The sequence below is a fragment of the Argopecten irradians genome, chromosome 1 (genome assembly GCF_041381155.1).
Source record: "Argopecten irradians isolate NY chromosome 1, Ai_NY, whole genome shotgun sequence".
Classification (NCBI taxonomy): domain Eukaryota; kingdom Metazoa; phylum Mollusca; class Bivalvia; order Pectinida; family Pectinidae; genus Argopecten; species Argopecten irradians.
In genome coordinates, this window is record NC_091134.1 from 15,740,153 (window position 1) to 16,022,189 (window position 282,037).

The window sequence follows — 282,037 nt, forward strand, 5'->3', positions numbered from 1 at the left end:
TGTACTTACAAAGTTCATTCTGTTCAGCCATCTTCTGTTAATAAGCTGTCAGTCCATTGTTTTCAACTCAATTTTCTTTGATTTTTTTTTTATTATTTTGAAGATGCGGTTGCCAAATTGGCAATGGACATGCGACAAATAATGATACCATAACTATTGGTACTCTTTGCTTGGACGTGGCATGTGTCAATGTATTCTACATGTATCTAAATTCCATTACAAATTATTATCAAATTGACGGAATTCCCTGTTAACTCTGTACCAGATGTTCTGATCCTTATAACTTGATTATGAAAATAAGTGGGTCCAGTGGTTATGAATGATTATTCTATTAGGAAATTATATTTGTATGTATATTGGCCAAGGTTAAGTGACTTACAATTTAATATACAAACAATCAATATTTGATCTCTAGTGATACAACCATTATATATACTTGTACGTGTTATGGCCACTGCATGAACTTTTAAATCAATAAACAAATAGTATTGGACTTCAACGCTGGAAGGCTCAACATGTGCCTCAGCCATCTTGTAAGACTTTTCCCAGACAATCCCTGTGCAGACATTATTGATGTCAAAACTGAGACCTTCTAAACTAAAGATGCTACATGATTAATTAATCTGTTTTGTAGCAACAGTTTCTTCGATCTTTGAACGGACCTTAATTGATCTTGATGTGCAGTAAGTGCCAGTTACAAAATTAGTGTCAGAGGAATTCATTATAACAAAAAATTGACACATGATTGGAAAAAAAGACAAATTATGGAACCACATTATATCACTGGAACCATCACAGAGATGTTTCTGTCCTCAGCTCTAACCTTTTGACAGAACACTTAATAGAAATAAGACACCTTATCTAAGCTTTGTTTGGTAGTTGATCGGCTTCAGGGATACCTGACTGTCTTGAAATTTAGAAGAGAGGAATGCGGTGTAAATTGATTGGGCAATAAAGGTTCTATTGGTTCTTTAGTCCTGTCCAGGGTGCTCCATTGTCTCCGGCTGTCTCCTCTCTGTTATACAATTTAATAGGCTCCACATGTACAGCTATAGTACCAGGTATTAAATAACTTTATCAATAGACGGCGCCTTAGAGGAATTTATTGGAAATATGTCTCCTCTCAGACGACTGTAATCTGGAAAATGTCCGATTACTCTATATCTAAGTTACATCAGCGAATCAGATGATCCGATAGGGAGTCCAAGGGGAGATTAAGAAGTACTCAGACATGCTATTATAGTTAATTTAGGCCGGATAACGGAAATGATACCCATATTAAGCGACCATATGGAACATGTATTAAAATCATAGAAAGTCCATGAACTAAATTGATCGGGGAAAACTTCAATGTTAATAACTTAATCCTATTTGTTCTCCTTTTCTATTTGTCGACAATGACATTAACGAGATTTGTATAACACAAAAAGAATTAAGTTATATAAAAAGATTTTAAGCACTACATGCCAATGATTAAAAGTTACAATAAGAAACCTCAATTGAATAAGCTTTTTATTTTTGATTATGACAAAATTATATTTCCAGAGTAATTTTACAATACTGTTTATTTTCTGACAGGTAAATAGTATGTGATGTGTTCTGATAGTCAAAGCCTAAGTGATGTGTTCTGACAAAGTATAAGTGATGTGTTCTGACAAAGTCTAAGTGAAGTGTTCTGACAAAGTCTATGTCAGATGTGGTTTGGCAGACAAAGTCAAAAATGTGTTCTAACAGACAAAGTTAAAGGGATGTTTTCTGACAGACAAAGTCAAAGTGATGTGTTCTGACAGACAAAGTCTAAGTGATGTATTGACAGACAAAGTTTAAGTGATGTGTTCTGACAGACAAAGTCTAAGTAATGTATAAACAAAGTTTAAGTGATGTGTTCTGCCAAAGCCTAAGTGATGTGTTCTGAGAGACTAAGTGTAAGTGATATGTCTTGACAGACAATGTCTAAGTGATGTGTTCTGACAGACAAGTTTAAGTGATGTGTTCTGACAGACAAAACCGAAGTGTTGTGTTCTGACGGACAAAGGTAAGTGATGTGTTCTGAAAGACAAAGTGTAAATGTATTGTGTTCAGATGAACAAAGTCTAAGTGTTGTGTTCTGACAGACAATGTTGTAGTGATGTGTTTTGTTTGTTTGATTCATTAACGTCCTATTAACAGCTATGGTCATGTAAGGACGGCCTCCCGTGTATGTGGTATGTTGTATGTATGTTGTGCAAAGTGTGTGTTTTGGGAGACTACGGTATATTCATGTTGTGTCTTCTTATATAGTGGAACTGTTGATCTTTTAAAGTGCAATATCACTGAAGCATGCCACCAAAGACACCAAGCAACACACCCCACCCGGTCACATTATACTGACAACGGGCGAACCAGTCGTCCCACCCCCTGTATGCTGAGCGCTTAAAGCAGGAGCAGAAACTACCACTTTTATAGACTTTGGTGTGTCTTTGGTAAGGGGACTGTGAGAACTCAGAGCCTTCCTCACAGGGGCGAACGCTCAACTCAAGGTCAAAAGTGAGCAGTGCTAAGGGAGGCATTAAGTCAGTTAGGAAGAAGAGAAAATATAAGATCCTAGATTTAGTCGCTTCTTATGATCATGCAATAGGGGAAGCAGGTACAATTCTAACGCCCTACCTGTAGTGATGTGTTCTGATAGACAAAGTCCAAATGATGTGTTCTGACAAACAAAGTCTTAGTGATGTGTTCTGACAAAGTCTAAGTGATGTGTTCTGACAAACAAAGTCTAAGTGATGTGTTCTGACAAACAAAGTCTAAGTGATGTGTTCTGACAAAGTCTAAGTGATGTGTTCTGACAAACAAAGTCTAATTGTATTATGTTCTGACATGTGTTCTGATAAACAAATCCTAAGTGATATGTTCTGATGGAGAAAAGTCTCGGTACATCATGCTCCCAAAGTAAAAATATATGTGAAATTGAAGAGTTCTGACTGAAGAGTAAAAATTTTTTATATATGAAACATAATTGTGTTTCATGAACCAAAAAAAATATGTAGAAGAAAAGATTTTTATTTATCTCATGAATAGTTCTGACAAAGTAATTTTGAAGTATTCTAAAAATATACTAGTCGCTGAAGTCCAAATGTCCTAGTGAGTTTTTCTAAAAGATGAGCTAGATTATTTCCAAATTCTGTTATACCGATGAGATTCTATCGAAGCAACTCAGGGACATCTGTGCTACTGTACCTTTATGAAGTTTCCCATTGAAAATTGAATGATTTCCAAGCTATACGGAGACCTATACATAATTACTTTGTCACCATTGTAATGTTCTTGGGTCAGCTGTGATTGTGAGACTACTACTGGAGCTAGGGGACCAACATATATACATATCTATAGTACCTTAGAAATTGTCCGAGGTATTGTTCTGAAGCTGGGGTCCCTGACACAGCGTGTCTGTGAGTGCTGCCGATAAAGCTACAGTTTATATCCTATAGGCTCAGAGTGGAACGGTACACAGCATGCTGATACACTCGATATACACTACACACTTCATGTATGACAGCCGCTGGACCATGACGGTAGTACCCAACACAACGATTGGTGAAGTGTGACAGAGCGTGCGTGGCTGATGAAGCTGTTTTTTTATCAGCGGGTGCTGACCAGGTGTTAATGGGATACATTACCTGTCAATCACAGTAGCTCACGTCATGCGATCCGCTCTGGGCCAACTGTTACGCCGGCTTAATTGATACGTTCTTCATAAAAAAGGATTTCTCCTGAGCAACGGTAATCTTTGGCAATCATTTCTTTATTACATAGATGAGTTCTGCTTGGCTGCCATTATAGTGTTTGTGCTAGCTATTTTTGAAGGCCCATTTTACATTCGTGTAAAGTTCTTTTGTGAAGAATTTTCTGAGATTAAAAGCAGTGTGTCATTAAGAAAATTACTAGTTACATTATAAAGAAATTGTTGGATAATACAATATAATTGTTGGTGTGCGGTTACCAATACAGCAGATACTAATCTATATTCTGTGATCAATGGGATGGTATTAATTGAAACATTGCCTGCAATTTTTATTTTATACTCTACTGGAATTTTTAATTGAACCACACACTGCTCTGGGTGGTTATCACTGTCAAGCTCTCATCAATGGAAAAATACAATATGTAATTTCATGTACTGAGACAACTCTGTTTCATGTAACACAGTTCCTCCGATCATTAAGAGTCATTTCCTTGTGCGAGAGAATTCAAAAATATGTGGAGCCTTGAAGGAAATGGAAGTGTTATAAAAGTGATAGAGACTTGTTGAATTATTCAAATGTTGATACTTTTAAATATACATCTCTATCCGGTACAAACGCTGAATTGACCCTGATGTGAATATCGTATCAGGAGTTCATCTTTGATGATTGAACAGACTATTGTGTTATGCATGCATAAGGAAGTGGAATAATTTCCCTTTGAATAAACGATTTTATATGCCAAGTTAATTTCACCAGTGAATATTTATCTTACATCTTAGTAAATGCTTCAAAAGCAATTTCGACACCTAGATATATTAGACATACAGTCGAACACAATTAAAACTGTCACCAGGCAGAGTAAAAACTCATATAGCAAATTGAATTTGTATAATTTTCGTATTTTACTGCAAGAAAAGCTGTACCTTTCGTTGACAGAGTAATTGGAAAATTTCGAATTTAATATTTGTGGTTTTTATTCTACAGAAATAAACTTAGATGCAGAGAGAAAATTTCAGCTCGAATTTAATGAAATACTCGGTGGAAGAGGATGAATATTCTACATGTGCGGAGAAGATGATGATAAGTCCAGCGGGATTATGTTGTCAACGATGTTGGCGAAAAAATCGCCTCGCCATTCTGTGTTCCCTTTTTGGATTATTTTGGTGTTGTTTGGCGGCGGTGATGATTTTACTGTATACAACATTAGCGGAAGACGCCGACAACATGTATCAACAACAGCAGCAGGACAAAAGTAAGTATAATTAATTAATTAATTAATATTCGGTAATTGATATATACTGTCAAAATGGAGTAAGTTGTGGTGTGGACATTTTCATTTGTATCACGTTCGTTTGTTACAAATATAATTCATCTGCAAACTTTAAAAATATCACCAAGTTCATATTTTGATATGAGTACCCATTATAATTAATAAAGATCTTGCACAAAAAATACTGTAATATTTCGCAAACAATTTGAAAGCTGACTTTGTGAAAATATCCACACGGGAAATTGCTGTCTAAAAACAAAAAAAAACAAAAAATGACTGTACAATAAATGAATGATTGACCACAATAATTGCCAGAGATTCTTACAATGGCTTTTTCCTAAAGCAGATAATGGACTCAATTCCCAATAGAAATCACCAAGAAGTTTAGCCAAATTAAGAAAATACAATCAACTCTGGGAAATTCCCTTCCCAATTTACTAGTTTTCATCCAAAAGCATGAGGTGAAAGGGTCACTTTCAAATAGAATGAGATAAAACCCTGATTGTCATTATGTGCATATACAGTCCTTTAGTGTCTTAATGTTTAAAATCTAAATTGTGTGCCTTTCAAGTCTTTTTGTATCTAAGAAACCCTGTGCGCAATATACATTTGCCTGCAGTGTTTTATTGCATCAACTACGGTATTGGAAAATGTTTTGCTTTAATCTCTTAAGGCTCATTAAACAAGTTTTGACTTATTTGAAACATAATAATTTTGTGACTTTTGAGTCTTTTAGAAGTACTTTGACAAAACAGCATCCACTATTTTGTCAGTCTATTTTTGCAACAACTTACGGTATCAAAAATTTATTGCAATTTTGTCATTTAGACATTACATTGCTATCTGAGACTCATTAAACAAGTATAACTTCCTTTAAACCATAATACCTTTGACTTTTGAGTCTTTTAGAAGCACTTGAACATAACAGTTTTCACCACATATTGCCTGGAGTCTAGCTGTTATTGCTACAAATACGGTATCGGGAATTTATTGCAATTTTGTCATTTAGACATTATGTTGCTATTTCCGAGGCTCATTAAACAAGTTTTGACTTTCGTCATTAAGTTAAGATTGTTGTCTGAGTAATGATGAAGAGAGTACATTGATTTGATTGTCACTAACTTAATGATGGCATTTCATGCTTGTGTCTAAATGATTAAGTTTTCAGATGTCGTTACATTTAAATCAAAAGTCAGATTACAACCAATTACCATTTGGATGTGTACAAGATTTCTAACTGAATTATATGCTTTCTCGCATTCACCAATGAGAGAACGAATGAATAATATTTGTTTTTATTAACTATGTATTTTGATAATCAATATTAATTATACAAATATTTTAATCTAATTGGAAAGTTCTAAAATTGTAAACGTAACTGAAAGTTTGACTGTTGATGTGGTAAAAGTACATGTAATTTGCCTAATACACATAATAGCCACTCATATCACAAAGTTATTGACTGGAAGATTTGCCATCAACTGACCACATTGATTTAAATAGTACTCCGGTTATGATAAAAATATAAATTGTCAATATGACTTAATTCAAAGGTAATATTACTTTTCATGCCTTAAAGGTTTGCCTTATGAATTAATAGACTTTTCAGGTTAAGTTTCAGATTTTTTGAAAAATTGTCACAGACCTTTACATAAAGTCTTTGAGATTTGTGCTGCCTGACAGTTGAGACAAGAAGATAATAAACTAACTAATGTTAAAGAAAGTTAAGATAATCAATTCCCTTGATTCTCCAATTTAAGGTTGAAGTACCTTTACTGCGGCATTATACACTGTATTGCTGGCTAAGAGGACACATCAGATACCTTAAATGTTGTGTTGGACGCCGGTCTGTTCACCGACTTTTTATTGTCCATTTTATTTGTGTGTTTATACAGCCACTGGAGCTGTCGAATCGAACTGTCTTGGCATCCATTGATGAAGTGCGACATTAAGTGGTATTTTGTGGGGATATTCTTTTCTTGATCAGGTCATGTACAGGGCTTAAGAACATTCCTTAGCAGAGAAATTAAGACGCTTTAAATAGACACAAGCCACAATCGTAGTAATGGCAAACGGTGTAACCCTGAGACACCCGTGTCCGAACAGCCATGGAAAACTTAAAGCTTAATGAGGTCAATTCATCAAAAATTTATAGTAGAGAAAATTAATAATTCATCACCAATAGGTCAGCTAGGGACATAGATTCTTTACATCTGCTAGGTTCTACCATGGTTCAAAATACACAATTGATTCGAGATACTGAAAATATTGATTCATATTCAAAGGCCAAATCAAATCGTACTTGAAATTCGCAATTTTGGACCATAGGAAAGCAATCCAATGGTGGTCTTCATACTAAGGTGGTCACAGCTTTCAACATAGGATTAATATCACTACAAATAATGTAAAGATACATTATACCTGCAGTAATATGTCTCAAGAAGTTGTAAACAAACGTTTTGAATAAATCTGCTGATGAAATTAAACAAAAATCTGCTGATGAAATTCAACAAAAGCAGCGAGAAGCATACGGAAGTAATGGAATTTTACATACATAAACTACATTTCTAATGACTCCCCATTATATTAATGGAAGCAGTTTGATTTTAATTTACACACTTGGATTTATCTGGTTAAAGGAGAGATCTAAATGGAGTCCAGTACTTCTATGTTCCAGTCTTTTCTTTCTGAGCTAACGTTGATTCATTTAATTAGGGCAACATCCTGAGGAACCTAAATTTTCTGTACATCTTCTATACAAGGTATTAGAGGTGCCACTTTATCATCCAAGCCTGATGCTAGTAAGATGCTTGTAAATAACATTTCTTAGCTTGAATGAATGCTTTGAATGTGCTTGGAGAATTGATATACCTTTGTACATTTAGCTAAAAAATGTTTGATGGTCATGCCAAACAACCAAAATATCTTCAATTGACCTCAAGCTAATAAATAGTGGTTTTGGCATTCATTTAAGTAAGATATGAAGGTGTAAAACATTATGAAAATAAAGACCCAATAGTCAGTTTACTTGAAAACTAATAAAATAAAATGAAAAGATAATGTTTCTTCAAGGGAATAGTTGTTCCATCTTTTTGATCATTAAAACAGATCAACGCATTTGACTGATTTTTCCGTTGACGGTGAATGAGTACAGATGGTGCTAAAACTTGTGGTATTTATAGAACCAGGCCAGACAGGTAAACAGTCGCCTATAGCAGTTGTCGTGGTTTGGTAAGACAACATGCCAGGACATTAAATGCTTGGCAACCTTCTGTCTAAAATCTGGCTATGTCATTATGACCCAATGCCATGATTGCTATACATACGGCTAGTGTCTATGTTCCAAGGTCATCTGCCTCCAAGGTCATCCACCTCCAAAGTCATCTGCCTCCAAGGTCATCCACCTCCAAAGTCATCTGCCTCCAAGGTCATCCACCTCCAAAGTCATCTGCCTCCATGGTCATCCACCTCCAAAGTCATCTGCCTCCAAGGTCATCCGCCCCATGTCTTATAAAGACGTCTAGCAGTCTAAGCAGTTGTCAAGACATGTACATTATACCTATTTTAAGACAATAGTGTATGTAAATGTATCAGGCTATTATCACAAATTGTACCAATCAAACTACTGAAAAAACTCAAGAAGTCTTGAGAAAGTCTTCGCCATTTAAGGATAAGCATTGGTTTATCTAGTGCTAGAAAGTCTCAGGGTTTTGCTTTGCAATTTAAAAGACCTGATGTTGCATCTGGTTTCAAGTTTGAGCATTTGTTTGGTTGAGTATAACAGATTTCCCCATTGCCAGTATATTAGATCAAATGTTATATATCTGCTTACCAAGTATGCTCCAGTAGGATTGCACTATAAAACATTTGGTGTTGTGTCTGCAGCTTTTAAGTTTGAACATGAATTATAATGGTGATGGTATGACAAGTCTGTCTATTGCGAGTATATTAGATATGCTATGACATAAATTCTGCTAACCAGAAGTACCATTCAGTATGATAGCACTATAAAATAAGAAAAGGTTTACACAGATATGCAGCACCAGTAAATAACAGTTCTAAAATGAATTGTATTTTGAAGTTATCCATGCATTATAAGATACTGTATTTGAGATCTGCTACTGTCTTCTGAAATATCATCATGACATACCTTAGTAAAAAATGAAAGGAATAACCTTGAATCAAAATTAAAGTAATTAATTTCTACTAATAAAAATCCCCTAATCTTCCTAGTGTCTTAACTACCATGGATGAGAAGGATTCTCTGAAATTTAAAAGCCTGAAGGTTGAAGGGTGACAAAGTGTAGTTGTTTATGACAGTAACAGTAAGCAGATCAAGGGCTATAATGGAAGAGAATCTGATGTGAATTAACGGATCTTATTGTTCTCTAAGCCTTCCGATTGTCCACTGTTTTATATCTCTTAACAAAACATTGGGGCAATATTGCTTTCTCAGAAGGCTCAGATAAACAGGCCTTGAGGTCACTTTAGACCCCAATAATAGTACAAGACATACTTCAGAAAGCCATTCAGCCTTACATTGTGGCTCTTAACTTAGAGAGCTAACATGGTTACGACCTGTACAGATCTTACCCACCATGAATACTATTAATACTGCAGCATCATGTCCCTTGTTTGTCTGACTCTATCACCTCTAAGTTCTGGTTGAGCAGAAAATGGGCACTTCCAGTCTTGAGCCAGTTTTTTCTGGAGTGAATGTTCTCTCTAGTGATCCCAACTTGTACCATCAGGTCACAAATCGCTATACCGCGTACGTCTGCTCAAGCATCGGCAGACATACGCCAACGATCTTTAGTTGTTAAATTCAAGGGAACACTTATATATCTTGGTATTAACTGAGATTTTATTGTATTAGAATACTGGAGAGCATGGGATGAGCTTGTCTGAATACTTCATTCTATGTGTTTTGTATCTATTCCAGTCAGAACCTGAAACATTATCAGACTAAATCAATTTTCTGTTGTTCATATTAATCAATACCAAAAAGCTGAAATTTATGGCACTGTTACATAGTGTATGATGCATTGCTACTTAATTTCCATCTGAGCGGCTGAATTGTTCACTTTCAATAAACAATTGCATGTTTCCTATAATTGTTTCTACAGCGTGAGTAATTTATGGAGGTATATATGTATACAGCATCGTGTATTAGCGTAACAGCACAAAGTAACGTTGTACATGGAATACAATACCGGGGGATCACTTTACAATTAAAAATTCAAAGTCTATGACTATTTTAAACAGCATCTAATATGTTTTAGGACTTGTATATTACAAATAGTTTATATTAATATATATAGCTACAAGAGCACGAGATATTTACTGTGAAAAATATCCAACATGAAAATGCATCATCATATGATAATCTAATTTCATTACAAGATAAGTATTATTAAATGTCTGAAAAAAGAATTGAATTCAATTAAATGTTACAATCAATACTTTTGTATAGGTGAAAGAAAGTAAAAGCTATTTCCAGATGACAATATTTATCTTATATCTCAATGAAGGTCACTGAAGGTCATTGAAGATATGAGACAAAAATTTGAAGGTCAAAGAAATTATGATACAAATAATGAAGGTCAAAATAGACACTATAGAGACAGTTATAGGCAGAAAATCGTTGTAAATGCAGGATTTTAATTTCTCCCATACTTCCCGCGGTTGCTAGGGAAATGATTACTCTATCTTACACAGGGGGATGTAAGACAACTCACACGCGCTAGACAATAATGTGATGTCATCAATACATGCGGCGTAGTTGCGCCGCGCATAGTAGATGACGTCATCAATTTTGATGCATAACGACGTTCCTGCAATAATGGCACGATGAAAAAGCTGGAAATGAAGTGAAATTTCATCATTTTTTGTACTAAGTATGGGAGAAAAAGAATCAAACAAGGGTCTGTGAAGTGGACAGGGATATCTCAACCCTCATGAAAGATTTTGGCCGTCAATCCTCGGCAAGCCTCGGGTTGACCGACCAAAATCTGTCACTCGGGTTGAGATATTCCTGTCCACTTCACAGATCCATGTAAGATTCTATTAGTCACAGTAAAAATATGCAGATAAAAGTAAAGTAAGAGGTCATCAGTGGACAAAGGCCAAAGGACGAAGGTCATGGTAGACAGTGGACAAAGGGTGAAGGTCACATTTAAGACCTGATATATAAGGTAGATATCACAGTTAGACAGAGGACGAAAGGTGAAGGTCACAATCAACACGGGACAAATATAGAGAAGATCACAGTAGATTGAGGTGGCAAAAGGTGAAGGTCACAGTAGGAATTATAAGGACAAAATGTTAAGGTCATAAGAAGGTAGAGGACAAATATTAATGGGTAAAAGATAACTGATCGAGACAAGTTGAAGGTCATAATAGACATGGAGGAAAAGATGACGTTCAATTGTACAGAAGACAGATTTTGAAGGTAACAGTATGTGAGACAAATCAAAGCTTAGATTAGATAGAGGACAAAAATATTAAAGGTTAAGATATAATGATGAAAAGGTAAAGTCGAGAGATATGAAGGTCAAGGTCAAATTAAATGCAAAAAGTGAGGGTCATTATATTAGATTATAACTAAATATGAAGGTCACATCTTCAACATAGGTCCGATTGTATAAAGGGACATAATATATTATTGTAAGTCAGAATTAATTTTAAAAATTGGACAAAATGATGTCTGAAGACCTAGTATTTGACAACAAAGTAAAGACACGTGGTATAAATTGTGACACATTTGAGTTAAGTGGTGATTGCTACATCAAACCTCCTTATTTCCGTGCTGAATCATCCAGATATGTTTAGATTGCAGGCTTTGGGTTTTGGGGATTTTTTTGTTTATACAATTCATGTAGAAGACTCAGTTCTATATGGTAATTACAGCGAAACCACTGCCAAGTCGCCGCTCAAATACAGGGTTCTACAGAAGTCGTCTGATGCTATATGCTATTTTTATATTTATTGTATATGCATATACATGATGTACATCTCGATTTGGTCCTCTGATAGGAGGAGTATGCCACTATATGAAGATTTTGAACCATCCAGTTAACAGGAATATTCCAAACTTGCATGATGAATGGTTTGGAGCTTCAAAGCATGCATGTAACAGTGTTGTTTTTATGCCTCTGCCAATGGAATCAATTTGGGATGCATTTTAGACAATTGCCTCGTGCTTGCACATGCACACCTGTCAGTATATATCGGCCCATTCGGAGCATATATACACGATGCAAAATACAAAGTCACATACACAGTTCTCAGACAGTTTCGTTGACAATCGTTGTCAATAGTTAATTTTAAAGATGCTGCACTGCCTACAAATGGAAAATTTTATCTAGTATTTTAAAAGCAGAATATGTGATGAATTATTATTTATTATTTTATTTATCTTTAATGTATTTTTGTGTTAATTAGAGACACATAGTTATAATAATACATATGATTAAACATCATTTATTTTCCATATCAATAAATATCATTTATGCTCTGTCGGGGTGGAGCATCTTTAATGTTACCTATGTCCATCTTATATCACTCTGCTGTGTCCAGTCCTTAATAGTCATATCATCCTATCCTCAGATTTCAGATGGACCTTTATCTTTGTCCTATACTGGCATTTCTAGTTTTATCATAAATTCTCTCCAGTTTTATAATTGGTTTGTTGGCACAGTGGCATGCGCTGTAACTTTTATAAGGAGGTCTTAGGGAATTAAAAATCCCTAATTGATGTCAATATGGATGGCGTTCATAGCCTGCTTGTCCTAATATGACTTCTTGCTGATGTAAGAGGACCAGACATAGCTATAAATATGATGTAATGTGACCAGGGGACATATATCATAGCTCAAAGTGAACCAGGAGACATATCCTAGGTATGAATAAAAGTCTGTAACATCACATATCCTGTCTTTCTTCAGCATACTGACTGTCTTTATAAAGGAGCATTATTAACACTTATCATAATGGGGGTTATAGGGATTCTAAATGTGATTCTGACCAAACTAATTTGGTTAGAATTCAGGCTTAATTTGTTCAACATATTGTTAATTAACATCTAAGGATATGGCTGGTTTAAAAAGTTGATGAAAGCCAGAGTATCCAGAGAAAAACCACCAAGCAGTGGTCAGAAAAGGTGCTTTAATTAATCAATTCCTTATCATTACTGGTAAACAACATTTCAAAATTTGTGAAAGAGGAAAAGTTTAATTTTCATGATTTTAACTTAAACCTTATAAATAATTAGAAGGTTTTTAAAACCTTATCTAAAAACTTGAACATCCTTTAATGATCCTGGCTGGTATTAAAGATGTATTATCAAAACAAATAAATAACTTGATGTAGATATCAATTGAAGCAAATTCACATCCAGTGGGATATCTAACAGAAAAAAATTTGCTGATCTAATTGACAAAAGAGTAATACAGTTAGCCAGACACAAATTGAGATGTATTGTCTATATCAACATCATTAGAGTGCTTTCCCTATTTTTCTACTTAATTACCATAGTCTGATAAAGAAGCTTGCATGTTTATTTGTCATATTGCATAGATCACTTCAAATCCAGTATTTGCTCCATTAATTCTCCATCAGATGATCCCAGGCCTTTAGCTATTGACAAATCATTCTTTATCTATCTGCACTTTAGGTCCACGTCAGAACTGGTGGCTGTTTTAGTGCAGAATTAGTTCTAATTACTATATAAAGTGCTAAATTTATAGAGATTTTGGTAATTATTTGTTTTCTTTATTGCCAAACATGCTCAGATACCTGGTTGGTTAATCAGTAATGTGTCAAGCCAATTACTGAGCCTTAAAGATGCTAGTTTAAAAAATGGATACAGCACTAAATTTTATAAAACAGCATTTTCAGTATTGAACCACTGATTTTTGCTGCTTCCACTTTAATAAGTCATTATAAAAATTTCCATTTTTAGGTCATCTGACCCGAAGGGTCAGGATGACCTATTGTCATCATGCACCGTCCGTCGGTGTGCGCCGTCCGCCATCCGCTGTGTGTAAACTATTTATTCAAACAACTTCTTCTCAATAACCAAAAGGCCCAGGGTACTGATATTTGGCATGTAGCATGCTGGGATGAAGGACTACCAAATTTGTTAAAATGAATGACCTTGACCTTCATTCAAGGTCACAGAGGTCAAAAAGCCTTAAATCTTTAAACGACTTCTTCTCAAGAGCCAGAAGGCCCAGAGCACTGATATTGGGCCAAAATGGCTAAAAACTTTAAATGATTATGTTGTATTGTGCCAATAGTCAGATGACCGTTAAAGCCATACTTTGTATGCGTGGTTTAAGCCTTAGTGATTACTTCAAGTAACCTTTCAACTAAATAAGTTTAATGTTGTTGACCTATGCCATGCTAATTTAAATGCTGTTGACCTATGACATTCTAATTTAAATGCTGTTGACCTGTATCCTACATCTCTCCCCTCATGTATGCATTGAAAGACATGTGCATATAATGGTACAGTGTATTCTTACACACCATGCATCTACACACACTGGTGACTCCCCCATCTAACTTGTTAATGACATAATAAATAGGACTTACTTTAATCTAAGTCTTATAGACCTAAAAGTTTTAAAGTAAAGTAATCTGAGTTTCTTTCCGTGTACATTAAATAATGTTTCTGAAAACAGATCTGAGGTAAAAGACAATATAAGGCTGCCCTCATGTGTGCATGCATGGTTTTACCTACATACATAAATGTGCAACACAAGAGTGTAGGGAAAAAACTTTGTTTTAATTAATGAATATAAGACTTTTGCTTCGTTAATTTTTATTTCTTTCCTTTTATTTATAGGAATTATAATTTAGAAGAATGTTAAACAAAAATATATGGTTTTTCTGTGATAAGTTGAATATTCTTGAAATAATTGTTATCAAATTCGGTCACAAGACATTTGACTGCTGATAGATACACAAAGCTTTAAATTAAGCTGAATTTTCTATGATACAGTATGTGTTTTCTGGGGATAGGGAATCTACCTAACAGCTTAATGTTTTTTTATAATTAATTGGTCATATATTTATCATTAGGAAATTATTATTTTTTTCACTATAACAATAATAATTGTAAAAACAAAATGGTGTATCATAATGTCATATAATCAACAATACTTGGAACTAAAAATCATTTTCACTTAAATGATTATTTGTGGAAGCAACTGCAAAAATATTACATCTTATAAAGTGAAGTGAAACAAATGCATACAGTCAGACCATGATGTCAAATTGTGGTCTACAATTTCATTTCTTATTCTAAATTTACTTTTAAAAAAGCTGTACTTTGTACGGTTTGAGTCTAAGGGATTGCATTCAGTAACCTTTAAACTTTGAAATTTAAATGCTGTTGACCTTTGACATACTAATTTAAATGGCCTTGACCTATACTGTATCTGAGCTATATGGATACACTAGTACTGTTCTTGCCGTTATAATACAACAAATCCTTTCCTATAAATTAACATGAATAAATGCTATATATTTTTTGGTATGATTTTTCATCTCTTGGTCCAATAAACATTCAAAACAAACACATTTATGTAATCTAATGTTCAAAGTGAAATATGTTGCTTGCATCTTGTTAGCCTAACAAAGACGTAACTTTGGGGGGTCTCACTAAAATCATGAATTCCATATATACGTGTGCTGCTTGATCATTTCTGATTAATGTAACGGCCTAGGAATCTTCTTTTTTGTCTTTTACTCAAATACATATGACATATCATATACAAATAAAACAACAGTAACATTTTTTTCAGCACATTAGAATGAAATCCCATTGAATACACTGAATGTAATGAGACAATGTTTCATGTTTGATTCCTTATTATTATTCATAAAATGATTTAAAAATTTACTCTTTGTGTTTATTACTGATAATGCATGCTAATCAATCAATTTCGATTAAATATGAAGAAATGAAAGAAACAATATGTATATGCGCAAAGAAGTTAGATAATTAGGATGCTATCTGATTGATATTGTCTGATTAAATTGAAGATTGCCATAAAGAAAATTGAAGGATATGCTAAATCATTTGTACAAATCTAGGTAATAACAAAATCTTAGAGCAACAAATTAAATGACATTTTGTTGCCGTTTTCTCAAAAAATGAGAGAATGGTATATTATATATCAATCATAGACTTACTGTAAGTCCTGGCCCTGATTTCTCGAAACAAACTTAAGTCCAAAACTGACTTAAGTCTTAAGTTTTCATATGAGTTACATAAGGAGAAAAACTTGAGTTTTGACTTAAGTCTGCACTTCTGTTTCGAGAAATCAGAGCCAGGTCTCCTGTAATGACCCTATTTTGTGATTTGCTACTAATATGTATTTGTCGTGTTTATGAATAATAAAATAAATTGTCATCTTATAATAGAGTGCTTGCATTTATAAAACACTTTTACTTTGAATTCATAATTTTCCAACTTGGAATTAACATGATATGTGTAGGATTTGTTGTTCACCAATATCAGGTTCATGCATTCATCTAAGGAATTTCAATGTCTTTCAAATACATTATTGTATTATAAAAAAGCATGTTCTTTTTTTGAGTAGAAGGAAATAGAAAATTAACTTAAAAAGATAAATAAACAATTTTATGCCATTGAAATTTAATTGATATTAATGACCATGCTATTGTTCATTTTATATTCATCATTTATGTAATCAATGCAAATCAGAATTCTTGATTTGTAATTTTTTTTAGGCTTAACAGGGCAAGAAACTTATTTTGAAAACCACTTGCCCCAATTTGAGATATTAGCCTAATTTTACCCAAAACAGGGTAATTAACATTAAAACCGGGCAAGTTTACACCAATTTTCATTTGCCGGGATCATATTTTACTGGTCTCAGGCCATCGGACCTGGGATATTTCTTGCCCTGCTTAAGTCTCAGTACTTTCAGTACTTTGATTTCATATTTGCGCTAAAATAGGTATGTATGTAAGGGACACTTTCATTTATTTTATGTTCGTATGCCCGGTATGATTGTCATTTGGTGTCCATTTTAACATTCATTTAGTATTAAAAAAAGTATGTTTATAGTATAAGTGGTATACCCAGTATAACAATTTGATTATACTTAAAATACAAACATTTTTATCTGGTATAGTTATGTATGCAATAAAAAAATTATTGATTCTGAATAATTTAACATAGGAAAATCATACATCACATTATGTAGTTCATCATAGTAAACAAATGATTGTAAACAAATTATTTCACAGCTATGATTCAATTCTAAGAAGACAAAGCGGGTCCATGGGGCCTTTAGCACTTACTATACACTTCCTGTACACTTGATAAGGTATTCATGTCCCTTTAATTATGTATTTTATCTCTCCCAGTAGACGTTACTGGGACACTGTGGTGGGTTGGACTGGCTGCTTGATGACCCAGTACAACTGGCAGACGACACACCTTGATTGTTTTTACCTGAGTAACTCATTATGATAGTAAATAGAAGTGACTAGTGGGATTGGGATGAGTTGATTATCGATGACAAGTACTTACACAATTAGTATTAGTCAGCATCCAGCTTTTTGGAAATGCGAGCCGAGCGATTGAACTTTCCTTGGATGCTGCTCTTGTTTCAAAATTGGTGCATGCCAACTAAATACCCAATTGTAGTTTAAGGTACGGCTTAATTATGTCACTGACGACAAAGAAAGAAGGAAGGATGAGTGTAGTGGGACTCAGGACTACAGACTAATCACCAGTGATCTGATCAGCATCAGGTAGCTCTGAATCAATAGAACATCTATCAAGGGTTTGTGGTCCTGGGTACAAACCCCTGTCAATCAGTAGTACATCCGTCTAATGTTTGGTAGTCCTGAGTACAAACCCAAGTCAAACTGTAGAGCATCCGTCTAGTGTTTGGTGGTCCTGGGTACAAACCCAAGTCAAACTTGTAGAGCATCCGTCTAGTGTTTGGTGGTCCTTGGTACAAACCCTAGTCAAACTGTAGAGCATCCGTCTAGTGTTTGGTGGTCCTGGGTACAAACCCAAGTCAAACTGTAGAGCATCCGTCTAGTGTTTGGTGGTCCTGGGTACAAACCCAAGTCAAACTGTAGAGCATCTGTCTAGTGTTTGGTGGTCCTGGGTACAAACCCCAGTCAATCTGTAGAGCATCCGTCTAGTATTTGGTGGTCCTGGGTACAAACCCCAGTCAAACAGTAGAGCATCTGTCTAGTGTTTGGTGGTCCTGGGTACAAACCCCAGTCAATCTGTAGAGCATCCGTCTAGTGTTTGGTGGTCCTGGGTACAAACCCCAGTCAATCTATAGAACATCCGTCTAGTGTTTGGTGGTCCTGGGTACAAACCCCCCAGTCAAACCAATCAATCTGTAGAACGTACATCCGTCTAGTGTTTGGTGGTCCTGGGTACAACCCCAGTCAATCAGTAGAGCATCTGTCTATATATATAGTGTTTGGTGGTCCTGGGTACAAACCACGGCCAATCAATAGAACATCTGTCTAGTGTTAGTTTTGTGGTCCTGGGTACAAACCCCAGTCAGTCAGTAGAACATCCATCAGATGATCTATTGTTTGGTGGTCCTGGGTACAAACCCCAGTCAATCTGTATCCGTCTAGTGTTTGGAGATCCCGAATCTCATGCTGCTGTCTCATTTAATTCCTCTCCTGTGTCAAAATTGGCCCCAATTTAGCTACATACACAGTGGTCTTCAGGTTCTCATATACTTAATTTGTATTTGAGAGAGTCATTATAACATTCCAGACTAATGTTACCAGTTAGATATGAAAATAGAATGCAATAAAAACCCATGAAATGACATTGTGCGAAAACTCTTAAAACACATTATATTTCAAAACAAGAAAAACTATTGCGTAATGGGGCTTTGTAGACAGAATATGTGACTAAAATCAATGGAAAATGTTGGAGAGCTTTAAAGCATTTGTTCATTTATGTACGCAAATCATATTTTGGAGGTGTTTCATTTTTTGTACTTGCATGCTTTGAAGATTACTATTATATAAGGTTCTAAATAAATGGACTGAGGACATGTAAACAAAACTGTAAACATGAAATGAGGAATGAAGGAATATTAGGAAACTTCAACACTATTTAGGCAATTTTATTTTTACAATTAATTTGAGAAAAATGTTCCAATTTGGGTAGCATCAGATATGGAAAATATACAGCCAGACCTGAAGCAACTTTGCTAGTTGGACGTTAAGGTGTACTTGTGAATCTCCGAACTTCATGCAGGATCAAAGCCAGATGTTTATCAACATCAGTAGGCTACAAGTGCATTTGCTGCTTGTAGGCCTCTTTAAGTTAAATGCTACATTATATAAACATTGCTCTAATACATACATATCTTTGTCTAGTTTGATAACAGCATGCTATGTTTAATAGATCATGAACTCCCTTTGATTAAATTCATAAAAAGAGCAGATATTGTCGGTTGATTGGATAAGGGTAAAAGATGCATTAGGTTGCTTTAATGATCGCAATAAAAGTAAAAGTATGTGTACACATTCAAGCATTAAACTGCTTTATGTATAAAGTTAGATAAGCTTAAAGAACAGACTGCATGCATTTTATGAAATCTAATTGGACTAAAGTATTTGATTAATAGACTAAAAAAATGTTTGTGAAAAGTTATTTTACTAATAGATGTTACAGTGGCCAAATGGTTAATATTATTTCTATCACTCACTCCATCTCCTTACAGGCTTCAATTTCTAATTCAAGACATGATATTTGCCTGTTGCTAATGTTCGATAGGCCTGTGGTTTTTCTCATAGTATTCTGGCTTTAATTTCTTCCATCAACAAAACTTTCTTTACCAGTTCTTGTTATAATCAATAATCCTATACTCAACCCAGAAATGGCATCAATGAATATCCCTTTTTTCTGGGTAATAAATATTTATATTTACCTTGTAAAAAGTCAATAATTGTATAGTATATGTGAAATTTTAATGACGGTTGAACTGGAAGTTAATATGTATAATATTGTATCATAGGTATATCCAAGAGAATTGTTGGCTTGGAGTTATGAGTACTATATATATGTTCATATCGGGGATAAATTATTAGGATGTACATTTTGTACCTCAGCTGTTATTAGACTTAATTGATAATGTAAAAAATCTATATAATGGCATATTACTTTATTGCCTGATATTATATCTTACACGTATCAACCCTGCTATAATGAGTGGATACCCCTGGTGTTGTTACCTGACAACTGATGGAGTAACCTTATTAAGGCTTCCTGCCCCGCTGTTTCGGCCCTACCTAACTATATCCTATTAAAGCTGCCTACTCCCACTGTTCTGTCCTTGGCTAACTTAGTCCGGCTGACGGGACACCTACCATGATGATGGATCGGATCATGGCCTGACGGAATCACTGTACACAAAGCATGTGGAATCCAAAGAAATGATTAGGTGTAATTGTCACAGCGACAAGTCTTATGATACCTCGATCACAATGCCACAGGGGGTCCGTGGATTTTCCCCCAATTAACTTATTTACTAATTGAATTATTTATTGATTTAGAAGTCAACATGCTTTCTAAGACCTGTAAACAGTGGTGAACACGTGATAATCAGATCGAGATGTACTTTGGTTGAATTGCTCGAAATTTACCATTTTTTATCTATGAAGAGCGCTGGGTATAGGTTTTAATGTAGTATTACCAAATACAGACTTTAATACATAAACCAATTTGATACAGTCTAAAAATAAGAATGAACTTATAAGATGTAATATACTTTTATAATGTATTAAGCTACTTTTCACATTATAATCTCAGCTCTAAGATTCTCTTATTTGTTTTTATTAATAACTTATCAACTTAAAAATTTTCTAAAAACAATTCAAACTTAAAATACATTAGTTACCAGATATATCTTTTTTCTAAAGATTATATTTATATATATAAAAACAGAAAAACAGTGGCACTTTATTCTTTTTATTTTAATAATTTTCATGAAAAACAGTAGAAAATTTTGAAAAATGCCCAAAGCAGGCAATTATACATGTATGATAAACATCACTGGAAGACCATAAAGGCCTAATTTTGACAGAAATTGCCCTAATTTTCAAAACAGGCCTAATATTGAGAGAAAATGACCTAATAATCAGAAAAAGTCTAATTCTGAGCAAACTGGTCTAAAAATAACCACCATGGTACTAATTTCCATGTCCCCGGGGCAATATTACTGCAGCGGTCTAATTTTCAGTGATGGGTCTAATTTTACATTTTGTACCTCAGCTGTTATTAGACTTAATTGATAATGTAAAAAATCTATATAATGGCAGATTACTTTATTGCCTGATATTATATCTTACACGTATCAGCCCTGCTATAATGAGTGGATACCCTTGGTGTTGTTACCTGACAACTGATGGAGTAACCTTATTAAGGCTTCCTGCCCCGCTGTTTCGGCCCTACCTAACTATATCCTATTAAAGCTGGCCACCCCCACTGTTCTGTCCTTGGCTAACTTAGTCCAGCTGACGGGACACCTACCATGATGATGGATCGGATCATGGCCTGACGGAATCACTGTACACATAGCATGTGGAATCCAAAGAAATGGTTAGGTGTAAATGTTACAGCGACAAGTCTTATGATACCTCGATCACAATGCCACAGGGAGTACGTGGATTTTCCCCCAATTAACTTATTTACTAATTGAATTATTTATTGATTTAGAAGTCAACATGCTTTCTAAGACCTGTAAACAGTTTGGTGAACACGTGATATTCAGATCGAGATGTACTTTGGTTGATTTGCTCGAAAGTTACCATTTTTGATCTATGAAGAGCGCTGGGTATAGGTTTTAATGTAGTATTACCAAACACAGACTTTACATAAACCAATTTGATACAGTCTAAAAATAAGAATGAACTTATAAGATGTAATATGAGACTTTAATATACTTTTATAATGTATTAAGCTACCTTTCACATTATAATCTAGCTCAGCTCTAAGATTTTCTTATTTGCTTTTATCAATAACTTATCAACTTAAAATTTTTCTAAAAACAATTCAAACTTAAAATACATTAGTTACCAGATATATCTTTTTTATAAAGATTATATTAAAACAAAAAAACAGCGGCACCTCATTCTTTTTATTTTAATAATTTTCATGAAAAACAGTAGAAAATTTAAAAAAATGCCCAAAGCAGGCAATTATACATGTATGATAAACATCAGGTTTCAGTATCTGTGATTCGATATTGCTCTACTTTCATTGTCCCGTATTACTGTTCGCATCATATTATGTAATCGTGGTCGTTTTTGTGTGTCTTGATAAAGGGGCATATTGCCTTGAAAATTTGACAATTTTTAGCTTGCCTATTCGAAGAGTAGGGGGAGCTAATGTTGTCACCCCGGCGTCGGCGTCAGCGTCAGCGTTGGCGTCCCATTTCACGTTAAAGTTTTTGAGCAAGTTTCTGTTTCGTCATTTGTTTAAGCTTAAGTCATCATAAATGTTATGATTTTATTTTCCTAATGTGTATGGATGCTGAACGTGATAATACAACCAATTTGGGGCCCTTTAGGGAGTTTTTGAGTCTGTTAATTTGTCATATTTCCATGTTAAAGTTTTTGAGCAAGTTTCTATTTTGTCAATTGTTTAAGCATAAGTCATCATAAATGTTTATGATTTTATTTTCCTAATGTGTATTGATGCTGAACGTGATAATACAACCAATTTGGGGCCCTTTAGGGCTTTTTTGAGTCTGTTAATTTGTCATATTTCCATGTTTAAATAGTAAATACTTGAACATCAACTTCTTCTGAATAGGCGAGCTTTGCTGTTCTCCAACAGCTCTTGGTTTTTTTCCCACACGGTTAGAATAACTTCTTTGGTCCCATATATACCATTTGAAGTAATTTGTATCCTACAGACTTACATTTGATGGGATCCCATGTCATCTGGAAAATCCTGTTGATATTACTTCTTTGACCTTGATTCAATATCATAAATATATCCGATTATACATTGAGAAAGGAACTTTGAGTGTATAAAGCTTATAACTATTCATAATTATACTGGGGAAAACACTTGCCTAATAATTAATTTAATCCACTCTAAAGTGTGGCCATCTTGAGAAAATTATATTTAGCAATTGGGCCACATTAGTGCCACCAACGATTGTGATTGGTCAGTGTGGTTGGCACTCATGGCTGGTTTTTCGCTGAAGTGTGTGCTCATTTGATAGCATTGAGTGTTTGGTTTAACCAAGATATGATATGAATATGTACATGCACATGTCGACTTTAGAAAGTCTCAAGAGACTGATAGAGGTTTAAAGTCAAAACGCAGCCAGTATTAATCTGGTATAATTTAGAATTCAGGGGACTCAAAAGGCACATCAAAACGGAAAAAAACCTAGTTCATAAGAAGAAGATATGGTGACACCATGACTTCAAGACATATTTTTTGTATCTGCTTGCAGCATGATCAGCATACGGTTTAAATGCTATCCTTACATAAGAAGAAACAATTGTTCCTTTGGGTCTATAGATTATATATATACATAAGAGTGCCAGACGAGAAAGTCAGTGCAAGGTTATTTCTTTGACCCTTACTTGGGAAGACATGACCGCTCTTAACATTGGCCCCTATCTATAGGGACCTTGGAACAATTAACTGTAGTAATTTAACTCTTGGTTTCACAGCAAATGCTGCAATAACCAGTACAAGAAAATGCCTTAGAGAGAAGGTGTGAAATTGTCTTTAGAGCATAGTACGTGTTCTTCAGGTAATTAGGTACATTGCTGTATTTGGCTGGCTGGCTCATTTGCACATACTTCATTCCAATTCTGGGAACGTTGTCTGATCTATATCAAATTTTCACAGGTAGTTGGTTAGCCTCCCTTGGAAGTCAAAATGACTTAAGGTGAGGTCTTCAAGAAGGCTCCTCAAAATTATAGGCATTCGTATGGAGATTTAAACTTAAGGTCTTGCGACTCTGAGCTTAAAGACATTTGGCCTAAGGTTTATACTGATGAGTCATCTACTATAGAGCATGCCAGATTCAATGAGCTCAATCTTTTGTCCAGCTGTTATCTGACCGCGTACCCAGGAGTCCATCATCAACTTGTCCCTTTTAACAACTGGACATGTTCTCATTATTTACCAATTAGGCATATGACATTTGGAAAGGAGCATTTCCAGGAATAAGGCACATCTTTAGATGGTACAAATGCGTTACCGTTACCTTCATCAAGGTCAATGAAATTGGTTAAATCAACCAACATCTTTAAAACTTCTTAATAAACAAGAGGCTGATAGATTTGGTATAATATTTATAATCTTAGGTTTTGAATTTGTTCAAATGGATCCTGACATTAGATTTTTGCTTAATGGTCACACAATTCAAAAAAGGCTGAAATCCTTATTTCATCCTTATCCTTAGCCTTAAGTTCTTTATTGCTTAGAAGTTTTTATGCTATTTTAGTTATGTGTATGATTATAAGCTACTGAATTTTTTAAATTCTGATGTCAAATTGAATAGTTGAAACATTGACTGCCCTCCAATAACTGTGGTTGAGGTCCAACCAGACCGGCCGGTAATGTTAAACCTTCAAGGGAGTAAACTGAATAGACTAAATCTTTAAAAAAAAAACTCTGATCAAGAACCAAGAGTCCAGTACACCTGATATTAAAATCCTATTATTTGCAGGATTGATAAAGGCAATCACTTTTATACAAATGAATGACATTTTGGTTTTCATTTTGGAAATGTCATAAAAATTGCTGATGGTCATTCATAAAGATTTGACCAATTTTTATCACAGCAATCGCAATTATCGACTTAACCCAATCAGCACATGCATTGTCTGTGTCATCAGTATATATATTTATAAGGCAGGGAATGATTTCCAGTTTGTCTGAGTACCACAGAGATTTCATATAGAAAAACTCATACAAAATGTATGGCACTAATTCATTGCGTAATTTGAAATTTGGTAAGGGGTGCAACTCTGTTTTACCCCTGGGATATCAACCAGTATAGACAAGTCATAAAATATGGAGACGCTGATGTGAGACCAACAAACGAACATATCATACCGACTCGTCCTTGATCTGTCGGGGAGGATTCGGAAATAATTTACTAATGGACAGTCTGTTGAATAAAACAGTATACCAAATGATGGACATTTGTACTATTTAGTTCGTCGACAAGCAATCCTCGAGACACCCCACTAACTCATAGGAAAATGACATAATATACATGTATACTACAATTAATGTCCATCAACATTTCTTGATTGCTTTGACATATACTTTTGATAGAATAAATGTTTATGTTTTTTGCAAAAGGTCAAGCTGATCATCTCAGGTCCTGCTGCATATCTATTAACTGCATGGTTCTGATACGTTACGTTTAAATAAAATAGCAGATTAACATTGCATGTTTTCAATGGCAACAAATAATTTCTTAATATATTCTGCTGCCTCCTTAAAAGCCTGCTCCATTTAAAGCTTAAGATTTCTGAACTTTTTGAACTCCCTTTATACAGATGGAACATTTCTGGTTCATGTTTATTGATAAGTTTGTTTAAAATTGAATGACCTTGACTTTTTTAAGTTCGAAGAAGCATGCCAATGATCTTTCCGAAAAACATTAAAAAAAGAGGATAAAACTGTCAGGGTTAGAGATGTGACAGTTCAAACCTTTTGTATACTGATGTATAAAATGCTGAATCGATGACTTTGATTTTCTCATGACACCACTATATATAGTAATGTTTCTAAATAAATTTTTGTAGCTATAATTGTCAGAAACCATATTGGTCTGTTATAATATGGACTGACAATCATCTTGTTCCGAAGAAGAAATTTTTTTTTTTTCAGTCAGGCTCATCGGAGTTCTGACATTACCCCATCTCAATAACATGCAAGCTAAAAACCCCATTGAATAAAAAACAAATCATACAGGCCACTTGAACCTTTTGAACAGCAATGTTATAGTAATTAGTGAAGTTCTTCAGAGATTATACATACTTGTTGATTACTGCCTTTAAACCTCTTGTGTAATGTAACAGTACTGGTTTATTTTGAGGTGTCCCTGAAGTGTCAGCGCTTCATTTTATGTGCTTCTTTTTAATTTCCATGTGACACTCAACTTATGTATAGAAGTGCTATGTGATATATAGGATCGCAGTGAATAAGTATCGTTACGACATTCCTATATACTGTATATATGATAGACTTAAATGATACTGTTCAAATCATTTTGAAGTTTTATAACTTGTATATTATGTGATTACGTTTTATCCAGCATTTGTTAAATTATGTATTTCCTCAAAAGTTCAAATTGGTGTTTAAGGGATAGGCCCATTTTTTCAAGAAAATCAATATTATATCTTAATATTTCTCTTCCAGAATTTTCAATACACTTTCATTTCTTTCAAATTTTGGACATGTAACTGTGTCTACATGGTGATGTAGATAATGATGGTTAAGGTGACAAAGAGTTTTGGTGGATTTGTTTTGTGAAGTAGAGCTGTTGCAATTGTGGATTAAAAAAAAGTACACTTAAACAAGTTAATAAACTTTTGTACTTTGTCATCAATTTGTCTTCATCTGACATATTCTCTATTTGCATATTACAGAGTTATCTGCTCTTGCTGGTATAGGTATCGATTATGATGTCATGTGTTTGCGAGCGTAACGTCATACTTTTCAGAGAAAGCGACGTGAATTGCGCTCACAAATTAATGACTAACAATCAATACCTACCCGCAAGGGAGCTAACTCTGTAATATGCATAGACGGAATAGAAATGCAAATGAATTTTCCTTGCTCCAGACAAAAAAGTATGTTTCTTTAAAAACATGCTAGGTTATTAAACTCTTAAAAAACAAGTAAATTAAACTCAAAATTCTAAATAATAACTTCTTGTTTTATATATAATTGATAACTGACTCTGAGTTAACCTTTAACCCTTGATTGTCTTAGAAAGCAGCTCAAGGTAAAGGTCAATTAAACTTTACTTTGTGTTGATATCAGTGGAAACATTTGATGCTGGAAACATGAAATGCTAATTCTCAGATCTCTGCAGGTAACATGAGAAATCTTACGTCATCCTTGATATTGTACACCGACTCAATCTGGTTAGCATTGATTATATATTACACCGTCAATCAATATCACCGCACAACACTGTATCTATTTATTTATTTATTCTGCAGCATCGGATCGCATTAGGCAAGAGACACATCCCTAATTGAAAAATGAAAAGAATAAATGACTGTTTTAAATCATCCTTATGTAAAAAGTTTTGGTTTGGAAAATTGGATAGGATAAAGATTACCATATCATATAGTATACACGAAGTGTAGGAACAGGAAAGTGGAAAATTGGATTTAAATATAATCATTTTATGAAGGAGCTTAAAAAGGTCACATCACAATTCAGACATCCAGGAATTACATATACCATGGATAGTGGTGAAATGGTGCTTCTGCTTTTTTCATTTTACATTTTGCAGCTTGTCTCAGCCCCACGGGCATTTTCAGTATCTGAGCTGGCCTCAGTTTCACCAACATTAACTTTAATGAATTTCTTAACTTAAATTTCTCCATAGGAACCAATTTTAAGGAGGGCACCTTAACTGTAAAGATTTTTCCTTGAAATTTTAATGCTTTTCTATGGGGAATTTTAAATTAAGGAATTCCTCAAGTTCAGGAATGTTCAAGAAACTGGGCTCTGGTAATGCTTTTCTGAAACTCATAGAACTGACCTAAGATATTCTGAGATACAACTTCTTTTAGGTGGTCCACATCATGTTGCAACAGAGATCTATCTGTTGCATGCTTGTTCAAATAAACAACATGAATTGTTTGAAGGCTTTTTTTCTAGTTCAAAGAAGTCTTATACATGTAAATGATCTAATCGACTTCTTGCTTTCTTTCAATCTGTAAATATTTCATCTGTAGCAATTTATACACAGATCATGATGTTTTTTTTTCTTTAAGTGAACAACAACATTAACCAAAGTCCATGATTTAATCTGAAGGTCAAAGGTTAAAATCTAATTAAAATCTAATGAATTAATGATAATGTGATCCTTTCTTTTATTGCTGCAGAACAGGGTGATCTGAAGTGCTTGGTTTTTGTGCTGATGTGAAAACATTCAGTCACCCCTGAAAATTCATTGTGAACTGTTCCATTCTTTGCAATGGAAGAGTTCAAATGTGTCTTTGGGGATAAACGGGTTAAAGATGCTCCACCGCCGACAGAGCATAAATGACATTCATCATTTGAACAATAATTGGTGTTTAATCGTGTAGATATATGCCTAATTAACATAAAAAGTAACATAAAATAATTTATTTCTCCTTTGGTGCATGCACAATCATTACTTCATTCCATATAAGATATAGTGCCACGGAATTTTTTCGGGATGCAATTAATTATTTTTCATTTTTTCAACTTTAAGTAAAATTAAAAGCTCAAACCTTTATGGTGGTAATGGTGTAAAGTAAGTAACTTTTGTAACTGAAGAAAAATACTAAATCATCTGCTCCTGTTTTTGATAGTGAAAAAATACCATTTGTCAGCGGTGGAGCATCTTTAATACAGTTCATTGTAACAAATGTAGGAGTGTGGACCTTCACAATGTAGGTCACCTAAATCGTTTTTTTTTACCGGTCGTATAATTACCGGTACATTATGTCACCATTCAGCAGGAGGTATATGATATCATGATTACATGTACCATACGAAAAAAAAAAATCCCAAAGATAGGATAAATTACTCAGTTTCATTTGTCAAATGTGTCAAGATATTTATAACCCCCGTTTTCTTTTAAAGAACTGACAGTCTATGTGTGAATTTCTGAAGTGTGGAGAATAAGGGCATGCTTTTACACTAATGTCCTTGGCCCATATTCAAAGACAAGAAATCAATCATGTCGTAATATTATTCATAGAAAAATTAAAGTTATTAAAAGCTTTATGTACAATTTTCCTCTGAACATCTAAAAATTACTATTGAATAATAAATATATATATTTATATTATTATTATTAAAATATATTTAATGTATTAATGAACCTTAACACAAGTCTTGAAGTTCATGTTTGTATGAAGAAATTCAAGATCCATGAATTGTTGTTTCCATATGTTCAAGAGTGTGTCTAAAGGTCTCAGAGCTGTTGTAATATTGCTTTAAAGTTTTTTTCTACAGTACAAGTCGTAAAATTGTCAACCCCCTAAACTTTAGCGCATCACATGTGGGTTATAAAAATGTCTAACCCAGAGACCTGCATCTCAAGTTAGACCAAAAATAGGATGTTTTTAAAAACACAGAAAATAACTTTGTCACTGTAAATTGAACAGATCTGGAGAGGTAAATGACTTTAGAAAGTCTTAAAACAAGACAACTTCGACAGGCTATAATTTTCAATACATGGAATATATAGTTTTGCACAAGTTTCTCATATACAGATCAAAAGTCAATATGAAAGTATTTACATCTATGATAATCTGGTTACTACCTTAGTAAAAAAAATTACAAAATTTTACTTTACACTCCTGCCTTTTAATGAGATAGCTTGTTATATCATGATTGCTGAAAATGCACTCCCCTGGCTAATTCAAGTATTCCATCCTCGTTTTTATTTTCCTGATTTTATATAATTTGATAATTTTAACCATTTACCAAATAAATCCAATCTTTGCCAAACTAATTGGTATCGGATTGGATTATGTAACCCAGATGGCTACTATAACTGTAGCTTTTGATTGATGCTTTAAGCTGGGGAGCTAATCCAGGAATCAAAAAGGTGGTGCAGTACGGAACAAAATCCAGTTTTACATGATGCAGTGAGCAATCACCAATTTAATTGGAACAAGAAGGGGGGAGGCCCGTGAGCCCTAAACAGTCATCTGACTATTGGCACAAAACAAAATAGTCACAGTATACAGTAGTGGCTAACAATTAAGGCAATAAGAATTACACAGGAACTCTTTAATTGAAGATGTAAGTTTCTGAAATATTGGATGATTTGACCTTTAAAATATAGGTAAAGCCTAAAGGTCATTTACTTGAACAAACTTGGTAGCCCAAATCATTCCAGTATATGCTATGATGCTCAATAACTGAGGTCTCTATAGACCTCTTAGTATTTCATAAGAAGTCATTCAATGATTTGGCCAATTAGACACTTGTGACTTTGAATGAAGGTCAATGTCATTCATTTGAACAAACTTGGTAGCCCTCATCCAAGCATGCTGCAGACCCAATTTTGGAGGTCATTAGACCTCTTTGTAATTATTCACAAGGAGTTGGTTAAAGATTTTAGTCTTTTTCGACCAATGTGACTTCGAATGAAGGTCAAGGTCATTCAGTTAAAGAAACTTGGTTGCCCTTGATCCCAGTACACTGCAAGTCTTTGGGCCTAGTTATTAACAAGAAGTCAATTCTGTTTGACCCTTGTGACGTTGAATGTGAACAAACTTGGTAACCCTTCATCCAAGCATGCTGCAGACCCAGTATCTGAGGTCTCTAAACTTCTTAGTTATTCACAAGAAATACATCATTTAATGATTTAGCCTATTTGACACTTGTGACCTTGAATGAAGGCTTAATGCAGTCATTCATTTGAACAAACATGATTTAACCTAGCATGCTACTGGCTCAATATCAGGCCCGAGGCCTCTTATAGTTATTCACAAGAAGTCATTTAATGATTTAGCCTATTTGACCCCTGTGACTAAAATTGAATGGCTAGCATGGTCATTCATTAGAACAATCTTGGTAGCCCTTCAAGCCAGCATGCTACAGTTAACCCTAAGCCTTTCAGTTATTGAGAAGAAGTTGCTTGAGTGAAAAGTTTACACACTGCAGATGACAATGGACGGAACATGGTGACTATAGGTCATCGTGACCTTCTGGTCAGATGACCTAACAAAATACCGGATCATATCCATATATACAGTGTAGTTAATCCTCCATACTGTAGAAGGACACTAACTAGTGAATCTAGGATCCTGGTGAGATTCCCAGTCATATCTTTCCCTTTTGCTTAACATTAAACTCACTCAGCCCCATTATAGACCTCAAACTCACAGCCAGAAATACACTAGGGTTAGAATCTCAGTCACATTTACCATTGTGCCACAAGGACCGAAATATATATACTAGTGGTCTGATAATAGCAGTACACGAAAGACATCCCACTCAAAAGACCTTTCAATGGTGTTGTGATGGTCACTGTGTTCAGAACATCCTGACATGATGCAGTATAACCAATTCATTGTAACTGCACTGTCAGACGTATCAAAACACTTTCTATACACTAATAGATATTCGTGTAAATCTTATTACACCGGTTCATTCCACAAATACACTTCTGTTAATGTAATTAGTTCTATCCTTTTTCAAATGATTTGATTATAGCTTGCTGTATGCTGTGTGAGAAGCTAAAGCACCCAATTCTATTTTATTTCGCAAGTTATATTTTTATTCGCTATGAAGCTGTTACACTTTCGCTTCTTGAAATGGCCAGCAGAATTTTCAATTCCAAGGTAACTGAGCTCGAATGTGTTAGCAATTACATTGATTAATTTGTTCGACAATTATCATGTTGCCATGGAGACCGATATTGTTACTGCGTTAAGAAGTGGGAAGAAAGAGTGATCCGATTCTGCTTAGCCAGAAAGTCTGGATTATGGGAGGTTTCAATGTGTTACTGTTGGTGTTTATAATCACCAATGGGATGTACTGTATCATAGTCTACTGTCATAATAAGAACGTTGACATGGCATGCTCAGGGACTAAAATTTAATTTTTTATATCATACCAATATATGCTTTAAGCGTGGATATATTCATGAAAGTTTAATTTCGTTTAATTATATGGTGTTCATTTCCATGATAAAATAATTACATCTATTAAAGATGCTCCATCGCTGACAAATGGTATTTTTTCTCTATCAAAATCAGGAGCAGACAAATTAGTATTTATATTTAGTTACTCTCATTTTACTTCAAGATAGAAATATTAAAAATAATGAATTGCGTCCTCAAAAAATTCTGTGGCACTATGTCATATATGGAATTAAGTACGGATTGCGCATGCATCAAAAGCAAAATTAATTATCTTTCATTACTTTTTGTGCTTTTTATAGACACATATATACATGAATAAACACAAATTACTGTTCAAATAATGGGTATCATTTAGGCTCTGTAGGCAGTGGAGCATCTTAAAATTTTTGCAACATAGTTTCATATATATACGAAATATGTTATGTATGGGTGAAATTTTCGTGCTAGCAAGTCCTTCGCATATTTTGCATAAATATCCATTTTCTCATACCTTAATTTCCATGTTTAAAGTATTAGGCCATGGGCTAGGAGGGGTCCCACATGCACCCCCCCCAAACCTTCCGAACCAATATTTTTTCTGAACCCTTATGACCCACTGATCACAAATCCAAATGTTAACATTGCATAAGTTGGGAATGAACTTCCCGGTTATGACGTCATCAAGATGGTCCGCCATCTCGAATTTCACTAAAAATTGAAAAATAGTCATAACATTAACATTTTTCAACCGAAGTAGACAAATGATGGTATCAAAATGACCACAAATAGAACAACCAATACATATCAGGACCAAAAAATCCAATATATGTAATGATTTCTACGCAGGAAATGAAAAATTTCGGATTGTAAAGAAGCTTTTCATCTCACAAATTTTTCATATTTTGTTTGACGCAGCAAAAATGTTTTCCCAACAGCAAATCTATTATTTCTTGTAAGTTTTTTGACCACTTGTCAATCAGTTTAAGCAACAAAAACAACCAAAACCAATGACGCAGCAAAAATTGTTTCCGTCCCAACAACAAATTAATTATTCACAATCAGTTTATTTGACCTCTTATCAATCTGTTTAAAACAACAACAACCAACAACCAAAAGAGAATTGTGTCATTTTGGTTTACAAAACCGCACCGGATGCGGGAAATTGCAAGCCACTACACATAAACTACAGTTAATTCCTGTGTCTTGGAATTTCCTGAATATAACAATTTGGGAGCTTGTTGTACTTTTCGAAACACTATTGTGCTATTGCATATTTCTTTCCAAACTAGTTCTTAATGCTAATTCATTTTCGTTGTGCGTGCTTCTCGCAGAGTGTCGTATCTTCGACCATAAAACTTGTCAACTGTCCATGGTCTCAGAGTGTAAGATTCAGAAACATCGGCTTCAGGTATGTGGGAGCTCTTCCCTAGTTTCCAACCTATTTCCACCTAATCTGAGACATGACCTTTTCTAATCGGCTTTTGTCCGTCATTGCCCATGGTCTGTTGTGTGTTCGTAAACAATTTGTATTTTCGACTAAATCTAAAGCTCAAATTCAATGAAATATTTTGCACAAACATTTTAAGATTCATCAAAATTGTAAATTATATGACTCTTCCTGTCAGAGTGGCCTTATAAGAGGCGGGGCCAAGGGGCAGGGCCAAAAGGGGTCAAAATTGCTAAAATTTCAAAACTCTTCTGAATTCACAGCTTTGATGGACCAAATACTCTTCATTGATTGAGAGGTGTTAAGTTAATGTAAGACCCAATGCAGATATAAAAATTGTGAATTTCAAGTCTGTGAGGTCACAGATTTTCCCATGGGGAGGGGATCAAATTTACTAAAGTTTATACAGGGAAAACAAATTTATATAAGCATTATTATTTGCTCAATTTTCATAGACATTAAGTCTAACTCAGAAGTCTGAGATAGCATCATATATTGATCCAGAGGCTGTCACCCCCAACAGCTATAGGGGCAGGGCAAAAAGGGGTTAACATTTTCAAAAACCTCTGAATTCACATATGTGATGGAATCAAATACTCTTCATAGATTTAAAGGTCAAATTGATAAAATAACTGACTGACTTCAACAGCCTGATTGGCCAATATATAGTGTTTATATGCAATGTCTATCTTTTACTTTTTTATCCGAACTCAGGTGACCGTTTTAAAGGCCCAATTGTTCTTTAGTACTCTTTTCAACTTCTTACTCTTTGCAAGTCCTTCATAAAGTAACATATATGTCAATTTTGAGATTAAAGAATGACTAAGGTAAAAAATAATTTACGTTCGATTATCTCTTCATTCAGGTGACATCATATTTGGGTGTGATTTTTTTTACGCCACAAGGTAGATGTAATCAACAGTACATATCATACGTCACCCACACAAAACCCTATTTTAACCATAATGTGCAATTATAATATCAACGATCATACAGAGAATTGAGAACACTTTAACTTCAAAAATAGCTCATGTCCGTAACATGAGCTAAAAGCCTCGGTGCATTATAATCGTATGAGAAATCCACTTAATGTTGGTTTCTCTAAACTAACCGAATTTGATGCCAGTAATAGTAAGCCACTCAACAAAATAATGGCCACAGGTCTAAAACACTTTGGGCTTTCAACCCCACATCTCCATCTAATAGTGCTCAATGTGACGTAAGTTACCCGCCATAGCTGTGGTTTAGGCTGTTCTCATTAATGTAATGGTGGTTTGATAGGGTTCGTTATTCTTTGGTAATTAAGGTACAATTAAATCACTTAGTTTACTTTGTCTTTCAGCCCACCTGCATCATCATCAAGAGGAAAACCTCAATGTGGTCTCCGTCATATCTTTTCTCTTTAATTTGTCCACAAAGAAGAACAATGCTTTAGTTCAGTTCAATAAGGTCATGATATTGGACAAAACTTGTACTCTCTTCAAAGATATTTACTGTATAATTAAACTCTTTTCTTTTAAAAGATATTTGATTAAAACCATTTGCCTGTGAAATAAGGTTTAGTTAATTATTCACAGAATTTGACCTTTGATGGGTTAAGTGCCGCAGTGGCTACCACAAGCCCTCCACCTCTTGGTCACAAGTTTGAGTTCCATGTATGACAGTTGCCAGGTACTGGCCGCTGGTCAGTGGTTTTTCTCTTGTTACTCCGGCTTTCCTCTACCAACAAATCTGGCATGTCCTTACATGACCCTGGATGTTAATAGGACGTTAGAATAATAAAACCAAACCAGTCCACAAAATACAGTGGTTAAATTAAAACAAATCAGTTAATAAATGTTTGATTCAATATATCTCTTGAGTTACTAAGTGATAAATAGAATAGTTGTATGTTTCTCAATTAATAAAACTTTTGCAAATTTCTGTGTTTTAAACTCTGAAGTTTCTAACCCATAAGATTATTTATCATAATAATTTAGTGAGATTCTTCCGCCAGTTTAGTCCTTTTTACAATGTATACAATCTGCATGGAATTTCTGCTGACTATATGCATCCTGGGATATGTCATCCTGGGATATTCTGTGTTTGATTTCTTATTTGACTACAAAAACACTAGATACTGGTGAATTTAGACATTCTTATCTATACTCACTTGGGTTTTCTGTAAGAATTTCTTCTAATAGAGAAATTGTTACAGGTAAAATACGTACACCAAATTATCTTTTTATTGAAAAATCGGAGGACGTGTATACAGTCTGGGGTGAAAACAAAATTTAGAACTCTTTATGGGGAGTTACCATTGCTAACTCTTATATATTTAAATTGCTGTTGAATGCATCTGTAATTTGAATGTATGTGATAAAGCGTTTGAATATTTGATACATTGCCAGATGGCAGGCAAGATTAGTAATTCTCAAATTATCAGCCACCCTTGCTTCTCACAATATTACTTAAAGCCACACTATACGTAACTATCAACAAAAAGTCAAGTTAGATTCGACCCAGATATTGTTAGTATTTGTAGATGTAGTTGAATTAAGTTATATCAAAGAATATCTATAATGATTTCTTAATAACTTTGGTACAGCATTTGTAGGAATTTGATACTTGTAACCATGCATTCATTTTAAACTGGTCGCCATATAACTTACGATTAATGCCAAACGGAAGTCGGAAAGTTCATGACCCGTTCTCGGAAGAGTTCGGACAGACGTTACGTAGTAAAGCTAGTCACATGACATTCTCGGCAACGACGTTACAATGTCAGCTACTTCGGCTTGTGTGACTAAATGGGACCCACCTAGCGATCTTCAATATTTATTTGATTTTTATCAAAAATTTCCAAATCATTACCGCTCATTTTGACTTTGATTTAGTACTATCTCTGCATTATTTTCAACAAGATCTTTTTTTCAACATTATTCTAAATCACGAAAAAACAAAGATAGACACGGATCTTGCGACTTTAACTTAAATGTTTAACAATGAGGTTTTTTTTTGTTTTTTTTGGGGGGGGGAGGGAGGAAGGAGGATAAGGAGTAAGGGAGGGGGGAATGTGCGTGCAGCAACTTCTCCACAAAGAATAATAATAGCTTTGATTTACTCAGAGCCTGATTTGGCTACACTCAAGTTTCAGTTAATAGTTACCCTGGGTATCATGAGAAACGACAATAAAAGGCAGCGATTCCAATTAGCCATGCTGGTGTGTTTAATAGTTACGAGGCCGCAGCGGTTCTGTAGTTACAGACGCATGTTTGTGTGATATTAGGGCTCATGTTTATAATAGTTACGAGACCGCAGCGGTTCCGTAGTTATAGGCACATGTTTGTGTGATATTAGGGCTCATGTTTATAGGGGAAGCCAGCTTACTACCGTTAACTCACTTCCTTACATCCAAAGTCTATAACGTGTCAATGGTCGTCACTTCAACTATGACACAATACTATAACTCCTTTAACATCCTCTGATCGTCATACTGTCGTTATAGCCTTGCAATAGTATATTAAAGATGCTCTATCGCTGACAGAGCTTAAACGATATCCATTATTTGTACAATTATTGATGTTTTCTGGTGTAAATGTATATCTCATTGACAAAAAATTAAAAAGAAAATAATTTTTTTTGCGTTTGGTGCATATGCAATCAGTACTTCATTCCATATAAGGCACAATGCATCATGGACTAGTTTATTTTAGGAGGCAATTGATTATTTTGTACTATTTCTATATAAAAATTAAAAGAAGTGCAAACTTTTCAATAGTGGTGACACAGCAAAGTATTTTCACTTTTGTTTATAAAGAGAATTATAAATTCATCTGCTTCTGTTTTAGATAGAGAAAAACTACCATTCATCAGCAGTGGAAAATGGCAAAAGACATTTTTGCTCTGATAAGTTGTGACTTGCTATCAGCGAGGAATTGTGTACCAAAACCTATGTCTTAAAGAGGAATATATATTATATATATATAAGCAAATGGCAAATAATGTAACCTCAAACATCAGGTTCTTTGTAACAATCACATGTCCTAACAAAGTGTTAGCTTAATGAATTAAGTTTTGATAACTGGTTTGAAGCAGGCCAGTGCTACTCGGTACACTTAACCTTATATGTACACATTTTACCTTTCAATGTTATTTTTACCATCTTTACTAGCTTACCACAATTTTCTGTATGTTCAAAATGTTAAAATTTGGCTATGTTGAATCATGGGTTAATTTATGAATAAAGGTACACTATGAATCAGACATATCTAGGTACCTTAAGATATATTATCATAAACAACAACACCAATTCAGCCTTAATTCAGTACTAATTAAAATTAAAGGTTTGCTCTCTTTGCTCTGTTACAACTAACCGTTATATACATAAACAAAAATACTAAAAAAACAAGTACACACTATAAAAATATGATGGGATGAACTTAGGCGCGATCCTAAGTTTAATTTTAAGTCTAGATGCTGGGGGCGATCCCCACGCCTTGGGCGGACCTACACTAGAGCTGGGGCTGATACCCAAAGCTTAAGGCGATCCCTAAGCTGTAGCTACACAGGAGAGATGGGGAGGTAAATCCTAGAGACTTAAGCGATCTTAAGTCGAGTCCAGTAGCTTAGTATCTGGGTAAGTACAATGATTTACAGATGACGGACCCTCTAACAGGCACTTACAAAGACAGATTTACAAGCTAGAACAACTCTACCAATTACAAACATAAAATTAAAAACATACTAAACTATGTACATGACTAGAGGGACGATTCCCATAGTTATCTCACTAAACTAAAGCTAACAAGGTAAGTAAAAATAAAACACAATTGAACACAAAGCATAAATGAATTGGGGGTAAAAAATTCCCGAATTAGGAGAGCCTACACTATCCAGAACAAACCCAAATACAGGGAAAATGAAAGCAGAGAGAGAAATTAATTAATTAATTAAGGTGAAAATGTACAAAGTTTGCTGCGAGCCGGCTGACCCCAACCTGAAACAGGGAGGGTAGGTTTATCCATTGCTCAGACAGTAGCCAAGTGTTGTCTCACTTTCAGGCTTTACTTAAAATAAGGCTGCCAGTGAACAAGTTAAACTTTGAGATCACTATCACATAATATATCAAGTAATATTAAAAAGAAACAATACAACAAATATGAGCAAAACAAAATAAAATGATAACTACAACAATAACAATTAAAGAATTTTAAGAAGCTAACTGGATGACATGAAATTTTTAAATTATCAAAAAATGGACTTTAAAAACAAATATACTCACATAAACACAATGAAAAGGAAAAAACAAAAATGGGAATACCTGAACAAGTTAAGTTGGGAGGGAAGGGGCGGATGGTGGGATGAACAAAATTTCAGCTGCTGTGAAGCTCCCTACCAAAACTGACTGATGACAGGCTAACCCTTTTCTCATACTCAATGACCATTGGTCAAGCTTGGTCACGTGACTAGGGTGCTAATTAATAAAACAGTCAGCAGCAGTGAAATTATTTAAAGAAATTTTAAACACAAACCACAACAAGAATAATTATTTATTAAACCCAGTAAAGTAACTTGTTCAGGCATAAGTACTAATTAAAATTAAAGGTTTGGCATTCTTGGGGTTGCTCTGTTACAACTAACCGTTATATACATAAACAAAAATACTAAAACAAGTACACATATAAAAATATGATGGATGAACTTAGGCGATCCTAAGTTAAGTCTAGAAGCTGGGGCGATCCCCACGCTTGGGCGGACCTACACTAAGAGCTGGGCGATCCCAAGCTTAGGCGATCCTAAGCTGTAGCTAAGGAGAGATGGGAGGTAATCCTCAGAGACTTAAGCGATCTTAAGTCGAGTCGTAGCTAGTATCTGGGTAAGTACAATGATTTACAGAGCGACCTCTAACAGGCACTTACAAAGACTAACAGACAACTCTCCAATTACAAACATAAAAATTCAGCCTTTGATGGTAATGATATTTGGGTACATTCTGCTATGCTAAATAAAGCACAAGTATGACCATGTAGACCTTTTATGCAATATCATGGGGACTGGGATGGCCGAGTGGTAATTAGGTTCAGCCTAAATTCAGCCTTTGATGGTAATGAAATATTTGGTACATTCTGCTATGCTAATTAAAGCACAAGTATGACCATGCAGACCTTTTATGCAATACTATGGGGGCTGGGATGGCCGAGTGGTATTTAGGTGTTTTGACATATAAAATGTATTAGCATAATTCTGAAATTGTCTACCATTGGGTCCCAAGTTTGAGACCTTGATGCAAATGGACAGTTGAAATGTCATGACTTTACTTATATGTAGATAGAGGTTTGTGTTTTTTCTACAGATGCTGCAGCTTTCCTTCTCTTTGCAGTTTCTAAATGACCCTGGCTGTGAAAATGTTTTACCTGTGGCCAACAATAAAAAAATCACCATTCTATATATATTTGTATAAGGTCAAAATATACCCCATTAGAAGTACATTGCATTTATATGTATATAAACCAAAATGAAGGATAATTGGAATCCATATTTGATTTATTTTATCCCCAAATGAGTTATTGTTTGTGATATTAAATCAAGTGCAAACAATTTTAACAGATAAGTGTGAGGTAATCAAAAGCACTTTAAAAGTGCATGTTTCAGCATCCATATATGGGCATTAGACCATTAATGATATTGTGCCTCAAATCAATTTATCATCAGTTTGTTTGTTAATAAAAAGGAAGAAAATTATTTTTGATTTGCATGTGCAATTTAATTCTAGCTTTTTATTGAACTAACTGTATATCATATGTAAACTCTGATGTTGTGAGAGTCTTGACGTTTCACCAAATATAGGACATACTTATGCTCCTGTGGCATGAACTTGGAGACTGATATTTCATCTACATGACATTTCTTCCTTGTCATATTGAAAGGTTTTGTCTGAGAGGTTGTTTATGGAATTGAAGTCACTCTCACTAGTCGCCAGTCAATTATCCCATTCCTGCTTTGTCTAATATGATAACATGCTTTAGCTGTCAAAAAGTAAATCATTTAATAATGTTTCGATCAAGCCAAAATGCGTTGGTTTGGCATTGTAGCTGAAAAACCTATTCCTAACTCGGAGCCATTGTCTTAAAAGCACATTGTCTAATGGATCAGTTCATTGCATGAACTAGCCCTCATTTTAAAAGATACTTGTGAAACATATCATTGATTTACACAACAATGACAACAAATGGCAGCCTAGTACTTAAACGCCAATCCAAAATTTGAACAATCAAATACAAAGAGGTTGCAACATATAATAAAGACTCAGATTTGTATGAAAACTGCTGAAGAAAATACAGCTAATGTGCATGGTTATTAAGTGTAATTAAGTGTTTTCAGAATTCAGTCAATGACAACTGGAATTATATGGTAATTTACAAAATCAATTAAAAATTTCAATAATTTCTGGTTAGAAAATAAAGATTTTTTTTTAATTTTTCATCTAAACAAATAATTTATTTTCTGTATGCAGACTCAGTGCAGCTTTCCAATTTGAGGTATGCTTTTTCATACCTTAAGGGAATGAAATGATTTGATCAATATGACACATAATTATATATATTCTCACCAATGTTCCAATATGCTTCAAACTTTTGAAACAACATGCTAGACTGATTCATAAAGCTAATAAGTTTTTTGTATAGGAGAAAAAAAGAAAAGAAAACAACATCTGATCGAAAATGCTTAAATGTGTGAATATTAGTTAATCACATCTCGTAATTAAAATGTCAACCATATGATACAACAGTTTGGTCTCTATCTTCTTGTTTCCTTTTGGTAGTATTTAATTTTCGATAACTTGATGACTTTATTATTTTGATCCATGTTTGTTAACTCCCACCCCTGAAGACACATTTAGACTCTTCTAAATCAAAGAGTAGACCAGTCCATTATGGAATTTCAGGGGTGAATGAGATAAATGACAAAAGTATAGTAAACAGATGCCTTAAAGAACTGGACATATAAATCATTATCAGACTAAACATGGAGACCCTGCTAATGTCCGTACATTCGCGGACACACCAGACGCTGTGGTAAAGTGCTTTTGGGCCACACCGAGCACCAGGCGACAGTTTAGAATTAAAATTTGTGTGTTGACATCAGTACACCGGTACTTTTGTTGACGAGGAAAAATTAGCCTGTCAGACTGATATATTTACTGCACAAGTAGATCTTCACCTAACTTAACCCGTTATTACATTCGGTTGACAGAAATAATCCCTCTGGTCATACGACTTGTGTTGTTGCGGCAGGAATCGCAGATATGACTTAACATTATTGATATCTATATAAGGTGGTGACCGCCTTATTGGTAGTGTGTCAGATAGGATGGGCCATAGAACCTCATCATTAACATGTGTCAACAATATTCGGTTGTTTAGCTAATAGAAGGTGCATGGTACATAAATACTGTCAACCTGATCACATTATCACTAGCGAGTGATGTCTCCGTCACCACATCTTGAGGCTGAACATGACTTTAATTGTTCTTCCAATTTCCCTGAAACGCCATGAAAGACTGTTTTTCTAATTGTCTTTTGTCCCTTGTTATTTTTCTGTGGTAATCTATGTATATTAACAATTAAAAAGAATACATATTTCACTTCTCTAAAGCAACTTGACAAAATTTCATGATTTTTTTTTCTTGAAAATTTCTATTGCCCAAGGCCAACCCAGATGGTCAGTTATTAAATTAGCGTGGCATGCAGGGTCAAAGATAATTTTTAGAATAAAAAAAAATGTATTTTTCCTCTTTTTAAGTAATGAATTTATGATTACAGTAGCATGAGCTGAAGTTATATATGTCTGTAGAGAGCGATAGTGAGCTCGGTATCATACATAGACTATATCAAATTGCGATACAGTTTCAGGTTAGTTTTCAGATCAAAGCTTATCGTACAATATCACCTGCTCTAGCACTGATTGAAGGCACCTATTGGACCCAGGCAGTTCAGCCTTGCTTTGATAACATGAAATATTGATGTGTTTTCATCAATCCAGGTACACTTGTTTATTGCCTATTAGTTACCATGGTTACTGATTATACAAGGTTATATGCTTACTAGATGACCTATAATTCATAAGGTCATGCATCATAAGCCGATTTTATAGCTTTAATTAAAATTTAAGTGTTAATTAACTTTATTCAATTTGTTACAATTTTTATAAACATGCATGAATAGCCGGATTTGTTTTTTGGAGTTTTTGATAGTTTCATGGTGCAATTAATTAGCACACCCTAAAAACTTTATAATTTTTTTAACTTTGAATTTTATGCTCACCCACCATCACATTTTTAGTGTCATACCCAGATTTCAGTTGAAGGCATATTAATTAATTAACTGATGTTTATGTCTTGGAAACATTTTTGTTTTAATGTCAAAATATTCTCAATTGACATTTTTTTTGTGAAGAAACAGCATAGCTCGCCTCCCCCCAGTCTCTATAGCTTAACTGTAAAACTCAAACTTGCAATATATGTATATATTCCTTCATATGAGACTCAAATGTCTATGATCTGGGATGAATCAACTAATATCCTAAAATCAAGTGTTTCCATGCCTACATTATCCTTGACTCTTTTTCTTTATAACCACTTTCTTGATAATCAATGTGTGTTTCCATAGCGATGGAAATCGTTTTCATGGAAAGATATTGCCATCTTCTTGCCTTTAAATAACCACTTCTGGCCTCTTCACAAAGTAATTATAGTTCTGTTAAGCTGACGATTCTATGCCAATTAAAAAAAGTATTGTTATTTTCACTTTGTGATATAATGTCTTTTACCTCCGATACGGAATGTTTGAAAATAAGTGTACCAAGTATTAGGAAAAAAGGAAAATTGTTTCCTCCTAGCTGGCATATTGAATGGAGCATTGAACCCTGCCTGACTCTCCGTAATATTTGATTCATGAGAGAGTTTTACTATAAAAGTTAATATACATTGTTCTATAAAAAAATCATTGCCATCAAGGAAATCACTCATTCATTTGAATATTTAATGTAAAAATACTATCCCCCATCAAGGTTGAATGGACACAACATTTTCAGGAGCAATACAATAACCAGAAGGGAGGCTGAACTGAGTCCATCATTCTATAACTACTATTGGTACTACAGTCTGTGACGGTTCCAGCATGTGTTTGGAGGGTCTTCGAGGTTGGAATCCTAGTCTAGCAAACTACATTTTTCTCTTCTCCAGCTAAAACATTCATGAGCTTGCCAATTTTGCCCCTATATTTCAAATATAAATGGGAGCAATGTATATAGCAGGGGGATAATCTGATCTTCGTTTATGAAGGGTTATGTGTCTTAGAGCAAGCGAAAGTAGAGAGGAGTGCATGTTTAAATGAGGACTGGATTAGGTTATATCTATATCAGTTGTTTGACATGTTTAACTGAGGACTGGATTAGGTTATATCTATATCAGTTGTTTGACATGTTTAACTGAGGACTGGATTAGGTTATATCTATATCAGTTGTTTGACATATGTTTAACTGAGGATTGGATTAGGTTATATCTATATCAGTTGTTTGACATATGTTTAACTGAGGACTGGATTAGGTTAATCTATATCTATATCAGTTGTTTGACATGTTTTAACTGAGGACTGGATTAGGTTATATCTATATCAGTTGTTTGACATATGTTTAACTGAGGACTGGATTAGGTTATATCTATATCAGTTGTTTGACATGTTTAACTGAGGACTGGATTAGGTTATATCTATATCAGTTGTTGTTTGACATGTTTAACTGAGGACTGGATTAGGTTATATCTATATCAGTTGTTTGACATGTTTAACTGGGACTGGATTAGGTTATATCTATATCAGTTGTTTGACATGTTTAAACTGAGGACTGGATTAGGTTATATCTATATCAGTTGTTTGACATGTTTAACTGAGGACTGGATTAGGTTATATCTATATCAGTTGTTTGACATGTTTAACTGAGGACTGGATTAGGTTATATCTATATCAGTTGTTTGACATGTTTAAACTGAGGACTGGATTAGGTTTATATCTATATCAGTTGTTTGACATGTTTAACTGAGGACTGGATTAGGTTATATCTATATCAGTTGTTTGACATGTTTAACTGAGGACTGGATTAGGTTATATCTATATCAGTTGTTTGACACATGTTTAACTGAGGACTGGATTAGGTTATATCTATATCAGTTGTTTGACATGTTTAACTGAGGACTGGATTAGGTTATATCTATATCAGTTGTTTGACATGTTTAACTGAGGACTGGATTAGGTTATATCTATATCAGTTGTTTGACATGTTTAACTGAGGACTGGATTAGGTTATATCTATATCAGTTGTTTGACATGTTTAACTGAGGACTGGATTAGGTTATATCTATATCAGTTGTTTGACATGTTTAACTGAGGACTGGATTAGGTTATATCTATATCAGTTGTTTGACATGTTTAACTGAGGACTGGATTAGGTTATATATATATCAGTTGTTTGACATGTTTAACTGAGGACTGGATTAGGTTATATCTATATCAGTTGTTTGACATGTTTAACTGAGGACTGGATTAGGTTATATCTATATCAGTTGTTTGACATGTTTAACTGAGGACTGGATTAGGTTATATCTATATCAGTTGTTTGACATGTTTAACTGAGGACTGGATTAGGTTATATCTATATCAGTTGTTTGACATGTTTAACTGAGGACTGGATTAGGTTATATCTATATCAGTTGTTTGACATGTTTAACTGAGGACTGGATTAGGTTATATCTATATCAGTTGTTTGACATGTTTAACTGAGGACTGGATTAGGTTATATCTATATCAGTTGTTTGACATGTTTAACTGAGGACTGGATTAGGTTATATCTATATCAGTTGTTTGACATGTTTAACTGAGGACTGGATTAGGTTATATCTATATCAGTTGTTTGACATGTTTAACTGAGGACTGGATTAGGTTATATCTATATCAGTTGTTTGACATGTTTAACTGAGGACTGGATTAGGTTATATATCTATATCAGTTGTTTGACATGTTTAACTGAGGACTGGATTAGGTTATATCTATATCAGTTGTTTGACATGTTTAACTGAGGACTGGATTAGGTTATATCTATATCAGTTGTTTGACATGTTTAACTGAGGACTGGATTAGGTTATATCTATATCAGTTGTTTGACATGTTTAACTGAGGACTGGATTAGGTTATATCTATATCAGTTGTTTGACATGTTTAACTGAGGACTGGATTAGGTTATATCTATATCAGTTGTTTGACATGTTTAACTGAGGACTGGATTAGGTTATATCATCTATATCAGTTGTTTGACATGTTTAACTGAGGACTGGATTAGGTTATATCTATATCAGTTGTTTGACATGTTTAACTGAGGACTGGATTAGGTTATATCTATATCAGTTGTTTGACATGTTTAACTGAGGACTGGATTAGGTTATATCTATATCAGTTGTTTGACATGTTTAACTGAGGACTGGATTAGGTTATATCTATATCAGTTGTTTGACATGTTTAACTGAGGACTGGATTAGGTTATATCTATATCAGTTGTTTGACATGTTTAACTGAGGACTGGATTAGGTTATATCTATATCAGTTGTTTGACATGTTTAACTGAGGACTGGATTAGGTTATATCTATATCAGTTGTTTGACATGTTTAACTGAGGACTGGATTAGGTTATATCTATATCAGTTGTTTGACATGTTTAACTGAGGACTGGATTAGGTTATATCTATATCAGTTGTTTGACATGTTTAACTGAGGACTGGATTAGGTTATATCTATATCAGTTGTTTGACATGTTTAACTGAGGACTGGATTAGGTTATTATCTATATCAGTTGTTTGACATGTTTTAACTGAGGACTGGATTAGGTTATATCTATATCAGTTGTTTGACATGTTTAACTGAGGACTGGATTAGGTTATATCTATATCAGTTGTTTGACATGTTTAACTGAGGACTGGATGAGGTTATATCAGTTGTTTGACATGTTTAGATGATGTTGTTTGACATGTTTTAACTGAGGACTGGATTAGGTTATATCTATATCAGTTGTTTGACATGTTTAACTGAGGACTGGATTAGGTTATATCTATATCAGTTGTTTGACATGTTTAACTGAGGACTGGATTAGGTTATATCTATATCAGTTGTTTGACATGTTTAACTGAGGACTGGATTAGGTTATAGTTGTTTCATGTTTAACTGAGGACTGGATTAGGTTATATCTATATCAGTTGTTTGACATGTTTAACTGAGGACTGGATTAGGTTATATCTATATCAGTTGTTTGACATGTTTAACTGAGGACTGGATTAGGTTATATCTATATCAGTTGTTTGACATGTTTAACTGAGGACTGGATTAGGTTATATTCTATATCAGTTGTTTGACATGTTTAACTGAGGACTGGATTAGGTTATATCTATATCAGTTGTTTGACATGTTTAACTGAGGACTGGATTAGGTATATATCAGTTGTTTGACATGTTTAAACTGAGGACTGGATTAGGTTATATCTATATCAGTTGTTTGACATGTTTAACTGAGGACTGGATTAGGTTATATCTATATCAGTTGTTTGACATGTTTAACTGAGGACTGGATTAGGTTATATCTATATCAGTTGTTTGACATGTTTAACTGAGGACTGGATTAGGTTATATCTATATCTATATCAGTTGTTTGACATGTTTAACTGAGGACTGGATTAGGTTATATCTATATCAGTTGTTTGACATGTTTAACTGGGATGGATTAGGTTATATCTATATCAGTTGTTTGACATGTTTAACTGAGGACTGGATTAGGTTATATCTATATCAGTTGTTTGACATGTTTAACTGAGGACTGGATTAGGTTATATCTATATCAGTTGTTTGACATGTTTAACTGAGGACTGGATTAGGTTATATCTATATCAGTTGTTTGACATGTTTAACTGAGGACTGGATTAGGTTATATCTATATCAGTTGTTTGACATGTTTAACTGAGGACTGGATTAGGTTATATCTATATCAGTTGTTTGACATGTTTAACTGAGGACTGGATTAGGTTATATCTATATCAGTTGTTTGACATGTTTAACTGAGGACTGGATTAGGTTATATCTATATCAGTTGTTTGACATGTTTAACTGAGGACTGGATTAGGTTATATCTATATCAGTTGTTTGACATGTTTAACTGAGGACTGGATTAGGTTATATCTATATCAGTTGTTTGACATGTTTAACTGAGGACTGGATTAGGTTATACATGTTTGACATGTATAACTGAGGACTGGATTAGGTTATATCTATATCAGTTGTTTGACATGTTTAACTGAGGACTGGATTAGGTTATATCTATATCAGTTGTTTGACATGTTTAACTGAGGACTGGATTAGGTTATATCTATATCAGTTGTTTGACATGTTTAACTGAGGACTGGATTAGGTTATATCTATATCAGTTGTTTGACATGTTTAACTGAGGACTGGATTAAGGTTATATCTATATCAGTATGTTTGGTAGGTTAACATGGTAAACATCCTAACAGGCTAACAGCCAGGGTCAATTAAGGGTATGCATGATTAGGTTTAGGAAGCTGGCCCGCCTGCGTTTTCAGAAGGTCCAGGGTTATAAATTGACTCCAGAAATCCGTATTGCCTGCCTGACTACTCCATTTTCTCCTTTCCTGTTTACTTATAATACTTTAATATGCACGTATATTTGTGTGTCTAATCGTAAGACCGTTGACTTAACTTCAATAAAAGAAAATATTTAAATTAGTCACACATTCTAGAAAACTGAACAAATTTTACTTCTGACACTTAGTGAGTCTAAGTTTCATTCTCAGACACATACCTACAATGTAGCTGTTTTATGTATCTCTCGGCTGGCTTTGAAATTTATCGACATGAATGACTGTATGTCAAAGTATGATGTCCGACACTGTATCTATCAGCTCATAGAACTTTGGTATATTTTCTGTACTTGTTTGATATTCAACTTAGATTTTATGTGGTCATAAATGTAAAGCAGTACATTCAATACGTCAACTGACAGTTATAATAGCGTAGTGTTTGCATGCCCTGGGAATATTAATAGTTTTTGCCATAATTTGTCAATAATATATGAGAAATTTCAGTTTTTGACATTTTATGAGCTTTAAAAGGACAAACAAGTTTAAGACCTGTGTAGGTATGAATGGGATTTGTCATATGATCTGGACATTAATAGTGTTGTATATCTGTCTTTGAGGAATCTGCAATTCTATCATTCCAGTGTCTACAAATGATTGTAAACACTAAATATCATCTTGTACTGTCTTTCAGTCAGGTACTATTACTTATCAGACAAATGCACATACTCCAATTGATGTAATTACCATATTCCCCTAGTTAGCGCCCCTCCCCCTACAAGCATGGCTCCCCTTTGCTGAAAACGAGTTAAAGATATATATGAAAGCCTTATCTCATGGATTTAAGAATGTTTTACAACATATGATGCCTCTAACATCAGCATTACATCCCATATTATATGAACTTGCGAGTCTTTTACATGTGAATCACGAAAAAAATAATGCATCTCATAGGATAAAAGGCATATGCATAATTACTATAAAAGATTTATGTTCCATGAGTGCAAAAAGATTTAAAATATGGCTGACTTTTTTTGCCCACAACTTACATTTTGATGCATTATTATAAGCGCCCCCCGCTTTGTTACATTTATGTATAAGCACCCTGGTCGCTAATTACAGTGAATGTGGTAAATACAAAATGGAAATACTATATAATATATATAGAAAATCTATTGAAAAAATCTTTATGCACATGGATTTTTGTGGAAACATCTGTTGGAATGATATGGAATAATATTACAGCTTTCCATTATTATAGATTTACATGGTATTCTGTGGAAAATGTGGATAATCTGTGTAAATTCAGATTCTAGCTGCTATCTTTAACAGCTCGACACTCTGCACATGTTGTACTGTATACTCAAACTTTCTCAAAAATCAAAACTAGAAGATTTTGTTTCGGTGTTTTTATTGTTTTATTTGTATTTACAGATCTACCTTATTTACCGTCCCCTGAATCACTAGAATGTGAGTACATTATCTTTCTTATATTCATTTTAACCTCCTTATATAGGAGTCTTATACAAAGGTCGTCTCGATTTAACTCAACACCAATTCGGGGGTTATGTCAAATTTGGTCAATGCATAAGAAACTGGAATATAACATAAAGCCCTATACATTGCACTTTCAAGTCTATTCAGATTAATTTATCTTAAGTTATTTTGACATCAAATGTTTTAAAGTTTTTCGATAAAATTTTGATACGCAAGCTTCACAGGTGAACTTGGAATAATATGATAACCGGAAAGCTGCATCCGAGGTTTAAATGTTCAATAAATCATTTTGTAGTAAAATAAATGTCCTTGACCTTCAGGACCGATTATTAAGATTTTCATTAACAATTCAATTATCATAATAGCTATGGGCAAATTGAGGTCTTTGAGAGTTTGATTGGCTCACTATTTCTTTATATTCACCAGTAGAGCGGTTTACCGTTTTTGTTAAAATGATCTTTCAAGGTCAAATAAATTTCATCAACAAGCTACATGTATCAATATAGATACATGTATATGTACCGCAGTACACTGTTATAGGTCCATCAGCCATTTTTTTTTGTAAATATTTAAAATAATTGCCATACATTAATGCTCTATTTGTATTATACTTCATGCTTGTATACATACAAAAATGTCATTGACTATCAGACTCACCATAGATGATGAATATTTCATTGGAAAACAAAATTCAAAAGAAAAATGATGCATGAATATATTGAAAGATGTAAACACATTTTTGTTTGGAACCAAAATAAAATTTTATACGTGTGATATGACTGTGATCATTGGCGTGTTTGTCCACTACTTCTATTGACATTTGATTTAACAGGAGCAGACAAGGCGTTATTTCACATAAATTTTAGAGTGAACGTCTTATGGCACTATGTCTACACTACAGAACCTGGCGGTGTTAAAATATCGGTTTTGTTCTGTTTCCATTTTTTTTACCTACAACGCTTACATGTCAGATTGACAGGAATTTGTATCATCTATTTTTTGTTTGAAGACAGAATATCAACTTGAATTTATAAGAATGAGCCGTTTCTGAGGCTAAATTGTTTATTAGACTTTTCTTGAATAAAGACAATGCATATATAGTCATGGTGAAATAGGGATTGATTATTTTGTCACTAGAAATGGGCTTGGCTTTAATTAATCTACACATAAATAAAAATATTGATGAAAGTCAAGTTTATCTGTGATGTACTTGGTTTATGAGGTAACTAAAGCACACTAAGGTTAATTAAGGTCTTAAGGACTGTCAAACAAGCCTTTATAAATTAACTGTGTTGCACAATTGCATGGAGAGTGTCGAGTAATTTAAGTTCTCTAAAACACAGCACAACCAAAATTTTATCCATGAATTTTGTTCATTACGTAATAACATTTCCAGCTAAGAGAATTCTAAGAGTGTCGTCAAAGATTATATCTATTAATTTGTTCCATGTGTAATTGTTGACATATATGACATGAGATTGGCATGAAGATTTTTATCTGTAGATTAAAGACCTACAGACAGAGTTTAATTACACTAACTATAATGGAACTATCTGACCACTGGCCTAGCTATTATGGAACTATCTGACCACTGGCCTAACTATTATGGAACTATCTGACCACTGGCCTAGCTATTATGGAACTATCTGACCACTGGCCTAACTATTATGGAACTATCTGACCACTGGCCTCACTATTATGGAACTATCTGACCACTGGCCTCACTATTATGGAACTATCTGACCACTGGCCTAACTATTATGGAACTATCTGACCACTGGCCTAACTATTATGGAACTATCTGACCACTGGCCTAACTATTATGGAACTATCTGACCACTGGCATAACTATTATGGAACTATCTGACCACTGGCCTAACTAATATGGAACTATCTGACCACTGGCCTAGCTATCATGGAACTATCTGACCACTGGCCTAACTATTATGGAACTATCTGACCACTGGCCTAGCTATCATGGAACTATCTGACCACTGACCTAACTATCATGGAACTATCTGACCACTGGCCTAACTCTTATGGAACTATCTGACCACTGGCCTAGCTATCATGGAACTATCTGACCACTGGCCTAACTATCATGGAACTATCTGACCACTGGCCTAACTATCATGGAACTATCTGACCACTGGCCTAACTATTATGGAACTATATTTGACCACTGGCTTGACTATCATGGAACTATATCTGACCACTGGCCTGACTATCATGGAACTATCTGACCACTGGCCTAACTATTATGGAACTATATTTGACCACTGGCTTGACTATCATGGAACTATATCTGACCACTGGCCTGACTATCATGGAACTATCTGACCACTGGCCTAACTATTATGGAACTATATTTGACCACTGGCTTGACTATCATGGAACTATATCTGACCACTGGCCTGACTATCATGGAACTATCTGACCACTGGCCTAACTATTATGGAACTATATTTGACCACTGGCTTGACTATCATGGAACTATATCTGACCACTGGCCTGACTATCATGGAACTATCTGACCACTGGCCTAACTATTATGGAACTATCTGACCACTGGTCTTACTAATACGGAACTATCTGACCACTGCCCTAACTATCAAGGAACTATCTGACCCCTGGCCTAACTATTATGGAACTTGGCCTAACTATTATTGAACTATCTGACCACTGGCCTTATCTTTCCATTCTGATTGCTACTGTTGTATGTAATATGGAGAAAGTATAGGAGGGGGAGGTTTGAGATAAATAGAGGGAGGGGAGGAGGGTAAAGTTTAAGTCTATACATTACCATATAAGGCTCTAAGTGTCTAGACCACAAATTATTGGGCCAGATAAGACGCACATGTCTCCCAATAAACATTTGCACGTCTGGCTTAGAGCCATCATCACAACATTAAAACATTGTTGTCAAAGCCGTTCACAAGATGACCACAATAACACTGATGACAGCCGAGAGAAATTGAGTTACGTCCGGATGTTATGTTATTTGATTGGAACTTGTCCTGGTCAGAAATGTGTTTAGGAAATCAACTTTTGACAACAATGCGTGAATTCTTTCACAGAAGAAATCGGCTGTGACCCAGTTACAGACTAGCTGCAGAATTCTTTTGATGTTCTGTATTGATGATATTATCATCGCTGTCTTTTGTTGGTCGTTAAGAACATATTCCCATTCTCATCATGAGGTCAAGACTAGTTATATGTTCTACAGATGGACTTACTGGTTTTTGTTTGCCAGGATCACATTTGAGTTATTATGGGGCCACGGTGGCCAAGTGGTTAAAGCTGACAATGCAAGTTAAAAACATGCAGTTGAAATTTAAAAAAAAATTTTAACGAAAATTGTTTCTGAGACATCCCCTAGTTATGACAGTGTGGTATCTAAGGAAGTGGCAGCCATTTTTCTTTTGCTCTGCTTAGTAATTACCTTCACTGGCCAACCCCTTATATAAAGCACGGGACACTTGACACACGTGTATCATTCTAAACATGTCTTGTCGCAGATACACATGCCCCGATATTGCAAATAACAATGTCAAATTGAAAAATAAACAGTGCACTCACCTAACAATAGTTCATTGAAGTAATAGATGAATGTGTTGTCAGCTAAATCCCAACACATGTCCAATACGAACTAATAAAACACTTCGATATACAGTAGGTTTTACACGTACATGTAGAACGACACGTGTGTGTTATTGATAGTTGTCGCTCGTTCGGGTCAGGTACGTAGTCACGTGTATATGGTCATGCAGTTGAGTGCATCGGGTACAATGATATACGTGGAGATATATGTGGACGTATTATTGTTTGGATTTCTATTCACTTGCGTTGGAATTTTATTTTGAGAAACATCTAAATGACAACTTAGAGGAGTTGACATGTTTTCTTGCTAAAAAAAAGTTCCATATAGTTTTACAGGTGAGGGTTTTGTTTACCTATTTGTAGGTGATATAACCTGCGGACTGCTGGGTGTATAGGTACATGAATAAGCGCACGTGTGTCGATTCACGCACTTTATATAGGGGTCGGTGAGTCGTCGGAATGTAAAACGAAAAAAAAAAGATGTCCAGACAATATCACCACATTAGCCCTCCACCTCTGGATGCGGGCTGGAATCCCATATGAGGCAGTTGTCGATGGTTTTTCTTCGGGTACTCCTGCTTTTTTTACTATTTAATGTGTGATCAAACTTAACTCACCTCTGAAGACATTTAGATTCTCCTAAATCAAGGACGGGAACACTTTATAATGAAATTTCAGGGACTGTTGACAGCTAAATTTCATTCATTGTTCATTATGCTGGGACAGTAAAGTGATGTAACAGAATTTCAAGTACACTTGAGATAGATCTCGATGCACAAAGTTTTGCTGTATGAAATGGGAAGGTTAGGGGTGACACACCTACAGCTATTACTGAGAAATTCTTGTTTTCGATAGCTATAGGACATCATTTAGACATTGGATTACTAAGGATAGTTCAGAGAAAAGGCATCAACTGTATACGTTGATGACAAATGACACTGACCCACCTTCCTATCCTGGATTACAGGACGAGGAAATGACAGTCTGGAGTTGGTGTAGTCGTGTGATCCCAATATTACAATATGGTCCGTTCATTTCCATATATATATATATATAATTAGTTCATGGGAGGCCTGTCACTTAGGTGTCGACCATAAGTTCCCTATGATCCATGGAAAATTCCATTAATATGGAAATGTATGATTTCAGGACTAGTTCAGTGGAGTACATAGCTTTAAAATGAATGATTCACACATATATAAATCTAGAGTCTTTTTGCCAATTAACGTTTTTATATCCCTTTCCTAGTTTTGCCGCTGTGGCCAAGTGGTTAAGATGTCCCAACAATTTACCACAAGCCCTCCACCTATGGGATGTGGGTTGGAATCCCATGTGGGGCAGTTGCCAGGTACTGATCACTGGTCGGTGGTATTTCTTCGGGTACTCCGGCTTTTCTCCACCAACTAATCTGACACCTTACATGACCCTGGCTGTATAATAGGACGTTAAAATAATAAAACCAGAAAAAAAAAAAAAAAAAAATCCTAACTTTGGCTACCATATGAAATAAGGGGAGGAGAAGGGATCAACTTTAACCAATGGTTACCCATGCCTAAACTTGTACTTATATGCCTTCAGAAGTCAAGAATTTTCAAGGTTCAGGTAAAAAAAATCCTGGTGCTACTGCAAACAGGTTCCTAATTAATTTAACCTCATTTTGGAGTTTTTGAGTTTGAAGATTCGAAGGATTAGTCATCTCCATATCATAGGCTTTAGCGTGATATATATATGTTGATTGATAATCCCAGTGATGAATTTTTAGACAAAAGGCGATTAGAATAGGTCACCTGAGACGAAGGTGACCTATTCTAATCGCCTTTTGTCTGTCGTCGTATGGCGATAAACAATTTACTTTTTCGACTTCTTCTCCAAAACTACTGCACCAAATTTGTTGAAATTTTGCAGAAACCTTCCATAGCCAAAGTTCAACCAAAATGTGAATTATATGGTCCCAGCCCCCCAGGGGCCTGAGGGGTGGGGCCAAAAGGGGTCAATCAGGCTAAAACTTCAAAAATCTTCTTCTGAAATTCCAGAAATGGCAGAATCAAATACTCTTCATAGATTGAAAGGTCTCAAGGCCCGATACAAAAATTGTGAATTATATGACCCTGGGGTCTCAGGTTTCCCCTGGGGAGGGGGTTAAATTAACTATAGTTTATATAGTGAAAACACGTTTTGGAGCATTATTTGGTCATTTATAATAGAAAATTAGTTTAATGTTCGTTGTCAGAATTATCCCTATGAAATGGCCATTGAATCCTATTAACAAATTTTCCATGACTGACTCCCTGGGGGGCCTTATATAGGGGCAGGGCCAAAAGGGGTCAAATAGACTAAAACTTCAAAAATCTTCTTCCGAAATTCTGGAACTGGTAGAATCAAATACTCTTCAGAGATGGAGAGGTCTTAAGGTCCTTTACAAAAATTGTGAATTATATGACCCTGGGGTTTCATGTTTCCTCGTGGGGAGGGGGTCAAGTTTACTATAGTTTATATAGTAAAAACATGTTTTGGAGCATTATTTGGTCATTTATAATAGAAAATTAGTCAAACTGGGTTAGAATTTTAGCCTGAGATAGCATTTTATCGTCATATCCATATTGGTCCTGGCTGACCCCCAGGGGCGTTAGGGGCGGGGCCAAAAGGGGTCAAATAGGCTAAAACTTCAAAAATCTTCTCCTGAATTCACAGATTTGATGGAACCAGATACTCTTCATAGATTGGAAGGTAATAAGGCCCTTTACAAAAATTGTGAATTTCATGGCCCTAGGATCTCATACTTTCCCCTGGGGAGGGGGTCAAATCTACTATAGTTTAAATAGGAAAAACACATTCATGAACATTATTTGCTTAGTTTTAATAGGAAATGAGTCAAACTGGGTTAGAATTATTAGCCTGAAATAGCATTTTAACACACAATATCCATATTGGTCCTGACTGACCTCCAGGGACCAGAGGGGCGGGGCCAAAAGGGCCCGGGTCAAAATGGCTAAAATTTCAAAAATCTGCTTCTGAATTCATAGGTTTGATAGAACCAAATAATCTTCATAGATTAAAAAATGAAATTTATAAAATCACTTACACTGACTTACTTTTAGCTTGGTTTTGTTGTTTAATGTTGGCAAAGCAAATTGGAATTTTAAGCATAAGGTTTGGTAGCATGATACACTAACTATCAAAATGAAAAGCAAAAAATAAAAATTCTAATACGAAGGTTCAACTTTAAAGTTTGATTCGTAAATACTTTTTACAGATTTGAACCAACTTTGCAATGCTCTTTCTGTAGCAGCACTCAGGTGACCGTCAAGGCCTCTTGGGCCTCTTGCAATACAAAATGGCATACATCAAACTTAGTTATGCTGCAATGTATTACCAAATATGGCTTAATTGGCTTTTAAATAATTATGGGGGTTGTTTTTCCAAAGTGTGGGACCCTTATATGGGACCGATGGACTGTTACATTTGTGTGGCACACATGGTACATTGAAGGCATTAACAGAATATTATCATGATCTGTATCGATTATCACGAGCACTCAACATAATCTTGAGCATTTTGCAAATTAATTGGTTTTTGCCAGTTTTGCATAGAATTTTGAGCGCTCAAAATCACTTCCAGTGCTCAACATGACTAATCTAGCTATATATAGATTGCTCATCAACAATGATATACAATGTACTTAAAAAACTTGATTGACAATCATCTATAATAATGACAAAAGGTTAAAATGTTTATGTCAATATTGAAAGCAAATGGTACCAGTTCATATATCTATCAATAAAAAAAAATTCTATTAAACTGCAAATTCTATCTATTTGAATGATATTATTCCTACTTAATTGAATTATTAAGAACTAATGGTCTCTCAATTAGTTCAGTTTATCAGATGAAGACAAAAGAGTTACGCCCCCTGTCCTTCTATAGCAGTGGAACTCTCCAGTTGGGAGGTGGATCATTCATATTAGGTTAAAAATATATTCAAATATAGTTTAATATTCCCATTGAAGGCTAAGTATTATAATGTAGGTTGTTATTGATTGAATATTGATTAGATATTTTCAATTAAAGTTAAGTCTTGGTAAATATCAATTTTGTGTTTGTCTTCTATTTGATAAATGGTTGACTTTAAAATCTGCCACTAGTGCCTATATGGTCAGGCCTATAATTGGCCAAATATGGTCAATTCTGTGAGATTTACCATATAGAAATGTTCTTTTGAAAGTTACTGTAATGGCTTCTTAATCTAAACTTGAGAAAGATTTGATATAATTTGTATTTTCAATACAAAGAATTTTGTCATGGTTACTTCTAATAGTTACCAAAATTAAGTGATACATTTTTAGCTCTCTGGGCCTCTTTTAAAGTTGCATCCTTAAAAGCAGCACATTCTGTATAAATGATAGACTCATATGTTCTATATGTCTGTTACATATTTTTTGCATATAAATCGTGTTCCTAAAATCACATTTTTTCATATAATCTGCATGCTGGTAGTCAGTTTTATCATTCCTATAAATGTTTGGTACGGAGCAGATTGAATAATGTCAGTCACGTCACATCAGAGTAGACGTCCTTATTTGGCATTACTCCCAGCATCCGTATCATTATAACTGCCGCAACACCAACTGAGGGAAAGACGATATTCCCAGAACATGCTTAAATGATACAGGAAACCTCCATTCTGTTCAACCATATCTATTTTCTAGAGTATCTCCATCTTTCTTCATACGATGTTGTTTAATCGAAAGCCATGAAAACCGCTGGTTCTGATCCGATCATTTATGTACAATATGTCCTGGAGGGGATTTTTTTCCCGAAATTGAATTTGTGACTTGATGGTATTTTTGGTATCTATGACCATGCCAGCATTTATCTGGCTCGGATTGTGTTTTATGGCCATCGAGTCCCAATGTGATTGATATGTAACATTACATGTCATTGGTTTATATTCGACTCTGATTTCGTATCATTGCTCCCGCATCTTTCCGTAACTGTTTTCAATATTACCCATATTGTAAAAACCAATGCCTTGATGTCATTAGGATGTAATTTAAACATCAATAATAATCATTTAGAATTTGATTTTGTAGCTGGAATGGGACAACCAAATGCTAAATCCATATTGTCTTAAAGAATTATATGCGTCCCAGAGTGGTAATTCTATGTTGTGTACTAAAATGTCCTGTATTTGACATGAGAACATTGCTATTATAGAACTCGGTGGAAAAAAAATATTGGGGCTGAAAAACATAACCTCATCATTCGGGAATCAACACATTATATTAGCACTAGAAGTTGTTGTTCAAAAACATGTTGTTTTGGGCCAAGCAGACTTTAATTAACCTGGATTCCATGTTTCTGCACTCTTCGAGACTTATCGTCTGGGTCACGTTAACAATCTTATCTGAGAATCCTGATGGCCAGTTTTTGTGTGATTATAAGCACAATTTGTCACAATATATTAACTTGAGTAATTACTCCTTGTCGCATTAAGACCGTGTCATTCTTCATTTCCATCCCCCCCCCCCCCAATCTTCTGAAATATCACAACAAAATATTTAAATAAATTTTTGTTTTCTGATATAATTAGGTTTGGAATTTCATTTTGGGGTGTTAGCACATGTCAATTATACTAGGGCTTTCTATGGACAACTACAAGGCTCCGAAATAATTGAGGTTTGTTTTTTATCCTGCTGTTTTGTTGAAGTTGATGGATGCAAATTATGAATCAGGAATCAAATCCACGACTTTATAATTATTGTTTGACAACTAAAAGATTGATTTTGTTTCCTGTTCAATCAAGTGCGTAGCATTATCATGTCACTCTAATTCAGCTAGTTTAACATTCATCCCTTCACTACAATGTTGTGTGAAATTATCTTTGGGGTTCCTGTACTTTTTACCATATTTAACACAAATAAGACTCCCTCCTCACATCCAGAAAGAAAAAAGGGTCAAAAGTGGTATCTTTGGGGTTCCTGTACTTTTTACCATATTTAACACAAATAAGACTCCCTCCTCACATCCAGAAAGAAAAAAGGGTCAAAAGTGGTGATGGTTAAAGGGTGGGGGGTCTTATTTGCAAACAACCCACCCAATTACATTGATATAATTAAAAAAAAAACTACCATCTTGCAGTTTTTTAATGTCTGACATTGTTGTAAGTTTTCAGTCAAACACTAGGTAAAATAAAGATGGTCTAGCTAATATTGATAATGATGATAAAGACGCAGGAATAAAATGTCATCATATATATATACAATATACTGGCAGTGGAATTATAACATATTCTAGCTGATCATGAAGGGGACTAATCTTTATTTCTACCACAATAGTCAGTGTTATTCAACTCTCAGGGTATCAAATAAATGATGCAGCTGTTGATTAACAATTTGTTTATACCACATGTGGTATATGATTAACAATTTGTTTATACCAACTGCTGTTGGATAGCGTACTTATCCTCGTTGTATTTCTATCGGCTAAAAGCGGATATAATTGTGGTAGAAACAGGTCACACGACTCTTGGTTGTTGGTTATGGAATTTATTCCACACTCGTAAGTTATTTTTTAAAAGTTACAAAAAATAACTCACTCTTGTGGAATAAATTACATATCCAACAGCCACTCGTTGTGTAACCTCTATATACATCACATTTTGCACAAAGTATACATCTCAAAAATATTTACCAAATTATTGAGGATCAAAATACAATACGAACTACTGCAAACAATGTTTTCTAATCTATTATTACAGATTATTTTGGCATAAGCTTGAATCAATGCTTTGATGGCTATATAGCCCACAGTGACATCCTACATCATTAGTTAACCTCTGTAATATTTTCTTCTTGAAATTTGAAAGTTACTTGAGGCAGATTTGGGGTCTGATACTGGAGTGTATTAAATATTTTATATGTGCATGTCCAAGTTTATGGTCTACTATTCCGTTTGCTCATGCAAATACCTGATTCTGACATTGATTTATGACCACAGGAGTCTGCTGTAAGACCAAAAGAGACCTTGAGTGTTTTCTGTCAAGTGACATTATCATGTTTATTGCTACACCTGCTGTGAATTCAGATAAAGGTCTTCCTTGAAGGTCAAGTATATGAAAGTTGTAACCATACCACATGTTTACTGGAATGTCACTTGTTAAAGCTGTCACAATCTCTTTTGGTTAGAAACAATCTACCTGGACACATTGGAACTTTTATCGCAGTGAATTAGCAATAAAACTTTTAAGCCCCTGATTGAGTTTTTTTCTTTATTACGAAGTATATCCGGCCTAAACCTCATCCATTTCATGGGATTTTGTCTACGTACTTCTGTATACCACAGTCTGCCAAAAATACTGTATGCTAATCACTAAATACTGATATTGTCACTTTAAGTATACAGCGAAACAAACTGTCTTAATAGTGATAAACAAAAGGCTCGTTCATATATCAGCCATTTTATGCCTTACCCCATTCCTACTGACCAGTGGTGCCTTAATGTTAGGTGGCGCGCGCTTTACATGTTGGCTGGTTGCGTCTGATAATTAGCTTAATGTCCTTAAAGTGAATAGTCGGGCAAAGAAAACCAGTCTAAATACGTTCATTGGCCTTCCAAAAGTTCTCACATATTAATACGACGGTCAAGTTCTGTTTAGTTTCCCAGTTCTGACCATTAAAGTAAAGAAAAGTTGAAAGCATTGAAAGCAAGGCTGCGTGGAAATGTAACCACGGTCATAGTGAGCCGGGAGGACGTTTTAGAATTTCCATACTTTAAATTAAATTCTTCGTACGCAGACAGATTTTGACGAGAGATTTTATTTTTCCATTTCATAAGAAGTTATACTGGATACATTCACACCATTTTTACCGACTTTAGCCATCCTTGCCCAACTGTTCACTTTAAATCAACATCCAGGTTCATTTAAGGATGATGGCTGCCTAGTATGTATATGTCACATGTGTCGTGTCAAATGTGTACATCTTTTGAGAGACTGCAATATATTTTTGTTCATCTTTGTGATACTTTGGAACTTTTGGTCTGTTTAGGTCATCAGGTCCAAAGAGTCAGGACTACCTATAGTCATGTTTCCTCTGCCGTCGTTCAGCTGGGCTGAAGCTTTTCACATTTTGAAATTTTGAACTTTTTCTCGAGATCTTTCAGTGCGATTTGGCTGAAACTTGCCTGAAATGATCCTGATATGGTCTTGACCAAGTGTTGATCCTGACCAAGTGTTGTTATTTTTTTGGTTGATCCAAAATCCAAGATGGCCACCAGGCACCATCTTGAAAATATAATTTTAAACTTCTTTAGTTCTACCTGTACAATTTGGATGAAATTTGCCTGAAATTATCCTGACATAATCCTGACCAAGTCGGGTTGATCCCAAATCAAAATTGGCTACCATGAGACCATATCTAATTAATTTCCTATACGACTGTTGCCAGTGTTGTCAGATGACCATTAAGGCCCTTAAGGCCTTTTACTACAGTGTTATCTCGCTGAAGTGGTCAATAGCAATCCTCTTCTGTGTTGTGAGTTTGAAGCTGACAATGGGGCCACTGTTTTCCTATGGGTATTCCACTTACACCTTCAAACCTGGCTATCATCCTTAAATGACATCATGGCTGTGAAAAGGGACATCAAACCAAATCCAGCTAAACATATTACCCACACACACACTTCTCTGATCAGACCAAGTGACAATATGATATATGGTATGACCATACAGAAATAAAGGATAAATGATTTTGTGATTGATGATAAATAATTCATTTATATTAACTCCAGCTTCATATCTGTCCCCGTATCTATCTTCTTTAATACATGCTGATGAAATATATATATCAGCAGTTCTGATCTATCCATTTATCGACATTGTTATTTGAATTAGGTTTATGTTTAAATGGCAACATATTCAATTGTTAAATGATCATGTATTGTTTTTCATTTTATAATGTCGGGTATTACTGAAAATTAATCAAATGTAAGTGATACAAAACAGAATATACATAAACAGCTGTGTTTAAATAAAACTCAATTTACCGGTATGTTGGTGGCATTTATTATGCATATCAAAAATGACATAACTCGCCTGATACCAATGATTTCAGGTAATGGTTTTGCATATATGTTGTATAATTATGCAAACTTATACTTTCCAAGGAATACAACAATTGATTGATAATTACAATAACACACGCTGTGTCTAAAATATTTTAAGCTGACGAAAAAATCACAATGTTTTACAGATACATATTGTCATGGAGTGACATACGTGTATTGTAGCTATGCTGCTTATACTTTTGCAATTGTGGTGAAATTCTACATGATGATATATGTTGGGTTAAATAATCTTATATAGGGATGAAATTACCACAGTTTTTTACTGATGAAAATAATAAGGTACAGTAGCTTGGAAAGCTATTTTGTTTTAATCTCATATGGAATATATAATACAAAATTAAGAAAAATTCACATGCATTTAAATACTGGTATTTGCAAATCTTGTATCAATATAAATATTCAAGACATTTCGTATTTACAATGGATTTTCTTCATTTCAAATTAAGTTTTATAAATCAAGTTTTGCTGATGTTTTTTTTTCCAATATGATATGCGGAATATGATATGAAATGACAACATTTCAAAATGATAAATTTTGTAAATATTTCCTATGGAAGTTTTTTCATATTAGGAATACCATCCAGCTTTGATAGAAACGGGTCTTGTTTATGTGTTCCTCCCTCCTTTGTAGAGTTCCGATCTTTTCTCCGGAGTTCCTCATCAATAGACGGTAGCTTAATCACTTTGTTTTGCTCCATTACATCTGCTTTGGTATCTTTTTCTGTACGACTAGCTAGTGGGCAGTGATTTCCTATAACCAGACTGTCATACCCTGTCACTCGGGCACTGGGAATGGTCTTAACTGCACTGTTACCTAACAGTGGATTACTGGTTAAACATTGGGGCCACATCCTTCGCTTTGTCGTTTTTTGCGAATCTTTACTGTCATAAACTTTTATAATTTCATATATTTTCCTTGGGGCATTTGGCACAACAGGGTATGTATTTTGTAACTCTTTAATCTTGCCTAGGCTACAAAAAGGATTTTTTACTGGTGGTAGTTTCTTGGGTTGTTTTAGTTTACTCAGATCAAGTCTCGGTACAACAGGTTTGACATTGCTTGGTTTTGGAGCTTCCAGTTTTGATACAACAAGAGAAAGCTCGGCTTCCATAAGGGAGATTTGCCTCCTCATCAAACGTTCTCTCTGGTCCAGTTTACCATAACACAAATTGAGCTGGTCAAACTCTCGTACTAGGCGTCGGTCCTTTATACGATAGTTATTGAGCTCCTTCTTGATAAAAGAAATCTGTTTATGACATATATTTTTTTCCTCCAGTAGATTACGATAACCTTCTTTGATGGAAACCAGGCATTGATGATCGACATCTTTTACATCCTTTAATGCATAAATATTTGTCTCAATGTCCTGAAGGATGTTGTTAGCCTCACGCAACTCATGGGTTAATTTTTCTATTTCTTTATCATGATCACTGCTATGTTGATCGAATTCTGACACAAATCTGGAAAAAAAAAACCCAGAAAATTAATAATGTTGAACTCTAAATATATATGTACCACAATTTTCATACTCACTTATCAAGAAGGAACAATTTTTAATGTTAATTTCCCACCAAAAGTTACCAACATTTTGATAATTATTATATATCATAAAGTGATTTATGCATGTATGTTTTCACCTAAACTTACATAAGACATAAAAGCAAGAGGCCTTAACGGTCATCTGATTCATGGCACAAAACAACAAAGTCACAGTATAAAGTAGTGGTTAACAATTAATATAAACAATACAAGGAACTCCTTAGTTGAATATGTAAGTTTCTAAAATAGGTAAATGTCATTTGTTGAACAAACATGGTAGCCCTTCATCCATATATGGTTGTAACCCATTCAAGAATTAAGGAGAAGTCAGATTTTAAAGCCAAATTTCAGCAAAGCTCCCATTTTGGACCTCGGTCATAATATCCCCATGGGTCTTACCTCGGTCCTTTATAAAATATGATTGTCTTCAACTAAATTTCCCCTTCTGAACCCCGCCCCTCTGTCCCCAAGGGTCAGACCAAACTCGTTTATATCAAATCTGATTGTCCTTCCCCAGTATGTCTTACACAAAATATGGATGCATTAATCCACTCAAGGGTTAAGGAGGAGTAGGCTTTTAAAGCCAATTTCATCAAAGTTGCCCCATTTGAGACCCGCTCCTCTGTCCCAAGGGGTCGGACCTAACTAGTTTGTATAATATATAATTTAATTCTTTATTTATTTAACGAGGATTACTAACAGCCCGAAGGCTACTAGATGCTCGATCTCCTCAACATATATCAAACAAAACAATATGTACAATTACACAAAAGACATACAAACGTCGCACACGCTCACACTCACACATACATACTTTAGAGAGAGAGATCTAGAGGCGGGGGAGACTGAGACAGAGAGAGAGAGGAAGGTGGGGGGGGGGGGTTGTTCAGAATATGTATAATATATGATAGTCCTTCCCTATGATGTTTTCACAAAATATGGATGAATCCACTCAAGGGTTAAGGAGGAGTAGGATTTTAAAGCTAAAACAAGTACTCATTGTAATGGACATCATTACATAATCCCCTAAACGACCTCCCCCTCCCCATCCCCACCTGCAACAAATCAAGAATGCAGTTGCACAGTGTATAAACATCTTGAAAGAAATTTTGAGGAACTTATATATTCAATGAATTGCATACGAAAATTTGAAAAACAGGAAGTTAGCCCACCGACATTCTTCCAAAATGTTTATCATGTTGATCAGCATCCCTTAATACCCCTATATACTAATTTACATTGAAATCAGATTCATAAATATCAAAAGAGGATGTTGGCCCAGGAGCCATCTTGGAATACCAAAATCTTTATGAAAATATTTGCATGTTGTTTGCCATCACTTAAAACCCATAAAACCAATTTTCATTAAGATCGGAGACCGAGACTTGAAAAACAGGAAATGGGCCAGTGGCCATCTTGGAATACCAAAATCTTTACGAAATTGTTTGCATGTTGTTCGGCATCAGTTAAAACCAGTATAGACCAATTTTCATTGAGATCGGAGACTGAAACTTGAAAACAGGAAGTGGGCCAGCGGCCATCTTGGAATACCAAAATCTTTACGAAAACGTTTGCATGTTGTTCACCATCTCTTAAAACCCTAATAGACCAAATTTCATTGAGATCGGAGACCGAAACCTGAATACAGAATTAAGAAAATTTGCCCTTTTGGGGCCCCACCCCTCAGCTCCTAGGGGTCAGACCAGGCTCATTTATATAAAATATGATTGTCCTTCCCCAATGATTGTTTCACACCAAATATGGATGAAATCCATCCAAGGATGAAGGAGGAGTAGGATTTTAAAGATAAAATTAAGAAAATTTGCCCTTTTGGGGTCCCACCCCTCAGCCCCTAGGGGTCGGACCAGGCTCATTTATATAAAATATGATTGTCCTTCCCCAATGATGTTTCATACCAAATATGGCAGTAATCCACACAAGGGTTAAGGAGGAGTAGCGTTTTAAATGTAAAAGTTTACAAACGACGCACGGCGCACAACGACGGACGAAGCATGATGACTATAGGTCATCCTGACCCTTCCAAGAACTTTCACACTACCTAATTTCTGTTTTGTTATCAAAGATGCTACGTACACCACTGACAAATGTTTTTCCAAAAATCAGATCAAATACAGATCGACTAGGTAAGTATTTTCATTCAGTTACAAAACTTACTTACATCATTACCACCCTTAAAGTTCCTCCCAAAACACTCTATGACCTACATGGAATGAAGTACTGATTGCGCATGCACCAAAAGCGATATATATTATTTTCAGTCTTAACTAGACATATATATATAGACACGATTAAACATCAGTTATTGTTCAAATAATGAGCATCATTTATGTTCAGTTGATGGTGGCGCATCTTTAATATTGAAGTCATCATACATGTTAGTCTGTCTATTTGAATAATCTTCAAAGCTTAATTCACCAAACCAAATGGTTTTCATTAAATTACCCATGGAAATATTTAAAATACCATGTCAAACTTTTAGCCCAGTTGTGTATAAAGTTAACATTAAATGGATTTTATATGTGTATTTCCATACTTTTTTTCTAATTTCTTGTCCCAGACATTTTGAATGTCCTGAAGAGGTTGGCGAATGGATTTGTCCGAAAGTTTATCTATTGTGATCTGAACGGGTAAGTCATTCCTCCCAATCTCTTCTTTACTCTGTTGTGTGTGGTCGGAAACCACTCTAGGGTCTTCTGTTGGGTCAATAATGAGAGTGGTCTTCCCGGTGCCATTGACAGGGGATCCTTGTTTTGTACTAATCATACTTGTTGAAAATCTGGTACCAGATACAACCATATCTGTAATGGAAACAAATTTATGTAAATTTCATATACAAGTCTGTGATGGAAACAAATTTATATAAAATTCATATACAAGTCTGTGATGGAAACAAATTTATATAAAATTCATATACAAGTCTGTGATGGAAACAAATTTATGTAAAATTCATATACAAGTCTGTGATGGAAACAAATTTATGTAAAATTCATATACAAGTCTGTGATGGAAACAAATTTATGTAAAATTCATATACAAGTCTAAAATGGAAACAAATTTATGTAAAATTCATATACAAGTCTAAAATGGAAACAAATTTATGTATAATTAATATACAAGTCTAAAATGGAAACAAATTTATGTAAAATTCATATACAAGTCTAAAATGGAAACAAATTTATATAAAATTCATATACAAGTCTGTGATGGAAACAAATTAGATCCAAAATCCCAGCAAATGATTTACCCATAGAAGGTCATGAATCAAATACTCTAAACATGAAGGAATGAGGGTTATTTAAAGTACCACATTTGTCAAAATGATTGACTGTGATCCCTATAGGCTATGATCTAGATGTACCTTTGTGGTCAAATATGCAGAACACTTTGCAATAAACAAAGGACCCAGAGACATGATTATAAGCTGTTATGATGAGGATGTTGGGCCTACAAGTTACTACCATTTTGACTGAGCTTCCTTTGAATGAACGCAGTGTTGGACTTTCTCTTTATGTTCTCTTGACTCTTTTGGTGTTGTAAGTAAGGTGTTGTTCTTCCTTTACACGGACTCTTCCTATCGTATTGTATTGGTAAACCATCAACTTTAAACACTGCAACAGAATAATTCTGTGAATAACAATAAAACACTAGCAGTAGTAGGTGTTTCTAGACCTTCCATTCATAAAAATAAAGAATTATTTCCCCTTAAGCCAAGTAAGCTTTAGACCAAATTACAACAAACTCCCTTCATTCCTACAAAAGAAGTAGGATTTTGAAGAATTTGCTATATTTCCCCTTATTGGGCCCCGCTCGTCTGAACCCTGAGAGAACAGGCCCACCGTTTACACAAAATTGGTTTCCCTGAAGCTTTAAACCATATTAGCACAAAATCCCTTCATTCCTACAAAATACAGAATTTAAAGAATTTGCTATATTTTCCCTATTAGGCCCCACCCTCAGGCCCACTGTTTATACAAAATTGGTTCCCTTCACCCAAGGAAGCTTCAAACCCAATTTGGTCAAAATCCATTAAGTGATTCATTAATAGTAGGGATTTTAATGAAAAGTTAATTGACGATGGATGGACGACGGACGCTGTGCCATGACATAAGCTCACCAGTCCTTTGGGCCAGGTAAGCTAAAAATATTATTCAGTTTCCAATCCATATTAAATATAATATATATAATTTTTGTAGAAGTTGTAAAATGTGTAAACACAAGAACTTGTTTGATTAATGGTGATGAGGACTTACTTTCAAAGTGAACTTACCAACATAGACGTCCTTCCCATTACAAAAAAAATCATCATTCTGAAAAGGGAAGACTTGAGGCGAGTTCCGGCATTTTATGTCATCGTATAATGATTTGTCTAAAATAAAAAAAAATAAAAACAACAATTAACGTCCTATTAACAGCTATGGTCATGAAAGGACGGTTGCTTAATCACACAAATAATAGTTCATTATACAGACATGACATAAGGAAGATGTAAAACTGAAAAGTATGAGAAGGATTAAAAATTTTCGGAAATAAATGGCGCCACCAAATAATTTTAATCTTAAAAGTCAGAGGATACTGGAACATTGAACCACTCAGACTTGTTTCCCCACTTGCCTTAGAATGAGGGGTGAACCAAAAGTCGTGTCATTTGGCCTTTATTTCGTGAAAATTGTGCCCTGTATTCTCAAAACCGCCTCTGGTTGATAGCAATTAATCATATGCACAACAATGATAAACATCTTGTTTAAACCTGACTGATCTTGCTTTATAGTCAATGCGACATCGTTTTTTGTAGGACTTACAGCTACCACTGTTGCAGATATGATCTGAGGGTTTAATCCCATTGGTGTCTTTTCGCGAGCATCGGTGATGTATATCAGTATAGTCACAGTGGCATGACTGTTAAGCATACAACAACATCTGATTAAAGTGCAATGCTAGCAACATTTGAAATAAGTTACCATATGTTGCTAAAAGATATATGTCTGTTAATAGTATATCTGACAATTGTTGTACTAGATATACTAGAACATTTCTAAAGAATATAGTAAGAGAAGCTTAAGCTCGTGTGTACATAGCTCCTGAAGGTCATAATTCTGAGATATCTATATATATTCATTAGATTGTCAGCACGGTAATTTTGAGTGTGAGAGGCTTCACTTATTTTCTCGCCATCACGAGATTCAGATATAGTGTATGTATATTCACAAAAAAACACCCTTTGATCATTAATTGTGAGGCCAGCCTGAGAAATGCAGGTCCTATGAGTTTATAGGCAAGCTCTGAAACGCGGAATCTGAGAAACAACATTAACATAAGTTCAGACCCAAACTGTGACCGCTATGACAAGACAACTATACTCTTTAACTGCATGCGGGCAATCAACTCAACCAAACACAAGTCACCTAATGTCCATGATATTAATATGAGTTACATAAGACACTCTGGGTGGATTTGTGCTGCAATCTGCGTGCAAATTAAGCTAGAAAGATTAATTTTCTCAAATACCGTGGTATACAAATGTCTCGCTGTTAAAAAATGTATATGATATAGAGAATAACTAAATCTAAAGGATGCCTAAAAAATGCCAAGGTCGCTGATGTAACGCAAGATATACTATATTATAAATCAGGGTTTTTATAGGGCATAGGCGCGACATACTGTACCGTAGATCAATCAAGTATAAAGAATGGACTGTTGTTTATCGTTTTCAGAGTGAGGTGAAATTCGGGTATAGAGAGACAGGACTGTCTTCATAAGGCGCGCCGCTAGCCGTCCAAGTCCCTCTAATAACTATTTCAATTCAAGATGCCCAATTGTGGTAAAACCTGGGCATATATACAGGACCATCTGCTTTAGATACACATAATAATTTTATTCTGTATTGAATGTAGGCCTTTGTAAACTTAAAAGATGCTTCCACCGAACGATCAGGGAGACGAAATATAGGCATTCATCATTATTAAGAGAACACAATGAATTGTGTTGCTTCGTAATTTTGATTTCCTGATGTCCTTATTACTAAATAATAATAACAAGAAAGTTAACACTTATTTTAGTACTCGTTGGTGCGATGCACTATCATGTTACTATCATTCCATGATTGGATTTAGTGCATACAGATTTTTTTCGCGGGGGGTTGCTGAGGGTTATTTATGTTTTGTATTTTCATACTTGTAAGAAAATTTAGATAGCTTCAACTTTTCAATGGTTGGGAATGGTTCTTGTTTTTTAAAGTAAGTAACATGTTTTGATAAGCTGAATGATAAAATAGTGAATTAGTGTTCATAGTGCTCACCTGTTATTTTGTAGTGAAATATATATCACACAACTTCGTTCATGCCCAATCTTGCGTGTTTTACGGGAAGCATCTGTTAAAGTATTATTACGAGGCATACCTGCTACAGTAACATTGAAAATTCTCAATATCCTATTCAAATAGAGGTGAGTTTTCAGACCCCAAAGATTTCAACCTCATCCCCCTCTTCCTTAGAGGAGAACTAAAGTTGTCATAAATACAGCTCAGACTCTACGTCTCTACGCTACACTGATAAAAGTTTGCGGGGACGGGGACATACTCTATGGTATGAATGGCGTTTTTGCTGAGTCTCTAGAAGTGGGTTTGACATAGAGACTCTGCGAGTGTACGTAAATGGACATTGAATGGTATTGTGCGGTGTGTTTCTTTCCCTGTCAATTCTGTTTAATTATATGGACAGACAAGGCTATCGACAATCAAGTTCGGATTGACAATCAATACCTACTAAATAACTGTATAATGCCACTCACAGCTTGGTGATACAACATGCACGGGTCACACCGTTTAATAAGTAAATCTTGTAGGCAGTCTCAGAAATGCAATGTGTATACTGTGGAGTGAAGACGGGTTACACACATGTATTTCACTATTTTAAATGTCACATTTCAGACGTAAAATTATTAATACTATAAGAATCACTAATTCAATATAGATAATATAGCACATATTTATCTGAAACTACGTGATGCTAATATAACAGCGATCCATTTAAGTTTTGTTCATTTAAATGGCAAAATTCTACTCTTACCATTTGCCTAAAGAAGAATTTATAGCAGTAAATCGTTACCCTTATTTCAAATTCACCTGATATTCCATGCCAGTTGGAACGAGGTACTTCCTACGTCTCTGTTTCGTAAAACACTACCGCAAAAAAATTACGAACACATTTTTGTGATAAAGCTGATTATCGTATTTCGTTAAGTTATTTGCGTATCGTGTGTGCGGTTAATAGTTAACGAACGTTCTTAGTATCAAGATTTTAGTTACGCTTTATTAACAGCTAGTGTGTGTAAACGATAACCCTCGCGCAAGAATGCTGTAGTATACATGGAACTGATACCACAGATAGGACCTGGCACGATTTTTTTTGAAACTAACTGCAGTATACATACTATAATATTATAGATCGCATTATATATATATGTATACTGACATGATGGTTAAAAAAATTTCCGTGCCAGGTCCCTGTGCCCTGTACTGGGAAAAAAATGTCCCCGGCTTTATTTAATTCTGTTCAACACCAACTTGTACAGGCGGTATGTCAGACCAGGACTGTCCCAGTCGAAATCTGAAAGCTCATCGTATCTATACGGGTAGTTGTACGCTCCTCCCTGTTGCTCTCCGTCTCTCGTTGCACACAGTTGATAATATAAACACACGGTGTTGGTATGTGGCACCGGTCCTACATTGAAAAAACAATGCGTGTGGATACATATAAACTGTACATTTGTCTTGAAGAATGCGATCGCGCGCTACCAAATTTTCTCCGGAAGTATCCTGTCATTTATGACGTCATAATATCTATGTTAGGGGGCGCCGATGGGGAATTTAACATACCCTCATGAGCATCAGAGAGAAACAGACTAGGAGACAAAGTTTTAACAGTTTTAAACAATGAAAATTAACAGCCCCCTGAAACAATTCAAAACATCAAAATTACTACTCAAATGTGGATACTCTAACCACTACCAAAAAACTTGAATTGGAAAACCTCATTTCTAGAGAAAAACCTGGAATCATATGCCTGACTGAAATCTTCCCAAAGTTTACAACGTTACCTATCGACACAGCTTTGTACAACATTTGACGGGTACACGTCATACCTCGGTAAGTAGTGAATCGCCAGGGGGGGGAAACCATTATTTATATTACCAATAATCTCGGGCGAATGCAGAACAAATTAAGGTAATACCATTGTCCTAGATTATGCTCAAATACGAGATCAAGCTACAAAACAGCAGAACATCCCCTTCATATATGTTGTATTTATAGGAGGCCCGAATAGCACTCTGTAGGGAATAACAACATGCTTCTGAACAGAATTATTGATGGGATAGACATAACAATCATATAAAACCAACCCATCATATATTGGCTGGTTAGGTGATTATTAATTATAAAGAATAAAATTAATTGGGAACTTTCAATATCAATGGCAGAGTCCGAACAACCCCGCAAGGGGGGTGGGAGAAAATTTCATTGAAACTATTAGGAACAAATTCCCTGCATCAACATTTAAGGACATACCAACATTAAAGACTTTCGGGAAAAAAAACCCAAATCCCATCTCTACTAGACTTGAAATATTTCACAAGAAATTTGAAGAGGAAATCAGGCGGCACCGTTGCCGTACGGTCCTGGGATATGGAACCATGCCATGCCTGTGGGTGTGCAGGGGTAGGCTGCAGGGTTTATGCAGGGGGCCGGAGGCGGACAGCACCTGCTCAGGGTCCAGGGGCGTAAGCCCCCTGGTAGGGGGTATGAGGGCGGCTGAATGCCCCGCGCCCCCCGCCCCCCAGAGAATAAAGCTCGACCGCAGAAGCTGACGGAATTTGTTACAAATGTAGTCCACTTAACCTTCCATTTAACTTCGTTCTTTGGGTGAGGTTTTTAACGTGATATACCACATATCGGCTTAAATCGAAGGTAACGCGATATTTAGGTGATATTAACCATGGCAAAACTATATACATAACATTTGGTATACAATACCTAGACTAACCTCGTGACAAAAGTGCTCGAACATAAAAAAGACACGGGATTTTTGGCCCCCCCGCCGTCGTTAAATATTAAATTAGTTCGTTTATAATTGGGAGAATTTTGTGTTAATTTTAAAACTGATGAAAAAAAACCTTATGGAAGAAATATTTCAAAAACAAAATTAAAATTAAGTTTACGTGTTGTGTTTGTTTATGACATGCGAAGTCAAAGACCACTTTCACAAAAGTTCAAAATGGTTGAAATTGCGTTCGGAAGAAGGGACCAAGTCCCTCGACCATCCTCAAGTAGATAAAATGTATATATAGAATTAGTGTAATGAATAGTACCTATTGGTTCACCTGTGATTCTGTTCTATTTCTAACAATTACAACAACAAATATTCTTTTCTAAATCATATTCGACAAAAAAAAAAGTCAACTAATTTCGTGACACCCGGAAATCACGGATTAACACGCGTTTTTTAACGGGGCGGAAAGTGAACCAAAATTGATCAATTCACTTTTTCGTTACTAAGGCCAAGAACATGTTGCAATTGCTTTAAGTTGTTTTTGCTATCATTTTTATAAGATAATTATATGTTTTTAGAATATTTCTAACTTTTTCATGCGATGTTGTTTATTTTGGTATTCGTAAAATGTTTCCCGATTCAAAATCCACAATTGCTTGAAGGATTTTGGTGAAGAAGTCTTCTTCTTTAGTTTAAGTCTAATATTGTCTTCGACAAAAATTCAAACATCATTTAAAACTTGCGTTAACAGGAATTAGGATAGCAACTATTCTAAGAAAATTCTCCCGCAATGGCCAATCATCTAAGTCTTTTCAAATGTAGCAACAAAGTATAATGTTTGGCATACAGTTTGGGGAATGATCCATATGTCTTCATTAAAGAAATTTTATTATTCGGCCAGCGTTACGCGTAGTTCAAATGTTGAGTTTTTTCTGGGGGGGGGGGGACTGTATTCAAAAAATGTAATCAGATTATTTTTGGCATTGCTTTGAGCAATGCCAAGGCATGCTCGGGCGCTACCGCCCACGGAGAAATGATAGAAGTACATCGGTACCTTGACTAGTATTGGCAAAAGTCGACCATGGAGGTATTATCTTATTTAATATGAGCTTTTGCTACAACAAAGTCCTGGTAAAGCAACAACAGGCAATCAACGTGGAGGAGACTAATGTTTTCCAGAGAGGTCGGATAATAAGATGCTATCTAGGCATGATTTGGTTCACCACTGGGACTGTGACTCATTCCCTAAACTATAGTGATGGGCATTGCGTAACACATGTTCCCCGTCCTGTGGTCTGTTTCATTCGTCCAAAACCGTAAGATCGAAAAACACATATACCAGTGGAGTAGGGTACCAAACACTCCAGACGACCACGCACTATCCATGTTAAAAGTGCCTAGGTAGCTTCGTTGCAGCAATAGACATGGTGAAAAGACGTAAATGGTACAACAAAACCGTGTTTGTGAATAGTAGGGCAAAGAAACACCAGTATACAATGCGTTCATCGATGTGTCCTCTCCGCGACACTCAAACGTTCGCGCATCTTAATAATAACGATACGGTCCAAGTTCTGCTATAGTATCCCAGTTTTGACCATTTACAAGAACATTGACAAAGTTGGCGGTTGATAATATAGCATTGAAAGCGGAGCCTTGCGTTTGGACTGTAAACCAACGTACATCAAGTTGTAGCAGCCGGTGACAAAAGGACACCTTAATAGAATATTCACTTAACGTTTTAACAGGTATTTCTTCTTCTTCGGTCGCATGACAGATTTTTGACGAGGAGATTATTATTTTGTGGGCCACTTATAAGATTGAAATTATACCTGGATTCAGTTCACCACATTTTTTACGCCGACTTGACGCCCCATCCCTTGCCCGGATTCGCCCCGAACTGATTCACTTTTATCTACCCAAGATCTACTGAGAACTTCCATAGCTTTCAAGCAGGCCCGTAATCAATATGCAACGAAAATCATCCATGTAGAAAATCAAAATATAAGTATGAAGAGGATTTATCTCTGAAAATCAAAACAATCCTAAAACTTTTTTGGTCCCGAGTCCGATCCAAAACCAAGACTAAATCAACGGCAGGGGGGTTTATCGAAGCCGGAAAACGGAACAATTACAACAAATAACGAAGAAACTGCGAATGTCCTAAACAACTTTCTTTGCCAGTGTCTTCGTTAATGACGAGGATCTCAACCATTGCCAGTGGTAATTCCAAGACAAGTCAACAGCTTATTGACGGATATCTACATAAGCGAAGAAACTGTCCTAAAAGCAATTTAAATTTTTGGTTTGGTTTGTTTATTTTTTACGTCCTATTAACAGCCAGGGTCATGTAAAAGGGATGGACGTGCACAGGTTTGTTGGTCTCAGAGGAGAAAGCCGGAAGTAACCCGGAGGAAAAAAAAACAACCGAACCAGCGCGATCAGTACCTGCAACAGCAACTGCCCCACATGGGATTTCGCAACCCCAGCTATAACGAGGGGGTGGTGGGCTTGTGGTAAATATGTCCGGCCGACTATCTTAACCATCCTACGGCCACCGCACTGGCCCAAGCAATTAAAGAAATTACACCAATTAACTCTCAGGTCCGGAACAGATAACATCTATACACCCATATAAATTCATTTGTGTGATAAAACCTGATGTTGTCATCACTCATAAAATACCTCTATCCTTAATTTACAGGAAAGCCACTCGATGTATAATCAATATTACCAAAAGATGGAAAGAGCACAATAGTAACACTCAATTTTTCCAAAAAGGAGACAAAAAAAGGTAGCCAATGATTACAGGCCCATCAGCCCCTAACCTCAGTACCATCAAAAATTATGCAACGAATAATCAGAGATATTCTTCTTGAGCATATGGACAACAATAATCTCTTTACTCCACACCAGCATGGGTTTAGGCCAGGAAGATCTTGCATTTCACAATTATTAGAAACACTTGAAGATTGGTATAGTGGACTAGACTCAGGAAGTAACATCGACGTGATATATTTAGACTTTAGTAAAGCGTTTGACAAGGTTTCACACAGATTTCTTATCCACAAATTGAGAAGCTACAGTATTGGAAGAAAAATTCTAAGTTGGATAACTGCATTCCTGGCCAACAACGTTCAAAGTGTCACAGTTAATGGTCAACTATCAACAGAACTACCCGTCACCAGTGGCGTACCACAAGGGAGTGTGCTGGGGCCAATCCTATTCCCAATTTACGTTAACGATATGCCAGATATGCTGGACTGTACAATAAAGCTATTTGCAGATGACACTAAACTATCAGCAAAAATCACATCAGATGATATGTTAATAACAACCCCCCCTCGCGCGCCCCGCACCCACAGGAGATAATTGATATACTTTTTTTTTTCATATATCATTACACATAATCCGTGTACGCATTTATAGACAGTAGCGTCTCTAACAGGAAATTAATGAATAAGACAATTAGCGTGCGAGTTGGGGGGTCCGGGGTATCCAATGGAAAAATATTGCGACTTAGAATGACTGAGATGAGTTTTACGATGTATTTTGATGATTTTGCGAGCGCCGAAGGCGGGATTTTTTTGTGTTTGGGGGGTGTCTTGGGTTTTCCCCCCGGGAAAAAAAATCATGATTTAGAATGGCTGAAATGAGTTCTACGATGTATTTTGATGATTTTGCGAGCGCCGAAGGCTTGAGATTTCGCTGTTTTTTTTATCTTTGGTTTTCCCCTCGGGGAAAAAATTCACGATTCAGAATAGCTGAGATGAGTTTTACGATGCGTTTTGTTGAAATTGCGAGCGCCAAAGGCGCGAGATTTTGAAGACTGGGGGGGTCCGGGGGTCTCCTTTGGAACAAAAAAATACGATTTAGAATGGCTGAAATGAGTTAATGTGAATAGTCGGGCAAAGAAAACCAGTCTAAATGCGTTCATTGGCCTTCCAAAAGTTCTCACATATTAATACGACGGTCAAGTTCTGCTTAGTTTCCCAGTTCTGACCATTAAAGTAAAGAAGAGTTGAAAGCATTGAAAGCGAGGCTGCGTGGAAATGTAACCACGGACATAGTGAGCCGGGAGGACGTTTTAGAATTTCCATACTTTAAATTAATTTCTTCGTACGCAGACAGATTTTGACGAGAGATTTTATTTTTCCATTTCATAAGAAATTATACTGGATACATTCACACCATTTTTACCGACTTTAGCCATCCTTGCCCGACTGTTCACTTTAAATTTACGATGTATTTTGTTGATTTTATAGGGTAATTTTTCGATGCAAAGTTAACTGCATTTACTTCACTCAGCAAAAAGACATATTTGCCCCCCCCCCCGGTCTTCGGGAATACGGGGAAAAGACATGTCCCTCCCCCCTCCCCCTCCGCGCTTCCTATGCCCCTGATTTTCACGGTGTTTGTCATTATGGGTCTCATATCGTCTTAATGACGGCACTTTGTATATATGTGTAGGATGATTTTGAAAGGAAAATTATCGCTCTTTTCAACGGTATTTACCGTTTTTATGAAGATGTGCAAGAAATGCGTTTTTATTGCCACTATTTAAAAAGGTAGGCAGGTTAGAAATTTGGAGTCTTTGAGTTTCCATCCTTCTCGTATATAGTACAATGTAGAGTATGATTTTATCGGTTTTTTATATCTAGAACTCTAAGACGTCTAAAAATGGTCTAAGGGTACTTTTGTGGGTCCATGATTATATAATCTGTAACTAATTCTCAGATCCCTGTGATAAAAGCAGCCGTTTGAAAAAGGGCAATCAAATAAATACACAGGGGCACGTACACATTTTGTTTTTATGAAACATGTAAGGACATATATATAGATCAATCCAGATGTTACAAACTATACGCGCTACTCACCCTACGTTTAACCTCAAAGTAATTTCAATAGAAACAATTTAAACTAAAAAGTATCAATTATGACACCATGAAGCACATATTCAAAATCGACAAAAATCATCATCGAGAAATATTGAACATTTTGATTTGAAATGTTGATTTAAGCATATACATTACATACAAAACAAAGAACGATAACTCTATATGTATAAGTAAAATACAGAGGATGATAATTAAACATAAATGTAGTGTTATAAACTACCGCTTTAACAGTAAAATGATCGAAAAGAAAGACTTTTGCTATATTAATTTATAAAATTTCAAATAAGACGTGAAATATTGTGTCTGTGTTTATCATGTTAAGCAACTTTACAACATTCTATCAATCACTTTCTGCGATATCTGTTTACCATAAATCAAAGCATAAACGAAGAATATACTCAAATGGAAACATCCATACAACATATTACATTAATTCACTTAATTCAAATTTCTACCCCACCTACATGTAGCACGTCTTGGAAAGAGTGATTATTTTCCTTTTAAAATCATCTCACACATCTATACAAAGTACCACAGTACCACAACTGTTCTTAAATAACTCGATATAATTATTATGACTCTATATATGCAGTTTGGTAACCAGTAGTAAATATTTAAACTGGACCCAGTTATGTATTCATATGACCTTTCAACCTCGTATGCTAATGACATTTTGGACTTGGGTAGCTACACATAATATATTGGCATAATTTGAAGATGTTTTCTCTGAATTCTCCAGTTGTATATAAGTGTTGGCAATGAGTGATACGTTTTAAAACGAAAGATAAACAGTCGTTATAGTTTGTAACATGTATTTTTTTAGGAATAAACGTGTTTTAATCGCTTAAAATGAAGTGGATGCCATAAGTCACGTGACCTAGTTGCCAACTGTAAATGCCCGATATCATTTGCCGTTTCGGCACACTAATTGTCAACTAACGCGTGGTAATTAGGACGACGAAGGGAAACATAATACAACCTGCATTATGGAAATTAAGTTAACGCTTTGTTTATTTTAATAAAGTTGTCCTGAAGATGATTACTTAATAACGTTCGCCACTCTACAAATTATAAATTTTTGTTAAAATATTTCCGTTTTAGCTAGCCTCTGGTTTTACAGCTACGGGTAGAAAATCCCTATCCTTCACATCCCAGTCATCATAATACCACACGTACCATCGGGCCATGAATACATAATACGGTGCAGTTATATGTAGCAATGGTTTTGATATTTCATCGGAGGGTAATCAGGTCAGCATACTAAGTAACAAAACAAGTTTTGGCCGACGAATTTTGATGCGGTTTTCTTGTTCTGACCTGAAACGGGACTGAACCATTAGCCGTGTACGGTAGTACCTAGTCCGCTAAACCTGTCTATATTTTTAGGCTTTTTTTATTTATTTTTTTGCCTAATATTACATACCAGTGTGATAGTTATCCAGGTGCGAATTCTGAGATATGGCAAAAATATTCTTCATTTTCATCCTGTACAAAGTACATGGACCTATCGGAATATTTTATCGAACCACAGGTTTACGACGCGCAAAAAAAATACTAATCGTACTGTATTTTTTTAATTTTTTTTTTTTTTTTTTTTTTTTTTTTTTTTGCGCGTCGTAATGTATGGTACCGGAATCGGCTGAGGTTTGCCGAATGGGAGTTAGCTCCCATAAGTTTAAATTTGCCACAAGGTGGAGCGCGCATGCGCCATAAGGTCATGACCCCGGACTTTGACAACAATCAGCATTCGCAGCAGGTACTTCGATGAAGTTTGTTTATTTTTTGTACAGGTAATGCACAATAAACGCATTTAGGTTATCAAACATATTTCCCAGATTAATATCGACCGATCGTTTGTTGATTCTCATCCCAACAGAAGGTCATTTTAACTATTATTTTAATCTAGGCTACTGTATGGCTTTTTCAGAGAAGATTCTGACATAGCCAGATAGCTGATCTTATGTAGTGGGGTTTGTTGCTTCCTTCTCACAATTTTACACGGGATAAGTCTGAAACATATTAAGAATGATGCACTCGGTTTAAGGTTAAAGATTGATCAATTCACCAGAACCATGGCATATTCAAATGATGGAACCTGCTCACAAAAATATATCTGAGAAGGTCTACTATTTATCAGCTGTCCATTGGAATATAAAGGGAGCGGCTAAATACCCAATACTACCCAATACTACCCAATACCACCCAATACTACACAATACTTACCTGTAAACAGCTAAATAAACTACTGTTTTGGGACTTCATATAATCAATACTATTCAATTAAACTATATTTTGCTTGTAAAAATGAATTTTGTGTAAAAATGTGTGTTTTAAAGCCAAATATCGCCCAATACTGGCCAACGAAACGACTAAATACCCAATACTACCCAATACTATATGTAAATCACTAATTAAACATCCTTTTATGACATAATCTATTTATTTATATTAAATCAAAATAAAATTTGTCTTATGAAATGAGTTTTTGTGTAAAAATGTGAGTTCTGAGGCCAAATATCGGCCGGAAATTACCCAATACTAGCTAACGAAACGACGAAATACCCAATACTACCCAATACTATATGTAAATAACTTACTAACCACTTTTTTATGACATTTTCTATTTGTCTATGTTAAATTAAAATAAAGTTTGTCTTATAAAATGAGTTTTGTGTAAAAATGTGTCTTTTAAAGCCAAATATCGCCTAATACTGGCCAACGAAACGACTAAATACCCAATACTACCCAAATACTACATGTAAATCACTAATTAAACATTCTTTTATGACATAATCTATTTAATTATGTTAAATTAAAATAGAATTTGTCTTATAAAATGAGTTTTGTGTAAAAATGTGAGTTTTAAGGCCTAATATCGGCCAGAAATTACCCAATACTAGCTAACGAAACGACGAAATACCCAATACTACCCAATACTATATGTAAATAAACTTACTAACCATTCTTTTATGACATATTTTGTTTATCTATGTTCAATTAATATAAAGTTTGTCTTTATAAAATCGTTTTGTGTAAAAATGTGTCTTTAAAGCCAAATATCGCTCAATACTGGCCAACGAAACGACTAAATACCCAATACTACATGTAAATCACTTATTTACCACGCTTTTGTGACATAATCTATTTATTTATGTTAAATTAAAATAGAGTTTGTCTTATATGACGAGTTTTGTGTAAAAATGTGGGTTTTGAGGCCAAATATCGCCTATAAACACCCATATACCGCCAAACACATCTAAATGCCCAATACTACACAATACTACATAAAAAAGCAACTAATTTAGCATTTTATGCAACATTTCTAATTAATTTTTGTTTTATGATAAATAAGTTTTACTTTATTACAAATAATGTATCATTAATCCAAATCTAGTTTACATTATTCAAGGATTTAGAAGTGAGAGTCTTACTTATAAATCCTTGACATTATTATTTGAGTTATATATGGCCTAAAAAAGTAATTTGTAAATGTAAAATAGATGATTTGCTTTGATATCCTTTACCCATAAATACCTGATATCACGCAACACAATGAGTCTAGATACTACACAATACTACTTACACATTGTTTTGTTAAACTCTCCTAAGTATAACGTACATTATGTAACGATGTTATTTGTCAATAAAATGCGCGTGCTTGTCATCTACTGGGCTAGATTTTGCTGTGGGAGTGGAAAAGGAATGACTTTCCTTGAGAGACAGCAGTCCACAATGTGACGGTTTATTACATTTTTGCTGTGAAATGCAAGGTTTTATTGTGAAAATATACGGTATTTTCCAGCCGGGTAAAATATCAAGTTTTTGCATTTATTTGCAATACTTTTTTCATCTTTTATATCTAATTTGGCACCAATAGGCTTCCGTATATTTATATCCTAAAAGTTATCAATTTATATTGTAAAAAAACGTCATTTTGTACGTTACAGGAATACACATGGTAAAAATATGCTTGGCTAGAAGTAGAAGATGGGATATGCATATCGCTCTATATACATTTTAATTCCCTGTCTTTAAGTCAACGTAAAACTATGAAAAATATTAATAACCACTTGCAATTTCCATTTGCCGTTCTATTATCTATTTTGAGCAATACGGCAAATATTCTATTGCGAAACACAGGGATCATAAAATTAGTTATAGTTTATATCAATATGGACCCGTTTTATTGGTATAGATCGAAAATCGGTAAAGTTTCTATTTTACATAGTATTGAGCACGTAAGAGGTCAGAGAAATCACTATATATTTGGAAATAAACACATAATCACGTGATCACTAGATACCCAAAGTACAATTCCATATTTCAGCCAATGACACAAATGAGGAAGTAAGCATGTTACTTGTTTAACTAGGTTTTTTACTGCAGAAAAATTCACGTGTTTTGCACTTTTTTAGTGAAATTCTCTCGCGGATCGTGGTTTCATTTCCAAAGTTGAGAAACAGATTGAATTTCACAAATATAAATTTGTATCTATCTTGTTACAAGCGTTTGTTATATAAAGGCATCACGAATTTTAATACGGTTTTAATGGCCATGTACAATATTGGTTCAACTTTGGGGGGGGGGGAATCCTCCCGGAATGAATTTGAATTTCATACATGTACAGTATAAATAAAGATTAAGATGAATTGATAGTATCATATCCTTATTTATTGAATACAAGGTCAGTATAGAGGCTAATTTAGCAAGTCTGACCATTATGTATGGATATACATGTTGCGATATATTCAGCTACATTTAGGAACCATTGGAGATATTTCATTAAGTTCTCAGTATGGGCTGTGCATCGAAATGAAGTTTTAAATGCTCATTGTATCCAATACTGTAAACAACTTGTTAACCACTCTTTTATGACATAATCTATCTAATTATGTTAAAATCAAGTATCTTTTACCTTCAATAATGAACTTGTTTTTACAAATGTGTGTTTTAAAGCCAAATTTCGCGCGGAAATAACCAATACACAATGAATTAATGCCCAATACTACATAAAAACAACTAACATGATTAACAATCCTTTTGCCGTTTTTTTTCTTTTGTGTTTTGAATGATGTTTTGGTGTAAATTTATTTCAAAATTTGTAAGTCCTATACTGACTGAGCCAACCCATAAATACCTAATAACTGTTTCAGTTTCATACTCGGAAACAGGCTTTGAAGACTTTCTGACAGACGCAAAATAAGAAAACTTGTTTAGTCTATAAATCGAGAGTAATTTAGCACCATACTACCTCCATGTCACTTCTTCCTCTAAAAGTTCTTTGATACATTCTTCTCTCCATGTGGGAAATGACTTGGATGAAGCGACTAGATCAACACCTTCATTAGCAACTTTTCAAATATGTACATCACGTAATTCTGATGAAAAATATCCAGCCAATTACGATTTTGGTGACAGATTCTTCAGATTTCTTTATTACTCTCTTACGTGTGTAACAAGAGGTCAAATCAGTGTAATACATTTTGACATGACGGAACACAGTCAACATAGCATTAGTATAATACAATCAACACAACATAAGTATAATACAGAATATAATGGAATTAATTGATCTAATTATTATAAATTAATTTCTCTAATTTCTCAATAAACCTGCTAAGTTGCGAAAGAATACGTACGTTACACAGTGAGATTAGACCTTTCATTTTTGTTAGATTAGGGTTCGTAATGGGTTGGTATTTCATTATAGTTACATGTTACATTTACTCCAGTGAGTGTAATAAAAGATTTCTTTTTCATATTAACGGCGGACAAAAGTAATTTGACTAAATATTAACTATCTAAATATCTGGTATAATGCGATTACTAGTCCGCTAAACCTGCCTATATTATTAGGCTTTTTTATTTATTTTTTTTGCCTAATATATAGTCTATATAAAAGTATAAAAGTATCATTTTACACATTTCAGATGCATTGTGCAATTTTAGAAATAGATTACACAGTGTATGAAGATATCTTATAAAGTATATAAAATATCTTATATATATGCAGTGAAATTAAGGATCGACATTGCTCTTTGAATAAATGTCATGTTGGCTTGCCATAAGATTGATTTGTTTAATTTCTTAGCTTCAGAGTCTTTTATCACTGAATATATTTCCTTTCTATAACAAGCGACTATACAGTGTCCTCGCAAGCAACTATACATCGCCAGTTTCAAAACAATGCAAGTGACTATACAATTTTAACTAATCATCCTACAACTTCAAAATTCGATTAAGTAAAAGATATGGTGTCCATTGATATATATTGATATGTGTTTTATATTGTTGGATTCATTTGTAAACCTTAGATGGTGCTTGAAAGAATGAAAGTCATACAGAATACCTTAAAATTGTGCAAAATATTAGGCGGGCGTCTCAATTCTTCGATGATGAACAGCAGATCAACTCTCGAAAAGTGTCTGAAACGTTAATACTGATTAACCCTCAACATTTCATTAGTCACTGGTAGTTCAAATTGCTATCCATGACGCCATTTATAACTGAAAATTACAAAAAAAAATGTATAGAATAAATGAAATTGGCAAAAATTATCCACTATCCATTGTTGCATTTGTCTTAGCAAGTGATCGAGTACCGCTATACAGACTCGCAACTACGAAATTTAAAAAATACTATATATACACTTCCGTTCATACACTGTGGATTCGTTCATGTCCAATGTTAGAGATCAAGTAACCAATGAGAATTCAGCCTTGTCAATCACTTGATGATTATAATGACTGACACCTGTAATTAGTGTCCGCTAGCCAATGATATGTTTGAAGAGGAGGGGCCTAGAGTCGTGCACCTGTCAATTATACCTGACTGATCAAAGGGGACGTCCACGGACAAATGCCGTAATTTCTCTATACCGTGTATTTTGTAAAAAGATTAATTATAAAGTTTGAATGGATTTCTACGAAATTTTTGTAGAAAAAATCGCGTTATTGCACAAAACTTTGGCGTTGTTACGCGAAACTTTGGCGTTATTACGCAAAACTATCGCGTTATTACGCAAAATGTACATTATACGTATGATCGTTAGCACACATTTTTGTAGCTATCAGAAAATAATCAACAACTTTCAAACCAAACGGTTATTACATGATCAATGGTGCAAAAACGTGTGCATTTGATGAGGCAAATATTTATTTTATGGTGTTGTACCACCATAATTAATTTACATTGTGTAAATTATGAATGAGGTCGTATACATAATCGGACATCATTTTTTTATATTCTACCTGGGCAATATAACACCATATGCATATTAAACGAATTCGAATCGGTCCCTAATTTTTACATTAGATGCGTAGTTTCTCTGAAAAAATATCAATTGGATTGTTTGAGGTGCTTGAAGGATGGCCATAGGACACTACCCTGGTGAACTCAACGTTTGGACATTGGAGTTAAAAATTACAATATCTATGCGAATATGACGGCACAACACTAATAATATTAAGATGATATTTTTGAAAAAGGTAAACAAAAACTTAAAAGTCATATTCCTAACAACGGCAACAACCATTTTTTCCAATGATTTTCAAATTTCTTTTGAAGAGTATCGCTTTTATTAAATAAAAACTATATATTTTTGGATACGGTAGTGATATTTTATAACATTTACATGTGCATTTACATTAAACGTTTTATGGAGACACTTTGTTTTATAAATATAGTGGTTAATAATGAGTAAGATTTCATTATTAGTATTAGTCACTAGAATATGTATAATTCTCACTTGCAACCACTGTAGTTTCGAACTTTTTGTCACGGTGAAGGGGAGTTTATAATTTTTTTTCCTATTTCTCTTTATCATAATCAAATTCAAGGTTCCACTTTCTTGTACCTGTTGGTGTATCAGCAGGAGAAATCAAACAGTAAAAAAAATCTTTAGACCCTTTTTGTTTCTTAAAGAAAATCTTAAATTCAAGTTGTATAGCGGGTAGGGAGAGTATCTCCAAATGCAATTGTACATACATTTTTCGAAGGAAATTCTTGACTGCAGACACAAGACCTTGAAACTGGAGAAAATTAGTATTAATTGTTGAGTCATTGAGGGTAACTACACCAGCATTGTATTTTAATGAAAAAAAAATCTTATACTGTATTTGTTATTTGGCATTACAGATGCTTCACCGCCGACAGAGCATAAATCATATTCATCATTTGAACAATAATTGGTGTTTAATCATGTATATATATGTCTAATTAACACAAAAAATAATACAAAATAATTTATTTTGCCTTTGGTGCATGGGCAATTAGTACTTCATTCCATATAGGACATAGTGCCACGGAATTTTTTTCGGGATGCAATTAATTATTTCTTATATTTTCAACTTGAAATAAAATTAGAAGCTCAAACTTTTCAATGGCGGTAATGGTGTAAATTAAGTAACTTTTGTAACCGAAGAAAAATACTAAATCGTCTGCTCCTTTTTTTAATAGTGAAAAAATACTATTTGTCAGCGGTGGAGCATCTTTAATAGTATTTCTTGCGAACTTATCAAAAGGGTACAATGATACATGTAAATATGGATTGAAAAGGATGAAATTGGATTCACGTCGTGGATATTGTAACGAAAACGCTTGGCTCAAATTTCTCTAAATCTAACATCCCGCAGAAGGAAAATACAGATTTCGTGGAATTGATAATGATCTACATGCATATTAATATGAAGAAAAAAAAGCTTTGGTATTTCTGATGAAATATTTTTTTTCATATCAATTTTTTCGATTTTATTAGAAAATCAAAGCGGGTTTCTTGAACACTATTACTGTAACAGTATTCTGTATTGCTATAAGACTTCTCCAGGGTGACATTCTTTGCCATCTTTCATTTCTTGTGACATGTATAGTTTATATTTTGTATTGCAAAGAAGTGTATCTCTAAAGTATTTATTAGAAAAAAAGCATCGTAACTGAAGTTATAATTTGTCAAATTTTGACATGTAGAGTTTTGTTCAGTAATCTATCAAAAGCTAAAAGATTTAGACAATTAACCTGTAAGACAAGCATATACCGGTATGAGGATTTTTAAAATGGTTAATAATACAGATTTAACATATTGAAAACAACTTCGGTTTCTAATATTTTATGTATATTCGATGCAAAACATATTTTGAAGTCCATAAATACTGTAAATATATGTACAAATAAATAAATGAGTACACATAGTTTGTTTAATTGTAGAAAAGCGAACATCATAAATTTTGACCCGACACTTCTTTCTCACATTCTACATTTACTATCATAAAGAGACATGTTTAATTAAATTGAAAAAAAATGAATACAATGCAGATCATGGCAGAATTACGAATAATCGATATTGTCCTGAAGAGTGTATGATGATACGTATATCTGGCAAGAGAATTGCTCCCCCCCCCACCCCCACCCCCCGCTTAGTTGCGACAGCTAGGTAACCTTTGAAACACCTGTCAAATCACCGAATGTGTCAGCTGAATTAACATCCGGAGAAATGTGTACACATCACCAGATACCAATTACGAGCACACTAATACCCGTTGACCCCAAACTTATATATGACCTTTTCCTATTTAAAGACTACTTTTACTTTTTTTGTTTTATATAAATTATATGGATACCTACTCATTGTAAATGAACCTTTTAAAGCTAAGAAGAGATATTGGTCTGTAATTAGACACAATGTTGGGGTCATTAGCTTTTTCCATGCGTCAGGATATACACCAGACGAAAGGGAATAATTAAATATAATAGACAGAGGCAATTTATTGATTGATTGTATATGTTGCGTACTTCCGTCGTTAAATAGGCTGTTGTCCACCTGAAATATTGTCATTTTTTATATAGGTTTTAGCATTAACTATATTGAACATTCCTTCCATTTCTTCTTGACTTGGGTAAGTATAGCAGTATTTTGGAATAAATCTATTTCTTAAAAACATCACTGATTCGTGTTTGCATTTAAAAAGATAATGAAATTCGTCGCCAATATCCGATTTACATAAATCACACTTTCTTTCATTACGCAGAATACCAAGTCATCTTCCTGATTTCTATCAGTAGGTTAATATTAGCGGTTCTAAATTTACACATAATTTTTCTATCATTTTCATTAAGTTCTAATAAACACTTTTCTATGCAAACTGAACCCAGCTCTGGATAAATTATCTTTAACATATGACAACCATTTAAAAGACATAGACCAGTTTCATGTAAAGTATACATTAATCTATAATGTTACTTGGTAATTTATTTGAAGTTATAAGGTTATGCCAAAAAGTAATCATTCTACATTTTTTTTCAATATCAATCGGGTATCTTCCCAGCTCGCCATATACCATAATTTTTTTTTCTACAACATTTGTATTTTCAAATCCCTATACTTCTGATGAGTATAATATATTTTAAGTTGAAGATCAACAGGCAGAGATATAGTCGAATTAGCAAACACTGATTTATTCAGCAGTCCTTTTTCCTTGCTTTAAAAAAGCTACCATTGAAATTTAAAAAAAAATATGCCTAGCCTAGATATGTATATCCTTCTAATAGATCTAATTCTGTATTGCATAACGTAAACTGGTGCTGATTTAGCTTTTGGAAATATTACAACTTTTGTTCTAATTTCGTTTTTTTCGTTTTATCAACCGCAGTCAGGTATGATTGACAGGTACACGACCCTAGGCCCCTCCCCTTCAAACCTATCATTGGCTAGCGGAGACTAATTACAGGTGTCAGTCATTGAAAATAAATCAAGTGATTGACAAGGCGGAGCTTCTCATTGGTTACTTGATCTTTGGCAAGGTTTCAAGTTTTTTATTTACCAATGCAATACAGCACATAGGTTTAACATATACATAAATACATAGTACAATGATCATTGTTATATTATCAAGATGGCGGAGGATAATTCCGGTATACTTATATGCAAAGTAAATTAAACAAATTGACAAATATATGGGTATGATATATACAACTGCAGATTAATGAGAATTTTCCTTTTTTCTTTTGCCCGGATCGAATATTTCCCCAGACATGAACTAACCTATTTCTAAAATAAATTGCACATGTATGTGAAATGTGTAAAATGAGGCTTTAATTCGAAAAGATATGACTTGAATATGTTCAATACTGAAGATAGAGACATTTTTATTTTCGCCTGTGGGATATTGAAGAAAAAAGGAGAACTGCAGAGCCTGGTAACATTCTTACTTAAAAGAAAGGCTAAAAGTTCTACATTAGTTTTGCAAATACGCCATTACCCTTACTGCAAACACAACGTTTCTTCAAAATTACTTCTACATGCTGGTTACATATAACTATCAGTTTTAAATAATGAACATTTCTAGCGATATTTTGGAACAAACGCGATTTTAGCATTTATTAAATATTATAATTAGAAAGTGGTGTTATAGAGTTATTTATTTTGATGTGTTTGGGGGATACAAAATTTGTTTTCTAGCTGGACTTTTACTTTCATCTAATAAAAATAAAATAATGAAGATTTGATCTCAGCATTTTGATCTAATTTCAGTAGTATTGATTTGTTAATTTGTTTCAGTATTGGGTATTTATAGATGCATTTGGCATAAAAAAAAAAACCTTAAAATTAGAAATAAGGCCAAATCTTCATTTGACAATATCAATTATCGAAACGTGTTAAATTAGTTGTATTTAAAAGTATTATTGGGTTTTTATATGTTGGTTCAGTCGGTATAGGGTGTTATTTGACATTTAAAAATTGCAATAAAATTACAACAATTAGGCAAAATATCATTCAAAATACGGGGAAGGGGGGGGGGGAAATAGACAAAAAGAGTGTTAATAACATTAGTTTATATGTAGTATTGGGCATTTAGTCGTTGTGTATTAGGTAATTTTCGGGCGAGATATTTGGCTTTAAAACTCACATTTTTACACAAAAATCATTTTATGGGACAGACTATATTTTAATTTAACATTCATAAATGGATTATGTCATAAAAGAATGTTTTATTAGTGATTTACATATAGTATTGGGTACAGTATTGGGTATTTAGTCGTTTTGTTAGCTAGTATTGGGTAATTTCCGGTCGATATTTTGCTTCAAAACTCACATTTTCTCACAAACTTCATTTTATAAGACAAATTTTATTTAAATTTAACATAAGTAAATAGATTATGTGTCATAAACGCGTGGTTAATAAGTTATTTACATGTAGTATGTATTGGGTAGTATTGGGTATTTCGTCGTTTCGTTAGCTAGTATTGGGTAATTTCTGGCCGATATTAGGCCTTAAACCTCACATTTTTACACAAAACTCATTTTATAAGACAAATTTTATTTCAATTTAACATAAATAAATAGATTATGTCATAAAAGAATGTTTAATTAGTGATTTACATGTAGTATTGGGTAGTATTGGGTAATTAGTCGTTTCGTTGGCCAGTATTAGGCGATATTTGGCTTTAAAACACACATTTTTACACAAAACTCATTTTATAAGACAAATTTTATTTTAATTTAACATAGACAAAAAGAAAATGTCATAAAAGAATGGTTAGTAAGTTATTTACACATAGTATTGGGTAGTATTGGGTATTTCGACGTTTCGTTAGCTGGTATTGGGTAATTTCCGGCCGATATGTGGCCTCAAAACTCACATTTTTACACAAAACTCATTTTATAAGACAAATTTTATTTAAATTTAATATAAATAAATAGATTATGTCATAAAAGGATGTTTAATTAGTGATTTACATATAGTATTGGGTAGTATTGGGTATTTAGTCGTTTCGTTGGCCAGTATTGGGCGATATTTGGCTTTAACACACTCATTTTTACACAAAACTCATTTTTAAATGCAAAATATAGTTTAATTGAATGGTATTGATTATATAAAGTCCCAAAACAATGGTTTATTAGCTATTTACAGGTAGTATTGGGTAGTATTGGGTAGTATTGGGTGGTATTGGGTTAGTATTGGGTAGTATTGGGTATTTAGCCGCGCGAAAAAATTTAATGGTAACAGGTGAGTCTTTAGTGTGTTACAAAAACCATGAAAAATTAAAATCGTGTAATATAAGCGCACTATAAATCACGACGGCGCATGTACAACAGCGTGCGCGGACTTATTGTCCGGGAAATTACATAGGTACTATGTTACCGGCAGTACACAACTGTGTTTATAGGTTCCTTCAGCCACTTTTTTTTGTTATATATTTAAAATATATTGTTCTATACATTATTGCTATATTTGTATTATACTTCATGACTGGTATTAAACTCAAAAATGATTCATTTGATCTTTCCAGACTCACAATAGTTGATGAATCATTCTTTGGGAATAACAAAAAATTAAAAAGAAAATATGATGCATGATATTATATTGAAAGGATGTAAACTACATTTTTCTGTTCTGGACAACCATAAATTACTAAATTCTGTATATCATGTGATATGACTGTGATCATTGGCGTGTTTGTCCACTACTTCTATTGACAGTTGATTTAACAGGAGCAGACAAGGCGTTATTTCACATAAATTTTAGAGTGAACGTCTTATGGCACCATGTCTACACTACAGAACCAGGCGGTGTTAAAATATCGGTTTTGTTCTGTTTCCATTTTTTTACCTACAACGCTTACATGTCAGATTGACGGGAGTTTGCAACATCTATTTTTTGTTTGAAGACAGAATATCAACTTGAATTTATAAGAATGAGCTGTTTCTGAGGCTAATGTTTATTAGACTTTTCTTGAATAAAGACAATGCATATATAGTCATGGTGAAATAGGGATTGATTATTGTGTCACTAAAAATGGGCTTGGCTTTAATTAATCTACACATAAATGAAAAATATTGATGAAAGTCAAGTTTATCTGTAATGTATTTGGTTTATGAGGTAACTAAAGCACACTAAGGTTAATTAAGGTCTTAAGGACTGTCAAACAAGCCTTTATAAATTAACTGTGTTGCACAATTGCATGGAGAGTGTCGAGTAATTTAAGTTCTCTAAAACACAGCACAACCAAAATTTTATCCGTGAATTTTGTTCATTACGTAATAACATTTCCAGCTAAGAGAATTCTAAGAGTGTCGTCAAAGATTATATCTATTAATTTGTTCCATGTGTAATTGTTGACATATATGACATGAGATTGGCATGAAGATTTTTATCTGTAGATTAAAGACCTACAGACAGAGTTTAATTACACTAACTATAATGGAACTATCTGACCACTGGCCTAGCTATTGTGGAACTATCTGACCACTGGCCTAACTATTATGGAACTATCTGACCACTGGCCTAGCTATTATGGAACTATCTGACCAGCTGGCCTAACTATTATGGAACTATCTGACCACTGGCCTAACTATTATGGAAACTATCTGACCACTGGCCTAACTATTATAGAACTATCTGACCACTGGCCTAACTAATATGGAACTATCTGACCACTGGCCTAACTATTATGGAAACTGTCTGACCACTGGCCTAACTATTATGGAACTATCTGACCACTAGCATATAACTATTATGGAACTATCTGACCACTGGCCTAACTAATATGGAACTATCTGACCACTGGCCTAGCTATCATGGAAACTATCTGACCACTAGCCTAACTATTATGGAACTCTCTGACCACTGGCCTAGCTATCATGGAACTATCTGACCACTGGCCTAACTATCATGGAACTATCTGACCACTGGCCTAACTCTTATGGAACTATCTGACCACTGGCCTAGCTATCATGGAACTATCTGACCACTGCCCTAACTATCATGGAACTATCTGACCACTGGCCTAACTATCATGGAACTATCTGACCACTGGCCTAACTATTATGGGAACTATATTTGACCATCTGGCTTGACTATCATGGAACTACTATATCTGACCACTGGCCTGACTATCATGGAAACTATCTGACCACTGGCCTAAACTATTATGGAACTATATTTGACCACTGGCTTGACTATCATGGAACTATATTCTGACCACTGGCCTAGCTATCATGGAACTATCTGACCACTGGCCTAACTATTATGGAACTATATTTGACCACTGGCTTGACTATCATGGAACTATATCTGACCACTGGCCTGACTATCATGGAAACTATCTGACCACTAGGCCTTAACTATTTATGGAACTATCTGACCACTGGTCACTTATACTATTATGGAAACTATCTGGACCACTGACCTAGCTATCATGGAACTAAGCTGAGCCAACTAGCCCTAACTATTATGGAACTCTCTGACCCCCCTCCCCCCACCATGGCCTAGCTATCAAATTGGACACTATCTGACCACTGGCCTAAACTATCATGGAAACTATCTGACCACTGGCCAAAACCTGGAACTCTTAAATAAAAAAAAAAACTAATCTGACCACTGGCCTAGCTATCATGGAACTATCTGACCACTGGCCTATACTATTCATGGAAACTATACTGGACCACTGGCCTAACTATCATCTGGAACTATCTGACCCACTGGCCTTAACTATTATGGAACTATATTTGACCACTGGCTTGACTATCATGGAACTATATCTGACCACTGGCCTGACTATCATGGAACTATCTGACCACTGGCCTAACTATTATGGAACTATATTTGACCACTGGCCTAACTATCATGGAACTATCTGACCACTGGCCTAACTCTTTATGGAACTATCTTGACCACTGGCCTAGCTATCATGGAACTATCTGACCACTGGCCTAACTATCATGGAACTATCTGACCACTGGCCTAACTATCATGGAACTATCTGACCACTGGCCTAACTATTATGGAACTATATTTGACCACTGGCTTGACTATCATGGAACTATATCTGACCACTGGCCTGACTATCATGGAACTATCTGACCACTGGCCTAACTATTATGGAACTATATTTGACCCAACCCAACACCCCACCAACAAATGGCCTTGAGTATCATGGCAACTATATCTTGATACAACTGGACTGTACTTTCATGGATACTATCTGAACCAACTGCCCTAACTATTATGGAAACTATCTGACACTGGTCTCTACTAATATGGGTAACTATACTGACCACTGCACACCTAACTATCAAGGAACTAATCTGAACCACCTGGCCTAAACTATTATGGAACTTGGCCTAACTAGTATATGCGAACTATCTGAACCACTGGCCTTATCTGTTCCCATTCTGATTGCCTACTGTTCGTATTGTAATATGGAGACAAGTATAGGATGCGGGGAGGTTTTGGGACTAAATAGAGCGGCAGGGGCCGACGAGGGTTCAAAAGTTTAACGTCTATACTTTACCATATAAGGCTCTAAGTGTCCTAGACCACAAATTTATAGGAGCCAAGATATAAGGACGCACAATGTCGCCCATATAAAACATCTTGATATGTTCTGGCTTAGAAGACAATCATCAGCACAACATTAAAACAATTGGTTGTCAAAAGCCGTTCCACATGTATGAATCACAAATAACAACTGTATGGACAGCCGAGAGGATAATTGAGTTACGTTCCGCGATGTTTATGTTATTTGATTGGAGCTATCGTCCCTGGTCAGAGAAATGTGATTTAGGATAATCAAACTTTTGACAACAATGCTTGTGAAATTCTTTCACAGAAGAAAATCGGCTGGTGACACAGTTACAGTGACTAGCTCACAGACTTCTTTGATTGTTCCTGTATTGGTGATATTATCATCGCTGTCTTTTGTTGGTCGTTATAGAACATATATTCCCATTCTCATCATGAGGTCAAGACTAGTTATATGTTCTACAGATGGAACTTACTGGTTTTTGTTTGCCAGGATCACATTTGAGTTATTATGGGGCCACGGTGGGCCAAGTGGTTAAAGCTGACAATGCAAGTTAAAAACATGCAGTTGAAATTAAAAAAAAAAAAATTTTAACGAAATATTTTTTTTTTTCAAAAATTGTTTCTGAGACATCCCTTAGTTATGACAGTGTGGTATCTAAGGAAGTGGCAGCCAATTTTCTTTTGCTCTGCTTAGTAACCTTCACTGGCCAACCCCTTATATAAAGCACGGGACACTTGACACACGTGTATCATTCTAAACATGTTCTCTGTCGCAGATACACATGCCCCGATATTGCAAAATAACAATGTCAAATTGAAAAATAAACAGTGCACACTCACCTGACAATAGTTCATTGAAGTAATAGATGAATGTGTTGTCAGCTAAATCCCAAACACATGTCCAATACGAACTAATTAAAACACTTCGATATACAGTAGGTTTTACACGTACATGTAGAACGACACGTGTGTGTTATTGATAGTTGTCGCTCGTTCGGGGTCAGGTACGTAGTCACGTGTATTATGGTCAGTTGAGTGCATCGGGTACGATGATATACGTGGAGATATGTGGACGTATTATTGTTTGGATTTCTATTCACTTGCATTGGAATTTTATTTTGAGAAACATCTAAATGACAACTTAGAGGAGTTTACATGTTTTCTTGCTAAAAAAAAGTTCCATATAGTATTTACAGGTGAGGGTTTTGTTTACCTATTTGTAGGTGATATAACCTGTGGACTGCTGGGTGTATAGGTACATGAATGAGCGCCAAGTCGTGTGTCGATTTCACGCACTTTATATAGGGGTCGGTGAGTCGTCGGAATGTAAAACGAAAAAAAAAAGATGTCCAGACAATATCCACCACATTAGCCCCTCCACCTCTGGATGCGGGCTGGAAATCTCCATATGAGGCAGTTGGTCGATGGTTTTTCTTCGGGTACTCCTGCTTTTTTTACTATTTAATGTGTGATCAAACTCTTAAACTCACCTCTGAAGACATTTAGTTTCTCCTAAATCAAGGACAGGAACAACTTTTATAATGAAATTTCAGGGACTGTTGACAGCTAAATTTCATTCATTGTTCATTATGCTGGGGACAGTAAAGTGATGTAACAGAATTTCAAGTACACTTGAGAATAGATCTCGATGCACAAAGTTTTGCTGTATGAAAATGGGAAGGTTGGGGGTGACTACACACCTATAGCTATTTACTGAGAAAAATTTCTTGTTTTTCAATAGCTATAGGGACTCTTTTAGACATTGGATTACTAAGGATAGTTCAGAGAGGGAAAGGCATCAAACTGTATACATTGATGACCATAATGACAATGAACCACTCCATCTATCCCTGGATTACAGGACGAGGCAAATGACCAGTCTGGAGTTTGTGTAGTCGTGTGATCCCAATATTACAATATGGGTCCGTTCATTTCCACTATTATATATATTATATTCATTAGTTCATGGGAGGCCTGTCACTTAGGTGTCGCCCATAAGTTCCCTATGATCCATGGAAAATTCCATTATTAATATGGAAATGTATGTGTTTCAGGACTAGTTCAGTGCAGTACATAGCTGGTTAAAATGAATGATTCACACAATATAATTAATCTAGAGAGGTCTTTTTGCACTTGTTAAACGTTTTTATATCCCTATCTTCCTAATTTTGCCCATGTGGCCGAGTGGTTAAGATTGTGTCCCGACATATATTTACCACAAGCCCTCCACCTCCTAGGAATCGCATCTTGGGGCAGTTGCCAGGTACTAACCGCTTCTTGGTGGTTTTTCTCTGGGTATTTCCGGCTTTCCTCACACCAACTACCTAATCTGGCACGTCTTTACATGACCCTGGCTGTATTTCAATAGGACGTTAAAAATAATAAAACCAGAAAAAAATTAAAATGCTAACTTTGAACTACATATGAAATAAGGGGAGGTGAGGGGATCAAATATAACCAATGGTTACCCATGCCTAAACTTGTACGAATATGCCTTCAGAAGTCAAGAATTTTTAAGGTTCAGGTAAAAATCAAAATCCTGGTGTTACTGCAAAAAAGGTTCTCAAAATGATCTTACCTCATTTTGGAGTTTCAGTGGTTGAAGATTCGAAGGATTAGTCATTGCCATATAATAGTCTTTAGCGTGATATATGTATGTTGATTGATAATCCAGTGATGAATTTTTAGACAAAAGGCGATTAGAATAGGTCACCTGAGACGAAGGTGACCTATTCTAATCGCCTTTTGTCTGTCGTCGTATGGCGATAAACAATTTACTTTTTGACTTCTTCTCCAAAACTACTGCACCAAATTTGTTGAAATTTTGCAGAAACCTTCCATAGCCAAAGGTCAACCAAAATGTGAATTATATGATCCCAGCCCCCCAGGGGCCTGAGGGGTGGGGCCAAAAGGGTCAATCAAGCTCAAACTTCAAAAATCTTCTTCTGAAATTCCAGAAATGGCAGAATCAAATACTCTTCATAGATTGAAAGGTCTCTCAGGCTCGATACAAAAAAATGTGAATTATATGACACTGGGGTCTCAGGTTTCCCCCTGGGGAGGGGGTTAAATTTACTATAGTTTATATAGTGAAAACACGTTTTGGAGCATTATTTGGTCATTTATAATAGAAAATTAGTTTAATGTTTGTTGTCAAAATTATCCCTATGAAATGGCCATTGAATCCTATTTACAAATTTTCCATGACTGACTCCAAGGGGCCTTATTATAGGGGCAGGGCCAAAAGGGGTCAAATAGACTAAAACTTCAAAAATCTTCTTCCGAAATTCTGGAACTGGTAGAATCAAATACTCTTCAGAGATGAAGAGGTCTTAAGGTCTTTTACAAAAATTGTGAATTATATGACCCTGGGGTTTCATGTTTCCCCGTGGGGAGGGGGTCAAGTTTACTATAGTTTATATAGTGAAAACATGTTTTGGAGCATTATTTGGTCATTTTATAATAGAAAATTAGTCAAACTGGGTTAGAATTTTAGCCTGAGATACCATTTTATCGTCATATCCATATTGGTCCTGGCCGACCCCCAGGGGCGTTTGGGGCGTGGCCAAAAGGGGGTCAAATAGGCTAAAACTTCAAAAATCTTCTCCTGAATTCACAGATTTGATGGAACCAGATACTCTTCATAAATTGGAAGGTAATAAGGCCCTTTACCAAAATTGTGAATTTCATGGCCCTAGGATCTCAGACTTTCCACTGGGGAGGGGGTCAAATTAATCTACTGTAGTTTTAATAGGAAAAACACATTTATGAAACATTATTTGCTTAGTTTTAATAGGAAATGAGTCAAACTGGGTTAGAATTATTAGCCTGAAATAGCAATTGGAATTTTAAGCATAAGGTTTGGTAGCATGATACACTACCTATCAAAATGAAAAGCAAAAAATAAAAATTCTAATACGAAGGTTCAACTTTAAAGTTTGATTCGTAAATACTTTTTACAGATTTGAACCAACTTTGCAATGCTCTTTCTGTATAAGCAGCACTCGGGTGACCGTCAAGGCCTCTTGGGCCTCTTGCAATACAAAATGGCATACATCAAACTTAGTTATGCTGCAATGTATTACCAAATATGGCTTAATTGGCTTTTAAATAATTATGGGGGTTGTTTTTCCAAAGTGTGGGCCCCTTATATGGGACCGATGGACTGTTACATTTGCGTGGCACACATGGTACATTGAAGGCATTAACAGAATATTATCATGATCTCACTCACGGTATTGATTATCACGAGCACTCAACATAATCTTGAGCATTTTGCAAATTAATTGGTTTTTGCCAGTTTTGCATAGAATTTTGAAGCGCTCAAAATGACTTCCAGACTGCTCAACATGACTAATCTAGCTATATAGATTGCTCATCAACAATGATATACAATGTACTTAAAAAACTTGATTGACAATCATCTATAATAATGACAAAAGGTTAAAATGTTTATGTTAATATTGAAAGTAAATGGTACCAGTTCATATATCTATCAATAAAAAAAAAAAATCTGTTAAACTGCAAATTCTATCTATTTGAATGATATTATTCCTACTTCATTGAATTATATGGTTGACTTTAAAATCTGCCATTATAGTGCCTATATGGTCAGGCCTAATTGGCCAAATATGGTCAATTCTGTGAGATTTAATTACCATATAGAAATGTTCTTTTGAAAGTTACTGTAATGGCTTCTTAATCTAAACTTGAGAAAGATTTGATATAATTTGTATTTTCAATACAAAGAATTTTGTCATGGTTACTTCTAATAGTTACCAAAATTAAGCGATACAATTTTAGCCCTCTGGGCCTCTTTTAAAGTTGCACCCTTAAAAGCAGCACATTCTGTATAAATGATAGACTCATGTTCTATTTGTCTGTTACATATTTTTTGCATATAAATCGTGTTCCTAAAATCACATTTTTTCATATAATGTGCATGCTGGTAGTTGGTTTTATCATTCCTATAAATGTTTGGTACGGAGCAGATTGAATAATGTCAGTCATGTCACATCAGAGTAGACGTCCTTATTTGGCATTACTCCCAGCATCCGTATCATTATAACTGCCGCAACACCCACTGAAGGAAAGACAATATTCCCAGAACATGCTTAAATGATACAGGAAACCTCCATTCTGTTAAACCATATCTATTTTCTGGAGTATCTCCATCTTTCTTCATACGATGTTGTTTTTAATCGAAAGCCATGAAAACCGCTGGTTCTGATCCGATCATTTATGTACAATATGTCCTGGAGGGGATTTTTTTCCCGAAATTGAATTTGTGACTTGATGGTATTTTTGGTATCTATGACCATGCCAGCATTTATCTGGCTCGGATTGTGTTTTATGGCCATCGAGTCCAATGTGATTGATATGTAACATTACATGTCATTGGTTTATATTCGACTCTGATTTCGTATCATTGCTCCCGCATCTTTTCCGTAACTGTTTTCATATATTACCCATATTATTGTAAATACCAATGGCTTGATGTCATGAGGATGTAAATTTAAAACATCAATAATAATCATTTAAAACTAGATTTTGTAGCATGAATGGAACAACCAAATGCTAAATCCATATTGTCTTAAAGAAATTATATGTGTCCCAGAGTGGTAATTCTACGTTGTGTAATAAAATGTCCTGTATTTGACATGAGAACATTGCTATTATAGAACTCAGTGGAAAAAAAATATTGGGGCTGAAAAACATGCCCTCATCATTCGGGAATCAACACATTATATTAGCACTAGAAGTTGTTGTTCAAAAACATGTTGTTTTGGGCCAAGCAGACTTTAATTAACCTGGATTCCATGTTTCTGCACTCTTCGAGACTTATCGTCTGGGTCACGTTAACAATCTTATCTGAGAATCCTGATGGCCAGTTTTTGTGTGATTAAGCACAATTTGTCACAATATATTAACTTGAGTAATTACTCCTTGTCGCATTAAGACCGTGTCATTCTTCATTTCCATCCCCCCCCCCCTATCTTCTGAAATATCACAACAAAATATTTAAATAAATTTTTGTTTTCTGATATAATTAGGTTTGGAATTTCATTTTGGGGTGTTAGCACATGTCAATTATACTAGGGCTTTCTATGGACAACTACAAGCCTCCGAAATAATTGAGGTTTGTTTTTTATCCTGCTGTTTTGTTGAAGTTGATCGATGCAAATTATGAATCAGGAATCAAATCCACGACTTTTTATAATTATTGTTTGACAACTAAAAGATTGATTTTGTTTCCTGTTCAATCAAGTGCGTAGCATTATCATGTCACTCTAATTCAGCTAGTTTAACATTCATCCCTTCACTACAATGTTGTGTGAAATTATCTTTGGGGTTCCTGTACTTTTTACCATATTTAACACAAATAAGACTCCCTCCTCACATCCAGAAATAAAAAAGGGTCAAAAGTGGTATCTTTGGGGTTCCTGTACTTTTTACCATATTTAACACAAATAAGACTCCCTCCTCACATCCAGAAAGAAAAAAGGGTCAAAAGTGGTGATGGTTAAAGGGGGGGGGGGGGGGGGGTCTTATTTGCAAACAACCCACCCAATTACATTGATATAATTAAAAAAAAAAAAACTACCATCTTGCAGTTTTTTAATGTCTGACATTGTTGTAAGTTTTCAGTCAAACACTAGGTAAAATAAAGATGGTCTAGCTAATATTGATAATGATGATAAAGATGCAGGAATAAAATTTCATCAAAAATATAAACAATATACTGGCAGTGGAATTATAACATATTCTAGCTGATCATGAAGGGGACTAACCTTTATTTCTACCACAATAGTCAGTGGTATTCAACTCTCAGGGTATCAAATAAACGATGCAGCTGTTGATTAACAATTTGTTTATACCACATGTGGTATATGATTAACAATTTGTTTATACCAACTGCTGTTGGATAGCGTACTTATCCTCGTTGTATTTCTATCGGCTAAAAGCGGATATAATTGTGGTAGAAACAGGTCACACGACTTGTGGTTGTTGGATATGGAATTTATTCCACACTCGTAAGTTATTTTTTAAAAGTTACAAAAAATAACTCACTCTTGTGGAAATAAATTACATATCCAACAGCCACTCGTTGTGTAACCTCTATATACATCACATTTTGCACAAAGTTTACATCTCAAAAATATTTACCAGATGATCTAGGATCAAAATACAATACGAACTACTGCAAACAATGTTTTCTAATCTATTATTACAGATTATTTTGGCATATTAGCTTGAATCAATGCTTTGATGGCTCATTAGTTAACCTCTGTAATATTTTTTCTTCTTGAAATTTTGAAAGTTACTTGAGGCAGATTTGGGGTCTGATACTGGAGTGTATTAAATATTATATATGCATGTCCAAGTTATGGATATGGTCTACTATTCCGTTTGCTCATGCAAATACCTGATTCTGACATTGATTCATGACCACAGGAGTCTGCTGTAAGACCAAAAGAGACCTTGAGTGTTTTCTGTCAAGTGGCATTATCATGTTTATTGCTACACCTGCTGTGAATTCAATGAAGGTCTTCTTTGAAGGTCAAGTATATGAAAGTTGTAACCATACCACATGTTAACTTGAATGTCACTTGTTAAAGCTGTCACAATCTCTTTCGGTTAGAAACAATCTATCTGGACACATTGGAATTTTTATTACAGTGGATTAGCAATAAAACTTTTAAGCCCCTGATTGAGTTTTTTTTCTTTATTACCAAGTATATCCGGCCTAAACCTCATCCATTTCATGGGATTTTGTCTACGTACTTCTGTATACCACAGTCTGCCAAAAATAATGTATGCTAATCACTAAATACTGATATTGTCACTTTAAGTATACAGCGAAACAAACTGTCTTAATAGTGATAAACAAATGGCTCGTTCATATATGGGCCATTTTATGCCTTACCCCACTCCTACTGACCAGTGGTGCCAGCTATGTTAGGTGGCGCTACATGTTGGTTGGTTGCGTCTGATTAGCTTAATGTCCCTAAATCAACATCCAGGTTCATTTAAGGATGATGGCTGCCTAGTATGTATATGTCACATGTGTCATGTCAAATGTGTACATCTTTTGAGAGACTGCAATATATTTTTGTTCATCTTTGTGACACTTTGGAACTTTTGGTCTGTTTAGGTTATCTGGTCCAAAGAGTCAGGACTACCTATTGTCATGTTTCCTCTGCCGTCGTTCAGCTGGGCTGAAGCTTTTCACATTTTGAAATTTTGAACTTTTTCTCAAGATCTTTCAGCGCGATTTGGCTTAAACTTGCCTGAAATGATCCTGATATGGTCCTGACATAGTGTTGTTATTGTTTTTGGTTGATCCAAAATCCAAGATGGCCACCAGGCACCATCTTGAAAATATAATCTTAAACTTCTTCTTTAGTTCTACCTGTACAATTTGGCTGAAACTTGCCTGAAATTATCCTGACATAATACTGACCAAGTCGGGTTGATCCCAAATCAAAATTGGCTACCATGAGACCATATCTAATTAATTTCCTATCACTGGTAGCCCTGTTCTGTTAATTTTCGTTCTTAAACTGTTATTTTAACCATATTCGTGATTTTTTAAATATTTATGTTGGTTATATCTGTTTTACTGTTATTATCAAAATTTTAGTTATCTTTAACTAAAAGCATGTTATTATTTTCTAGCACACGTTATATTTTTGTTGCTGTGTTATCTCTATCTTTGCATGCGTTTGTCTTTTTTAAATGATGTTAGATTTAGTGGCTGATGTTATTATTTATTTTGCATTGTTATTCATTTCATTTCACGTGTTAGTGTTAGCAATGATTGTTAATGATTTTGTTTCCCATGTTATTGCCAGAATGTTACGTGATTTTTATGTGAAACTTTGTTAGCATCAACAGAACATGTGATTATTTACGTGACCACGTTACAAGTATCGTTGGAAACGTTATTTTGTTTTGAAAGCGTTATTTTTTTTCGTGGAAATACCACTGCCTATTGTTCTCATTGACCCCCTACGGCGACAGCGCAGTGAGCCAGCGGGCAAGCTTCGCTAGTGTGTTGACCACTCACCCATAACGAGAGCACGGCTCCCAATATATAGTCGACTGGCGGTATCGCTGTCACTGTATCGCTACCGTATCGCATGTGCTGTGCAACTGAGCGTGGAATATATATAGTTTTCAGTTACTATATTTACAGTTCTAGCTAAGTCTCTGCGAAAAAATCCTGTATAAATAGATCCTTAGTACTAGTTACTATATATTACATCCGTATTCTTAGGTTAGTAAACGTCCAAATTTGTCAAGCTAACCAGTCACTTCTAGTTATGTTCAAGTACCTAACACAAATGCGGTCACTCCACGAGCTAGCTTTGGACCATATCAAATCGATATGTTGCATCATCAAGGTCACTATGTCATCGCGAAATATCAGCTCTAAAACAGTATGAGACAAATCTTCATGGTCGTGTTAGAAGTCCCCCTTCAAAATTATGAAGATAAACGACAAAGCCCACAGAAAAAAACAACCCCCAGGTCATTAAAGGGCCGCTTGTTACTGAAGTCGGGTCGGAATAAAATGAATTGAAAAAATTTTCAATTCAAGATTCATCGAGAGAAGTGATGACAAGGGGCGGAGTCAATTAATACCAATCAAGGTACGCTTGTTATGTGATTGGGTAATAGTATTCATGACATAGCTCATGAGGCACGGTGACATTTTTCATAAAGAATAATGTTCATTTTTCAGACAATTTTAAACATTATAGCCAGTCAGGTGATACGACTTCTTTAATTGACTATTTGTAGACTTCTTTCAATTAACTGTACGGATAAGCAAAAGATGTAATGTCGTCCAGCATGTCACCACTCAACTACTGTAAAAATCGATTTCTCACAAAAATGTTATTTAGCAAGAGGGATATTTAATCCAATCTATCACTAAAATTTCTCTTTTAACCTCATGTTTACGGACCATGGACAAAGGTTGGCGATTAACCGCCAGCGGCAACTCTCTAAATCACACGCGTGGCCATTCCAACGAACCCATAACGAAAATTGGCGAAGTCGTACCCAGAAAGTTACCTGAGAACTAATACGGTTGCGTGGCTTGGCATGTAAATCGCCGCGGGGTTCTAGCGTGACCAAGACAACGGGGCCATACCTCACGAAAACACGTGGAAAGCCCACCTGTCGTGCTTTTGATTCACAGACTTGCCTAACCAGTGTACGGGTACTCTAATATGTAATTAATCCATGTCACTGCAACTCAGAAGATAGTTTGAAAGATTTCATTATAGTCTCCCAGACACATTAAAATGTGTTACATGGATTATACAAGTTACATTTTTAACTGCACGTGGCAGGATGGACAATATATATCATTACCAATTACTTAAATATGGAAAATTAATTTGAAAATTAACAATACTATTCACATCTACAAAAATACCATAATTTTTCTAATGAATAGAGACACCTTCTTCAATAATTGGATATTACAAATACCTATAAAGCCACCCATCTTATGAAGACTGGGATTACTCTAATAATACTGTGGGATATATTTTAATACGTATTTTTTTTTTATTTCTTCGTGTTTACATACAAAAAGATAGTGAAATTCACCCCCGATATTTTCATTGCATAAATGGCATATTCTTTCACGTTTCTCAACATTACGCCATCTTCCAGTCTCAATTGGAATCTTTAAATTTGATGTACGGAATTTATTTATGTATACTCTATTCATTTCCGATAATTTTATAAGATAATTTTCAAATCCAAATTCATTTTTATATATTAGATAAGTCTGTCTCTTGAGGAGTTTTCCACACCTGAGAACCATTTTTGTATAAACTGATCTTGAAGGCGCTGTTTCATAAAACTTTAATTTATAAAAACTGTTAATCATTTGTATTTAATTGAGGAAGATATTTGACTTACCAGATTCGTCAAAAAAAATTTTAATGAAATATATCCATTAAAATGTGTATATTCCTTCGAAATGTAACTTCGAGATTAGTTTATAAAGTATTCTACTTAATTTATTTTCATTTTGTATAAGTCTATTCCAAAAACACAGCATTCTCAGTTTGATATTTACTTCGAGTGGGAATCTTCCCAGTTCCCCATACACCATAAAATAGTAGTCGAAGAACATGTACCAAAAGTACACATGTACCATAAGTACGACTACACAACTGTGTGCTAATATTATACAATACTATTTATTTTATCTAATTCTTATCGGAACACATCATCGTACCTAAATGAATATTCAAGGATTCCAAAACCAAAAACTGTAATTAGATAGAAAGTTTCCTTTTTAATCTGTTAAAATCGTGCATATATCTGGGTTTAGTGTAGTAGATAAACAAAGACGTGCGTGTCCTGAAAAGTCGTATATTAGAACGTGAAACTTTTTTTTTATTTTGAAATATTACCATTTAGTCTTTATATAAAATATCTTATAAAACGTTGACTTGTATTTTGAAATGAAAAGTTGTTAAATTCTGTTGGTAACTCGATTTGGTCCGCAGTCACTTAAATAAAACACACCATATTACAGTTTACGCGTGGCTGCACACGTGATGACCAGGTACTGATAAGTTTGACAGGAACAGAAAGGTCGTCATGGTTCACGCTGGGTGGATAGTTATTTCAATGACGGGGAGGGGTGTGCGGTCTGTATACATGGGGCGGTGGCGTTTGTGTGACACGAGTGAGTCGAGGATGCAGACATTTCTTCGATATTTTTAGAAATTGATACTGATTAATACGTTCATAAAAATCACCAGAACTCAACTGTATATAGTAAAAAAATCTTTGTATTATTACTCAATGATATGTCGAGCATTTAATTACGCCCCTAATTGTTTTCTAAAAGGTATTGTTCATAGACGGCACTGATTAAGATATACACTTAATTCATTAATATTAAAATATGATACTTATAGATAATACTTGTATATATGTTATCTGTAATTTGATGTATGGATAAGCAGTAATAAAATGCAAAGTTTGCAGAGGTATCACTATTTTAATTACTGATCAAATTAGGTACATTAGTTCTAAACCAGCTGACAGATGTTTTAATGGATTTGATGATCAGATTGATTTCTTTACGCAATGACGCGCAAGCGTGATATGGGTCTGATGAAATCCATTGTTATTCGTTGGAAGTTTCGAGTGGGATTGGCATTCGGGTGTCGACAGATCGGTGAGGGGTTGAAGGTTACCTGTGACCACATCAAAGGAACTCTGTGATTGGTGTTACAAAACGCCATTTATAGGGAAAATATATCAAAGTTTTTCAGGGATGTAAAAAAAAAATCAACACGATCAATTTCATTGTCCTCTTCAGCTTTTCAACAGTTAACACAAGTGATGACGTCAGTTTGGTATTTCCTTCGATCTTCTCTTGTCCTACACCAAGGACGTATATGACTCTCACTTATAAATCCTTGTCCTACACTATGATATCTGTAACGAGAACCTCAGGTACATTTGTATACTATATTAATTGAATATCAATGATCTAGAACTACAGAAACGTCTTCAATCGCAGCCATGTATATAAGGTGTGTAGACAAGCTTTACAAATTGGAAATTGGTAAAAATTAACACGTGAACTTATGTCGTATAATTTCATTTATTTCAAGATTAATCCTCTTCAGCTGATAAGTTTTGCATCATAACGTCAGCCTGGTATTTTCTTCGATCTTCTTCTCTGGTCTTACGATATCTGAAACGAGAACCTCGAACAGCACAAGGACGTATATGAGAAGGATAAGTCACAGTGGGTTTTGGGGGAGTACAACGTAGGAGCTTTTGTGTTTGTGCACTGACCGTGACGTTGGGCGACGACCGTTTTCCTTTGATATCTGCCGGCGCAGCCTTTGATGTAGCTTGCGGGTGCGAGGGTTACCGTCTTACTTTCTAAAGCGGGACCGTCATTTCATGAGCTGTCGTACTTTTTAACGAAAATTTAAGACATATCTTCTAAATCTTCCGTCCTCAAAGCAAGTGATAAACGTTGTAAAATTTAATAAACTTATAAATCCTTGAACAGCATTTAGTATCAACACAATTCACATCAGTACAAACAGTAATTCATATTTTACCGCTCGTATCGGTACTCTCCCGAAAAAAAAGGTTGAAAATGCATGTTTCGCCAGGTAGCAAGAATTAGAGAAAAATAAAGTAGTTTTAGTGCATGCATGACGTAAACATAAATATAGCTTGGCCCGTTCCACAAACCTAATGTTTACCTGTGCAAGCCGTGTGTACTCGGCCGTCACGGCTCGGCGCGTCCGCTCGATAATTACCAACGTCAGTCAGAAAATCTGTTAATCTTCGCGCAGAAAGTATTAATATAACCGACGAAATATTTAATTCTATCGCCGAATGTGTTAATTTCACTGTCGCATCGGAAAAGTTTGACCCCGACTTTGTAGCATTAGATAGCCGTGCATGTAAACAAAGGTGGGTACTTGTAACTGATAGCCTCTGATGGTTTGTTAGTCAGCCGTCACGGCGGCGACAGCGGACAGAAAAATACTTAATTTTACGGCAGAATACTTGATTTTTTCTGATCGAATTGGAATTCTAAGGAAAAGTCCTAATATTAAGGGTTAACACGGAATAAAAAGGCACATAAACTAATCCTGACGAAACTTGTTAAAAATTAAGTGTTTTGCCGTTATTTTAACAAATTCTGAATATTGGTGCTGGAAAACAAATCTTTCTTTGACACATAATCGGATAAAAATGTCAATTTATCATAAACCAATACATTTGTACATGTTTCTGTTGTCATACATACATAAATAAAGCATCGACTTGTTTTCATGTATATATGGTAATATCACAGGGATCCGAAAATTAGCTACATTTGATATATTTTATTTATGGACCCACCAGAGACCATTTATAGACGTTTAAGAGGTTTAGATCAAAATTCAGAAACCTCTAAAATTGGTCTTAGGGCCCTCTGTTGGTCCGTATAAAACTGTATTTATCAACAAAAGGAAGCGAATGTCTTACGTCCTACAAAGTATATACTTTATCTTCAATTCCGCCGTCAGCTGTCAACATAAAACTTGTTCGATGTCATACTTATAAATGATGGCAATTAGTACTTAAGGTTCCACTTGAAGTTTGGATCGATTCAAAGCTCACGAGGAAAGATCATCCCAATGTCTCCCGGGAAATATCGCGGCCTGTTTATTTATTAGTTTAAATAATACTTTTTACTCAAGTAAACTTCTTATAAGCATACACATACAAATGGATTCAACGATTACAGAAATTTCCCAAGATGTTCTCAATGGGATGCAGAACCTGGAATGGAAATATTAATATCTGATCAAAATCGTGATTTTTATTCATTCCTATAATTCATGTACATAGTTGTGTTTCTTAAACCGTTCTGGAATTCAAAATAAATAAAAAGAGTAATTATTGTGTTTGTAATGCACTAAAACAGATTGACAATTAAAATGTTTCTGAAAACATGAATTTTGACACGTGTAGTTCCACAAAATTTAAATGTTATAATTATCTGCAGTTTTTGCGTGATTTCAATGTAGATCTAATGTCGATACGTATAAACTCCCACCCCCATATACAATATATGAATCAAAATTTATGATAGAATATTACATGTCTACTAAATTACAGTAAAACTATTAAGTCTCTGGTTTAAATACCAGTAGATGACTTGTGTGCATATTCTGAAGATTACTATACTTAACGTAACCACCCGCCCAGCTAATCCCGTACTTCGCTAAGATTTCAACCAATTTGCAACTCATAAAGAGAAATTTTTACGTCTACTAGCAACTTTCAATGTTAACGTTCCCTTCCAATATCTTTGTCTATAAAGTGTATACAATTATTGTCGGCCATTTTCTCGCTTCGTGCTCCTACTAGTGCCGCCTTAATATAAGCGCCCCGTAAGTCGAGCCTCCTAAGTCAGGGCGCATCACGATTCCGTTAACCTTCTCCACCGTGTATAGGTCTAGTGTGAATTCCTGTCTAAACAGGATAATCACACTAGCAGACATGGCGAGAACCTATAAGTGCTGTCACTCAGAGAGGGAGGCAGAGAAAGAAAGAAAGTGAGAGGGAGAATTAAATATGTAGAAAAATGTTAATCGCTAAGATGAATACAAGTATGTGTTACATTTTACTACAGTCTCTAGAAAGAATGCATAAATCATTGAAAAAAAGTAAGAAATCTACACGAAAGTTTTTACCCTCATTAAATATACATAATTATCCACCAGCCTCCGCATCCAGGTGAAATTGTACAGGGTTACGTTGTTCATCGCGGTTCTCACAATTACGCTTTCGTCCCGCATTGCTTAACATTTTATAAGAAAACGAAAGTTCATGACAATGCTATTTAATAAAAAAAAAAATCAGAGAAACGTAGCAACTATCCCCAATCGCTGAAAAGACGTTTTTGAAAATCACAGGTAGGTGTGTCGAGCGCCGTATGCAAGCATTGATAGTGATGAGCTGCGCTGCCTCGCAAAGGGTCGATTACGTCACGCACCAAATAAGTCTCGTTACCACAATACATGTCCTGACACCAAAATGCGGATATCTAGGTGTCCGGCAACTAATGACTCCGAGTGTCTTGAATGGAGAACACACCTCATTTTATCATGACACAAATTCTTTGATAGTAGAGTATAGTTTTCCTTTAGCTAGATGACTCTGTCGCGGTACCATTTTTCAATAATCTTTGTTGAAGTTAAAAGTTAACGGCTTAAGTTAACAAGCCGATTCCAAACAGTACATAAAAAAATAATGGTAACGGCCTTCTAGCGCAGATAATAATACTTAAAAAAATTAATTAATTAAAAGATCCGCGACTGCTTGACCCGCGGGCGATTTTCACGGGTCGCTGCGCATGTTACATGTCCCCGCGCGGTAGCAAATTAAAGTCGGATACAATGGAGTTTGTTTTGACATTGATTTTAGCATGAACTTGAATATATATTTCACTTTTCATAACGTAGACAAAACGTACAATACAGTGTATTTAATTAAATAAATGCATGTCAGTTTGCATCATGCGTATTGTAACTGTATTCAAGATACGTGCATTTGATATTTATTTGTGTCTTCCCTGTATCATACGACATATCATATAGAATTATAGTAGATTTTGTAATGTTCATTTTGAATATATAGCACTTGTTCCAAAATATGTCTCAAATAATGTTGTGATATATATAAATTAGCCATTCAAGAAATGTACACAACTTCGTTAATCAAAACAGATTCCATAATATGCATAACTTCGACAAATAATTTTGTTAATCAGCCATACAAGAAATGTTCACAATTTCGTTAATCAAAACAGATTACGTACGTTATCAGAAACATATCTATATATATTATATTTATAACGTAATAATCAGTAAACTTGAAATACACAATATGTTAAAAAAAAAACATCAAATCTTTGTACAGTGTAGTTAAACTAAGACCGATTCCAAGGATTTAAACGTCCTTGCCGATTCCAACACAACCCTAATATGTCAGGAATTGTCAATAAGTTTATACAGTGAATGCAAACTTTGGAGAAAAAGAACTGTAAATATAGTAACTGAAAACTATATATATTCCATGCTCAGTTGCACAGCACATGCGATACGGTAGCGATACAGTGACAGCGATACCGCCAGTCGACTATATATTGGGAGCCGTGCTCTCGTTATGGGTGAGTGGTCAACACACTAGCGAAGCTTGCCCGCTGGCTCACTGCGCTGTCGCCGTAGGGGGTCAATGAGAACAATAGGCAGTGGTATTTCCACGAAAAAAAATAACGCTTTCAAAACAAAATAACGTTTCCAACGATACTTGTAACGTGGTCACGTAAATAATCACATGTTCTGTTGATGCTAACAAAGTTTCACATAAAAATCACGTAACATTCTGGCAATAACATGGGAAACAAAATCATTAACAATCATTGCTGACACTAACACGTGAAATGAAATGAATAACAATGCAAAATAAATAATAACATCAGCCACTAAATCTAACATCATTTAAAAAAGACAAACGCATGCAAAGATAGAGATAACACAGCAGCAAAAATATAACGTGTGCTAGAAAATAATAACATGCTTTTAGTTAAAGATAACTAAAATTTTGATGATAACAGTAAAACAGATATAACCAACATAAATATTTAAAAAATCACGAATATGGTTAAAATAACAGTTTAAGAACGAAAATTAACAGAACAGGGCTACCAGTGTAATTTCCTATACGACTGTTGCCAGTGTTGTCAGATGACAGTTAAGGCCCTTAGGCCTTTTACTACAGTGTTATCTCGCTGAAGTGGTCAATTTCTGTGTTGTGAGTTTGAAGCTGACAATGGGGCCACTGTTTTCCTATGGGTATTCCACTTACACTTCCAAACCTGGCTATCATCCTTAAATGACATCATGGCTGTGAAAAGGGACATCAAACCAAATCCAGCTAAACATATTACCCACACACACACTTCTCTGATCAGACCAAGTGACAATATGATATATGGTATGACCATACAGGAATAAAGGATAAATGATTTTGTGATTGATGATAAATAATTCATTTATATTAACTCCAGCTTCATATCTGTCCCCGTATCTATCTTCTTTAATACATGCTGATGAAATTTATATATCAGCAGTTCTGATCTATCCATTTATTTTATTTCAACATTTTGCATTAGAAGATTAAATATTAAGCCCAGGCATATCAGATATTTACTAATGACAGCGCCTGTTTTCATAGAACAATACACAGCGCTGAGGAAATTGATAGTACAACTTAATATCTGTCATGAATGGATGGATGAGACGGTCTCCTGCTAGGTTAAACAACAAAAGTATTATCAATATTTTATCACCTCCAGTCATTGTACTTTGTACTCTTCCTTCAGCCCATAAGCCTATGCCGTTCAGAGCTATAACTTACACATCAACAGCTAGAGATGTCCCTCTGTCCTATAGCCTAGACAAAAAGAATTTCAGGTCACAGGAGACACGGTGATCAACTTAATCTTTATAGTGACCACAAGTACAGAGAGGTACAGTGATTTCTATTAAATCTGTCTTTATAGACCAAACAATGGGGAAAATGAATAAATATGGTTTCTGTAAAAAGGAAAAAAAATCACCTAAGGGACAAGAGAAATATGGTCTCTTTAGCCAAGTGGTCTGAATAAACAGGTGGTTGCTATACAGAGGTGGCCCCTAACACAGGTTTTACTTTAGTACTTTGTGCTGCTAATATGTTGATGTCATTTTAGCATTGAACGTCTTTCAGTTGGCATTCATAGCCATCATGAATGCCAACTGGACAAATTCAATGAAGCGCGCCAGCGCTTCATATTGAATTTGTCTCTCAGCCTTTCAGTTGGCATTCATACTGGCTATGAATGCCAACTGAAAGATGTTCAATGCTTATATTTACATTTGGGTACAATTTTATGATGAAATCCCAAGGAATACAAAATATAAAAAAAATAATCATTCGTTATCGTCATGGTTGGAACAGCCATTTCAACAGCCGTCTTCCGTGATCAATGGCACGACAATTGTGACGTCACAATGATAATGACATCATAAAAAGCACTTGAAGTTCATTGTCTATATGACTGCCAACTGCGTTTGGTAAGGTAACATAGTGGGGCTGTAGTGAAAATGAAAATATAAGAAAATGAACTTTTTATTCTTTGTAATGAAAAAGATTGAAGTACCTTAGGGAATCCTAATACAGTTTTGTCTTCTTTGATGTTGTTTTTTTAAGTTCAATAGGTCAAAGTTCAAGGTCTCTGTTACTTCTTATAGATCTCGAAATTTTATTTCTGTGCTGTAATTACTAGTTACCCATCAGACGGACATTGCTCTAATTTTAGGTTTAAAATTCTTACAGAAATGTGTTTTCCTTGGGAATGCAATTAAGGTGTGTGGGTCAAAGTTGAAGGTTTCTTTTACTGAAAATGGATGTAACAATGTTTTTAATGCAATAAGGTAATGAAGATGCAAATTATACATCTCTAGACTTTGTCTTAACTAATTAATACATGTAAATGGTTTACTGTAACCCGGACTTACAATTTCACATCAACTTTTGGTATATATTGTATTATCTAGTAATTTTGCAGGTGGTTTTATTTTTGTTAAATTCGAGATTGTACCGAAATACTTACTACATTATTGCACCATTGACAGGGCTTTTTTTACTGAGCAGGACCCAGTGTCCCAAATGACAAAATATTAATAATATTATTGACACCATTAAAAACAATTACAAAAGAAAAGAAATTAGAATCCCTACAAATAAGCTCTGTCCATGAAACTATAAAATATGGACCCCACAAATTAAACGCGGAATACAGTATTAAAGAAGATTGGTTCCAAATCTATGGAAAAAATGTGACGAGATAATAATTAATCTAAATCTTCACTTTACAAAATGTCAAAATAATAAGGTGGTATTCAAAAATGCAATTTTAGTGAATTTTATGTCTGAATTTGTTTCATGCTATTGGACCTGTAAATATGTTGACCTGACTATTTATGTTTTCAAAATAGTATAACTTCATTGTATTTATATGTGTGTATAAGCACTGTTTTTCATCTGACCAAAGTTTTTGGAGAACATAATTGGTATTCAGCCATGCACTCGACCGTCCTGATTGGCCCATTCTCCCCTGGGAGGACGATAAATCTCCGTCAAATTATACAAATGAAGGACTGCTGATCATTTACACATCGTCATATAGGGCACAGGTTAAAATAACGGTAGCAGTAACCTTTTTACCAGATTTGTAGCGAGGAAATCTAATATTCAACAAATCTATTGGATTAGTTGGCAGCTAAAATGATAAGAGCGAGGATGAAAAATACCAAAAATTTTATATAAGGCGTCTTCGGAAGTTTTGGTAACTGGAATGGATTTCTAGATTTCTGGTTTCACCAATACATTATCAAACCTGTCTATAAATTTAGGGCATCGGAAACGGATAAAGCAAACTGTCCTTATAGACAGTATCATGTCCTTTATAGACAGGTGACTATTATATAGTAAATTGCACCAAATAAGGTTGATGTAGATTTGGCCCTTATGAAAATTGTCCTTCATATATAGTAGGTTTTACTGTACATGTACAATCATATATCACTGTACAAGATACAAGATTTTCCTCCCTTTGTAAACGGCCTTAAAGGTGACAATTGTAATCTATTTCTGGACATTTTAAGGTAAATTCTGTAAGTTGATGGCTTAATTAATTATCACCTGAAACTCTGGGTTTCAAATACACCTAAGTCTCAGCTGGTACATCCAAAATGATGTCACTGTTACCAATTTTGAAATAATGATAGAATACGTACGTACAGTTAAACTAGATCAATCCATACCCTATACTCAACAATTATTGATGTTGTTAAAATATTCCAATTTTATGAATCTCTCAATTTCATGGATATGTATACGTGGTATCTATTATTTAATTACATTGATGTGAAATTGCTATTTTGTTAATTAATTCTCAAAATTAACTGAATCGGTGTGAAGTCTAGGTCACCTGACATGATCCTTAAATGAAACAAAATATTGTTGATAGTATGTAAAACAATGAGATAGAATAAAAATCACAATTATCTAGGAGTAGTGAAGTCCTTGAACTACTGCATGTACTGAATATAGAAAAATGATTACCTAATATACTCCAGAAAATCCGTCGGTGTAATAGTGATTGCACGCTGAGAACTGTACCTCAGAGCAAGCACCCTTGCACATCTGGAATCCCCGTGATGACGTATTTGAGCAAAAGTCATTATTCTTTAACGATTATTTTTCCTAGAAAACCTTGAGAAGTACTGGCATTGTGTAACTGACGTCTTCCTAGTGTTCAAAAATAGCTTCATATAGACTATAAGGTAGGTTAGGGTGATCTATATTTTGTTTACGTGAACTCACATATTGATACCAGAGGGAGTACGGAAACTAAAACAATGGCTTTGTATTCAGCCAGTTCGGGGATTGGATACTTTTTATAGTCGACCTGGCCCTAAGTTAGCTCCTTATATGGCCGTGGACACCGTATTGGTAAGAAAGATTTTGGAGTTTCTAGACTAGAACTGACCTACATGCCATATTTAAGTACTGGGGTTATCCAATAAATTACGGCTTCTGTACAAAATCAGGTTGTAAAACATCCATTCCACAGGCCACAATTGTATCTAAGTAGTAATTGAGGTATGTTATCAACTTTCAGCAGCAACGTACGTATCTAGAAGGACGAAAATGGGTAATAGTTTAGATGATGTAATTAAAGGGCAGTGACATTATACTGTTTACTTATTCCTGGTGCGAGCAAATCTCAATGAAAATTTGCTCAATAGGATTAACAAAATCAAGTTTTTCATAAATAGAATAAGTAGCTAAGTAGGTCTGATGAGGGACCATCATGGATCATATACAGTAAGTATATCGTGATCAATGTATCCATCTATGTCTGCCGAGACTTGCATGGTTTCCAGAGATTTCCTGAAAACCTAATAAACCTTGTGTTTGATACATGATAACTGATCGATGTAGATCAACAATAGGTCTCTTATGTTTTTTCTTGAAACATCCAGGATGGCCATCAAAAGAGAGAATAAATGACTCCTAAAGTGATCAGAATTTTGAAATTCATTTAAAAAATTGGTTATGCAAAAGTTCTTAAAGGACTGAATATATTGGTCGATCATCACAGGAATTTTAATCATATGTGTCAATCTCCTCTAATTGATATAAGGTATGAAGGTAGTATATTTATAAAGAGATAATGCATGTTGTACATCAGTCTGACGTTCATTTTTCTATGCTATATATATATAGTCATTGGACTAGTAAACCCAAAAAAAATTCTATAGTCCAACAATTTAATCAATAGTCGAAATTAAATACACAGCTTCAGCACTTCAGTCAGGATCAGTTTATGAGTTTTGACTCAAATTTGTATGCAGTCTGATGTGTTTGTGTACACAAATTCTCACAAATTGATGCATCCGACTGAAATAATCGCATGCATAATGCACTCAAAATGTATTAAAAAATGCAATTGACCAATGCTCTTGTAAATATAGTATACCTGATTTTAATTGTGTAGGGAGCTACTAGTCCAATCGGACTGGTTCATTACAATTGGCACTAGCTTAGCCGTTGAATTACATTGCAAGGGTAGTTTTGGGCATCAGACTAGTGCTTAAAGTCGTAGACTGGTATGTATAAAATTCTGTTACTCTTTCAACACATTTCAATTCCACATCTGTACACAACTACAGATTGTTCACAAAGCTAAGGATGATCCCTTTATTAGTTATGTCAACCCGACCATTATGCAAAATTTTATAAGACAGTTTGCTGCCAGAAATAATTACATATTAAATTATGTGTTTTATTTAATCTTTATATTTGCTATTTATTGATTCACTAACAGGATACAGATACACCTTATAGAAATAGATATAGATCTGCATTAAAATGGAATTCCTTGACATTTCCCGTATGTGTACAGCGGTATAGGGGTATATTGAACATTGATGCTGAAGACATTTCACTGTCAAAAACAATTACATGAGATAATGTGTTTAAATCTGTAAAACCTTCTTAGAGAAACATATATTGATTTACATTCAAATGGAAATCCTTGTCATTTTCCATACTAATCTTATATAATACAGCTTGAAAGGACTTTAGAAAGAGCTAGATATGCAGGTTTGAAGGAGTATAATTGGCTTCTGTCCTGAATCTCCAATATCATTTTTAGATAAGGATATTAAGAGTGAAAAAATAATCTGATAAAATGCAAGATAGGTGTTCTGATCTATAATAAGGTTCTCTCTGTCATGAATATGAGCTGTTAAGTGGTTTTCATTTTAACAATCTAGAAGGACTGTCTTTTCTCTTACCCCAGACAGGGATATCCACTGTTTTACCAGTGTGAGATTTTTCTATCTCACCCTAGGGTAAAGACAAGCTACACGAGATCTTTGCACGTGCCCAACAATGGTATGACTTCACGACAACAGTATCATGACGTCGCGGTTATAGTATTATAACGTCATGACAACAATGAAATGACGTCACAAAGATAGCGAAGACGGCAACTTATTTAGGTCATGTCATCCTCGCTTGCATAAGTGACACGTTTATTAGAGACACAAAGTGATGCACATGGTAAGAGAAAAAGAATCATTCACCCTCTTTGGGGTGAGACAGGAGATCTCAACCCTCGGGATATGATTCTTAAGCTGTCAAACACTGGGCAAAGCCTTGTGTTTGACAACTTAAGAATCTTACCCCTCGGGTTGAGATTCTCCTGTCTCACCCCAAAGGGGGTGAAAGATTCTATTATTCCTAGCTTTTACCATGGATCCCAAGGTCTTATGAGCCTAATTTTGATTGAACCATGAAAATCCTTGGAAAATGTTCAAATGGATGCAAGATCATTACCTTATCATCCTGGGTATAGACTGGGTCTATTGATTCATCGTTCCATGTATGCATGATCACCTTACCACTTTTGGAACATGTGTTCTTGAAACACTCTCTTGTACATTATATGTTTTGGCTGAGATTTCGAAATCTCAATCAGCTAGCTCAATGATTGCGAAACACATTAAGTCAAAAACTCATTTCAGCAAAGAAACAAGTCCCAAATCAAATTTACTTTTCTTTGTTGAACTAAAGATTCTGTTACATCGATTGACATTACATTAAATGATGTTTAAGCTTTTCAGATGAAAATCAATATCGTTACGCTATTCGGTTTACTAAAAACTCAACCCCTATTTCGTAGTCGCTCCTAATGAGAAGATTATCAGGCATATCGAGTAGCAATGGTTCCAACAACTTTAGACCCAATCCAACTCCTTTCATTTTGAAGCAATTTAAACATACTATATTTCAACAAAATATTGAATTCAATTGAACAAATGCATGCAGTTCTATATTTAGGAACAAACGTGCTTTGAGTTCGGGCTAGAAGGGAGATGGGCCTTATTAATTTACTTGTGGAATGGGTTTAATCTAAAATTTTATAGCATAGGTGTTAAATTTTCACTGAAGTAGGCAATATGGGATTTAAAACGTGAGCAGAGTTTTGGCAGCCATGACAAATGATGACCAGCGCACAGACAGAATGCTGGCAGACTATTTAACTGTTTTAGTGTACTTGCCTGTGCACTATGGCTATTTTAACTTCTATTTAGACAGAAAGTAAGTGGGAGCAGAATATAATTAATTTGCCAAATTATGTTGGTTTTTCTTTCATTTGTTATATATATATATATATGGGACAAGGCAGTTAATTCAAACCATGTGGACAAAACAAAATTGTCAAATTTTCGAGGCGATCTGCCCCTTTATCAAGACATACAAAACGAACACGATTACATTAAAGGATATGAACAGTAATGCTGGACAAAATAGACAAATATTAAACTATGGAGCGCAATTTACCCTTTGGTAAATGGCAGCCGAAGGCCGAATCTACAAAAATGTATCCATGCTAATATAATATTATAAGGTCTTTTTTGTAATGCAATCAATATTATCAGACTATAGATTATTTTGAAAGCTATTTGGTTGGATAACGTTTAATAATTTTTTCACCTAATTTTCAATAATGAAGAGGCCCCAGTGACAGCTACATCAGATATTGGGCCTGGAGCATGCTCAGGACATTAAGGGCTACAAAGTTATTTTTAAATTATGACCTTGACCTTCATTCAAAGAAGGTGAAATATGATACAAGTCATATTTATTATGCCTATAATGCCCTACCTCAGATATTCGGCCTGTGGTAAACTTGGGTGGAGAATTCTTAAGTTTGTTTAAATGAATGACCTTGGCCTTCATTCAAATATAGGCTAAATTTTTAAACTTATACGTAAGAGTCATCAAGACCTAATATTTAGCCTAGTACATATATATTTGACATGCTTGGATTAAGGACTAAAACTGTTTTTGTTCAAATCAATGACCTTGACCTTTATTTAAGGTCAGTCATATCCTGATAATGTGTCTCTAGCATGTGGACAGCCAGCAAGTACATGCAAGGAGTTAAAGGTTGGGACAAAAAGGGGGCATATGTAATTCATCTATATGCAGATATTAAGGCCCATTGCAGTTGGCTATTTGATTTTCAAACTTTTCATTAATTATATTTTCGTCTCTACAGATGTGTGTCGTGGATTTTTGTGTCCCTGGGGCGGGGTATGTAAGGTGAATCGGACGACGTCCAAGCCCTACTGTGGGTGTATAGAGGAGTGCCTAACCCAGGGGAGGACGTCTGTGGTCTGTGGAACTAATGGTGTGACGTATGTCAGCAAATGTTGGCTACAGGTATCAGTGTTATTGTACATTACATTGTTAGTAAATTTGATAATAAGTTAATATAATTATCATTACTGTCAATATAGTCATCATTATTGTCAATTAAATCATTATTATTGTCAATGAAATCCTTATTATTGAAAATAAGAAATAGGTGTTTCATATATTATTACAATCAGATTTCTGTATTAAAATCATGAATCGTTTTAAAAGCTCTACATCTGCTGTATTCCAAACCCTTTTGTAATCTCTAATAATGTTTCCCTATCAAAAAATGGATTTTAGACTATAACTTCTATTAGTATTATATGTATCTGCTTGCATTGAGATTTATCAACATTGGCTGTTTTTTCTTATATCTACAGAAATCCAGTTGTGAGAGAAGAATCAGAGTGCGTGTCCGTCACAAAGACAAGTGCTATAATGTCCCAGGTTAGTCATCTTTCTGTTTCTTTAATTTGAATCACAATCACAAAATCCAATTGTATAATGACTGGGCTAAGTTGGAGTGATTTTATTTGATTAAATCTGATGTATATTATGCTCTATAAGATTGATAATGATATGAAAGACATTCTTTACCATTTTTACTCCATCACCTAGGGAAATTAAGAATAATACAATGTTTCTATATATACGCAGTCAAACCAGTCATCTATGTCAAGATCACATGCTTAAATAATAAGTCTAACTTTGTCAGGGTTCCAAATGGTCAATTTTAACACAATTTGGCCCATGTATTTAAGACCATGTTGCTGTAAAGACCATTTTTTTGTTACTTGGGTGGTCTTTATAGACATGTTTGACTGTAAATATTTTATTTAAAAATGTATTGCTGTGTAATTTTATGTACATTTTTCGTTTATACTTTTGAATTCGTGATCACCGAGTTTGTTCTGGCTATAGGCAGATATGCTCCATGGGAGGCAACCCTTGTAAAAAAACTCACACAAACTCTTTCTACATCACATCACTGCTAGATGGCATCTCACCCTGCTATAATGGGATTTTATTAACTTTAATTAAAAAAAACACTATAAGTGAAATGATTTTTTTTATACAGAGAACCTGTAAAATTTCTGTTTAATGTACTAGTATAATCTGTCTGAAATAACTTCATTATGATACCTCGGTAAAATTAAATTCTTATTACTGTTGATCACATTTCTCCTGTTTTAATGTAATCATTTTAACTATCTTACATTTATAAAATCCTTGTAATACATCATCTTGAATTAAGAATCATTTTTAATTTTCTTTGAAATTAATTGTCATGTGATAAATTAACTCATCTATCAGTGAAATTAGAATTTTTTAATTTCTTTTTTTTTTTTCAGTTTCAAAGTACGGGGAGATAATCTTGTATTAGAAATTGGATGAGAAAGTAAATTCTTATCAACATCTGTAGACTAGCTAGCAAAGTCTGTATATAAAGATTTTCTCTTAAAATATCGTCAGAATAGATTATGAAAGTAGAATTACAATATTTATACTTATTTTAATCTGGTTTTGGAAAAACAAATCCAGTTCCTGTAATTTCAAATTTGACCGCACTCGCTATAAATATTACCCCTATTTAATTCAGAACTTAATTAGTTCTGCCTTCAGTCATGTGGGTTCTGAATATTTGAAATAGAATCACAATTCACAGTTTCTTTCAAATGCACATTATGATTATTAAAACAGGCTTATGAGGATTCATGATAATGTTACATGCTAGCTACATAAATTGTTCCAGTAATCACTGTATGATTATTAGTGCATTTAGTAGTGAATAGATTTTTTTCTTCTATTAATAACTAAATCAGATACAGTATGCCTAAAACTGTAAATTGATCTTCTAGTGATTTTAAACATTTGGTTTTAGTATACATCTTGTTTTAAACGTAGTCAGGTCATGTACATTTTAAGAGTTTTTATGAGGTGGGGAAAACTAGGAGTACCTGTAGAAAAACAACCAACATACATAAATCATGCCTGACAACTGCCTCCCACATGGGTTTTGAACTCACAACCTAGAAATAGAGGGCTCAATATGTAGGACCACCTTTATCACGCACTTTGAGGATAATAGGGTACATTTGTTAATTTTAATAGCCCTGTTGGGCCTTTGTATACAAATAATTTAAACCCTAATAATTCGCAGTGAAACCTGTCTTAGCAACCACCTCTATATAAAGACCACCTGCTTATTAAGTAAGAACTAAAGGTTCCAAATGGTGATTGGTATATAATTTGAACTGCGTTACCACTTGGCTCTTAGAGACCACATTTTCCTTGTCCCTTGGGGGGTCTCTATAGGCAGGTTTGACTGTTCCTTTAGTGGTCTTTATAGACAGGTTTGACTGTCCCTGTGGTGGTCTTTATAGACAGGTTTGACTGTCCCTTTGGTGTTCTTTATAGACAGGTTTGACTGTCCCTTTGGTGGTCTTTATAGACAGGTTTGACTGTCCCTTTGGTGGTCTTTATAGACAGGTTTGACTGTCCCTTTGGTGGTCTTTATAGACAGGTTTGACTGTCTCTTTGGTGTTCTTTATAGACAGGTTTGACTGTCCCTGTGGTGGTCTTTATAGACAGGTTTGACTGTCGTTTTGGTGGTCTTTATAGACAGGTTTGATTGTCCCTTTGGTGGTCTTTATAGACAGGTTTGACTGTCCCTTTGGTGGTCTTTATAGACAGGTTTGGCTGTCCTGGAGGCTGTCTTTATAGACAGGTTTGACTGTCCCTTTGGTGGTCTTTATAGACAGGTTTGGCTGTCCTGGAGGCTGTCTTTATAGACAGGTTTGACTGTCATGGAGGTGGTCTTTATAGACAGTTTGACTGTCCTGGAGGTGGTGACGTTATAGACAGATTAATGACTGTTTTGGAGGTCAATGTGACTACTGATTAAACTTTGAAGTAATATGCCAATAATCAAAAAATATCTGTGAAAAGTTTATTGATGGATCATGCATGTATCATTTAAAGACTTTAAACTAAAAATTAGTCTTTGAACCACTGTATATATACAAGTTTAAATACACCATGTAGGCTCTATGCTGTATAGAGATACCTGCAGGATATTTTATTGCACTCATCCACCTTAGAATTGACAAGAAATATACCTGTTATTGTTTCTGATGGCAATCTCAGTCATGACTGTTTGTTTATCATAAGTGTATCTGATCAAAGACGGAAAAAAGATAGTCATGAATAACTTCCCTTTGTTGCGTTGAGTTTGACTATAATCCGTACGAATTAGGTACAGACGAGACACGTCAGAATATTTTAACAAGTGAAGTCACGAAACTATTGTATCTACAATTAATGTACTAGATAGAGCCAAGAAGAAAAAATCTACGGAGCTGGAATTTTTAACGAACAATCTCATAAATATTCATGGCTGTTTGAGTGGGGTTAAAAATGGCTACAACTCGGATGTTGATGAGTTCATCAATATTCATGATACCCTTGGGTAGAAACGGTATGAATGAAGAATATGCATGAAAAGTATTTTTTGCTTGTTTTGTCTGATTCCAGCAATAATATCCATAAAGTTAATGATGTTTTATCATCCTGTTGTCTCATGATGTTGATATCAATCAATGTAGATTATGATTCAGAAATTATTTTTATATATACAGATGCTATTAGTTGTAACAATTGCATGACTATTTGGGGCCTCATGAAGGGATGATTATTTTTTTATGACTCCCGACCAGCATGAATGGAGAGGGCATATTGTGTTGTCCATATCTGTCCTCTTCTAGCCTTTCACATAGTGCCGTTCAAATTTTACATGGGAGTAGAAGCTTTTTTTGTCCTACAGACATTTTTTTAAGTGTTTGAATGTGTGTGGAGCTGAATTTATTTTTCGCTGCGGAAATAAAAACAAAAATGTAAATATATATTGAGCTATCAATTACGGAGCTGTCAAGTAACCTGACGATGATGAAATTTTGATGAGGTTATCATGTTAATACATCTTCTATATGGCTAATGAAACAATTTAATTGTAGCTGAAACAGGAGGAATTAAGGTGACTTAAGGGGTCAGAGTTCAAGTCTCTGATGACAAACAATGGAATTAGTGATTGTTATGCATTTTCTTCCTTCTTTTTTTTTGTTTTTTGTTTTGTATGGTTTAGATTTTTAGTTGTTGCATTATTTGTCTTGTTATCAGGCAGGGTCATTAAAGGAATTACTCAAGGTCAAGTTAATTAAGAATGTGAAGGGAAAGCTGTGGCACAGAGGTTTCAAATTTGTAACTCAAAGATTGAAGTTGTCAGGCATGTTGTGACACCTTAACCACTATGCCAAGTGCAATCTACGTCAAATTGAGGAGTTTGGTACATTTTGGAATTTCATTCAAAGTACAAGTCATTTATACAATGTCATTTATTATGAAGCAACATATTTGAAAGAATTTGTTTCATATAGCGTGATAGCTTCGTGTCTTTTCAACATCCCAATCCAATTAAATTTTAACTTGCTGGATGAGGTAAACATGATGAGACGATAAAGAAAAAACTAGCGAAGTAATTTAGAAGGAGAAAATTACCAGTTTTCTTGGGAAATATTTAATAATTCAAACTGAGGAAGACAGATACAATTTCTTTCTTTAATTTAGTTCTATCCTGGGGCAGTTTGAAATTCATTACAAGATTTTAATGGGAAAAACATTTGATCACGATGATGCATTACCTGACGCAGAGGTAATACATTAGAAAGCTGCTGGGTCCTGGGAAAAAGAAAATTCTATACCTGCAGGCTGCATGGGTATTATTATAATGTTTTTAGCTAAATCTAGAAGGCCACACTGTTAAGATAAGAATCCTATAGCCTTTAGAATAGTTGTAGATTGGACTGTAAAAATGTTAAAAAGATACTGAGGACTCAAAGTCAGGTCTTCAACACAGTCCATATACAATGCATGCTGATTGCAACGCTAATGTTAAAATCATCAAATATTCAAGAAATAAGTAAATCAATATCACTAGAATAAAATAAGGAGGTATAAATAGAGGTACCATGTAGATAAAGTCCAGTTTTATTTTCATTTGGAGGTGGATATTACAAGTCTGAGAATACTACGACTCACGTTTAGATAGTTTTAATGGTTACGTTTAGCTTTTCATGAGTCTAGAATTCAGAAATGTATGGTTAGATTCCAGTTCGGGTCATATATTTTTCCATTCCTATATTACATACTCAATTTAATTATTCCCTAAGGCTCATTATGAGGCAGCATTAATTGTTTTTGCAGCATCTTTAGTAGACCTGTAATTTGTTCTATTTATAGATAGCCTCATTAGTGTACAGACCTTGTATTCCTCTGAAAACTACTTAAAAAGACATCTGCAATTTTACATTATGCATCGTTCCTGGCTGATCACAATAAAGCATATCTCACCAAAATGAGATACAACACCCATATATAGCTGGCATAGTGCTACTGAAGATACTTTATGTAGCTTGACAATAAGTTAAGGCTTATAAATAGAACCCATGATCTTTTTGCAGCTATATACATGAATCCCTTGACTTTCTTGTAGGTATAGGAAAACCTTTGAGATCTTGATGTATCTAATTAATATAAGAATATCCCAAGATCTTTACATACAATGTAAATGTATCTATAGTCATATATAGGCAAACTACCAAGATCTGTATGGGGTTTGTTTAGGTCAGACTCCCAAGATATAAAGGTTAATTAATCTAAAAGAATTATATATTGTAAGCAAAACCCCAGGATCTTCATGGTAGGATCTGGATAAGGCAAAACTTGACAAACTATAAGTAAATGTATCTGCTGGAGGCCAAGACTCCTTATAACCCTTATACCTAGACTGGCCACCAGACCCTGTTGTTGATAAGACTCTCTCAGCAGAGTTATTCACTAAATTATCTCCCCCTAGTTTGAGACATGTAGTAGAGAAAAAAATAATCAAGCCAAATTTTGCTGACGTGTTCAGTATTCTACAGACTCAGGTGGCTACCATAGGTGGCCAGTGTATCTTACACCCAACACCTCATCAGACCTCCAGCTTCGTGTGCCACCAGATCAGAGACTTGACATGACTTCTCATGATCCTAAATTAATCCACGGTTATTATTAAACTCCCTGGAACATAGAATTATGTCATGTCCCTATGCAGTTGAGTAAGTGTTAGCAATGTCAATACAGACATCTAGAGCAGTATTGTACATGTCATAGACGATTAACACTTGTTGTCAGATTGTCCTAGCGAGCCGCTTTATATGCCGTTATTTAATTATACCAGCGTACCAGAAATCAGAAAAGATTGCACCTCGCATGTGATCGACTATTATAACTACCCGACACCTTCGGTCCTATACACAGATGCTTGTAATTGAATTCCGTGTAAAACTTGTTCACACCATAGCAAATAAGATAAACGTTACAAACGTTTACCGTCAAATATCTGGCATCACGCTATCTATAGCGTTTGATGACTTCACACGAAATCATCGTTTCATTTGTAGCTCTATTGATATTTATGTTTCATGTATGAAACATAATATTTTCTTTACCAGAGGGATATGTCATGTTTTGATATATATACATGAACTACAGAGTTCAGAAGCAATTGTCTATAGGAAAGCAATCTATAAAAGTTTGGATTAATAAATCATATCGGAACCTTAAGTTTACATTGTGTAAACAATTTAGGAAAATTCAATTCTGTTCAGAAAGATAAGTAAACAGTATGAAATGCATGGACAAACAAACACAATGCATTCTCTTCAAATGCTGCTGAAAGGGGGTGTATGAAATGTGTTCGTTTTGAATAATCTTTTTTTTTTCTTTGTTTTTTTCTTTTTTTTTCAAATAATGTATTAACAAAACCTACATTTGCCACATATACATGTACATTTATCCAATTTCTTACCGTTCTGGCATTTTCCTCTCATATGCTAGAAATTTAATACAATTTTTTTTATTATCATTAATGAAAAGGGGATGGGAGGTTAGAAGAGGTAAAAAATGAAGAATGAGAAAGGGAAGGGGGGGAAGGAGGTAAAGTGGGATAAGTGTATGAAGAGGGATGGTAGCTTAAGAAAAATAAATTATATGCTGTCTAAAAATATTCAAGTGAATCCTATATGAACAAAATAAGTATATAAAATAATAAATAAACAATAAACATAAGGGGATAGAAAGAAAAGGAAAGAAAAAAAAGGACAGAAATACTGTTTTGAATAATCTGCAGTGATTGAGAGGTTGAGAGAAGCAGATGGGATAGGGGATGGCCAGGGTATAATCAATATGTAACCCATTTCTGTCCCATCCAGATCAGAGCTTTAAAACTGGTTTGGTGTTTTCAGAGCAGTATGGTGCAGACACAATGGAGGCAAACTCAGTATTTTTAGTTTCGTATTTGAAATGGTATCAATGGAAATGTCCAGAAAAGGGATTCAATTTTGAAAATACAGAAATAATGTGCGGAGTTTCCATGGATATACTTTAAGTTAATTCATTTATGGGTTTAATTAACAGATTCTTTATGGACTTAACGACTCAAATGATGCAAAGAAAAAACGAGTTGATATAGCATTAATAACCAAGAGATTTTGGTCATGGACCTTGCAGATCTATCTGATGAATGGATACTCCATTCTGTACAAACAGAATTATCTTGTGTATAATTGAGCCCATGTCAATAAATAAGTATTTGCTAGCTAGATAATATGTTTTCCTTCCCAGGTCGATCTTTTCTGAGCTGTGCTGTGAATTTCTGAGAAAGTGGGGATAGATTTTATTTCATTTTGACAGCAAACACTGTGAATTATAGCACCCCAAGTAATTACATTTATAGTTGTTTTTCACGTACACATCTGCCGTACAATAAATTTTTATTACATTGTTTATATGATGTATATTGCCGCTATGAATCACATTTATGGGATTGTTTAATGTCAGCATTTTCACAAACATACACATAGAAAAGTATTTTCTTCTACTTTTGTCAATAAAAATTATCTCTACAATTTGGAAAAAAAATGGAAAAGGGGGAAGGTTTTAGTAATTAAGAGATATGTTTGCTTTACATTCATATAAATTCTGCAGGATATTTATCAATTATTTATATTCTCACTGCATCCACACTACATTTATAGTTATGTAATGTAACTTTACAATGTTGGTGTTCATCAGTCCATGAACTGAGATCCGCTAATTTTGAAATTATTATCATTATGTTGTCACAATTGTTGTCATGCAAGTTATCACAGAAAATGGCTGATCTGTCTTTGATGAGAAAATTCTTTATTAATTATAGATGCAAAATCGAAGTATTTGATCATAAATTTTTTATTTAAATGTTAAAATCAAAGTATTGAACTGCATTTAGTTAGCAATTACGGGAGTATGAACGCTAACTGGAGGACAGATGTTTTAATATGATTTATAGCATGATGGTCATCTAAGGATGTACAGGCCATTGGTTTAGCCTAGGTTAGGAAAAGCTGGAGTACCAGGAGAAATAACATCAACTTTCACCATTCACTACCTAGCAATTGCTGACCCAACCCATTTTTCTCTCTGGTCATGTGCAGCCTCTGAAAATGACCTTATATAAACCAAGTATGGGAGAACTCCAAGATGGACATAACAACAGTATGTATGTCCAGGAGAAGTCCAAGATGGACATTACAACAGTATGGTATGTCCAGGAGAAGTCCAAGATGGACATTACAACAGTATGGTATGTCCAGGAGAAGTCCAAGATGGACATTACAACAGTATGGTATGTCCAGGAGAAGTCCAAGATGGACATTACAACAGTATGGTATGTCCAGGAGAAGTCCAAGATGGACATTACAGCAGTATGGTATGTCAAGGAAAAGCCCAAGATGGACATTACAACAGTATGGTTTGTCCAGGAAAAGTCCAAGATGGACATTACAACAGTATGGTATGTCCAGGAGAAGTCCAAGATGGACATTACAACAGTATGGTATGTCCAGGAGAAGTCCAAGATGGACATTACAACAGTATGGTATGTCCAGGAGAAGTCCAAGATGGACATTACAACAGTATGGTATGTCCAGGAGAAGTCCAAGATGGACATTACAACAGTATGGTATGTCAAGGAGATATCCAAGATGGACATTACAACAGTATGGTATGTCCAGGAGAAGTCCAAGATGGACATTACAACATTATGGTATGTCAAGGAAAAGCCCAAGATGGACATTACAACAGTATGGTATGTCCAGGAGAAGTCCAAGATGGACATTACAACAGTATGGTATGTCCAGGAGAAGTCCAAGATGGACATTACAACAGTATGGTATGTCCAGGAGAAGTCCAAGATGGACATTACAACAGTATATAATGTCAAGGAAAAGCCCAAGATGGACATTACAACAGTATGGTATGTCCAGGAGAAGTCCAAGATGGACATTACAACAGTATGGTATGTCCAGGAGAAGTCCAAGATGGACATTACAACATTATATAATGTCAAGGAAAAGTCCAAGATGGACATTACAACAGTATGGTATGTCCAGGAGAAGTCCAAGATGGACATTACAACAGTATGGTATGTCCAGGAGAAGTCCAAGATGGACATTACAACAGTATGGTATGTCCAGGAGAAGTCCAAGATGGACATTACAACAGTATAGTATGTCAAGGAAAAGTCCAAGATGGACATTACAACAGTATGGTATGTCCAGGAGAAGTCCAAGATGGACATTACAACAGTATGGTATGTCGAGGAGATATCCAAGATGGACATTTACAACAGTATGGTATGTCCAGGAGAAGTCCAAGATGGACATTACAACAGTATGGTATGTCCAGGAGATATCCAAGATGGACATTACAACAGTATGGTATGTCCAGGAGAAGTCCAAGATGGACATTACAACAGTATGGTTTGTCCAGGAAAAGTCCAAGATGGACATTACAACAGTATGGTATGTCAGAAGAAGTCCAAGATGGACATTACAACAGTATAGTATGTCAAGGAAAAGCCCAAGATAGACATTACAACAGTATGGTATGTCCAGAAGAAGTCCAAGATGGACATTACAACAGAATGGTATGTCCAGGAGAAGTCCAAGATGGACATTACAACAGTATGGTATGTCCAGGAGATATCCAAGATGGACATTACGACAGTATGGTATGTCCAGGAGATATCCAAGATGGACATTACAACAGAATGGTATGTCCAGGAGAAGTCCAAGATGGACATTACAGCAGTATGGTATGTCAAGGAGAAGCCCAAGATGGACATTACAACAGTATTATGTCCTGGAGAACTCCAAGATGGACATTACAACAGTATGGTATGTCCAGGAGAAGTCCAAGATGGACATTACAACAGTATGGTATGTCCAGGAGAAGTCCAAGATGGACATTACAACAGTATGGTATGTCCAGGAGAAGTCCAAAATGGACATTACAACAGAATGGTATGTCCAGGAGAAGTCCAAGATAGACATTACAACAGTATGGTATGTCCAGGAGATATCCAAGATGGACATTACGACAGTATGGTATGTCCAGGAGATATCCAAGATGGACATTACAACAGAATGGTATGTCCAGGAGAAGTCCAAGATGGACATTACAGCAGTATGGTATGTCCAGGAGAAGTCCAAGATGGACATTACAGCAGTATGGTATGTCAAGGAGAAGTCCAAGATTGACATTACAACAGTATGGTATGTCAAGGAGAAAGCCCAAGATGGACATTACAACAGTATGGGTATGTCCAGGAGAAGTCCAAGATGGACATTACAACAGTATGGTATGTCCAGGAGAAGTCCAAGATGGACATTACAACAGTATGGTATGTCCAGGAGAAGTCCAAGATGGACATTACAACAGTATGGTATGTCCAGGAGAAGTCCAAGATGGACATTACAACAGTATGGTATGTCCAGGAGAAGTCCAAGATGGACATTACAATAGTATGGTATGTCAAGGAGAAGTCCAAGATCGACATTACAATAATATGGTATGTCAAGGAGAAGTCCAAGATGGACATTACGACATTATGGTATGTCCAGGAGAAGTCCAAGATCGACATTACAATAATATGGTATGTCAAGGAGAAGTCCAAGATGGACATTACAACAGTATGGTATGTCCAGGAGAAGTCCAAGATGGACATTACAACAGTATGGTATGTCCAGGAGAAGTCCAAAATGGACATTACAACAGTATGGTATGTCCAGGAGATATTTAAGATGGACATTACAACAGTATGTATGTCCAGACCATCACACTGTATGTACATGAATTATTTATAGGTTCTTTATTATTAAAGATTTAGATTAATTTCAATATTTTCAAATTATTTTATTGATAGAAATATTTGTGGTTCGGATGGAACAACAATGATATTAATGATGTACTGAATATATTTCATTGTTTTTATATTTGAGGTTACATAGGAACCATGGAAAAAATAAAATATAATATTTCTACACCATGAACATTTTTTATGTTATGGTGTTTTCAGTGCCTTAGATGTGCTAATTCACTATCAGGTATACATCTTTTGTAGTCCTTTGATGACAGAAATCTACAATTGTCCCGCAAAAATCAAAATGATGATCAATGCCTTATTTCATTAATCTAATTTTGAGACACTGTTTCTTGTGGAAGCAATTTAGACTTAACAGAATTACTGAAAGCAATCATATATTAGAAGCTTGTGTCTGCCTGACTAATGTCCAGAAAAGTCAAGGCGTAAGTGACAGGCGCCATAAAAAACCCTGTATGGCTGTTGACACAAGCGGCTTTGGGAATGTAATACTATATCCTCCTGTTGTAATGTTGCTCTTGCTACATTACTGGGTGGTAATGGACGTCTGCTAACATGTTAACATAGGTTTTAATCTTCCTTATCCATATTATTAAGACAAAGATGTTTGGCACATGGTACACTAAGTCATGTGTATAAGGACATAGTGCAAGTGCAAAATTGCTGTTGCAGAAAATTTACCAGCACTTTCTCAAAAAGCATTAGAGACAACACAATGTCTTGTGCAGTTCTTTCAATGATTCTTTGAGGATTTCCGGGTGAACAACTCAAATTGGTCGTTGGTAATAACACAAAAAGAAAAATGATAGTACACATATATACTTGTATTGTTTAAGTGTGCTATTAGCTTTGAAAAGTACTGTTTTTAGCTGGTGACAGACTCATGAATATACATTGACACATGACACTGGACACATAACATGCTGAACTGCTGAAGTAACCAAATTGGTATTGTTGACAGAGTATATTGTATGCATGATAGTAAAAATACAATGTTAAAACACAATATAATGCAACTTGAATTTAACTCTATGAAAATTTTAGCAAATATTTGAACAGACATGTTTTAAAACACTACAATTAAATGTTTACAGAAACACATTTACACACATATTTTCATACAGACATTTGAGTTATACATATTTCATAAGCAGTTTATTTTAAGACTTTTGAGACTCTTCTTTAGAATTATTTTCAAATCTCTTGGATAGTCATAGGTTTTTATTGGAGCCTGATAGTTCATGTATATAAGGTCTCTTAGGAACAGAAAAAAAATCCATCAGAAATGATATCAAATAATGGCAGCACTACAGCAGGGTCCATTGTGGATTGGAACGGCAGTATATTAGACACATACGCGTGGATCAATATGAAACAGCTTACATCCAGACTCAGTTGACAGCATATCCTGTTTCATTTTTCCTATGGATTTTGTATTTCAGTCTTCCTACTAATCAATCAAACAGCAAGTTCAATGTGGTGGAATTCATGTACATACCAAAGTAACATACTACATTTTATTCTGAAATGAACATGCTTCAAGTGTTTCGGGTCTTCTGTACTTGTCCTAGCATCTATTAATCAGTTTGTCTATCCATCAATCTATGACTGTCTGTCCAGTTGTCCACACGAAATGTGTCTGAGTATCCTATGTTATGGGTCTATTTTTCATGGATTTTCACCAACTTCACATACTCATACCAAATGAAAATATTTTTGAGACACATTCAATTTTCAAGAGTGTCAGGTCATAAAATCGTTCTTATGTTAGAAAACTATTGTCAGCAGTCTAATTAAGCTTATTTATCAAATTGTACATACTGTATTCGACCCAATAAGCGCCCATGTCCCTATAAACGCCCCTCCCCATTTATGAGGCCTCAATTTCAATTGCCCAGGTATAAATAAGGACCAAAACTACATAAAACGGTATAAATTTGCAATAATTTTGACTTATTAGCACCTTTTCAGTTTTATCAATTTTTTAAGCGCCCTTGGCGCTTATTTGGTCGAATACGGTAATACATATATAGAGAATTGATGTTTCTTAGAATTAGGCTTCATTTCTTTATGGATTTTCAACAGATGGAACATACATATAGAGTCCAAATATCTTTGACAAGTTTGAGTTTTGGTCTGTTAACAGATCAATGTCACATGGTTGATAATTATAATAAAACCAAAAAACCAAGGGAAATCTAGTGACTTTTTTTTCTTTTTTTTCTTTTTTTTTTTTTTGTAACAAACTGATCACATATATTTAGAAAATCAAAACATCCCTTCAACAAATTTTAAGTCAAGGATTGTCAAGTATTGGTCAAGGTCGCTTGCAATTGCTTTTATGAATAGCTTAATTCTTAATTTACGTCATTGCATATGAATATATATATAAACCATTCAAAATCTTTTCGACAAATTTGAATTATAGAATCAGTTTAAGGTCAAGGTCAAAGTCACATTTAGTATTGCTAGAATTCTTTGTTAGCTTTTTTTGTGCTTTTTAACCCTTAAATAGGATTTTGAATTTTTAGATTTGGTAAATTCTTGAAGACTTAGATATCAGGGTCCCATTGTTGAAAGGATGAGGATGATAGTGAATGCTGCTTGGAATTACTATTCTGATATTACAGAGTTATCTGCCCTTGCAAGTAGGTATTGATTGTGACTTAATGTGTTTGCGAGCGTAACATCAAAATTTTTGGCAAAAACCGATCTGAATTGCGCTCACAAAATAACGACGTAATAATTGATACCTAACCGAAAGGGAGCTAACTCTGTAATATGCAAAGATGGAATAGTTTTGAGTGACTTCAGAGTGACTTTTTCATTTTTCATAAAAATTCCTGCCATATTTCACACACAAATCAAAAGAATAAAGATATATTTATAAGTTTGAGTTTCATCATTATTTGTTGTCTTCTTAGTTATATTAGTTACATACAGCGGGTATTGTTAAGCACCATGGAGTTTGCAAGCCTGCATGAGCATCAACAAAAGTATGTTCTTCTGAGTAGACAAGTCTGAAAGCATATGACACCGTTCATGAAAGTAAAATATTTACTAATAATAAAAAAAGAAAGAAAACTATGGTTTTGGTATGTATTTATGAACTTTATCAGGATATTGAGGAATATGTAATAGCAGTTTATTATAAAAATTGCAACCTCATGGAATTCTAATTTCGTCAAGTTCTCAGTACTTTCAGTACTTTGATTTGCCACCATTTCAACAATGAATTTGTCACATGACCGAAGGCAATGACACATCACACCAATTGACAGTACTGACTAACCTAAGTGATCAATACTTTATCAAATATTTATCCCAATCTATTCCCTGAAAATCATCTGTTTTTTGTGTATATATAGTTACATGTATATATATCTCAAATAGTTTTACAGACTCATCATGTTAGAATTTATAGTGTTCATTCAAGTATATCATCATCAAATGAATTATAGGGAGTGGCTGTGTGTACAATCCTTGTTGTTATGATTCTGTTTGCGTTTTAAATCCTCCTGGATCCATTATTTTATTACACACGGTTTCATCGGCGGTTATAAAATATGGCCGTCCTATGGATTTTGTTACAGTAATATTTCATGCGGGATGGTGTTGATATTGAATCTATCATCAGCCATTTTCCCCTGTGGTTTATTCCTGCTATAATATTTTCTGTTAATGTGATAACGATTAAACAGTATGGATGTGTGGAAACATGCAGGCTCGAAATGTTCATGCATAACATTTATATACTGAAACCTGTAGCTACTGGCCACCTCTATAAAATGAACACCTGCTTAATTTGACCACCGATCCTTAGAGCACCAAAAAGCTTCACTATATACACTTTTGTTAATGTTCTTTGTGTGATCTTTATAGACACATTTGACTTATAATATCCATCATGAAAATTCTCTGCATTAATAACCATGGAGCCATGTGGCTACCGGTATATTAGACAATTGCTACATAAATATCTGCTTTAAAGGTCAAAAGTCAAGATTAATCAAACGTCAAAGGCAGTCTGTGTGAAGTCATATTTTGCAGTTGTAATCACTATCGAAAATTTTACTTGTTATGGCAGAGCGAATGTGCCTAAATAAAACTACCGCTAAAATTAATACAGTTACAGCAAGTCCACAATTTACCGAAGATTGTTTCTAAAAATACTTAGGCTTGCAGCATTTGATGTTGATTTGATGTTTACTCACTGATATAAATGGCCTTGGTTAGTAATTTCTTTATATCACATGAATTAACTGATGTTTCGATGTCGATACCAATCCATAAATAGTGTGTGTACAGATTTGACCCTCACTTTGGTATTAAGACCGTTCATGAGCTGTATTAGATATAGTGGCAGTTTGATCAGTGGCCTCTATTAGATATTGATGAAATGTCTTATATGGATTGATCAGCTCATTAATACTGTACCTCCAGCAGGCTGGATGTGTGAGAATGGAGAAGATTAATTTAGGTATCGGTCACGACGATGATATAGGTACCAGCATCGTTACCGGACCCGAGATATTGAGAAGTCACATCAATTTTTAGGCTATTGATTTGTAAATGGCACCCCAGCTGTAGACAGTGATATAGGATTGGGATCCATTTACAGATTATAACAGGCCAGAGAGTGGTGTTTTACCAGGGGATTGTGTCAATGCCTTCATACCAAGATTTAACGTTCATTTTATTATGACCGCGATATGGCAGACTGAATTGTACTGTTATGCTGTGGTGTTCAGCAAGCTTAAACTTATTTTTCCTTGTTCATCTACTCTTGATGCCACGTACAATTTAATGTTTATTTTAGTGACTGAGATGGCAAACTGAATTGTAATTTTGTAATTGTGAGGTTTGTTGTGCCATATATGCATATTGCTTTGATGATTCAAAGAGCGAGACTTCATTTTAGTCAATGAGATAGCAAATAACTGAATTGATCAAATGCTTATATTTTCATTTTTTTATACTGACTCTTCAAAGAAGGCTAGTTTAAGCAGGATACTAAGTAATAGTTGAATCTGAATGTAGATGCCATCATTCATTGGCAATCAATTTTCAGTGATAAGATGGCAAAAAATTTGAACTGTTGACTATGATCAAATGCTTTTCAGGTTTTTTGCATGAATGTTTTGCTAGAACGACAGAGAAATCCTTAAGTATTTAACTCACTTAATTTTATTTACGCTGTAATGGCAAAAAACTTACTGGTAATTGTCAACTACCACACCTGAAGGTCAAGAGATAGCAATGCTTTGGTTGACCTGAATGTTACTGCCAACAGCTTCTGCTTCTATTGCAGAGGATTCTTAGCTATATAAGTGTTCCTGGAGCCAGAATGCTCTGATGTCTGGTTTTACAAACCCGTTACAATTACAGAAAATCAACCAGATATTTTTTCATGCCTGGGTGTCCAGTTTCTGCTGCCTCATAGGAATTAATGACAGAAAGAGGTGGCAGTGAGGTTCTATAAGCAACCTCAGGTGCCAATTCTCTGGTGTATATATTTCTTACTGAATCATTATATAGAATGACTCGGATGGACAATGAGCCGATATTGATACGTCTGAGCCTTGATAATTGCTGTCCAAATGTTGGTACTAATAGGCGATAGGCTTCTGGATTTAGTTATACTAATGTATATATTTCTGTAGTGTAGCCATTATGTTGTCCTCGTGTACCGTGGAGGTGGCAAAATGTTGTACGTTCGTCTCTCTCCCACTCTGCGTTCGATCTCAAATATTTTATGACAGTGATTATAATAGACTGTAAGTGGACTTGGGGATGCTTCCCTCCATCAACACAGAACACCATTACGGACCACCGTCAAATTACAGAGAGTATTAGATTAATGTGTTGTATAATGGCTGAACAGGATTAGCGGCGAGTGTTTTAGCTCGGGAATTACAGACAGGACAAGCTGGTGACGTGATCAGAGCTCCCGACGCTTTCCACGGAATAATTGGAAATCACAGTCGGTATCTGAAGTATTGGAATCTTTGGAAGGAGCATCTTATTGTAGCAGCTTGGAGCCTCCATGCCGGGTTTAGAGATTACACGAACATTGAAATTGGACCAGCAGTCTGTTTAAAGTATGAAAAAGAAGAAGTTGTTAGAGAAGATACAGATTGATAGTCTGAACTGTCAGAGTCGTGTTCCCGAAGGGTAATTTGACAAAGTAAGGAACTGGTTCCGACTCTGATGTTCTCATAAAAAATGAAGTTTAAAGGCAGTATAACTAACACTGCTACACCTTCTAATGAGATTTCCTGGAGGTTTGTGGAGCTGCTGTCTCCTACAATTCCAAATTTAAGGATAACTGAGAAAACAAATTAAATTTCAGGGTTTTTTTCTCTTCATTATTAATACTGAATGAAACCAAGTGACTTTTTTGGAGGGAAAACCTTATAAATGAGGATTTGATCAGAAATCGAGAAACACTGGAACTCATGCTGAAAATACATGCAGACAGTAAACGAAGATGTAATTATTCTAGCACCAGTTATTCCCCTTTTGAAGCCACCATGCATGTATACGTAGTTGCTGATGGCTACCTCAATGAAATGGGCATGCAAGATCCTACCATAATCATCCTACCACAAGTTACCGAAAAGACAAATGCAAAAGTCACAGACCAGTCCATTTCTTGTACTCCATCCTAAGGCATATATACTGAGAAAACAAAGATTTGTTTAAAGATGCTCCACCGCCGACAGAGCATAAATTATATTCATCACTTGAACAAAAATTGGTGTTTAATTGTGTATATATGTGTCTAATTAACACAAAAAAAATGATATAAAATAATTTATTTTGCCGTTTGTGCATGTGCAATCAGTACTTCATTCCATATACAATATAGTGCCACGGAATTTTTTCGGGATGCAATTAAATATTTTTTGTAATTTTAACTTGAAGTAAAATTAGAAGATCAAACTGTTCAATGGTGATAATGGTGTAAAGTCAGTAACTTTTGTAACTGAAGAAAAATACAAAATCGTCTGCTCTTGTTTATGTTAGTGAAAAAATATCATTTGTCAGCGGTGGTCAAAGCATCTTTAAAAAAAATATATATGTGGTAATGAAAATCAATCAGTTGCCTTCTTTAATTGAAGTTTGATTCCATTGTCTGTATCTAATTCCTAATTTCTGTTATTTATGAAGATCAAAAATTTTTAATGAGAAAATTATAATTTTGTTGTTTTAAAATTATATGATCTGGCTCTCAGAGAGTAAGTATTTATCATTCAATCATTCAACCATTTTTCAATAATTCATAGATCAAATGTTTGAGATCACCTCCATGTCCCGCAAAAACTCAAAAAATATCTGAGCTGATCAAGGTACCACTCTATTATAAATTGAAAACTAACCCACCTCATAAAAAGCTGGAATATTTTAAAGAACATTTTTGTGATGTTGGAAATTACATTTAAAATTCTAACATTAGAATATATCTTCGGATTACTAGCTTATCAATCTCAATATATTTGACATTAAAGTTGCATCTTACTGACAAGAACATGTTTCAACATATGCTAAGAAAGTCTAAAGCTAGAGATATACATAAAAATGTATTTATAGACATCCAAAAACATAAGTTACCATACACCTAGTATGTAATTTTGTATGCATGAGTTATTTTCCCTTTCAGTTCAAATTTCTTTTTTATTCAAAAAGACCGAATTTTCTTTCTAAACAAACAATTCAATCTGATTGGTTGGTGACTTAGGGAATGTACGCTGTCAGAAAAAGAATTGATTTTTTTTCAAAGGTCTACATGTGTGCTTTGTCGGTGTGCTATACTGCTCCTAGCTTCCTTGCAACCATTATTTGTGTATTCCAATATCTCTCTGATGTCTTTATAAAGGCAGCATGGGAGATGTGTTTACTTAAGAATTCCAGAAATAATCAGAGCCAATGTTTTGTTGTGCGAAGCCAAATGTTGGCCAGTGGTTTTTAGGCAGGACACTTATTGTTTCCACTGAAATCAATATCATCACAAGATAAGTCGCCGTTCATCGACGACCAGCTACCGTCTCGCCCATCACGTTTATAATTACTGTGTGGAAGGCAGTGACACATAGCGACATGAGAGAGTTCTGCATTCCTTCGTGGCCAAAAACATTAATGAAATACTCGGAAGGGTGCTGTGAAAATGATACGACAGTCTGTTCCGATCGAGATCTGGAATCTGTGCTGTAATGCTATCATGATCAGTAAGAATTAACAGCAGATCGCCGCGAGATAAAACTGTGATGATTCCGTGGAATAATTGACTAAGATTGCGACAGTTAGTGCAGTAGACGCCGTGCAATCTTCAACCTTTATTCTCAACCATTCATTGATATCAGCAGGAGTGTTGTGAAAAAAACATCAGATATTACTTTAGAATGAGTGAATAATTTCATCACGTGACACTTAAAGCGTGACTTCAATCCTGATATTTACCATTGAGATTTGCTTTCAGACAATCTCTGTATTGGAAATTTCTAGCCATTTGAACTCAAACTTTATATCTCGATCATCAGCATCTATCTGATATGGACAATTATAAAACCTGATTATAGAATTTGGAGATAAATAACTGACTGTATGCTTACCGTACTTGTTTGACATTTATTAGTTATAAAAAAAAATATATCTGATTGAGTGATGCAGTCACCAGTAGCCAATCAGATTACGATGGATCTCTGTTGATTGACACTGTCATTGTCTGGATGGACGAGTAAACAATTCATGCATTACAACACACAGACTCAGCTTCCATAGCAAAACAAAACATGTGCCATTTAATAATGAATTAATAATGTGAAAAATGACTGTGCCGTCAACTGGAACTCTGATACGTCAATATTCAGATGAAATGTTTTCAGTAAAGTGACTTTTTGAACTGTGTGTACACATGTATGTACTGGCTATATAGTGCCGATAAGAGCAATGGCCCAACAGACGGTTCAGTAATTTCATTTGAAATTCTTTAACGATATCAACAGATACTGTGTGGCAGTCAATAGCAATGATATTTCTGTTCCCAGAGCGCCGAGTCAGAACTGGGCTTATTAGATCAAGTCAGAACTAAATTGGGATCAATTTGAATTGTTCAGAGTGGTTTCACAGCCTTTTGTGTAAATTGACGAAAAAGGAAATTTTGGAAATTTCAAATGGTTTTTGATGTATTGCCTGTGGAATGTAGGAGAGATTCTCACAGACTCAAAAAGATGATATACAATTGCAAGACATGATGTGTATAATATTCAGCTTGCAGTGCTTAAAGCGATAGATTTGTCGCCCTGTAAATACTGCACGCATGCCGATCTATGTTTTGCGCAACACTGAATCTGGATCAGTGAAATGTTTGAAATTTTAAACTGGAACAAAAAGCAGATGGTCGCCTTTATGATATTTGACAAAATATCCATCAGGATCTTTATCTTATAATCATTCTCTCACACATATATATGTACCAGGAGAAACATATTGGTTTAGAATGTTGAAGAATTGTGTTTGATGGCTGTGTGCTCCTGGTTTATGGATGCAGCTAGAGTTATGGTGGTAGAGGAATATTGACATCGAGAAATGGCTGCCTCGTCTCTCAGAGCAGCATCATATTATTGATCCTAGGCCATGGGAATGGTTATGAAAATTAAACGCTCGCTTTCCACAAAATCAGTTTCATTGAAAAACTTGAAAAGCATGTGGATTATAATAGTAAGTGCAGGTATATTCCAAACGTTCTTTGGCCTTTGTCAAGCCTGCTATGTTTTCCCAGCTGGCAGCAAGAACCCCTGTGATGGAGTTACATGTAGATTAGGGGCCATTTGTGTGCCTTCTAAAAACGGTCTTTCCCACCGCTGCATGTGCCCGGAGCGATGTGATAATTATGGGGACAACTTGGGAGGTATGCCTGTTTGTGGTACCAATGGGAAGGATTACAACAGCTCCTGCGAACTACGACGAGCGTCTTGTCGTGATATGAAGGAAATAAAACTTAAATACTACGGAAAATGCAGTAAGTTTATATTTTTAATTGAATTATGATTATTAAAAAAAAATTACATGGTCTTAACTATGAAGCATGATATGAAAGAGCATATCAATACATCTATTTGATATTGTAACATGTAGCTTTACACAATGAAACCCTGCTGTAAGTAAGCGACCACCTTTATATAATGACCACCTGCTTAATAAGACCAGCTTTCTAAGGTCCCAAATGACAAATGTCAACTCAATTACTTATGTATAAGGACCACCTTTGTATAAAGACCATTTTCCCTCTGCCTTTAATGGTCGGCCTTTATAGACAGGTTTAACTATATATTCTTTACTATAAGCTATGAGATGAATATTCTTGATGGGTTAAAGGGTTAACAGTGAGGCCTTTTTTTGATGAACTCTGGCTCAGAACTTGAATTTGTGAAGGGTGATGCACGGTAACGTGCATGGTGGTACCCTTACAAGGAAATATATTTCTTCATGCAGGTCTGAGCACATACTGTGTGGGTATAGTTGCCACATATTTTATTGTGTTTGAATGTCCCGGTATATATTGGAATAGGGGGCAATGTAATCATACAAAGTGTCACCTGATGTCATCTTGTCCCATATCGTCATATCCAAACATCATTGCATTCTATAACATCCCATTCAGATGTATGTTAATAATCAATCATATCTAACAAATATCTCCAGTTTTCAAAAGAAGACCAACTGTTCTTTGCTATAAAATAGCTTCAAAATTAATCTTTCATGCAGTCATTGCAGGTACATGTTTCCAGCATTTTAAGTAATCTGAGGCAAAGTCTTGATTAAATATCCACTTACAATGTTCATCTTCAAATTGGTCTGTGTAGCTTGCAAGCAATTTTCTAAATTCATTGGTCATGATTATTGAGGTGGACAGGGAAGGGTAAAAACACTGCTAATAAGATCTTAAAACAAATGGCCTTCACTTTCATTCAAAATCCAATGGGTCAAAATATGGTAAACCGTTCCTAATCAATAACAAAAAGACTGCCGGCGATTGTGTCAAAGGGTTAATAATTAGATGGCCAAGAGTTATGATGAAAGCTAAAAGAGATTAGGGGCATCAGACTAAAAGGCTATATAAAGGAAGCAAGTGGTCAACCAAGGGATTATAACCAAGACAAGTGGCTATCATGATAGTCTATTACTATGGAAAGTGTCAAGATAAAAGTCTTTTAGAAATCCAAGGTTCTTGATGAAGGGTCAAAAGAAAATACAAAGTTATAGGGTTTAAATGATAGGCTTAAAGAAATTCCAGAGGCATGCTGAAGAAGTAATTAGGACTATAAGTCTAAGCACAATAAATTGCTGAAAAAAGCAAAAGGGCATGATATATTGGGCCAAAAGAAAATTAATAAATAAAGGGTCAAAACGAAGGGCTTAAATGAAGCCCAAGATTGTGATAAAGAGCTGCTTTAAGAGGCAAAAAGGTGATGAAATTCTGATAAAGGCGCATGTAAGGGTCAATGATTATGAATGCATAATAGCTCTAAGAAAAGGCAATTCAGGGACATGGTGAATTTGTAAAGAAGCCAAGAATCAGAATGAAAGTATATAATTTAAGATGAATAGAGTTTATAAAATTAAAGGCAAGATGGTTGGGCCAACAGAAGGTCACAGGTCATGATAAATAGTAATAAATCCAACATAATAGGACTGGTAATTTGTTTAAATTGCTAATATGGTCAATCAACTTCAAAATAAATATGCATTCAAGAGTCCTGAATGATATGATATTTGGCCTGTAGCAAATTAGTTAATATCTTCTACACTTTCAAAGTCACTTGTTTCAAAAGTTAATTAGTGTTATTCTATTGCTTAGCTTATTGTTGCAGGTAAAAAAAGGCTACCAAAGTTGTTCAAAGGATTCAATGACCTTGACAATTACATTCAAAGTCAAAGTGTCAGCTACATGTTAAATTCAAAACCAAGAGTATTGAGGTCATTTTGTACAATTAGTATGTAATAAAAAAGGAAAGCTATACCAATTTCTGGGGTTACTGACTCTTTTTAGGTAATTGTTAGAATCATTAAAGTCTTCTCCACATCTAAGTTACCACAGAAAATGATATTGCACAAGTAGTATTTTGGAATAAATTTTTTGTCCTTAGTTTCAAAAGTCTATTTCATTGAAAAAAAAAGTCTTCACATTGGCCATGAAAGCATGTCTGAATGAGAGTTAAATCACCAACATCTTTCATCATCTAATTGGATGATTGTCTGGTATGTTCAGTCTAAAAACAATACCTATGGTTACAATTTTAATGTAAAGCACAAATGATTTCCATACAATCTAATTTTACCATAGGGATAATGGATATCAGATCAGAATATATGTTTGCTTACATGAATGACCTTGACCTTCAATATCACAATGATACATTTAATTGAGCATGAAAAAGTCAGGCATAGCCATTAAACTGGCTAAGTCAATTGTATAATTGTTTGTCTGTTTTTGAGTTATCCAATATTTTTTTTAAAAATAGAGATATAGATTTTAATCCTATCTATAAATGTGATATCATAGATAACCCATACGAGCTTTGTCATCCCTCGAGATGTCTATTGGACATTGAATCAAAATCGTTAAAAGGCAAGTGCCATTAGCCATTATATTGTCTTTACCCCTTAGGGATGTCTGTGGCCTTTTATGCTCATTAAACATTCACAACTGATGATATTACTGAGATAGAATTAATACATTACTATGGTAACCTCTGCCAAATATGCTTCCACCACAAATCTACATTATATATCACACATTGCTTTATGGCTAATGCTGAATGCCTAAATTTAATGAACTGCCCTATCGTACAGTTATCTAAGATGAGGAGGCTAAGTGGTAAGGGTGTGTGGCATTTTGTTCAAATTGTGTTATTTCTCCACCTTGAGAGTTGCTTAGGTTAACAAATTCAAGAAATTTGCATTAAATTAGGTAATCGTAGGAATTGGGTGTCTCCTTAGGGAGCCAGGTTTAAATCCCCAACATATTTCATGACAAAGAATCAAACAATTTATATGTACTCTTATAAGCATTGCTGTAAGAAATGTTCATGAATTCACTATAATCATACATGTGCATTAACATATCGTTGTCATGTTAAAACTTTCATGTAGCATATCGGTATTCCATTGTAACTCCTATAGTATCTTATCTTCCAAGATGAATATTCATCTTTAACCATCTGTACATTGGGAGACTAGCTGTTTTTCTGTTTTACTTTGTTCTATGCAAGGCTATTGCTAATTTGATACTTGGACAACCTTGGGTGAGACACAATAGCATCTCTAGGGTGCAGTTAATATAATTCAAGTTTCCATGTTCTTCTGTCTGAGAGGAGAAAACCTTCATGTTTCGTATTAAATACAATCGGAAAAGGGCTCAGCCTTATACTCATCTGCACACGGAGCCGGAGGCAGTCTAGAAACGCTTTATTGATTTTGGTATAAATCTTATGTCGCTGTTTCTACGAACAGCTCATTAGAAACATTTTTCCCTTGTTGTCTGTTTGCCAGGTTAACGGTTAGATATATTGTACTGTAGGGTTTATCAGATAATAGTGATCCATTGTGTGGGTCCATACACGTCAGTTATTGTGTATTATAGGCAGGTGATGGGTAAGGAAAGGAGACAATATGGTACTGAATATATACAATATAGACTGCAGATTCAATACAATGAATATACAATATGGCATCGAAGGTACAATATGGTACTGAAAATATAATATGGTGAATATATAGAATATGATGAATATACATCATAATAATGTGGTACTGAATAAACAATATGGTATGGAATTACAGAATATATATATAATATGGTGAATATGCAATATGATATGTGAATATACAATATGATTCTTGAATATACAATATGGTATGTGAATATACAATATGGTATGTGAATATACAACATGGTACTGAATATGCAATATGGTACTGACTATTGAATTTGGTACTGAATATTCAATATGGTACTGAATATTCAAAACGATGACAATACAATATGGTGAATGTACAATATGGTAACTTAATATACAATATGTTAAATTTATACAACATATGGTACTGAATATACAATGTGGAACAGAATAATCAAAATAGTGTAGTAAATACAGTAACAGTAGCTTTATATCAGTGACTATATATGATTTGGTGATGAAAAACACCAGACGAAAGCCAATGGTCATGCCACATGAAGATATGGACCAGGTCAATGAAACAGAGCTTTGCGTCTACGGTTAGACAAGATTATAAGTCCTAAAAGTTCCAATCTTTGTGCGGTTCTATCGCTGTTTTCTTTATATCCATTTGCGCGATGACAATACAATTGGTGAATGTAAATACAATATGTTAAATTTATACAACCTTTTAGTATTAAAGTTAGGCCTTATACCACAAATTTGGTACTGAATATATGTGTAGTTAAATACAGTACAACAGTAGCTTATATATCAGCCAATGATACAAACCTCGTGGAACAAAGTGAAAATGGTGTAAGTCCGAAGTCCACTTGCGCATGCCACAACCAATGAAACAGAGCATAATAATTGTAGATTATTTGCGTTGTAGACAAGATTATAAGAAATGTTAAAAGTTTATCTTTGTGCATGGTCTGTTTTTTCTTTAGAAATTTTTAAAACACAAGCCTCGTAAATATCCAGATACAATGTGGAGAGATATTAAATCTTCTGAAAACACAATCAAACGAAAGCCAAGACAGTTATCTTGGGATGTTCGCTGTTTTTCAAAGCCTCAATGTGCCTCAATGTGCTTCTTCCTTATGATTTTCATCATAGAAGTGGTGACCATCCAACCCCATTTTCAAGCATTTAGAGAGGCACTATATACCCTAAAAGTACTTACTCTAAATGCTTAAAAAAGTAAGTTAGTATGCATGCAATTGATTTTCCATAAGGAAGGAGATATATATCATGCATGTCATGACTAAAAGTAAAATAGAAAGGGAAATATATATGACGAGAATGAATCAAATCGATGTCCAATATCTGTCCTGATGCATATTTTCTCATGTGTTGCTTAAAATTCAATGCTTATACCCTATTCACAAAATAATAAATTTAGCTGATGTTGTGGTTGTCTGTGTCTTTAATTGCATGGGCATTGCACCTGCAACAGGATCAAGTCCAAAACATAAGTTCAGTTAAGCAGTGTAATGGTTCTAAATCATTTTGATAATGCTGATAGCTCAATTGGTAACTTATCACCCCATCTGATGTTCCTCAGGTCTCCAGTTCAAATCTTCATCTTATAATATCTTTATATATTGTGAAGCCCCTAATAAAAAAAATTTGATCATGCAGTGACCAGGTAGCTGAATAGTTTCATCAGCTGAATATTATAGGACTATTAAAAAACGTGTTTTGAGGTGTACACTTTAAACCCCTGAGTCAGGCTGCTAAGTTTTCTCTTCATATATTGCTTACTTTTGTAACTGGAAAGAAGAAAAATAAAGCGGCCAGACTGGGGTTCCAACTCTGGACCTCCAAACATCAACCAAATGCTCTAATAGCTCTTTGGATGTTAAGTTCAACTTTGCTGCATATGAACAAGCTAGGTGTCAATTTAACTAAATCAAAATATCCACTGTGATGGTAAATATAGACTGTTTTTGAGAACAAGCTCTTTGAATGTTTTGAGAAAGGATCAGGGAATTCGAGTGTAGCAGTTCTGGACTTTGTCAATTGCTGGTGACCTGACAATAAAGCTCAACTTGTAAACTGTCCATTAGATCGAGATTGCAGATTCCAACCCAATGAGTCTGCAATGGAAGTTACATCTTTTTTATACTGTTACATTGCAATACTGTTTTCCCTATTACATCTTTTTTATACTGTTACATTGCAATACTGTTTTCCCTATTACATCTTTTTTATACTGTTACATTGCAATACTGTTTTCCCTATTACATCTTTTTTATACTGTTACATTGCAATACTGTTTTCCCTATTACATCTTTTTTATACTGTTACATTGCAATACTGTTTTCCCTATTACATCTTTTTTATACTGTTACATTGCAATACTGTTTTCCCTATTACATCTTTTTTATACTGTTACATTGCAATACTGTTTTCCCTATTACATCTTTTTTATACTTTTACTTTGCAATACTGTTTTCCCTATTACATCTTTTTTATACTTTTACTTTGCAATACTGTTTTCCCTATTCCAGAAGTGAACAACACAGTAGCTAAACATCAATAATACATTCCTGAAATTAAATAGTGACACTTGATTAGCATAGCAATACACCTGTGAGGCGGCCCTGCACACCTGAGGCGGGGATCAATTAAAACAGTTGTTACAAACTGGCTCAGGTTGCGTGCCGTTACATTATCAGTAGAGTTTATTGCTCCATGCATCGATAGTTTGTAAAATCTGTTAGATTGTGTAACAAGCATATTATAATGTAGTTGTGGTATTGATTTGTGCTGTCTGATTTCATATTAATACTGGTTACAAGCTACAGGTAAGGGCTGCCTTTGACAGTGTGCATTCAGGCTATGACAGAAATAGGAAGTTGTATTGAATTGGTTTCAGATTCTGTATTCATGAAGTGCATTACTGTGAGGGTCTCTGCCACACATAGTCATCCATATATTGTCAGTATAATGAAGCAATAATTATTGAAATACATGGTAATGATATGTAACCAATTAAATTTTGTTCCAGTCCATTTGTGCTTTCAAAAAAATTATCAGATCTATGCCATTTTTTTTTAGAAATTTTTCAAATGCAATTTCTTCCAATAATATACCCATATGTACTTTTTAGATAAGAATAAATCCTGAAATTTTCAACTCAACAAAGATTTTGTTATGATATATGTTTACGAGAAATTACCTACCTAGGTATTTCAAGGTGTCGTTTCTTCTATCAGTTTCCAACTGACACAATTTTTACTGATATAAAAGATGTAATAAATGTCAAAAGGATTGGACATCTAATTTGGCCTATCCTCATCTTTTGTTGGTTGTGTCTCAAAATAACTTAGACCTAGCTGCTTAGAAATGTCTTTGCTTACATTGCTTATAAAGGTGTGACTTTTTAGTTAGTTAGTAGTGTCTTAAAGGATTTGTATCTGCTTCATGGCATCTTTCCTTTGTCCATTGTTCCCTAAGGTATGGCTAATAAAAGGCATTTTTATGGTCAGAAATATGTATTACCATGATAAAAATGATAAAATATTATTTCCTAAATCTTGTTTAATTCAAGGTAAAATATTAAGCATGCAATCTGAGACAGAGCTATCCTTTCAAGCTATCTACATGTCTGAAATTACAAAAAAAAAAAAAAATGAATAAAATTATTGTGCGTAAATGTTACAGCTAAGCAACTTTGTTTAATCTATTAAATAGTTGTAAGGAGAGGTGCAGACAATCTCAAAAATAATCTGAAAGAAATGTTTCTTTACAAGTTTAGATAAAGAAATCAATATCCTTATCCTTAGCTACCTTTCCAGAAACAAGACATTTACTTGACGTATGCTAGTGGTGTTAATTTGTCTATGACTGGGAAAATCAATCTGGTCTTTTGATGGAATAGTCTGCTTTGATTGGCAGTGTGACTAAATGTGATTTTTTGGGAGTGATTTCCTAAGAGACAGAAACTCATCAAATCCTTCCAAGTCATTTTCAATACAACTGGAGAGTTCTCATCACAAAATGAACTGTCAGGCACATTCTAATGACATTTTTTTCACTATGGGGTTGAATTTATTTGATTTAAGGATTTTAGTAAAACTGATGTGATTTTATACTAAACAAGCTGTTGTTCCAGTCAGATGGATAACTTATTGATATTTTAAATATTAAAGTGACTGCAAGTTACAATATGTTCTTTTATCAGATGTGAGATTGCTAATGGTTCCATATATGTGATATGTAACATATTCAGGTTCCTTCAAGATGGCTGCAGCTATGTGAAATAAATGCTCTGAACACAAAAGCTAATTTTTTTTCCCTTTTGATTACGAACTAAGATTGCGATCAATAGCTTTGTGCCCGATTGCATGATAATGAAAAGTGACTTAATTTTGGACCAAATCCATTCTCTACAATGACTTTCTTCCTCCTAATGTCTCCCTTGAACTATTGTATTTAATATCTAATGAGTTGAATGAGTTCACTAAGGTCCTTGGGTTCTATCGTATGACTAACTGTATAGATATTATAATATGACATTGGATTCTGCCTTAAATCAGACACCTGACATTTCTGACCCCTGTAACATACAGACACAACAGATTCATACTTATTTTATATTGTCAAGTATAACAAGTGCAAATCTAATTAATGAATGCAGAATTTGTCGTTGTTTGGGATAATTAAGTTATTATTACCAATGATATAGGCAAGTAGTTAGGTAGACGATCTCCAATGTGCTTAAAGGTGATCATGGCTGAAATTGGGATAATTTTGATGAAACACTTCTATTGTTCCTTTAAGAAAAACCTTACTAAAAAGACCTAGCTATAAAACTGTGTGATTGTAAATTTGTAGAAATCAAGAATTATTTTTCCTTTAAGAAAAACCTTACTAAAAAAGACCTATAAAATTGTGTGATTGTAAATTTGTAGAAATCAAGAATAAATTTCTTAAAAATCATTGCCATTTTCACAGAACCATGTGCTGGATTCGTATGTGAACCACCTAAAGTGTGCCAGTTGGCGAGTCAGACTGATCGTCGGCCTGTGTGTCGTTGTGCTGAGACGTGCCCCGACACATTGAAATTTGTCTGCGGAACCGACGGGGCAACATACAGTAACTTGTGTCGGCTTGAAATGGAGGCTTGTCGCACGATGCGTGACATTCGTCTTCATCATTCCGGAAAATGTCAAGGTATGGGTTTCCTTCACTTCAAAATTATTTTCAATATTTGACGAAAACAATCTATAATATTGCATCTTTTATTACAACATTTTTGGATGACTAACTATCTTATTCTTAACCCTCAATTCTCCATAATGTGCTGTATATTTGCTTGTCAATTGTGGATTTTATGATATATATACCATATATGTATATATGTATATATTATTTTTTCTTCAATAAGATTTTACTAACACTGAATGAGAAAACTTTCCCCTAACAAAGTGTTTTAATTTTACTTATATATATATAAACTGCATCAGAGGCTACCGTCTTTTCACATTTTCACTAATTTGCCAATCATGGTTACACAGACTGCCCACTTGAACATCACAGCTTTCAGTAACCCCTGGTGTTGCTATTCAGAAAGGGCATCATGATATTTCCTTAACATTTAATGTTAAATCTTGGGTTACCTGCGGGCTGTGGTGTGTGTAATAAGTTATTAATCCGAGGGCTGCAGCCAAACACTGATCAAAATTTAAATCACATTAGAAAAAAAATTAATATTTACATGTACTTGATAATTGTGCTGGTGTTGTAATTTAAGTATAAAGTATGAGTTTAAATATGAGTTAACTGATGTAACCAACAGAATAATTATGGAATTTGACTACCTTGAATTATATTTACCAAGGTAATTACTAAATTGCTATTTTGGCATGCATGCAAATACATTTTTTGAAATTGCTAATTTTCTTTAGAATTGAAAAAAGGAGAAAAAAACCCAAACAAACAAAGCAAAAAACAAAACAAAAATCATCAAATTCAAATTAAAATATTGAAAATCATAAAGTCTACATATGAAGTTTGATTGACATTTTTAATGTAGAACAACACCAGCTATTAATTAGTGTATTTAATTATTCTCAATCTGTATTAGATCAGTATTATTTTGGTTGCAGTCCCCCTTACACTCATGTCCATGAATTATCTGTTTGATTCGGCTGTTTTAACTCCCCCATGTTCTCAGTGTGCCAGGGGCTGATCATGGGGCTTATGCTTATTACGTTTATAAACCATTTTTTATCAAAACAATTTTTAATATTCTAGAAAATTTTTTAATGATATGCTTTGCTTTAATTGCTTTGGTTAAAAAAAAGCAGATAATTCAATTACAAAATGTAAAACTTCCCACTAAATGTCACTGTAAATTCACAGCCTTGCTTATACCCTTCCAATAAATGCACGACAGGTTGTACTTAACTAGATCAAAAGATTCTCAATTTAAGTAATTCTTAAAGTTGTTAATAAGAACAATGGCCTATAATTTTGTTCCATCGACATTTGTAGGTGCACACATGAAGAATCCATTTGTTTATTCCTGTCACCTGTTAATAAATAAAGTTGAATATAAAAAATAGCACTGCATTAAATTGGCTCAGGTATATTTGACACTGTATTCCATAAATAAACAATACGATTATTTAAATTTAAGACAAGTATTCATTCCCTTGATTATGAAATAAAACACTTCTGCCATTTGTTGCTTTAAGATCAATTCCTTCTGAGGAAAAGTCACACAAATTATATATTTTTCCTGAGAATCAATTTTAGCAATAGCTTAAACAAAAAAAAACATATTGAAAACACTATTTGTTAATATGTAAGAACAACGTTACTTGTTTGAAATAGTAAGTTTCTAACTGTAACTTTAAAAAGGCACATGCATATTTAAAACTCTGTTTTCTAAACAAACAAAATTCATACAAATATATACATGTGTGTACTTGTCTTCTGAAATTGAAAATAAATGAATAGAATTAAATGAATATAATTAATAAATAGTTAGAAAATAAGAAAGATAATTATGATAGAATTACAAATTTACTATTAAAATCATTTTGCACTTTGGCGCAGTGATAAACTATTTATTAAAAAAAATATTGAAATATTTTGATGATTAACCACTTAATTAAAAATAAAATATGACTTTAAGAATTCTACAAAAGTTGGTGAATTTTGAAAGATATAGTATATATCAATTAACTTATAAAAATAAGAACTTTGAAAATTTCTTTGAGCCTAAATGATAATTCAATAAATATATAACAAACTTGATGGAAGTTTTTGGATATAATTATAAAAAAGTAATTTGAATTAAATTCAGATTCAAATGCTCGAAATTGATATTTGTAGCAAGTAAAATCATACATTAAATTAAAAAGACAACAATTAATTACTTTAGATTAATCAATTTATCAATAATAAATATGGATACATTTTAAACTTTTTTTAAAAAGGGGAATAAATATCATCCATACTTAACAACGATAAAAAATGTCCTATTGCAAAGGAAACTGCTTCAAAATGAAATTGAAAACATTACTTGAAAGCATGAACAGACTTATCAAAATACATGTTGTACGTGCCTCCTAGTTCAGCCACTGGAACTGTGAGCTATAGACTCCGAAGTCCGAAGTTTGACAAGAGTACAAATTAACCCAACTTACTAACCCTTCTCTAGCGAGCTACTAATCCTTGCATTTAGTGTCTAGATCAGTCTGGGGTCAAAGGTCAAATCTCCATCCACGTAATATAAAGTGTCTTATATGTGTCATGTCACATGATATCAATTTGTCTAATGAATTTGATATTGATGTGTGAATATTCCGTTTTGATAATTTTTTTTGCGTTTCAAGAATCTTATGTTCTATATTATTCTGTGACTCATTCCATCAAAAGAAGGCAAGTCAGCATTTTTTTCATTTGAGAATAACGTCGGAAAAGTACACAACGTGGCACATCTTGGTTTTATGAATAGAATTTCCATGTGAGATTTTCATCGTTGAGTTCCCAGACTCGGTCTGATCCTCTTGAGTATCGTTTGATCGGTTGTGTATGTGTATTTTCAGCAGTAACGGGGCCCAATGTAAACATTGTTGTTCAGGACGAAGTAGAAGCATATCAGGGTAAAACTGTTCAGTACAACCATGTCCAGTTTCCATGGAAACAGATAGGCATGACTGTTTTCAAAAAGAAAATCATGCATTCTCATTTTAGTCATTTTCTTTTATTAAGTCTAGATCATTATTTAAAGACTTGAATATAAATAGTCACAAATCATTTTAACCTTTGAAAACTTTGAAGTTAATTTTAAGGTTTTTTTTCGGAAGCAGCCATGTTGATCTGTGTTGCCGTGGAAATTCCTCGCTATTTTGTACATCTGTAGAAATGCCCTCTACCGCAGTAACTTATCATTTGTGGGTTTGAGTCTCCTGTTACTTGAACATCCTCTAGTTCTGTTCTGTAGTAATTCCTTCCTCAGTGTTCATTCGCCAATCTAGGCCAGAATTTTCCATAAAACTTGTGTAATATGCGCATCATTCTCATTTGTGATATATACTATTTAGGACTTGATATTTCAATGCTAAAACATCTGGTAAATTATTGCATCAAGGCATAGACAAATGCGGCTAAAAAGGACATTTTTATCATCAGGTTTAAAACATTTGAATAAGATATCAAGTACATATATCGGCTTCTTTTATACTCATTTTTTCATTGTTTTCCCTGTAGCACGTAATCTAGGACTACAATCTAATTTCATGCTATTGTTGTTAGAATGAATAGATCATTGATAATATATGTTTTCATACCTTAGCATTCAGCTATTTTTTGAATCTAAGATTTTCTGGCTTAGTGTACAATGGCTTAAACTGAATCCAACTTTCTTTCGTGTGAGATACATACTTTCGTAAATTTTGTAACAAAATCTTCCTGAAGTTTATCTCAGTCAATATCTACCTCACCAAAGATGAACAGTGATTCCATTCAATTATTGTTTTACTCATTTTATGAAAGTCAATTTGTGCAAATTTTTTTTTCAATTCAAAATTGCAACACTTAACAGTCGCAAAAGAAGGTTGGTTTATCGTGACAACCTGAATCTCTGAAAGCTTGAAATAAACACATTCTATTGTCATATTTTAACATCGTTTCTTATTCTCAAATATACTCTGGATTTGATTTGGTTTTGTTCAACTTCAACAGGACATAAACTAAAATATTTTAGCCGCCGATTTGTTGTTACAGATGTTCACCCTTCAGTGCACATTGTGATCGTTAAAATGTTACATTCTTTTTGCGATTACTACAGATGTACAAAAATTATCACTAATGAGGAGCAATTTTAATTGGGAATGAGACACACTGCACAGGTTCCCCATAAGGTTTCTGAGGGGAGATAACTCTTCTGATATAATCAGGGAAGATAACTCCCTCTCCTAAACACCAACTCGATCATATTTTAAATCATTTTCATCTGACATCTTCAGAAATTAAAAAATGCTACGCTCTCTATGATAAAATGACACATGGTTATGGAAAACCATCAGGGAGGGTCATTAATTCATTTAATTCCATTTGTTATATAAATCATGCAGCAATGTTTGTAATCAATATCTTTCCATTTTTTCTCAAATATTGGGTCTGGGGAACATGGGTATTAATTTTCAATAACTTCCTTCAGTATCAAACTTTCGATATGGAAAGCATGCCTTATTTCTGGGAATACTGAATACCTGTTAAAACAGTTTGGTGTTTAGTTGAGTTGCTGAGTAACCTTACCGGGAAAACAGTAGACAATATTACCTGCACAGTAGTAGATTTTGTGTTCGTCTAAAATATGTATATGCCAATGATTTCATTGCAGATTGACAAGTGAATAGTTGAATTTAATAACATCTTTCTCACATTATATGGTGCTACATTAAAATTTAATGGTACTTTAACAGTCCATTTCTTTGTCAGACTCTGTAATATAGCAGCACATATCTCATCATTACATCGAGAATGTACGTTCTCAGTTCTATGAAGGTACAAGTCCTCAGGGTATTAAAGTTTCAAAAATGGAAATAATTCTCTATGTATTTAATTTTGCTGCAGGACACTTGACAAATGTCTTTCCTTGGATAATCAATTTCGGAATCTCTTTTAAGAATAAATTTAATTTTTTATTTTTTTTTTAAATTGCAAATGTTCCCAGTGCGTTCACAGATACTGAATATGCTGGTATGAATGTGAATTTGGCTTCTTTATTGATCTAAACATCGTTAAATGGAATTTTAAGTATTTAAGCTGACCTAGTATGTGAAGCATTATGATGGCACCCTGAACCCGTACTTCTTCCATCTACTTGTTTTAAAATGTAAACAACAATACTTAACAATTTTTTTACAAAAATATCACTTTTAGTGGACTAACAGAGAAATGAGAAATGCAGGCCCATCAAGTCTCTTCTTTCATCATATTTGTAACAATGAAACATTTATGAGTCGGTTCAGAAAACAAAAATCACTTATCAAACAATTGGAAAATGATTTGTCAGCTTAAGGTGGAAAGGTTATAATTTGGTGATTTATCAATAATTCTCTAGTCTAGAAATGGATCTTCAAAATCATAGCTCCAACTGGTATGCCACTGGAGTCAGCTACTTAGTACTTTTTGATTTCGATTTATTCTTCCTAATATTCTTAGTATAATAAAGATGCATTCGATATACATGTTACTTTATGATCACATTCAGACAAATTCATTACAAGTTTTAAACATTATACCTCAAAAATTCATATACGCAATTAGAGAATTGATATGCAATTTACGTATCACATCATTGATTGTTTGTTTTCTGATAAGCTTTCCCGAATATATATTGTCTTCCCTTTACTGTAAAAACTCAATACAAAGGATACTTCTGATGTACATCAACCACAAAGTTGTTGCTAGACCGACCATATAGTTTTTACCACAGAGCACTAAGGTTGAGTAACAAATATCTACAAAACATGCTGGAATTCCTCTAAAACAAAACCACTCTGGTGCAAAATGCGTAGTAAAGATTGATAGCAGGCAAACTTGCTGAAGTGTTGACTTCCATGGCTTCTCCACACTATTTGTCGACCGTTTGCATGCTGCACGCTAGCGTAGATATATAGTCTCCACTAGTCTTGGCTGTTGTGTGAGAAACCTTTATCTCTTAGCATGCCACTCTACTTTAGTACTGGAGCTTTTAAACATGTCTTTTTGTGCTTGGCGTTGTGTACTCAATATCAATGCATGCCACTAACAAATCCAGTCAGCTTGCAATTGTGCGTGTTTTTTATTATTATTATTTTCTTTTTCTTTTTATCATAAAATTAGTACATCATGTATTACCATATGAGCATATAGACTATCAATTTGATCATAGTTATGCTTTTAATATCTTAATTTTAGTCATTAAATTGCGATTCTATTATTATTGATAACAATAATTCATTAACATAATCCAATTTTCCTTGTTACTAATGAAAATAATAGATGTTTGTTTTTTATGTATGTTCTACCCCCAAAGACATTGTGATTTATTAGTGAAAATTATATAGTTTGCAGAGTAAAATTTTTTGTCAGGACATATTTATATTAGTTTAAAATTGTTAAGTTAATAAATAAATAGATGCTTTTGTCAATTATTGTTTATTTTCAATCAAATGTATGATAATGTTAACAAAAAATCAACAAATTTAAGTTAAAACACATTGATCTAATCATTTAGAATAAACGCAAATGTAAAATAAATGGAATTATTCCGTTTGTTTTTGTGAATCTTAAAAACAATATCTGTAAAGTTTTTTTTCATATTTATTTACCATTTATATGTGCATGACGACAGTTATCTATAACGTTAACCTACTTGAATCTATCTGGAGTTTTCTGTACCGTTCTAAGGAACAATAAATTACGTTAAACTTCAAATATACATCTCCCTTAGGACTAGTAGATTGTTTTTGCTGTTATTGATTTTGTTCATGATGTAAACTTTATGGGCAGTTTTCATGCTATTAAGATACTGGTATATAGTTCAGTGTGTGTGACCTTCATAATATAATCATTATTTATTACGGTTTATTTGTCATAATTTACTTTGAAACAAACATTTTGATGCCACCTACACCATAAAGTAAAGGAGATTAAAATAGGTACATAATTTACAATGGATTTCACATTTTTTTCGTCCATAAAAATTACAGCTGTACCTACAGCAACCAGTTCCTTTTTAATGTTTTTGAGAAAAGGTGTGCATGTACAGTATTTCTATTGTAACTTTGTTTAGTCATTTTTAACAAACCTTAAAAATAAATACATCTATATTTTGGTAAAAACTGTCTCTCAACATAGGTAATCTAGAATATTTTGCCAGAAAAATTAAATTGGAATCTGAAATGTAGACATTTAGTCATGAAGAGAGAGGGCATGAAAACAAATTTTTTATAATTATCTTCTTTCTTTTCCATTTAATATATATTTGTTATTACTATTTTTACATATGTAATAATATTTATATAATAAGAAAATAATAATAAGTGTTGAAAAATATTTACTAGTTCAAAAAATCTAGGTTTCTCGATTATTATTATTTTTCAAGTTTTTGAAGAATTTAAATATTACTTAAAAACAAATATATGAGGCACTACATTACAATAAAACCCCAATTCACAGAATTGAGAACGTAAAACAATGATTTTGCAAAAGAGCTTCCAATAGATTCAAAGTTGAAGTCAAAGGGTGAAAGAGAAGCTACATTACTCGAAGGACAAGCATAATTTGTATTTGTGGGCTTTCAGGCACAAACCCTTGTAGGAAAATAACATGTGGATTCGGTCAGGAATGTACAATCAACAAAAACGGACTTGCTAAATGTCAGTGCCCTTCCCCTTGTGAACCAATTGTACAGCAAGTCTGTGGCTCTGATGGTTACACATATGACAACGAATGTGAGCTGAGGCGAGATTCATGTCGTCAGAAAAAAAATGTGGAACTTTTCCATCACGGTCCATGTGGTAAGTCCATAACTTAGGCCTTAAACGGTAAGTCAGTGTCCCATCTGAATTTTAAAGAATGCGACAGTTTGCAGATACTACACGTTTGATGTACTGTTAGAAAACAATTGAAAGGACTTGTGACCTTTGCTAAAACATATTGCAACTTAATCTTGAGACTACATCCTTTTGTGTGGTTTTGTAATGACGAAAAGAAAGCAGAGGTCACACTGGTCTTAGGGAGAAGTCATTTTTCTAATGAGGGGTAGACAACAACAAAAAATTGTATAAAAGATTATAACAATGAATAGCTATTTATCATTCTTTCTATTAATTTACCTACTGATCTTTTCCCCAAAGGTACGGGGGAAATTTCCTGCCGAGGTTACACTTGTCATAACGATGCTATCTGTCAGATGAGAGGAGGACAACCGTCCTGTGAATGTCCTGTCTGTTCTGAAGAATTTGAACCCGTATGTATTTTGAGCTCATCTTGATGAAAGAGTTTGATGAATTTGAATAGTGTCTGTTCCATCATCTTTTAGTCAGTTAGCCTTCATTTCTATAAAGAAAACCCGAAAGAAAGAAAAAAAGAGATCCTTTCCTTAAAACTTTTCAAGGGCATCGATACAAAGTGATATCGGAAAACCACCTCCTACATTTTGCACATCCTTCAATAGCTCTCAATGTTATTATATGTGACTATGAAATTGAACACAATAATCATAACCTTTGAATATCTGTACAGGTGTGTGGAACAGACGGACGGACATATCCCAATGAGTGTAAACTTCGTCTCACCAACTGTGATGAACGAACAAGTACACAGATCTGGCATCAAGGCAGATGTAGTACGTATATAAGTCTTACTTCAACTAATCTTAATTATATTATAGATAAGTAAGAAAGCCTTTTTAATAACTAATATGTTTTTCCACACTAGATTATGTAATATTAATGTGTTGATAGCTTTCATAGATTTTACAGGTACACGACTTACTGTGTTTTAGAAATAGGCACAAAGCTCTAATTTAATGACTTAATGTATTATACTTGTGCATTTGATAACTCTTTTTCTTACTTTTCCTTATATTTTTATACTTTTCTGTTTCAAAATGACTTGAAGCTTTAGTTTAATGATGTTGTCATGATACATTTAATTGACACTCTATAAAAATTATTTCATTGGCTTGAAATTAGTCTTTAATCAAATATATGACTTGGAAAAATAATTACCTGCGGTGTTTTAAATTTTACAGAATTTCTGTGTTGTTAGACTTGACTTGACACTTATTTTAACGACCTGTAAAAATATCTTTTAAAGTAATGGCTTTGGCAGTAAATCTTATATATACATAAATGAAATATGTTTTAATGAATAATTTGTTCAATAAAACCCAATTTCATTGTATCATTAGGTATTAATAGCTTTGACATTTAAACTTAATGACATAAGCTTTAATGTATTAAATGTTTTAGTCCTAATTTCAATTAAACCTCTTTCATTTGATATTAATGGTTTTGCTTCTAAACATTAATTATTTTATTTTCAAATGAATTAACTGGTTAAAACTTTAATCATAATACTTCGATGTGTCATTAAATATTAAAGATCTTAACTCTAAATCTTAATGACTTGGTGTTTAAATGAATTAATGATTAGCCGTATTTCATTGGTCCATTATGTCATTTAAAGTAACCAATTGTTTAAAACACTTTGACGCTTGATATTCTGATGACGTTCTCCGTTACCAGGCATGACTGAACACCTTATTAAAAATTTAAAAAAAACTTAGGCATTAATTGCTATATCTTTAAATGTTAATTTAATAGCTCATGTCGTTAATGGCTTTGACACTGTATATTTTAATGGCTCGTTGTGTTGGTTGTAGTCCATCGCCGGTGGGTGAGTGGCCAAGGTAGGTGTCTGTAGTGTTGGTGGTAGGATATGCAGTAGTTGTTGTGCGGCATGTCATTAAACGCTTTCGTCTGTTGTAGGGGGATGTGGGGACCAGGACCCGTGTGAATTTTATTCTGTCTGTGACAAAAGCAATGACAGCCCAACTTGTGTCTGTCCAAGGGAATGTAAACAGGTAAATGACATTCATTTGGCTGTAGATTTTTTTCCATTATATATAATTCACTAATTCCAGAGATAGTGAAAGTGAAGTTGGTTGAGAAGAATAAGTCTTAACCTTAAAATTCATGTAGAAAATGTGGAATTGTATGAATTTCCACAACGTTTTATATCATTATGACACCATTTTCACCAGTATAATCAGTTTATTCTTATGATACATTTAATAAGGAAGTTTGAAATTATATTTAGATTTGTCAATTTGGGGAATCTTATAAAATGTAATCCAGAATGTATTTTTCTATCCTGCATATATGCAAATTGTCCCATGGAATTTATGCTGTACATAATCATTCTGAATCAATTTCAATGATAAATAGTGCGTCCACTAAAATATTTCCTTATTTTTTTATTTTTTCTTTATGTCTTATCTAAATACTCGACCCTTTCCATTGAGATGCATCTAACTCATTTTGTGTGTTCTAATAATTCAAATGGTAATGCATGTATCATCAACCTCAGATTGTTAAGGTCACAAAGAAACACTCGCAAGTGCCCTATCCCAAATGCTGTTGTTTTCCAATGTATGCAATTTATTAGATCCATCATGCATCATGCGTCATCCATCGTATAATTTTTCTCCATGAAGAATTTACATGTCCACTTTTTCCCTCCAAAACCACCCGAAACCTGTCAGAGGCTAAATTGTTAAGAGTTAATTTGCCTTTTATTTTTGTTACCATATGTGATTTAATTTTGCTTTCTGAAAAATCAGAACCAGGTAGCGAAACTATGTGGATCAGATGGTAAAACCTACAGGAATGAATGTGAGCTGATGTTAGAATCCTGTCGCCTCCAACAGCTCATCATTGTGGCCTCCATAGGCGAATGTGGTAAGTAATATAAGGTAAAAGTGTCATCGTTGTACAGCTGTGGTGGTCGTATGCAGTGAGTGATATCTAGATAGCCTGAGAGAACAGTTGTAACAAGACAAGAGAATGTAGATGCTAGACAGACCGGGACTCGAAGCCGTGTCCACTGAACACTCCCTGGTCGCCGAAGAAAAAATTAGGCCAATTCCACTACACAGATCCCGTACGAACGGTGACCTAAATTGACCAAAGCCAACTTGCGTGTTACATTGGTTGACCAATGTTGAAATAGCATGTCAACCTTACATGTAAACTTACGTGTTTGTTACATGAAACAGCATGGTTGACAAAGAATTTTACATAGGTTTACCCACTCTCCTTTTTTAAATTCCCCTCTTTCAATACACAGGATACTCTTATGCTACCACCATGGGAATTGTATTGGGCGTCAAATATGTTTTTCACAGGACACCCAGTATATTTGTACATTGAGAATATGTTTTTATTTCCAAACATTATCGGCTTGACTTCTGAAACCAAAACACTTGTATATATGAAATCATTGTGACACTTAAGATTTTCTGAGAAAAGATGATTTTACCTATGTTTTGTTCGTTCCTTTCAGATGATGTTTCATGTTCGGTTATAGTTACACTTAACTTCAAATGAACTGAAAATGGAAACAAAATTTTATTGTGGATTTTTCAGAACTTTGCAAAGGAACCACGTGTAACTTTGGTGCACGTTGTGAAAATGGTACATGTGTCTGTCCGCTGACCTGTCCGAGAACGCTGGAACCAGTGTGCGCAAGTGATAGGAAAACATACGAAAATGAGTGTAAAATGAAACGTGCCGCCTGCGTGCAGAATGTCGACTTGTATGTGATGGACAATCGACCTTGTGAAAACGAAGTTGATACCGTTTACTCTGGAGGTTTGTACAAACAGGGTCGTGTTCCTCAACTAACTACATTATAATCTTTTAGAAAATTACAAGGTGGAAATGGTATTTTTAAATTTTCAGAATGTTTCACAATTTTTTTTACAGATCTATACAGACATGTAAAGTTATAGGTCAAAGAAGCAATATAAACTATAGTATTCCGGATAACACAGTTGTGTGAGGTTATATATATTGCAATGTTACAAGATTGTACATTATTTTTGATTACGAAATATCCGAAGGACTGCTTTTATAATAGCCATAGATATTATCCCACTTCTCAGTAGCGATAACTAATTTTATGATAAACCTAAATAGTCTATATTAAAACGTCTAATAATATTTGTATTGTGCGATATTTAAGCGACGTGGCCTTTTTATATAATTCGTGGTAATATTTTATTTTCAGTTTGCTATTCATCAGAATTAAAAAAAAAAATCAGTTTATTATCAGAATGATTTGAAGCAATCATACGTACATTGAGTGTAAACTGGAACAATTGCAGTCTTAAAACTTACCTTTTATGCAAGAAAGAGATTGTGTTTCCGTGTATCATTTAGATTGAATGCATTGCTTACCGATGATCTATGTCTTAATAAGCATAGTTGTGCCAAACATGTATACAGCCTTCTAGACGTTATTGATTATTCATTGTTTTGCATGAATTTGAATTATAGTTTGAAGCATGTTATTTTTGGTTTACTACAAGGTTTTCAGTGCATTCCATTCCCCAGAAGAAGTCTTTTCACATATTTATCATTTTCTTCGAAATATTTCCAATTAATGTATAATTTATATGGGGAAAACTCATTCCCTAAAAGGGAAGTATCATGTAATCTATATAAAAACACAAAACATTTTATGATTCAAAAATCTTATTCTCTAAATCTACCATTTAGATGCCAGTCACGGCTTTTCACGACAAAGATTATTTAAATTCCCATCAAGTAGTCTTTGTATGGATAGTTTGAAGAAAATTAAACATGTATAAAGACATCAGTTCCACTTGTGTTTATAAATGGTTGATATCTGCATCTCTCCTGCTAATTAGTCTCAGGTATCAGATTCGAGCTTTTTCTATTTTTTTCCATGACGTGGAGGTAGTTCTCCTTTAGTGTTTAGCTATTTATCTGTTTAAATGTCATAAATTAGGAAAATGAAAAGTAAAACTAGGAAATATATTCATGCTAGTCCAAATTGATGCATCTTTAAACCGGACCCCAAGAACACAACTCTCCACTTCTGGAAGAAAAGAAGACGATGCTTGATTTTTTCAGACTTGTCAGATATACAAAGAAATTGCAGAAATCAACTTGGTTCTCTCATTCTCTTGGGTGTGTTTTGTTTTGTTTTGTTTGAAATGCAGGTAGCTTAATTTGGTAACAGGTTCTGATTGGAGGGGAGGAGTTTGGATGAGATTCCATGGTTACTCCGACCACCCAATCAGATTGCTGGGAGGCGTGGCTTGGTTTTGCATGCTGTCTGATTATTGGTACAGGTGGGTCAGGTGACACCCCAGACGACATGCCAGTCTGTGACGAGATCTTGTGTAAATATGGCGGGGAGTGCCAGCTGAACGAACAGGGAACGTATGCATGTATCTGTAACTTCAACTGCCAAGCAGTCAGGTAAATCCAAAATTTACATTGTCTAACATGTTATCACCATCTTTATTCATTTCATATCTTCTTTCATCTGAAACACTGTCATCTATCTCAACATGTTCTTGCCACCATCCTTCATCTCATATCTTCTTTCATCTCAAACTATGTCATACAATAGTATTGTTTTTTCCCAGCATATTGAATGTGGTCAATTTCCTTTATAATATAGATTATGCAACAAGAATAATTCCTTCATATGTTTTGGTCAACTATTTGTCTCATTTCTTCTTTCCTCTCAAATTTATATCATCGATTCTACCTTGAATCTTTTAAGATTTTCATGATGTAATTCCAAGTGTTACGTATAGCCTTCTTTATAAGCTATATAACAAAAATACTCAGAAAAGATTTGAACTGTTACCAGTCTTTTTGTGGCTTTCTTTCTTCCTAATATACACTTCATCTAAACTCATTTATCATTCATGGAAGTATGAATTCTTTTTAATTCTGTATTCTCAATGTTATCCTTTCTTACACAAGTTTCCTCTGTCCTGTATATTCCATTTTCCATAACGTATTCTAGCTGCATCATACACAATGAACACCTTAAATTAAAACATCCTTGCATGGTTTTTAATTTGCATCCAAGTTGATAAATCGAGTAAAACTTCATCTTCTGATTTTGCATAGCGGGGTAAAAACAATGGCATGATTGCGCATTCTGTCATACATCTACTAAATCTACTAACTAAAATGTTTAGGTCTCATGAGACAAAGTCTCAATTGACCTATTCTACTCGCCTTTTGTCCGTCATCGTCCGTCATGCTTCTTCTGTCGTGTGTACGTAAAAAATCACATTTCAATTTTTTCAAAACTACAGAAGCAAATTCAATGAAATATTTCACAAACAGTCAAATCACGATCGTGTATTGTATGACCAACATCACCCGATGACTGGGGAAGTGCCAAAATGGGTAAAATTGACTAGAATTTCAAAATCTCAACGTATTCTATTGTCTATAAAAATTGAATGTTATGGTCAAAAAGATCAAATTAATTATAGTTTATACTGGGATATATAAAATAATTGATTTTTTACTTACTGCAGGAGCATGATCTATGCATGGGTCTAAAATGGTTTTTCACATCTTTGTTTCATTCTGTATCAGAACTCTGGTGAGCGTTCAAGCCCCTCTGGTTATAATACATACACAAAATGTCTGAAAATGAATACATAATTTCTTTATCCTTGATTTCTTATTCATGTACTGTTCAACAAATCATCCACTCTTACTAATTATCAGGGAAATTTCCAATTCTTACTAAAATTATCGTATTAGATTCTCAATATTTAGATCTATACAGATGTTTTCTGCGTATTCACAAAAATGTCTTATTATATAATCACATATATTATACACATGTACACGAAAATTATCTTATTGGTAGGAGTATCAATATTAGATCAATTATATTTACTGGACATTCTTTCGAAAAACCTCATAAATATAATGCAGACCAGGCTACAGGAAATATCACAAATCAACTAAACGCTGCGCCAATTGTCAGTTTAAGTGACCAAGGTGTCTACTTTTGATCTGTTATACCAATTCAAGTGTCAATGAGAATGTTTTCTTTCATGTCAACTTTGATCCATTAACAAATTATTTTTTAGAAAGATAGCTTTATAAAAAGGGCAAAAGTTCCATTAGTAGGAATAATTTATTTAAACCACACACATATTTCATTGCATACACGGAGGGTTAACCTTGGCTGTCATAGAACTTTAATCTAGCAACAAATACATACTTTTACAATATACATGTCCGATTTACTCTGATTACTACAGGCCACGATATTTCTTACTTTTAACGTGTCAGTAAAGTGTTTCTATCTTGATTTTGTTTAAAGATCTCCTGTTTGTGGTTCTGATGGTAGGACCTATGGAAATCTATGTGAAATGCAATATGAGGCGTGTCAAGAGCAAAGGGAGATAAGTCTAGTCTCAAATGATGATTGTATTGGTAAGTTAGTTTAAACTCGTACACACCAACCAGAGGTCTAAATGATAATTTTGATGTGTTAATAATTTTTTATTAATGTTGTTGAGGTATGACTGTTTGAAGGTGACATAATTATGAGAGTTTATTATACCTATAAGCATGTTAACAATATCAAACTGAAATTAAACTTAGTATTTATACTCGGTAACTGTCAAGGTATTATAGTATATAACTAATCCTAATTGATGTTTGGGTTTTTCTACCAATAAAGTAATAGGATAAAAATTCCAATCCTAATTGGCTACTGAGAATTGCAGTGAAGTATTATTGATGCCATCTTGGTTTGAACTGTAAAATAAATTTGTGGCTATATCAACTTTTTAATAGAATGATCTGTACAGTTGAGAATGTATTTTCAATAAAGTTTTACAAACAATACCATTCCAGTTATTTCAATCAAAAATGTTCTATCTAGTAAGTGTCTGTTTCAATGAATTTACAAAATGATAAGAAAAAAACTTAGATCCAACTTCGCTCTACTAATGTCAGACAGTTGTTAAGAAAAGATAATGCTGTAAATTTTATGCGTGTTTTATATCTGTATTGATAGACTTCACAGAAGAACCCTGTGATGGTAACCCACCCTTGGAACCTCCGCACCCGTTCGAGTATACATGTTCCTCCACCATGAACAACTGTCCACCGAATAGCTACTGCCATGCACGATTCGGCAAATGTTGCCGAGAAGGTACATCACCTTGCATTCCACCTTTTTGGTTATTAATTTTCTGTTTAATTTTTTTTTTCCTTTTTTTCTGAAATTTTAGGAAGTAGTTTGAATTTTGTTCGACCTTTGATTGACCTTTGACTGACCTTTGTTTCTGCTACTCCTGCACCTATATTACTTGTATACTCTTCTGCTTTCTTCTCCTGTAGTGATTTGAATTTTTGACACCTTTTTACAAGCTGTGAATGATTATTATTTACTGAAACAATTAACTATTTCATGGAAATAAGCAAACAATCCAAAGCCCGCTATGTTATAAAGTATTATAAAATGATATTATTAACATGAAAAATGTGCCGTATAGCCATTTTTTCGAAGTTATAAAATAAGAAAATAAAAAAATGCGGCTCACGAAATAAAAAAAATCATCCTTGTGGAAGTAACCAATTGTACAATAATCCTTTCTTTTCTTTTCATGTTATTAACCACACACATGCAAAATCGTGTAAATATACATATCTTGAATAGTCTTTAGATTTAATGGGAATAATTAATAGAACAGCGATTTGAATTTCATCATACTCTAATAAAAATGATACCAAAGTTCACGATAGAACTGCTAAAATCACTTTTGTAGAAGTTTGAGTAGCCAAAAAGTGAGAGGCACATAGCTATAGGGTTGTTTAGGAAATATTGATTATATTTGGTCAGTTAGTAGGGTAAAGTGTTAACATTATTTCCATATCAGCAGAGTTGTCAACGTCTAAAGATGACAAAGGTGAATTTTTTTACCAAAAACTTGCTCAAAGTGGGACATTTACGTGATGCAATTTTGTCATGTAAACATATATGGTTACATGCAAAATCAAACTACGAAAATTACCGAATCTTTAAAAGTTGGCAATTCTGCCTTAACAAAGTACTGATTTATATCGTGTTATATTTTTAGCTAGAACATATTTCGTAAATTGTTTTTTATCGTGATTCAGTTTGTCTTCCTTTGAATGATCACCCTCTATATCTATTTTTACCATTTGTTGGTTTTCACCCGATCTTTATTTTCATTTTATACATGATAAAACTCTGATTGCATTCATACAATGTAATGACATACAGTATGGTCGCCGAGAACATGATGATCAGCCCAAGATCCACCAAGAGACCACTTTCCTTATTGTAAGTATGACCACAGTTATCTCTCTTGGGATTCAAAGTTTCCCCTGGGATCAGCTAGTTTATCTCATTTTTGTAATAATATTAGAAATAATATTTCATCGCAGAGTCTACTGCTGCTTTTACGGTTAAAAATTTAAAAAAAAAATATATTAAAAAAAGTGAATTACTGGCTAATGCTTTCCCATTGACAATATACATATACATAGCTTGATGAATAGCTGTGTGATCAAAAGTTTCGCTTAACTACTTGTCAGCGTAGCACTTTTGTAAATAATCAAACTATAATATGTAAAAGATATTTAAAGGCACATCATAAACTTTTAGATTTTTGGTGTGATCTTTTGGATAGATCAACTCATGTACTATTGTATAGCAATTAAATTTCGCGGATAGATTAATTTTGCGATGTTCGTGATTTTACTGAAAACCGCGAATTTTAAACACAAGCTTAATATTCAGAAATTCATTTATGTTCCTAACAATTCAAAGAATTATAGAAATTGGTGATCGCGTAATTCAACCTCCAACAAAATGTCCCGTACAGAAAACCGTGAAATATTAACCCCGCGAAGTTACAGTGCTATACAATATGCAGTGTATTCTACGGAATATTTAACACATGTTTCACTGAAATATTTTGATGTCCTATACTTATCATCTATTTATGTTCACTTTTCAGATGATTGCGTATCAAAGGTTTAATATGGTTTAATATTTCCTAAAGGAAACGTACAAGCTACCTGCAGATAATTGCATGGTCCATGATTTTTTTTATGAATTTTGATTTTGTATTTTTTTTTTACGTTGCCACCTTTTGTGCTTAATGAGCATGGCTAATCATTGTCTTGTCTTTGAAGTGACCCAATCAGTCAGCGAATTATGATCCGTCAAAAGAAATTTCGAAATTAATTTTATGGGTTTTTTTTCATGCAATATTGTATTACAAATTAATTATAGTATGGTTTTTTAAATATTTGTATATTTATAGAATAGAAAAAAAACATGTTGAGTATAAAAATGACTAAAGTTTTATATTAATAATTATAACTGCAAATCGAACTATATACTTTGGGCGATCCTGTACAAAATGTGAAAAAAACATGAAAGCATGTAGCACTTTTCTGTCATATTTTTCATTCAGGAAAAACTACAGAAAATTATATTTTGCAATTTCATTTTGTTTAATGATGAAATCTTCAGCATTTATTAGGAAATTAATACAAAAATACGATAATTTGATAATCAATTAGGTATTAGATTTTAATATTGTTGTCGGTGTTGTATCAATCACACTTCACTTGGTGTTTTTACACTATCACGTGTTTGTGCTTAATATCTCCTTTAAAAAGCGAATATTTTAAAACTATAGCTTCATTGATGTTGCTTAAAGCAGCTATGTGAAAAAAATAAAGTACATGAAATGGAGCCTAGTTCAATTGAAGACGTTAGGCTTTTTTGACGAGAATCCATATAGTCTTATTCCAGTTATTGTTAAATTATCCCTGGATTCTGTTTCTGTTTTGTTAACTTGGAAATTGATACTAGAAGAGTTAATTTTGAGTGACAGAATTTGTTGACTCGAGAGTAAATTCAGTGGAAAGAACTTCAATCAAATCATATAATTGCCGCTGATAGGACTCAAAATTATGCGTAGCCAAAAAGGAGAGAGAAAAACGCTTTGATATAGGAGGTTCATTTCACAATAAGATTTTTATGACACCGAATGTCAGTGAAAAAACGCGGGAAACAATTAAAACAAAAAGAAGTACAGGACTAAAGTTAGTGGCAATCGATTGCTCGTACAATCCCTTGTTTGACAATGCAACAAAAAGGGAGAAAAGGAGCAAAAGAAAAAATGATGGTACACGAATAATTCACTTACCTAAAGTGTCACGTAGCTTGATTCACACAACCATAACGTTGCGGCTAGAATGCAAATTGTAATGTTCTATTATTATTTAGGTGACCATTATAATACTGAAGTGACCTATAAAGACCTCTATTTACAGCGGATTGCACCTGTTACGAGAAGGGATCCATCAGTATCACCTGTAATCCTGTAACACGTGAATGTAGCTGTAAACCTGGAGTCGGAGGGAAACAGTGTAACCGCTGTCTCCCTGGTTACTGGGGATTAGCTCTCAACCAGGACAGTGTCGGCTGTGTCCGTAAGTTTGTTACTGTATGTTTTTCCACATCACTCATTTTCCTGCTGAAAATTCTTTCCAGCTCTGAATCATATTATGTCCTAGTTTTTCCATATCGCTCATTTTTCTGGTGATTTTTTTCCAAAGCCGAAACATGTCCTGTCCTTGGTTGTTCCATATCGTTCCTTTTTCCAACTGTAAATGTTTTTGGGTGGCGAAACTATATGTCCAAGCTTTCCCATACCCGTCACATCTTGTTGCATCGATCAAACTTCACTAACAGCTTGGACTTGTATCTACAGACATTTTAAGTTAAAATTCACGATTGAAGAACTTTCACTTTACACCAGTTTATTCTCTGAATGGTCTTTTGGACTTAAAAAGAAAGTGATAATTGATTTCCATACAGTTAAGAATTGCCAAAATTATTTGTTTCAAATGTTACAAAGGATTTCGCGTTTTACCTGTTTAGCTTGCAACTGTCACACCTTGGGGCGACTTCGCGGAGACTGTGACCAAAGTACAGGAAAGTGCTTTTGTCGGCCCAAAATACGCGGATCAAAATGTGACCGCTGTCCGAACGGCAATTTGATCGTGTCCAGATATGGTTGTCCAGAAGGTAAGTCATGTCCCCCATATCTAAGTGTGCAAAGATGATTTTCCATTGACTTGGGTAGAACACATTATTTTATGATTTAAAATACCCGATATATGTAGCTAGCATGCTATATATCCATGTTTCAAAAACAGTTACTAAAACATATTTTCAGAAACCTGTCATTATAGTGATTAAAACAATATAACTTGGGATAATACTCTACATATTAAAAATAGTTCTTTTTAAACTTTAAAATAAGTTAAAAAGTTTTGAGTGCTAAATTATAAAAAACATTCTTACAATCCAATTTGTTCATCATATACCTTTTCATGTATGATGATTTTGTTGCAACATTGAACCATTTCTACAAACTCTCACATACTTTATATTGTTAGATCCAAATGTGTTGCCTATCCCGAGAACATGTCGAGAGGTGCAGTGCGGTTTTGGTGGTACTTGTGTGGAGTTTGATAACCGAGCCTTCTGTGACTGCGAATCGTTACCTTGTTTCGCCGAGGACTGGCCACGGTCAGTGACAGTGTGTGGAAGTGATCTAAACACATACGAGTCCGAGTGTGAACTAAAAAGGAATGCCTGCAACCAACAAACAAACATCACCGTCGTGTTCACCGGCGAATGTGGCATCCGTGAGTATACTGCAGTGAGATATGCATTGGAATTATTGCATTTGTAGTACACATACTTTAAACATTTGAGCTTGTAGTGCTCATTGCGTTCAGTAATTTGATTCAGTGAGGTATCACCATATAATGAAAGTAAGAATAACATTAGCTTACCCAGAAAAATTACCATGCAGTCAGCTACAACACCAACCACCTGATCACATCAAACATTGACATTGCATACTTGAATTGCGATCCGTCTGTTGACCACTGTTAATACCATACAAATAACACTAAAACAAAATGCTGATTTTGTTTTTAATTTAGGAAGGAGAACAACCCCATCGCCGATTATGAATGGTCATCCCCGCCGAACGCCCCACTACAGGGCCACCACACCAACACCAGCACAACACGAACGGCCGCGCAGTAGTTATAAAACAACTCGCCATGCTGGGCATCCCCCTCCAGAGGCCAGCCATGAGATGACACGGACAACAGCTAGACCCGTGACCAACCCTCCACCTCTTGTAGAAGGTGGGTCTAACTATACCAGAAGACTCCATCACATATAGCAGATGAACACTCATAAAAAATATTCATAATGCATGTGACCAGTAATTTAAGAAATGTGTTGACTTTTATTATTTTGATATATATTGTACACATGTGTCTAGGGAACGACACTTCTGATTTACCAGAGTAACGTTCCTTTCTGACGGAGTGAAACGAAGGAAAGTAATTCAGATTGGGGACGACATAGGATAATTTTGACGTAGAACCCCAAGGTTGATATTCCATGAAAAAAACGTGCTTACCAATCCATAAAATGATAATTGCAGCCGAAACGTTACACTGACCTCTTTAGATGAGAACTATACTGAATTCCAAAATGAGTTTCAGTATTTCATTACTGTTATGTTTCAGGTAAAATCTTGGACATTTGCTTAGATGACACATACTGCAGTGTCCAAAACAGCCATTGTCACCTGGGAATATGTACGTGCTGGGAGGGTTACATACCAACATTGGATAACACTCACTGCTCAGGTCAGTCGAAGACAAGATACGCTATAGACACTTACTCAGTTTGGTTTATAATTACTCAAAGACGCCGTGTGACATTTTATGTCAAACAAAAAAATACGGTTTTGTCGTTTCAAATCCAAGAACATTCTTTAAAAATCGTTGTTGTTGACCCTATGTTAACGTTCGGTATGTGTAGCATTTCAGTTTCTATTAATTGAAGACATTTACTTCACTGAACTATATAAAGCTTTTTTTTACGTTGCTATAATTAAGGACATACAGATTGTCAATAAAAACATAATACATAACTGAAGTGTCAGGCTTAGGTCGATCAAACTCTTCTTGCAGAACTTCTTTACCAATAGTGCTCGCTTGATAATGCTTGGCAGTTCTGAAGTTCAAAACAAGATTTTACTCAGAGGAGAATCTAGTTTTCAATATGACTAATAATAGTTGTCGACAATACATTCACTTTTTGGTAATTCTTGCTTGATATAATAGCATTTGAGTGAATGTTAAATTTATAACATCCTCTGTGGATGGGATTTTAAATTACTCCATTTTTGTCACACAGAGGTGAAGCAGGTTAAACCCGGTAATACTCGTATTCATGACCAATCAGCCTGCTCCATCAACCCTTGTCGTAACCAAGGGTTATGTGTCCCAGACGATCTCCTTGGTTACCGGTGTCTTTGCCCTCTAGGTAAAACTGGACCCAACTGTAAAAGAGGTCAGTGCTGTTTTATCATGACATGTTTATTCGTTCCTTGTGCACAAATACCATTGAGATAGTTTATCATTCGATTTCTCTCATCTTTGAGCTAGGATTTTTTCGTGAATCTTGAGGTGTTAATTTGAGCTCGCTATTTGTATGCTAATTACATGGAGGTTATTTTTCACAATCAAGATTGATATTGCTCTATTTTAAAGGCCCACTACTTTTCTGAAACGACTTTTCATTTTTAAAATGGGAATGTAAAACGAGATCGATGATTTTGTAAGAGTCGCAAAAGTTATTAACTTACTGTTAATACTACACTTATCATCATCTTCTGAACAATATAATTAAAATAAATAAAATGTTAATTTTCATAACGCGGGTCGTCTTATGTTTCCCGCCGTCGTCCTAAATACCGTCCGGTAGTTGAATATCACTGCGGCAGACGGCAAAACAGCGAAATGAATCTCCACAGTTATCATAAATTACGCAGAAAATTTTGCATATGTTTGGTGTTGTTACCTCATCTTATGCCATCGATATGTATGTTCTTATGTTATTGATGTTTTCAAGAAACCTTTAAATTTTGCACCGGAAAGATATTGCTCTGTTAATAAGTATTGACTGGATTTCATTAAATTCTATATTTAGTACTTGAAAAAAGCCGGGAAAGATCACCTCATTAGTTTCTAACCTTACATTACCTGTTCGATACGTCTGATGCTGTTATCCTTGTTCCTCATTTATTATAGATGCGATTATCTTTGTCCCCTCATTTATTACAGATGCGCGTATCCGTGTCCCCTCCTTCACGGGGATGTCCTACATGTCTGTGACGGAGATAAATAAGGCCAATGACGACCTCACCATTGAAATGAGTTTCCGGTCCCTCAACACCGACGGGCTTTTGTTATTTAGTAGTCAGTTTGCAAATGGTACCGGCGACTTTATCTCCATCACGCTTGTAGACCAATATGTAGAGTTCAGGTAAGAAATGTGTATACAAATATATATTCTTCAACCGATCAAATGGTAGCACAGCCAACGCGGTTCATGTTAATGTCGAAGAACCCCGGAAGGGCGAAACAGGTCAAAACACCCCATTTACTACCATTCCGTTTAGTATTAAGTGGAACAGACGCAGTAGATGTCAATTTCTAGATTATTGCGTTACTTACCTCAGCTGATATTTGAAATTGAATAAATTCTAGAAACACTCCTAACACTATCGAGTTTATATAATATTCTGCACCAAGTAGTTCAAGGTAAGAAACTATATGTGGACGTTTGGGTTGTAGGTTCGACCTTGGTAGCGGTATTGCTATTATTAGAAGTTTGGAGAAAATTCCTTTGAACCAGGACTGCCATGTGATTGCCAGTCGCTTCGATCGCGAGGGGATGTTGATTGTGAATGCTTCTCCTGGAGTTTCCCAGATGAGCCCAGCATCGCTTGTCTCTCTGGATCTGAAAGGACCACTATACATTGGCTTTCTCCCCGAACATGCAAACCTGTGAGTTTCATTTCTACTCTGATATAGTTGGTTTGTAATACAGTGACTGTCGTGTACGTATCCTTGGTATCGCTGGATATTGTTGTAAAATTTTTGTTTAATCATTCGACCTAAAACGAGAAATTAAAACGACTGTAAGTGTATCCATATCACAGACGTGTATTTAAATTTTTTATCATTTCAAGTACTTGTTATACATTGTGTACAACTCGGTTCGGAAAAGTATGAAAAGACTAAACAAAAGAGTATCCACAGGGTGAATATTAGCCTTTTGTGTTTTCGTCGTTAAAGTCGAGCTAATAGTTTGTATTTTTTCGATTATGTATACGGTATCATACTAGTCATCGGTAAAGAAGGGTCTGCTGTGATATTCCCCTATTCTTATTTCAGTTACTTTGAACACGTCAGTGTAATTATTCTATTCTTCTTCCAGTGGCCTAGAACGTGCTGGTGTAGATGTGGGGTTTGTGGGCTGTGTAATGACCCTCCAGGCTAGTACATCCCACCTGGCTAAAGTTTACGATCTGACATATCCCCAAGTTCGCCCAGACATCTACGAGGCAAGGGATATAGGTATGAACCCATAATATAAACCATTGTTGTCGTATCAAGTGGTATGCAATAAGATTCTGATAGTTGATAAGTCCTCAGCTATTTATCAAGCCTTTTGGTGGAACTATGTATGTCTATGATATTGCCTCTTCTGGCAATTGCTAGTTTTTATCCATTTTACTTTTTCTTAAACCTCGTAAGTTGCAGTCTTTACTCTTCACGTTCATGCAGCATAAGTTCTGTTCATCCACTAGGTGAGTGTGGACAGAATCCATGTTCTAGCCTACCCTGTATGCACGGAGGGACTTGTCTGATGTCGGACGCTGAGATTTTCACATGTCTTTGTGAAGAAGGATATTCAGGTAGGTTATATAAATAAAACATTAATTATAGAGTTTTCGAACAAACGGATAAAATATGAAAATATTGAAAATTACTTATCTATCTGTATTTGCTCTTTCTAGGCAACAACTGTGAAATCGTTTTGAACCCATGTGTCAGTGCAGTGTGTCAGCATGGGGCGACATGCCGTCAGACACTGGAGGGATACGAGTGTGTCTGTCCCGACAACCGGGAGGGGGAGTTCTGTGAATATGGTATGGATAAGATGTCATTTAAAGAGAAAGTAACTAGAGTTGTATTTTAAATTCTGTAAACGCAAAGAAAGTGATAACAATGCCAATTCCTTTGATCTCCAGTTTTAACATATTCCCTTTACTTTTTGATATCTTAATGTCACTAAAAAGAAATAAACTTGTCTTTAGAACTACAATGTTGCAGCTATCTAAATATATGTGTAATCAAAGCAAGTAAAACTATAACAATGCCTTTGTTCTCCAAATACATCATTTGTACCGTATTGATGTCACGACAAGGCAGCTAATTCCCAAAGGTTGTAATGATGTATTTACGTTATCTTTTAGAAAAGTTACACAAGATATTTGTGCCCGAATTCAACGGTAGTTCATACATCCAGTGTCCACTCGGCGATGTCAGTAGTACCGCACTTTCTCTTAAAGTCTGGTTCATGACACGAAAGCCTAACGGTGAGTGATATAAGAAACGTGAGGATTATGCTGTCTATATTTAAGCATAATTCTGGACAGCAAAGACTAACGGTGAATAGGATAAAACATTGTTAGAGCACCAAACGGGGAATGATTTAAGTCAAAGTTTGGTGGTATGAGACACGGAAGCCGAATGTTGAAAGAATCATTGAAAGTCTGTCTCATGTCACACATATAAACCTATCAAATAGCAAGACAGCATTATTTCCAACTGACACATCCATTTTTAAATTCAGAGAAGTCAAGACTAGAATGTTTGAAAATGACACATTCAACTAATCAGTATGCGTTATACCTTATGAAGTAACCCTGGACATATGATCAATATAATAGGTAGTTGTTTTCGTTGCAGGTGTACTGATGTATGCTAGTCAGTTTTCCCGCGGACTAGGCGACTTTGTTTCTGTGAACATAGTGGATCTACACATTGAGTTCAGATTCAACATGGGTAGCGGAACTGTCGTCATCAGGTGAGTCTTGCCACTAGAGATTCCTGAGTTCCTTTAGAATGCTGGATTACCATAAACAGATAAAACGTATCTCTAAGCACTGCGTAGAATTTGAACTTTTGAACTTCCGATGTGCAAAATTTTGATTGTCTAACTACTTGATTGTCTAATCCTGTTCCTTTTGCTTTAGGCGAAGAATGAATTATTTTCATGGATTTTTTTGTTTATGCCCTATAACTTTAATATGTCTTTAAATAAAATTCCAAAACTTTTTATTTTGTAGGAGCGACGAGAAAATAGAAATCAATAAGTGGCATGAAGTGTATGTCCAGAAAGTTGACAGGGCTGGGACTCTTGTAATTGACAGTAGTGAAGAGCGACAGACGATGGCGGAATCCCAGGTCAGTATGGTTTCATCGATCGTGCAAAGTATCACTGTTTCTACGTTCAGTTCAACTTTATGAGAAACGATTGTTCTGATACAATTTGATTTTCCAAATAGCTTTATTTCATTTATGATTTTCATACTAAAATTGTTTAGATTTTATTTTCAATATTTATTATCATTTTTTGTCATTCCATTGCTTCTCCAGGGCGGACTAACAGAGCTGAATCTTCAAGAAAGAAATCTGTTCCTAGGAGGTTTTCAAAACAACAACACTATCCCTGCTGACTCTAACATCCTGTACAACTTTACTGGCGTTATACAACGGGTAGGTGGTCAGCAAATTTTACATTAAACCTCATCATGATCAACTGTCAGCCTCGGAGTCTATTGTAACGTTTTGGATATTTTTATCTGTCGTTGATTTGTTTTATAACCAATGTGATGCCGTTAATCCTTTGTCTGGATAGATTTCACTATGTGACCAATTCTGATATCGAGTCCATATATTCCTTGTATTCATTATACACCCATGCACCCCCGCAACAATTGCCGCGGTGGCCGAGTGGCTAAGATTTCCCGAAAAATCACCACAATCCCACCAGGTGGGCCGAATCCCATTTGGCAGTTGACCGATACTGGTTCGATCGGTGGTTTTTTTCTCCGGCTTTCCTCAAACAATAAACCTGAAAAATGACCCTAGCTGTTAATAGGACGTTTATCCCCGCAACACAAGTTAGTCCGATTGTAGACACAACGACGATTAATTCCCCTTATCTACCAGAGGGAATCCAATGAAATTGGTGGCAGCAATCCTTATACAGCAGTGTAGATGTGCGTTATCTATATTTGTAACATTTGGCCAGTAGGCTGTCGATCCTTTATATACCTTTTAAGTCATCTTACCCAAATGGTGAGGATGGCCTATAGCCATTGTGCTTTGTCTGCCGTCGGCCGCGTGTGCCAATCAATCAGTGTGATTTAACTGAAACTTAGCTAAAATGACCCTGACATGGTCCCGAATGACCCTGACATGGTCCCGACCAAGTGTTGTTATTTTCAGGTTAACTCCGTAATCCTTGAAAACAAAATTTAAAAGTTATTCTGAAGTTACTGGTGCTAACAATTGGAAATTCAAGGACAGCGCAAGTTTTTTTTAGATCCTGCTATAAACGTTGCGCCGTCTTGTCCAAAGTCGTCCAAGATTGGCGCTAGAGTCACCATATTGAAAAAAACTTGTTTTCCTATTCAACTTGTAACAAGACAATATGATGGAGATATTATTGTTCTGTTGTAGATTTATATAAACGGGCGCCTTATAGACAACATCATGGAGGTGGCTCGGGATAGAGTAAACATCAAGGAGTATCTGGGAAACCCTTGTAATGTTAATCCATGCCTTAACGGCGGTGTGTGTGTTCCCAAACTTAACGCAGCTGACTGCAAGTGTCCGATGAAATACCTTGGCCAGCGCTGTGAGAAACGTGAGTAATACATTTGTGTCGGTCAAACCTATCTGCCAATGGTTTTGCATAGCAATATGTACAGTTCTTTAAACATAAACAGAGGTCGAATTGTGTCAATATTGAATCATGTAATAACCAAAGATAGTGTGTGTGGTATTTATATAAACAAAGGTATCGCTAAGACAGGTTTTAATGTATTTTGGATTCTTGATAAAAAAGCAAACTTTGCTGGAGTTGGTTGTAGGAACTTGAAAATGTTGGTCAAATTATCTTTGTATATTTTATACCTTAGCCTAATACTATGTTAGTGCAATATTAATAGGGTACTATGTTACATTTCATTAACTATTTCGCAATGCGTAGTTGTAAACATTCATCATCGAAACCTTATTGAAAATGCATTGCCTATTCTTTCTATATGAACAGGTTCAGACGCTATAAACAAAGATTTACCTGTGAAATTTGATGGGCGCACGTATCTTCGATATCCAAATGAAATTTCTCATCAGTAAGTACAATTGTAAATTTAATTTGGACACCCTATATAAAAGTACGATTGAGCCTTTGTCTGATCACTGCTCATCTAAAGATGATATTTTCTTTGTCATCACTTTACATTAAAACATTATAAACTTCAAATTAAATTTAAAAATTGATTTTAAAAACGTATGACTGTAAAAGTTATGATACTTACACAATGGTTATTAATTTCTTACAACTTCAATGAGCATTCACAGTGAAAATATCCATCCGGTAGGGTTAAGATTAATTGTCCATGCTCCACAACGATCCTGGTTTCAGCTTTGCAGTTCTCTTTTTCTATTTAAATTATGAGAGAGAAAAATGTTTACATATAGGTGAGCCTATTTAAAATGAATCTGCTAGAATACATATTCATACCCAATGACTATGATGTTCTTAGCGATTTCTATTTATGAAGTAATAATTTTATTTGACCATTGAGTCATTTGCATTATTGTACCATCATGAAATATTAAAGAAGATTAAGTTTCGAGATCTGCTTAGAGTATGAAATATCACAATTGTAGTACCCTATATAATTACTGCATTTATGAAATAATTTCAGAGTCCCTGGCCAGCGTACTAACAAATACACGATTAAGTTCCGTGAGACGCGGGGAGGCGGCCTCATCTTGTTCCAACAAGGTACCCTTCCTGTACTCGATGACTACTTCGCCATTGCAGTGGTGGACGGTAGTGTGGAGCTTAGCTACAATTTGGGCGGTCAGACAGAAGAAGGTCTTCACATTATCAGGTCTACGGTAGCGGTGGACGACGGACTTTGGCATACTTTAGTGGCGAACAGGTCAGTGTGAATATTAGGGTAACAGAACTGATTTTTAGAACTGGTAGAGTTTACGAGTATGGGTCATATCGAATGATTGAGAGTAACCACCACCAGCTAAGTTGCCACGCAGCAGTAGCCTGTAAAATTTGCTATTCTTATTACATGTATGCTTATCATTTTCTCTAGAGTCTATATATATGGGCATTTGAAATGTTGAACGACCTCGAACTTTTCAACGATGGTGATACTTTTAAAAAAACTATTGGTGTTGAAATAAAATACGAATTAGTCTGCTCATATTCTTAATATAAATATATATGTATAAATTACTACTTGTCGGCTGTGTAGCACCTATACATAAATGATGGATTGATATGCGTTACCTGGTTACATTGTAGGGATGAGAGACAGGCCACACTACAGGTAGACGATGAGAGACCAGTGAAGGGCATGTCATCTGAAGGAGCGTCACAGCTGGATACTGACGGAAACCTGTGGATAGGTAACCGATCAGAAACCTATATATATATTCTTACCAATCAGAAATTATATTTATTTTTGCATTCTAACCAATCAGAAATTATATTTATTTTTGCATTCTAACCCATTAGAAACATGTATATATATTCTAACCCATTAGAAACATGTATATATATTCTAACCAATCAGATATCTCTATACATTTTAACTAATCAGATGTCTCTATACATTTTAACTAATCAGATGTCTCTATACATTTTAACTAATCAGAGTACTTTACCTATCAGAAATATATAAGTACACATTATCAATAATCCAGAAATCGCCACGCAGAATTTATAAACAAAAACTTGCTTACCACAAGTCATTCCATTCTAATCTATCAAAATTTTATACCGATTTTAATTAATCAGACATTTGAGCTGTATGTACATATTTTAACCACAAAGAAACGATGAAACGAAAATATTTTATTGTTTTCCTTGATTTATTTGTAGGTGGAAAAAGCAGCCTCCCTCTTGGCCTACCTGACCAATACTATCATGGCTTTAGAGGATGTATTGAAGAAGTTTACATTAATGGCCGTAAACTTCAGATGATTGACCACCGCAGTGACCAAAGATCCCCTATTGTAAGGTTCTGTGTATGATAGTGGACGAGAATCAGGTTACGGAAGTGAATTCGTGGATAGATGTGTATGATGTTCGATGAAACCAAATGTGAATGCCCCGTGCTGAAATACCAAAGTATCGCCATGATCATTATATAGCGAAATCTACAACATTGCCATACAGAATTTGTCGAAAGAGACAATGGCCAGTATGTTAGGATCAAACCAAAACTCTGTGAAAGAAGCAATACATTGTAGATATTGTATAGATATACACACGCGTCCTGGCCTGTGACATGTACATGTACATAAGTGTTTATCAGAACGTGTGTTACGAGATTGTCGAAATAGTCCACCACTTTCTTGGTAGTGATGGTATCGAGCGACGATTCAAGACATGCGGGTTTGTGCCACATCCCATAAAGATTACAAGTATAATAAAGATATAGATCAGCGCCCGGCATCGTAATGTGGTAGATAGAACTAGAGGTAAACTTTCCGATGGCCAATGCTGAACGACAGTTATTCTGAAACAGGGCATTGACCAGATGGGATCATTGATCTGGGTTTGAAGACATGTCTGTGCCATTTTCCTTAAGTGACTTTTACCAACTTATTGTGACTGTCAGTATGAATTATCTGGCCTGTATGGGATGAACACAATCTTCTGTCTTACATGAAAAGACGATGCGTGTGTGCGAATCGTGCTTGGTGTTTCGTGTGGATGCAACTCATTCTTGTTAAAGTTTCACATATGACCTGACCAAGGACAAACTGTGAAGAAGTGTTTGTGCCTGTCTCAATGTTCTCATCTCGTTTCAAGTGAGCGCCCATCCATTACGTTTGTGTCATTGCACTTCCATTGAAAATGCTATTCATAACGATCATTTTCATTCACACACAAAATGAAACATTTTCTCTTATCTCAACTTACTGATTTGTATTGAAGCGGAAAAGCACTGACAAATAGCCTCGGTGAATCGCAAATTTGTCTCCTTGTCAAATATGCGTGCATTAATGTGCTACTTATTGAAACTCTTTGTATTTAATGTCATGAATGCTGAGTGTCCTGTTTTTTGTAAAGAGAGGCCTGATTGGTTTGATGATATATGTTCAAAGAACAGAACGGATGAAAGTATATCATTGCCGGAGAACTTATTAGACTGATTTCATGCTTATATGTGTATTTTTTAATAACTTTGTCCGTAATTTACTCAAAATGACCATGGATGGTATAGTATATTATCAACATGGTTTTAATAACCCCATCTTCGTCTTCAATAAACATCAAATTGATGTGAAAATGAAGAATCTTTTGAGAAAGACAGTTCTCAATTAAAGGTAAAATGGGTAAAGCTACGGGATTATTGTTTCCTGGTAGTCTGTCAATTTCGTGTATACAGGGATATTGCGTTTAATAGACATTACCTTGAATTAAATCGTTTCTTTAAGCGTCATAATAGTAGTTTGGGTCCAGATTCCATGAACTGTCTCGGTTCAGTCAGCAGCCTGGCTTTTGCTGTTCCGTGAACGTGCTGACTGGTAAAACAAAGAAAGTAATTCTGGATTTTCAGAATGGATGTGTGGTACAATTGATGTATAGAACTTTGAGTAATAGCTGTACATAGAAGCATCCACAACATTGTTGAATTTAAGTGATTGTTTCATAGTATATGGAATACGTTTTGTAGATTAGATGTTTAAGGCTTCTGATTACATGCATTAAGGTTCATCACAAATTATAAAATTACGTGTTTTTTGTGTAAAGTTGAATATTCATTTTGATTTAACTGAATTTATGAAATGTAATGTAATAAAATGATATGATTATAAAAATGTCTAGCTCCTGGAGTTGGTTGTTTATCGTGTATCATGAACACTTATATAACAGACGCATACTTTCTACACTGTTTAAAGTATCCTGCGCCAATGCTAGATTTGATATTCGTTTATAAAGATACCTAGCTATCACACTTTACTACAGGACAAAGATTTTGTTAGGAACCGATAACAAGAGAATAGTGATATATGTATGTATTATGTTCACCAAATGGCTGCAGACTTACCATGAAGTGAAAAACTTAAGACGCAAATAGCTAGAAGAAACTACTTCCTCCGCATACTTTTCTTAATTCCAAGAAGTTATTCAGCAATGTCACGATAATCTGTATCCATACAATTATAGCTAAGTAGATGGTGTCTTGCAATTTAATAAAGATGTTTAATTAATATTAGTCTACAAGATTTGAAGCACAAACGAAATAGCTAAAATATTATACAGACATTCAAACACATGCCTCAACACTTGCATATGGTTCAAAAGAGGAGTATCAATTTGGGCCCTCTGGTGGCCATATTCTTTGCCTGAGTTTATAATATTCAAAAATATTGCTCCGTGCAATATAATGTGATATATATATAACAATTTTTCTCGTATATTATGGCACCATTACATGTTTAACCCCACATAACTGACAAGAGACTCCGACCTGACCTTAATCTTTATTCATATCATGATATCCTAACCCCCGGGTATCTGTTAACAAAAAATGATGCTTATCGGTCATGGCCACCAGAGGGCCCAAATTGACACACCTCCTTTTTTTCTAGGAATAAACGGGATACTACGGAATATTGTCGCTGACTTTATCACCAAAACAATGTTTTTTATGAATAGAGCCTAATACCTACATATCTAATATTTACAGAAATAATTTATCTTTTATTTATTCATTGTAATCGATTTACATTAATACGAACGAGGGATACTTAATATAGTAAAATATTTGTATCAACCAAACGTTCAAACAAATATATCCCTCGAAAAAGGGCAGTCCATAAGATTAGACCAAATAACGCTCGTTGTATTAATTGACAGACGACACATATTGAAATATGGTGGAATTTTCCTTTTTTGAAAATAATTGAAATAATGCAAAACTAATTGAATGCAAATTTACAAGTGACTACAAAATAAACAAAATCACATTAAAACAGATGTAGCTATAACTCTGCTTTCATAAACTTACCTCACATAGGTGTCCATTTTGACAAGAAACTACATTGTATGAACCATGCAACCAAGTTTATAACAAAAGTAATATACGAAAAAGGACGGATACTGATTTCCGGACTAAGATAGATGATCACGCCTTATCTAAGAATTATAATTGCATCGATTCGATCATCAGGATACATAATCCGATGATGGATTTTCGGTTCGAATATGATAATATTTAAACTTACGTAATGGACAAGCATATAATCATCACCACCTTGCGTTTCCTCTTCTTCGCTCTTCGTCTTTTTATTTTTTTTTCTTCTGAAGAAAAAAAAAGAAACCTTGCCATTATGATGTAGCATGCTTGGTTAAAAACATTCAATTAATACTAGATATTTTGGCAACAATGACTTCTACTGAAATTGGGCTATAGGGAAGCCTACTGGAAGTATTGTAGTCCATTATTCTAATAGTTCGTTAGTATTTCTCTATTGCAGTAATTATTTTTGTTTATTTTTGAGGATTTCACTTCTCTCTGATTGCTAATTTTTACCATGTTTTTGCAACAAACATATTAGATTTCGCTTTTACTTTACATTCTCATAATGTCCTGTCTTTTGAGTATTGAAACAATATTCATATTATTAGATACCTACCACATTTTAAACAATAAAGAAAATATATCAATGTTAAACAAATCTTTATTTGTAATTTAATATTTTATATATAATGTCAGGAAAGCGTTGTTTTGTTGTGTATTATTTTGTTTGTTTGGTTTTTTTTCTTATTTTCTGTGCATTGTAGTTTTATTAAAAATCAATATGTTACGAAGGGAGATAACTCTGACATTCCTATTGTATTTCGGGATAAATTCGAGTATAATATATGGTGGGATTATGGGAAATGGAATCACGTATTATACATTATATGGAAAGTTAAGGGATATGTGGAACAGTTAACCATTTTTCAATATCCAGATTAAGACATTCTCAAGAACAAAAAAATACGCCACCATTTGTCAGGTTACGTTTATCATATATTTGCTAAAACAAGGGACAACAACTGCGATAGCTTTAGCAGGTTTAGGAATCGTTTACTTTAGACTGTTTGAAGGACATTAGTGGAGTGGATCCATGCAGGATCGGTCAAAATGTGACTAACTCTATACGTATGTCAATGGCCTTATTTCAAGATCACATACATTGATAAATTGATGTTTCAAAATTACATAAAACAATGTAACATTCTTTGAAGACAAATAATTGTAAAGTATATTAAACATGATTTCTCAAGTAGTAAACAAAATTTACAAGTATGCATACAATCATGGCATACATTACATATGTAAAATATACATTCGCATAAATTTCTGTCACATTTTAGTTGAATTTTACTATAATTGTTGAATTTCTAAGTATGTCTGAAAACACAAATGTGATGTTATAATCGAGTAATTTTCCATCGGTAATTCCATCACAGATTTATTACATAATTGACATTTATACAATGCTTAAGATCTTAAATAAATTCAGATTTAATGCATTATTTATACTGCAATACAGTTGGGACATTGAAACTGTACCTGCTATCCCCTTTGCATGATCGAAAAAGGCGACTTTTAAGCTAAAGCAATTGTTTCATCTCATCTTTCTAACTGCTTTCATTTTTCAAACGTCTCCCTTAAATTACCGCCTTAACTTTGGCATTGGGTATTGCGTTCGCCTTTGTGAAGAAGGTGCATTTTATGATCGCAAAAGGCGACTAAACGTTGTGCATCTTCTATCCTATTCTTTTTGAGCGACATTCTTCTTTCTAACGACTTTCGCCTTGAGTCAAGTGATGGTTCTGTGTGGAAGGCTCCTGGTTCGGTTCCTTTTCGAGACACACCCTCGGAAAGTGACTTGGTCGATATAACTAGTAGTTTTGACTTTTGCATAAGGTAGTCGGGCTTCTGGTTTGAACGTTACCAGTATAATGCGACCGGATGGATCCTTCAGTGGCATAGCGCTGTATAATTGTCACTATTGCAAAAAGACTTAGCACAAACATGACACAAGATACACGCAAACCATTGGATACAGGAAGACCTTAACTAATCTTAACTGCTAATTGGATATTAAGTAACGAATCAATCATCCATAACAAAAGTAGGACAGGCGTTGGGTTCTGTCCGCTGCCCGACACAAATCATATTGGTAATATCTAGTGCCCGCACATATATGTACGAAGCACTCAGGTATTTGGACGATTGTTTAGTTCATTGTAGGTTTTGTTGAGATAACGCTATAATATCTACAAGGATTTTCACCATTACAAGAAGACACAACAGAAGCATACCGCAATCTTCCAAAACACATACCCTATTATCACACGCAACACATCGCATATAGAGGAACCGTTCATTGAATGTTAAAAGCTTTACAAATGAAAACCTTCTGCGCATAACATTCTAATTCAAATTAACATTGATGACGTTTACGTCACCTCTGCCAGATGGTTGGATGACATAATCGACTCTGTACACTTGTTCGACACACAGGGGTTTGACACGACTTCACAAACCAACGTGAGTATATTTGTATATGAGAAGGTGAATGTATACCTTTTATTGGATAGTGAGCAATAGTTTCCATGTCAAACCCCCATGATGCAAAACTTTACCATCCATTAATCACCAAATCGGAATTTCGTTGGGAAGTTGCTTTGCAAAACTCCTGTTCTTACGAAGACTCTCAATCCTTCAAGTACTGGCCAGTACGGTATAGAGGGTTGATAAGCTTGTAGAGGGAGCACAAGGCATTGTGATCGGGGGAATGCATATAATTAATTAATGGATCGGTCATGGCGCACCCACTGTCCCTATGGGCAGACGACACACGCTTCACGAGCCTCCATCAAAGGCCATTGGTCAATCCAGTGTCATTTTCTACACTATCCGCGCTGTTTGATGGGAGCACTAATATACGTTTATATCGCCCTAATAATACATTGCTTTGTTTGCGTTATCTACTGTTGGTATTGACAATGTATTGATTTATATTATGTCTTTAACAATACATTCAGGATGAGTACGTGCTTTTCTCCACTGGTGAATTGAATGAAGGACGGAACATTCATGTTTCACAAACAAGGCATTGAATCCGGTCCAGCGTGACTGGAAGGCCAAACACGTACCTTTTCTGGAAATTCTGGAAAAATGCAAAGGGATACCGATGTATCTTCTATTCAAAACCATAATATCGATGTTCGATAACACAAAATTTCTCGAAACTTCGCAATGTATATTCTCTAAACGGACAAGAAACAGTTCAAACTATTTTTATAATAAAGTGGCTAAGGATAATGGACTTTTTCCGAGACGATGACACCAAACAGCGATTTCCAACTACAACTGCTGCTATAATAATACACAGAAAAATTCCCATCAGAAGTATTGCTGATATGATTTGTATTTGAATAAAAGTGGGATGTTATTATTTAATTCATCATCTACATGTAATTTTACCTTTATTTAGTCTTTAACTTCAACAATGATGTTGCATCTTGTTTCTCTGCAGAGAGGTTGTTAGAATTGTACACAGAGCTCACTTGTTCCGAATAGGGGTTGTTGGTTAAATGGTTCGGCCTTCATTTTAGCCATAACCGAATTCATATCTGCCCGATCACGGGAACTCCGGTTGCCTCCCACACTAAGATCCCCGCGCGCGCTTACATCCGGAAATAAATTGTTCATGTATACGAAATTGACTATTTACTGACTTACGTTATATAATTAAGTCATCCATTCATTGATTACCCTAATTGTATTCATATTACATTTTTGCGCATATATATTGACAAATGTTAACATTTGTTTGTCACACTTACTTTATATATTGTAGAATAATCAAGCCAAAGTGAAGTTTATGTGAGTATAAATGACTCATAAAACGTGACCATATGACGTCAGCAGTGTTGAAGTGGTAACGTCACTTGATCACCGTAAAAATGGCTGTTCCATCTTATGGAGTATATCGTTGTTGATAAACGGTATTTCTAGTGTCGATTTCTCGAAACAAAAAATACAGACTTAAGTCAAAATTTAAGTTTTTCTCCTTCTTTAACTTTTATGAAAAATTATGACTTAAGTCATTTGTTGACTTAAGTTTGTGTCGAGAAATCGAAGCATGGTATATCTTACACAATATTAATGTAGATACAACAAAAATGAGTTAATAATGTAAATATGTAAGTATTAAAACATCTTTTTTCTGGAATCTATAGTCTATATAGATGCGAGAGATTTGCAGATAATCTTCATAATGCGCATTAGAGCAGTCCATAGATTCCATAAGAAGAAATAGTTTGAAGGATGTATCAATAACGCAACTTTCAACAATATTCAATACATATCATATGTGTATGTGGAAAATTGTATCTCGTCCAGAAGATCAAACGTTATCTAAGAAAGGTGGGACTTATCGGCAGTATATTGTAGGTATACTCACAACGTTTTTGGGATCACGACACCGCCGTATTGCGATGCGCATGATGATCATATTATGACGATTATGATGGAAAGCTAAATGTAAAACACTATAGAAGAAAAGAAAGGCGATTTAATCTTGCTATGTGTTTAGTCATGTTATTTTAACTAAGTGGAATACGATAGATATCACATTGACATTTTGTTTACGGAAATATATCACTTTTTAGTTCATTGACAACAAGCACGGATACACAAAAACAATTCGATATGTAAACAGAATAAATAACGCGCCGACAGAGCGATTTTAATACTGTTTATTGGTTTTGACCGTTCCACTTTTGGGTTTCTTTTACTGGTTTCTTCATAGGGTTCGATCAAATGGAGCCTAAATGTCAAACATCAGTATGTCAGTATCATTCTCCACTTCAATAATATCTGATAAATCCTGTCATGTTCTTTTAACTAAATCCCAAATCAATCTACTGCAAGTATTGCAAATTAGTATTAGGGGCAATTATGATAATTTTTGTGCGATAATGTTAATTGTGATTCACCAACAGACATCAACAAAAGTCCACGTACCTTTAAAGAGAAAAATGTTCATGAAAAATGATATCGCGATGTCCTCTTCACAGGTTACCCAGTGTACAATTCAAGTTTATCTTTGGTAAAAAGGAAAATTGTCATTTTTACTGGAAACAGCTCAGCCGAGTGCTATAGTTTCCTAGGGGTTCCAAGTATCTATGGAACTTATGCTTTATTTCATGATTCTCTATGGAAATGAAATCTGCTTTAAAGAAAATAAGAACATTATTTTAGAAAAATGTTTTAAACAGTTTTATACTCTTAAATGGGATCTCAGGGGGGCAGACTAAAGCACACATTTTATGCGTATGTAACAGTGCTAGAGTTGCATACATGTACCTGGTAATTAACCAATGGTTTGTTTACATAAAACCGATCAAAATACTTAATACAGTGGGACCCACTTAATTTTAAATCAGGCATATTGAAAGGATTTATAATCCATGTTCAAACATATCCATTGCCTTTCACCTTGGTTCCTGGTTATATTGAAATCTGGATAACTTTAATACATTATAAATTCCCCAAGGACTTCAATACAACTGGGTTGCACTGAATATGCTTAAATAGAGAGTCGGGTTATAAAACTAACTTAGTTATTACATGTAATAAGATTATCTCAGAGTTCTAACACTCTATATTATCTCCAGCTAGTTGGAAACTTCTAGAATCAGTCATGTCGCAGAGATAAAATGTAAAAATATTGATGTCGCGTTAGTCATTTCGGTACATTGTAATGTACATTTTAAAAAATAAGCAGCAATGTTGTATTTTTTTTACATGACAGCCTAAATTTGCTCAAAAATGCATCCAACGTTACTCCAAATTATATGGAAATAATCCGTGCATTCACACAGGAACAATTTCTGATCAACTGATTAAGTAATGCAGTTTGCGCATTTCATTTGTATTTTGCATTAGAGATATACATTGTATGTCTATTAACATATGGCATATAAGGAACTGTCAGGTTTTGAAATTGGGTGGAAGCAGGAGTTTCCAGAAAACAGCCTCCATATAGCTGGTTAACAGTAGAATGTCGGCATGCGCCTAACGCTGACCACAGTATCTAAAATTAATGACCTTTGATTCGGTTATTATGGTGTTATATCAACCAGGTAGTGCAAGTACATATGTACCGACCTGAATATGTTATTGTGAGAGATCCGTGTGCATACCAGGGGCACACACTACCAAATATCATTTTGCCATTGGGAATGTTTTTCTTCTCGACCTGGGACATAGCACCACGTGGTTTTGTTATTGGGAGGCTCCACGCGCCGCCCGTGGATGATATACTGATCGATCGAGCAGACAGCCAATGGGCGAGATGATTAGACAGTACAACCGAGGATGTTGAAATGAAATCGCTATGGTAATATATTCAGTAATGATGTAGAATGTTTGGTGTTATCAGAAACAACTTGCCAACATGCATACGAACTCATATTTACATCACAGCTCACATTCGCGCGTGGAATTCATGACGAACTTTAAAGGTACATGGTTTTGAATAACATAATTTGTCCCGCTGGAACTTCTAACTTTGAAAGCAAACAGGAACATTAGTTAATTGGCGACACAGGCAATCCTTCAGGGAAAGACAACTATTAATCACTAACGGCAATAAAGGTCAAAGCGTGAAACCTGATTGGCTGTCTATGCCGTGGTAACGAAGGCAACAGATGGAGGTATAGGCGTTTGTGAGGGGAGGGACTACAATCGAGAAATTGTCTAGGTGTTTCCCTGTGTTAGATCAGTTCAAAAAAGTCAGCAGTTAGCTGCGTTACCTGACAAATACGCTGTATGATCACTGACGTAACTTCTCAAGTCAGCGCCGGTTTCTAAGTAAGGTCTACCGAACATTTGTCATCTAATTGATATTGGTATATCGTTAATTACACTGTCATCAAATTTATTGTAACAATGCGATCCAATATTTACCATTTTTCTGAATAAACAATGTTATCAAGCTTCATCAACGATTGATGAATTACAAGTTTTAGTCATAGTGAAGAATAACTGTTTATAAAACTGAAAACGTATTAGAAATTTGGCATCGGCATTTGGAGTTGATGAGGAGAAAAACGGACCCATGTTACGTCAGTAGTACGTTTAGACGGTTGATCTGATGCGGTACGGTGTAGCTCTGATCGACTAAACAAAACGTGATCAATCAGAAGAAATTCGGCAGAAAGCACTGGGATAGCTATCATACAACGTTCGCTCAGGATTAATATACGCTTTCATATCGTTTGGGTGAGATAGATTTCGGCACTAAAGTACAGCAACACAGCCTAACGGTAGTGGTGGTGCCCTTTATGGCTCCCGTTTGTTTTTTGTGAATCACTGGATACATATCTTCTGTAATAGATCGGGAATTGCCTTTATGGTATTAACCCTACTGCTGATGTTCGTTACGTGGCTAGTTATGACTTTTGAATGCCAAAGTCCAACAGCCCTCTTTGAAGTATTGGTGAACCCCTAATGACGTGTACGCTTCCTGTGGGATTCAGCAGAGGAGCTCCGACCCGGGAACTTCCGCTAATGTGTCCAAGTGATTGGGTTCGCCAAGGGAAAGTCGTAATATGTCAAGCAATTCATAAAACTGTTTTTTCATTGGACATAATTAAGTACAGTTGAACTTCAGTGTGGAAATTAAACAAAGGATTTTCTAGTAAGTCATCAAAATGAGGTGTATGACGATCATTAGAGCACTTCTCGTGCGCGTTCTCTTCGCCGCTCATGGTGTAATTGCTATATGGCGGCTGTTCATGGTGATCCGGAAGACATGGTGTTGGTATTTGACAGCGGCACTTGGAGGATTGTTGATAGAAACTATCATCACCCTCACAAAGAAACGGGGGAAAGAATGGAAATGGTAGGTAGTTTTAAATGATTTTTATTTTATGTAAACAATTCTTATCTTATTTTATCAAAAAGGCTTTGTGTTTGAAAATTTTACGCAATTTCATCAGGAAGCATTTAACATTTTTAATAAAAAATATACTTTCAGCAATAGGTAATCCACTGAACGTAGAATTAAATGCCAGTCATTTCAGCCGGACGAAGTGATGCCTGAGATTAAAGTTACATTTTGTTAACAAGATAAGGGTTTGAGAAAAAAAAGAGTTTGCAAACTACAGCCTAGATAAATAGCTTCTCCCTTGTCCTTTTTCAGACTTATGATTTATGCTTAAAGTACACAGTATTGATTATGGGAAACGACTAAAACCCATAACGAAATAAATTAGTTCAAACACTATTTTCTGGCCGGAATGGCCCAATTACTTCACTTTCGCTTTCTCTAGTTTATGTAAATATGTGTATCACTAAATTGTCACTTTTATATTTGATTAATGTGAAACGGCGCAACAAGCATTCATATTCATAAACAGACGCTTACATAATTACAAAACCGTGATCTGACAAAACACATTGTGTACATAGTATTTACTTTGAATAAACAATACAATGCAAATAGAACCAGATGTTTCAGAAGAGTAAACGCCAGCTTCATTGTTAACGGCATTTTTTGCATCCATCTTCGCAAATAACGCACTTACGGCTGAACCATTGTTTTAGCAATTTAAATTTTCGTCAGCTGTCGCATTTAAAAACAAATTCACAACTAAATTTTCATTTAAAAGCTATGACAAAAATGATAATTCGAAGAATGAGGACTTGTTGTAATATTTATTGGCTTAGTAGTGAAATAAAGAATGTTATATTGTAGTGCGTATTGATAACTATGGAACCTATGATAATAATACGACATTGTGGTCACACTAAGAAGAAAAAAAAACAAATGCACTGTCAGTCATGTTAGGCAGATTTGTCTACAGATTCCGTTACTGATGGTCGGATGCGTTTTTACGCTTAATCGGAAAGAAAAGATCTTAACGTTGTGCAATAATAGTCTAGAACATTCAATGCATATTGCAATGTATGATAATATTTTTTATCATTGCTGCTGTTGAACGAATTATCCAATTTCGTTAACCTGAAGTCATCTTCTTAGTTCTTCCGAAAGAAGTTATACTGTAAGGATTTTTTAGCTTGCTTGCATTTTTTTATTAATATTGTTTACTGATATCGCTCCTGCTATTAATGGTTATCACAACAGTGATTTATATCCTCTACGTACCAATATAAACAACAATACAGCAATGTAAAATTTGGGGTTGATGAATCTACTTTCTTCACCAATTTTTAATAATAGAATACATTAACCAGAGTGAAGCACACATCAGGGATGCTTTTAATGTCAGTTCACTTGGGTCAAGATAGTAACATTTTTTCCTGAATTGCGGGGAGGCTCCCAGACAATAATACGTTGCAGCAGATACCGAGTCAGGTGGTATGTTGTTATCTCTTCAACTAAAATAAGTTGTTTAGGAATGAGAAAGATAAACCAGGGATCAAACTGTGTTTTGTGTTTAGTATGTGGTACTATCTTTGTACAAACACTTACTTATGTATTTATAGAGTCAATAACACAACCCTTTGAAGACACGAGCTATCGCTGTACCTGGCGTCTCATGGCTTTGGGTTCCAACATGAGTTTCACAACATAGAGCAACGTCGTAGAAACTAAACTATAGTATACTAAACTCAAGTTATTCAAAGTTTAATTTACACTAGCTTTTAGCGCAGATTATATAAGAATTAACAACATAATCTTTATCGTTTTTGTTGAAGTTGATATTTTTGTAGACATTTGCATACTGATCAATTTAGTCCATCTCTCCTTCCAGACACTACCCGATACATTCTACCCAACTCTAACTTATCGATGTATGATCGTTACACCTGTATGGAATATAAGCTAACGGGAGACAAGTAGATTCCTTGTGATCTAAACCAGTTCTGATATAGTAGTGTTAGTAGTTTAAAAATGAAATGGAATCCTTTAATCTATAGGATACTTATTTAGGATAACTAGCACATGTCCAAGTGGGTTTTTTTCTGCTTTAATTCTGCATTTTATGGCATTGGGATACCATTACTTTTGGTAGATTTGTCAATTGAGGAATGTATCGTTAAAGCTACAAAATGTATCTATCCTTCTATTTTTAATGGTTACGTTTTATGTTGCTTCACTTTCTGTCGACAATTAAGCTTATGTAAGGACCCTACATATGACACGAGTAAGGGTGTTGAGTTAAAGTATAGTGCAATGCCACTGAACCATATTATCGAAGACATCGAGTAGGTCACCCAAACTAGGTCACAGTGAACCAGTCCTCACATTTCCGTAAACTGAGTGCTAGGTATAGATACTATCAGAGTTACAAACTAGTGTATGTCTCGGCAAGATGATAACCCAAAAACTCTTCCTCGCATGAGCAAACGCTCAAATTAATGCTTAAAGGCATATAGTGTCAATGGATACTTTTTGGAAAGCATTTTTTCAATGACGAAGAAAAATAAGATTTTGTATTTTGTCGCCTTCTATGCTCATTTAATAGAACGACATAGTTCTAACGCTCTCGTTGCATCAAGATGCTGTATCTATTTTCACACTCTAAGATATTTCTGGAACAACTAGAAATTGAAATATATTGCATTTGAACTGTTTTCATCATGTTTCTGATCATGACATATATTCGTCTCCATGCGTGTATTTGATGTAAGCTTATTACTAGGTCTTCAGTTGGTGGAGTCCTTTTTGTTCATAATGTCCTTAAATCAAAGCAAAATAGACATACAGTTGACAATCATACACAGATTAATTTTCTGATAAAACTTTATTGAAAACATAACAAGTTTTCTAGCAGAGTATATAAGTTAGCGAATTGCATCAAATTATTTCATAAATTCATAAATATATAAAATAGTCATCCTATACGTGTCGCTTTAATTCAATAACAAATGCACTCAATTCACATGACCTAATTGACACAAAGGAGAGTTAGTCATGTCACAAATGTATCGGGACATGTAATTGGATAGGCCACCCGTCGGTTATGTGACAAGGCTGACCATTGGTCACAGTCTACTGGACTTTAGATGAGCCCCCCTTGGGTGGATACTCAATCGATACCCTACAGGATATCGGGGTCTAATGGAGTTCTGTTGATTATAAAGGGATTGGTAGCATACATGGCATAGATAACGGTTTTTCCAAATCTACAACAATCATGAAATACACCTGACGACATTGTATAATTGCTGATATGTTAGATAAATTTAGAATATAGAGTATCTCAGATAACACATGCCAACTTTATTGTTCATCAAAATCAAAATCAAAATTATGAAATATTATTTGAATATATTTTCCTATTATCTGTTCATCATGATAGTATTTCTTCCTCTAAATCCTGATTCACACAACAAATGTCCTATCGAAAGCAAGTTTGGCGCACAAGAATATAGCTCAAACCAATTTATATTAAAATTAAATTCCAATTATAGTTACAGCAAAATAATCGATTATTTAAGCAACCATAGATTAGCTAGAAATCCGTCGGTACAAAAAGCTGTAATGATCTACTTGGCCAGTATTTCTTCATTTGTATGACTTCCGGTATAAAGTGATTTCACAGACCACCACCAGATGTCGTTAGTGTCGCGGAGTGTTGTTTATGGCGGAAGTCAATGCCACGTTGTAAACGAAGACACGGAGAGAGGAAATCGAGGTATTCCAAAAGCTCGAGCTGTATCATAAATTTAACAACAATTGTACACAACACATTGAAAAACACTTAAGACGTAGAATGGCATGCCGTTAACCCGGAATACACAAATCCCCACACTTGCCGTGCAATGTTTGACAGGCCCGACGTTTTTACTTTTTTGTAATTGTTAGAAAGTCTTATTTTTTTCTTAGGAGTAATTTACGAGTGGGAAGATAGTCTGTACACTGCGGTTTCGTTCATCTCAAAAATCTTGGTTTGTCAGTGATATCAAAAACGCTAGAAACCTTTAATTCTTGATTTTTATGTAATAATGCTAGATAGATTTACATTTATGCAAAATTCACATTGTGTTGCGCTGAATTTTTGGTAGCCTATAAATAGAAATTAAAAAGTAAAACGGCTAAGTGAATTTTTAACACTTTTCCTTGAAATATATTCCATTTTATCCCGGGTAGAATATTTTGTGGCGCAGATCCATTTTTAACTACAAACGAGAACCAAATTTCCATTTTCGAGTGATTTAACTACTCACAATATGAAAGCCTCTGTTGAAAATACTCCAGACGGATATGTAAATTAGGTATTCTTGACACTTATTATCATCTTTGTTGAAAATCTTTAATTGGTGATACATAGTTAGTGTATAACACTGCATTATTCTTACCGCATCTAAAGTAGAGTTTAATTTGTCTGTGTTACTTCACATTTGAAAATTGAGATTTTCCTAACAAGTCACGTGATTTACCGACGCCATTATGTAACCAATATAATTCTAAAATATAGTATTGACTTGTTATTTACGGGTAATTTTACCAGGTTAATAAAACACCATATTAACCTATCAATAAAATAACCCTATTAATAGAGAATAGGTTAGATCCTTGAATGGCTACTTGGTAACATGTGAGATACATTGACCTGTAAAACAGTTTAACCAAGTGTTACGTACATATCCGTGTTGTATCGTCGACGATGCACGTGCGTTCTGCAGATATCATTCAGTGCACGCGCCATCGTGCTGAGCCGCGAAGCCGAAGATTACCATCGTTTTCTTTAAACATTGCCTAGTAAATTCTTTAAAGTATATAATCGTCAAAAGATAAGAGAGCGATGGAGGCTGGAGCTCTACCACCAAATACCGTTACATCCAGACCATGTATCGGCCAGGTGATGTTAGTCGTGGATCATACCCACACCTCTGTCGATCTTAGGAGTAGGAATTTCGAATCGGTAACTGTATTTCAGAAATGTTTACAACTTACGCAAGATGAAAAACAAAATCTAAAAGTATGGAGACTTCATGTTGATAAAATATCCGGTAGGGAAATTACTCAGGAAACCTTACAACAACACGTATACAACAAATAATGTTTTGGCTTATCAGTAAAAAAAATGCCAAAACATGGCTGAATTATAATACCATAATCCATACAGAAATAGTTTCAAAAAGTAAATTGATATGAGTGATTTTGAACTATTGGCATCTTATTTCTAACGTTACTTTTCCATTTTATGTACTAAGAACGAGCATACGACTTAAACCTGTAATAGATATGATTGACAATGCACGATGTTGTCGTCACTTAAGTCAAACCATATTTTACAAGCAATACGGTTTTTTTTCTAAATGTATATGATGGTGATAACAGCCAGATAGCACTATAAAATCACTCACCATCATAGAGTGATGAAGACTTACCTACCAAAACAGATAAACATGTTCATCAACAATGCAAATGTATCTTATTCTTACGAAGCAGTCCTTAAATGACCTGATAGTTCGATAAAGTTTAAAAGAAATAATAAAACTTACAAAAGAAAATATGGCGATCGGATTAACTGCGATCATGGTAAAGCAAACGGGTAGCGCTGGTATGTGCCTAGGACGGTATGTTTCAGTGAAAATGGAAAGGTTTTTCATTACTACAAAAGGACGAAATTCACAAATACTTCGGAGCCTCTAACATACAGGGGGCGCCCTTGAATGACCTTAGCTATTTGTATAACGTTAAGCAATACTGCAAACAGCGTTATTTTAGCGAGATGCGGATTTTCGCGTAATTTCAAGAGAGAAAGAACATTTCTTCAAATGTTTCGCAAATAAGTGTAGGACACGTGTATATGCATGTGCACGATTGCCAGTAACATTAATTGATTTCGAAATTAATTATTCGCGATTTTGTTGAAAATAATGAAGAAGTTGTATACGTAAAACTTAAGTGGTTTACTTTGTAAAGCAAAGTGACATTCTTTTGCCAAGTATCCAAGCTATGTCCAGTATAAATAAAAAAATAAACATATAGTTGCCATTCCGTAATCATCTTTAGTTTTTGCATGTCGATAACCCACCTACACATGTCTATAGAGGAATTTAAGGAATGTGTGATATGTTGTTAGGTTTCTAATCGATTTCAGACAATTCTTTAACAGTAGGTAAACCATTTACAGAAGAATCCTATATCTGTTTGGCACACCGAAATGTTGTAAAATGATAGTTTATATTTCAAACGTTGATCTAAGTGTTTTATGGGAAATAAAAACTTTATGGAAGACGGGGTCGATTTATGGAGGATTTAAAAGAGGCGAAAATTGCAGATAGAGGCATCATATTCACTTAATGCGCGATGTTTCTTTTTGATAACAAAGCACAAAATTTGTCTAATGCTTTAAGTGGCGATGGAGTTTAAAAGATAGGAAATAACACCGGGAATTGCAAAAAATAAATAAATGTTTTTGAGTGATAAGATAGCTAAAGTCATTTGTCTGCTTGTCTATGAAGTCGTAAAACTACTGAGGGGTAAGGTGTATAGTTGCTGCAGTGAGGGTGGTTTGAATGATTGCTCAACATGGTTTTAGACGAATGCACTTTGTTAAAAGTGGTGTATTCGAATGCACCTGTTAATGGTTTGAAAGAGATACAAACTACTGATAATAGGTTTTGATATGGCAAGGGATAGCGACAACATTCACAGTCTGATAGTGTCCTAAACTTGTGTAATAATTCGTAACAAACAACTATTTCACCTATCTTAAACTGCATCGAATGGTTCTAGAAATGTACCTCGACTCTGCTAACAACCTTGAAAATTTGAGCATTCTTATATTTATATGAACCAGATTCGATTACTTTTAAACTATTCGATGAGAGTGGTCTGTTTTCTTTAATCGGATATTTGAAAAAGAAAATATTTTATAATTTTAGTAATTGTGTTCTGAGTAATTACATCTACCGGTGACCAAATCAATGTGTTATAGTGTGAACAGTAAAGTACTGACAGAATAGGTACTAATTAGGATTAAAGAAGGGTGAACCTATAGATTTAACAAGTTCTCCGTATTAGTAAGTCTGTTTCAACGCCAATACCCACTGCAGCAAACTAGGTCAAGTTCAGGTGATGCTGCAATATCACAAGAGTATCAGTTTGTGATGTAAACAACAACTAACGGTATTATTTACAAGTACCATGGATATTTTCACAGTTAAAACATAACATTGTTTGCGAAAGCCAACTTTAGATTGCATCTTGCCTTTGACGCTAATGTAATTTACATCAGACTGAATAGACAAACGCGGCACAATGGTTGTGTTGTGGAAAACTACTAACGCTATGATGATATTTAATATCGTGGTAATGTGTATAAATAAAGGGCAAATGTGAGGAAAATGCAACGTAGATTCTTCCATAAAACATTAAGTAATCAGCTAATTTGTAATTACGCGTCTACATTGAAGGCGAATCGATATCTAAATTACTAGATAATTTAGTCTTTGGTAGTATCTAATAAACTCAATTTATATATGATTAGAACAATAATTCATAACAACAGGGGGATTAGAAATTCACAGGTAAACTACAGCGTGAACATTAAAACATATAAATTGTACAGTGTAATCGGTGTGTCGAAGGTTCTTTACATTAAAAGTGAGAAGAAGGCATTGTGACTGAATACTTAGGTTTCCGACATTCAACCTCTAACAACCAAACCCCCAACCAACCCCCACCCCCACACTTCCATGAGAATTCGGAACCATATTAATTTAGTTCTAAGGTGCATTTCGGTGGTTTTCCTCGCGTCAAACTTTGGGTCAAAGGGCCAGAGTAGATATCACTTTTAGGGAAACCCTCTGAATATTTTGGTATATAATGTCAGTCTGTATCCCTAGACATTTTGTAACAAAATTACTTTTTGACCATAAATGATGTAGCAGATTTAACAACGTCAAAATATTTAAAAATAGTAATGATAATGCATAATGTAGTAGGTTTAGGTTTTTCAATGTTTTGAAGAGTTATCTTTTTTCTTTTAATTCTTTTACTGATACCAAAACCTCGGTATGATTTCAGCTAAATACCTTGAATTCCATTAACGTTCGTTCAAGTATATATAAAGAGGTGTTCAAATATACGATGTATCAAAACTTGAACTACTGAAATATAATACAATGTATATTAATTTTCGAGATCGTGGATGATATATGTCGTAAGTGAAAAAAAAAAGTGAAAAAAGTAGATAAAATAAAATTATCATTAAAATTAAACATCGCAGTAAGGCATATTTGAAAAATTATTTTTTTAATCCAAACATCAAATTGGATAACAGTTCCTTTTTCTTCTGCTTTAATGAAGTGCTGTAAAGTTTCATGATAACAAGGTTGTCATTATAAGGAACCAATATACAATTCTGTTTCATAACGGATATTGCGGTATGGGAGGGGTCTGCTTCATGCCTTGGTATGTTATTTGAATTAACGAAAGGCTAGTTGCCATGGCAACATAATTTTTAAACAAAGCGAAAGGAAAGGGGGAAATTACATCAATCATACTATTTAAGAATCTTTTGAATGTTAATGTAAACAAACTGAAGCAAGCACCTGTGAGGATTTATCAATATAATCTAAAGAGCTAGTATGGTGGTGTGGAAGACATTTAAAAACAGAGTTCTAGACACCAATTTTCTGGAGAGAAGTTGTAAATTCACGGCAAACGATATTTTAAATTCCCGATTCGACGTCTTGCACATAAAAGTTCCTTCCAGCAGGTGCGAATTTTAACTGAAAATAACTTCTTGGTTTTGAATTTTTACTTTTATTAAGGTTTTTTATAACATTTCGGTGTGCTCTCAACAAATTATTAGTTCTTTTTCCCCTTTTTAATTTTCGTGTCAACAACTAGCAGATGTTTATTCAATCGTCCGAGGTTGATCATATTTTTGTGACACTGTAAATAATTTAAAACCGTTCAAATAAATTCATATCAGGTTAAATTTTCATTAACAAGATAAAAAAACTAGTTGTTCTTTTATAAGTCTCGCTTGTGAAAGTATTGGGCAATGTATCTGGATATTTGTTTTACACGTTTACCTGATATAAGGAGCCGTTCGAGCATAGACAATAAAAAACGTGTCTACAAAGCGTCATCCCTCTTTGATTTTGTCTTCCGGATGCAAGAGAAACTTCATTCTCCCCAGCTATCAAAGTTTTAGTTATTTTAGTAGCATTTCAAGAAATGAATTGCTGATTTTATTAGGCTGTAGAATTCCCAATGTTTTATATTATGAAATATCTAGTATACAAATCTACAGTTACAAGCGGACATAAAATGCACTGAAGTGCCCTGTCCACGTTATTGGAATGTTTTATAAAAATTACATCGCATGAGAAATTGGCAAAACGCCACACGTTTTGATGTAACTATTTAGTAACGAACCATATGTTACGTAGTTTATCGTGCAATTATTATCGTGTTCCTGAAATTCTTACATGAACAACACGATAGCAGTCAGTGCATTTCGAACTTTTTCCCAGACATTTGACCTCACTACCACGCAATAATCCCTGTGGGTGGATACGCACATCGTACTCATAGACTTGATATGCCAGCCAAACATTTAATCTGTGAAAATGAATATTTGTGGATAAAGTGGTGACGTTGTTCAATATCAAAACAAATCCTGAAAATAGTCAATTTGCAGTTTTCTGGTTTGTTTGTTATTTTATTTTGAATGACCACTTTGCACCAGCCAAGGTAATTAATGGATGTATTTACCTTGCCCGTAGTTCGGGTGTGCGTAGGTTATTATGCACTTTATATTTCTTTCTATTTATTGATTATTTACATATACAGTAAGAACCCTATTGGTTGATGGTTTTGAAAATAATGATCAAATCCCTTTATATACGTTTGATATATTTATCAAGATGAATATCATCTGTTGACGCGTTCTTAAGTGGAGAAAACTAATTGGTTTATGAACAGTGGAAGATTATTGAGTAAATTCATATATATTTTAAGTAAATAATAAATTAACATTAACTTATATCTCATTAATTATGCAAGGGCTGATATGACTCTTATGCCCTGAGTTGTAATTAAAATTGCGCTTATGGCTAGAACAAACATGTCATTTTTGTCAAGTTTTTGACACTGAAACCGGGTTATTTGATAACCCTACGGGTCATTCGGGTTATGTATTCTAAAATGTCCAATAAAAAACGGGTCAAATATCGGGTGAGTTCGCAATACTGCAATGTTTATATCTAGTTTAAGCAATTCCCTATTGTTACACAGGTACCTGTACCTCCCACGTGGCGCATGACGCACTTCGACACGCAACCGTCACAGATAGCCAATCGAGCGTGACCTTCGCGCATGCTTGCTGACTGACGAGTAAACCACACGGTGGCTCTAAAATATTTACCTGTTGATCTTTGTGAAGTTCGTATACTATATATTGATGGGGAAACCATATATTCGTACGCTGTCAATAACTCACTGCTTATACAATGATCAGCAGTCTGTGTCAAACCAGTTACCGTACTTTGTTTACTAAAACCCCAATCGACGTCTAGATTCGAATTTATTTTCCCTATCGCCAATTCAACCAAAATACTTTTATATAAATTATGAAGCATATTGAAGACAGTTACTTCACTAAAGCAATTGTCAAAATATGTCGTGTAGATAATGCCAAATTCATCTCTTCGTTTATGTTTTTTTTATACAATCTGCAAACCCTTGTTTTGAAATAATTTCGGTTGCCTATAGAGTGTATATTTGTATAGCAATGCAATTTGTTTCTAAAGAAAGATTCAATATATAATGTAAAATATGGAAAGGTGTTAATATTTTATTGAAATAACCCCAGGAAAAGAAAAATGAAGTCCATAAATCAAGAGACCCGTAGACACCATAAGATTCCCTTTATAAATATTTGTGTCTAAAATTGACATTCGTTTGGAATTTAGAATGGCGTATGTCAATTGTAAAGTGAAAATAAACGAATATATTATCGAAACACATATTCTTAAATTTCACCCTTTGGATCTCGCAAAACGATTTGGAGTTTTTGAAACGAACTTCTCGTTTCAACGTTATCATAGTATAGTCTTACCTAAATTATCTGGCTTAAACTGTAGAAGAAAACTACAAACATTTGAAGCTACGATGTTTGTATTACTTTACTCTGTAACTTAACGAAAAGAAAACGCAACGATGTTTGTGTTACTTTGCCCTGTTTTGTTTTAGTTATTTCGGCATGCTACATTTGTATATTCACTGTGAAGATACACATCGGAAACATCAATGAATTAATGCTTTGGTTCCGACACATTATTACTAGCTCTTCGCCTCTCGACTGCAAGTTAAATCTACTTAATGTGGTTGCCTTGTTATTTCTCGAGGTACTCTCCATCTCCTATACCAGTTTCGTCCTAAAAAGGATGTCAAAAGAAAAATGTTAATCAACAAAATAAACCCCAAAACTGTTTTACTTAATTGCTTAAGATTTAAGTATGATAATATAAAGGGAAAAAGTAAAGTGCACGTATTTGACAGTTTACCCCCACAAAATGATAATACCATATCAAATATATCAGCAGCTCTCATGTACCAATCCATGCCTTCTCGATGTCTGTGATGCCCATTATGTATCTGTGTGTCCTTGCTGTCAATGTGTTTTGTCGCTTGGGAAATACTTCACTCTACATCGCAGGAACAGCGACTAGTTAATTTAATGGTTACCACAGAAACAAAATTGAAAATAATAATTAAATTTCTGTGTTTCGAGTTCTGGTTGTTATCAATGTAATGTCATCGAATTCACAAATGGAAAAAATCGATAATGATAAAGATAAGAATTTAGTCGGGTGATGGCCGTTTTTTTTTCTCCACTGTAATATCCATCATATGTAAACCGGGCTTCACATGACTTGTCAGGGATAGTATGATTGCTGATATATTTAGCTTAAGTAAATTGGTCTACATTTTGTTACATATGTTTCTTATGAGGTACAACACCATATAGAATACTGTGTCAGAGAATAACACATATCTGGAAAAAAAATATATTGTGTAATATCCACCGTTTACATAGTAACTTAATAAAAGTATATCAAATTAATCGGCGAGTTTAAACATGTAAATTCCTGCAAAAACACCACACACACACACCCATCAAATTATCTGGATTGAAGGGTTATATGTTAAATAAAAATTCCTGTCAATAAGATAATAGCAGCTCCGGCTCCGCCGAGATTCAATCAATATTTACTGTAATATATTCAGGCAATATCCTAATGCATTATAGTCCTTGGGTTTACGTAATGTAACGAAAATTGCCAATTTCATTTTTTAAATAATGGACACATACTTTCGCAAATTGGTGCCTATACTGCCATTTGAATATTTTCCATATTGCAAGAGAAAGTCTATGGTTGTTATAGAATGTTCTTAAATGCATGCTATGTAATTGATAAATTGGTTTCAAATCTGTTATAAATAGCATTTCTAATTCATATATATATTGGTTTACTATGCTAATACCGTTACTGAAATATTCTCACATGTAAAGGCTAAAATGAAAAGTACAACATGAGGAGCTCATCGGTATCAGTATCATTTCTTGATTGCATGTACATTACTTTCGATATAAAGCAATTAAAAATACACACAAGCTACATTCTAAAAATGCAAATAACCCATCCGTAGTCTTATTTAAGTGCTTATATAAATGCACAAGACTTTCCTCCCTATGTATAATTAGGCGATGTCATTTCTAAAGTCACAATAATCACACAATGGCATACCAACGAATTTGTTTTAATCACATAACCAAGATTGAACACATGACGCGCAGGCGTAGTTTGCAAATAAAACAGGGAGCCGATGATTATTAGATTGAATTCTACGTACGAATTCGTAATTTTAAAACTCTTTGAATGAAGCTAGTATAAGTAGAATAAGAAAACATTTTATCTTTATGAATCAAAATGTAGTTCTCTTTATTCATTATGATTATATCGCGATTGGGGATTTTTTATTTGAATCTTCAATTGCTGCGGGCCACAGACACATTATCCAAATCTCAAATTCTCGAAAACGAATCTGCTACTAACGTCAGTTTTATTTCCTTTTTCAAGGGTTTAATCCTGACAATAAATCGATTGGTTTATTAATTGATGGAATTCAATGCCCTTGTTCCGGTTATAGTCGAGCCTTCTTTTACGATCAATGTCAAAAGTAAAACGTAGATGTGTCACTGAAGTATGCATCGAATCATCGTGTTTGAGGATCTTAGGCTGAAATGTTTGTTTCAAGCGATATTGAATTAAATGAAATCTTATAGCATAGATGTTCAAAAATGACCAACGCCCTCATACAGTCACCTCGCTTGTTTAATGTGCAGTTACCAACTGGGGATACCAGAATGGACACTGTTCTCTAATTTAGGGATATCATATACATGGGTTCAACTCGAGACAAAACGCTTCCGACAATACATCGCCATCAATCTTAATTTCATAACTTTCTTCTGTTTTTTCAGGTTCTGTCCCAGTGTGTTTTTCTACCTTGGCAGTGTGGTTCCTGCTATCTGGTTTCTCGAATTGCACGAGATGGAAGAAAGAATAGCATTCCGTGAAAGGAACGCCATGACAAATAGTACAATTCTTCATCACCATGAGGCTGTCAACCGTACAAACAAAGAGGACCTTAGTGTTAATATAGAAGGGGTAAGTTATGTTTTATAATACAGAGGGGCAATTCAAAATGGATATGTCGATATTGAGTGAGTATATGTCGATAATGATTGAAGATATGTCGATATTGAGTGAGTATATGTCGATTTTGAGTGAGTATTTGTCGATAATGTGTATAAGTCGATATTGAAATGGTATAAGTGTAAAGAAGTGAAAATCTGGTAACATAGAGGGTTTGATAACAGGGTTATAGTGAGAGGAGGGCATATTCAGAAGTGTTGATATAGATTGAAGATCAATGTAAAGAGGTTATGATACGAGAAGTATCCGTATGAAATGGAGATCATTATAAGGTGGCTATAAAAGGGAGTGTAAGTTAATACAGAAATCTGGACATGTAGCTATATAAAGCCCATCATCAATGTCTAAGGTTAGTTATAACATTGTCATTATAGAGTTGATGCTATTATATATAAAATATCAAAGAAACGCAATTTAACAAAGCATGGGATGTGGATGTGGCGCAGTAGTAGATGGCGCAGGTATGTTTGGCTAGGCGATCGTAGATCGTGAGTTGCGGCCCGGATAGGGCACGAGTCAATAAATTGTCATGCTTTGTTAAATTGTGTTACTTTGATATTTGCTATTATATATAGAGAGAGTATATAAATATACCATTTTGTGGTATCAGCATCATTAATACAATGATACGACCAAATCAAAAGAACATGTAACGCTATGTGACGCAATGACTGTTTTATTTTTTTTCATGTAAGACGTAATTAGAACATTTAAAAAAATTAAATACAAATTTTAAAAAAAATCAATAACATAACTAATTCCCAATGTATCCGACTTAAGAAAGCTAAAGCTAACATTTTGGAGCTCTACGTTTTCCTGTTTACGTAACAGTCTACATAACTTTTTTATAATGCTTACGCTTACAGGCACTGTATTTACCATTACAGATGTGTTGGTTTAGCTGTTTCCTGAGCACAGGGATACATGCTTTCCCGACCTCAATACCTCTATATTTTCCTAGTTGTATATATCTCAACACAATAGCCGCTAACGACGTGAGAAAACGCTTGTGATTTATCACGTGATTACGGAATTTATCACGTGATAAAGGGAAGTAACACGTACGTTTGCCCATTTCACGCTTACTTTAGTCCAGATAGCGATAATAACACATGTCTCGAGTCTCACGCGCAGCACGCGCAAACTCGGCTACAGAGTGAATGTAGTACTCGAGAGTCTACATTTGTATTAACTATAATATTAGATATATTTCCCACTATTTCATCTTTTTGGTTCATTATTTCTGTACTTTTAATAAGAGTTTCATTTCATAATGTCTTGACTGTTCTTCATTTCAGTAGATCGTTTAATATACTGTGAAAGCACAATCACACTTTAACCAACATTTCTTTAGAACAGTTTAGCGTAGTAACACATTTGCAATATTGCATTGCACTTTTCTGTAAACGATATATCGAAAATGCAAAGCGTGCACAAAAGTGTCTAAAGCACTACTATAAGATTGTCACAAAATATGCACTAAAATATACACATCATCATTTTACATTCATAACTCTTTACTGACCCTTTACACGTAGTTGAATAATCTGATGTTTCTTCAGAGCTGCTCGACTAATATTTTATATGAAATATGACACATTTTGGGGACATTTTATTAGCCTCTAGCTTGTCATAGTGTAGACTGTCATTGCATTCTCAGCCTCTCTAAGATATCAACTTTCACCCACGCAATGCCAATCTGTTTTAAGTTATAAAAGAAGGTGGCTATTCTAAATATAGATATGGTTCAATCTAGTGTATTATTGCTATAGTTGGTGCGTATCTTTAGAATCAGATATATTTGATATATTCGTTCGATGAATCCAGCACCATGCTTCAGTAAAATATAGCTACGAGGTCCACTATCATAAGGTATATAGAACGACGCACGAGTCAAGAGAGTGGTAGTGGCGTCCTTGTTTAAGGATTAACTTGAATATATTTTCATGTTATGGAGATATAACACAAAAAATCTTAGTGTACTCAAAATAAATCGTGAAGGGGTTTATGATGAGAGTACACTCAGATTTTTGAGTTATATTTCCATAACATAAAAAAACTGTTCAAATCAATTCAGTATACTAAAGATTATCTCTTCAAAATTCAAAATTCAATTTGGGACTCTTTTGCTTATGACATAATCACGCCATTATCTCAGCCATGCTTCCTTAATGGACTGATAAAGCAAATTTTAAGCCAATGTAAATGCTCGTTACAATCAAAATGGAATTATTTAAATGTAATCTTAACTGTTGATACATCCATGAAGCATTATCAACCAATCATTGAAGGCATATCATCTTCAATTGCATTACATCCATGACTTCCCCAAACTTTGGCATATGTGGATGGTATGATGTATCAAAGAAAGCAGAGTAAAGATGCGAGCGCGTGTATGCATTTGTAGCGCAGTGGAGTGCACGTTTTATCGCCATGCCTTACAGTTCAACTCAGACGTGGTTCTTTTATCACTGTAATCATCTGTACGATTAATGGTTATGAGTGAAGCAACTTCGATCAGGAAGGTTATTTATTATATCAAAGTTAGAATATAGCCCATATGTATCATACTGTTTGATCGACAGAAACCAGTATGATATTGAAGCAGGAATCGGAATATTCATAACAGCAAGACATCCGAAGGTTATAGAGCTTAAAACAAATTTACGAACGTATACCCCGCCTCGTAATACATATACATGTGCTCGTCATTACTTATCATTAAAGATGATCAGACTTACAGCTCGATTAGTGTTTTTGTCACGTAGACAACGCATTGCGTTTCTGAGATGTAGGGTTACATTCGATAACTGTTGATTTCGTTTTGATTCAGCTGTTCAATGCGTAATTATGCTATTCCAGAAAGTTGAAAATCTCATTATTATTTTCTTAACTCTAAGTTACTTTTTGATGTTTTTTTCTTGAACTTTTTGAAAATCTCATTATTACTTTCTTAACTTTACATTACTTTTTGAAACTTTCTTCGACTTTGCAGAATTTTGAAAATCTCATTATTATTTTCTTACCTCCAAGTTACTTTTTGAAATTTTTTTCGACTTTGAAAATTTTTGAAAATCTCATTATTACTTTCTTAACTTTACATTACTTTTTGAAACTTTCTTCGACTTTGCAGAATTGTCATATATTTTAGAAATATACTTATTTATTGGTTGAATGCACGTCCTAATAACAGTTAAAACCATTTAAGAACGGCTTCCCCAAATACAATATGTTTATTGTATATGTTGTGAGAATCTGCAGTATGTCCATATTGTGTCTCCTTGAAATAGTGGGACTTTTGTACTCTTTATAAAAATGCTGAACAGCACACCAGGGGCAAACGTCTAACTTCTGGCAAAACGTGAGGTGAATAAAGAAATATATTACTGTAGTGGTTTTTAGTATATATTCCAAATTTAGTCGCTTTTAACGATGGTACGATCCGACAGCAGGTAAAAGGCTGTCATAAAAAAACCTTGGGAAATTATGATTATCTGTCTTAAACACACTTCCGTGAAAATATGTTTTTGTTTGATTGGGTTTCTTTCAAGTTATTTTTATGTTCTAGGTAAGATGTTCATTGGTTTATCGTATCTCCTTCAATTTCAATGTCTTTTATTTTACAGTTAGAAATCACCATTCCATTGGCTATCCCAGCTAATCTATGGCTGCGGATACTTGAACAGTTCCTTCTGCTCATGCTTATTGTTGGTCGATGGCTGCTTCCGAAAGGTTCACTGTCACATGACCAACTGTCTCAGCTTTTATTGGTTTATGTGGGGACAGCCGCCGATATAGTCGAGTTCTACGAGGCTTTTAGCGAAGAACTGGTGGGTATTCAAACCAATCATATTGAGTTGTGGTTCAATTCCCATGTTCCAATGTCATTGATTTTTATTACTCTTTCCTTATATCAGAATTTTTGCAACGATTTCATACATCTTTCAAATGGGTCTATGACAGTAAGCTTCATATTAAGTACTACTGTACCAATATAAAGGAGAGAGATAGATTTGGTTTTACTTCATAATTAACAATGTCTTCCCATTTTTCATATTATTTTTTATTTTTTTTATAATGACAATTGAGTTGGGAATCTCTCTTGGACTGTTAAGCATTAAACTATCTTCCCATGGAATCTATGGACTATATAGTTGCCAGAGCTTTGCAGACAATCTTAAAATTGCGCGCTAGCGCATTATGAAATGGTTTTCTGCAAAGCTCTGGCATCTACATGTATATAGACCATAGATGTAATAAGAAGATAATTTAATGCTTATATTTACATTAATATCTCATTTGTGGGTCTTTGCATTAACATTGTTTAAGCTTGACAAGGAAAACTGTTGATCAACGACGATTTAATCCACGAGATGGAACAGCCATTTTGACGGTAATCAGTTGACGTCACCACATCAACATTAGTGATGTCATAATGGTCACGTTTTAGGGGTCCAGTTATACCCACATATACTTCACTGTGTCTTGGTTAGTTTAAGTAGTAGAAGTGACAAGTTAATTTAAATATTTGAGAGTGACTAACGTATTTCGACATTATTTGGTACACTTGATGAAAAAAAAATGGAAATATCGCGAAAAAAATGTCATATTTGTACCAATAGCATAACACTAGGTATTAATTTGACAAGGGAGTATTTCCTGCACCGACCTACTTAACAAAGGTTTTATGGAACTAGGTTACGTTGTCCTCATCCTACACAATAAAAGTGATATTTACCAACCATTCTATCATCAAAGCGGTTGTTTATTTCGAGTAGAAGAAAAATACTAATCGAATCAACTAAAATTAAGGTAAATTGTATTCCTGTATAAAACAAACACAGTTGTAGTAGATTTCGTGTACGGCATTTCGGACAATATACAGCAACTATTGTTAATCTCAAAACCACTTAATTATGTTTATTCTTTTATGCTTGTGGGTAATGAATAATTGTGTTACCTTTGTGTTTGAGATCATTGTGGATCACATAATTGTGCTAATAAATCGAGCGTATATCTCTTTTTCAAAGTTCTTTCTATGTTCTACGAAAAAGTAGAAACTGTCTTTTAAACATAACTATACTAACTGTATCAAAGAGTTACGTTTCTGAATCACCTGTGTGCGATTAGGTCTACAAAGACAAACCCCTTCTTGTGTAGACTGGTAATAGGTACAAAACGCACATTGGTCAACATTTGTTGTATTTGATAACGTACCTGATGGATGTTTTACTAATTAACATCTTTCTTTTAGATAGCAGTAGACATGCACACCAGATTTAATCAGAGAAATAGGCTTTATATGTGAGGTATTTTGTTTTATAGTCAGATATTTGATAGTTAGAGATAAATAGGCAAATGCATGCGCGTTTTCATTTGTTTATATATGTACATTAAAGGTTTCCGCTGACCTGAGAATAACTCGAACAACATTTTTCCATGACATTAGATGTGTGGATGTCAAGATCATGCTACTATCTATATTTGTTAAGTTGACAATTATAAATATCCGTGCTCTGACGACTCCGTGTTTTATCCGGGCATAGCACCCAAGTTATCAAATATAATAGGAGCCAGTCAACAAACGTATACGCTCATATAAAGCACAACAGAAATATTAGCAATATTTTGACAGATTTTTTCAATTGTGTTTAAAGATAATTATTATACACTTTGTTGTTCTGCCTTAATTTGACGGTGTCATTAAATGCTAATTGTCCAATGGTTACCGTACTGTAAAATAGCGTTCTTAAGAAACAGTCTCTCATATCATGCCAGTTGTCACATTCGCGATCGCTCTGTGTTGGCGCGTGGAGAATTTAAAACAACAACTAATACTATGCCACGATAGAAAGTCATTTGATAAGCTGTTATATGATTGGGCAATGCAAAGATCATCTAAAGGTGATTTCTCATTGGTCACCGTATTTAACAGATTCAATTATATTTTTAACCAGGTTAAATGTCAAATAGAAGAATGATAATCTTAAATCAAATTGTTACGTTACAGGTGATGTACAACCGTCTGCTGTGTTACATCATCCTTGGTATCTGGACATTGAGTCTTCTCCAATTCACTCTGGTTCTCACCGCCACACGTGCACGTCGGGACCAGTCTGGCGTACCCGCGTCAGCACTCGCGGACACGGAAAAAGTCGGATGCTGTAACCCGGAGATCTATGGAATTGTCACCTCGATTTTCATGCAGGATTGTCCTTTTCTGGTGGTTAGACTTCTGTTAATATTTAAATACCGCGTGATAAGTTACACTAACATGTTCTTTACGTCAAAAAATTCCCTAGTGATAGTGCTTCTGTTGTATCGAGTGATTGTCGTACAGGGCGAAACAAGACGGAAAAAGGAGGAAATGAGGAAGTGCGGACCAGCCATTCGTTTGAATGTACCAAATCATGTTGGAGGATTTGCAGCACCAATTGACAAACAGGCCTACATGAAGCCGAGCTGTAGCGCCCCAAACGTGTACAAGGCTACCCTGTCAGACAGTCTGCCACGATACAAAAACTCTGCAGTACACGACCGACGAAGTGACCCGATGGATAGCGTCAAGCTCCATGCGCAACCGGGTAGAGGAACACCGCCACGGTCCCCATACAACCAACGACCTATTCCTCGAATTATAAGATAAAATATTCATGACGATCTCTAACCAAATTACCATTTATCATTTGCTTTGAATCATAGGACATCGTCATTTAATATAAACGATATCCAAATTATCATAACGTTTTTTCTTTTTATCATCAAATGTCTTACAACGTCATCGAAAAATGTGCCCATCTATTTCCTTGTCATTTATGACATCACTGATATCGGTGTTCATATATAGTCGTGGTTTTCCTTACGTCAGCAATAACAGTGCTCATCCACATTCACCAAATGCTGTCATTTGTTACGTGTACATCATCAGAAAGTGAGTTCAATGATGACGTCATCGACACTACTGGTGGTCATTTATTACCCCTATTTATGACGTCATAGGAACATTTGTCCATATATTACCACCTGATTTATTACATTGAAAACTATGCCCATCAATCATCACATTCTGGATTATTTTGACATCAGACAATGAGTTATAATATTTATCCAATATCGCGTCATCGGAGCATTTATTCGTGTTATTGTTTTTGATGTTGTATGACGTCATAAACAGCATGGCTATCTAATATCATACAAAGTCTCAAGGAATTGTCACCCTCTATTTTAAAACGAGATTTTACTAAGTAGCCATAAACTGTATCCACATTTTGCTTCTTCAAAGATTACCAGCATGGATTTAGTACGTTTTTAATCACTGACCCTGCCCTGTTAAATTGATCAATACAATTTAAATTTTACCGTGTGCATGTGAAATGTGTATACCTGTTCGATGCGTTAACCATACTTTAATTGACAAAATGAGAAGTATATAGGTCTGTAGAATTTGTTTGTTCATCTTCATTTCACTGTTGTGGCTGTAAGATAAGAGTTGACAAATATTTACTTTATGATCACACGTAAGCATCATTTAGATTTTCAATCAAAAGCTCACTCTCATCAAAATTTGTAGTTTCATAATCCACTATAATCTGTTTATGTATATTTTGTCAGATGCAAATAAATTTGTTTAAAATACAATGCTACTGATTTAGTCATAGTAACACTGAAGGTTGATATGCCAACCAGTCGGTTTATTATGAAAAAAAAAGTTCGAGATTTGTGCATAAAACTAGTAAACTGAATTTTAAGGACTACAAAATTCGCACGAGAACATCGTATATGTAACTTTCCAGTCATTGCTGATTCATCCATAACATTGTCATGATCACAACAATGTCTTCAAAAATGTGAAAATAGTATTCCTGCAGAAATTACTTTTCATGTTACATATTTGGTCAAAGCTGTCATGTTTGGACCAATTTGCGCATTAAATTTTTTGAGAAAGAAATAGATGGAATGTGAAGACATTACCATCAGATCTGATTAAACTTTTATAGTTTTATTTCCAAACTAAATCTGGCATTCTGATTGGCTGATTTCATACCACTAAGAAAATATTTAAATTCGAGAATGGCGCGAAAACCCGATGTTATCGTGACATCACAATAGAAACATTGACGCTGCGTTCTGACTTGGAAAAATTATCTCTTGGAAAATCAATGGAGTCGTACGTGTAAGTGTATTAATTTTAAGCATTGATGGTCGCTATTTATTTTTTATTTTTATTTTTTTTTATTTGATCGGGTTATGAAATAAATTTTATTTGCTATGCGGATTCACACAATTTACAAACACAATTTCTTTTATACACCGATAAAATTACAAAATAGTGACATCAATGCTTTATTTGAAATAATGACATTCATTTATATATATACTTTTACAGTATTTCTAATCAGAACCAAGGACAGTGGTTACACAAGACCGACGAACGTCGTAACATTTTTTTGTTGTTGTTATTGATATGATGATGTTGTTTAAACGCATTTCTCCTGATGTAACAATGCATTCTCATCATTATTGAATTAAAACATTAAATAATATCGATTTCTCATTGTATTCTTCTTTATATAATTTTGCTTTCAAAGAGTTATACAAACACAATTAATTGCGCCATAAGGATACAGTCTTTCTTCCATGGATTGCAAGGAATGCAATTCTACGTTCATCCGGGCTAATGCAGCAAACACAAATTCGTGCTTTTATTTGATTTTAACATTTTGAAACAAAAATACTTGTCAAAAATGCAATAAGCGCTATCTTTGATAAGTTTGATAAAATCAGAGGAACTTTAAATCTAAAAGAAACGGAAAAGTGACATAGGATATGAAAAAGACCAATTATACAGGAATAACGTAATTAACATGAATTCAATACATACTGTTGTCCATGGGTGGATTTAACGACAACAGCAACCCCAGGAATATCTAGGAGGATGCATATGGACATAAAATCAACAACAGTCCTTAATGGGTATTTGCTTTAAATAGGAATAGCTATGCAATATAGATCATCCAAAGCCCAAATAAGGAAATATTGTGGTGATTCATGAATGTCAAACAACTCAAAGGTTACTGTTTGTACAATTTCTGTCAATTTTTCTGATGATTCTATCATAATATCTATTTCGACATGTTTCCGACTATAAACTTTGCTTAAACTAGTATTTACGCACGGGAAATCCAGTTACGAAAAAAACGCTGATGAAATTGACATCGTATGTGTCACTAATAAATCAAAATATCAAGAATTAGGAACGCAACAGGTGTTTCTCGGGGTGTAGATATACTAATTCTTAACAGAGTGAAGGATATCTCAATTCGCTCAATATTTCCTCATAGGACATCATTGGTAAGCTAATGCTAGCTTCTCAATACGAATAATTTGAAAACGATTTATATTCATACTGAACAAATAGATTTTCTATAGTCGAATATCTGGTTTTATTTAAATGACTCTTCCAATACTTTTAACAGCAAGAGCTTTTCACAAAGCAACAATTACAACGGGGAATCATTCAAAAGTTAATTCAGATGTTTTATGGTACGTTTTTAAGACGGAAAGCTGCAAATTGAAAATAACATAACAATGAGCCAATAAAACTGCTAACTAAACCTTCGAAATTATATCTTGTGTCAAAATGGTGAATAGAATTATGCAATATGATTAATATAAATACACCCAAAAATCAAACTATGACTCTGGTGACATATACCTGGTGCTTCTCAGCTTGTCATAATGATGACAAAGATATTTGAATACGGAAAAGAGAATATGAGACGGATATTGGAAAACGCTTGGCTTAAGTCTCTTCTTCATGTCACTAAGCATCACTGACTAGGCCAAGGAAGACAACTCCGGACATTTTGTTTACTATACATTTCATATCGGAATATTTTATTGTTAGATGTTACAGACAAACGGAATTGGGCAACAGGCAACATGCCTGTACACGCCCCCTCCTTACATATTAACAGTAGATACAAAATAATATTGATATATACATAAATAATCTCAATTGCTATATTTATTTAAGGATGATAATGTCCTCAAACATCAAGCTAGATATTGATAAACATCATATATACAAAATTTACTACATTTGAAACACCAACAGCCGTATTAAGAAATCCATACCTTTTAGAGATATTGCTTTCTGAATTATGTGTTCTTTATTAGTTACGTATATCAGTATGAGAATTTACAAGTCATTGGTACTTTGTAAGGCCAATACACTACTCTTGCTACTGAACAAGACTAATAAGCCTGAAATCCATCACACACGGCAAACCAAAACATATAAGAGTTATCTCTCTTTGAACCCCTATTTCCCTCATTGGATAAATTATTTTGATTTTTTGAAGAAGATTCATGCATTTCAACAATTGTTATTGTTAAAACAAAAAAGATCATACAAATTAATGTTTTTTAGATAACATACAGGTATATGAAATAAATTAAGGGATTCATTATGAAGACTATTACATGCGTTTTTAATTCTCCTACAATTTATTATTCATTTATCATATTTGATTCAGGGTAATTTAACTTCTCATTCATATCCTTCACAAGCTTGCTTTCACTTTTCATGATTCAAAATGAGAACACAAGTCACATTGCTTGCTCATGTATTATCAAAAATGTGCAGTCGTTTTTAACGTCTTTGCACTATTCCTTGTCACTGCACATTCATATATATTTTTTTATTTGTACTCATGTTCATTGTCAGTTACACAAATGGCATACATTTGTAACATTTAAGTCACAATAGAATCTAATAAAATAACAAATCAAACGAAAATTTTATTCAAACGATTGTAGTCCATTTTCTCTCTTTATAAAAATATTCCTAACCTAGAATTTTATAAGAGTTGCTTCCCTTTAACCCTAGAACCGCTGATTTATCAAACATTAAAGGACATTCTAAGAAAGTGTAGAGACTACGCATAAATTTAATAATAAAAACAAAAAACAGTTGATAACATGTGTTTTATTTCTATTTCTAAGGACAGGTATTGATTGTTACATCACTAGTTTATGTGTAAAATTCTGTATGAAAAAAATGACGTTACGCTCATACATGTATGTACAGATGGCGAAATAGTTAATGTACTCCTCGCAAGAGCAGATACATCTTTAATATATACAAATATGATATATATAATAGGTTAAAACATTAAAACAACAATTGTGTTTGGATGCAACCAAGAAAAATATATTCTTTTAAATCAGTAATAGATAAAAGTTATAAATAAATATTTACATTTTTTTCTGCAGCCCCACTATGTTACACAGGGACCTGGCACGAAATTTTTTAACCAACAGTATACATATATATATATTATATTATCAAGGGTATGAACTCGGCGGTCGAGAAAAACGGACCCATTTTTTTTAAAACCGTGATTATTTTAATAAATGGGTTCTATACAACATTGATAAATATCTTACCTTAAGAGAAATAATTTATCTTTACATTGAGTGCTTGATGGACAAAATTGGCCAAGTTTTGACGAAGTTATGGCTTGATGTATCGGGAAATTTACGAAAAATATGCTAGGTAGACATTTCCCTGTCCGGTCGAAATGTCGTCTCGGCTCTAATGGGTACCTCAAAAACCAAGCCAAAATTTCAAAATCTACGCTTGTGGTGGTAAAGAGTACCCATAACTGTGTTCATCCACAATCTCCTTTGGATGTGTCATGACCCGTACTTTGTAGAAACTCCATCTATATATCGTGTAGCTCACTTACTTTAACCGTCACCGCCATGTTCATTTGTACTTCGGAACGCTCGCGAATAGTTAATGTTACTCCTCGATAGCAGATTAAGATACATTCTTTAATATACAAATATGATATATATAATAGGGCAAAACATTAAAACAACAATTGTGTTTGGATGCAACCAAGAAAATATATAATCTTTTAAATCAGAAAATCCAGTAATAGAAAAAAATTATAATATAAATATTTACATTTTTTCTGCAGCACCCACTATGTTACCTAATATGCGCAGTTTGCATTCATACAGTCTATGAACTCCAAGCGCTTATTTTGACGTCTTTATCATTGTGACGTAACAATGGTCGTGTAATTATAAGCGATCACGGAAAACGGCTGCTCAAAGGGCTGTTCCATCAATAACGTTAACGAATGATTAATTCATTATATTTACAGTTTGTACTGACATGGTCTCAATAACTATGCTTTCTAGTATTATCATTATCAATGTATAATGATAGTACAACACGTTCGTCGATTCTATTTTTACGGAAATAGGCGCTGGCGTAGCAATGTGGGGTTATGACCCCAATTTAAGTGGGACCATATAAATGACTCGATTACAATCAGCTGTTCAATTGAAAAAATATTGGTATTTTATTAAGAAATATGCGACTGTCGCGAGAATAAATAAAAATAATTTGCGTGAAAACCCGTAAATATAAGGGATAGATTTCTTCGCTGATGTTACATAATTTACACGTGCTCCATTATCATTATACCCTCATAACCTCAACAAAATAACAATATGTACCTTAAATAGATACAAAATCCTTTGGGATTTCATCACATATTTGTCATGTAAATATAAGCATTGAACGTCTTTCAGTTGGCATTCATATTGTCTATGAATGCCAACTGAAAGACGTTCAATGCTTTCATAAAAGATAATCCAATCGCATATGCTTGCCTAATTTAATCTGTGATATATATTTGTCTTTGTTATCACAGAAGAAGGCAACCGTTTCCGGTGGCATCGCACTACTAAAACCAATATTCGTAACCACACGGATATTTGCACTAAGTCTATCTATGATTATATATTTATAATAACCAGTTTTGTCCGGATCTTCAGTCCTTGTGAGGAGATTTGTTAGACGCTGGGGTCTATCACTTCTTCCTGATTTGCTGTGTCAGTCAATTATTTGAACAATAATCGGCTCAGCCGTAATGTTACATATTTACCGGATCCTGGATACTTAATACCCGACGTCAGTGTCGAGGACCACTAGGCACTCTGTAAATATAGAGGACGGAATATCTATTTTCAACAGCCGTGTTTGTACAGCAGCAGATGTGACAACAGTTTCTACGTGATTCTGTGCACGGTGGACACAATAACATTTGGTTTGGGTCAACTCATATGTTTATATCAAATAATTGTAAGAAATAAAACAAAAATACGTTAGGAAACAAAAAAATAATATTTCATGATTCTTCGTATTAGTATTGCAAGTGAACTTTGATCTTGATAGTTTGTAAAAAAAATATGAGAAAATATTCGTATAACAAGATTTTGAGAAAGCACTACATTGTATGGTTCGGACCATTTTTAGCCCCCAAATCCGTCAAAATCTGTGTCTCGATGAATTGACTGCTTTCATATTTTGCATGTTAAAATCATGTTTGATAATTATGCTTTACTTCATTGGAATATATAAGGAATGGTTATGCGTTTGAAGACGGATGAATGTCCATGATGAACATGCAAGACTACCTTTCCGGAGCAAAACGTAAAGACTTCTTTAAAAAAAACATTAGTAACATCATAAAATATATATCGAAGGCCTAAGATGAGGTAACAACACCAAACATAAGCAAGATTTCCTCCGTAATATATGATAGCAGTGGAGAGTCATTTCGCTGGCGCAGTGATAGTCAATACCGCGTGGTATTTAGACGACGGCGGGAAACATAAGACGACCAGCGATATGAACATTAAAATGTTTAAAATTAGAATTGTTCAGAAGATGATGATATGTGAAGTATTAACGGTAAGTTAATAAGTTTTTGCGACTCTACAAAAGTACTGATCTCATTTTGCATTTCCGTTTTAAAAATTGAAAGCCGTTTCGGAAAGGAAGTGAGCCTTTAATTTGAAACGCAACGGAAACAGCAAGATAGTTTCACAATCCCCAAAATAAATTTTGATAGTAAACATTAAATATTTTCCCGCTATGACGCCATCATCATTGTAATTGAAGTATTGATCCGAAACGATATAAGGTGGCTTTGATAAATGAACAAATCACTATTATCATTTAATTAAATTCGTTTTTCCCACTATGATACCGTACTGATTCGCTTGGAATAATACCCGTTCATATGCCAATTTATAATTGTAATCAACTATAGAATTTATCTCTTTTTTTTTCAATATTTAAGGTCCACTACCTTTCCGAAACGGCTTTTAATTTTTAAAATTGGAAAGTAGAACGAACTTAGAAAGGAATGCAACCTATGTGTAAGAAAGAACATCAGTGTCTTCAAATATTAATGATGCGGACATTAAAAGAACTGCAACCGCCTGGTGGATCTAGTATTTTAGGTTCGTTGATTTTAAATCATCCTACTTACGATAACATAGATAAAGAATTTCGTGGGAACATATAGTGACTGAAAGAACAAAATAAATATTAGCTCGCGGAACGTCATACAACTATCGAGCGAAGGCTATATACTGTATATCTTTAATATTTCCATCATGCCCGTGCCTTCTTTCACAGTACACCTCATATGGAAATTGAAAACAAAACTATTACTGGAAGGGCAAAAGAGAGAAGGACAGCCCGGAATGGAGAAATGATCTGATTACCACGGACCGGATTCTATTTCTAACCCCACTACATCCTGGGTTTATGTGTCTATTCGTGAGTGTTTACTCTGTCTATCTTAATTATCTCGTCACTGCCTTGGAATAAAGACTAGAAATTGCCGGCTGGGAAACATAAACAAGAGATCGTGCGTATGGTATCTTAGTAGGTTTGCCGAATTAGGCCTATGTCAGGGGCTGTATCCGTGAGACGCTTGAAACCAGAGAAGCCGTAGTAAATCTAATTTGACAAAACAGCTTTGTCACCAGGAGTAAACCCTAATCGGATAGGCCAGAATCAGTTCAGCGACGCGACCTCTAGCGGTTGTCAATCGCACTAAGAGGGGAGACAATGTGGGTCCGCTGTCCTCACTGTACAATACCAGTTACCAATGCTATATAATGTATATATGCGATTCTATAAGAAGGAGCATAGTGTTGTTATTTTATATCTAAAAATATCAAAATAATTTTCAAACGCACTACCCGTATTAGTGTACCTCACTTTCATTAAAAATGTTCTGATTGGATAAAACTTGATCACATGACATGGAAATAACACCACAGAAATAACCGTGGGGAAATAACCTCCTGGAAGATCTGGAACGTCTGCAACTTCAACCAACAACGACAATGACGATGTTGCTCGTTATGTTACGACAAAGATGCTAGAACCAACATAAAAGCTATAAAATGTGTCGTACTTTCATTTTTGACTTATAATATCATGGTGTCATGTAATTAGCATCGTTGGCAAATATCGCTTAACCAGATGTTTAAATATCTTTTATCATTGGTGTTGATATTAACAAATTGAAAATATAGTAAAACAAACTATATTTTTGAGGTGTTCCATTTTGGGTACTCAAGCATTTTCAAACACAAAGCTGGACCATCTCTCTCTATATAAAGATATGCATTGCTGACACGTACACAAAAACTAGAGACGAAACTGTACATCTATTTATGAATTATTAGGGGAAAATCCTAATTCAAATAGTTTTTTTTAAATGAGCTAAAACATTGTTCCAATTTGGGCAGCGTCACCTTATAATGGACGCCAAGGAGACATTAAGAAATAAATATAAAAAAAAAGTTCTACATTCGATGAATTTCTCCAACAAATTCTGACGTTAAGATTTCTTGAAATGTAGATTGCTGTATTTCTGTAATAAAAAAAATCTCAAACCCTTTAAATCATTTCAAATGAGATTTTATGAAACTTTTAAAAAATATATGAAAGGCTCGAAAAAGAGAAATCTGGCTTAGACTCGTTTCATAAAATCCCGTTTGAAATAAATACTACTTTAAGATCTTATGTATGAGCCAAATGATATAATAAACATTTGCAGTCACATCATGATGCTAAAATGAAGATAACATGTGAACTGCATAGATACTTCAGTTTAACTAGTTTTGTGATGATTAAAACTTAGAGTGATATTTATTCGATTTGAAGTCGCGGGATTTCGTGAACTATCGAATAAACAGCGTTGTTTTGTAAGTTGGAAGTAAACAGTTACAGATTCAAATCAAATTGTTTGAAGCCATATTTGTCGGTATTACCATCTTGGCAGTTAATCCAAGGAAGCGAGTCGATCGTATCTGTATCACTCAGAGAGGCAGTGCTACAGAGAGGCTGGCTCACCCAACTATCCCCTAGAATGACTACTCTGTTGTAAATATTGACCATCTTGTGAGGGGGTCATTATGTTTCTGTTGTTGAATGTGATGCATATCAAAGTAGACTAAGGAAAGAAACCCTCCAACCCCAGTAATATATGCCGAATGGCGATTTTATTACATAACCAAATTCAATTTGTCATCCTTATTTCTCTAGGAGCTCTACTGATAAGCAACGCTATTGGTAATCGCAAAGCATTAGGTATCGCCCGTTGATATCACCATCTAAAACATCTGTAGCTTGATCAAACTAAACGTTATAGGCCTATCCTAGCAATTATATTTATTCTAATTATTCTTCAATATCATTTTGAGTAGGCAATGAGTTATTAGTCACCATCGCCCTTCCTTTCCTAAAAGTCCTTGAGTTAACAAAACAAGTATTAATAACTCTTAAGATAGATGGGTGCGTTTAGAAAAAAAAATGAAATAGATAAATCCGTTTCTTTTTCTAGGGACCAATCGATAATGCTTAAAATTTAAATTATTTGTAAAGGGATACAGCATCCGAAAATGTAATACTGTAAAATAACCCTTTTTGTGGCGTCTTAATTTCGCGTTCTCGTGCCAAACGATATTTTCACTGAGATTTAATTTTGCGGTTTACAGACAGTACGCTCTAATTTACTTGTATTTATTTTTTCGCTGAAATTTAATTTTGCGGTTTTACAGATAGAACGCTATATTTTACTTGTAGTTATTTTTTCGCTGAGATTTAATTTTGCGGTTTACAGACAGTACGCTCTATTTTACTTGTAGTTAATTTTTTGCAGCAATTAAATCTCACGCTAAACATTCGAGCAAATATGTTGGTTTAAAGAAGAACAGAAACTTATTTTCGGAATATTAATTGAAACGAACACATGCTAAGGCAATAGAATCACCTATTTTTTTTTATTGTATTGAAGTAAGTAACGTGAATCTTTGAAGCCTTTGGGTAATTTTCTCAAAAGTCGGTCACAGTGATATCGGGTTATCATATAACGCCACGGACTGTAATGAGTCAATGTTACATCACACGAGTTTTATAAGGATCATCTCTAGATTAAGATGTGCGCTCTACTCATTACAGATCCTTAATAACTGGGCGGTCAATTGGACAGCCAGCAGTGACTGTAATAGAGAACATTGAAAGATGATTTAAGCGTATCAATGATGAAGTGAACAACAGTCTAACTTGTTTTCGGAATTTGTACGGAACATTATCCACGAATCGAATCTAGTTCCCGCTTACTCCGGATATGGGACACTTAATACATATTCACGAGCAATCTGATTAATTGATGAAACGAACATCCGAATTTGAAGGAAGTTTGACGTCTAAGACGACCTTGGCGATAAGTCTTTTCTAATGAAATGAACCGGCCGAATTCCGGCTTTTATATCCCTCATTTAGCTGGAATCAAATCTGTTCCAGCAGATGGCTCGCTATTGTCGACATATGATTTTCATGCAAATATGGTGTTTCGGGTAACAGTGGATGAAATGAAATTAGTCTGACATTCACAGCGAGGAGTGCATACAGTTGAAGAAAAGTAAAAGTTTATCGATTTAAGAGAAGTGTTATTTACTTTCAGCCGGATATTTCGTGAAGCAACGAGTTATTATATTATCATGCATAAATGTAATGGTGGACGCAGTTTAGTTATTCATTTTACCCTCGATACTCCAGGGGTTCCGATCACTTACTGGACTATCTCAGAGTGAAATTGGAGGTAATTGAACATAATAGATAAAGAGGAATATAACGATATAATCTGGTTAACTGTGTGGCTTTGATGTTAGGCGTCGCTCTCTCTCTCTCTAGTCTTCAAAGGAAATCTTTGCAGGCCTTTGATTGGTTCAGATGTTTTCCGCAAAGCTGTCATAAGTTTAACTACGAGATAGTCCGGGGTGTGTAGAGATCGTAAGTGATCGGAACCCCTGGTGTATCGAGGATCATGATATATATACAAACAAGGAAGAGGAATTGCAAAACACTTCAGGAAGAAACGTTTTAATTTGTATATTTTACTATTGAAAATACTTTTATGCTGCTATGTGAATTGTGTGTAATTGCAATCATGAGTTTAAAAAAATTTGATGAAGATGAATTACAAATAAATTACAATTTAAAACAATAAAACTTACTAATACTGTATGGGGCTCTATTTTCGCACACGTCAATAATCTCGCAGTTTGGTTTCCGGGTGACGTCATTTGCAGGGAAAACGCTGACATCACTTACTCGGCTATATGTGAATTGTGGAGTTGCTGTTTACTCCTTTTCATTGCAAAATGACGGCGAGAAACGATCTACTGGCATTTAGCCCGCAAATACAGTGCTTATTTTTGGAGATTTTGTAATGGTATTTTTGTGAGATTGTTTTCAGTCCAAAAAAAATTATATGACATTTTTGGCAACTTTATAACTGCAGAAAATATCATCGCTAGGAAGCCGTTTTGTCTCCTCAGTATTAAACGAACGACTAGATAAAGTATCATGTTTCTAATTTTAATATAATTATTGTTGTTATTTTTAAATTTCATTAAAATAATTCAAAATTCAAATTTTTCAACATCACATTATTTTTTTTATCTAGGTCTTGAATTCAAAATAAAACAGTCTCAAACTGTTTTAAAATTATGCATTTTTTTCAAATTAGAACAGAATTAATCTAATTTTCATAAATAATACACACAAAATAAAGATATATCGTTATATGACATAAGTTGTCTGTGAATCACCGTAGAAATGTTGTGTTGTAAGGTGCGCGATAAAGGTCGTAGGCATCCGAAAGGTACAAATTGTATGTTTGAAGTATAGTTTTCGTCGTCGTCTACGGATGAATATATGACAAGGAGAGAGTATAAAAAATCGTTGAATTGATCATCAGCATAGCATTAATGTATTTGGATTATGATTAGTTTGACTTTCTTTTATTTCTGTATTTTTCAAACCCAAACATTTTTGGTGCACGAAAAACGATACCCCTAGGATATAAGTATTGTCACACTACAGCAAAAATTAGAATTATCGTATCATCGTCTCATTGTAAAAACCTTCCGTTGACTGTTGTTGAACGCTCGTCGTGAGAAAGGTTTTTGGTTCTTATTACTGTTTTGCGTTCATTCTTTTCGAAGTTCATAGTCTACGTTACTTGTTTAAAAGAGTTTGCTCATATTGATAGCCTTCGATATTATTTTGGTCGTATATTTCAGCGAAATATCATTATCGAGCATTCAACCCTTCTCCGCTAACGTAAAAAGGCACAGGCACGCTTAAACATAGTCCATAAATTGTACAAAAACTGATAATTTAGCTATATTACGGAGCGTTTGTCCATGCAAATTACCTTAAAGTCAGTTATTTTTGCAAGGATTAAATTATCATAAATTCCCATATTTGTTACTGTAAAAGAGATCCATTTCAACGAGAGCACCGCAAAACCTTTGACCTTGAAAAAATAATGTGTTTGTCTGTATACATTTCTAAACGAGAATTTAATTCTTTTCAATGGTTGCAGACCTATACCACAATTACGTGGGCGATAGAAAGATAAGCCAAACCCGCATCTTTAGTTAGATCAAGAATCCCTACAAAAGAACGACGGATTAAAAATACAAAGGCTTATATACATCACTATGCAAGGAAATCTAGAAGAAGTGCCAAAATTGCACCTTTTTTATACTATAATCCTGAAGAATGAGAAGAAAGAGTAAGTGTTTCTGAAACGTAAGTATTCAGGTTTATTTCTGTATGGCTTCAGTATCTTGGCGAGACATCACTTCACTTTAGATATAATCTTTGTTTGGGGTAAAGATGAATAGAAAATGGAAGAAAGAAAAGAGGAAGAAAAAAGAAACGTGGATAGTTTATTTGTTACTTGTGTATCCTCTTAACTCCAATTGTTGTCTTTTATCAATTTGAATTTAATCTTCGCCAGTATTTTTTATAATCTTATTTTTGGATAGATATAACAATAGTAAACAAAGGCTTATCTATGATAACAGCAAGAGGGCCCACATCAGCACACCTCCATTTCCAAACTCATGCCGATATTCAAGTGTTGTCATACCGCAGTAGATATCTTCTTTTCTGTTTATATCTAATGGACAACAAGCAAAACCAGATAATGTTTAAATTTGATTGTTCGTTTCCAAAAACAATTAAAACACCATACCTGATATGAAACAAATTTCCTTTGTGACGTCATTTTCAGTGCAATGCTAACTTACCACAAACTCTTGTCTATCCTAAGACTTGATCGTAGTTATAATTTCTAGAGTTCATCGCGCAAATTTCACGCCGATTTTGTTGCACAAAGCTTTAATTGTCATTGATATCTAATCTGAGAAATGTAATTATTAGGACAATTTTCCTCTTGTCTAATTTTTTAGTGTTGACATTATACCGTATTGCCGGCTATTTTTGCGGACCAAAATGTTCGCGATTTCATCTTAAAACGAGAAAGTCCAATTTAGCGGTTTTAAATTTTCGCGCAAATATCATCCCCTCGAAAATAACCGGCAAGACGGTTCTGTTGTGTAGTTGCATATAATCATTGGTACATCATGCTGTTCTGCTTCACCTTGTTAGTTTAAACATATTTTATTGACATAAAATGACAAAAGGATCAGTCATTAAGTTTTTCCAATTTATATGTGACTTCTCCTGAAATATAGAAAATATAAACATACATAAATGAATAGTCACGTGATTACATGGAACAAAATAGTATGAATTCACATAAAACACCAAGAACATTAAACTAGTAAGAGAGAGGGAGAAAGATAGATATTATTCCCATTCATTGGGTTAAGACCTTGTTGTCCTGTACACCTAACAAACAGGACATGTCATACGTTAGCAAAAGGCTCATTTATGATCAACCTGGGTCCAGTTTCACACACATTTTTTTATTTTGTGGAATTTATCAACTAAATTTTTTCTATTAGAAAGTATTATAGATCTTAATGAATATTTTTTTCTTAACTTCTGTAATGCTTATGTATTGACATTTAAGTTAAAATTCACAAATTTTGTCACACTCATCTTTTAGCCGCTTATTGACATTAAACTGGTTAGTGTTAGTATGAGTTCACGAATTTGTAAAAAAAAAATTCTATATTAACGACATCAATCTCACTTATAAATCCTTGACGACATACAGAAAGCTGTCATTAGCGTAAAAATGTTTAGCGCAAATCTTAATTTTCTGGTATAAAAATTGCTGAAATAAAATTACGTTGAAATATAAGTATAGTTGAACGTTTCAATCCTCTTAATCTAATCATAGCTCAATATCAAATATAGCATAGCACACCTAATCTGATCTGTAAAATCCCTTTAAGAAAATACAATCAATGGTCTAAAATCACACCCCGGAGAAGGTCACGATACGTATCACCATGGTAATTTGTGTTGCATACTCAGAGCATGAAATTGTTACTTGTCATCTCCCGGAAATATAGATTGTTGTGTCCGATAAGCCCCTGGCTTTATAAGGAATAATCTCCGAAGAAACCTTCAAGATGGACTATATTGTATTATTGACTTAATGTGGAGAAAAGTAGATCACTTTACCGATAACATAAGCCGCCTCCTATACAATGGACCTCGATCGTGACCGCCATCGACAGTTCCCGGATATAGATGCGCTACGACAAATGGATTCGGCCCAGTTGTGCAGCAATTTTGTTTTCTCCGACTTCCTGTACAAGACCGTATGTTCCTTGGGGATGAATATTAAAATGACAACCTGCAATATGAACAAGTTATTTTCGACTAAATTGGACATAATTGTACTCCATAAGCATGGTTCTTACTTGTGACATTTCAAGCCGATCAGTCGATCACCAACACCCGGTCCACTTGTGTACCGGAAGCAGTTACATACAGCATAGAGATGCCAGCAAAACAGTCTATATAACTTAAAATTCTGCTGAAGAAGTTATTTCATGTAGTTAATTTAGCACAAGTATGAGAGAAAAAGATTTTTTTTAAATAAGTAGACAGGTACATAGCAACTCTCGTGAAACATTTTGACATATCAACGCAATCTTCATTGCTGGTCAGCCATAAGTCTGTAACCCTTTAAATTATATATGGCTATTTATCTTCAGTCATGTTTTGTGTGTCATGTTTCAATTACACTAAATCTCAAAATAAAAACCCTTTTAAAATCGTTTGGATATAATGACTGTTCATGCATTGACGTTATCATAAGAGAGTTATAAGAAATGACGTTAATTTGTTATGCGAATCACTATTATGGAGTAAAGATGTATATCTTTCCGCCTGTTCTTTTATTTCTTAACACACAATTGACCCAAACTTGGTACAGAGAAATTTTGAAAGTATGTGACCTTTGACAGTTTTGTTGTGCTACTTACCTGTACATAGTATTCTCCCAAGGCTCTTTGTCCTAACGATCAACTAGTTTCTAGAGACTTTCAATGTTATCTTTCCCACGGTTTAAAAATGTTTATTTACAAGCTAATGTTACATTTGTTGACTTTACCTAGATAATCAACTCTCATACGAGGGATAAGGGTTATCTTAGTCTGAACACGAGATTTTATTGTCAGCTTAACGATGTTACTCCAAATAAATGTATCGTCATCAACTTGTGAGGATGTCTCGTCATGTATTTCGTGAGAATATTCACAAAAAAAATGATGATGCGACGAAAAACAGTATCACAGGAGCAGATCGCATTGTGTATCAAAAGAACTCATTTTGTAATACGGGATTAAACCACATAAAAATCACAAACTCAAAATTCGTGGTTTGTATCTTATGCATGCATGAAGAAATTAATTCCTCATCTAAGCCATGCAAGGTATTAATCTACTATCTGAGAAAGGCCCCAGGTGATTCTAAGCTGATATCGCCTGTCAAGTCGCGGTTAAATCGTCTTTAAAGAGAAGGGAAATAACTCTGGTTTTGTAGAACGTCCCCCGGCTACCAATAAGACATTAGCAGCGCGCTGAAATGGAGACCTTTTAGTGGCATTAATGAATATAAGTAAAGCTATGAGATTTCAAGCTATCTCACTTAGAAACCGCATAAGATGACTTATAGTTTCTTATGTGGTAGACCGGGCACAGACAAAACCAGCCCTTGGGCATATGTAATAATCGAAAAGAAAATGTCATTTACGGAAATTTGAGGTACGGAATCCGCACAGAGACTCGGCTGCTCCAGTGAAAATGATATATTTCTAACAAGTAATCACCATGAAGGTCCCAATCTGGGTCGTGTTAAATCTGTCCAGACTCCTATATGCAATTAAACGTGCTATTCTGCCAACATTATGTATCATTGGATTTAATTTGATTTTTTTTACAAAACTATATGTTGTGTATTATTCTATCTTTTTTTAAATCTTACATTTTAGTTAAAATTACTTTCTATAACATGTAATCTAATGGTTTGTGTTTCTTGAACTTTCTTTCACTTACATTTTTGGCTAGTTTTGATAAATGTCATTTAGTAAGTGGCTGTTCTTGTTCTCAAATGTAAACATAAAGCACAAAGTTACACTGAATTGTATCAAACCCTTATAAGTTATTTATTCAACGATGATATCTATTAATGCTTAGAACAACGACTTTGAATACCAAATACATCTTCAGTAGTCTGCATCTTAATGATCAGATACATTTGGTTTATTATATTTTGCATAAAATCTTACCATGTAAGGGTCATTTTAGGACGGCCTTCATTGTAATGCGTTGCGTTCCATGTACTGATTACTTGTTCGAGAGACTACAGGCTGGTTGTGTTATTTCCCAGTAAAGCTCTTGTTCATTTATAGTGCTATCTTACAGAAGAATACTGCAAAAGACACCGAACGGCACACCTCGCCCACAGATGAAGCAATGATGATCTAATGTCCCCAGTCGTGACTTAGAATTATTATGTAATATCTGTCCATTTCATTTATAATAGCACAGAATTTAGCACGTAAAATGTAACTTATTTCCTGATATGAAATATTTCTAAAAAAAAATATTCCTAAAGCATAAAAGATATTTTATCAAATTTAATAAATGTATTTGAAAATATATTTACATGTATTAAAAAGTTAATGTATGGTCAAAACATAATATTTGTTCATAAAATCTAATATTTGTTCAAAACTGCAGCAAAGGTATTCAATATTTCACATATTTATTAAACAAGATATGGTCAAAAATGTTGCATTGCGACAACGTAATGACTTTCGTTTAGCCAAAATCTCAATCACCGTACGTTCATTCATGTATGTACGGGTTTCCAAGGTTTCACTTCCTTGGATACGGAACTGTTATAAACAGGGGATTCTCTAAAACGATGTTTGAAACATGGTTATTCTTTATGGTTTTAAATTTCAAATGCATGCTTTTTAACATGCATTGTCAGCTTTAACTTCGGCAAAGCAAAAAATACCATATTGTACCTCAAAGATCAGGGCATATTTGCTTGGTTGTAGTTTTCTGTAAAGCTCTCGATTATGTTTAATGAAAGACTTAAATGTATCTGGTTCCTTTGTTCTTGGGATGACTAGAGCTAGATAAAGACTTGCTTATTATTATCAAAACCACTCGAACTCTCTCGTACATTTAGTCATATTAGAATGGCGGCACATGGAATATGATAAGGTTGCATATGGAACCTAGTGTCTGGTAATGGTATATTGTACTATACTGAGCCGTAGTAACATTGATCTTAGGATATACCGTTCAAGTGATGTACGCAGATTGTAAACGGCATGTGATAAAAGCATGTCTCATCTAAATCCAACACCTCTTCTGGTTCAGGACGTCGCCTGGAGCTGTAACGTATAGACTTACTTCTCACTATTCGTAATTCATGAATCATTATTGCTATCACATTATTTAACTACCAGTACATGTAACTGAGCTGAGTCCATTATACATTTGTACAACATGTTATAAAGGTGAGAGAACATTTGGTTTATGACATATTGTGTAGCCAAGACTATCAACACTTTGCCTGCAGTTTCTGTTTTCATGAAATACATAATGTTAGGGATATTTCAAAACTAATTTAGTAGTAATTGTACTAAAAGCATGTCTTCACCCCTAATGCATGCTAGTAATTTTCACCTTGGAAGAAATCCAATACTGCTAAATCTTATTTAGACAAAAAGTCTAAGCAGTGCAGTATGTTGGCTCAAACGTATTTCTCTAACGTACAAATATGATTAACATTGATTTCTTTTTATCTATTTCATTTATTTAATAGTAAAATTGTGTTTACAGTAAGATGCCAGGCCACAGAGGATAATGTATTGATTCCCATTGACTACATAATATATAGTTCACACACATCCGCATCATATTCGTAAAAGTCCATGTTCGAAACCAAGTGTTATCCTATTTTATTTTAGCTTTGCATATATCTGAGAACAAGAAAGAAAAAACGTCAGAGAAAAATATTTCTTTAAAGAGATGATTGCTTCGACAGGCGACCTTACGGAACCACTGGTGACAGCGTCGGCATCGACGTCGACGTTGGAAATCCCAGGTTAAGGTTTAACTTAACACTTAAGGTAAAGTATATAAGTTCTGTTACCGTAACAACTGTCATTGTTTTCGACATTTATATATGATTACATCAGAAATGTTTGACATTTGTATTAGCCAAAACTTAATGTTTAAATTTATGACATTTTGAAAGTCACATCTTTCAGGAGCAGTACAATTTTTGTTTATTTAACGGTCACTTTACTATACAAACTCGATAACTCTTATAAATAAGGCAGTTTCGAGTGGAGCTTAATATCTTAAAACTTACAATTAATCAAAATAAACTCTTGTTTTTCTCCGTTGAAATAAGAACAGGAATCGACAGGTTAACTGCACTATCGCAGTTCTGCATTTTGACACACTTAAAAGTTTAAAGTGGCTTATTGCATAATCCGTGAAACCCATTTAAAATTGTTCACTTTGTCATAATTGCATGATTAACCTTGTTCCTCGGAGCAAATGTAGTACGTGTTGGCAACTAGTTAAGTGGCTGTTAAGCAGTACAGATGTTCCTATTTTACGAAATTCATTCTCCGATCTTTTGTGTGCTGTACATATCTTTTAGCTTGCAGGGTCCAGTTGATCAAAGGGTGATTAGCTTACAGTTTAACGAAAATTTTCGAATCAATATAAAATCCGTTCTTGTAATACTAACTTCACAGAAATCTGCACAATTATTGAGAACTCTACTCTTTACCTAGCTACTTACTTATTTTAATGAAGATGAATTCAGAGATTTTGCAGTAAATGAGAAATAAAAAAAATTCACTAAATCAGGTGGATTATATTGCCAATCGGTTTTATAATCCCTACGATATTCTAAAATATTTCAAATTGTATTGTCATATTTTTTTTCTTTTATTACGTTCATATCTTCAAACTCCTTTTTATCAGTATTTCCATAGATATCACATAAATGATATCGATATGTCTCAATTCTTGCCTTGGTCGCAAAGATAAAAATATCAGAGAGCAGTTTACGTATTAAAAGGTTCCTGACTCATCATGATTAAGAGGGGTTGGATTTAAACTAAATAAATTTATGGTTTCATGACTGAAATGAATTGATGTAAGTTTATTTCAATTGAATATCACATTTGTCTGTTTCTGATACAGATATACAGAACGACAACGTCATTCTTTTAGAAGTGTGTTCTGTCTAATTGCTGACGAACACTAGTGCTAACAATGATAGGAATTTATTCAAACACTGATGAATTTATAATCATGGTTTTGCAAGCATTTTGAATTCACAAAACGTTTTTTCATACCCTATGGAAGTTATTTGTTTAGATTATATCACACAATAAAATGTACGTTGATATCAACGCTTGATTTTTTTCGAAGTCAATGTTAAGTCAACGTTAATGTTTCTATTTTGACGTCGCATTTTGGCCACAACGGGTTTGGCGCTTAGAATTAGGAGTAAAACCATTTGTTTGTTTGTTACTTTGTATCAAGGCGTGGTGCACTGTTTGGTTTCTCTTCCATTATACTTGAGTGAATCTGATGCCGCATATCATTTAGGTAAGAACTCACCCTCAATCATTCCCCAGGGGTTACTATCACTATATTTCTATCCACCCTGGACCATATCATAGTAAATTGACTCTGTGTGCGACAGAACAGAGATAATACAGTGTTATTTGTACCTTTATCAAACATCAAAAGAAATCGTTTGATTGAATAATGGTAGACTGTATTGACTTCTAAGTTGAGCTTCGCTTCGTTGTAATCTTCTGTCTCTGTGGGTTTGTGATCGATTGCTTTGTTTCTCCTGAAATGCCTTTAGTTTTACTTTGGTTTAGGCTAGGGATAGGTGTAGTGGCAGTGATGGTTACCTCTGGAGCGTGGAGTATGGCAAGGTTCTCAGTATCACAGAAAGCACAGCACCACAACTATCCACTTCACATCCAGGTGTAACCTAAAGTATTAATTGGATATACATGCGAGTGAGTATGCCAAAGTTTTTAAATTAGCGTCTTTATAAGTCATACTTGCTGTTAAAATCATTGAAGGGTTTTGATATAATCTAAAAAAAAGCATGTCAATACATAGGCAATATCTGGTGTCCACCAATTAAGAGGTTTTCTTATGAAATTGCGAAAAAATATGCTCATACATGTAACTACTAGAGTCTAGAAGAACATTCAACATTACATGGTTTACTAACCTCTTATAAAGCAGATGACCTAAATCACTTCTTGTCACTCCAAATATATATGTACTTGGTTTTGAGTAGCGTTTCACTCAATATTGAGCACCTTCATATAATATACCGTAGTTACAGTTCACAGGATAGCAACTCCATTCTCTCTAGCATGATAAACATGAAAGTGAATTTAGACTATAATACAGTATGCACTGGGACTCTTATTTATTCTATAAACCAACATACAACTTACATAATGAACTAACTCAAAATTTATGTTCTTTTGTTGGAGGGATTTAGCGTCATTAGTTATGTATTTTTAGAAAATCAAATACATCGTGGTGTCAAGGATCCTTACTACCAGTACATTTTCAAACTGTTACAAAACTCATAAACCCCAAAACACATTTTATTTGCTCATGACGGTTGCTAAGAAACAAACCATTTTTTTACTTTCTAAAATGTCATTCGACCTTAAAGTAATACAATTAATCAAAATAAAACGTTTCTCTGCTTGTTCAAGCTTTCAAATCAATAGTAATATCAATTAAAATTATGTCTCCAAGGTATTAACAGTGAATTCCAATCAATAAAGCAAACATAATTATTTCTAGGACACGAAATTCTGCAGTACATATGCACCTGAAGACTTCGTTGTGTCCCTGCTATCGGTGGAAATTATGGCGTTATCTGGATTAGGTGAGAATATGCTGTGAAGACATGGGGTAGTATCTCTTTGAACACTAAATAAAGTCACTTGATGGGGCCGGCCGCGGTGGCGGAGTGGTTAAAATGTCCCGACCAAGCCACTTTTGGTTGCGTGTTCGAATCCCAAGTTTGCCAGTTGCCAGGCTTTCCTCTACCAACAAACCCGGCACTTCCTTATATGGCCCTGACTGTTTATAAGACGTTAAACTAATCAAATCAAGCCAAACCAAAGAACAGTTGATACTCTGTCCCTTCCAGTTTTAAATTTTGAGTGTCCTATCCGATATAAAACTAGTTAATTTTTGTTCTTAAATTTTTTAGTTTTATCTGATAATTACAGTTTGATTTTTTTACAATTGCATTTTCATTAAAAAAAGTAAAAAACAAAATATAAATATGTATGTAAGTTTACTAGATGTGGGTCTGATATCCTGCATTTGTTTCTTAGTGTAGAAGAAGAAGAAGAAGAAGAAGAAGAAGAAAAAGAAGAAGAAGAAGAAGAAGAAGAAGAAGAAGAAGAAGAAGAAGAAGAAGAAAAATAAGAAGAAGGAAGAAGAAGAAACAGAAATAGAACCAAGAAGAACACTTTCTTCGATCGCTGACAGCAGACATTTCAACCATTGCCGTACAGGAAGTTATCTGTAGGACTCGACTCCATGAGCGGCGTCTGTAAGCGCCCTGTGGCTATTTTTATTTTATTCAGAACGTATTTAAAGAACACTCTTTTTAGTCTGTCTTTGACGGATATAGGGCTTTTGAAAACATTTTTCGCAGACACCGAAGACGAATTTATAGCACTTTCTGTGTTCAATAACAACGAGACAAAATCAATTTATATCTCAATGCTCTGCTGTCTGGAAAATATACCGGATGACAAAGTTCACATGCTCAATACGAAAACTTACATATAAGTGAATATGAACATGTTTTGCGGGTTACCCGAGGCTTAAACGTACTAGAGTAACTTTATGGAAAAATATTAAACTTCTATCCGAGTCATGGCATAAAAGTAAATAAGATATCGATATAAACAGGTTGTTCTTGGAAGAATTGAGAAAAAATTTTACAACAGATGCTAAAATGGCTCTCCGGCTGAGGAACTGTTCATTGTAACACCATTAACCTTACAAGTATATCTTAATTATATCATGAGGTTTTAATTTCAGTGGTTTTTACGTTTTGACCTGAAGCAATGAAAATACATTTCTACGAAATTGTATCCGTTTAAAGGAACATATGCATGAAGGTTCACTATGAAATCTCTGGTTACCGCATTTGGGTATATTAAAATAACAGACAAAGTTGAATTAAAGACAAGCTTGACAAAATTCTTGTTTTGTCCAAGACTATTCACAAATCTTAAACTACAGTAACAACACGCAAATATATCACCGCTGTGTATATGTCAGGATATTAAAGAAATAAATTGTAAAAAAAAAAAAATCTATCGAAAATTAAATTAAGGAAACTCGATGATTCCACAGTAGGTCTAATACGCATAACAGACAACAATTTAAAATAATAACTGGGTGGGTGAACGCAATGAATGAAAACGCCATTGAAAAAATAAGACATGTCGTCCGAACAATGTTTTTAGCGACTGACACGTGCATTTTAAAATATATCAATGTCAAAACCAGACATTATAACCAGAAATCGTTTACCTTCAGCACTATACGTAATTGAGCGGAAAATGCTGAAGTTTGTTGATAATGTCGTGGCATCATTTTAAACTGACTTCAAGTCAATCTCTCATACATACGGTTCAAATGATGCTTCTGTCTCTATCCACAGACGCTCAATACAATAACTTTATATCTTCTCAATTTTGATTCACTTTATCAATTTCCGTTAAAGTTAAACTCTCTATGGGCGTGAGTCTAGTACATATAACTGAATTACAGTAACTTACTGAATTCTCTGCTGTGGATTCCTCCATCTGGATTAGATATATAGCGTGAGAGGACACCGAGTCACTTGGCCACATAGCAGACTACAATTGACAAGCTGCCTTTGTGTTGCCCTGCGGGAGGAAGTGTTACAATCCTTTCCGTAAATCGTTAGGTCTGATACATAATTACTGTGCTCAAAGCTAAATTCCTATTCCAATAAAACCTATGAAATAAAATGCTTCTCGTAAAAAGCGTGAATACATTCTGTTTCTGGAGAATTAATCATGGTGGTATCGCCACTCATGATAATACTGCAGTATTAACTCGTGTCCATGGCGACAGATTCAAGGATACCGTTGGCCGGTTGAATAACGCAATTGCAGATTTCAAAAATAGTAATCTAGCACAAAGGATTCCGACTATATGACAAAACTGTCATCTGAAGTCAAGCCCAATCAATGTAAATGATGCGAAAGAAAATTAGATATAGCTTTGTTTGAATTCTGTGGAAACAACAAATGGTGAATTGAACTTTGTATCTGGGAAATAGGAACCGTCCGCCAAATCCAGTCAAACTCATTTGAATAATTTTCAAGAAATGAAAGGGTGTGGTAAACTCCACAAACGTCATGAACATCTTATGGAAAGGTATGGTATCCTCCATCCTCCTCGCCCACTATATACTATTTTAGTAATAGACTTATTAAGCCTGCAGTGGGTTGGTTTTGTTGTTGTTGCTGTTTGTTTGTGGTTTTTTTTTACCTCGAGACATTATTATTGATTTAACCATTCACATACAATGTCGTTGTCTAAATGTTTATAAGACAATCTCTGATATGTAAAACGAACAAATCAAATCAAATTACACTGTATAACGTTCGTTTTCCTTGCCCAGATGACCTCACGCACGAGTTTGCAGCAAAGCACTCAACAGATCTGCTTAAATCACTTTTGTATGGGAAAGTCTTCGGCTTGATCACAACAAACAAACAGCGACCATATGGATTTAGGTAGACAACTGCTGGTAAAAATTAATCTCATCCTATGTGACATCTGTACAGAAGCTTAAATCAATGACAGGCGGTCATATTGTTTTCATACAATGATATTTTAACTGATTGTTGTTGTACATTGTGGATAATAATGACATTTGCTTTTCATTTGAATCTTCAATTTTGTATTTATTTATTTTTCGCAAATTATTCTGTCGCTTCCATTCATCAAGACATTATCAGTCCCGTCATTGTGATAGCAAAAATACGCTCATATCAATTGTGATGGCAAAATACACTCACATCCATTGTGATAGCAAAAATACGCTTACACCCATTGTGATAGCAAAAATACGCTCACATCCATTGTGGTAGCAAAAATACGCTCACATCCATTGTGATAGCAAAAATAAGCTCATATCCATTGTGATAGCAAAAACACGCTCACATCGAAAAGCAGCAATAGGTGAACAGATTTTCTTCATCGAAAGAAACAAACATGTCATACCAATATTAGTTGTTGATTATCATTTTTATTGTAATAGTGAAAAAATACATTGCAACATAGCGCTGCCGACTTAGTCTTACGTTGCTGTTTGTAATGTTTGTGATTGGCCCCATGGTATTCAGGTCTGTTTAATCATTTCCTGTTTACAGCTAAGCGGTCTGAACTAAATGTATTCTTCCCATGGTATTTTAAAGGGTTCCTTTAAATGTTAGAAGAATGTTCTGATTTAGCATTAACGTTTAAAGTGTTTCCGACACAAAGCTTGATGCATGTTGTTTTTTTCTCACTTCCGCTTCCGGTGGCAATGATGACATTTCATCGGTCCGTTGCAATAACAAACCGTCTTTGTTCGAAAGACGGCAATCAATTGTTTTAACGGTTCAGCAAAACCTTTATATCTCATGATAAATGCTAAAAACAAATATTTATTGTACAAAAAATAAAAATGCTCGCGCAGCAAGACAAACATTGCAATAACAACAAGAAAAACTAAAAATTGACACACGAGCAATGTTTAAGAACAAACATTTCTCTCCAAATTATAACATTGAAAACAGATTGGTAACATGAAGCGATACTTGTAAACGTCGCTTGGTTAATTCAAATTAATTTAAATCGCAATGTCCTAACTAACATAAATAATCAAATATCACCAGGAAAGAAACTACAAAAAAAGGCATCACTTTAAATGTTTCATGGATACATGATTAAATAATCAGTTGTCTAAAAGCTAATACACCCTACGTATTCCAACATGATGCATATTGCAAAAATGTGAGTTTTACTACTCGGTATCTTTGTTTGGTAGTCCTGATTATCAAGGAAGACGAAACAATCCTTAGGAGACACAACATAAATACACTCATTTAACGAATCCATACTACAAAAAGATACCTTAACAGGTATAAAGATGTTACGGAGAACATAACCAAGCAAGCGTGCCCCAAAACGATATATATAGCGTGACGGCACGTAAAACTCTTCTCTTCTTATAACCAAGCCTAACTAATATTGAACCTATTGAATATGATTATCAGTTATTTTTTTCTGTGTTAACAAAATTTGACGCTGATGATAGTCTTGAGTTATTCGAGCGTATGTAGAAAGCATGGCTTTACAGCCCTATTGGCGATGCCGGTTCCGGAAAATAACAAGGTGTGGTTGTATTATTGTGTTCAAGCATGTAATTTAATCCTAAAAATCGACTCCTTTTCAGAATTACATCTCCTTAAATGAGATCAGACTAGTGCATACAGCCCAATATAGCTACTAGCATATAAAAGTTAACAAGTAAAGCAGTCTGCATGAAATGTTTTCTCGTATCCATACAGAAAGCTAGGGTTAGGCCTTAACTAAAATGACTGATAGAGATTTTCCATGTTAAACTGTTTCACTTAATTAACATAGGGGACATGTCAACACCATTTGCGTGTAACGGGAATTGACCAAAGCAGGTGTTAAGCTTAGGTGAATACTTTACAGTTTCAGAAATCTAATCACACTATTCTGAGATATACTGCTCGAGACGCCAGGTTTGCCAGCGTTTGGTGCTTCAAGCTATTGAAAGCCTACGATGTCTGTCTTGGTAATGACATTTCGTTTCCCTGCGAACCCCAGACATCGCCTCTTCCGCTGCTTTAGATCCACTAAATGTAGGTAGATACGGTCGCTCTGTACTGTAATTTGGCCGGTAATGCCATAAGACCCGTACTCTATAGTTAAAGCGAAATTTTGCCTGACAAGAACCCTATTGTAATGTGTTTATGTGGACTTGGTGAGGGTGAAATAAACACTGACGTGGAAGCTGGGGTTGTTAATGAAGTATGAAGGGACCTTTGTAATTGTGGGAGACATCTTCTTAACAATCTGTGGCAGGCCGGAGTCTACAACTTAATTAGAGAGAGCTTATGGTGTGACAAACACAGCAAGATACACATACACTAGCAGATCAGTCGCGTGACATGCAGTGTAGGATACACTGGACAACTAACGTTAGGACGTAGAGATAATGAAATCGAATTGTTTAAGCTGGACAGTCTAGAGAGACTACACATATTTATATATACACAGTAAAATGTGTCACATAAATACTTATACCATATGATTATAGTAGTATATTCCACAAAGAAAGAGGATCGCTCTTGACCGACTTACGACTAACCTTTTACGGGAGCATCTTCAGCTTGTTTTCCAACTTTAAACACAATCACTATCATTTTAATTTAACCTACAACCTTAAAATAGCATCTTTACTTTTTCACAATTTCTTCGTTCATGACATTTATTTGTTTACAGTATAGCAATATAAGCCCGCCATAATAAAAGTAAGATCTATGGTTTAATTTCGTTTTCTTTCATTTGATGTCATACAATTATCTGGAATGTCCTTCAAGTACGCCCTCTTTTGTATACAGTATGTATGCTTAAATGCTTTGTGCTCCAAGCTCCAATACCATTTGGCATTAGGCCTTGAGTTGGTATTCTGTCCCCTCGCCGAGACAAACCATAGTCTATATAATTGTTAATTTCTGCTCTTGTCCACAGCATAAAGGAAGTGGGACGACTGATTTGTCAGTTGTCATAACAGTCTATACTTATGTGATCGTGTGGGATGTATTGTTCGGTGTCTTTGTCGATCTCCTCCGGTATTATTACGCTGTTAAATGAGCAAGAGATCCACTATTGTATGAAGACGCAACACGAATATACCGCAGTCTTCCAAAATATAAAGGCATTCACACACCGCAACACATGCACACAGGTGAGGCGATGGAACATCAGGAAGCTACACAAGAGAGAGTTTGCAAACTTTACACCATTGAAGAGACGTTAGTGGTATGGTAATTTGTTTTGAACCCATTTATCTTTCATTTGGTGCTGCATCAAACAAAAGATACCATTTCGGTCATTTAAAAACTAAATGTTTATTTCACAAACCGTTTTTGTTGACCCTCTTCCCTTTTATTTAACTTAACGTGCCTTTTTAAGGGAATCCACGTTTGTAAGATGTCGGAACTAGTGATGGCCGATGACTTTCGGAGACCGACGTAGCGTTTGACACAACCAATAATAATTTTAATCCTAGTTGAGTTTTTGGATTACATTAATATATATATTTACAAATCAGTTTTTACTACTTCATAAGTATGCTAAACATTTCGTATTATAGATGTTTTAAATAAAAACAAACATCATCATTAATTATACCTAAACCTATTAAAAGTTTATCTTGAAAACGAACATTATCATGTTGATCAGACTCTAGGGAACAATAAAATAATAAGGTTCGATATTCGAGAATTTAAAGGGTGTGCTGTTAGTTATTTTACACTGTCTTAAATCATTTTTAATGAGGACCCGAGAATTGACAAAACAATGGGAAACAAATAATGATCAGTGAAATAGATTCAGAAGTATTCCATAGTGAAACAGCAAAGAAGAAAGCGAGAAAAAAGAAAGAAAGAAAGAAAAAAGAGAGAACCGATATAGTGGATCTGTTAGGTAGCATGGAAGTTTAAGAAATACAAAACGAAAAAAAGAATCTGTCTGGTATACATTTATTTCATTTTCGCTCCATCACATTAATCATCAAAACATCAGTATTAGTTTTAAGTAGAGGAAGGTTACTTAAGCATTAAGTAAAAAAAAAAATGTTTACAAAAGTTTGCAAACAATATTTTTTTCATAACCAACAAATAAAAAACTAGTGACACAATACTTATAATTAATTTTATACTCTATTTGATAAAATGAAGTATGTTTAAATGTAATATTATAGTGGTTTTTCAAGGGATTCTTTTTTCCGAATCAATACACAACGTCAATGTCTCTATTGTGACGTCACGATAACGTCGGGGTTTCGCGCCATTCTCGAATTTTTTTACATAGTGGTATGCAAAAAAATATTGGCCAATCAGAAAGTCAGATTTGGTATGAAAACAAAGAAAAATTAATTATATTTGGATAAGCAAATTCTTACAGAATTCTTCTCATATCATGTTATTCTTATAACTACTTTCATTAATTATACTTCTTCAATCATCTTATGTATATATTTTACTTCATAATAATTTGTTATACATTTATTATTAATATTTCAGGTATCATTTTACAAATTTGTTTATGTTTTTTATTCCTTTTATATATCAAATTGCATAGTTTCTTCATCTTTCTCTTATCTTTCACTCATTGACTTCATTACAAGTTTTGATATAACACATTCCTTTCACTTTATGTGTGTTTGATATCAGGAATCTTTTTCACTTTGAGTGTTGGTCACATCAACTCTGGCCACTTTCAATGACCATCCATACAATATTAGGACATACACTGCAGGTTGTGTTGTCCATTATCGATAGATACTCAATAAAATTGTCCATCATTCTTTCCTTCAAATGTCCTTAACGTTAGTAATCTAGCAATATTAATGATTGAGCGTTTATTGTATTAGCTATTTCGCATTGAACTAGTATTGCGGTGATGAATTTTGTTGATGTCAACTGAACAATAATTGAATTCGTGAATTCATCCTTTCACTTATCAGTGAAATGATAAGAGTACAATGATTAAGGGCACGTAACGATAACTTGCTCAACACTTAATTTTAAATTAATGTTTCAGTTCCTTAAAAGGAATTAATGTACAGCATGAATCGAATATTTTTAAAGTGGACAATGCAAGTTACATGTAGAAGCATTCAGTTGAGAATTATTGATTTAATTCAGTAACATCAATATTTGACCATTAATCCGTATCTTTTCATTCATAATTTAGAAGTATAATATTGATTTAGATAACTTTCTTTCTTGATCGAATAGCCTTAGTCATAAAAACTTGGCAAATAGCTAGGAACGTATATTTTTGAAAACTGTGTCATTCATGTGGGGTATAACAATACAGAAGTTATGTAAATTTCCAGTAATTAGAAGTTTCAATTACATTTCTTATGGTGATAGAGTTTCTTCAATGTAATGCCATCGATTCTCATCAATAGTGCTTTAACGTTATTTACCGATACAGTGTCCCTAGCGATAGTTTGTTTCCTAGCCGAATTGAGGCTTGGTAATTGTTCTTGCTTTATCAAGTATCTATCAAGGAACATTTTGGTAGATGCAAGAAAGTACTTGATCTAGATTTATCTGTTCCGTGGTTAGGGTGAAGTACAAGCATGTGTAAGATAGAAGTAATTAAGCCTTGTGAAGGACTTGTTTTGGCTATTCAGCTTTATGGGAAATAGCACACTATGGATTTTTTTTGTTGATACTGGCACTCAGAGGGAGGATTTATCAAGATAAGCGTGCACATTACAATATAGGAAGGCTGCTTGTGTGACAATGAAATAGCAATTTGAAACAGGACAAGTATGTTTACAACAAATGAAAAGGCCAATCTATCGGGGAAGGTGCCACGGAGGTCAGCGTCCAGTTGTTAATGTACACAAACAAAGTTTGATTTGTATGTCACGCAGCCGTCCGTCCGTCCGGTTATACTTGTCCATGATGTACTTAAAGAAATATTTCAAACGTTGGCAAGAGGTTTTACTAAAATATGTTCTGATTTCTAAGATTACAGATGACATATAAGGAAAAATTACCTACTTCTTTATTGCTGTTAATTGGGTTTTAACATTTTCAATAACAGTTATAATGGTTTTGACCTATAACAGATATTTTGGTAATATTTGATGCATTGCCTTGATTATATACCGCTTTTACCAGACATTTAATGTTTTAGTCAATTAGTCCATACAGAAAATCAAGTCACAAAGACTGTTCTACATGCAGGGCGTTTAACTTGCACTTGTATTCCCCAATGCCTGGCTGTAAAAGGCGACTTAATTTGGGGTCTTATCGTTTTCTCTTCTTCCTTACTGACTTTCTTTTTCCTGAAATCTCTCTTTTAACCACCTCACGTTTCGGTCGTTTGTTGAGCTTTCAACCTTGTGAGAAATATTCTGAGTTTTGACCTCTGGCTTAAACACATCGCAGTCTATAAAAGTGTTTTTTATGCTCCTGCTTAGCGTTCAGCATAATGGAAGTGGAACGATTGGTTTACCCCTCTGGCAGTATGTGTCAGTGAGATAGCAATATAAAATAAACAAAGTTCGTACAGTTGCAATTAGATAAAACACGAATGTACCACAGTATCCAAAGTCCAAAGTATACATTTATACGCAAAACGTATGGCATACAGGGATGCCATCCTTCACCATTATTGTTGATAGGGATTACACCCAAACTAAGGAACTAACCAACCAACGTCACAAAGTCGGGTTAGCGTGCAATCACAAATCAATCAACTGACACATTAAATTGTTGTTAATAATCTTTCTCGGAAATTTATCTTTCAATTTCCATTTCAAAATAAATCATATAGATAAGATTTCACACAATAAGATAAAGTTTTAGTACGTTTTCACAAAAGTCGATAAAAACGTATATGAGAGAAGTTTTCTTTAATTTAGATCGCGTAATTTGTTAATGTAAATCGCATATGAAGCTAATCTGACTAACAATGCGTATTCTGCATTTGCATAATTATGAACGGCAGGCAGCTCGATTGACATTTTATAATTCGTTGATAAAGTTATGGACACTACTTTTTATATAATTATTGTATCGGTATCCAGTCTGCCAAGAATCGAAAGTCGCCGCTGACAATGTTTGTGATATCAAATACACCCATGGGTAAAATTCTGAATTATCTCTGCTTAACTTGACGAACCTTTATGAAAAATGTGTCAGAGTTATGATAGGTGGGTAGACTACGACCAGCATGTCTGTATTCCCAGTACAATTGGGTTGTATTTACTTGTCATCGGTGTATTTCGTGTAAATCCGTGGTCCGCATCATATCCTTCGTGTTAAAGTATATACATAATTGGAGCACGAGTTTGGCCCATAAACATGCAATTTCACGATTTTGTCACATGTATCCTGTTGTTTCATCCATCAAATCTCCACGCACCATCAGGTTGTATCCTTTGATCACAAAGAGGATAAGTATACCCCTCGGGAGCATTTCAAATAGTAGAGCACAATGTATTGTATAACGATGGAATACGTTAAAAGTATCACATTTCGTATTTAATGATCCATAAATCTATCGAGAGTTATAATGATCTATATTTCTCTTGGAAGAGAATGCGCTGACATCGGGGTTTTTTTTGGTTTTTTTCTTTTTTCTTTTTTTCTTTCTTGTTCTATTCAACTCGTTTCCAATATATACTATCAAAGTTTATGCTGCATTTTAGAGCTCAAAGCGGGTTTTTGCGAACGCGTTTCAAATAGCAAATTTCAAATAGTGTTATCCCGCTGAGTTTCATTAACCGTTAACTTCAATGGGATAGCGCTATAAAAACATGCGCCAAAACGGACATAAACATTTTAAAGCTAAAAAAGGATATTTGGCCTACCCGTTTCAAATAGCAAAAAGTTATCGCGCTGTGAACCATTGACAGTTGACTACGGTTGTAATATTGTAATAATTATTCTGATTGCATTAAGGAAAATATAAACAAATAAACAAACACAAAGAAAGTGAAAGAAATATTTCAATTGATTGAAAATATGTGAAAAGCAATCCTGCGAGAGGACAAGATTTTTTGAAAAAAATGTCTTCGTTTTTGAAAATAAAATATATTGTTAAAAAAAACCAGTTGACTACGGGGAGGTACACTACAAAGATATGCGTTTTAACATGAAAACGGACACAAAAATGTCCCAGCCTCGAGAAACGTGCATGCAGTTGTCTCTCAATACCTGGTGCAGCGCATTCATATATGTATCGTGTGGTTCCGTATTATGGGCTACCAATGCTACTTTTCAATACACACAAACAATTTTCCTAAACAAAATCACTCGTTCTGAAGAAATATAGAATAAGGACATCATTGTATTTATTCTACAAGTTTTTCTTGATCCACAAAAGTAAGGTGGTACAGGTTATTTTGATTGGAATAGGAATGATAATAGCGTCAACGGTATCGTAAGGCGAAAGATAAAGTTTCTGAGTGTCTTATATCCCTCCACTCTGGCGCTATATCGATAGCTTAAAGTTTGACGTATCAATTAAAATTTGATTTGTAAAGCAAGCGGCTTGTCATTAACACATTCCACGGGTACTGGTAAACACTTGCCGGCGTGTGTTAGGTTTAGTTAAAGACCAAAATGTGTCACTGAGCAATCTCAATGATTGCAATGGTGAACTACAGATTGAATCGATACTCATGCACTTTACATAACAATCATAATATTCGTTATGCTTAAATGTAGTTGGATTGTTATTTTTATCAGCTGAACCCAATATTGATTTTATTATGGAAATATGATAAATACTGGCTCTGTTTTTAATGCATAGTTTGGTCAATTATTATCTGATCGTTGTATAAAGTAAACAACTTATTTCTTTATGGATCATAAAATGTCAGTAGTAAAATAGCCTTTTGAAAATATTCATATATATCAACTCTGTGTCTTTCCTGTCCTCTGTTTCCACTTTTTATCGGAGTCAATTTCCCTGTCACCCTTTCCTTTTCATTTGTCTACTAATATCTATTTTGTAGAATCGTCATTTTATAAGTTTATATAAATGTAAAATTCATTCACATAAATATTTCATACTTTTTTAATCTAATTTGATATCGCATGTTATTTTCCATTACTGTGTATTCATTAATTCATATATTTATTTTACTAATAATTGCATTGAAGAGAGATAAAAAGAAATATGATAACTTTGTTCTGTCGCGGAATTACTGAGAGACACGACACGGATACTTTACATTAGGGCCTACAGCAGGAAGGTGTATAATTCGGTCCCATAGTATTATCTGTTAAAGCTTCCGGAATTGGGTTTTATCAATATAGTCCATCTTTGCCAATTTGCCATCAATATGCTGACGGATTGGACATTATCCCTTGATAGGGTTATCAAAATAACATGGATTATTTCAGATTACTATCATCTCATATTCGAGAAACCCCCAAGGAGAGATGAAAATGAATATCATTGTCTTATCAGGGAATTACGGAATGCATGGACCGATGTCTTCCATCTTCATGGCTGGAGCCTAAATCTTGTTTGCTATTGCCGAGTTCTAGAGAGAAGAAATAGCTATTTTGGTCAGATAAATAGTTTTAATGTCCGAACTGTGAGATGATTTTTTTAAATAAAAAATGCCCTTCGGAGTTATAATGTCTTCTCTAAGACAGTTTGACCCGAAGTTTGAAAGGATTTGTTAACTCTCAGCTATAAAGCGAAAAGGCTTTCATTTATAGAATATCTTTATCAATTATCCATTTCTAATTATTTCATTTTTTCATTCTGTCTATTTTGTCATTAAAATGCCTACATGTTAGCAAATAAAACACAATTCTTTTTCCTTAGACATAATATCATGATTAAAAAGACGATTTTGAGATATGGAAATGACGTCGATTAATCATTTCAGTCGCTGATTATGACGTCATATTTTGAGGTGATGTTTGTGACGTCATAATTATCGGGAGACTAGACTTTTCGACAGTAAATGTACTTTAAACACATGGCTTTGGTATCTTGAAACCCTCGTTTTCTGATAGTTAAGCTAATTAGCAGCCGATAAGCATTAAATTTCAAGACACGTATGAAATCAAATTCTCCATTTCTGAGATAAACTGCGTCTATATCCTTATGTCAACTATATATAAGATGCGGCCATATTCGATAAAAACGCCGAAGACTGAAATTTCGATACTTTTGTTTCTGAATCTGTCTGACGCCTATTCGTTTGGAACTATGAAACGGGGATAAAGACCTCTCTTCGATATACGAGAAATGATATTGCTTTGTCATTATCTCACCAGATATCTTCCAGACACATTCAATTTACAGCTTCTTAACCAGTATAAAATGAAACTTCACTATGTGATTTATTGTTAGATAAGTAATACGTTATATACCTAACAGTTATTCCAAAGTAATATTTCCAGTCTGTTGGCCGAAGATGAGTGATTTCGACTGATCTAACTTGGCAGCTTTCAAATGGAAATTTCAGATATCGTCTTCTACATCATCAAGGTCTTGTATCAGCCGACCCAACGTTTTATGGGGAAAAAAGAGTATAGTCCATAAATGAAACATAAATCAAAAAACATTTCTCGAAAAAAACAAATGTCAAGAAGGTGAAAGTCATTTATAAACAAACTATAGAATAGCACGGTTAAGGTTATTTACACAACACCACAGCCTCCCAAAACGCATATTATCACACGCATTAACGATAGGACAAAGTACATGAGAGGATCTCCTTACGTCTTTAGCTATCGATTTGCCTTTACGTGTGACAAAAACATAAACATTATGTTCTTTGAAAAATAATATTTGTAATAAAATCAAAGTGAACAGTCGGTTAAAGAAAACCAGTCTAAATGTGTTCATTGGCCTTTCTAAAGTCCTTACATATAAAACATACGGTCAAGTTCTGCTTACACTGTATGTTGTTTATTTTTAACCATTGAAATAATGAAAAAGCTCCGTGTAAATTTAGCACATTTCTAAAAATAAATCTTTGAAAGTCATGATCAGGCTATGTAGAAATGTCAACACTGACATATACATGTATATAGCTACCCGGGAAGATACGTTAGGATTTCTATAAATTAAATTAACTTCTTCGCATGCAAAGAGATTTTGATAGGATATTTTTAATTTCCTATTTCATAAGAAATTATACGGGATATATAAATATTTGTACACCATTTTTACCGACGTTAGCCCTTCCTTTGGCCAACCATTTACTTTAAACAATACCAACTGACAAAAAATTCAACTGGTGAGACTCCCAAAACATCATGCGATATTATCACATGCATTTCTTTTCAGAATGTATTATTGTCATGTGTCAAAGACAATGGAAATTGGACAACAGGCAACATGCCTCTAAACGCCCTCTCCATCTCTATCACATGCATTCACGGTGCATATAGCAAGTGATGGAGGGGAGGACATACATGTATTTGTTGTGGAGTTTTGTATTTTCAGATAATTTTTTGCGACATATTTAATTTCTAAACCAAAAATTTATATACCTGAATGTTACTATAATAATGACTAGGTACTGTAGATTTATGTTGTTCATACGGACTTCTAATGGTGTTGATCCGATATTTTTTTATTTTGTTTCCTTAATATGACCCCTGTGTAACGAATTGATAGCAAAAATAGATAGATGATTCTCAAAGGTTAAGTATATAAGATACGTTTCTATCATTTCCTGCGACACTTACCTATTAACAGGCCGTGGATTTAGAGGTTGTCAGTCCCCTGAAACAGGCAGATTACGACATAATTACAACGCTATGTGACACCTAGCCGCACGGGGTTGGTTTCGACATTAAACAGAGCCTATGTTATGTGTACTTAATGAAGCAGAATGATCTACTAACTACTGGTTAGCGGAAATGGATGAGAGAATCGGAGTTTCCACTGCAAATCATCGGCTAAGCAGACTCCGTAACCCCGTCACTATGGTTATTATCACGCGCTAATCACGTGGTAATTACGTGTCAATGTCGGGTTTTGTCGCCATGCGGATAGCATCCGGTTAATGCATGCAGTTCCTTGACATTCACAATTAGAAAAAATGAAATTCATTGGTACTGTCGTGTGGAAGGATTACAGCAATTAATCGCCTTAAATACTCCGACCCCTGATGATACAAACTAAATTAAGCTAGGAGATATAAATACCAGGCGAGATGGTAGGTTTTTACATGGTTTATTTAGAGTTTTATTTACAGTGCCCTTTTTAAAAAAAAATCGGTTTATGCATCGATAAACTAAATTACAACTCGTTTAATCTCGACCAATCTAGACAACAACAAAGTGATGACTTTTTTAAGATTATTTACACCTAAATCAATTCCAATGATCTTAAAAGCTACCACACAACCTTTGTATTGTTCATTTTTTACTCGCAATTAAATATTCACATCATAAGTTAGAATTTCTACTCGAGAAATCAATCGGATCTTGCAATGATTCTTATGTCCGGCAATAACTTTGTTTCGACATGTTCATTTTTGTATTACGTTCCGGAATTAAATTTTTAGTCGCTGATTTTTTTATTTTATTTTTTTTTTGTGAAAAAGCAGAGCGTTTTGGCTGTTGGAACATGTGTAGCGATATTAAGAAAACAAATCTTTTGAAAAAAAAACATATCAGTGTCCTTGTTATTTTAAAGAAAACTATGAGTTGTAGCATTTAGCTGCAAGACTTATATGACGTCGGATATTTTAATGAGAAAATTTTTTCTTGTTTCCATCAATTAAGGACCTAACCCATTCCAATCTAAAATGCGAGTCTATATCAAACACAGCCATAGTACACAAAGTAGCGGTTATTTTTAAGTGTTTTAAAAAAACCAGAAGCTTTGTCTTTATTCAGTGTATGGATAATTTAAAGGTCAACTCCAATTTCATATCATCTTTGGATACAAGACAATAGTATTAAGAGGACATCAAATATAAAAGAAATGCGTAGTCTTTAGCAGAATGGACAGTTTCCGAAAACTTTGTGGTATGTTTTAGACGAAACAGGGTAAATATATCATATCTATGTATAATGATATTTATTTGGACAATTTTAAAATGGTATTTAATATACATGTATGTACCCATGGTCTACAATACTCTAAACAATTTCATAGGGCATGGGTTTTTTTTTAATTTAAACCTAGAATACTACATAAAACTCTCTTTCAAAATTCCAAAACATTTGATTTGTGCTTCGAGAGAGAGTGTGACATCTAGCAGAATGTGCATTTTTGCAAAACAAAAGTATTCTAGTTACAAGAACTGCATTAGTTCTACAACTTTTCGTGAAGTGATAGAGGATATCTCCTGTAAAATTATAAGATCCACAACAACCCTTCATCATACTTTCTTTTCAACTCGCATCTTTAAAACCTAACATCGTCTATAAAACATATTTTAAAGGAAAACCATACATGAGTACACATAGGTATGAGGGAAAGAGTGGCAAGTTCGAGTCATTTCGGCTCAGTAACAATGCTATTACACAAACAATGTTGTATGATACTCCAATAGTGCCGAAATCGACATCTACCATCGATTTTCAAATTTCAAAGACAATTCATACACGTTTTACAATTTCATGCACGTTGTAATGAAAACGACATATTTATTGATTAATACCACAGATAACTGTCTGTATAACAAAGTAAATAGACCGATATGATTCTGCACCAGACGTCTCGGCAAAAAAAGTCACATAGTTCGCAATAAATCTCGCTATTCCTCATATACCAATATCCTATTCGGTCTAGACTTGTCGGAAGCACTCTAAAATTTCGAATTAAAGTTAAAACAATTTGTTCCACACAAAAGTCGTGTATTACATGTTATGTAGTTATATTTGACAAGATATTGGTACACCAGCTGAATTCATTGTTGATTGTCAAATATATTCTTTCAAGTTTGGTGCATTATCTTCGTTTTAAGATGTCTTGCAGTTTACCAAATCCGATATTCTATTCCTGTATGAGTACACCAAGCTCTCACCTGTTCTTGACGAGACATTTAAGAACACTACACGCAAGTTAAGTTCGTTGGATAATCGCGTACATGACCGTATTCACGATTGCGTGCTATGGAGGCTGCAGATATAATGGGTTCTAGCGACCTGTGATTAGAGTGTTTAATCTTATCTGTCCACTTGACCAAGAGTACCATTAGATTATAGAGGTTACACTTAATGTGGATGTCAATCAAAGTACACGTCCACTTGGACGTGGTAAGATGGTGCCAATAAAGTTGCCTATTGGCCTTAATTGTGTTTCGGACACGGAAGATTAACAGCAGAAATGCATTTGGTCACCGACACGCACTTAACTGACGAGAGAGTCCATCCTCCTAGCATGACCCGTCTCCATGTAACACAATTTGTGGACCTGTGTGTTGTGTCCAGCGTTTTAGTCTGTCATAGCGTCAATAAACTTACTTCGTCTTGTAAGCTACTGTAACGGTTCATTAGTAAACGCTTTTGCGATCAATATGATCAATATTTACCTTTGGGGATTTTGTTGCATTTCAGTTACTTTGAATCAATAGTTTCTTCATTCCCGTTTTGATATTAGGCCTATTTTGACTTTCGTAACTGTGTTAGATTTTATCTACATGCACATGCAGTCACAAAATAAATAACTCGTGTACAGTATGAATGTATATCATGAATAGATTTCGTTTGATCAGACTTCAGAAATATACACTGCGTCAGCAGCTACACAACAGTGAATTAGAAGAGCCATTGAAAGGATTTTACCGACCCAAACAGGACAACATTGAGGGACCAAACAGGACAACATTGAGTGACCAAACAGGACAACATTGAGGGACGATTAAGCCTCTCACCCATCCCGGGACGCTTCGATGATCGTTTGATGAATGGGTGATACTAAGTCCAAGCGTCAGCGCATTCATGCATGGAGTGTCCGCTATTATTTACAGTGTACTATGGCAACAGATGAGTGCTGGGATTGATAGGTACTTTGCATGAGGAATTGATACCATCTGCAGAGGAGATCCGCACGGTCCGGCGGAATTCTGATAATTTTGTTTCGTACATTCACACGCTAAGAACTACGTACCACCAGAGGATACTGATCCCTGATTGGTCGGCCAATCAGAAACGTTTTGCAAACTGATCGTCGCCGATCTGTGTGGGAGATCAAAGGGGTCCAAACTATTAACCGTTACAAGTTTTGTTAAATAATAAGCGGTATCGCTGTACATGTATATGATTTTGTTGATTGAAACCCTACCCTTGCGAGAGAATAAATACGTATGACAATATGTTTATTCAATACAGCTATAACATAATTGTATTTTAATAATGTGTTTCCTGGAAACACATAGATAAGATTTCACGATATCATGTGAAATACCAGAAACTAGAGAAATCCATTACACTTCAATTTCAACAGCAGAAGTCGGGAAATGTACACCAATCTGGTCTTCTTTTCCACGTTCCTCATTCCACCAGATAAAATGTCGTTTATTTGGTGTCTCAATTACCGACGATATTGGTCGAACTGATTTCAATTAATCGAAGCGTGCGAAACATGCCGGTATAATGAGTTTGACCAGCAGTTAACAGCTGTGGTCATTTAAGGGATGGTTTATCAGAATGTGAAATATCTGATTTCGAGAAGTGCGTACGCTGTGGCAGGCTGAATGGAATTTTAAATCTCAAACTCTATGAATGGAGTAAGTCTGCTAAAATAAAATTATCGCCCTTTAGTGGTCATAGCTGTTGACAAGACTTAATTATAAACAACAACAAAGGAAACCATAGTTATGTTTCGTGTCTTCGATTTGTTGTGGTTTGTAATTTTTTTTTTAGGGGAATGGTTTAATAAATTAAAAGATAAATATGACCGTCCTATAACAATAGAAAGAACAACGATATCATAATGAAGTTGTAACGATTCTGATTGAAATACTCATAATGATGTTTAAAATGGATTCTTTTCATCATATTGATGCGGTTGGACGACGATAACACGTCATACACAAATTTGTTCTGATATTTGGGGAGGAAATGTACTTTGTTGTTTTTATGCGAATTGCATTTGCTTTTTAACCGTGTATTTACTAATTATCAAAGCAGTCGACGTGTTTACTTTCAGTCAGAAACATATTTTATTTGTATGTCCTGACCTTGTCACCTTTGCATAATATTAATATTCCGATTGTCTGCTCTTGTAAAAAAGCGGCTCTTATTTCCCTTATAGCGCGATCTAACAGAACCAAACTGTCAGAACAACAAAAGCACACCTGTTCGCTGAATCACATAATTTGGTTTTTATTTCAATATTCAGATATCCCGAAATGTATTCATCACGAAAAACAACATTCAGCTTCTTAGTGTCTTTATTTTAAAAATATTTTATTGCCATAGTAGCAATAGGATCAGGCACAAGTTAATTCTAACTTACAAACGCACTCTCCATTACAATTTAGTACACATTTATTATATACATCATAATATGGCTTTATATTATTAAAATAATATCATACTCATTTTCTTAAAGGGCATAGATAAGAGAGAAAAAAGAGATAGATAGATAAATAGAGAGGAAGAAGAGTGACTATAACATCAATAGATCAGATGTTACATGAATCTACTATCAATGGAACATGTGCAATAACCACTATGCTAAAGTAATTAAAAAAGAATTTTTGTACAATCCAGTAAGGTCGACACTTGAAATACTATCACAATCCAAAACTTTCAACTTTCTTAATGTTCATCACATCCCATGCTAGTCTTAGTGTTTATTGTTCAATCAACAGAACGATCCACTAGGTGAAGGTGGGTTAACCTGCGGCCTATTTTGATTTCTAAAACCATGTTTACTTCTTGACCCCCAGGTCGGCGCTTCAGGAAAGGAACACTTAGAGTTACTACCAATTCCGTGTAATTTTCCCAATAATACTAAATCGAAGCAATCTCGAAAGGCCGTAGCGAAATATTGCTCAGTCGGAATCTGCTGATTGATTGCCGCTCACAGATCTCGGCGGTCTTGAACAATATATTCAATAGCATTCTAGACATACAATTAAGAAGAAACCGAATACATTGATATGGAAGGAGAGAAGCTTCTCCAGTCGAGACTTCATAGGGCTTCCACTGGCTCAGATCGAAACGATTTCAGTATTTCATGCCATTGCTGTTGCATTTACGAAATATTTATCAAATCTACACGGGCAAAACATGATGATATTAATATCATATTGAGTTCGTGTTCCTAATCCTTCCGGATCTTTTTCTATATATAGGATTTTAATTTCCTTGAATCATAATTCAGTTTGCGTAGGTAATGTTTCAGCGAAACATTAGTTTCACGCGATTTTATGACTATTTAGAACCACAAAATATAACTGTTTGCTATGTAAGAAGAAACTGCTTTGAATCATTGTGATCATAATTCGTTGTTTGAATGATAAAGTATATCTGAATGTCGACATGATACTCAATATCTAAGTATGCATTTTACTTCCTACAGCTTCTCAGGCCGCCAGTAATGGATATGTACGTCACAAACCTACACTCCTTTCTATTAATTTTAAGTCCAGTCTAAAATAAAATCACAAGGTTTTTTGTATCCAGCTCAACATCCTATAAATACGGAGTTTCGTAATCCGAAACCGCGAGATCTCCTATCTGCTCCGGATGTCTTCACATAATGTATTTTAATTGGTTTTGTTTTTTATTTGTTTAACGTCATATTGAAAGTAAGTGTTATTTTAGGAAGTGCCAGATTTGGTGGTGGAGGAAAGCCAGAGAAAAATTACCGAACAGATATCAGTACCTTGCAACTGCCCGACATGGGATTCGAACAAGTGATCCAGTGATGGAGGACTTGTGGTAGTGTGTCGGGACATCTTAACCACTCGGCTATCACGGCCCCTGTGTATTTTGAAGTCGGGATAAAGAAAAAGTTTCATTTCATTTCAACAAAAATTAAATCAAATAAATTGAAATGGGATCAAGCAACAGGCAGTGCCTATGTAAATAAAGAAAAAGTGATCTAGAGATAGTATGTAGTAACTAAATCTTAAATACGATCATATACAAATTATACATTTTCTTATATCAGTGATTAAAAACGACACATTTAATCCTTGGTTAGGAGATGATTTGAAAAAAAAATATTTCTAAAAAACTTTCTTTGCATCAAGTGCGTGTTCTATCTCTCTATCTGTTTGGTTCTTAAGATAAAGAGGCAGAAGGCACAACGCTAAACATCCTTGTTACATCTTAAGTACATGAACCCAGAAATGTCTTTCAGAGAGAATTTACCAAGTTTTCACATTCGTAATGGAATTATGGAACTTGTTTATGGTATACTCTGAGACTATATTTCTATAATGCCTGTCTGATGGTATTTATGTTGCAAAACTTCGTAATAATGTAGCGATAATACGCTTGAAATTTCAAATCTAATTATGATACCCACTTCCGTATTTATATTCATACCTTAACATTGACATTAGATAAAAAATATAATGACTCTAATACGTCATTGATTATAAAAAAATATAAATAAAAAAGATTGATAATGTTAATAAAATCGTTAGTGCACATCGTGAAGTTAAGACTCCGCGAAGAATTCGTTTTTCATGAAGATGCGAAATTCAGTCATTAAAAATAATTTATTTTGCAGTTTTCAGTTTAATTGCTGTCACGGCGAAAGCTGTCAGCACAAGTTATGTTAACAGAAACAGTCTTCCGCATTCACCTAGGTAAGAAATTACCAAATCAGCATAGTTTAAAATGAATTAAAGGGTATCACTTTCGTTGTATTGTGAACGTTTTGTCCCCTAACCACGACTTAAATGTGATTTAAGTTTCTACAGCCCAATAGGGAGTTATAAATACAGTATTCAGAAGCCACTTAGAAACTTAGCGTATGCACTTCGTAACAACAGGAAGAAGGAAAAAGCATTCGATTAGTTAGTATTACTGAAAATTTACAAACTCGCATGGGGGTTCCATGGCCTATCGGATTATAGGTTTCTAGACCACAGTATTAACCCTGATAAAGATTAAGTTTACAGAGCAGTGAAAAACTGCAGAGTTCATGTCTTGTCAGTTATATTCTAAGACCTCATCAATCTACAGATTTAGCAGTTTTTTCATACCCTGATAACGAGGAGGTTCCAAGTTAAAGATGTCATTTGGAACAAATATGCTTTTGAAATATCAGATTACAATTTTATACGGAGAGATCTCCTGAAAACCGTTCGGAACACAAATCATGTTACTCGGTTTTGATCTACAAAATCTTGAGTTTGATATGTGAGCCTCAGAAAACTTAACATTTATTTAGATCGTTGAAAGATTTACATCTCTAAATTGGAGTATTACCGTAAAATAATAATATTTCGTATACACACAAAAACAGAAAAAAATCAGCACACGAAATGTAAGGAAACGAAAACGTTCGATACAATAGCTTTCGATAAAGGAATAACGTTTGTGACTGATGTATAAACATTATATATAGAATTTCAAAAAATGCTAATATTAGTATGTTTCCATTCGTTAATTTATCTGTTTACTAAGGGTCATTGTGCTGTTTAGAACATGTATGTAGTCTATAACAGATAACAACTGTAACTTCATTACCACTTTGTGTATCACTCAAAGGTTATTTTTTCGTTTTATTACGTGAATATTCACTACGACATCGCAAGTGCAGATTCTTTCTTTTTTGGTTGGAAGTGACATCCAACGTACTCTTGTAGATAATGTACCAAACTTACTTCTGGTTCAAAGTTGGCTATAAAAATGGATCGTTTGTTGCTGTTGGTGCATGTGCACTTATTGAAACCAGATGCTCTATCGTTGCATCTCTTTCACATTCGGGCAGTGAACCCATGTTTAACCAATTTTATATTGGCTTTAAGCAAGGAAAGCAGGAACATGTTGTCTACATATTTGGCAACATGTCGCAGATGACAAGTCGCGATGCTTTTTGCGATCTTATCAAACACGTGTAATAAGATATGCATGCTGGAGGCATCCTCGGTGATATCGGTAACATACGAATGCCAGGACTTCCATCGATGTCTGAAAGAGAAAATTGATTCCAATGATTTTTTAAAAGTGAATTCAGAAAAGAAATGTCAATATCCGTGTTTTAAATATCACTCCGAAAAACTGCAAATATGGGTCATCTTATGATATATTGATAATCAGGCCGTTAAATTTATGGAGCCTCCATGTAAAAAAAAAACCTGTTGTTCTCTTCTTATATTTGACCCTTAAGCGCTATATTCGATCCCCTTTGAAAATATACAAAATATTCATAGTACAGAAAAAAATCAACTGTATTTAGCAAGACTATTTCGTATAGATAACATTAAACCTGCTATAAGACAACATTAAATCAATAAAATAGACATTTTGATAACGGTCTGGTATTAACTTGGAAGGAATAATTCACGAGAGAGCTTGCCGGTGACTATGATAATTCCGTTTCCTTCTTTGTGTATGTCCATGAAGTCATAGAATTCGAATGCCATGAGAAAACGTTTCGAATGCTGACCAATGGACATTTCGTATTGTTGAATTAATCAACAATATGTTTTATCGAATACAAATGCTTTTATTTGAAAACTTGGAATTTGAAGTTGGTATTTCTATTTCCTTAAACAAAACAATTGTTTTCTATTCAAATGAAATCGAAAATTAAAAAAACGTATAATAATATGTGAATAACACACTCTTATGTGTTATGTATCTTTATTTAATTTCAGGAAAATGCACTTAAATACTCTTGCGAAAACAAATCATTAATCAAAACAGACACAAATGCTGAGGCTTCTTCAAACAGACGTACTGTCTGAAAAAGTACACAGTTGGCTGCAGGAGACTGAACTTCACTTTTACAAAATAAAGCTTGAAGAATTGAACGACGAAATAAAAGTGTGTACATCGTTTATTGGTCGCTTTGAACGAGCTCACCATCCATAAAGACAGTGTCATCGTGATATTGCAATGTTCCCTTTAAACCGAATTTTCTCAATAGTGAAGAATTAAATTTCACGGCGCCTTTCATGAGTAAACACGAATTACAAAAAGTTTATGTTTGTAGAATATATAATACAATATTTAAAATATATCTATTTAAAAACCATGTAACGGCGTATTGCATGGTTCAAAAATAGATTTGTGACCAATGTTATTTCGTATTGCTTTGCAAAACCATCGTTTATGGCTGAACACGATTTATTATACAACGCTCGTGTAATTGTTATATCAGAGTAAATTTTATCTTCAGCGAATATGTAGCTTTGCTTTCTAGCACAAATGATATATTTATGTAAAGCAACTATAGTTCCATGACTTCTAAAGAATAAAGAGTAAGTTTAACATTTAACATCTTTCCTTTTCTTGTCAGAACTGTAACATCTAACATTTATTTGTACTAGTAATCAATGATAAACTAAAAACCACTGTATGCGTCTTTGTTATTCTACCCTTGGGGTTCACACCCTGATTTCCCGGTGTTTACAACACCAGCATAACAACTACCAAGCAATTTCATTTGTTTTTCTCTCCTGATAGAACGCAGGTGGTGCTCTTAAGCTTCTTAACTCTTCCCCTGAGGCCATCACTATCGGTGTGTGTAATAGGACTCGCACCGCTAAATAAGTCTATCACACTTCGGTGTTAACTTGTTACGCACCTACAGGATGTCAGCAGTCTTACTAAAACACTACACGAGGGACTTACTCAGTGCTCCGTCCGAAACCTCGGGTAAACTCTTGTCATTTTAGGGGACACAGTGGGCACTTCTACCAAAATCTCAAAAGTACAATGTATCTTGATACTCAGTAGCCAAGAACACACCTTAACAGCAATATTCATTGACATCTTGAATTTTCTATCCTGTCCTCCAAGAACCCCAATATACTAATAAGGATGATTTAATATTGGTTTTTTTGTGTGTGTGTTTTTTACGGGGCGGGGGGTAGGTTTGTTTTTTTTTCTCTTTTTTTTCCGAAACCAGTATCATATTATCAATAAGGATAAGCGAAACCCTATTGCAAATATCTACTGTTACCATCTTCAGTTACCACCATTCGAAATCGTAAAACAAAATGGTTATTGATTTTTAAGAAGTCACCGGAAATAAATTGTGGACAGACGGACACCTTATACATAATGTATTGGATCTCCAAGGACAAAGCATATTTGTTTTTGTTTTAAAAACATGTATTTTAATTATGTTACACAGCAATACCGTGACATTTAATAGAGGATACGGTTTAAAAATGACATGGGCTGTCAAACAGCTATTTGAGTGATACATATTTTTATTTTTTTTTTCCAAAGCGGGTGATAAAACGTCCTTTGCCATCATCAAGCAAGAAGTCAGACCATGCAAAAGTGAATTACGACAGCCGTTTGAAAATGAAAAATGGCTGGAATCAATTCACTGATTTGTTTTCTCCTTTTGAAAAATGTTTCTTTTGGATTCAGCGAAATTACAACTAAGAAGAAACTGATCAATTATTGTCATCTTAATTATCTTATTAACCAACAAGACGATCGCTCAACTGGGCGTCAAATAATATTTTCACTTTCGAACGTTGTATTTCATGCCAAAATAGATTTAAAGAAAAAAATGAAACATTTTATAAAATGTCCATTTTTATTCCTCTTTAGATAAATTTCAGGAATTTCTCAACACTAGCGCAATTGTGTTTAACTCATTCAAACACAAAATTGTTAGCATATCCGAGATATAGTCCAATGACTTACAAAAGTTTGCTCTGCTCAATATGGATTCAGAAGCTGAGATATTAGTATCTTCCTCTGGCCTTTCTGATATGCGACGTGCGTATTCAATAATTGCGTGTGGTTTGGGAGACACAGGATAACCAAATATCAGTTAGCAGTCACAATGATACTAATGCTGCACTATTCTCAATAACAAACCTATTGTTAAATATCAGGATTGGTAGCTACAAGAGTGTGCATATTAGAAAAAACAAACTCATTATGCAATATCACTTCCGTGATGCAAATGCTTGTGTTGGGCATTAATGATGAAACGGAAATAGAGATAAAGTGGTGATATGCCCTAATGGCACTTTCCACGTGAGTTATCCAGTCAAATAGCGCCGTCTATCGGTGGCCGACCGGACTTAATTGAAGATGAAATTGAAGATGATTAACTCCGAAAAGATGGAGGCTTTTGCAATTGGGCAACTAATCGCTCTTCAAAAACATGTGTCACTTTCAAGATCCAAACGCTCTTTATTATCAATTTCAAATTTGTTATCGATTGGTACTAGACTTTGCTCATTAAGACATATTTCCAGGAAGAATATCTCATTCAAAAACAAAACGGAACTTTTAATGAATATTAGTCGAAATTCGTATTCATGTGAACAAAAATTTGGCACGCTTATTTAATTAACAATTTAATGAAAGAGTGATGTATATACATGTATTATCATTTTTTCCAATTATTGTATTGACAAAAGATGTTTGGTTTATGTCAATAGGATGAGGTATCAGACATAATCTGTCTTAATCTTAATCTTTCCTTGTAAATATAACGCGATGTGTACATGTATATTACATCCGTTTAATGGCACATTTCACAATACCTTTGGAGCGCTTTAACTAATTTTTCATACATGTCTGATCTAACCGATGTCATGTTACTGCAGGTCTATTTTAAGTGTTGAATAATGAGATGCGTGTGTCTTGTAGATTATTGAACGTCTCCCAGGTGTGTTACTATTACGCTCTTAAAGCCAGACAGTGACATACTGAATCGGTTTTTTTAAATGTATTTTTTCTTACATAACTGACCGACTTTACACAATTCGTCTCTGACATCGCATTATAACCTATTGCCAAGATTATTCATCAGAGAATAGCATATACACGTATCAAAGAATAGCATATACACGTAATAAAAAAAATACTGCTAAACGATTTTATATCGAGTCTATTGTTCTTTTTTGTATCATAAAGGTAAATAAACATTTACTCCAGAAAATAAACTTTCTAAAAAATTCACGAAATTCACGAGTGTAATTCTAATTCGCATGCAAAATAATGTCTTAATGTCAAAAGCATAAATCATAACAAAAAATGATGCATATTAATGTTTTGTTACCATTCTTCTTACACCTAGCTTACCATTGAAATATATACGTTATTGTCCCTAAAGTTCATTTCTTTAATATCTATCGCAACCAAAGCGCAACGTAATAAAATTTAGTGCTGAGGAAAGCAATACACCAAGCAGGAAGTTACATATTTCCAATCATTCTTAAGTTCTCCTGATGCTTTAGCAGAGGCTTTACAGTGTTCTCTAGATATAGTTTCGTGAGAGTTTTTTTTTGCGAAGGCACAAATATAGGAGACATCTGTTCAATGTAATGATTGTGAAAGCGAATAGAATGATGGATGCGATATCCATATTGGTGTTTTGAAACGGATCTTAATTGTGAAATGGAAAAGTAAAATATGAAATCACAGTTTTGTTATTGGTCATTTCAGTCACTCTTTATACACAATATAATGCCAGATAGAGCGTCTGCTTCAAGCCTTATTGTTGTTTGATTCAGCAACTTTATTATTAGCACAACCTTGGGTGACTTGATCAGACAAATCAACCAAACTCAACAAGGAACCTAAATGACACGACGAACTACATCGCTTACAAAGCACCGAACTTTCTGGGTCATGTGGTAACGCAATATCGGCTTATTACCTAAACCGATGAATTGGCAGTCATGCGATTGAAACGATAAAAGTATTTGTGTACAAAATTGGACGTAGAGAACAGTCTTTAGGCTTTGATATTAATAGCGATTAAGAAGAAAGGGATTAGAATTTTATCTTCCATTTCCCTTCAGTACGGCTGCGTTGACATTATCATACAGGAGATTTATCCCTTCCAGGCATATTTTGTACCGCTGCATTGCTCCGATTTCTTTATTTGTTTTCAGAGCCGCTTGAATGCATTACGGATGTTGATAAAGGATCCAGTTTCCTATTGCATGTTTACGTTAAAAGGTCATGATTATAAAATACTTTTTAGTCAAGTTGATACACGATCGGATCACTGAGTCAAATTGATGGTTGTTACCATATATCCATCGGAGTAAGAAGTGATTTTTACTTTTGTTGTTTGGCCGAATTATTATGCTATTACACCATATTCATTGACATTGAGACGGATCCTGTCCAAGGAATAGTCACAACAATCATTAATTTTACACTGTCACTTAAAACAAATATAAACAAGAAATAAAACTTAATAAAGATTTCTCTTAAGTTTGATGAGAACATGATTTAATGCTTCCTCAGAACACAACAAGTCAACGTTCAAAGCAACGCTGAGTATGAACTGTGATCAGATTATGTTTTTAAAATAATTTTGCGAAATCAATATATTAAATGAAAAGCATTGCAACATAATTATGAAAAATATCGATTCACGGAGAAAACCTTTTTTGAAAATCTACCTTGTTTGCAAATTTCACAAAATCAAATAGTGCTAAAACTGAAAAACAGAGTCGTTTGCAAATAATTAATATTCCGCCATTTGATGAAGTTAACACGTAATGAACAATTAAATTTAATTGCCTATTAAAGGTGGTTAATAAATAAAGAATTCAAATACACTTACATTTGGTTCAAGAAAGGTCAAGGGCAAGAAAGAAGCAGAAAGAAGTAACACATACAAATTTGTTCGTAACGTAAGTACTTAGTTCAGATGCAATTTAAAAACTGCTATCGTGTACGCCGAAGTATATCAAGGAAGACGAATTAGGGTTTCAGCTAGTGCGCATGGTAACGGAATGTACAGGGTGTTTCAGAAAAATGTTCCGACGTCAACTTCTTTATTAAAACTGCACAAATTGTTACATAGAAAGCAAAATATATCATTATTTGTTGATTTACAAACATTTACAGCTAGAATTTCATAATAAAACAGTATGACGTCAGTCATCATCATATTTCCCATTTAAATGAAAGTGGTTAGGCTTGTAATATAATATGTACATTGTGTAGTATGGTCTACCAACACATTAGTTTTTTTCTTAACATTTCCTTTCTGTTTGTTTGCCGGTTAGATTAATTAACGTCCTATTAACAGCCAGGGTAATGTAAGGACGGCCTCCCATGTATGCAGTGTGTAGCGTGTGTGATGTGTGAGATGCGTGTTATTGAAGACTGCGTTATGTTCATGTTGTGTCTTCTTGTATAGTGCGCTTTTTTATATTCCTATATACTGAAGCATGCTGCCGAAGACATTAAGCAACACACCACATCCGGCCACATTATACTGACAACAGGCGAACCAGTCGTCCTACTCCTTGTATGCTGAGAGCTAGGCAGGAGCAGAAACTACCACGTTTATAGACTTTGGTGTATCTCGGCCAGGGGACAGAACCCAAAGCCTACCTCACAGGGGCGAGCGCTCAGCAGAAGGCCAAACGTAAGGCGGTGTCAAGAGAGTCGTTAGGAAGAACAAAGGTAGTTAGGAAGAAGAGAAAATATAAGATCCTAAATTTAGTCGCCTTTTACGATCATGCAATAGGGGCAGCAGGTACAACTCTAACTCCCTACCAGCAGGGCCGCCTTTTCTTATAGCAAAATGAATTGACGATATTGTTTGCAATTTGATGAGATATTTTCTTTTATATTATAATCTGCAAGCCACATAAATAAAATCATCGATCTATTTGCTGGATAATATGCTTAAACAAGATAAATAATTTTAGCAGCAAATCGTCCAGTGAAAATATGAAGAATCAGTTACATGCTTATATTTATTGATATTTCCTCTACTAAAAACTTGTGGCATAATATTATATTAAACTGTCATGTTTTGTAAACAACAGACATATAAAAGTGAGATTGATTCCCGGATATATTTCACAATGTCATACCTACATACAAAACACGGTGTATGTTTCACTTAGCGCAACGCTTAAAACCTATGTCTATTACAGCCATATCTCGCCTATGTATGCAAGAAAACAGCAGCAGCGAGCATTTCATGATGTACTATGTCTGATCGGTGTCAAATATATAAATATATCTGAATTATTCCCTCAAAGGTATATACAGAAAATAAGGCTTTTAAATAGCTTCTTTGATAAATTTCTTAAACTGTCAAAATAAAACTGATAACCGTTGGTTCTTTTTGTTCGTAATGATATTTTGGTATAAGAAGGAAGTGTGATTAATATGGTGTAAAATCAGAAGGACTCTTTCGTGTGTCTTACTCGTATACCCTTACGTTTGATGTATCACATGGAATCACAGACGTTATGGAGATATATTGAGACATAACAGCCGATCTTCAGGGAGTGATTTGAGTTTCCATGGAAAGTTTATAGAGGACATCGACTGTATTGTCGTATCAGTGTTGCCCTGAAGGCTCGGAGACTTTTACAATTTTTAGCTAGAGAGTATTGGAATGGAAAACGAATTAGATATCTTTTATCTTAAACAACTTGGATCTTTGGGTTTTTTTGTTTTTTTTTTCTTGTTCAGGCTTGATTACTCTGTGTTTTTGATTACCTTGTAATACCTGTAATTCTTACATAAGCCTTCGAATGACTTTAGATATATATATCTCTACGAATGGCCTTGACCGTAAATGTTTCTCTGACACACTGTCTGTCGCCATCATTATGACAATGGCTACTGGCCTCCAACACTTGTCTCCATATGATTATAGCACTACTGATGTCTCCTTGACACATGTTCTTATATTACCCTTGCTTTGGACCCTATAAAATATACCTTCATCATCCTTATTTTCAAAGCAGAATAAAGAATAAGAAAGAAAAAAACGTAATGTTGATGTTAAATAAAAAATTCCAAAGACATTTTGGTTAAAAGCCTATATAAAACCAAAGCGGGTTCAATGAAATTGCATTACACAATTAACAGCGGCCATGTGTGTCTGTGTGAGTGTTTGACTGCTGCTCCCCCCCTTCCCCTCAATAAAAACAAAACAAAAAACAACGTCAGAACCGTCCCAGAACGAGTCAATACCACTGTATTTGACAGCTGCTGGTCGCCAAGAAATGAAGGTAAATTAATGTTGTAGCATTGAAACTTATTGACTTTGTTGTCCTGTCTGTGCTATTTGATGCTCCACCGCCGACAGAGCATATACGATACTCTTCATTTGAACAATAATTGGTATTTATTCGTGTATATATACATGTATGTGTAATTAACACAAAAAATAATATAAGATGTTTCTCGGTTTTGTTTTCGTTTTTTTTTGTTTTTTCATCCGCAATCATAGCAAATAGTGCTACTTACTTTTTTTCGTTGAGTACCTTTATCTTAAAGTAAAATATAAGCAGCTCAAAACTTTTCAATAGTGATTATGGTGTAAATTATTATTATTATTTTTTTTTTTTTTTTTTTTTTTTGTAACCGGGGAAAAAGTCTAATTAATCTGCTCCTATTTTGATTCGGGAAAATACAATCTGTCAGCGGTGGAGCATCTTTAACTTCATAGGGATCACCTGGCCATTCACATTGTTATATCATGTTTAAGAACATCTTGGACGACGACATAACATGGTCATACAATACGGATGCTATGCAAGGAACCGCCATTACTTTTCCGTTTAAGACCATTTGGGATCAATTTTCTAAAAGAACTGAACAGATAATTGGCATTGGCCTTGAACGTAATCGATTTGAATTCGACCTGGCGTGGCAATGATGGCATTTGTTTTTCACACTCAATAAAAAGGTCATGCCATGTTTCGTTCTTGGGAAGAATTAGTGGAAATAAGAGACAGATGATTTATTATGAATAAGGAAAAAGGATAATTTCAAGAGGAATTTCTATTGCATGTCTGTCCAGTATATTCTTTTAAAGCGATTGCTTTGACAATAAGGGGGAAGGGCGGAGAAAAACATAACACAGATAAGATACAATACATATACAATACATTTCTCTCATACCTACAGGTGAAATAATGGCTGGACTGTGGCAATACGGTTATGTAGCCTGACACTGTATTGCATGACTACCCTTGCAATAAAGCCTCTATCGTCACAGCATGAACAAAATTACTTTTACTTTTAGAGGTAAAAACAGCGTGATTTGCGTTGAAAATATCACTCAATTTTCATGTATAGAGAACTGTGAAAAAAATACTTTTTCAAATGTTGAAATGATGGATATGGATATTCTACCCTCGGGATAACAAAATGTTGTAAAATCCGAGGCTTGACCCTGGGGTAGAATATCTCTATCCTTCATATTATCCACTTATGAGTCTTATAATATAACTTCTAGGATGAAACATTATAAGAGAAAAATAATATAAATTATCACTAAAGCATTTGATGTGTATTTTCTAGAGTTAAATAAGTCTGACTCGTTAAAATGTAATCCCAGGTAAATCACAGTAAAGCTTAGACACTTAGGAACGTATTTTCTCCTTTACCATACTGTGTTGTTCCTCCATTGTTATGGAATTGCAACTATGTCTTATACTTGGCGTGTAAGACAGCTTTTACGCCCTAGAAGAATACGTGACGTAATCATTTCATATTGCGCAACTACTCGGTACATTCTCGATGATGTCATCAATCTTATCACATGATGTCTAAGTATGAAGGAAAATAAACATTTGTCTGTCAAGTGAACAGGGATATCTCAACCACCATGTAATATTTTAGCTGACCAACACACAGCTTCCTTGACCAGCAAAATTCTTACACTTGCGTTAACATTTTACGTCCACTTGCCAGACCCATGTAAATGTAATGCAGTCCATTCGTTTAGATTTCCCTGCCATAATTTATAGACCCAAGTGACTGCATGGCTCGGCTATATATCATTAGATATCTACCCAACTGTCTCAGCTTAACAATGTCTAGACATGAATTTCTCAGTGACAAGTGATAGTACAGACAAGGTCGTAGCCACAATTGACATTCAAGACGGGATACTCGTCGACTTGAACTACCTACGTCGGTCTATGGATGGCAAAAGCACGACGTCTACATTTGTCAAAGCAATAGAAAGTATAAAAAGAAGTCATCAAATCAAAGTTTTATTTCTGCTATCACCGTAAGTGCAATATCTACTGTCGCTTAAAGAACGGTTCCCGAAAGTACATCTACATGCCAAAAACAACATCAATAATTTTGTACATCTTCCTTAACAAAACACATCAGTAGATCTGTACATCTTCATTGACAGAACACAACATGCATAGATCTGTGCATGTTCATTGACAAAACCTATCGTCAACAATTTTGTACAGCGCTATTAACAAGAAGTCTACAGTTTTCGATGGTATAAAATATTTTGCTTTCAGAGAGCGACACCTTCAGTTGAATGATAAAATGTCTAAAGTAATAGTCGATATTTCTTTGAAAAAAGATATTATTTAAAAACCAGACTTTTATTGCTAAAAGAAAGTACAACACCAACCGTCTGAGATAATGAATTATGTACTGTTGCCGCAATAACAATTGGCGTAAATATAATGCCAGGAATTATCGAATTCAAGTTTTATACCTGGATTAACCGCAATGTATCTCTATAGGTTGTCTTGGTTGTCGAATGGCACCATCAATACTTGTATATGAAAACACATCATCAACAAATGACAAACTTGCAAATCTAAGTTTAGCAAGGAATTCGAATGATTTCATGCTAGCGAATATGTATGTTGTAAATAAGGTCAGCAGAAGCAAGGCATAAATGTTTAAAGAACGGTAGGCAAAAAAAAGTCTTTATGTTTTTGCATGCACTTGTGGTGGTGAAGATTGGTGTTGCCCCACGACAAGGATACATAGTAATATAAAAACTTAAATCAAAAGCGACCATCTGATATTTGATAACCCAATTTAATCCATAATTCGATTACATCCATTTAAATGTTATTATGCTTTCGAAGTAGATACCAAACATGCCTTAAATCCGTAAAATATGTCTGATTAGTTTGTTTTCTCCCTTAAGTACCACTTCATGTAAGATTGATAAAATAAGAACATGTCTATATTTTAATCGGAGTCAAATTTGATAAATTGTTTGGGGTTTTTTCTAAGACCATACATCAAGATTAAATTACAGGGAAAACATATCAACACTATGTACATGTCTCCCCATGAATTCAAATTCCAAAGAAATTATAGAAGTTTTGTCTCCAACGAAAATTGAGCCGAACGAAAATAATTTATTTCAATGCAGTCCTTGTGAAGAAGGTGTATCTTAGTTGCGATATATTCTATTGTATGTTCATTGGGAACAATACAATACGTATGAATCGTACCACATTTATACCACGCCAAAATGTACATGCGAAGCCATCCATTAATGACCCAAGGTGTTGATAGGACGATAATAAAAATAAATTCTATCCATATTATCATCATTTTGACACTATTTATATGTATATGCTGACGATAATGATATGTATCAAAGTGTCAACATTAAATTAAGATTCATTCTCATTACATAAACAGTACCGGATATTGAAATAAATTAAATAGTATGGGTCAGAGTAAATAGTTTTTGGTTTCACCTTTGGTGTAATCGCCGTTTTCTCCCAATTTACGTGGGCTCGTTTATGTTATTATCAAAATTATTATAAATGGGAAACTTCATCGTAAAACGCGTGCTTGCATGGATAGTCCGGGTAAGATAACGAGCTGTAATAAACTTAAAATAATGAGAACCAAAGATTAACGCTTAAGTAAAAAAATAACATTCTCACGGACTTCATAAACCTGCATAAACCAAAATTAAAAATAGTTTAAAGACACTACTGAACTCATAATTTGATTTGAACAAAGTTTCGATAATAAAGAACATAGAAGTTAGATCCATAGGCTTCAAGAGAACAAACATCATTTATTTTATCGACAAAACCGCCATAGACATCTAGTCAAATTCTCTACTGAGAACAGGATGGTACAGAATTAAGAAACTTAGTATATGTAAGGTAAATAGAATAGATCCCAGTGTTCTTATGATAGATTGATATCATGGACATTTACAATTTTAAATGTGAGTACATTGAAAAACTTTAATCGGTTGTTACTTAAACTTTAAAAAGATCAATAGTGCGCCCGTTTGTTTTCTATACCTCAGCACATACACACATGCCAAGCGGAATGATGGCTATCCGTAGATGACAACAATTATAATTATAAGTATAAACATTATAATATACTTTAGATTGATTGAGAACATTTAAATCGAAGTTAACAAAAAAGCATGGTAGTTGCGCTATTGCGGTTGGTATATTTGATATCAATGCTTCAGTAAAGCTTCAAGAATTTGATGTCGACCGTAAAGCATTCTCACAGTCTTCATGAACTTGTATTCTCAAAACGGGTTCGTAGCAAGGAAAACTATGGTGTTTAACATAACAATATTTACGTCGTCACCCTTTGGGTGTTTCTAGTACAATCAAATTAAGACACACTATGGCTTTATGAACGAAGGTAGGGTGACTTACCGACAGCAAATTTACTTTGCATTATATGTGCTATTTAGAATGCGCTTTCCTTCATCAATATATTACAACAACGCAGACCTGATTAAATGAGATAAATCCATGGAACACTAATTGGAATGTAAATTACATTTCAAGCTATCTGATCAAAGGAAGTTTCCATTACCGTACGCTCTCATCAATGTCAAATAAATACGCAAAAATCGTACGTAAAATTTCGACATACAGAATCACAAATATTTCTCTGTTATTTGTTAGTTATATTTTTTTCTGTATATTCCTGATTGCGACTCCCAAATATAATGATGTTAATTGAGTATCTTTCTTGACAAAAAGGTGTTACGTTTTAGTCTTAAACCAGATTAGCCGAAATGTTTTGACAAAAATGCATTACAGTGTGTTTTTGTCAAATTATAACGTGTTTTCCAAAGAGCCGATCATTATTAATGTTTCTCAAAAAATCCTTATAGATCCACAATCAAGAGTCATCACCCTATTGATATCAACTAGATGTAATTTGTATGATATTAATTTTCTAACTTATGCATTGAAATCCTCGCATAATGATACGAAAGCGTATCTCTGGTGTATAATATATATATATATTACTAGACAAGAACTTCAGTCCGATAATTTCAACGCAAATATAGAATTATTGCAAAAACATTCTGTATCTAGTTAGAAACGGTTTTCATTTGTCAAACTGAATGGTAACGCTGTCAGCTTTATAATATATCAACGACATGGTGAGTTATCGACGAGTTAGCTAATCTATCTGAACCCACGGCGACTGTTGATAGAGTCGAACCCAAAGACATTTCAGCCTTGAAAATGACAGCAGGACACGGATTGATTTTTTATACCCTGTTACATTTCGACCTTATTTAGTATTTCACATGATGATATATTTCGGGATATCATGAAACTTTCCTATCAGTTTTCTGCTGCCTTAAACTGATCAGTGAATGTAGTGAGACATGAATTTCTTCTGTGATTCATTTCCAATTCAATTGCTTATCGAATGAATCTCGTCTTAATTTCTGCCCTGCACGTAGAATACAAACTGTTTATAAAACTATCATCGTATCGATCGTAAAATGCGACTTAAGATATTATATCAATATTAAGTCTTCATCTTACAAATATTCATTTTAAGATGGGAATAGGGCTGCATTTTAATATTCATAGTTATTGGAAAAAAAAACACTTATTAGAATGAGACCTACCAAACATTTATTTTCTAATATTGAAAAAATTGACATTGTCTCCAACAACTGAAATCATAAACTGTTCATTCACTTCTTCTCTAAACTCCCTATTCAATAATTCACCGATTTCGTTAATAGATTAATTTACGACAGGCTTACATTTTCAGACATATTTACGATAATGTTTAGTTTATCTACCTTTTAAAGCGCTTATATGTAGACATTATCGATAGTGATAAGTATACCCAATTATATCTCAAAACATACCGCATCGAGTGTTATTTAACAAACTATAAGTGATTTACTGTTATGAACGGACGCTTGTTATCGGTAGAGTAAGGACGATACTTCACTTTAATGAATCTGATCGAAATTTGATACGTAATGTCGTAAAAATGATGAAAAAGAAGCCATTCCTTTTTCATAGAAAAGAAGTTAGTGACTCTATTTTTCAACAACGTGAAGGAGTGGCTTCCAAACTGTAATGAAATAATGCTAATCTAGGTAGCTTCATTACTTAATTACATTAATGATTAAATCCTAACGAGCAGCGCATGCGCAATTCACATTTTAAGACTGATTCAAATTGCGACAGCTCCTAGCTATCGGTGTTATTGATATTAAATCCACTTATCAGGTACATATGTATTATCATTTACAATACATCAGTGATGAGTTGGCACTTTCAATGGATACGCCGACATCTTATTGTCCAGAGAACAATCCTAACAAATGGTACAACAGGTGTATTTTTGTATAACACCTGCACTATTCTAACATATACATTTGTAGACATAATGCATTGAATATGTACTGCGTCTCGAGATGCTTTCCGTTGATGTATATTTGATTTATTTTGGATTACATGGAAATGTTTACAGAATATTTTGTAATCATCTGAAGCCTAAAAGAAATACAAAGCTATTTTCATCATAGGAAGGATGTGATTGCTTTAGAACATGATCGTAACGAGATTGAAATCCAAATACGACAGGAAAGGAGGAATCAATCAGGTACAATCCTCCATTACGGATATTACTCCACAATGTTTTGGTCATTGGGTACACTTTATTAGATAAAGAAATGCAATATAAAACATTATACAATTCGTTGTTATCAAAAATAACATACAATTTGAAATTATTTTTGATAGTTGTTGAATCCATGATACTTTCAGGCATATAACCGACCTACGGCCAGTGCCGACAAGCTGCATCTTCAAATAAAATTCGAGACCCCCAGATTTAGTGTATTAAGCACCAATTTGAAAACAATAATGTCAGAAAAGTAAACACAAAAAAACGGTTAGTTACCGTATAACATGCATGAACTATTTTAATCAATGGTGTATCATTTGAAATAAATAAAAACAAAGAACTTACGTCACACTACATAGATACATTTTATTACAAGCTATGCCTTATCTTCACTGAATAAAAAGCCAGAGAAATGAAATATAAATAACAAATATAATCAGTACTTACCTTTCATGTGGTTAGTACATAAAATAAAACTCAAATGGCAAAGACAATTGCCCATTTACGACATTCGTGAACTATTTACGGCAGTCCTGAACTGACGTAAACTGTCATTGTCGTGATGTATATGACAACAGTTATATAAAACTTTTCATTAGATAATGCGTTTTCTTTTGTTTGCTGTAATGCATGAGCACATGACTTCTCCGTGGAACTTATTGAGTCAACTATGTACAGATCAACTTCTGTGAGGTAATTTTAATTGTCGATCTGAGGAAGTCGAAAACGATGCTAAGGGTGTCAAAATATATGTTTGTATTAAGAAAATGTCATCGTATATATACGTTATCCCTCGTGCAAAATTGAGGTGTTGAGTATCGTTATCGGGTGTGGAAATCTAAATCTCTCGTGTAAGGCAAAGATGGATTTTATATGCCAATTTAGATTCATATGTATGAAATTGCTATTTGGAAAATCAGCTTCCGTACATAAAGCACTCCATGAAAGCATTAAAAGATAAGTAATACATACTTTTTTCGCCGCTAGAGTCTTTTACATCAATAAAGGAATAATATAAAAAATCATATTTTGTTCAATAGGTGTAAAGGGTGTCTTTGAGAAAATTTCTTTGATGTCTCTTCAAATCGTTAAAGGTCAACGCAGCGATTCACAGGAAAGAATTGTGAACTGTTCCCTATAGATATCGATGGCTGTGAGTGTGCTGTACTTCATTCTAATCAATAGAGTTATTTCCCTTTGTTTCACCTCCTCAGTACTGACAGAGTGATACGAAGTGAATTACCGCTGATAAGCTTTACTTTACATATATAAAGTCGCACTATACGTAACTTACAGCAAAAAGTTAGATTCGACTCTGATCTTAGTAGTATTCGCAGATATAGTTAAAGTTAAGCAATATCAAAGAATATTGATAATGATTTCTAAATAACTTTGGTACACCAGTTATTGGAAGTCGTTGCTTGTAAACATGCTTTGATTTTAAACTGGTCGCTATAGTAGTTAGTTGGTGCTCAAATTATGGTTGGCAGAAAAATGCGTTGTCAGCATTATTTCCCTTCATCACTATATTTTTTGTTCTTATATATATATATATGTTCCAAAGCCGAACTGCATTAGAATTTATTCTCCTGTTTAAGCAATTCCAGATGTTTTTGTTAGCAAACGAATATTTATTGTATGCAGAAGATCATTTAACACACATTGAGTATTGGGTGCAAGGAATAAAAGCCACATGACCCATTGTAAAAAGGCATCTATCAATGCTTCCCCTCTTACCCCAGGACAAGATATACCGATCGACCATATGGGATAAATTTAAAAAAACATGAATTACACGTGTTTTTGTTATTAGACCTGTTCAGTATATTCAATTATGATACACCAAACTGGTGCTCGCTGCTTTCTGAAACACAGATAGACTGGTTGGTCTTTAGCGATACATAAACTTCCCATCCGATACATCCTCGGCTTTTATTTCTATTACCGACATTATTGAGCTAATCAATCAGTTTAATTCACACCAAGACGTGTAGATATAGGGAAAAGTTTATTGTTTCTCGTCGGCGTTAGTGAGGACTACAGCGGAAGATTTGTAATGTTTAAAAATTATAATTACAGAGTTTGAAATACAAAGAGTAACATTAACTGAAAAGCAATTAAAAGTTACATTAATATAGCGTTACAGTTAGCGCATAAATCAATGCAGAATAGAACATTTAGAATCGGTATTGTTTCTAAATCCCATACCGTAGATAACATCTATTTGTAATATTCTTTATATTTTACAGAAACATAAACAAAATAACCAAAAAAATATGTTTTTAGAATCATACAATCATCATTATTGTCATCATCGTCATCATCATTATCATCAATCATGCCAACCTCATCATATCATCATCCTCTCCTCTCCTCTCCTCATCATCCATCATCATATCACACATCATCATGCCAACCTCATCATATCACCATCATCTCACTCATCATCATCATCATCATCATATCATCATATCATCATCATCATCATCATCATCATCATCATCATCATCATCATCATCATCATCATCATCATCATCATCATCATCATCATCATCATCATCATCATCATCATCACCACCATCATCATATATATCATCATCATCATCATTAGTATATCATCATCATCATCATTAGTATATATATCATCTTCATCCTCATCATCATCATCATCATCACCATCATCATATATATCATCATCATCATCATCATCATCATCATCACCACCATCATCATCTATATTATCATCTTCATCTCCACCAGCACTACCTATATCATCATCTACATCAATCATCATTACGATCATCACCAATATCATCCTTTTAAGGCAAAAGTACGATATTCATCACATTAAACAAAATGACTAACGGTCAAGATTTGAATTGTCTCTCTTTTCAGCTGAAGTGACTAAATTCAGAGTCAGACATGGATAGCTGATAGGGACATATTCGACATAGAATAACATGTACTCCTATAGTATAATCCTTCAAAGAAATGTACGCGTGTGATTTATTTTCGCGCAATTTGCGACCTTTTCAAATTCGCGAAAATGAATCGCCTATAAAATATCAACAACAAGCACAAAAGAACGTTTTACCTATAAATCGCAAAATCAAATCGACCTGAAATTGTCGTTTGATACGAAAACGCAAAAAATTAGTATAAAGTACATCATTTATCCATTTTTTCTCCGATCTGTAAACTCAAATTCCTTCGATATTAATGATCTCAAATAAAGCTTGATGTAATCCTACTGTTTCAACAAAATCATTCGTCTTTTTGCATTACGTAATTGCCTTCACGCGTCCACTACCATGATATAGACTTAGGCTATCAATTAGGAATTTGTATCAGGGTCTCAGACGGGTTTAGATATGTCTTCGTGTCCTTATAGAAATCCTCTGATGGACTTTTGTCCATTACAGGTTTCGGAAACAATATTAAAAGCATTATGTAATCCATTTCGGTGAACAGAAAGAGCATTGATGAATAGATTCTTCTGGTCACCATTAAAGGCTTATTTCTATGACTATTTTTAAGAAAACAATGATTTAATGCAAATGTATTCTTTTTGTAAGTAAGCCGCTTTTCTCCATATAAAACAATGAATCCCCTTCATAGATTCGTAATGTGATGGTATTTGTGGCTTAATCTTTAAGTCGCTGTAATTGCTCACATTGAAATTGAACTTCAAATGACATTGGTGTAATGTTATAGCAAAGATATTGTTTTTATATTCAGAAATGTCGGGCTGTGTAATGGTATTGAAATACATATCGTATATTCAGGGTTTTTTGGTTTGGTACGATACGATAAAATACCTTTGGGGTACGGCTTTTCTGCTTTGATACCATAAAATAGCCTTGGGGTACGGTTTTTCTGCTTTAATACGATAAAATAGCTCACAATCATGGCAACATAGCAGAAAATTTGAAGCATAAGGTCGGAAACATCACTTGCAAAATTATGATTACACTATCAGCTGACAGCTGGATTGATTTTTAAACACTATTGCAGAGTATCATAAGTCAGGGAATTCATTTATATTTTATGGTGTGTGGGTTTTTTTTTTGTTTTTTTTTTTGTTCCTTTATACCACAACCACCTTTCAGTTGTATGTGATGTAGGATGGTTTGTCTGGTTAAGTCAACAATTCAATTTCCACCATTATTGATAATTTTTCTTTTCTATTTAAAGAATCAAATAAGAAATAAAATAATTCGGTTCGTCACTTGGATAACTGCGGCTAAAACAGTAATAGCATACATTCGTATGATGTAAGATACAATCTCATTTGTTTTTCTTAAGGTTAGATTTTTTCAGAAACTTGCCATTAAATTACCTGTGACATCCTGTCTGTTTTCAAAAATCATAACTTACTCAATACATTCACCCGAATAACTCTTGTTTTGTTGCTGTTAAATACGTCCGGTCATTTGATATTACAAGCAACGAGGCATTTACTGTAAAACCTATTATGGCACGCCTTAGCGACATGACTAATCGTATTTTTTGGAAGCAGAAAACGCCATCTTAAATATCGATTACACCATCAATAAGAAGTTGTATAAAATATATTTTGCGGTAGACTACTAAATTGTTTAATATATTTATCACATGACCGTCCAGCCATGTCATACGGCCATGTCATAGATATCGTAAGACAATATTATGACGTCACAAGTAGTTTTGACGTCATTATCTATATACATTGTATGTCGTCGCATAATTGTCTCAGTTAGACGGATACGTCACTACCGAGCCGAATTTCTACTATTTTTATATATAGACGAAATTGAAAATTTTACTTATATTTCCTTTTAAAATTATGTGATAAATAGAATCTTACACTCATGAAAGGCTCGTGACATATCAATAATTGAACTCGTTCAATAAATTTCATATCACATAGCCGCTTCAGTAAGATCCTCTTTACAAATAGATTCGCTATCTGTAATTTCCTCTTGCCGTATGCTCCAGTGAGATGGCACTATAGAATGGGAAAGAGTTTCCGCTGATGCAAAGATACACCCACGAGATAAAAATATCGCAGCATAATAAAACATACAGATATGCACATACGTAACATATGACCATCCTTTAAATGACCTTAGCTGCTGATAGAACGTTATACCCAATCAGCAAGCCAACCATTTATTTTTAAGTGATTTCATTTCTGTTTCATGTCATACGGCTATACTGTGTATTGCTTTTAGGCTTTATGTAACCGCCTAATTTTGGGATCATTTGCACCTCCAATTTAAACCTTCATTCAACTGACCATAGTATGCATTTCCGTTTAAACGATAACTTTCACGAAGATACTAATTCCGCGATTTCATAGGATATGGTTAGACTGCGATAATTAATGTAAACAATGAAATAAGATGCAAGTGGTGTATTGAGTAAATAGTTTATATGCTTTAAGCCGAAACTAGAAATTTTAATTCGTTAAGATCAAAATCCATTTTGCTCAATTCTGGTCAAATTGCAAAAATTTGCAAAAACATGCGGCCATGCGATATTATAATTAGTTTGAAACAAGTTGTTTACCTCTCCATTGCTTTTGAAATTATTCAGTTATGCTTCTACCGAACATTTCAATTGGTATAAAGATAAAATCTCATTATCTTATAACGTTAAAACTGACATCAGAATTTGTAACGCCGCTTCTGGTTGGCTGATTCAATGGCTTACTGATTTTTTCTGATATACAGGTACGACTATAAGCTGAGACTAATTGAGCTAGTTCTCCGTACTTTAGCTGTTTACATTTTCTGTGTTGGTGGATTTGCCTCTGGCTAATTCAGTTTCCGCCCACAATAAAACTCACTTAAAAACAGCATTCGACCTGCAGCTAATGTGATTTGAAAACAAATTATGCTTAACCAGAAAAGACAAGAATTTCTTATATACTCTAGATCTCAAATATCAAAGTTCACCCAAAGAAACTTTTTTCAAAGAGTAATTTACATAGCAAGTTGAAAAACAAATCAAACAGAATTGTATGGCTTAAATGAGAGAAAAAAACTTCTCTATTTTTAGACAATAATTTGACATGTCGATTGGATGTATGGCCGATTTTATACTATCCAAGCTTCATTTCATTAGCTCTCACAAAACTTTTTCGTATTGTTCCATTGAAACTGTTTTTACCTTTAAAGAAAACATTTGCTCCAATCTCTCTTGATAACACTGTACAGGTAATAAAACAGTCTGGTACTCGTTTTCTGGAAAAGGGTATTCTAGCAATGATTTAGATGAAGGGTGTGACCTTGTTGTAGATGTTGGTGCTTAGGGTGATGGAATGCGATCAATAAGTACTTTAGGACGAAAATTCGCAGGATTTCTCTCCCTCGGAAAATAATAACATTTACTGAAGCTGGTTGATTTAGTATATATATTTGTTCAACTTATACCAACTTCAAGGGCTTAGATCACTCGGAACTCCTCGTATGTTACCAACAAACATGAAATCGAACGTCATACGGGCGTCCATTTTGAAACTATGAGACGACTTTAATAACCGTGTGTTTATCGATATTTCACGTTGTTCGACTGCGAGAACGAATTAAATGCTATATCCCCTTTCTAAAAATAAGTCTACTGCAGTTCTAAAAATTCAATTACTATTTATTTTCTTATTTGCATCCTAGACGTAACCCTTTAGTGGCGGAGAATATATTTGAATTTCCCACATACCGGCACCCTTAAACTTGTTACATCAAATGTGATGCCTGGCAAGGACCCGATGAGTTCTGAATGAGGTGGGTCGACCTTGTTTATAAGGTGTTTCTCGCATCTTTCCATTAGCCCTCATTCTTTAGATTTCATCAAATGGCTATGTTAGTTGGTAGGAGCAAAACAGAGCAAAGAGCAAACAAGCAAAAAAGTATAACTACACTACATGCTTATATTTAAGATTGACACAGTCATATATACGGTAAGAACCCTCGTGGTGTTTTCGGCTAAAGGAATTAGCTAAATAGTAATTACACTTATTTCTCCGTTTTCTGGTAAACATCTACGATTGTTTATTAGTTTTTACGTGTTTTCTTTATATAATCTGCTACCAGAGGTGTTCGATACCGACGTCATGATTACGCAATTATTGACATTCCTGTTTCTAGCCTCCATTCCTGAGCAGCTGGCTTCATTCAACCCTAAGGTACACAAACGCCATCTCGTGGTGAGATGGAGAAGGACATATGTCACTTCCGGTCTCGTGACCCGATACTGTCACTTTCCCTCTATCTTATCGTCACATCAGCGTTCGAGACACTCTCCCGTCTTTAAATGAGTATCTGGTTTCCTAATACGCTGGCAATCCGACCTAGTATTTCTAACTCAAGAGGTCTCTCTGTTTGTCAGTACACTCGAAAAGCTCATGACGTCATAACTAGGTTTTGGTAAACACATCAGAATCGATATCATGATGTTTACGCGACCTGCTGTGTATGACAAACAATTGTCATTTCAAACTTCGTACCAAAATAAATATGGATACAACCGCATGCTTCTGCTTTATAAGACAATACTTTGTTGATATTTCAAAGTATGTCCTGTTACTGCACAGTTTTCTTTTGACTTCATAGTGTTCATGGTATAATGTCATTTATCTGTCGTTAGAATTATTTTGCCATCTCAAGAAAAGTTGTACATATTGTTGATACATATACATTTTTTATTCTATTTACATATTATCGCTGTACTGTAGAAAATCTCAAATATCAATGTTTTTATCCAAAATTGATATTTCATTTTTAAATTATTACAGAATTTCACTTTTAATAAAAATTATACATCACATTTCATAGAACTCTTAAAAGGAAGCAAATAACAAGTACATATCTTAATTTTCTCTCACAATGCATTTGAATCATGTTCAATACATACTCTGTTGCAGCAGGGAAAACAGCCAGCAGCACACGCTTAGACCCAATCTAAGATGGCTGTTGATGTTTGCATACAATGTAGGTCGCGAAGAAGCTCTAAAAGTTTCTGAGACAAAAACAGTTTTGCTCAAACTTCATAGAGGAACAAAGGGTCACTGCCAAACACTATTTATCTGTATATGGATGTGAATCAATACAGTAAGCTCTGTAAGTAAGCTTACGTGGTGTTTGTTATACCGTCACAACGGATTACACAGACAGTGACATACATATTAATTATTTATGCTGCTTAAAAACAGAAAAAAAATCTTACCATGAAAGAAATTAAATCAAATATCTATATTTCAATTTCAACTAATTTTATTGCAAAAAGTTAATGGATTTAGCATCAGAAATAATCTATTTAAGCCATTATTGACATGGTATATGTGTCCTGTCAACGTCAACTCTATGCATTGCTTTTATAGTGCAGTGTCTGTCCGGACTACATTGTATGTGTTTGAACGGATAGGCTTTTATCAAAATGGCTAGATTTAATATACGTTAAAACAAGATTTCCATTTCAATAAAAGTGCGATTCTACAAGTACTTCTATAGATATAACGAAATGACAAACGACGGGAGACAAATGTTAATTGTCCATGGAAGTTAACGTTATGGTAATTTGACATGACAAAATATTTTCGCTTGTAATCAAATGTTTAGAGCTCAAAATTTGGGGAAATAAGTTGTCGGAAAATAAGGTATTATCTTTATATTGCGACCATTCGTGTTTCCTTGAGGTTTACTGGTTGATGTGTTTTGCTGATGGCTTTCACAATAAGTTTATTTATAAAACGCTAAAAAGGATGACCCTACAGTAAAAACAATGTATCACGTATGAAAACAAAATAAAAAATAATTTCTTAAACAAACTTTTGGCCACTTTTTAAGTAATCCCGCATCCATGTTTTAGCAAACGTAAGCCTTGAAATATCATATAAAAAAGGTTTGTTTGAAATAAGGCAATAAATATTATGTAAGCTATCAACAGATGATATTTTCTGCAAATCAATGCAAGGGGTTTAAACTTCCGATCGATCTTCCTCACAAAATGAAAAGCAGTTAATTCATAAAATCTATAAACTCCCCTTCACCGTGACAAAAAGTTCTAAACTAAAGTGGTTTCAAGTGAGAATTACATAATATTCTAGATAAGTGACCAATACTTTTCTCTATAAGATTAATTTGCACCCTAGTACAAATCCAATTCCAAAGAAAACCACTTGTACATTGTCTTTGGGAATGTACTGAAGTCCGAACACTTTTTGAGAATTTTGATTATTTACTTGAAATCTTGTTTATCCCCTTCTTAATGAATAAAGATATACGTCTCTTTGGAGTTTTCTCACCGCATGCTAATGTGGCTGATAATGAAAATCTTACTTAATATAAAGCACTATATTTACAAAACAAAATGTCCCCATAAAACGCTCAATATAAATGCATTTTTAAATGTTATAAAAGATCACTACATTATCATTAAACATATGGTTTTTAATAAAAGTGATAATCTTCGAATGAAATTTGAAAATGATTGGAAAAGGTGGTTGTCGTTGTTAGATATATGACATTTAAGTTTTTTTTAAATATCTCTCAAATTCATAGTTTTTATATGTCCATACCCTGGCAAAGCACCAAATATTTTGGGAGGCCTCTGATCACACGTTATTTTCTTTATTTTCACCCAATACCTATGAGATCGCTCTTCTTTAAATACATAGTTTCGCTTTGGTTAATCGTTGTAAAAGGGGGTAGTGTATACATATCTAAATACAGTTGTCTCCCCTCTTCTTCTTCTGTCTGTCTATATTTATCCTTATGTCCATCCATTTTATCAGTTGTCATTCTGACACCACATGTTCAAAGTAAGTTTATTTATCCTGTCTGTCCATGTTTATGTTTTGTTTATACTTCCTGTCTACCCCATGTGTGTGTCAATACATGTTGTATTCCGTCTTTGCATATTACAGAGTTAGCTCCCTTGCGGGTATGTATCGCTTTTTACGTCAATATTTTGTGAGCACAGCTCACGTCGTTTTCTCCGAAACGTATGACGCTACGCTCGATGACACATGACGTCACAATCAATACCTACACGCAAGGGCAGATAATTCTTTTATGTGCAAATACAGAATAGATTTCTTTGCTTATCTGTCTCTGGTCTTCATTTTTTTGTATCGTAACCTACCATTAATTTGTGTCTTAATTTGTCCTTCATGTATATGTGTTCCAAAATGTATTTTCGTATATGTTTACACATACTTGTCATCCATTTAAGATACTGTGTTTATATATCTATGTACGTGTGTACTGAGCATTTATCTTTTGACAAGAATAGTGTGTTGGTGTGTAACTGATGGTAGGTGTAAGACCAGGCCGGGTGTTAAGATTTTGTATCTCAGAGTATGAGTGTGTGTATGTGTGTTTATTTTGCATGTATATGTACTTTATATATGTGTCATTTATATATGTAAAAAAAAATATTGGAAAAAAAATTTAAAAAAACATAAAAGAAAAAAGAATTAATTCATAGTTGAAATATATTACATATTAACTTGTTGTTGTGGAAAACGTTACCTGCCATGCAATATTATCACTATGTCGAGTATCCCTCATAACCTTTTTTGTAACAATTATCATTTTTGTTAACAACATCTTAATTGCGACCAATTTAAGGCTTCCTTTTTGTTACCATGACAACGGATCGGCTTGAAAATGTTTTTATTATGTTCGTTATCCCTCATTACCTCTGTGTATCTTTTGTTTTTTTAATTTTCTAACGACTAAATTTTTGAACAAACAGAAGCCGTTTTGTTATGATGGCAACAAATCATTTTGAAAATAGTATAATTTGTTCGGCATTCCTTTAAACCCCTATATAGCTGTATGTCAGTGCGCACCAAATTAAGAGACTGGGATCTGAAAACACCTATGACAAGAACAATATTGTGAACAATGTTGATCGATTAATACAGTCCTCTATGACCAGAGTATCGAGTGTTTGAACAGGACAGCAACAAACTCTAGTTTTGATTTCTATCACTTACTTTTTTTATTTCGCCAATAGTGTTTAAATATGTAATTAATATCGATTATTGATCGAAGTTTTTGGTGAGGGGTATGCCCTATGCTCTTTGATTTTCTCACAGAATTAGATAACATTATTGTATTATATCTACATTGCACATGTAATGTTTTTGCGTTTGCCGATAACATGCG

General features: G+C 34.5%; 3 protein-coding genes across 4 annotated transcripts; 2 read left to right on the forward strand and 1 right to left on the reverse strand.

Annotated features, from left to right (window-relative positions):
- Positions 1-4,607: 4,607 nt before the first annotated feature.
- On the forward strand, positions 4,608-181,615 carry LOC138318926 (agrin-like). 2 transcript variants are annotated; one of them, XM_069261744.1, is made up of 35 exons: positions 4,608-4,974; positions 49,412-49,447; positions 119,251-119,414; positions 119,771-119,837; positions 149,379-149,597; positions 152,483-152,539; positions 157,232-157,447; positions 157,787-157,899; positions 158,175-158,277; positions 159,425-159,519; positions 160,279-160,396; positions 161,084-161,308; positions 162,817-162,946; positions 164,835-164,947; positions 165,537-165,674; positions 168,839-168,997; positions 169,449-169,595; positions 169,970-170,221; positions 170,525-170,734; positions 171,125-171,247; positions 171,801-171,956; positions 172,730-172,931; positions 173,243-173,455; positions 173,889-174,028; positions 174,262-174,369; positions 174,472-174,603; positions 174,931-175,053; positions 175,427-175,544; positions 175,807-175,924; positions 176,117-176,236; positions 177,206-177,392; positions 177,801-177,882; positions 178,462-178,701; positions 179,082-179,185; positions 179,661-181,615. In XM_069261744.1, the coding sequence occupies exons 1-35, from the start codon at positions 4,719-4,721 to the stop codon at positions 179,810-179,812; spliced, it is 5,136 nt and encodes a 1,711-aa protein (XP_069117845.1). In that variant the 5' UTR covers positions 4,608-4,718; the 3' UTR covers positions 179,813-181,615. The 2 variants fall into 2 exon arrangements, with proteins under 2 accessions (XP_069117845.1, XP_069117853.1); XM_069261752.1 differs by lacking the exons at positions 4,608-4,974; positions 49,412-49,447; positions 119,251-119,414; positions 119,771-119,837 and adding an exon at positions 139,346-140,713.
- Positions 62,105-68,237, reverse strand: LOC138318915 (uncharacterized). Its single transcript, XM_069261733.1, has 4 exons — positions 68,026-68,237; positions 67,217-67,366; positions 66,292-66,556; positions 62,105-63,658 (listed from the first exon to the last, which is right to left on the reverse strand). Exons 3-4 carry the CDS (start codon positions 66,552-66,554, stop codon positions 62,746-62,748), a joined length of 1,176 nt encoding a protein of 391 aa, XP_069117834.1. The 5' UTR covers positions 66,555-66,556; positions 67,217-67,366; positions 68,026-68,237; the 3' UTR covers positions 62,105-62,745.
- Positions 181,616-189,274: 7,659 nt separating the features above from the next.
- Positions 189,275-213,071, forward strand: LOC138318938 (transmembrane protein 26-like). Its single transcript, XM_069261764.1, has 4 exons — positions 189,275-190,708; positions 204,294-204,480; positions 208,155-208,358; positions 210,539-213,071. Exons 1-4 carry the CDS (start codon positions 190,518-190,520, stop codon positions 211,172-211,174), a joined length of 1,218 nt encoding a protein of 405 aa, XP_069117865.1. The 5' UTR covers positions 189,275-190,517; the 3' UTR covers positions 211,175-213,071.
- Positions 213,072-282,037: the final 68,966 nt, after the last annotated feature.

What these genes read in the sequence shown, in the direction of transcription:
- LOC138318915 (XM_069261733.1), bottom strand. Translation starts at nt 66,554, where the DNA reads ATGGTTGTATCTGGTACCAGATTTTCAACAAGTATGATTAGTACAAAA. An exon ending in GACAAGAAATTAGAAAAAAA is followed by an intron (nt 63,659 to 66,291) that starts GTATGGAAATAC and finishes TTTTTTTTCCAG; the next exon opens with ATTTGTGTCAGAATTCGATC.
- LOC138318926 (XM_069261744.1), top strand. Translation starts at nt 4,719, where the DNA reads ATGCAGAGAGAAAATTTCAGCTCGAATTTAATGAAATACTCGGTGGAA. An exon ending in TTGTGAAGAAGGATATTCAG is followed by an intron (nt 174,370 to 174,471) that starts GTAGGTTATATA and finishes TGCTCTTTCTAG; the next exon opens with GCAACAACTGTGAAATCGTT. An exon ending in GGGGGAGTTCTGTGAATATG is followed by an intron (nt 174,604 to 174,930) that starts GTATGGATAAGA and finishes GTTATCTTTTAG; the next exon opens with AAAAGTTACACAAGATATTT.
- LOC138318938 (XM_069261764.1), top strand. Translation starts at nt 190,518, where the DNA reads ATGAGGTGTATGACGATCATTAGAGCACTTCTCGTGCGCGTTCTCTTC. An exon ending in CGGGGGAAAGAATGGAAATG is followed by an intron (nt 190,709 to 204,293) that starts GTAGGTAGTTTT and finishes CTGTTTTTTCAG; the next exon opens with GTTCTGTCCCAGTGTGTTTT. An exon ending in AGGCTTTTAGCGAAGAACTG is followed by an intron (nt 208,359 to 210,538) that starts GTGGGTATTCAA and finishes GTTACGTTACAG; the next exon opens with GTGATGTACAACCGTCTGCT.